The sequence below is a fragment of the Argopecten irradians genome, chromosome 12, assembly GCF_041381155.1.
Source record: "Argopecten irradians isolate NY chromosome 12, Ai_NY, whole genome shotgun sequence".
In the NCBI taxonomy this organism is placed as follows: Eukaryota; Metazoa; Mollusca; class Bivalvia; order Pectinida; family Pectinidae; genus Argopecten; species Argopecten irradians.
The window spans coordinates 1,234,232-1,522,589 of NC_091145.1; the positions used below are offsets into that span (position 1 = coordinate 1,234,232).

The 288,358-nt window shown below is 36.8% G+C and overlaps 7 protein-coding genes across 13 annotated transcripts; 3 read left to right on the top strand and 4 right to left on the bottom strand.

Moving 5' to 3' along the window:
• Window positions 1–74,011: 74,011 nt before the first annotated feature.
• LOC138304679 (ubiquitin carboxyl-terminal hydrolase 48-like) lies at window positions 74,012–86,582 on the bottom strand. Its single transcript, XM_069244883.1, has 3 exons — window positions 86,424–86,582; window positions 84,101–84,176; window positions 74,012–77,897 (listed from the first exon to the last, which is right to left on the bottom strand). The coding sequence occupies exons 2-3, from the start codon at window positions 84,173–84,175 to the stop codon at window positions 74,715–74,717; spliced, it is 3,258 nt and encodes a 1,085-aa protein (XP_069100984.1). The 5' UTR covers window position 84,176; window positions 86,424–86,582; the 3' UTR covers window positions 74,012–74,714.
• Window positions 86,583–86,682: 100 nt separating this feature from the next.
• Window positions 86,683–121,160, top strand: LOC138304680 (DALR anticodon-binding domain-containing protein 3-like). Its single transcript, XM_069244884.1, has 13 exons — window positions 86,683–86,889; window positions 92,853–93,151; window positions 94,485–94,819; window positions 96,314–96,384; window positions 96,705–96,824; window positions 106,317–106,393; window positions 106,645–106,703; window positions 108,616–108,698; window positions 109,228–109,348; window positions 113,978–114,036; window positions 114,337–114,453; window positions 120,440–120,508; window positions 120,842–121,160. Exons 1-13 carry the CDS (start codon window positions 86,698–86,700, stop codon window positions 120,959–120,961), a joined length of 1,722 nt encoding a protein of 573 aa, XP_069100985.1. The 5' UTR covers window positions 86,683–86,697; the 3' UTR covers window positions 120,962–121,160.
• LOC138336528 (uncharacterized) lies at window positions 121,100–170,424 on the bottom strand. The gene is made up of 12 exons (XM_069286041.1): window positions 170,206–170,424; window positions 162,490–162,666; window positions 161,094–161,243; window positions 158,633–158,815; window positions 156,205–156,604; window positions 141,720–142,260; window positions 140,574–140,583; window positions 126,733–126,760; window positions 123,062–123,311; window positions 122,555–122,745; window positions 121,956–122,179; window positions 121,100–121,481 (listed from the first exon to the last, which is right to left on the bottom strand). The coding sequence occupies exons 1-12, from the start codon at window positions 170,296–170,298 to the stop codon at window positions 121,164–121,166; spliced, it is 2,565 nt and encodes an 854-aa protein (XP_069142142.1). The 5' UTR covers window positions 170,299–170,424; the 3' UTR covers window positions 121,100–121,163.
• Window positions 170,425–172,523: 2,099 nt separating this feature from the next.
• LOC138336236 (cyclin-dependent kinase 20-like) lies at window positions 172,524–203,582 on the top strand. The gene is given in 9 exon segments (XM_069285635.1): window positions 172,524–172,659; window positions 176,208–176,391; window positions 194,262–194,301; window positions 195,061–195,249; window positions 195,604–195,725; window positions 201,277–201,339; window positions 201,654–201,705; window positions 202,295–202,366; window positions 202,629–203,582. Coding segments are annotated over 8 exon segments (1,047 nt in total). The 5' UTR covers window positions 172,524–172,659; window positions 176,208–176,227; the 3' UTR covers window positions 202,974–203,582.
• A 4,378-nt stretch (window positions 203,583–207,960) lies between these two features.
• LOC138336977 (protein jagged-1a-like) lies at window positions 207,961–217,322 on the bottom strand. The gene is made up of 4 exons (XM_069286628.1): window positions 216,969–217,322; window positions 210,872–210,997; window positions 208,693–208,929; window positions 207,961–208,374 (listed from the first exon to the last, which is right to left on the bottom strand). The coding sequence occupies exons 1-4, from the start codon at window positions 217,216–217,218 to the stop codon at window positions 208,139–208,141; spliced, it is 849 nt and encodes a 282-aa protein (XP_069142729.1). The 5' UTR covers window positions 217,219–217,322; the 3' UTR covers window positions 207,961–208,138.
• Window positions 217,323–229,883: 12,561 nt separating this feature from the next.
• Window positions 229,884–233,457, bottom strand: LOC138336822 (uncharacterized). Its single transcript, XM_069286414.1, has 4 exons — window positions 233,081–233,457; window positions 231,557–231,691; window positions 230,914–231,150; window positions 229,884–230,562 (listed from the first exon to the last, which is right to left on the bottom strand). The coding sequence occupies exons 1-4, from the start codon at window positions 233,313–233,315 to the stop codon at window positions 230,303–230,305; spliced, it is 867 nt and encodes a 288-aa protein (XP_069142515.1). The 5' UTR covers window positions 233,316–233,457; the 3' UTR covers window positions 229,884–230,302.
• An 8,525-nt stretch (window positions 233,458–241,982) lies between these two features.
• LOC138304928 (interaptin-like) lies at window positions 241,983–271,154 on the top strand. 7 transcript variants are annotated; one of them, XM_069245331.1, is made up of 11 exons: window positions 241,996–242,120; window positions 244,876–244,917; window positions 256,733–256,888; window positions 259,208–259,284; window positions 259,512–259,744; window positions 260,533–260,771; window positions 261,531–261,644; window positions 261,849–261,917; window positions 262,471–262,569; window positions 264,275–264,299; window positions 267,704–271,154. In XM_069245331.1, exons 1-11 carry the CDS (start codon window positions 242,094–242,096, stop codon window positions 267,760–267,762), a joined length of 1,140 nt encoding a protein of 379 aa, XP_069101432.1. In that variant the 5' UTR covers window positions 241,996–242,093; the 3' UTR covers window positions 267,763–271,154. The 7 variants fall into 7 exon arrangements, with proteins under 7 accessions (XP_069101429.1, XP_069101432.1, XP_069101431.1 ...); XM_069245330.1 differs by lacking the exon at window positions 264,275–264,299 and adding an exon at window positions 263,553–263,672 and having other exon boundaries at window positions 267,704–267,842; XM_069245326.1 differs by lacking the exon at window positions 264,275–264,299 and adding an exon at window positions 265,198–265,466 and having other exon boundaries at window positions 267,704–267,831.
• The last annotated feature ends 17,204 nt before the right edge of the window (window positions 271,155–288,358 follow it).

Genomic DNA, 288,358 nt, shown 5'->3' on the forward strand with positions numbered 1-288,358 from the left:
GTATATAATTACATACGGTATGTCAGTCCACCATAGGTTTGTGATTGTTTATATATACTTAACATACGGTATGTCAGTCACCATAGGTTTTGTGTGGTATATAAATTAACATACGGATATGTCAGTCACCATAGGTTTGTGTGGTATATAATTAAAATTACGGTATAGTCAGTGACCCATAGTTTGTGTGGTATATAATTAACATACGGTATGTCAGTCAACAATAGGTTTGTGTGGTATAATTAACATAACGATATGTCAGTCACCATTAGGTTTGTGTGGTATATAATTAACATACGGTATGTCAGTCACCATACAAGTTTGTGTGGGTGTGGTATATAAGATATCAGTCACCATACGGTATGTCAGTCACCATAGGTTTGTGTGGTATATAATTAACATACGGTATGTCAGTCACCACATAGGTTTGTGTGGTATATAATTAACATACGGTATGTCAGTCACCACAGGTTTGTGTTGGTATATAATTAACATACGGTATGTCAGTCACCACAGGTTGTGTGTCTACATTTCACATCGGAATGGTATATAATTAACATACGGTATGTCAGTCACCATAGGTTTGTGTGGTAATTATAATTAACATACGGTATGTCAGTCACCACAGGTTTGTGTGGTAATATAATTAACATACAGTATGTCAGTCACCATAGGTTTGTGTGGTATATAATTAACATTACGGTATGTCAGTCACCATAGGTTGTGTGGTATATAATTAACATACGGTATGTCAGTCACCATAGGTTTGTGTATGGTATATAATTTAACATACGGTATGTCAGTCACCACAGGTTTGTGTGGTATATAATTAACATACGGTATGTGTCACCTACGTTGTGAGTCTATAATTAAACATACGGTATGTCAGACACCACAGTTTGTGTGGTATATAATTAACTTACGGTATGTCAGTCACCATAGGTTTGTGTGGTATATAATTAACATACGGTATGTCAGTCACCATAGGTTTGTGTGGTATATAATTAACATACGGTATGTCAGTCAACCATAGGTTTTGTGTGGTATATAATTAACATACGGTCTCTTATGTCAGTCACCCATAGGTTTGTGTGGTATATAATTAACATACGGTATGTCAGTCACCACAGGTTTGTTTGTGTGGTATATAATTAACATACGGTATGTCAGTCACCACAGGTTTGTGTGGATATATATAATTAACATACACGTATGTCAGTCACCATAGGTTTGTGTGGTATATATAATTTAACCATACGGTATGTCAGTCACCATAGGTTTGTTGGTATATAATTAACATACGGTATGTCTGTCCACCAGTAGGTTTGTGTGGTATATAATTAACATACGGTATGTCAGTCACCATAGGTTTGTGTGGTATATTAATTAACATACGGTATGTCAGTCACCAAAGGTTGTGTGGTATTATAATTAACATACGGTATGTCAGTCACCACAGGTTTGTGTGGTACATTTAATATAATTAACATATGGTATGTCATCACCACATATGTGTTTGCGTATATAATTTAACATACGGTATGTCCAGTCACCATAGGTTTGTATGGTATTAATTAACATACGGTATGTCACAGTCACCATAGGTTTGTGTGGTATATAATTAACATACGGTATGTCAGTCACCATAAGGTTTGTGTGGTATATAATTAACATACGGTATGTCAGTCACCACAGGTTTGTGTGGTATTAATTAACATACGGTATGTCAGTGCACTATAGGTTTGTGTGGTATATAATTAACATACGGTTATGTCAGTCACCATAGGTTTGTGTGGTATATAATTAACATACGGTATGTCAGTCACTACAGGTTTTGTGTGGTTATATAATTAACATACGGTATGTCAGTCACCACAGGTTTGTGTGGTATATAATTAACAAACGGTATGTCAGTCACCACAAAGGTTTGTGTGGTATATAATTAACATACGGTACTGTCAGTCACACAAGGTTTGTGTAGTTTATACATTAACATACGGTATGTCAGTCACCATATGTTTGTGGTGTATATAATTAGCATACGGTATGTCAGTCACCACAGGTTTGTATGGTATATAATTAACATACGGTATGTCAGTCACCACAGGTTTGTGGTGGTATATAATATTAAGCATACGGTTTTTATGTCAGTCACCACAGGTTTGTGTGGTATATAATTAACATACAGTATGCCAGTCACCATAGGTTTGTTGTGGTATATAATTAACATACGGTATGTCAGTCACCCACAGGTTTGTGTGGTATCATATAAATTAACATACGGTATGTCAGTCACCATAGGTTTGTGTGGTATATAATTAACATACGGTATGTCAGTCACCATAGGTTTGTGTGGTATATAATTAACATACGGTATGTCAGTCACCATAGGTTTGTGTGGTATATAATTAACATACGGTATGTCAGTCACCATAGGTTTGTGTGGGTATATAATTAACATACGGTATGTCAGTGACCATAAGGTTTGTGTGGTATATAATTAACATACGGTATGTCAGTCACCACAGGTTTGTGTGGTATATAATTAACATACCGTTATGTCCAGTCACCATAGGGTTTGTGTGGTATATAATTAACATACGGTATGGCAGTCACCATAGGTTTGTGTAGGTATATAATTACCATACGGTATGTCAGTCACCACAGGTTTGTGTGTGGTATATATTTAACATACGGTATGCCAGTACACCATAGGTTTTTGTGGTATATAAATAATTAACATACGGTATGTCAGTCACCACAGGTTTGGTGTGGTATATAATTAACAAACGGTATGGTCAGTCACCATAGGTTTGTGTGGTATATAATTAACATACGGTATGTCAGTCCCCACCATAGGTTTTTGTGTGGTATATAAATAACATACGGTATGTCAGTCACCATAGGTTTGTATGGTATATAATTAACATACGGTATGTCAGTCACATACACAGTTTGTGTGGTATATAATTAACATACAGTATGTCAGTCACCATAGGTTGTGTGTGGTATATAATTAACATACGGGTATGTCAGTCACCATAGGTTTGTGTGGTATATAATTAACATACGGTATGTCAGTCACCATAGGGTTTGTGTGGTATATAATTAACATACGGTATGTCAGTCACACAGGTTTGTGTGGTATATAATTAACATATACGGTATGTCAGTCCATAGGTTTGTGTGGTATATAATTAACATACGGTATGTCAGTCTCGCTCAGGTTTGTGTGTCGGTATATAATTAACATACGGTATGTCAGTCACCACCAGGTTTGTGTGGTATATAATTAACATACGTATGTCAGTACCATAGGTTTGTGTGGTATATAATAAACATACGGTATGTCAGTCACGTGGATAGGTTTGTGTGGTATATAATTTAGTATTCGGTATGTCAGTCACCATAGGTTTTGTGTGGTATATAATTAACATACCGGTATGTCAGTACCATAGGTTTGTGTGGTATATAATTAACATACGGGTATGTCATGTCACCATAGGTTTGGTATGGTATATAAATTAACATTACAGTATGTCAGATGACACATAGGTTTGTGTGGGTATATAATTAACATACGGTATGTCAGTCACCATAGGTTTGTAGTGGTATATAATTAACTACGGTATTTATGTCAGTCACCACCAGGTTTGTGTGGTATATAATTAGCATACGGTATTCAGTACATTAGTTTGTATGGTTATATAATTTAGAACATACGGTATGTCTGTTACCACTAGGTTTGTGTGGTAATATAATTAACATACGTATGGTATGTCTCGTCACCACTGGTTTGTGTGGATGGTATATAATAATACATTACGGTATGTCAGTCACCACAGGTCTTTGTGTGGTATATAATTCGCATTCGGTATGTCTTAACCATAGGTTTCTGTGGTATATAATTAACTTACGGTATGTCAGTCACTATAGGTTTGTGTGGTATATATAATTAAACATTACGGTTATGTCAGTCACCCTAGGTTTGTGTGGAATATAAAGAGCTAACATACGATATGTCAGTCACCATCAGGTTTGTGTGGTATTATAATTAACATACGGTATGTCGCAGTGACCACATTAGGTTTGATGTGGGTTTATAATTAACATTACGGTTATGTCAGTCACCACAGGTTTTGTTGTGGTATATAATTAACATTACGATATGTTCAGTTCACCATAGGTTTGTGTGGTATATAATTAGCATCTACGGGTATGTCAGTCACACACAGAGGCTTTGTGTGGTGGTATATAATTAGCATACGGTATGTCAGTCAGTCACCACAGGTTTTGTGTGGTATTAGCATTAAACATACGGTATGTCAGTCACCACAGGTTTGTGTAGTATATAATTAGCATACGGTATGTCAAGTCACCATAGGTTTGTGTGGTTTGTATAATTAGCATACGGTATGTCACGTCACCATAGGTTTGTGTGTGGGTATATCCAAATTAGGTCATACTCGTTTATGGTATATAATTCACCATAGGTTTGTATGGTTTATAATATTAACCTTACATACGGTATGTCAGTCACCACAGGTTTGTGTGGTATATAATTAACATACGGTATGTCAGTCAACACATAGGTTTGTGTGGTATATAATTAACATACGGTATGTCAGTCACCATAGGTTTGTGTGGTTTATATAAATTTAACAATACGGTATGTCAGTCACCATAGGTTTGTGTGGTATATAATTACATACGGTATGTCCGTCACCATAGGTTTGTGTCGGTATATAATTTAGCATACGGTATGTCAGTCACCATAGGTTTGTGTGGTTATATAATTAACACATACGGTATGTCAGTCACCATTAGGTTTGTGTGGTATTTATAATTAACATACGGTTATGTCAGTCACCATAGGTTTGTGTGGGTATATAATTAACATACGGTATGTCAGTCTAACCATAGGTTTGTATGGTATATTAATTAACATACGGTATGTCAGTCACCATAGGTTTGTGTGGTATATAATTAACATACAGCTATGTCAGTCATCCATAGGTTTGTGTGGTATATAATTAACATACGGGTAATGTCGGTCGTAGTCACTATGGTAGTAGGTTTGTATACGGTATATAATTTTGTACGTATATTAATAACAAACGATAGTCAGTCAACCATAGGTTTGTGTGGTATATAATTACACATACGGTATGTCGAGTACCATAGGTTCCAGTGGACCATAGGTTTGTAACATACGGTATATAATTAACCATACGGTTATGTCATGTATATAAATAGGTTTGTGTGGTATAGTATATAATTTAACATACGGTATGTCCAGTCACCATAGGTTTGTGTGGTATATAATTAACATACGGTATGTCAGTCACCATAGGTTTGTTGTGGTATCATAATTAAGCATACGGTTATGTCAGTCACCATAGGTTTGTGTGGTATATAATTAAACATACGCGTATGTCAGTCACCATAGGTTTGTGTGGTATATATTTTAACATACGGTATGTCAGTCAGTCATAGGTTGGGTTGTGTGGTATATAAATTAACATACGGTACGGCTATTCAGTCACCATAGGTTTGTGTGTAGGTATTTATTAATATTATACGGTATGTCAGTCACCATAGGTTTGTGTGGTATATAATTAACATTACGGTATGTCAGTGACCATAGGTTGTGTGTGGCTATATAATTAACATACGATATTGTCAGTCACATAGGTTTGTGTGGTATATAATTAACATACCGTATGTCAGTCCACCATAGGATTGTGTGGGTATTAATTACATACGGTATGTCAGTCACCACAGCGTTTGTGTGGGTATATAATATACATACGGTATTGTCAGTCACCACAGCGTTTGTGTGGTATTTAATTAACATACGATTTGTCAGTCACCATTAGGTTTGTGTGGTATATAATTACATACGGTATGGTCATCGTACACCATTAGGTTTGTATGGCTATATAATTAACATTTCCGGTATGTCAGTCTTTGTGTGGTATATAATTAGCATACGGTATGTCAGTCACCACAGGTTTGTGTGGTATATAATTAACATACGGTATGTCAGTCACCATAAGGTTTGTGTGGTATATATTCTTAACCATACGGTATGTCAGTCACGATTTGTTGTGTGGTATACTAATTAACATTACGGTATGTCAGTCACCACAGGTTTGTATGGTATATTAATTACATAACGGGTATGTCAGTCACCATATGGTTTGTGTGGTATATGTGGTTTAACATACGGTTTGTCAGTCACCACATGTTTAGTGTGGTATATAATGAGCATACGGTATGTCCAGTCAACCATATGTTTGTGTGGTATCATATTTAACATACGGTATGTCAGTCACCACAGGTTTTGTGTGGTATATAATTAACATACCGGTATGTCAGTCATACCATCAGGTTTGTGTATGGTTATATATTTAGCATACGGTCCTTGTCAGTCACTTCTAGGTTTGTGTTGGTATATAATTAACATACGGTATGTCAGTCCACCATAGGTTTGTGTGAGTAATATAATTCATACATATAGTACAACACAGGTTTGTGTGGTATATATTTAACATTACGGTATTGTCAGTCACCATAGGTTTGTGTGGTATATTTAATTATAACATACGGTATGTCAGTCACCACAGGTTTGTGTGGTATATAATTAGCATACGGTATGTCAGTCACCACAGGTTTGTGTGGTATATAATTAGCATACGGTATGTCAGTCACCATAGGTTTGTGTGGTATATAATTAGCATACGGTATGTCAGTCACCATAGGTTTGTGTGGTATATAATTAACATACGGTATGTCAGTCACCATAGGTTTGTGTGGTATATAATTAACATACGGTATGTCAGTCACCATAGGTTTGTGTGGTATATAATTTAACATACGTTTTATGTCAGTCACCACCAGGTTTGTGTGTGGTATATAATTAACATACCGGTTTGTCAGTCACCACAGGTTTGTGTGGTATATAATTAACATACGGTTTGTCAGTCACCATAGGTTTGTGTGGTATATTATTAACCATACGGTATGTATCAGTCACCATAGGTTTGTGTGGGTATATAATTAACATACGGTATGTCAGTCACACCCACAGGTTTGTGTGGTATATAATTAACACATACGGTATGTCAGTCACCATAGGTTTGTGTGGTATATAATTAACATACGGTATGTCAGTCACCATAGGTTTGTGTCGGTATATAATTAACATACGGTTATGTCAGTCACCATAGGTTTGTTGTGTGGTATATTATTTTACAGTTTCGGTATATTAACATCAGTCACCGTGGTTTGTGTGGTATATAATTTATACATACGCGGTATGTCAGTCACCATAGGTTTGTGTGTGTTATATTATTTAACATACGGTATGGTCAGTCACCAACAGGTTTGTTGTGGTATATAATTAACATACGGTTATTGTCAGTCAACATAGGTTTGTGTGGTATATAACCATTAACATACGGTCATGTCAGTTTCCACAGGTTTGTGCGGTATATAATTAATTAACATACGGTATGTCAGTCACCATAGGTTTGTGTGGTATATAATTAACAATACGGTATGTCAGTCACCATAGGTTTGTGTGTGGTATATAATTAGCCATACGGTATGTCAGTCACCATCAGGTTTGTTGTGGTATATAATTAACTTACTGGTTATGTCAGTCACCACAGGTTTGTGTGGTTATATAATTAACATACGGGTATGTCAGAGCGTCACATTAGGTTTGTGTGGTTATATAATTAACATACGGTATGTCAGTCACCACAGGTTTGTGTGGTTTATAATTAACATACGGTATGTCTAGTCACCAACAGGTTTGTGTGGTATATATAATTATGTCATACGTTTATATGTCACAGTCACCACCATGCTTTGTGTGGTATATAATAATTAACATACGGTATGTCTAGTCACATAAGTGTTTGTGTGGTATATAATTAACATACGGTATGTCAGTCACCACAGGTTTGTGTGGTATATAATTTAACATACGGTATGTCAGTCACCACAGGTTTGTGTAGTGGTATATATATTAACATTACGGTATGTCAGTCACCATAGGTTTGTGTGGTATACATAATTAACAGTTTACGGTATTGTCAGTTTCAGTCCATAGGTTTGTGTGGTATATAATTAACATACGGTATGTCCAGTCAAATAGGTTTGTGTGGTATATAATTATTCATATACGGTATGTCAGTCACCATAGGTTTGTGTGGTTTATAATTTAAACATACGGTATGTCAGTCACTATAGGTTTGTGTGGTTTATAAAATTAACATTACGGTATTGTCAGCGTCACCATACAGGTTTGTGTGGTATATATTTATCACATACGGTAATGTCAGTCACCATAGGTTTGTGTGGGGTATTTAATTAACATACGGTATGTCAGTCTCACACAGGTTTGTGGGTAATATAATTAACATACGAGTATGCCAGTTCACCATAGGTTTGTGTGGTATATTAATTAAACATACGGTATGTCAGTCACCATAGGTTTGTGGTGGCTATATAATTAGCATACGGTATGTCAGTCACCATAGGTTTGTGTGGTATATAATTTAACATACGGTATTGTCAGTCACACCATAGTGTGTTTTGTGTGGTATATAAAATTAACATACAGATCACAAAAAGGTCAGTCAACATAGGTTTGTGTGGTATATAATTAACATACGGTATGTCAGGTCACCACAGGTTTGTGTGGTATATAATTAATCATACGCGTATGTCAGTCACCATAGGTTTGTGTGGTATATAATTAACTTACGGTATGTCAGTCCACCATAGGTTTGTTGTGGTATTATAATTAACTATTACGGTATGTCAGTCATTCACCACAGATTTTTTGTGTGGTATATAATTAAACATACAGGTTTGTCAGTCACCATAGGGTTTGTGTGGTTATATAATTATACATACCGGTATGTCAGTCACCATAGGTTTGTATGGTATATAAATTATACATACGGTATGTCAGTTCATGCTCACAGGTTTGTGTGGTATATAATTAATACAGCCCTACGGTATGTCAGTCACCATAGGTTTGTGTATGTATATAATTACCATACGGTATGTCAGTCTCACATAGGTTTGTGTGTGTAGGGTATATTTAACATATCAACGGGTATATGTCAGTCACCTTAGGTTTGGTGTGGTATAATTTAACATACAGTATGTCAGAGGCACCATTATTCTTGGTTTGTGTGGTATTTAATTAACATAACCGGTATGTCAGTCACCATCCAGGTTTGTGTGGTATACTAATTAACATACGGTATGTCAGTCAACTCATTAGGTTTGTTGTGGTATATAATTATGCATACGGTATGTCATGTCTCCATAGGTTTGTGTGGTATATTATATAATTAAACATACGGTTATGTCAGTCACCATCAGGTTTGTGTGGTATATAATTATACATACAGTATGTCAGTCACCATAGGTTTGTGTCGGTATATATTTTAACAAACGGTATGTCAGTCACTTCATTGGTGTTTATAATTAACTATATAATCAGTCACATACGGTTTGTATGTATATACATTTAAGTAACGTATGTCAGTCACTCTTTATGTCTTGTGTATATATATAATTTGCCATACGGTTATGTCAGTCACACATAGGTTTGTGTGTTGTCTATTATTAGCATACGGTATGTTCAGTCCACCTTAGGTGTGGTTTTGTGTGGTATATATATTAACATAACGTATGTCAGTCACCACATAGGTTTGTGTGGTAGTATAATTAAACATACGGTATGTCAGTCACCATAGGTTTGTGTGGTATATATTTAACATACGGTATGTCAGTCACCATAGGTTTGTGTGGTATATAATTAACATACGGACCTCTGTCAGTCACCATAGGTTTGTGTGGTATATAATTAACATTCTAGTATGTCCATGTCAGTCCATACGTTTGTGTGGTATATTATAATTAACATACGGTATGTCAGTCACCAATATGTTTGTGTGGTTTATAATTAACATACGGTATGTCAGTCACCATAGGTCTTGTGTGGTATATAATTAACATACGGTATGTCCATACGGTCACTTTCAGTTTGTGTGGTTTATATATATTAACATACGGTATGTCAGTCACCATAGGTTTTGTGTGTATATAATTAACATACGGTATGTCAGTCACCAACAGGTTTGTGTGGTATTAATATTATACATACGGTATGTCAAGTCCACCTCTAGGTTTGTGTGGTAGGTATTAATTAACCATACGGTATGTCAGTCTCAGTTTCAACATAAGGTTTGTGTGGTATATAATTAACATTACGGTATGTCAGTCACCATAGGTTTGATGTGGTATATAATTAACATACGGTATGTCAGTCACATAGGTTTGTGTGGTATATTAATTAACATACGGCTGTATGTCAGTCACCACAGGTTTGTGTGGTATATAATTAACATACGGTATGTCAGTCACCATAGGTTTGTGTGGTATATAATTAAGGCTATGTCATACACAGGTTTGTTGTATGTATGTCAGTCACCACAGGTTTGTGTGGTATATAATTAACATACGGTATGTCCAGTCACCATAGGTTTGTGTGGTATATAATTAAAATTTTACGGTATGTCAGTCACCATAGGTTTGTGTGGTATATAATTAACATACGGTATGTCAGTCACCATAGGTTTGTGTGTGGTATATTAAAAAACATACAGTATGTTCAGTCACCATAGGTTTGTGTGGTATATAATTAAACATACGGTATTGCAGTCACCATATGTTTGTGTGGTATATAATTAAACATACGGTATGTCAGTCACCATAGGTTTGTGTGGTATAGTAATTAACATACGGTAAATGTCAGTCACCATAGGTTTGTGTGGTATATAATTAACATACGATATGTCAGTCACCATAGGTTTGTGTGGTATATAATTAACATACGGTGGTATATAAATAACATACGATATGTCAGGCCATCTTGGTTGTAGGTATATATTAACATACGGTATGTCAATCACCGCACATTTGTGTGGTATATAATTAACATACAGTATGGTCAGTCACCATAGGTTTGTGATTGGTATATAATTAACATACGGTATGTCAGTCACCATAGGTTTGTGTGGTATATAAATAAACATACGGTATGTCAGTCACCATAGGTTTGTGTGGTATATAATTAACATACAGTATGTCAGTCACCATAGGTTTGTGTGGTATATAATTAACATACGGTATCTCAGTCACAATAGGTTAGTGTGGTATATAATTAACATACGGTATGTCAGTCACCATAGGTTTTGTGTATATAATTAACATACGGTATGTCAGTCACCACAGGTTTGTGTGTGGTATATAATTAAAACATACGGTATGTCAGTCACCATAGGTTTGTGTGGTATATAATTAACATAACGGTATGTCAGTCACCATAGGTTTGTGTGGTATATAATTAACATACGGTATGTCAGTCACCATAGGTTTTGTGTGTGTATATAATTAACATACGGTATGTCAGTCACCATAGGTTTGTGTGTGGTATATAATTAACATACGGTATGTCAGTCACCATACAGGTTTGTGTATGGTATATAATTAACATACAGATATGTCAGTCACCATAGGTTTGTGTGGTATATAATTAACCATACGGATATGTCTAGTCACCATAGGTTTTTGTTGGTATATCATTACCATACGGTATGTTAGTCACCATAGGTTTGTGTGGTATATCATTAACATACGGTATGTCAGTCACCATAAGGTTTGTGTGGTATATAATTAACATACGGTTATGTCAGTCACCACAGGTTGTGTGGTTATATAATTAAACATACGGTATGTCAGTCACACATAGGTTTGTGTGGTATATATAATTAACATACGGTATGTAGTCACCATAGGGTTTGTGTAGTATATCATTAACATACGAAGTATTGTCAGTCACCACAGGTTTGTGTGGTATATAATTAACATAACGATATGTCAGTTCACCACAGGTTTGTGTGGTATATAATTAACATACGTATGTCAGTCACCATAGGTTTGTGTGCGGTATATAATTAACATACGGTATGTCAGTCACCACAGGTTTGTGTGGTATATAATTAACATACGGTATGTCAGTCACCACAGGTTTGTGTGGTATATAACCTATTAACATACGGTATGTCAGTCAACATAGGTTTGTGTGGTATATAATTTAACATACAGTATGTCAGTCACCATAGGTTTGTGTGGTATATAATTAACATACGCGGTATGTCAGTCACCATAGGTTGTGTGGTATATAATTAACATACGGTTATGTCAGTCACCATCCATAGGTTTGTGTGGTATATAATTAACATACGGTATGTCAGTCACCACAAGGTTTGTGTGGTATATAATTAACATACGGTATGTCAGTCACCATAGGTTTGTGTGGTATATTAATTAACATACGGTATGTCAGTCACCGACAGGTTTGTGTGGTATATAAATAACATTACGGATATGTCAGTCACCATAGGTTTGTGTGGTATATAATTAAACATACGGTATGTCAGTGACCATAGGTTTGTGTGGTAAATAATTAACATACGATTATGTCAGTCACCATAGGTTTGTCGTGGTATATATAATTAACATACGGTAGGTGTCAGTCACCATAGGTTTGTTTGGTATATAATTAACATACAGTATGTCAGTCACCATAGGTTTGGTGTGGTGTATAATTTAACCTACGGTATGTCATGGTCAGTCACCATAGGTTTGTGTGGTATATAATTTAACATACGGTATGTCAGTCACCATTAGGTTTGTGTGGTATATAATTAACATACGATTATGTCAGTCACCATAGGTTTGTGTGGTATATAATTAACATTACGGTATGTCAGTCACCATAGGTTTGTGTGGTATATTATAATTAACATCTTACGGATATGTCAGTCACCATAGGTTTGTGTGGTATAATAATTAACATACGGTATGTCAGTCACTCACAGGTTTGTTGTGTGGTATATAATAAACATACAAAGTATGTCAGTCACCACAGGTTTGTGTGGGTATATAATTAACATACAGGGTATGTCAGTCACCATAGGTTTGTGTGGTATATAAGTAACATACGGTATGTCAGTCACCATAGGTTTGTGTGGTATACAATTAACATACGGTATGTCAGTCACCATAGGTTTGTGTGGTATATAAATAACATACGATATGTCAGTCACCACAGTTTTGTGTGGTATATAATTAACATACAGTATGCCAGTCACCATAGGTTTGTGTGGTATATAAATAACATACGATATGTCAGTCACCACAGTTTTGTGTGGTATATAATTAACATACGGTATGTCAGTCACCACAGGTTTGTGTGGTATATAATTAACATACAGTATGCCAGTCACCATAGGTTTGTGTGGTATATAATTGACATACGGTATGTCAGTGACAATAGGTTTGTGTGGTATATAATTAACATACGGTATGTCAGTCACCATAGGTTTGTGTGGTATATAATTAACATACGATATGTCAGTCACCATAGGTTTGTATGGTATATAATTAACATACAGTATGTCAGTCACCACAGGTTTGTGTGGTATATAATTAACACACGGTATGTCAGTCACCATAGGTTTGTGTGGTATATAATTAGCATACGGTATGTCAGTCACCACCGGTTTGTTTGGTATATAATTAACATACGGTATGTCAGTCACCATAGGTTTGTGTGGTATATAATTAACATACGATATGTCAGTCACCATAGGTTTGTATGGTATATAATTAACATACAGTATGTCAGTCACCATAGGTTTGTGTGGTATATAATTAACATACGGTATGTCAGTCACCATAGGTTTGTGTGGTATATAATTAACATACGGTATGTCTTTGACTATAGGTTTGTGTGGTATATAATTAACATACGGTATGTCAGTCACCATAGGTTTGTGTGGTATATAATTAACATACGGTATGTCAGTCACCATAGGTTTGTGTGGTATATAATTAGCATACGGTATGTCAGTCACCATAGGTTTCTGTGGTATATAATTAACATACGGTATGTCAGTCACTTATAGGTTTGTGTGTGGTATATAATTAACATACGGTATGTCAGGTCTACCATAGGTTTGTGTGGTATTGAACATACGGTATGTCAGTCACACATAGGTTCAGTGGGTATAATAATTAAGCATACACCGAGCCATTACTATAGTTTTGTCAGTATATAAATTAACACGGTATGTCAGTCACCATCAGGGTTTGTGTGGTATATAATTAACATACGGTATGTCAGTCACCACGTTTTGTTAGAATATAAATTTACTAGTTGATTCACCACAGGATTGTGTGGTATATAATTAACATACGGTATGTCATAGTCACCATAGTTTTTTGTTCTTTCATTTTTTTTTTTTTTTTTTTTTTTTTTTGGGGGGGGGGGGGTATTCATTATTTATTTCACGAGGATTACAAACAGCCCGAAGGCTACTAGATGTTCTCCGCAACATATATCAAACAAACAATATGTACAATTACACAAAAGACATACAAATGTGACATACTTTAGGGAGAGAGAGAGGGGTGGGGGTTGGGGGGAGAGACTGAGACAGAGAGAGAGAGTGGAAGGGGGGATGGGTCAGAATCTGTTTGAATTTACTATATATTCAAATACACGGTCAAATAATGCTTTGTTCTCAATTTCGTTTAGAGTTTCTAAGCCACATAAAATTATTTTGTCAAGGCTTCTGTGGTGTATTATCGACTGTAATTCTCCAGGACGTAAAGTGACGTTAATAGAATCAGATCTTTATCAGCTCAAGATAATTACTTTTTTGTGAATCAAATACAACCTTATGCCACAAATAGTTATCAGATTATAAACTTATAAACAGGAAAATGAATTGCTTCACTGCTGTCAATACTTTACAGACGGAACTGCATTTAGGTTCATCAAGCACATAGTAAAATACCTCTACATAGTAAAATAACATTACATATTTAAAAACCACTACACAGTAAAATACCACTACACAGTAAAATACCACTACACAGTAAAATACCACTACACAGTAAAATACCACTACACAGTAAAATACCACTACTTATTAAAATACCACTACATATCAAAATACCACTACATAGTAAAATACCACTACATAGTAAAATACCACTACACAGTAAAATACCACTACATAGTAAAATACCACTACATATTAAAATACCACTACACAGCAAAATACCACTACACCGTAAAATACCACTACTTATTAAAATACCACTATATAGTAAAATACCACTCCATAGTAAAATACCACTACACAGCAAAATACCACTACACAGTAAAATACCACTACTTATTAAAATACCACTATATATTAAAAAACCACTACATATTAAAATACCACTACACAGTAAAATACCACTACAGAATAAAATATCACTACATAGTAAAATACCACTATATATTAAAAAACCACTACATATTAAAATACCACTACACAGTAAAATACCACTACTTATTAAAATACCACTATATATTTAAAAACAACTACACAGTAAAATACCACTTCACCGTAAAATACCACTACACAGTAAAATACCACTACACCGTAAAATACCACTACACAGTAAAATACCACTACAGAATAAAATACCACTACACCGTAAAATACCACTACATATTAAAATACCAATACCGTAAAATACCACTACACAGTAAAATACCACTACATACTAAAATACCACTACACAGTAAAATACCACTACATAGTAAAATACTACTTCATACTAAAATATCACTACATATTAAAATACCACTACATATTAAAATACCACTACACCGTAAAATACCACTACATAGTAAAATACCACTACATAGTAAAATACCACTACATATTAAAATACCACTACACCGTAAAATACCACTACATAGTAAAATACCACTTCATACTAAAATACCACTACACAGTAAAATACCACTTCATTACTAAAATACCACTACACAGTAAAAATACCACTACATACTAAAATACCACTACACAGTAAAATACCACTACATAGTAAAAAAAACCCCTACATATTAAAATACCACTACATACTAAAAAATACCACTACACAGTAAAATACCACTTCATACTAAAATACCACTACATATTAAAATACCACTACACCGTAAAATACCACTACATAGTAAAATACCACTTCATACTAAAATACCACTACACAGTAAAATACCACTTCATACTAAAATACCACTACACAGTAAAATACCACTTCATACTAAAATACCACTACATATTAAAATACCACTACACCGTAAAATACCACTACATAGTAAAATACCACTTCATACTAAAATACCACTACACAGTAAAATACCACTTCATACTAAAATACCACTACACTGTAAAATACCACTACATACTAAAATACCACTACACAGTAAAATACCACTACACAGTAAAATACCACTTCATACTAAAATACCACTACACTGTAAAATACCACTTCATACTAAAATACCACTACACAGTAAAATACCACTTCATACTAAAATACCACTACATATATTAAAATACCACTTCATACTAAAATACCACTACATATTAAAATACCACTACATATTAAAATACCACTACATACTAAAATACCACTACATACTAAAATACCACTACACTGTAAAATACTACACTTCATACTAAAATACCACTACACAGTAAAATACCACTACATAGTAAAAAAAAACCACTACATATTAAAATACCACTATATAGTAAAATACCACTATACAGTAAAATACCACTACACAGTAAAATACCACTTTAGGGTCAAAAACTACTACACAGTAAAATACCACTTCACCGTAAAATACCACTACACAGTAAAATACCACTACATACATAAAATACCACTACACAGTAAAAATACCACTTCACCGTAAAATACCACTATATAGTAAAATACCACTATACAGGTAAAATACCACTACACAGTAAAATACCACTTTAGGGTCAAAAACTACTACACAGTAAAATACCACTTCACCGTAAAATACCACTACACAGTAAAATACCACTACACAGTAAAATACCACTACACAGTAAAATACCACTACACCGTAAAATACCACTACATACGTAAAATACCACTACACAGTAAAATACCACTACACAGTAAAATACCACTACATACTAAAATACCACTACATACTAAAATACCACTACACCGTAAAATACCACTACACAGTAAAATACCACTACACAGTAAAATACCACTACACAGTAAAATACCACTACACAGTAAAATACCACTACATACTAAAATACCACTACACAGTAAAATACCACTACACAGTAAAATACCACTACACAGTAATATACCACTACACAGTAAAATACCACTACATACTAAAATACCACTACACAGTAAAATACCACTTTAGGGTCACCACATGCTCTTCTTGCTCCTTTTTACGGTAATTTAAGCTGTGGTGTTAATAGTTTACGACTACGGCAAAGCTGTAATTTACGACCAAGGCAATGTTTACGGCAAAGCTGTAATTTACGACTAAGGCAACATTTAAGGCAATATGCTGTAGTTTACGACTGAGGCAATGTGTACGACAAAGCTGTAGTTTACGACTGAGGCAAAGTTTACGGCAATGCTGTAGTTAATGACTAAAGCAATGTGTACGACAATGCTGTAGTTAACGACTAAAGCAATGTTTACGGCAAAGCTGTAGTTAACGACTAAGGCAATGTTTACGGCAAAGCTGTAGTTTACGACTAAAGCAATTTGTACGACAATGCTGTAGTTAACGACTAAGGCAATGTTTACGGCAAAGCTGTAGTTTACGACTAAAGCAATTTGTACGACAAAGCTGTAGTTTACGACTGAGGCAATGTTTACGGCAATGCTGTAGTTAACGACTAAAGCAATGTGTACGACAATGCTGTAGTTTACGACTGAGGCAATGTTTACGGCAATGCTGTAGTTAACGACTAAAGCAATGTGTACGACAATGCTGTAGTTAACGACTAAAGCAATGTGTACGGCAATGCTGTAGTTTACGACTAATATATTTTTACGGCAATGCTGTAGTTTATGACTAAGGCAATGTTTACGGCAAAGCTGTAGATTATGACTAAGGCAATGTTTACGGCAATGCTGTAGTTTATGACTAAGGCAATGTGTACGGCAATGCTGTTGTTTACGACTAATATATTTTTACGGCAATGCTGTAGTTCATGACTAAGGCAATGTTTACGGCAAAGCTGTAGATTATGACTAAGGCAATGTTTACGGCAATGCTGTAGTTTATGACTAAGGCAATGTGTGCGACAATGCTGAAGTTTATGACTAAGGCAATGTTTACGGTAAAGCTGTAGTTTATGACTATGGCAATGTGTACGACAAAGCTGTAGTTTATGACTAAGGCAAAGTTTACGGCAAAGCTGTAGTTTGTGACTGGGTTGACTTTACAGCAATGACTGTTAGTTTAAGACTGGGTCGAATTTGCGGCAACACTGTAGCTTTCGACTGGGTCGACTTTACGACAATACTTTAGTTTACGACTGGGGAGATTTTACGACAATGCTTTAGTTTACGACTGGGTCGATTTTGGCAATGCTGTAGTGTATACGACTGGATCGATATACAGTGCATCATATCTAAGTGTCAAAAATACAAAGAAAGCGTTAAGCTTTGATGTAACTCTTTTTAACTTCATCGGGGTAAGAAAGAAATTTTGTTTGCAAACTGTGTGAATCCGTTTAGCGAATTCTCACAAAAGTTTGCAAACAAAATTTATTTCATAACCCGATGAAGTTAAAAAATAGTTACATCAATGCTTATAATTAATTTTTCAGACTACTTGATAACACAAAATACATTTAAACGTACGATTCCATTGATTTTGCAAAGGATTATTTTTTTTCTTATCAATACGAAATGTCGAGGTCTCTATTTTGACGTCATGATAACGTCGGGTTTTCGCGCCATTCTCGGTTTTTTTCTTCATAGTATATAAAGGAAAAGAATCTGCCAATCAGAAAATCGGATTTAGTATGAAAAAAAATATCATGTAATAATGACGACGAAAAGTCGGTATGAATGAAAGAATACGCAGAGGCGACTTTAAGCATCAAAAAACAGCAAAACACAGACGGCAATGAATACCGGTAGAAGCAGATCTAGAGATCAATCTGTGATCCGAGTACTTCCGTAGCATACAAGTTAGAAATTCACCTAAGTTGTGATTCGCCATCTGATAACACTAAGTAATTGTTATTATGCAATCTCCATATTTAGTTTACATAGTTATTTAAATTCTATCGTGTCATAAATCGCGGCAGAGAGTCGTTATCTGACATATAGCGGTTAGCCCGGGTCATGTGGTCCGAGTACAGATATCCCGGGTGTTACTTTGCCCTTTCACCGTTGTCTCATTAATGATAATAAGCCGCATACCATCCAAGATACTAAATCTTTGATATATAAATAACCGAGGTATACACGATTACCGTCAACACTCTACCCTTATTTGTCTCTCGGTATTATTCCATAACGTAATGTTGGTTGCACATGATTGATTTTTTCAGTGCTTTCCTAAATAACTCAAAATTTACATGTATAAATATGAAGACCCGATAATATCTCTTAATGAACATAGACCGAAGTCATAGATTGATTGTCTGCACAAAAGAAGGAAAACGTATATATACGTATCCTAAAGGGTATATACTTTTGTATATATAGATCAAAGTACAAGACTTTATATAACTACACGTACGTACAGTATACACCAGCTTCCCGTGACAAAAATATCAAAGTTTTTTTTGTACCAACCCCATGTGTTTTAGGCTAAAACTTTAATATCAGTGACATCAGATACACAACTGATACATGTACTATATAGTATGGTATAGCGTGCGCATACGGCTATATTGCTACTTACATTTGTATATGAGATATTGGAAGTTTATCTTTAAACATCACCTAGTTAACCTATGATGAATGATTGTGTTGTCCTATAAACAACTGCTTGATGTAGGACAATTCTGACACACTTTAACACAGTACGTTATAAAAATGCTATTAGAACACTATAACTATGGTATTCCCCATTCCAGTATTTTATATATACCAATTGGAATTAACATTATTATTTCTGAAGTATACCGATAGAGAAAAACCCTCCGATTTTTCGCAGAACAACACTAACACTGTTATATTAGGTAATTAGCAGATGATATCCAAACAGTTATTTTACAGTTGGGAGATTTTACTGCGCACAAGCCTGCAGATTACAATGACACAGACTGGAGTTAGTACACAGATTAGCATACCATGTCAGCGATAGTCTTTGCTGAACTAAGCAAAGATAAAGTTTAATATATTGACAGAGAGAATCAAGGCGAATATCGCCTTATCACAAAATATTATCAGCGCGCGCCAGTCCTATATGCAAACTTTGATCTATCAATAGATTATAAATACATTTGGTTGCAAAATATAAACATACTTCAAATTTTTTTTAATTAAATATGTATTTGGTGGCTGTTTAATAAACACCAATAAACAACACATCCCACCATATTATACTGACACCAATAAACAACACATCCAACCATATTATACTGACACGGAACAACACATCCCACCATATTATACTGACACCAAACAACACATCCCACCATATTATACTGACACCAATAAACAACACATCCAACCATATTATACTGACACGGAACAACATATCCCACCATATTATACTGACACCAAACAACACATCCCACCATATTATACTGACACCAAACAACACATCCCACCATATCAGAAACATATATACATAGAGATTGGAAACTCCTTCTTTGTCTATGTTGACAGGCAGAGGGACCTCCAGTTTATAGGCATTTTCCCTTGGCTAACTACTTTTAAGTGTATTCTTTTAAACATGATATTTTTGCATCAACACAAAGTTTAAACATTATATCATGGTTTGATGTGATCAGTTTTCCCAATTGATGTTATTTAATATGATTTTTGAGAGTATGAAAATGAGCTATTTTACCTGGTTTTTTGAAAATCAGGCATTCAAAACCGGAAGTGCATTTTGCTTTATTAATATATAAGTTAAAATATCATTTTTTCTTTCCAAAATCGTACTCAAACCATCTGAAAATTACTTAACTTTTATAACATATCAAAGTTATTATGCTGTATTAAACTATTTAAGAGTTTATCTAAAAGCCCCAAGGGACATACAGAGGTACATCTGCCTATCGTAAAAATGGCGAAGTTGCCAATCTCTATGTATATATGTTTCTGACCTTATTATACTGACAACTGACACCAATAAACAACATATTCCACCATATTATACTGACACCAAACAACACATCCAACCATATTATACTGACATCAAACAACACATCCAACCATATTATACTGACATCAAACAACACATCCCACCATATTATACTGACAATGAACAACACATCCCACCATATCAAACTGACACGGAACAACATACATTGTATCCCACCATATTATACTGACAATGAACAACAAATCCATCCATATTATACTGACACCAAACGACACATCCCACCATATTATACTGACTGACACCAAACAACACATCCAACCATATTATACTGACACCAATAAACAACACATCCCACCATATTATACTGACACCAAACAACACATCCCACCATATTATACTGACATCAAACAACACATCACACCATATTATACTGACACCAATAAACAACATATCCCACCATATTATACTGACATCAAACAACACATCCCACCATATTATACTGACAATGAACAACACATCCCACCATATTATACTGACACGGAACAACATATCCCACCATATTATACTGACAATAAACAACACATCCAACCATATTATACTGACACCAAACAACACATCCAACCATATTATACTGACATCAAACAACATATCCCACCATTATATACTGACAATGAACAACACATCCAACCAGATTATACTGACACCAAACAACACATCCCACCATATTTACTGACTGACACCAAACAACACATCCCACCATATTATACTGACACCAAACAACATATCCCACCATATTATACTGACACCAAACAACACATCCCACCATATTATACTGACAATGAACAACACATCCAACCATATTATACTGACACCAAACAACACATCCCACCACAATATACTGACATCAATAAACAACACATCCCAACATATTATACTGACACCAATAAACAACACATCCCACCATATTATACTGAAACCAATAAACAACACATCCCATCATATTACACTGACACGGAACAACACATCCCACCATATTATACTGACACCAATAAACAACACATCCCACCATATTATACTGACACCAATAAACAACACATCCCACCATATAATACTGACACCAATAAACAACATATCCCACCATATTATACTGACACGGAACAACACATCCCACCATATTATACTGACACCAATAAACAACACATCCCAACATATTATACTGACACCAATAAACAACACATCCCAACATATTATACTGACACAATAAACAACATATCCCACCATTATACTGACACCAAACAACACATCCCACCATATTATAATGACACTGAACAACACATCCCACCATATTATACTGACACGGAACAACACATCCCACCATATTACACTGACATAGAACACATCCCACCATATTATACTGATACGGAACAACACATCCCACCATATTATACTGACATCGGAACAACACATCCCACCATATTATACTGACACGGAACAACACATCCCACCATATTATACTGACACGGAACAACACATCTCACCATATTATAGTGATACTAAACACCATATCCCACCATAATTTACTAACAAGGAACAAAACATCCCACAATATTATACTGACACCAATGAACAACATATCCCACCATATTATACTGACACCAATAAACAACATATCCCACCATTATTGCACTGACACTAATGAACAACACATCCAACCATATTATACTGACATCAATAAACAACATATCCCACCATATTATACTGACAATGAACAACACATCCAACCATATTATACTGACACCAAACAACACATCCCACCATATTATACTGACATCAATGAACAACACATCCCACCATATTATACTGACACGGAACAACACATCCAACCATATTATACTGACACCAAACAACATATCCCACAATATTATACTGCCACCAATAAACAACACATCCAACCATATTATATTGACACCAATGAACAACACATCCAACCATATTATACTGACACAAATAAACAACACATCCCACCATATTATACTGACACCAAACAACATATCCCACCATATTATACTGACACCAATAAACAACACATCCCACCATATTATACTGACATCAATAAACAACACATCCAACCATATCAAACTGACACGGAACAACATATCCCACCATATTTTACTGACATCAAACAACAAATCCCAACATATTATACTGACACCAATAAACAACATATCCCACCATATTATACTGACACCACACAACACATCCCACCATATTATACTGACACGGAACAACACATCCCACCATATTATACTGACACCAAACAACATATCCCACCATATTATACTGCCACCAATAAACAACACATCCCACCATATTATACTGATACCAATAAACAACACATCCCACCATATTATACTGACACCAAACAACACATCCAACCATATTATTGTGACACCAAACAACACATCCCACCATATTATACTGATACCAATAAACAACACATCCCACCATATTATACTGATACCATTAAACAACACATCCCACCATATTATACTGACACCAAACAACACATCCCACAATATTATATTGACACCAATAAACAACACATCCCACCATATTATACTGACACCAATAAACAACATATCCCACAATATTATACTGACACCAATGAACAGCACATCCCACAATATTATACTGCCACCAATAAACAACACATCCCACCATATTAAAGTGACACCAAACAACATATCCCACCATATTATACTGACACCAAACAACACATCCCACATTATTATACTGACACCAATAAACAACATATCCCACAATATTATACTGACACCAATGAACAACACATCCCAAAATATTATATTACCACCAATAAACAACACATCCCACAATATTATACTGACACCACACAACACATCCCACAACACATCCCACCATATTATACTGACACCAAACAATACATCCCACCATATTATACTGACACCAATAAACAACACATCCCACCATATTATATTAAACAACCAAACATATTATACTGACACAATAAACAACACATCCCACATATTATACTGACACCAATAAACAACACATCCCACCATATTAAACTGACACCATAAAACAACACATATCCCACCATATTATACTGACACCAATAAACAACACATCCCACCATATTATACTGACACCAATAAACAACACATCCCATATATTATACTGACACCAAACAACACATCCCACCATATTATACATGACACCAATAAACAACACATCCCACCATATTATACTGACACACCAAACATATTAACCACATCCCACCATATTATACTGACACCAATAAACAACACATCCCACCATATTATACTGACACCAAACAACACATCCCACCATATTATACTGACACGGAATAAACAACATATCCCACCATATTTATACTGACACAATAAACAACACATCCCACCATATTATACTGACACGGAACAACACATCCCACCATATTATACCTGACATACCAATGAACAACACATCCCACCATATTATACTGACATCGGAACAACACATCCCACCATATTATACTGAACCAATAAACAACACATCCCACCATATTATACTGACACCAACAACACATCCACCATTATTATACTGACACACATACACAAATACAACACATCCCACCATATTATACTGACACCAAAAACAACACATCCCACCATATTATACTGACACCAAACAACACATCCCACCATATTATACTGATACCAATAAACACACATCCCACCATATTTACTGACTACACCATCCCACTGAACCAAACAACACATCCACCATATTATACTGACACGGAACAACCACACATATTATACTGACACCAATAAACACACATCCCACCATATTATACTGACACCAATAAACAACATATCCCACATATTATGGCACTGACACTAAAACAACACATCCAACCATATTATACTGACATCAATAAAACAACATATCCCACCATATTATACTGACAACCAATGAAACAACACATCCCACCAAATTATACTGACAACCATAAAACAACACACATCCCACCATATTATACTGACACCAAAACAACACATCCCACCATATTATACTGACACCAATGAACAACACATCCCACCATATTATACTGACACCAAACAAACATATCCCACCATATTATACTGCCACCCAATAAACAACACATCCAACCATATTATATTGACACCAATGAACAACACATCCCACCATATTATACTGACACCAAATAAACAACACATCCCACCATATTATACTGATAACACCAAACAACACATCCCACCATATTATACTGACACCAATAAACAACACATCCCACATATTATACTGACACCAATAAACAACACATCCAACCATATTATACTGACACGGAACAACATATCCCACATATTTTACTGACATCAAACAACAAATCCCACAATATTATACTGACACCAATGAAAAACAACATATATCCCACCATATTATTATACTGACACCAAACAACACATCCCAACCATATTATATGTGACACGGAACAACATATCTGACCACCACCCATTTATACTGACAACCAATACAACATATCCAACGATTATTATACTGCCACCAATAAACAAACATATCCGACAATATATATCCTGATATACCACTAAACAAAAACAAATCCACCATATTTATATTACACAATATAACAAATCATCACACCTTATCATATTGTGACACTCAAATCAAACACCATCCCTCCATATCTATACTGTTACCAATAACAAACACCAATCCACCACTTATTATACGGACACCATTAATACGAACATCCCACCATTATTATACTAAACACTCAAAACGACACATGACTACACTATTTTTATTCTGACACAATAAAAAACACATCCTCACCATATTATAATGACATCCAATAAAACAAAACATATCCCACAATATCTTACTGACACGCCAATGAACAGCACATCCCACTTTATTATTACTGCCACCATAAACACACAACACATACCACCATATTTAAACTGACACCAAATCAATCATATCCCCATCCCACATATTATACTGACACCAAACAACACATATCCCACATTATTATACTGACACCAATATAAAACATATCCCACAATATTATACTGACACCAATGAACAACCAACACATCCCAAAAAATTATATTACCACCAATAAACAACACATCCCACAATATTATACTGACACCAAACAACACATCCCACCATAGTTTACTGACACAAAACAATACATCCCACCATATTATACTGCCAACCAAAAAACAACACATCCCCACCAACTGAAACATAATACAAACACATCCCATTCATATTATATGTACACCAAACAAACACATCCCACCACATATATACTGACATCAATAAACAACACATCCCAACCATATTATACTGACACCAATAAACAACAACATCCATCCATATTATACTGACACCAAACAACACATCCCACCATATCTGATACTGGATCCCACCAATGACACATAAAAACAAACATACCACGATATTATACTGACCCGCATTTATACAACACATCTCGATCATATTATACTGACCCCAAACACAATCCCACCATATTATACTGCCCACCAAAAACCACACATCCCACAGTACTTATACTGATACCAACAAACAACACATCCGACCATATTATACAGACACCATCATATCCCAACATAATATATTGACTCCAACACTATACCACCATATCATATGACACCTATATCCAACACATACAAACACACATAACATATTGATATACAGACACCAAACAACACTATCCCCACCATATTATACTAAACCGAACATTATACTGTTCCCACCCATATTATACTGACACCAACATCAATCCCCACCTGATACCGACTAGCTAATATACTATGGATGTTGTATGAAACAATCCCACATACACCTGATACCCACCAATGTTACTATGACACAAACCCCACCTGATACCGACTGCTATACTTATGGATGTATACCTGACACACAATATGTTACGTATGACAACAATCAAACCAATATGTTATATGACCAATAAACACATACCCACCATGATACAGACTATACTGGATAATATGAAAACAATCCCCACTGACCGACTAGACCATGTTGTATGACAACACCCACCTGTAATATATGTTATGGATGTTATATGAACTAAAAACACATCACCACCACTTGATACACTATAATCCCGACTAGCTAATATACTGACCCAATGAAACAACACACACCGACAACTAATTTATGGATGTTGAACAATGACACAATACCGACTATGTTACATGATAACAATCATGGATGTTGTATGAAACAATGATCCACATCCATATATATGTTGTACTGACAATGACCTACAACACATATACCAATGTTATGTTATGGATGAACCAATAAACCCACCCCGACTGATATGATACTGTACCACTATCTAACACTATGTTATGTATACTGTATGAAACAATCCCCACCAATACCGACTATAATGTTATGGATGTTGTATGAAACAATCCCCATAGCTAATGTTATGGACTGACAACCATATATGATACCACTATATAAATGAAACAATAAATCCCCACCATGATTTACTGACTACAATGACAACACATCCCAACCTAATACTGACACATGAAACAATCACATCCCACCAACTGATGTTGTATGAAACACCAATACACATCTACCACCATATATACTGACATAACAATCCCCCACCTAATGTTATAAACAACTTACCATATTACCTGAACCGACTACACATCCCCAATGTTATGACTATGTGTATGTGAACACAATGTATGACACAATCCCACCATACCGACTAGCTATTATACTGTTGTACAACAAACAATCCATCCTAACATACCACTATATTATACTGACACCAAACACACTATCCTACAATGTTATGGGATGTTGTATGAAACCAATCCCACAACCTGATACCGACTAGCTAATGTTATGGGTGTTGTATGATACAAGCCCCACCTAATAACGACTAGCTTATGGTAATGGATGTTGTATGAAACAATCCCCACCTGGACACCGACTAGCTAATGTTATGGATGATTGTATGAAACAATCCCCGGACCTCGACACAGACTAGCTAATGTTAATGGATGTTGTATGAAAACAAGCCCCGGACCTGATACCGACTAGCTAATAATATGGATGTTGTATGATACAAGACCCACCTTGAACAGCCTTGCTAAAGTTATGCCCGGGATGATTTATGAAACATTGCCCCGGACCAAAAACCGACTAGCTAATGTTATGGATGTTGTATGAAACAATCCCCGGACTATACCGAATAGGTTATGTTATGGATGTTTTAGGAAATATCAATCCCACCTGAGACGACTAGCAAGGTAATGGATGGTTGTATGAAAACAATGCCGGTCCTGATACCGACTAGCAGCTAATGTTATGGGTTGGTTGTATTTGAAAAATCAATCCCACTGATACCGACTGGCTAATGTTATGGATGATGTATGAAACAATCCGGACCTGATACCGATCTAGACATAATGTTATGGTGTTAATATGAAACACTTCCACGGACCTGTACACCGAATAGCTAGATGTTATGGATGTTGTTTGAAATCAATCCCGGACACTGATTTACCGACTAAGCTAATGCTATGGTTGATGTATTGGAAACAAATGCCGGACCGTTGATACCCGACTAGCTAATTTTATGGATGTTTGTATGAAACAATGCCCGGAACGTGATACTGACTAGCTAATGACTAGGGATGTTGGATGAAACAATGCCCACTTGACAACCGACTGGCTCTCTATCTCTATGGATGTTGTTTGAAACAAGTCCCCGGACTTGATACCGACCTGGCTTAATGGTATGGATTGTGTGTATGAAACAATCCCCAACTGCTACCGACTAGCTAATGTTATGGATGTTGTTATGAAAAACAATGACACCGGCCTAATGTTAATGATACCTGATACCGACACCGGACTAGCTAATGTTATGGATGTTGTATGAAACAATCTCCACCTGATACCGACTAGCTTTGTTATGGATGTTGTATGAATACCAATCCCTACTTGTTACCCGACTAGCTAATGTTATGGATGTTGTATGAAACAATCCCACCTGATAACCGACTAGCTTAATGTTATGGAGTGGTTGTATGAAACAATCCCCACCTGATACCGACTAGCTAATGTTATGGATGTTGTATGAAAACAATCCCCACACTGGATAACCGACTTGCTAATGTTTTATGGATGTTGTATGAAAACAATCCCCACCTTGACCTACACCCGACTAGCTTTAATGTTATGGATGTTGTATGAAACAATCCCCACCTGACACCGACTAGCTTAATGTTATATGGGATGTTGTATGAACGCCCAATCCCCACCTTGATACCGACTAGCTAATGTATATGGATGTTGTGTATGAAACAATCCCCAACCTGATACCTGGACTAGCTGATGTTATCGATGTTGTATATGGAAACAATGCCCTGACCCTGATACCGACTAGCTAATGTTCATGGATTGTTGTATGAAACAATGCCCCCACCTGAGATACGGACTAGCTAAATGTTATGGATGTTGTATGAAACAATCACCCTGACCTGATACCCGACTAGCTAATGTATATGGATGTTGTATGAAACAATCGCCCCACCTGACACCGTGACTAGCTAATGTTATGGATGTTGTATGAAACAAATCCCACCTTGATACCGTAGACCTAGCTAATGTTATGGTATGTTGTAAGAAACAAGTCCCACCTGACACCGACTAGCTAATGTTATGGGATGTTGTATGAAACAATCCCCACCTAATACCGACTAGCTAATGTTATGGATGTATTAGTATATGAAACAAACCCCACCTGATCCCCACCGACCGATAGCTAAATGTTATGGAAGTTGTATGAAACAATCCCCGGACCCTGATACCGACTAGCTAATGTTATGGATGTTGTATTGAAACAATCCCCGACCTGATACCGACTAGCTAATGTTTATGGATGATGTATGAAACAATCCCCGGACTGAGCTACCGGACTAGCTAAATGTTATGGATGTTGTATGAAACCAACTAACTCAATCCCCGGACCTGATACCTGGATACGACTCGCTAATGTTATGGATTGTTGTATGAAAACAATCCCCGGACCTGATACCGACTAGCTAAATGTTATGGATGTTGTATGAAACAATTCCCACGGACTAGCTATTGTTATGGATGTTGTATGAAACAACCGACACAGACTGCTAATGTTTATGGATGTTGTATGAAACAATACCCACCTGATAACGACTAGCTAATGTAATGGATGTGTGTATGAAACAAGCCCAAACTTTGATAACCGACTAGGCTAATGTTATGGATTGTTGTATGAATCAATCCCACATGACAACCGACTATCTAATGTTATTGATGATGTATGATCCAATCCCCGGACGACACGACTAGCTAATGTTATGGATGTTGTATGAAAACAATCCCCACCTGATACCGAGCTAAGCTAATGTTATGAAACAAGCCCGGACCTGTTGTATGCTAAAACAATGTCCCCACCGATTGATAATGTTATGGATGTTGTATGACCGACTACTAATGAGTAGCTAATGTGATGTTTGTATGAAACAATTGCCGGGCCTGATACCAGACTAGCTAATGTTATGGATGTATTGTATGAAACAATCCCCCACCTGATACCGACTAGCTAATGTTATGGATGTTTGTATGAAAACAATCCCTGATACCTTGACCTGACCGACCTAGCTAATGTTCATGGATGTTGTATGAAACAATGCCCTCGGGCCTGTTACCGAACTAGCTAATGTTATGGTTGTTGTATGAAACAATCCCCCGGACATGATCCGACTAGCTAATGTTACCGACTATGCTAATGATTATGGATAGCTAATGTATGAAACAATCCCCTGACCTGATACCGACTAGCTAATGTTAAGGAAGTTGTATGTAACAACAATCCCCGGGACCTATGATACCGACTAGCTAATGTTATGGATGTTGTATAATAAACAATCCCGCGGATCCAGATACCGACTAGCTAATGTTATGGTATGTTGTAATGAAACAATCCCTGTGACCTCATACGACTAGCTAATGTTCTGGATGTTGTATGAAACAATCCCCGGAACTGATACCGACTAGCTAATGTTATGGATGTTTTGTATGAAAACAATCCGCGGACCTGATACCGACTAGCTAATGCTTATGGATGTTGTATGAAACAATCCACGGACCTGATTACCGACTAGCTAATGTTATGGATGTTGTTATGCAACAACAATCCCCACCTGATACCGAATAGCTAATGTTATGGAAGTCATGTATGATAACAATCCCCTGACCTGATACTGACTAGCTAATGTTATGGATGTTGTATGACACACAATCCACTACATGTAACCGACTAGCTTTTGTATTATGGTTATTGTATGAGAACGCATGCCCGGACATGATACCCGACTAGCTAAATGTTATGGATGTAGGTGTATTTGACAATTACCACAATCCCCCGGGTTGAAATGATACCGACTAGCTAATGTTATGGATGTTTGTCCCTGAAGGGCACATACCCAGGCGGACCTGATACCGATACTAGCTATGTTATGGATCAGTTGTAATGAAACAATCCCCGGACACCTGATACCGACTAGAACTAATGTTATGGATGTTGTATGAAACAATGACGCGCCGGACCTGATACCGACTAGCTAATGTTTATGGATGTTGTATGAAACAATGCCCCGGACCTGATACCGACTAGCTAATGTTATGGATGTTGTATGAAACAATCCCCACCTGATACCGACTAGCTAATGTTATTTGGATGTTGTATAAAAACAATTCCCCGGACCTGATACCGACTAGCTAATGTTATTATGGATGTTATATGAAACAATCCCACCCGGACCTGATACCAGATAGCTAAATGTTATGGATGTTGTATGAAAAACAATCCCCACCCTGATACCGACTAGCTAATGTTATGGATGTTGTATGAAACAACCAGACTACCGACTAGCTAATGTTATGGATGTTGTATGAAAACAATGCCCGGGGACCTGATACCGACTAGCTAATGTTATGGATGTTGTATGAAACAATCCCCACTTGATACCGAGACTACAGCTAATGTTATGGATGTTGTATGAACAAGCCCCATCCACCCTGATACCGACTAGCTAATGTTATGGATGTTGTATGAAAACAATCCTACCACCTGATACCGACTAGCTAATGTTATGGATGTTGTATGAAACAATGCCCGGACCTGATACCGACTAGCTAATGTTATGGATGTTGTATGAAAACAATCACCACTTGATAACCGACTAGACTAATGTTATGGATGATGTATGAAACAATCCCCGGACTGATACCGACTAGCTAATGTTATGGATGTAATGTATGGAAAACAATCCCCACCTGATACCGACTAGCTAATGTTATGGATGTTGTATGAAACAATCCCCGGACCTGATAACCGACTAGCTAATGTTATGGATGTTGTATGAAAACAATCCCCACCTGATACCGACCTGATAGACTAAATGTTATGGATGTTGTATGAAACAATCCCCACCCTGATACCGACTTAGGCTAATGTTATGGATTTTGTTGAAATGAATGCACCGGACCTGTAATACCGACTTGCTTATTGTATGGGGATGTTGTATGAATACAATCCCCACCTGATACCGATGGCTAATGTTATGGAATGTTGTATGAAACAAGCCCCGGACCTGATACCGACTAGCTAATGCTTATGGATGTTGTATGAAACAATCCCCACCTGATACCGACTAGCTAATGTTATGGATGTTGTATGAAACAATCCCGGACCTGATACCGACTAGCATAATGTTATGGATGTTGTAATGAAACAATCCCCACCTGATACCGACTAGCTAATTGTTATGGATGTTGTATGAAACAATCCCCGGACCTGATACCGACTAGCTATGTTATGGATGTTTGTATGAAACAATCCCCCTGATACCGCTAGCTAATGTATGGATGTTGATGAAACAATCCCCCCCCTCACCGACTGGCTATGTTATGGATGTTGTATGAAACAATCCCTTAAACTGTCCACCGGCTAGCTAATGTTATGGATATTGTTATGAAACAATCCCGGACCTGATACCGACTAGCTAATGTTATGGATGTTGTATGAAACAATCCCACCTGATACCGAGACTAGCTAATGTTATGGATTGTTGTATGAAACAATCCCCACTGATACCGACTAGCTAATGTTATGGATGTTGTATGAAACAATCCACGACCTTGATCCGACTAGCTAATGTTATGATGTTGTATGAAACAATCCCCACCTGATACCGACTAGCTAATGTTATGGATGTTGTATGAAACAATATCCCCACCTGACACCGACTAGCTAATGTTATGGATTGTTGTATGAAACAATCCCCGGGCCTGAGATACCGACTAGCTAAATGTTATGGATGTTGTATGAAACATCCCCACCTAATACCGACTAGCTAATGTTATGGATGTTGTATGAAACAATCCCCGGACCTGATACCGACTAGCTAAGTTATGGATGTTGTATGAAACATCAAACATACCTGATACAGACTAGCTAATGTTGTGTTGGATGTTGTATGAAACAATGCCCTGACCTGATTACACCGACTAGGCTAATGTTATGGATGTTGTATGAAACAATGTTGTATCCCCAACTTACACCGACTAGCTAATGTTATGGATGATTTATGAAACAATCCCCGACCTGACACCGACTAGCTAATGTTATGGATGTTGTATGAAACAATCCCGGACCTAATACCGAATAGCTAATGTTATGGATGTTGTAGAAAAACAATCCCCACCTGATACCGACTAGCTAATGTTATGGATGTTTTGTATGAAACAATGCCCGGACCTGATACCGACTAGCTAATGTTATGGATGTTGTATGAAACAATCCCCGGACCTGATATACCGACTAGCTAATGTTATGGATGTTATAGAAACAATCCCCACCTGATACCGACTAGCTAATGTTATGGATGTTGTATGAAAACAATCCCCACCTGATACCGACTAGCTAATGTTATGGATGTTGTATGAAACAATCCCCGGACCTGATACCGACTAGCTAATGTTATGGATGTTGTATGAAACAATGCCCGGACCTGATACTGACTAGCACTAATGTTATGGATGTTGTATGAAACAATCCCCACTTGATATACGACTAGCTAATGTTATGGATGTTGTATGAAACAATCCCCACTTGATATACCGACTAAGCTAATGTTATGGATGTTGTATGAAACAATCCCCGGACCGGATACCGACTAGCTAATGTTATGGATGTTGTATGAAAAACAATCCCCGGACCTGATACCGACTAGCTAATGTTATGGATGTTGTATGAAACAATTCCCGGGCCTGATACCGACTAGCTAATGTTATGGATGTTGTATGAAACAATCCCCACACCTAATACCGACTAGCTAATGTTATGGATGTTGTATGAAACAATCCCCGGACCTGATACCGACTAGCTAATGTTATGGATGTTGTATGAAACAATGCCCACCTGATACCGACTAAGCTAATGTTATGGATGTTTGTATGAAACAATGCCCGACCTGATACCGACTAGCTTAATGTTATGGATGTTGTATGAAACAACTTGATACCGACTAGCTAATGTTATGGTTGTTGTATGAAACAATCCCCACCTGATACCGACTAGCTAATGTTATGGATGTTGTATGAAACAATCCCCTGACCTGATACACCGAACTAGCTAATGTTATGGATGTTGTATGAAACAATCCCCTGACCTGATACCGACTAGCTAATGTTATGGATGTTGTATGAAACAATCCCCGGACCTGATACCGACTAGCTAATGTTATGGATGTTGTATGAAACAATCCCCACCTGATACCGACTAGCTAATGTTATGGATGTTGTATGAAACAATCCCGGACCTGATACCGACTAGCTAATGTTATGGATGTTGTATGAAACAATGCCCCGACCTGATACCGACTAAGCTAATGTTATGGATGTTGTATGAAACAATCCCCACCTGATACCGACTAGCTAATGTTATGGATGATTGTATGAAACAATCCCCGGACTTGTAGGAGTTGTATGATACCGACTAGCTAATGTTATGGATGTTGTATGAAACAACAATCCCCGGACCTGATACCGACTAGCTAATGTTATGGATGTTGTATGAAACAATCCCCACCTGATACCGACTAGCTAATGTTATGGATGTTGTATGAAACAAATGCCCTAATGTTATGGATGTTGTATGGACCTGATACCGACTAGCTAATGTTATGGATGTTGTTATGAAACAATGCCCCGGACCTGATACCGACTAGCTAATGTTATGGAAGTTGTATGAAACAATCCCCACCTGATACCGACTATGCTAATGTTATGGATGTTGTATGAAACAATCCCCACTTGATACCGACTAGCTAATGTTATGGATGTTGTATGAAACAATCCCCGGACCTGATACCGACTAGCTAATGTTATGGATGTTGTATGAAACAATCCCCCTGACCTGATACCGACTAGCTAATGTTATGGATGTTGTATGAAAAAACAATCCCCACTCCCCGGACCTGATACCGACTAGCTAATGTTATGGATGTTGTATGAAACAATCCCCACTTGATACCGACTAGCTAATGTTATGGATGTTGTATGAAACAATCCCCCACCTGATACCGACTAGCTAATGTTATGGATGTTGTATGAAACAATCCCCACCTGACACCGACTAGCTAATGTTATGGATGTTGTATGAAAACAATCCCCACTTGATACCGACTAGCTAATGTTATGGATGTTGTATGAAACAATCCCCACCTGATACCGACTAGCTAATGTTATGGATGTTGTATGAAACAATCCCCACCTGATACCGACTAGCTAATGTTATGGATGTTGTATGAAACAATCCCCACCTGATACCGACTAGCTAATGTTATGGATGTTGTATGAAACAATGCCCTCACCTGATACCGACTAGCTAATGTTATGGATGTTGTATGAAACAATCCCCACCTGATACCGACTAGCTAATGTTATGGATGTTGTATGAAACAATCCCCACCTGATACCGACTAGCTAATGTTATGGATGTTGTATGAAACAATCCCCTTGACCTGATACCGACTAGCTAATGTTATGGATGTTGTATGAAACAATCCCCACCTGACACCGACTAGCTAATGTTATGGATGTTGTATGAAACAATCCCCCACCTGATACCGACTAGCTAATGTTATGGATGTTGTATGAAACAATCCCCACCTGATACCGACTAGCTAATGTTTATGGATGTTGTATGAAACAATCCCCACCTGATACCGACTAGCTAATGTTATGGATGTTGTATGAAACAATCCCCACCTGACACCGACTAGCTAATGTTATGGATGTTGTGTATGAAACAATCCCGGACCTGATACCGACTAGCTAATGTTATGGATGTTGTATGAAACAATCCCGACCCTGATACCGACTAGCTAATGTTATGGATGTTGTATGAAACAATCCCCACCTGATACCGACTAGCTAATGTTATGGATGTTGTATGAAACAATCCCCACCTGATACCGACTAGCTAATGTTATGGATGTTGTATGAAACAATCCCCACCTGATACCGACTAGCTAATGTTATGGATGTTTGTATGAAACAATCCCCACCTGATACCGACTAGCTAATGTTATGGATGTTTGTATGAAACAATCCCCCACTTGATACCGACTAGCTAATGTTATGGATGTTGTATGAAACAATCCCCACCTGACACCGACTAGCTAATGTTATGGATGTTGTATGAAACAATCCCCACCTGATACCGACTAGCTAATGTTATGGATGTTGTATGAAACAATCCCCACCTGATACCGACTACCTAATGTTATATGGATGTTGTATGAAACAATCCCCACCTGATACCGACTAGCTAATGTTATGGATGTTGTATGAAACAATCCCCCACTTGATACCGACTAGCTAATGTTATGGATGCTGTATGAAACAATCCCCACCTGACACCGACTAGCTAATGTTATGGATGTTGTATGAAACAATCCCCGGACCTGATACCGACTAGCTAATATGGATTGTATGAAACAATGGATGTAATGTTATGATGTTGTATGAAACAATCCCACGGACCTGATACCGACTAGCTAATGTTATGGATGTTGTATGAAACAATCCCCCCACCTGATACCGACTAGCTAATGTTATGGATGTTGTATGAAACAATCCAGACCTGATACCGACTAGCTAATGTTATGGATGTTGTATGAAACAATCCCCGGACCTGATACCGACTAGCTAATGTTATGGATGTTGTATGAAACAATCCCCACCTGATACCGACTAGCTAATGTTATGGATGTTGTATGAAACAATACCCCGGACCTGATACACCGACTAGCTAATGTTATGGATGTTGTATGAAACAATCCCCGGACCTGATACCGACTAGCTAATGTTATGGATGTTGTATGAAACAATCCACGGACCTGATACCGACTAGCTAATGTTATGGATGTTGTATGAAACAATCCCCACCTGATACCGACTAGCTAATGTTATGGATGTTGTATGAAACAATGCCCTGACCTGATACCGACTAGCTAATGTTATGGATGTTGTATGAAACAATCCCCACTTGATACCGACTAGCTAATGTTATGGATGTTGTATGAAACAATCCCCACTTGATACCGACTAGCTAATGTTATGGATAATTTATGAAACAATCCCCACCTTTATGGGGCGCGGTGGCCGAGTGGTATGAAAGATTTCCGACATATTACCCACAAGCTCCACATCTGGGATGCGGGTTCGAATCCCATGTGGGGCAGTTGCCTGATACTGACCGCTACAGGTGGTTATGGTACTGTTCCTATGAAACTGGCACGTCTTACATGACCTGGCTGTTATCCCACGTGAATAACAACCCTTGATACCGACCTAGCTAATGTTATGGATGTTGTATGAAACAAATCCCCACCTGATACCGACTAGCTAATGTTATGGATGTTGTATGAAACAATCCCCGGACCTGACACCGACTGGCTAATGTTATGGATGTTGTATGAAACAATCCCCGGACCTGACACCGACTAGCTAATGTTATGGATGTTGTATGAAACAATCCCCGGACCTGACACCGACTAGCTAATGTTATGGATGTTGTATGAAACAATCCCCACCTGACACCGACTAGCTAATGTTATGGATGTTGTATGAAACAATCCCCACTTGATACCGACTAGCTAATGTTATGGATGTTGTATGAAACAAGCCCCGGACCTGATACCGACTAGCTAATGTTATGGATGTTGTATGAAACAATCCCCACCTGATACCGACTAGCTAATGTTATGGATGTTGTATGAAACAATCTGCGGACCTGATACCGACTAGCTAATGTTATGGATGTTGTATGAAACAATCCCCACCTGATACCGACTAGCTAATGTTATGGATGTTGTATGAAACAATCCCCACCTGATACCGACTAGCTAATGTTATGGATGTTGTATGAAACAATCCCCGGACCTGATACCGACTAGCTAATGTTATGGATGTTGTATGAAACAATCCCCACCTGATACCGACTAGCTAATGTTATGGATGTTGTATGAAACAATCCCCGGACCTGATACCGACTAGCTAATGTTATGGATGTTGTATGAAACAATCCCCACTTGATACCGACTAGCTAATGTTAATGTTATGGATGTTGTATGAAACAATCCCCACCTGATACCGACTAGCTAATGTTATGGATGTTGTATGAAACAATCCCCACCTGACACCGACTAGCTAATGTTATGGATGTTGTTTGAAACAATCCCCGGACCTGATACCGACTGGCTAATGTTATGGATGTTGTATGAAACAATCCCCACCTCACACCGACTGGCTAATGTTATGGATGTTGTATGAAACAATCCCCACCTGACACCGACTAGCTAATGTTATGGATATTGTATGAAACAATCCCCGGACCTGACACCGACTAGCTAATGTTATGGATGTTGTATGAAACAATCTCCGGACCTGATACCGACTAGCTAATATTATGGATGTTGTATGAAACAATCCCCACCTGATACCGACTAGCTAATGTTATGGATGTTGTATGAAACAATCCCCGGACCTGACATCGACTGGCTAATGTTATGGATGTTGTATGAAACAATCCCCACCTGATACCGACTGGCTAATGTTATGGATGTTGTATGAAACAATCCCCACCTGATACCGACTGGCTAATGTTATGGATGTTGTATGAAACAATCCCCACCTGACACCGACTAGCTAATGTTATGGATGTTGTATGAAACAATCCCCACTTGATTCCGACTGGCTAATGTTATGGATGTTGTATGAAACAAGCCCCACCTAATACCGACTAGCTCATGTTATGGATGTTGTATGAAACAATCCCCGGACCTGACACCGACTAGCTAATGTTATGGATGTTGTATGAAACAATCCCCGGGCCTGATACCGACTAGCTAATGTTATGGATGTTGTATGAAACAATCCCCACCTAATACTGACTAGCTAATGTTATGGATGTTGTATGAAACAATCCCCGGACCTGATACCGACTAGCTAATAATATGGATGTTGTATGAAACAATCCCCACCTGATACCGACTAGCTAATGTTATGGATGTTGTATGAAACAATCCACGGACCTGATACCGACTAGCTAATGTTATGGATGTTGTATGAAACAATCCCCACCTGACACCGACTAGCTAATGTTATGGATGATGTATGAAACAATCCCCGGACCTGATACCGACTAGCTAATGTTATGGATGTTGTATGAAACAATCCCCGGACCTGATACCGAAACAATCCCCACCTGATACCGACTAGCTAATGTTATGGATGTTGTATGAAACAATCCTCACCTGATACCGACTAGCTAATGTTATGGATGTTGTATGAAACAATCCCCAGTTGATACCGACTGGCTAATGTTATGGATGATGTATGAAACAATCCCCGGACCTGATACCGACTAGCTAATGTTATGGATGTTGTATGAAAGAATCCCCGGACCTGATACCGACTAGCTAATGTTATGGATGTTGTATGAAACAATCCCCGACCTGATACCGACTAGCTAAAGTTATGGATGTTGTATGAAACAATGCCCGGACCTAATACCGACTAGCTAATGTTATGGATGTTGTATGAAACAATGCCCGGACCTGATACCGACTAGCTAATGTTATGGATGTTGTATGAAACAATCCCCACTTGATACCGACTGGCTAATGTTATGGATGTTGTATGAAAACAATCCCCACTTGATACCGACTAGCTAATGTTATGGATGTTGTATGAAACAATCCCCACCTGATACCGACTAGCTAATGTTATGGATGTTGTATGAAACAATGCCCTGACCTGGTACTGACTAGCTAATGTTATGGATGTTGTATGAAACAATCCCCACTTGATATCGACTAGCTAATGTTATGGATGTTGTATGAAACAATCCCCACCTATACCGACTAGCTAATGTATGGATGATGTATGAAACAATCCCCGGACCTGATACCGAATAGCTAATGTTATGGATGTTGTATGAAACAATCCCCATCTGACACCGACTAGCTAATGTTATGGATGATGTATGAAACAATCCCCTGACCTGATACCGACTAGCTAATGTTATGGATGTTGTATGAAACAATCCCCGGACCTGATACCGACTAGCTAATGTTATGGATGTTGTATGAAACAATCCACGGACCTGATACCGACTAGCTAATGTTATGGATGTTGTATGAAACAATCCCCGGACCTGATACCGACTAGCTAATGTTATGGATGTTGTATGAAACAATCCCCGGACCTGATACCGACTAGCTAATGTTATGGATGTTGTATGAAACAATCCACGGACCTGATACCGACTAGCTAATGTTATGGATGTTGTATGAAACAATCCCCGGACCTGATACCGACTAGCTAATGTTATGGATGTTGTATGAAACAATCCCCGGACCTGATACCGACTAGCTAATGTTATGGATGTTGTATGAAACAATGCCCTGACCTGATACTGACTAGCTAATGTTATGGATGTTGTATGAAACAATCCCCACTTGATACCGACTAGCTAATGTTATGGATGTTGTATGAAACAATCCCCACTTGATACCGACTAGCTAATGCTATGTATAATGCATGAAACAATCCCCACTTTATGGGGCCGCGGTGGCCGAGTGGTTAAGATTTCCCGACATATTACCACAAGCCCTCCACATCTGGGATGCGGGTTCGAATCCCATGTGGGGCAGTTGCCTGGTACTGACCGCTGACAGGTGGTTTTTCTCCGGTTACTCCGTCTTTCCTCCACCAACAAACCTGGCACGTCCTTACATGACCCTGGCTGTTAATAGGACGTATAACTAAACAAACCCACTTGATACCGACTAGCTAATGTTATGGATGTTGTATGAAACAATGCCCACCTGACACCGACTAGCTAATGTTATGGATGTTGTATGAAACAATCCCCACCTGACACCGACTAGCTAATGTTATGGATGTTGTATGAAACAATCCCCGGACCTGACACCGACTAGCTAATGTTATGGATGTTGTATGAAACAATCCCCACCTGACACCGACTAGCTAATGTTATGGATGTTGTATGAAACAATTCCCACTTGATACCGACTAGCTAATGTTATGGGTGTTGTATGAAACAATCCCCACCTAATACCGACTAGCTAATGTTATGGATGTTGTATGAAACAATCCCCACTTGATACCGACTAGCTAATGTTATGGATGTTGTATGAAACAATCCCCACCTGATACCGACTAGCTAATGTTATGGATGTTGTATGAAACAATCCCCGGACCTGATACCGACTAGCTAATGCTATGGATGTTGTATGAAACAATCCCCACCTGATACCGACTAGCTAATGTTATGGATGTTGTATGAAACAATCCCCGGACCTGATACCGACTAGCTAATGTTATGGATGTTGTATGAAACAATCCCCACCTGATACCGACTAGCTAATGTTATGGATGTTGTTTGAAACAATCCCCGGACCTGATACCGACTAGCTAATGTTATGGATGTTGTATGAAACAATCCCTTCCTGATACCGACTAGCTAATGTTATGGATGTTGTATGAAACAATCCCCACCTGACACCGGCTAGCTAATGTTATGGATATTGTATGAAACAATCCCCGGACCTGATACCGACTAGCTAATGTTATGGATGTTGTATGAAACAATCCCCGGACCTGATACCGACTAGCTAATATTATGGATGTTGTATGAAACAATCTCCACCTGATACCGACTAGCTAATGTTATGGATGTTGTATGAAACAATCCCCGGCTTGGATTGTATGACTATACCGACTAGCTAATGTTATGGATGTTGTATGAAACAATCCCCACCTGATACCGACTAGCTAATGTTATGGATGTTGTATGAAACAATCCCCACCTGATACCGACTAGCTAATGTTATGGATGTTGTATGAAACAATCCCCACCTGACACCGACTAGCTAATGTTATGGATGTTGTATGAAACAATCCCCACTTGATACCGACTGGCTAATGTTATGGATGTTGTATGAAACAAGCCCACAGCTGATACCGACTAGCTAATGTTATGGATGTTGTATGAAACAATCCCCGGACCTGACACCGACTAGCTAATGTTATGGATGTTGTATGAAACAATTTCCGGGCCTGATACCGACTAGCTAATGTTATGGATGTTGTATGAAACAATCCCCACCTAATACCGACTAGCTAATGTTATGGATGTTGTATGAAACAATCCCCGGACCTGATACCGACTAGCTAATGTTATGGATGTTGTATGAAACAATCCCCACCTGATACCGACTAGCTAATGTTATGGATGTTGTATGAAACAATGCCCTGACCTGATACCGACTAGCTAATGTTATGGATGTTGTATGAAACAATGCCCACCTGACACCGACTAGCTAATGTTATGGATGTTGTATGAAACAATCCCCACCTGACACCGACTAGCTAATGTTATGGATGTTGTATGAAACAATCCCCGGACCTGACACCGACTAGCTAATGTTATGGATGTTGTATGAAACAATCCCCGGACCTGACACCGACTAGCTAATGTTATGGATGTTGTATGAAACAATCCCCACCTGATACCGACTAGCTAATGTTATGGATGTTGTATGAAACAATCCCCGGACCTGATACCGACTAGCTAATGTTATGGATGTTGTATGAAACAATCCCCACCTGACACCGACTAGCTAATGTTATGGATGTTGTATGAAACAATCCCCGGACCTGATACCGACTAGCTAATGTTATGGATGTTGTATGAAAAACAATCCCCACCTGATACCGACTAGCTAATGTTATGGATGTTGTATGAAACAATCCCCGGACCTGATACCGACTAGCTAATGTTATGGATGTTGTATGAAACAATCCCCACCTCACACCGACTGGCTAATGTTATGGATGTTGTATGAAACAATCCCCACCTGACACCGGCTAGCTAATGTTATGGATATTGTATGAAACAATCCCCGGACCTGACACCGACTAGCTAATGTTATGGATGTTGTATGAAACAATCCCCGGACCTGATACCGACTAGCTAATGTTATGGATGTTGTATGAAACAATCCCCACCTGATACCGACTAGCTAATGTTATGGATGTTGTATGAAACAATCCCCGGACCTGACATCGACTAGCTAATGTTATGGATGTTGTATGAAACAATCCCCACCTGATACCGACTGGCTAATGTTATGGATGTTGTATGAAACAATCCCCACCTGATACCGACTAGCTAATGTTATGGATGTTGTATGAAACAATCCCCACCTGACACCGACTAGCTAATGTTATGGATGTTGTATGAAACAATCCCCACCTGATACCGACTAGCTAATGTTATGGATGTTGTATGAAACAAGCCCCACCTAATACCGACTAGCTAATGTTATGGATGTTGTATGAAACAATCCCCGGACCTGACACCGACTAGCTAATGTTATGGATGTTGTATGAAACAATCCCCGGACCTGATACCGACTAGCTAATGTTATGGATGTTGTATGAAACAATCCCCACCTAATACCGACTAGCTAATGTTATGGATGTTGTATGAAACAATCCCCGGACCTGATACCGACTAGCTAATGTTATGGATGTTGTATGAAACAATCCCCACCTGATACCGACTAGCTAATGTTATGGATGTTGTATGAAACAATGCCCTGACCTGATACCGACTAGCTAATGTTATGGATGTTGTATGAAACAATCCCCACCTGACACCGACTAGCTAATGTTATGGATGTTGTATGAAACAATCCCCGGACCTGATACCGACTAGCTAATGTTATGGATGTTGTATGAAACAATCCCCGGACCTGATACCGAATAGCTAATGTTATGGATGTTGTATGAAACAATCCCCACCTGATACCGACTAGCTAATGTTATGGATGTTGTATGAAACAATGCCCGGACCTGATACCGACTAGCTAATGTTATGGATGTTGTATGAAACAATCCCCACCTGATACCGACTAGCTAATGTTATGGATGTTGTATGAAACAATCCCCACTTGATACCGACTAGCTAATGTTATGGATGTTGTATGAAACAATCCCCGGACCTGATACCGACTAGCTAATGTTATGGATGTTGTATGAAACAATCCCCGGACCTGATACCGACTAGCTAATGTTATGGATGTTGTATGAAACAATCCCCGGACCTGATACCGACTAGCTAATGTTATGGATGTTGTATGAAACAATCCCCGGACCTGATACCGACTAGCTAATGTTATGGATGTTGTATGAAACAATGCCCGGACCTGATACCGACTAGCTAATGTTATGGATGTTGTATGAAACAATCCCCACTTGATACCGACTAGCTAATGTTATGGATGTTGTATGAAACAATCCCCACTTGATACCGACTAGCTAATGTTATGGATGTTGTATGAAACAATCCCCACCTGATACCGACTAGCTAATGTTATGGATGTTGTATGAAACAATGCCCTGACCTGATACCGACTAGCTAATGTTATGGATGTTGTATGAAACAATCCCCACTTGATACCGACTAGCTAATGTTATGGATGTTGTATGAAACAATCCCCACTGATACCGACTAGCTAATGTTATGGATGTTGTATGAAACAATCCCCGGACCTGATACCGACTAGCTAATGTTATGGATGTTGTATGAAACAATCCCCGGACCTGATACCGACTAGCTAATGTTATGGATGTTGTATGAAACAATCCCCGGACCTGATACCGACTAGCTAATGTTATGGATGTTGTATGAAACAATCCCCACTTGATACCGACTAGCTAATGTTATGGATGTTGTATGAAACAATCCCCACCTGATACCGACTAGCTAATGTTATGGATGTTGTATGAAACAATCCCCACTTGATACCGACTAGCTAATATTATGGATGTTGTATGAAACAATCCCCACTTGATACCGACTAGCTAATGTTATGGATGTTGTATGAAACAATCCCCACCTGATACCGACTAGCTAATGTTATGGATGTTGTATGAAACAATGCCCTGACCTGATACCGACTAGCTAATGTTATGGATGTTGTATGAAACAATCCCCACTTGATACCGACTAGCTAATGTTATGGATGTTGTATGAAACAATCCCCACTTGATACCGACTAGCTAATGTTATGGATGTTGTATGAAACAATCCCCACTTGATACCGACTAGCTAATGTTATGGATGTTGTATGAAACAATCCCCACCTGATACCGACTAGCTAATGTTATGGATGTTGTATGAAACAATCCCCACCTGATACCGACTAGCTAATGTTATGGATGTTGTATGAAACAATCCCCACCTGATACCGACTAGCTAATGTTATGGATGTTGTATGAAACAATCCCCACCTGATACCGACTAGCTAATGTTATGGATGTTGTATGAAACAATGCCCTGACCTGATACCGACTAGCTAATGTTATGGATGTTGTATGAAACAATCTCCGGACCTGATACCGACTAGCTAATGTTATGGATGTTGTATGAAACAATCCCCACCTGATACCGACTAGCTAATGTTATGGATGTTGTATGAAACAATCCCCACCTGATACCGACTAGCTAATGTTATGGATGTTGTATGAAACAATCCCCGGACCTGATACCGACTAGCTAATGTTATGGATGTTGTATGAAACAATCCCCACCTGATACCGACTAGCTAATGTTATGGATGTTGTATGAAACAATCCCCACCTGATACCGACTAGCTAATGTTATGGATGTTGTATGAAACAATCCACGGACCTGATACCGACTAGCTAATGTTATGGATGTTGTATGAAACAATCCCCGGACCTGATACCGACTAGCTAATGTTATGGATGTTGTATGAAACAATCCCCGGACCTGATACCGACTAGCTAATGTTATGGATGTTGTATGAAACAATCCCCGGACCTGATACCGACTAGCTAATGTTATGGATGTTGTATGAAACAATCCCCGGACCTGATACCGACTAGCTATGGATGTTGTATGTTATGGATGTTGTATGAAACAATCCCGACCTGACACCGACTAGCTAATGTTATGGATGTTGTATGAAACAATCCCCGGACCTGATACCGAATAGCTAATGTTATGGATGTTGTATGAAACAATCCCCACCTGACACCGGCTAGCTAATGTTATGGATGTTGTATGAAACAATCCCCACCTGATACCGACTAACTAATGTTATGGATGTTGTATGAAACAATTCCCACCTGATACCGACTAGCTAATGTCATGGATGTTGTATGAAACAATCCCCGGAACTGATACCGACTAGCTAATGCTATGGATGTTGTATGAAACAATCCCCACCTGACACCGGCTAGCTAATGTTATGGATGTTGTATGAAACAATGCCCGGACCTGATCCCGACTAGCTAATGTTATCGGTAATGACTTACTGACCTTGCATATATATATAGGTATACTTATTGTCGGCCCGACACAGGACGAGACACGAATACACAGGTCACATGGTTCAGGTGCGGCTACCCGTACACAATGATTATCATGGAAGGCCCACGATTGGTCGAGTTATTGGACGGCTATCAAACAACTTAGTCAATCTCTTCTCTTAACTTTTGATTTTAAATTACTTTACATGTAGAAGCCAAGATTGATAATTTTTATTCGAATTTTCTCTATATCGGAAACTTGACGCGTTTTATAATTAAATATTAAAACTGTTAACATCGTTAAACGCAACCAAGAGTAAGATAACTCCCCAAACATGCTGTAGGTTGTAAAAAGTTATTCTACATGTAATATGGCCTCTGTTACGGATCTGAGAATTGATTACAGTAAATTGATTATTTATTTAGACCCACAAGAGTGTCCATGACTTCCATTTTCAGACGTTTTAGAGTATAAATCAACGAGAACTCTAAGCCAATGGCTGACTTATACCTCCGCTTCCACTTATCAGAGCTAAATGTCCGACTTGTAATTTATAATATCATATATAATGTATAACGCATCATTATTATTTTATTATAATCACCTGGTTACCATGGCAACCAAAATTTTGACAGAAAACTTGCATACACGTCTAAACATGACTGTCAAGTTTCATTGACATTGATCCAGTAGTTTTGGAGGTGTTATGTTTGTTTGACCCCAAATGCCATATGCAAAGCCCCCCAGAAGCTGACGGGACATTGTTACAATGTAGTAACCATTTTACTCCAATGGTTAAATGGAGGTCACGAGATCTAGTTGATAACCATGCAGAACTATATACAAAATTAGAACAGTGGTGATTTTTTATATACATATAATCGTACTATACTAGACTCCCCTGACAAGTGCTCGAACAAAAAACACGGGTTTTTGCCTGTAAAAATCAAAATAGTAAGCAATGGGAGAATTTTGTGTTATTTCAACTGATGAAAAACTTATGGCAAATATTTTAAACAAAATTGAAATTAAGTTTACGTGTTGGTTTGTTTATGACAGCCAGGCAAAGACCACTGTCAAAATGGCGTAAATTGCGTAAGAAGGGACCAGTCCACGATCACCTCAATAAAAAAATTAAACATAGTATTTATAACCTATTTTTCTACCTATCCTGTTCTAATTCTAACAATTACAACAAAAAATATTTTCTAAATCAACAATCTGTTCATATTCGACAAATATAAAAGTCAACTATTTCGTGAGTAGACACTGAAAATCATGGATTAACATGCGTTTAAACGGGGCGGGAAGTGAACCAAAACTGAAAAATTCACTTTGGCCAAGAACATGTTGCAATTGCTATTTTAGTTGATTTGATATCATTTTAATATAGTTATATACTTTTAGAATATTTCCAACTTTTCATGCGATGTTGTTTATTTTGGTATTCGTAAGTGTTTCCCGATTCAAAAGTCACATTTGCTTGAGTATGGTGGCTGATTACGGCCATCTCGTGTTGTTGTGTTGTCGCCTTGTCGTGTTGTCGCCTTGTCGAGTTGTCGCGGTCTCAAACTGCGACAACCCGAGATTTAACAGATAAAATGTCGACTTGTCGCGTTTTCGAACCGCGACAAGTCGACAACACGACAAGACGACAAGTCGACAACACGACAAGTCGACATTTCAAACACGCTAATTAGCGCGTACAGAATCTCGTGTTGTCGCGGTAAAATGTCGACTTGTCGTGTTGTCGAGTTGTCGCCTTGTCGTGTTGTCGACTTGTCGTGTTGTCGAGTTGTCGACTTGTCGCCTTCCTGTTACACATGCGCAAATCGTATGAAACAGCCACTATCTTTGAATATAGAAAACTGAAGTCAGTGCTTGTGAATATTTGGTGTGTTTGTAAGATATTCGATGTACAATTATTTTTTTAAAAATTATATTTTTCCCCATTGTTAACTCTTTTGAAATGTATTATACTTAACGGAAAATATAGTATTAATTAAATATTAACAAAACAAAGGATGTTGTCAGAACACATAATAAAAATGTTTCTACAATGAACAGTAACAGATCTAGAGAGGACAAATGTACATGTATATCAACTTAATATTGTAACATCTCCTTTACAAAATATCGTGTTTATTACTCGGTTAAAACTTATTATTCAATTTGAAGAATTGAAGAGAACACGGATGATAAGACGAAATATTATCTATTATTACTAATTACCGTAATAGGTTATGTGTGTAGTACATCAAACAATACCCTTAATTTAAGATCTAATAAAGAATTTGATGTAAAACGATTAGAAACAATCATTAAAACTTTCATTTAATCCAAAGCAGTGGCGTAGGAAGATGAAACGTCATGGGGGGGGGGGGGGGGGGCAAAGGTCTTCAATATTTTGTAAACCCCCCCCCCCCCCGCCACACCTACAGGAGGAGATTAATTCAACTCCCAACCATATAATGTATACATGCTTAATGTACATTTTTCATATATCACTAAATTTAATCCTTGTACACATTTATAGACAGTGGGTCGGTAAAAGGAAATTAACGAATACGCAAATTGGCCAAATTAGCGTGTGAGCGTCGAAGGCGCGAGATTTGGGTGTTTTATAAGGTGTCTGAGGGTGACCCCCGGGATGAGTTTTATGTATTTTGATGATTTTGCAATCGCCCGAAAGCGCGAGATTTTGGTGTTTGGGGGGTCCGGGGGTCTCCCCTGGGAAAAAATTACGATTTAGAATGGCTTAGATGAGTTTTACGATGCATATGATAAATTTGCGAGCGCCCAAAGGCGCGAGAATTTGGTGTTAGGGGGTCTCGCTAAGACATAAACAAATTGATGTTTTAAGAGACATTTTTTTTAATAGTACAAAGAATCCCTTGATGGACATTTTTAGTCTAGTTTGTGTGTATTGAATTGACATTATGTGCTTGAACGTTTTAGGAAATGCGCCGCGCAGCGGAAAATTTTCTAGAATGAAGTACGAAAAATGTGCAGGAGGACCCTTTTTTCTTTCAAATAAGCATTTTTAGAAAATTTCAGTCGGCGAAAATTGGGGGGGGGGGCAAAAAGACATGTTTGCCCCCCCGTCCTGGGGAACGGGGGGGGGGGGGGGGCCCAGTTGCCCCCCGGCCCCCCCCCCCCCCCCCGCTTCCTACGCCCCTTCAAAGCGTAATAGAACAGATAAGGTGTAACTGCTGTGCCCCATCTTTCTGTATTTTGATCATCAGCATGCATCGCAACGTACATAATGTCAATATTATTTCTTTTTAATTTGTTTATTGAAATACAGTACAGTAAGATTTAACCCTGGAAAGTTTGATTGTGTAACTTGACTACAGTAATTCATACAATAGTTTACAAATGGTGGAGCATAGATCATACTTCCAGGGGACATTTTTAAAATATAATGGAACTCTTGCAAAAGAAAAGTACACAATTAGTATTTCTGGGTCTAGAAATTAGTAATACACAAAACATGTGTTCATTTAACGAAATGAATAACATAATTATATAATAATAATCTTTCTCAAAGCGATCAATTTGTGGTTAGGAGAGGCTTGGCTAATTATGATACATTCAAGTGTAATTGACCTGTACATGTGTTGATATGGTCAGAGTGCAAAGTCAAACTCAAGTTACATTACGCAAACATGGAGTTCTTCAGGGTGGTGCCATATGGTCAATGTTTTTTTCGTGTAAGTAACATTCACACTAGAGAATGGTTTGATACTTGCCAAAGAAAACAATATCTAGTATAAAAAATAAGAACCTCAGTTTCGGTTCATATGGTGTTATACCGCCCTGGTATAATTTAAAATAATGACCTCGGGCAGGCCTGGGTTATTATTTATTCTACCAGGGCGGGATAACAACATATATACATCCTTCTAAGTGTATATCTGCAGTGCTTTTATCTTTATATTCGGTAATTCCTGTGTTATATTCGATACATTTGCCATTATGCTCCGTCGTTATATCGAGATATTCGATGCCTTTTCCTTTATATTATGTAGCTAAAATCAAACTTTATATTCGGTACAAATTTCTTTAAATTCTGTACACACTTCTTTATATGATGTGCACCTTCTTTTTATAATGTGTAAATATTTATATGATGAAGATCAAAGCCGGCTTATAATATATGCATAATTTTTTGGCTGCTTTCGTCTTAGTGACAGCACTTTGTATAGTTGTGTAAGATTTTGAAAAGAAAATTATTGCTCTTACCAACAGTAGTGACCGTTTTTGTGAAGACTTACTAGAAATATGACTTTAACTGCTAAAACTACATGTAGGTGGACTAATTTTGTTTGTCTCGGGATCTATCCATCCTCCTCAATATATGTATCACCATGTAGATTACGATTTTACCGATTTTTGTATTTAAACTCATAAAACGTCTAAAATGGTATATGCATGACACTCTAGTGGGTCCAAATTATTGGATCGCCATCTACATGTAGACAATTAATCCTGTCTACATTGGATCACCAATATAAGAAAAAAATTGGATTTTGTTTTAATTTTAGATTTGCTACTATTTTGTCAATTCATATTATGAAAATGAAAACAATTAAGAAGCAAACGTTAATCGAATTCTTCGTTTCGGAAAGATAGTTGGTCTTTAAAGCTTTATATGTATGCCGTATAATTTTAATACTCACGAATCAAGAGCTTTTGGATATTTTAATCACCATCAACCTTTTTAAAATTACGTTTACAAGTATGAATAAGAACTGAAAATGACTTTGACATATGCGTTCAGGCTATGAAGCCAAGATGTGGTCTGCAATTTCATTTAACATTTTTATAAAATAATAAGAAATTATAAAGTGATTACTGCAGGTATGCATTTATCTTAACATACATAAGGCATGAATTCTGACTTGTAAATAATGTTTACAAGGCATCGTACATGGTTTTCTGACCATTTGAATGATTATCACACCTTAAAACAACCTGATGGTTTTCAATAGTTTCTTGAAGAAAAATTGCATGCCCAGTTACGGCACATATCACTTAACCAATTAATACATAAATTCCCAGCCGCCATACATCATCTATGATATAGGTTCATGTATATATTATCCGAATAGCGTATATTGAACTTTGATTCCTAGGCGTGGCAACATTATAAGATTTTTCAAATATCTACATAGATATGTAAATCAACCCTGCTGAGATCAGCCGCTTGATTTTTACACTTTACCTTATCCTAAACATGTTCCCTAACAGGTTTAGTTGAATTCGGACCAGTTGAGAAGATGATGGAATTGTTATGTTTAGTGGTGATAGACAACAAATAAAAGTGATGTCGATAGGTCACCTGCCTGGATGACCATCTTTAGCTTGTCCTTAAGGCTTAATAGTCCGAAGGCCCGTTAATCTGAACGTCCGTTAGTCCGAACGACCGTTAGTCCTAAGGCCCATTAGTCCGAAAGTCTGATAGTCCGATACCCGATATAAATGTAGAGACTTTAATTACAAGACTCAGTAGTAAACTTGCTAAGATATGTGTAACTCTAGACTGACACCATCTTCAGTGACCCACGGATGATTGCACTACACTACGCTACATTTGTCACTAATGTAGCGCAGGGTCACCGACAAAAAGCGGAATGTGGCTTATTTTAAAAATTGTGAAAAAAACATAATCTTGCAATACATGTACATAAACGTATCCGAAAAGAAAGAGAGAGTGTATATGTACACTGCAATCCTGGTTATTAGTTTCCCAGATATTACCATTATGCGAACCATTTTCATCATTGCAAAAAGTGGAGAATAAACAAGTAAAAGGAAGAAGACGGAAACACAAAAATAAGTCGTGAAATACATATTTCATATATGTATGCAGGTTAGAATTAGTAATATATATATCATCCATTCAAGCAGCCATGTTATCCCTAATGCAATCAATTTACAGGGGACAAAAGCTTTACATTAGGCATATGTTTGTAAGATAATTCATAAAATGTATATTTATGTGACATCTTATAAAATGTAAGATATTTTCTTTCTTTTTATGATTTTTTTATTTATAATTTTGTTGTATTTTTAATAATGCAATGCTCATTGAAGAAATCACAACTTGCCGTCCATAAAAGTTTGCAGTTAAATTACTTTAAAGAATTGCCGAAAAATGTATTTATCACAATTTATTGAAAACATGTAAAACTATCAATTTACATGAAGATAATTTTTCGGATTAACGGGCCTTCAAACTATTAGGCCTTAGCGGTTGAAGTGACCTTAAAATTACCAGATGACGATTACTGCGTACTAATCAGACGGCACGACCAGAATATTATTACACGATTATCATATAATAAACAAATTATTGAAATTCATAGTTCAAAGAAAAATACTTTGACAACTCTCGATGAAGAAATTGCTATCAAATATCTTCATCTAGCTACAAATACGTGCACATAATTATTTTCAATAGCAATCCAATATGGCGAGTGTTATCCATTGTTTGCGCATGTGTAACAGGAAGGCGACAAGTCGACAACTCGACAACACGACAAGTCGACAACACGACAAGGCGACAACACGACAAGTCGACAACTCGACAACACGACAAGTCGACATTTTACCGCGACAACACGAGATTCTGTACGCGCTAATTAGCGTGTTTGAAATGTCGACTTGTCGTGTTGTCGACTTGTCGTCTTGTCGTGTTGTCGACTTGTCGCGGTTCGAAAACGCGACAAGTCGACAATTTAACTGTTAAATCTCGGGTTGTCGCAGTTTGAGACCGCGACAACTCGACAAGGCGACAACACGACAAGGCGACAACACAACAACACGAGATGGCCGTAATCAGCCACCATAGCTTGAGGGATTTTTGTAAAGAAGTCTAATGTTGTCTTCGACAAGATTCAAACAATCAAATTTAACAACTAAATGCACGTGGTAACCGGAAATATATAGACTGTTATAATAAATTTCCAGAATGGCCAATCTTGAATATCTTTTTTCTAATGTGCACAAAGTTATGTTAGGCATACAGTTGGACATATCATATGTATTTATACGTAATTTATATTCTGCAGCGTTACGTGTATTCAAATGTTGTGTTTTTTCTGACTGTATAAAAATGTAAGTAAGAATATTTTTTGCATGCTTGAGCATGCAAGCATGCACGGGCGCTACGCCACTGTCTGAGAAATAGGTAACAAACTTCAACTATGAAATTCCAAGATGGCGACTTGTCAGCCATTTTGTAGACCGATAGGGCTCAAAATGCAATATCCACAATTGGTACATATGTTTGAGAAAAGACAAAAGACGATTTGAATAGCTTATGATGGTGAGCTAAACATTTCGAAACAAAATGTTCTCTGAAAACAACTGGGATTTAAAGTTTCTACCTGGTATATCAAACCTCAAGCTTCAAAGCTATAATTCATAACCAGGACTATGGGACCCGTCAGAGCGGCAATTCGCCTGGTGAGCGGTTCCAAAAGTGTGGAAGGGGAGGTAATTCCGATTAAATGCAAAACATTGACAGAAATAAACTTTATTTTATTTCTGTTTCTATACAATAAAGTACAAAGGCAGCGTCAATAATAATCAAGAAAGAAATCGGATTTGGAAACAAGTTTAAAATTTATAGTAATCCATATCCAAAGCAGAAGATGCATATTTGAAAAAAGAGAAATTAAACGTGAGATTATTTTATACGAAAAACAGTGGGATGGGGTTGGAGTGGAAGGGATCGGGGGGGGGGGTAAGTCTGTTGTGATTAAAGAACATCATTAAAATCTTCTACAATTTAAAATAAAATCTTACACAAGAGAAAAAAATCGATGTATTTTCATCATTTCTTTTGATAAATTATGATAGAAAAAAGTAGCAAATCACATCACATAAAATTGGAAAGTGTAGAGCAGCAAATTAAAAAGCTTAATACAAACTACAAGGAGGGGGGGGGGCTATAATGTAATAGACACATGTAGTAGTTGTCTGTCTCTTCACTGTCAACGCATGTACAAAGTGGATTATTGATGGGGTCGTGGTGGTTAAGATGTCCTGAAATAATACCACAGGCCCGCCATCTCTGGTATGCGAGTTTGAATCCAATGTGGGAAACCAATGTATATCTTAAAGTCAGTTATACACACGTATAATCTTGGGATATCGGGATTTCAGGGGGCACTGAAGTCGTGACCAAGATCCAGTGGGTCTTAACTGTCACCTGAGTTCTGATACAGAATTCAAGAGAGAGATATAAAATCTATATGGCTCTTGAAGTTAGTCTGTCATTTTTATCAATATGACCCCTTAATCTATGTAAAGTATTGAAAGTGAACAGTCGGGAGTTAAAGTATGGAAATTCTAAAACGTCCTCCCGGCTCACTATATGTCCGTGGTTACATTTCCACGCAGCCTCGCTTTCAATGCTTTCAACTTTTCTTTACTTTAATGGTCAGAACTGGGAAACTAAGCAGAACTTGACCGTCGTATTAATAAGTGAGAACTTTTGAAAGGCCAATGAACGCATTTAGACTGGTTTTCTTTGCCCGACTATTCACTTTAATTCCATCACATCTGTGATTTTGGAAGTCTTTTTTTTTTTTTTTTGAAATAATTCGAATAGATGTTAGCTATACTATACATTTAGATTTATGAATACAGATCGTACACGTAGTACTGTAAATGCCGACAAGGACACATTGCGCATGACTTCGAAAATCCTAAAATACTCAAAGTTTTGTGTAAAATAATATAAAAAATATCTATAAACTGACTCATTTGTCTGTCATAAACTAACTTCCAAAATTTCTGACAAAAAAGTTATCCCGAATACGTAATTTTGTGACTCTAAAAAAGGACGAAAATCGAGATCTCGGCAATGGTTGCTGTGCACTTGGCGTACTCTACGAAAGCAAACTTTGGTCATAATCACACATCGTAAGGTGTTTTACCAAGTAAAAATATGAAATTTCAGTACGATATTTTGGGGAACTTGGAACTTAATTTGTAATTTCAAGAGCTGGTATTTGCAATATTCTGTCATTGTTTATACATAATCTGATAATTTCTCGTGACAGTCGAAAATGGAGAAAATATACATACATGTAGTAAATTATATGAATCCAAATATATATATGTTTATATTTATCTATTATTGTTACATATTTTTATTTATACCTTTTGAAATTAAGATAAAGCAATTATTCTCGGATTACCGCACTATTTATTACAATAAAATGTAAACAAACATCGCAAGCGGCTGTGTTCCCACAATATTAATGTGTACAGATATTTCGGAGTTGAACCTTTGAGCGCCCGGATGTACCTCTGTATGACGTCATCACCATCTTTTCTGAAATCTTCTGTATGAGAACCCCGAGCCTTTCCGTTCCTGAAAAGAAGTTGTTTAAAGATTTTTGCCTATTTGACCCATGTGACCTTGAAAGAAGGTCAAGGTCATTTATTTGAATAAAATTGGTAGCCCTTTATCAAAGCATGTTGCAGGCCCAATATGAGTATCCTAAACCTTTCAGTTATTAAGAAGCAGTTGTTTAAAGATTTTTCCCTATTTGGCCCCTGTGACCTTGAATGACAATCAAGATCATTTATTGGACAAACTTTGTAGCCCTTCCTCCCAGCATGCTGCAGGCTCAATGTGAGCATCCTAGGCATTTTGGTTCTTAAGCAGAAGTCATTTAAAGATTTCAGCTTTTTTGACCCCTGTGACCTTGAATGAAGATCACGGTCATTCATTTGAACAAACTTGGAAGCCCTTCATCCAAGCATTTCAGGGGCCCAATATCAGGTCTCTAAGGCTCTTAGTTTTTCACAAGAAGTTGTTTAAAGGATTTTAGCCTATTTGACCCCTATGACCTTAAATGTAGGTCAAGGTCATTCATTTGAACAAACTTGGAAGCCCTTCATCCCAGCATGCTACAGGCCAAATATCAGTACCCTGGGCCTTTCTGTTATTGTGAAGAAGTCGTTTGAATGAAAAGTTTATGCACGGCATACAACGACGGACGGTGCATGATGACGATAGGTCATCCTGACCCTTTTGGTCAGATGACCTAAACAAGAGGCCCAGAGGGCCTGTATCGCTCACCTGGTTTTTTGTTAGTAATTATCACAAGACTCCGACAATTAGAAAAATAAGCAAAATTGACTCCCAAAGTTTAATTTTGAATCACAACCATACAATGATGCTATTGATACCATACAAATATGCTATCCAATACATAGGTTCAGAGACAAAGTAATTTATATGAAAGTAGTAGTCTAATTGACCTTTTTGACCTCGCATCTATTGCTGTCTATGGCCCCGGGGGTCAGCCCTACAATTTCAAATCCCAATCGTATAAGGAGGCTACCATTGCATTATAAGTGCTCTTCCATTCTTAGTTGCAGAGAAGAAGTCGTTTATATGGAAATAGCTAAATTAACCCCTTTTGACCCCACCCTTCAGGCCCCCGGGGGGTCAGACCCATCATTTGCAAAATTTTGAATCCAAACCCTATAAGGATGTAACCATTACATTATGAGCGTAATCCCATGTTAAGTTGCAGAGAAAAAGTCATTTATATGGAAATTGACCACTTTTGACCCCGCCCCTCAGGCCCCCGGGGGGTCAGCCCTATCATTTGCACAATTTGGAATCCCCACCCTATAAGGATGCTACCATTGCATTATGGGTGCTATACCATGCTTAGTTGCAGAGAAGTCATTTATATGGAAATAGCCAAATTGACCCCTTTTGACCCCGCCCCTCAGGCCCCCGGGGGGTCAGCCCTATCATTTGCACAATTTTGAATCCCCACCCTATAAGGAGGCTACCATTGCATTATGGGTGCTATACCATGCTTAGTTTCAGAGAAGAAGTCGTTTATATGAAAATAGCCAAATTGGCCCCTTTTGACCCCGCCCCTCAGGCTCCCGGGGGGTCAGCCCCATCATTTGCACAATTTGGAATCCCCACCCTATAAGGATGCTACCATTGCATTATGGGTGCTATACCACGCTTAGTTGCAGAGAAGAAGTTATTTATATGGAAAAAGCCAAATTGACCCCTTTTGACCCCGCCCCTCAAGCCCCCGGGGGGGTCAGCCCTATCATTTGCACAATTTTGAATCCCCACCCTATAAGGATGCTACCATTGCATTATGGGTGCTATACCATGCTTAGTTTCAGAGAAGAAGTCGTTTATATGGAAATAGCCAAATTGGCCCCTTTTGACCCCGCCCCTCAGGCCCCCGGGAGGTCAGCCCCATCATTTGTACAATTTTGAATCCCCACTCTATAAGGATGCTACCATTGCATTATGGGTGCTATCCCATGCTTGGTTTCAGAGAAGAAGTCGTTTATTTGGAAATAGCCAAATTGACCCCTTTTGACCCTGCCCCTCAGCCCCATCATTTGTACAATTTTGAATCCCCACCCTATAACGATACTACCATAGCATTATGAGTGCTATACCATGCTTAGTTTCAGAGAAGAAGTCGTTTAAATGAAAATAGCCAAATTGGCCCCTTTTGACCCCGCCCCTCAGGCCCCTGGGAGGTCAGCCCTATCATTTGTACAAATATGAATCCCCACTCTATAAGGATGCTACCATTGCATTATGGGTGCTATACCATGCTTAGTTTCAGAGAAGAAGTCGTTTATATGGAAATAGCCAAATTGGCCCCTTTTGACCCCGCCCCTCAGGCTCCCGGGGGGTCAGACCCATCATTTGTACAATTTTGAATCCCCACTCTATAAGGATGCTACCATTGCATTATGGGTGCTATCCCATGCTTGGTTTCAGAGAAGAAGTTATTTATATGGAAATAGCCAAATTGACCCCGCCCCTCAGGCCCCCGGGGGGTCAGCCCCATCATTTGTACAATTTTGAATCCCCACCCTATAAGGATGCTACCATTGCATTATGGGTGCTATCCTATGCTTGGTTTCAGAGAAGTCGTTTATATGGAAATAGCCAAATTGACCCCTTTTGGCCCCGCCCCTTAGGCCCCCGGTGGATCAGCCCCATCATTTGTACAATTTTCAGTTAGTAGCCCATAAGGATGCTACCAGTCAAATTTTGTTGAAATCCGACCAGCGGTTATGGAGAAGAAGTCGATTGTTGACGGACGCCGGACGCTGCGGTATCCCATAAGCTCACCTCGGTCCTTCGGACCAGGTGAGCTAAAAAAGCAGATGTGAATTACACTCAAGAGTTAAAACTGTTATCTAAAATCTTTCTGTTACCTGACTCTGTATATAAATGTAAATAAAGTAATTTTGATTGTTTTCACATGAAATTGCTTGAAAATGGTTACAAATATATCCTCAGAAACTACTGAGCAGTCAATAGTTTGACTGTTGACCGGTGAGGAACGTTTGCATGAGGTTAAATTTTTGACGACATAATTATACTTGGTGATGTCATAACCCTGGCGCGCTGGACCCAAATAGTCTTCTCACCAGAAGCTGTGACAAGTTTAAGATTGCGATTCAGCTAACAAAACGGTTGTTTCATACCTTATCAGTCAACAGTCAAAACCCATTCCCCTCAGTATTGGAACCAACATTAACTCTAGATCTATAAACTGTTACCCTCTGCCTCGGAAAACAGTTCATCAAGCTGGTCCCAACACCTGGGAAAAAGAGTTTTGACTGTTGATTGATAAGGCATGAAACAACTGTAAACTGTTGTTCTAAGGAAAATAACCGATGTGAATTACACTCAAGAGTTTAATTAAGACTGTTATCTATTTTTTTTCTGTTGTTCTGCTTTCAAATAGTTTTTTAAACCCGCAAAAATAACACCAGTCAATTCATATATACACACTACATGAATATGTAAATTGGTTTTAATTGCACAGAATAACAATACAAATGATGTCAACATTAAATCCTTTTAATATTTCAATAATTAAAATTAATTCAAATTCTTTAGGACTAAAACATTTGAATATGCATATCTTCCTAAAATTCTCGATAGAATCTCAACATTTAATTCATATCAGTTGAATTTAGAATCTCATTGTCTATCATGGTAAAAAAGCACAAAATGTATCTAAATTACCTATACATATGTATATGCTAGATGCGCTACTAGAGACGATACTAAATTAGTGCGGTTTTAAAGATTATTTCTTAGGATTATCATTCAGTTTTTATCTATATCCTGTTGAAACATACATATATTCTTGACATTTATATCTATAATTCAATAATCAATAATCGGACTATTGGCAAAATACAACACATCAAACAATATAGTAGTGGTAAACAATTATTAGAATTTCAGGTTCTGATATATTTGATGAATTAGACCATGACTGAAGATCCCTTGATCCCCACCATGCTACAAATCCAATATCCAGTCTCTAGGCCTCTTAAGTTATTTACAAGAAGTCGTTTAAAGATTTTAGCCTATTTGACTCCTGTGACCTGGAATGAAGGTTAAGGTCATCTATTTGAACAAACTTGGTAGCCCTTCATCCCAGCATGCTACAGGCCGAATATCAGTACCCTGGGCCTTTCGGTTATTGAGAAGAAGTTTAAAGATTTTAGCCTTTTTGACCCCTATGACTTTGAATGAAGGTCAAGGTCATTCATTTGAACAAACTTGGTAGCCCTTCATCCCAGCATGTTACAGGCCAAATATCAGTACCCTGGGCCTTTCGGTTATTGAGAAGAAGTTGTTTGAATGAAAAGTTTACACACGGCACACAACAACGGACAATGCATATGACCTCAAAATTAAATTCTAAGTTGACTGCATTTAAGGATTTTCGAACTTGCTCATATCCATGTTGTCAGAGTGAAATGACCTCAAAATGAAATTCTAAGTTGACTACCTTTAAGAATTTTCTAACTTGCACATAACCATGTTGTCAGAATGAAATTAGATATCTGTAAAATCGCTGTCAGATGCAGCTAATAAAATGTATAGTAAAAAAAGTAGTAAACAAGAGGCCCAGAGGGCCTGTATCGCTCACCTGGTTTGTAATGCCAAGTAATGTTCTGAATACAGGTTCTTTGTTTCTTTTCTGAAGGAATTTAATATTAACCTCTAAATCCCCTATTGGGCTCCACCCCTCCCGCCCCCAGGGGGTCAGAGCCAAAATTTATACAAGTTCTGTTCCCCTTCTTCCAAGGATGTCTATGGCCAAATTTGGTCACAATCCAAACAAAACTCTAGGACAAGAAGTGATTTATAGGATTTACCTCTATTTCCCCTATTGGGCCCCACCCGTCCTGCCCCCGGGGGGACAGAGCCAAAATTTATACAAGTTCTGTTTCCCCTCCCCCAAGGATGTTTGTGGCCAAATTTGGTTACAATCCATGCAGAAGTCTATGACTAGTAGCGATTTAAAGGAAATGTTGACGGACGGACGGACGACGGACGCCATGCCATGACATAAGCTCACCGGCCCTTCGGGCCAGGTGAGCTAAAAACATAATATATATATGTATGAAGCTATAATTCGTAATTTCAACTGTTAGTCACTTCATACATACACAATTATAGTTTAGTACATAGTTTTACTATTTTGAGTTTGCTGTACTGTACATGTTGCCTCTAACAGTTTTACTATTTTGGTTTGCTATTTTGTGTTTGCTATACTGTACATGTTGCCTCTAACAGTTTTACTATTTTGTGTTTGCTATACTGTACATGTTGCCTCTAACAGTTTTACTATTTTGTGTTTGCTATACTGTACATGTTGCCTCTGACAGTTTTACTATTTTGTGTTTGCTATACTGTACATGTTGCCTCTAACAGTTTTACTATTTTGTGTTTGCTATACTGTACATGTTGCCTCTAACAGTTTTACTATTTTGTGTTTGTTGCCTCTAACAGTTTTACTATTTTGTGTTTGCTATACTGTACATGTTGCCTCTAACAGTTTTACTATTTTGTGTTTGCTATACTGTACATGTTGCCTCTGACAGTTTTACTATTTTGTGTTTGCTATACTGTAGTTGTTTGCTATACTGTACATGTGTTTGCTATACTGTACATGTTGCCTCTGACAGTTTTACTATTTTGTGTTTGCTATACTGTACATGTTGCCTCTGACAGCATTACTATTTTGTGTTTGCTATACTGTACATGTTGCCTCTAACAGTTTTACTATTTTGTGTTTTGCTATACTGTACTAATGTTTTGCCTCTAACAGTTTTACTATTTTGTGTTTGCTATACTGTACATGTTGCCTCTAACAGTTTTACTATTTTGTGTTTGCTATACTGTACATGTTGCCTCTGACAGTTTTACTATTTTGTGTTTGCTATACTGTACATGTTGCCTCTAGCAGCTTTACTATTTTGTGTTTGCTATACTGTACATGTTGCCTCTGACAGTTTTACTATTTTGTGTTTGCTATACTGTACATGTTGCCTCTGACAGTTTTACTATTTTGTGTTTGCTATACTGTACATGTTGCCTCTGACAGTTTTACTATTTTGTGTTTGCTATACTGTACATGTTGTTTGCTATACTGTACATGTTGCCTCTGACAGTTTTACTATTTTGTGTTTGCTATACTGTACATGTTGCCTCTGACAGTTTTACTATTTTGTGTTTGCTATACTGTACATGTTGCCTCTGACAGTTTTTACTATTTTGTGTTTGCTATACTGTACATGTTGCCTCTGACAGTTTTACTATTTTGTGTTTTCTATACTGTACATGTTGTTTGCTATTCTGTACATGTTGCCTCTAACAGTTTTACTATTTTGTGTTTGCTATACTGTACATGTTGCCTCTAACAGTTTTACTATTTTGTGTTTGCTATACTGTACATGTTGCCTCTGACAGTTTTACTATTTTGTGTTTGCTATACTGTACATGTTGCCTCTGACAGTTTTACTATTTTGTGTTTGCTATACTGTACATGTTGCCTCTGACAGTTTTACTATTTTGTGTTTGCTATACTGTACATGTTGCCTCTGACAGTTTTACTATTTTGTGTTTGCTATACTGTACATGTTGCCTCTGACAGTTTTACTATTTTGTGTTTGCTATACTGTACATGTTGTTTGCTATACTGTACATGTTGCCTCTAACAGTTTTACTATTTTGTGTTTGCTATACTGTACATGTTGCCTCTGACAGTTTTACTATTTTGTGTTTGCTATACTGTACATGTTGCCTCTGACAGTTTTACTATTTTGTGTTTGCTATACTGTACATGTTGTTTGCTATACTGTACATGTTGTTTGCTATACTGTACATGTTGCCTCTGACAGTTTTACTATTTTGTGTTTGCTATACTGTACATGTTGCCTCTGACAGTTTTACTATTTTGTGTTTGCTATACTGTACATGTTGCCTCTGACAGTTTTACTATTTTGTGTTTGCTATACTGTACATGTTGCCTCTGACAGTTTTACTATTTTGTGTTTGCTATACTGTACATGTTGCCTCTGACAGTTTTACTATTTTGTGTTTGCTATACTGTACTGTACAATGTTGCCTCTGACAGTTTTACTATTTTGTGTTTGCTATACTGTACATGTTGCCTCTGACAGTTTTACTATTTTTGTGTTTGCTATACTGTACATGTTGCCTCTGACAGTTTTACTATTTTGTGTTTGCTATACTGTACATGTTGCCTCTGACAGTTTTACTATTTTGTGTTTGCTATACTGTACATGTTGCCTCTGACAGTTTTACTATTTTGTGTTTGCTATACTGTACATGTTGCCTCTAACAGTTTTACTATTTTGTGTTTGCTATACTGTACATGTTGCCTCTGACAGTTTTACTATTTTGTGTTTGCTATACTGTACATGTTGCCTCTGACAGTTTTACTATTTTGTGTTTGCTATACTGTACATGTTGCCTCTACAGTTTTACTATTTTGTGTTTGCTATACTGTACATGTTGCCTCTGACAGTTTTACTATTTTGTGTTTGCTATACTGTACATGTTGCCTCTGACAGTTTTACTATTTTGTGTTTGCTATACTGTACATGTTGCCTCTGACAGTTTTACTATTTTGTGTTTGCTATACTGTACATGTTGCCTCTGACAGTTTTACTATTTTGTGTTTGCTATACTGTACATGTTGCCTCTGACAGTTTTACTATTTTGTGTTTGCTATACTGTACATGTTGCCTCTGACAGTTTTACTATTTTGTGTTTGCTATACTGTACATGTTGCCTCTGACAGTTTTACTATTTTGTGTTTGCTATACTGTACATGTTGCCTCTGACAGTTTTACTATTTTGTGTTTGCTATACTGTACATGTTGCCTACTGAATGTGTTTTACTATTTTGTGTTTGCTATACTGTACATGTTGCCTCTGACAGTTTTACTATTTTGTGTTTGCTATACTGTACATGTTGCCTCTGACAGTTTTACTATTTTGTGTTTGCTATACTGTACATGTTGCCTCTGACAGTTTTACTATTTTGTGTTTGCTATACTGTACATGTTGCCTCTGACAGTTTTACTATTTTGTGTTTGCTATACTGTACATGTTGCCTCTGACAGTTTTACTATTTTGTGTTTGCTATACTGTACATGTTGCCTCTGACAGTTTTACTATTTTGTGTTTGCTATACTGTACATGTTGCCTCTGACAGTTTTTACTATTTTGTGTTTGCTATACTGTACATGTTGCCTCTGACAGTTTTACTATTTTTGTGTTTGCTTTGCTATACTGTACATGTTGCCTCTGACAGTTTTACTATTTTGTGTTTGCTATACTGTACATGTTGCCTCTGCACATGTTGCCTCTAACAGTTTTACTATTTTGTGTTTGCTATACTGTACATGTTGCCTCTGACAGTTTTACTATTTTGTGTTTGCTATACTGTACATGTTGCCTCTGACAGTTTTACTATTTTGTGTTTGCTATACTGTACATGTTGCCTCTGACAGTTTTACTATTTTGTGTTTACTATTTTGTGTTTGCTATACTGTACATGTTGCCTCTGACAGTTTTACTATTTTGTGTTTGCTATACTGTACATGTTGCCTCTGACAGTTTTACTATTTTGTGTTTGCTATACTGTACATGTTGCCTCTGACAGTTTTACTATTTTGTGTTTGCTATACTGTACATGTTGCCTCTGACAGTTTTACTATTTTGTGTTTGCTATACTGTACATGTTGCCTCTGACAGTTTTACTATTTTGTGTTTGCTATACTGTACATGTTGTTTGCTATACTGTACATGTTGCCTCTAACAGTTTTACTATTTTGTGTTTGCTATACTGTACATGTTGCCTCTGACAGTTTTACTATTTTGTGTTTGCTATACTGTACATGTTGCCTCTGACAGTTTTACTATTTTGTGTTTGCTATACTGTACATGTTGCCTCTGACAGTTTTACTATTTTGTGTTTGCTATACTGTACATGTTGCCTCTGACAGTTTTACTATTTTGTGTTTGCTATACTGTACATGTTGCCTCTGACAGTTTTACTATTTTGTGTTTGCTATACTGTACATGTTGCCTCTGACAGTTTTACTATTTTGTGTTTGCTATACTGTACATGTTGCCTCTGACAGTTTTACTATTTTGTGTTTGCTATACTGTACATGTTGTTTGCTATACTGTACATGTTGTTTGCTATACTGTACATGTTGCCTCTGACAGTTTTACTATTTTGTGTTTGCTATACTGTACATGTTGCCTCTGACAGTTTTACTATTTTGTGTTTGCTATACTGTACATGTTGCCTCTGACAGTTTTACTATTTTGTGTTTGCTATACTGTACATGTTGCCTCTGACAGTTTTACTATTTTGTGTTTGCTATACTGTACATGTTGCCTCTGACAGTTTTACTATTTTGTGTTTGCTATACTGTACATGTTGCCTCTGACAGTTTTACTATTTTGTGTTTGCTATACTGTACATGTTGTTTCTTATGACAGTTTTTTACTATTTTGTGTTTGCTATACTGTACATGTTGCCTCTGACAGTTTTACTATTTTGTGTTTGCTATACTGTACATGTTGCCTCTGACAGTTTTACTATTTTGTGTTTGCTATACTGTACATGTTGCCTCTGACAGTTTTACTATTTTGTGTTTGCTATACTGTACATGTTGCCTCTGACAGTTTTACTATTTTGTGTTTGCTATACTGTACATGTTGCCTCTGACAGTTTTACTATTTTGTGTTTGCTATACTGTACATGTTGCCTCTGACAGTTTTACTATTTTGTGTTTGCTATACTGTACATGTTGCCTCTGACAGTTTTACTATTTTGTGTTTGCTATACTGTACATGTTGCCTCTGACAGTTTTACTATTTTGTGTTTTCTATACTGTACATGTTGTGTGCTATTCTGTACATGTTGCCTCTAACAGTTTTACTATTTTGTGTTTGCTATACTGTACATGTTGCCTCTAGCAGCTTTACTATTTTGTGTTTGCTATACTGTACATGTTGCCTCTGACAGTTTTACTATTTTGTGTTTGCTATACTGTACATGTTGCCTCTGACAGTTTTACTATTTTGTGTTTGCTATACTGTACATGTTTGCCTGTACATGTTGACAGTTTTACTATTTTGTGTTTGCTATACTGTACATGTTGCCTCTGACAGTTTTACTATTTTGTGTTTGCTATACTGTACATGTTGCCTCTGACAGTTTTACTATTTTGTGTTTGCTATACTGTACATGTTGCCTCTGACAGTTTTACTATTTTGTGTTTGCTATACTGTACATGTTGTTTGCTATTCTGTACATGTTGCTATTTTGTGTTTGCTATACTGTACATGTTGTTTGCTATACTGTACATGTTGTTTGCTATACTGTACATGTTGCCTCTGACAGTTTTACTATTTTGTGTTTGCTATACTGTACATGTTGCCTCTGACAGTTTTACTATTTTGTGTTTGCTATACTGTACAAGTTGCCTCTGACAGTTTTTACTATTTTGTGTTTGCTATACTGTACATGTTGCCTCTGACAGTTTTACTATTTTGTGTTTGCTATACTGTACATGTTGCCTCTGACAGTTTTACTATTTTGTGTTTGCTATACTGTACATGTTGCCTCTGACAGTTTTACTATTTTGTGTTTGCTATACTGTACATGTTGCCTCTGACAGTTTTACTATTTTGTGTTTGCTATACTGTACATGTTGCCTCTGACAGTTTTACGTTTTACTATTTTGTGTTTGCTATACTGTACATGTTGCCTCTGACAGTTTTACTATTTTGTGTTTGCTATACTGTACTGTACATGTTGCCTCTGACAGTTTTACTATTTTGTGTTTGCTATACTGTACATGTTGCCTCTGACAGTTTTACTATTTTTTGTTTGCTATACTGTACATGTTGCCTCTGACAGTTTTACTATTTTGTGTTTGCTATACTGTACATGTTGCCTCTGACAGTTTTACTATTTTGTGTTTGCTATACTGTACATGTTGCCTCTACAGTTTTACTATTTTGTGTTTGCTATACTGTACATGTTGCCTCTGACAGTTTTACTATTTTTGTGTTTGCTATACTGTACATGTTGCCTCTGACAGTTTTACTATTTTGTGTTTGCTATACTGTACATGTTGCCTCTGACAGTTTTACTATTTTGTGTTTGCTATACTGTACATGTTGCCTCTAACAGTTTTACTATTTTGTGTTTGCTATACTGTACATGTTGCCTCTAACAGTTTTACTATTTTGTGTTTGCTATACTGTACATGTTGCCTCTGACAGTTTTACTATTTTGTGTTTGCTATACTGTACATGTTGCCTCTGACAGTTTTACTATTTTGTGTTTGCTATACTGTACATGTTGCCTCTAACAGTTTTACTATTTTGTGTTTGCTATACTGTACATGTTGCCTCTAACAGTTTTACTATTTTGTGTTTGCTATACTGTACATGTTGCCTCTGACAGTTTTACTATTTTGTGTTTGCTATACTGTACATGTTGCCTCTGACAGTTTTACTATTTTGTGTTTGCTATACTGTACATGTTGCCTCTGACAGTTTTACTATTTTGTGTTTGCTATACTGTACATGTTGCCTCTGACAGTTTTACTATTTTGTGTTTGCTATACTGTACATGTTGCCTCTGACAGTTTTACTATTTTGTGTTTGCTATACTGTACATGTTGCCTCTGACAGTTACTTTTGGTTGCTATACTGTACAGTTGCCTCTGACAGTTTACTATTTTGTGTTTGCTATACTGTACATGTTGCCTCTGACAGTTTTACTATTTTGTGTTTGCTATACTGTACATGTTGCCTCTGACAGCATTACTATTTTGTGTTTGCTATACTGTACATGTTGTTTGCTATACTCTGACAGCATTACTATTTTGTGTTTGCTATACTGTACAAGTTGTTTGCTATACTGTACATGTTGTTTGCTATACTGTACATGTTGCCTCTAGCAGCTTTACTATTTTGTGTTTGCTATACTGTACATGTTGCCTCTGACAGTTTTACTATTTTGTGTTTGCTATACTGTACAAGTTGCCTCTGACAGTTTTACTATTTTGTGTTTGCTATACTGTACATGTTGCCTCTGACAGTTTTACTATTTTGTGTTTGCTATACTGTACATGTTGCCTCTGACAGTTTTACTATTTTGTGTTTGCTATACTGTACATGTTGCCTCTGACAGTTTTACTATTTTGTGTTTGCTATACTGTACATGTTGCCTCTGACAGCATTACTATTTTGTGTTTGCTATACTGTACATGTTGTTTGCTATACTGTACATGTTGCCATTAACAGTTTTACATGTTGTTTGCTATACTGTACATGTTGCCTCTGACAGTTTTACTATTTTGTGTTTGCTATACTGTACATGTTGCCTCTGACAGTTTTACTATTTTGTGTTTGCTATACTGTACATGTTGCCTCTGACAGTTTTACTATTTTTGTGTTTGCTATACTGTACATGTTGCCTCTACACAGTTTTACTATTTTGTGTTTGCTATACTGTACATGTTGCCTCTGACAGTTTTACTATTTTGTGTTTTCTATACTGTACATGTTGTTTGCTATTCTGTACATGTTGCCTCTGACAGTTTTACTATTTTGTGTTTGCTATACTGTACATGTTGCCTCTGACAGTTTTACTATTTTGTGTTTGCTATACTGTACATGTTGCCTCTGACAGTTTTACTATTTTGTGTTTGCTATACTGTACATGTTGCCTCTGACAGTTTTACTATTTTGTGTTTGCTATACTGTACATGTTGCCTCTAACAGTTTTACTATTTTGTGTTTGCTATACTGTACATGTTGCCTCTACAGTTTACTATTTTGTGTTTGCTATACTGTACATGTTGCCTCTAACAGTTTTACTATTTTGTGTTTGCTATACTGTACATGTTGCCTCTAACAGTTTTACTATTTTTTGTTTGCTATACTGTACATGTTGCCTCTGACAGCATTACTATTTTGTGTTTGCTATACTGTACATGTTGCCTCTGACAGTTTTACTATTTTGTGTTTGCTATACTGTACATGTTGCCTCTGACAGTTTTACTATTTTGTGTTTGCTATACTGTACATGTTGCCTCTGACAGTTTTACTATTTTGTGTTTGCTATACTGTACATGTTGCCTCTGACAGTTTTACTATTTTGTGTTTGCTATACTGTACATGTTGCCTCTGACAGTTTTACTATTTTGTGTTTGCTATACTGTACATGTTGCCTCTAACAGTTTTACTATTTTGTGTTTGCTATACTGTACATGTTGCCTCTAACAGTTTTACTATTTTGTGTTTGCTATACTGTACATGTTGCCTCTGACAGTTTTACTATTTTGTGTTTGCTATACTGTACATGTTGCCTCTGACAGTTTTACTATTTTGTGTTTGCTATACTGTACATGTTGCCTCTAACAGTTTTACTATTTTGTGTTTGCTATACTGTACATGTTGCCTCTGACAGTTTTACTATTTTGTGTTTGCTATACTGTACATGTTGCCTCTGACAGTTTTACTATTTTGTGTTTGCTATACTGTACATGTTGCCTCTAACAGTTTTACTATTTTGTGTTTGCTATACTGTACATGTTGCCTCTAACAGTTTTACTATTTTGTGTTTGCTATACTGTACATGTTGCCTCTAACAGTTTTACTATTTTGTGTTTGCTATACTGTACATGTTGCCTCTAACAGTTTTACTATTTTGTGTTTGCTATACTGTACATGTTTGCTATACTGTACATGTTGCCTCTAACAGTTTTACTATTTTGTGTTTGCTATACTGTACATGTTGCCTCTGACAGTTTTACTATTTTGTGTTTGCTATACTGTACATGTTGCCTCTGACAGTTTTACTACTATTTTGTGTTTGCTATACTGTACATGTTGCCTCTGACAGTTTTACTATTTTGTGTTTGCTATACTGTACATGTTGCCTCTAACAGTTTTACTATTTTGTGTTTGCTATACTGTACATGTTGCCTCTAACAATTTTACTATTTTGTGTTTGCTATACTGTACATGTTTGCTATACTGTACATGTTGCCTCTAACAGTTTTACTATTTTGTGTTTGCTATACTGTACATGTTTGCTATACTGCACATGTTGCCTCTAACAGTTTTACTATTTTGTGTTTGCTATACTGTACATGTTGCCTCTGACAGTTTTACTATTTTGTGTTTGTCTATACTGTACTATTTTGTGTTTGCTATACTGTACATGTTGCCTCTGACAGTTTTACTATTTTGTGTTTGCTATACTGTTACATGTTGCCTCTGACAGTTTTACTATTTTGTGTTTGCTATACTGTACATGTTGCCTCTGACAGTTTTACTATTTTGTGTTTGCTATACTGTACATGTTGCCTCTGACAGTTTTACTATTTTGTGTTTGCTATACTGTACATGTTGCCTCTGACAGTTTTACTATTTTGTGTTTGCTATACTGTACATGTTGCCTCTGACAGTTTTACTATTTTGTGTTTGCTATACTGTACATGTTGCCTCTAACAGTTTTACTATTTTGTGTTTGCTATACTGTACATGTTGCCTCTAACAGTTTTACTATTTTGTGTTTGCTATACTGTACATGTTGCCTCTGACAGCATTACTATTTTGTGTTTGCTATACTGTACAAGTTGTTTGCTATACTGTACATGTTGTTTGCTATACTGTACATGTATTTTGTGTTTGTTTTACTATTTTGTGTTTGCTATACTGTACATGTTGCCTCTAACAGTTTTACTATTTTGTGTTTGCTATACTGTACATGTTGCCTCTAACAGTTTTACTATTTTGTGTTTGCTATACTGTACATGTTGCCTCTAACAGTTTTACTATACTTGATAGCCCTTCATCCAAGCATGCTACATGCACATAATCAGTACCCTGGGCCCTTCTGGTTCTTAAGAAGAAGTCATTTAAAGATTTTAGCCTATTTTGACCCTGTGACCTTGAATGAAGATCAAGGTCATTCATTTGAAACAATAAACTTGGTAGCCCTTTATCCCAGCATGCCACATGCCCAATATCAGTACCCTGGGCCTTCTGTTCTTAAGAAGAAGTCATTTAAAGATTTTAGCCTATTTGACCCCTGTGACCTTGAATGAAGATCAAGTCATTCATTTGAACAAACTTGGTAGTTTCCAGCATGCCACAGGCTAATATCAGGTCTCTAGGCCTCTTCGTTATTCACAAGAATTTGTTTAAATGATTTTACCCCCTGTGACCTTGAATGAAGGTCAAGGTCATTTATTTGAACAAACTTGGTAGCCCTTCATCCCAGCATCCTACAGGCCAAATATCAGTACCCTGGGCCTTCTGGTTCTTGAGAAGAAGTCATTTAAATATTTTAGCCTTTTTGACCCCCGTGACCTTGAATGAAGGTTAAGGTCATTCATTTGAACAAACTTGGTAGCCCTTCATCCAAGCATGTCACAGGCCCAATATCAGTACCCTGGGCCTTCTGGTTCTTGAGAAGAAGTCGTTTAAAGATTTTAGCCTATTTGACCCTTGTGACCTTGAATGAAGATCAAGGTAATTTATTTGAACAAACTTGGTAGCCCTTCATCCCAGCATGCCACAGGCCTAATATCAGGTCTCTAGGCCTCTTAGTTATTCACAAGAAGTTGTTTAAAGGATTTTAGCCTATTTGACCCCTGTGACCTTGAATGATGGTCAAGGTCATTTATTTGAACAAACTTGGTAGCCCTTCATCCCAGCATCATACAGGGCAAATATCAGTACCCTGGGCCTTCTGGTTCTTGAGAAGAAGTTGTTTAAAAGATTTTAGCCTTTTTGACCCCTGTGACCTTGAATGAAGGTCAAGGTCCATTCATTTGAACAAACTTGGTAGCCCTCCATCCCAGCAACCTACAGGCCAAATATGAGTACCCTGGGCCTTCCGGTTATTGAGAAGAAGTCGTTTGAATAAAAAGTTTACGCACAGCGCACGGCGGACGGCGCACGGCGCACGACGACGGACGGTGCATGATGACAATAGGTCATCCTGACCCTTCGGGTCAGATGACCTAATAAACATGCTCACCAATGATTTATACACAAATTTTGTTACTACAGTATTTTGGGTATTTTAACGTCTTATTTTGTAACCATGGAAACCAAATGATAAGGGATGTCTTGAAAACTATGATAAGCATTGTTTAGCATCCTATAAAACCCTATAAAAATATAGCCATTTTCAGCTTAATCAAAATCAGGCAATATCTATTTTCAACCAATCAGAAGCCTATTATGTTTCCATGGTAATAGTTATTAAACCATATGATATGTGTGAAATAATATTTCTCCATATGTTACATAACTTAAAATTGACTCAAAAGCCTAATGAGTTAGTGGTGATTTTACAAAACCTGTGTATAGTAACCCATCCTTGATACTCCAGGGGTTCCAATCACTTACGATCTCTACACTCCTTGACTATCTCATAGTAAAACTGGAGGCAACAGAAAAAAACAGGTAATTTAGTCCTTTGATGTACATCAAAAGAGCTGTATAACGGTACACTGTGGTTAACTGTGTGGTTTGAAGTTGGGCGTCGCTCTCTCTATACTCTCCAAAGAAAATATTTGCAGGACTGTGATTGGTTCAGATTAGTTCCCCTTAGTTGCCTTCAGTTTTACTATGAGATAGTCCAGGGGTGTAAACAAATTGTAAGTGATCAGAATTCCTGGAGTATCGAAGATGATAGTAACCTGGCCCTGATTTCAAAAAAACAAACTTAAGTCAAAAAATCACTTACCAAAGTCATAAATTTTCATATTAGTTATATAAAATATGTAGAAAAACTTCAGAAACAGTAGAAATCTTACAAGACTTTTTTAGGAATACTATAGCATAAAGATATAATCATTCATGTGTACAGTTTAATGGGAATTTGTGATAAAAAAAAAGTCAATATCTATTTATAGTAGCAGTGACCTTGTTTTTAGTAATTGTCCCTCTAGAATATTAATGGTCTAATTGTATATTGTATCATGTACATGTACATACCAGTTTGTCCGAGACAGAAAAACACAATCTACAGCATGATTTTCCTCTCAATGAATTGAATTTGAACTTTTCAATCTACCCCTGAAATGTTTTCAACAAAATAAAATTGTACAAATTTTGAGAAGATCTTTAATATATTGACTACCTGGTTTAAAAAGTGCAACTGTGAAATACATAAGGCCAAAAAAAAAATAAAAATGTCTATTTAGGGTTACATTGGCAAAAAAATAGGGTCGGCAGGTCGACATTTTTTTTTTTTTTTTTTTTTTTTTAGTGTCTTTCACTCTAAATTAATGGCCAGAACCGGAGTCTGAGATCGAAATCCCAATTTTTTTTCTCTTAGAAGAGTAGAAAAAAAAATTAGGGTCGGGGGTAAAAAAGAAGGGTCGGTTGGATGACTCTAAAGAGACATATTTTTTTTGGCCTAAGAAAAAGCTTGTAAATATACAGCACTCATTTGGTAAAAGGATTTCACATAGAATACAATACGTATACACTCCATGAGGAAACTGTCATGTAGAATTACAAGCACTATGATGAACATATTTACATATAACAAATGACCAACACAATACATCATGAATACAATGAAACATGACGTTAACAGGCAGAATGACCAAACTTTCTATAAACCTACCTAAACATGAACACTGTCTGTAAACATGTCAACAACATGCTATATACTTTACTTTCAAGATCAAATCTATTGTTTGATTTGGTTTAAAAAGTAAACAAATTACCATACTAAATAAATACTACGGTAATCCAACATAAAAAGATGTGTGTCTATCTAAAGGGAGATAACTTGATCTATATCAATGGCCCAGAAGACCAGTGCCTTTGAAGCCTGCCTCGGGGCCGGAGGACACCTGTATTAAGTCCTGTAGGACCATAGGGTCCTCAACAGGTTCATCAGCCTGCAGCATTATCACAGAACCTGGAGATAGCATCAGACTCCCTAATGTAGCAGCATCATCATTCAAACTCACGCCCGACACAGTCAAGTTCTGGTCGAAGGGAGGCACAGAAAACAGCTTCATAATCTGTAGCTTAAGTTCTTTTAAAGTGTCTGTGGAAGACACTTTCAATTCCTTTTCACCTCTTGATTTCCTGTGACGTTGACTTTTGCGTCGAGTGCCGTCTGCTAGTTTCACCATTTTTTCTGGAGGTTCTTCAATACTTGTTCTGAATTTGTTGCCATTTTGTTGCACAAAATCTGGATCCTCTTCTTTCTCCATGTCGGTTGTATTGACAAGCTTTTGATCTTTCGGGACTTTCCTTATGTAGACAATAGCATTGGTGAACTCATATCTTGCCTGTTCCTCTTTAACAATTCTGTCGTCCACACATTCCTGACAAACTTCGGGCAGGGTAAACACCAATACTCTGCCATCTTCATCTGCTGTTTTCACAACACTAATTTCGTAATCTACAGCAAAGCTATGTGAAATCACTTCCCATTCTCGTGGCCACAAGTAGACAATTTTCCCGCCGTGATCACTAAGATCAGGCGGGATGTTTGCTGGGGGATATAAGTATTTTAAATGTCTACACAAAAGAGTTGAGTTGAGAATCTCCGTTACTGGTTCTCTTTTGAGAGGCTCACGAACAAAATTTCTCCATTCTGTCACGAAGGTGGCACTAACTACATTCACTTCCTGTGGCGTTTGCAAGGCTAATGGACGTTTCTTGTCAGCAAAGAGATCACTCAGGGCAGACTTCTGTTGTGTGGCAAGAAGCTTGTTCATCTCCTTGCTTTCCTGCTCCTCTCTATTCATTATATTGCATAGGTCGCACGATGGAGTGTCTTGTGAAAATTCTGGACAGTCAGGAAAGTACTGCCTTAATCTGTCCCACACGTGATCTGGTACCAGCTTTCTACAGGAAATGTCTGGGTCAAGCTTGTCATGATCACACAAAACATCAAAGTTAAACTTCAAATCTTCTTCTTCGTCGCCCTCTACTTTCACTGGTCCATTTTGATTGCTTGATGAATCAACTTCTCCTGTAGAGCTTTTCAAGTTGTCCTGAGTTTCATCATTTCCGAGATTTTTGTTTTCCATATTATGCTTTGGTGATTCATCACTCAGTTCCTCAATAGCTTCTTCCTCCTGACTTGTGTTCCCTTTACTGTTGTTCTCGTTTCGGGTTCCATCTAGCCTCTCCATTGCCAGCCTTTTCCAGCTCCGCAGTGATGCCTTACCTACCCAGTAAGAACAAACATTTTTCTGAATATTGTTAACTTTCATTGAGGCACTGATATATTTCTCATCATCAACCATTTTGATTTTTAGTCTCATCATGTTACAGTGCTGTTTGACACAGGTATGACAAAGAGAGTCTGCCACTCTGAGACGAGGACCTCCTCCATACTCATTATACAACATATCAGCTCCACTAGTACTCACACACTTTAGCTTCCCTGCACAATGTGGGTCCAGCTTACCGTGGGGACACATAAAACCCTTATTGTCTATAGCTTTTGCCTTAGACGGGTCCTCTAGCCAACTATTCAGCCACTTTATGCCTAACCATTCCCTCTGATCCTGAGGAATCTCAGCTATAAGCTTGAGATAGATTTCCTTGGTCAATTCCTGTTGTTCTTTGCCAGTCTCAATGTTACGATCTCTCATCAGCATCTTCTCAGCGACCCACATTTCAAACTTTTCGTTGTCGTAGGTCACATAATCCTTTACATGTTTGGGGATGAGAGTCTTGGAAACAATGCTGTCCTCTTTGCTATAAGAGTTGTTTTCGACCTCCTTTTGACGTGTGTAAACCAACATATAGGCATTTTTCGACCCATGACTGCCTTTAGGGATCCGTCCTTTCTGCTTACCTTGACCTTCTTGTGGATCATCTTCAGTACCAAGGTGGAGGTTTGAACCTTTCATTTTCTCAATTTCCTCGTCGTTGTATTTGTACCAGGTGCGCGAGTCCATATCCTTGATATGAGCAATGTAGTGGCCACTGTAGGCTGTAGGTCCCCGGTGGATCAGCACAGCTGTCAAACTGTACATCGCATTAGCATCCATTTCCTCATCCTCTGGGTCGATGTCTATAACTTCCATTTCATTCTCTCTCACTATTCTAGGTTTTTTGACAATGAACTTTGACATGTCAAGGACCTCAGGAAACTGAATGAAACTGTTCAACTTTTTTTTGTGTCCTGTTTTCTTGTCAAATACAAATCGAAGGAGTTGTAGGTTAAGCACTGGGGGAAGGTTCTGAAGCTGTATAGAACGAATGGCATTTTGCTTTTTCGAACACAATGAACACATATATTGGTTGTCTCCTTCAAGTTTTTCCTCCTTAAGGAAATCTCTAAGAGAATCTTCTAAAGTCTTGTGTCCTCTAATGCTTAGGTCAAGCTCATAAAATTTGGATGGGCACTGTGAGGAATTGCCACACTGACTACAAGTTGTCACATAGGCATACTCTCCACAGAACTGGTTCTGTATGACAAACCGGACACTCGGGTCAAGTTGCTGAGATAAAGATTCCTCTAGCAGGTTCAGAAAAAGTTTGGAGAACTCTTGTGCATCCTGCTGTAGACCTGCATCTAAACCCAAATGTTCAATGAACTCCTTCGGATCCAGGAACTGACGCTCTGAATGTTCTAGTAAGGCGAATAACAGTTGAAGGTGACCAGCGATACTATTTGGTGTCCATGTCTCTTGCTTTATATTCACAACATCTAGTCCTATTTCTCTGTATCGATACAAAGCCTGACGGACAGTCTTGTTATGGAACCACAACTGTAGGAAAGTGTTAACATAACAAGTAGCTCCCAAGTTTTTTAATCCCACAAACATACCATCTTCCCGTCTTTCCGCATTCGGATCCTCTATATCATGCCAGCTGTTTTCATCAATTTCCCCAAACCATACCCTCTCTCCAATACAGTTTAAGCAGTATGGATTGCCTTTGCAGTTCCTCTTGCAGGCCTGTGCCTTACACTTTGTAAGGTTCAGTCTGTACGCAGTCTCTATATGGCCCTGTAAAGCATAAAAGGTTTCAGTTAGGAATTCATCAACATTATTACACACCTATATGCTACCAAGAATGAATTATGAAAAAGCGCAGCATCTTACAGTGCTCACCCAGATAATTTTGGAGGGGTGGGTAATTGTACTCACACTATTGAAAAGGGAGAGGTAATTCTGTGGGATCCCAAAACTAAACCGAGATATGTGGGAAAAGATGTGGTTATTATGAAAAGAAATTAATCGGTGACAAGCTAGCACTTGTGCAAATATTTATCTGAAATAAGAATACAGTTGATGCTGACTTAAAGCATGACTGGATAGTTTTTTCTGAATTACTGAATTTTATTTCTGGATGTAAGCGCTCATAATAATTGCATTGCGTGTAATACAAACATTGGTAGGGATAATCAGTATCCATCCATACCTTTTTTAGGCGTAAAACTTGGAATGTACTTGTCCGACGGACAAGTGCTTATCTAAAATTTACTCGTCAGAATGGCATTTTCACTTGCCCTCAATATTTTCCAGATAATTAAGTAGACTGTATATATTAAGTGTTGTTATAGCTGTATTCATTCAGTTGATTAACACCTATATATTGACTGATAAACGAGACGTACATTGTAGAATATAATTTAAGGTCCAGGCCCCAGGATCATCGAAACAGTCTTAGACTTAAAGCTGCTCCACCACTGACAAATGGTATTTTTTCTCTATCAACACCAGGAGCAGACAAATTCGGTTTTTTTGTTCAGTTACAAAAGTTACTTACTTTACACCATTACCACTATTGAAAAATTTGAGCTTCTAATTTTACGTCAAGATAAACATTTTTTTTTTTTGTAATTGTTTTATTGTTTCCTACAGCAGTATTATATACAGACAAAAACAGTTAAAATTAATTATTTTTAAATTATATAGCTTATCATATTCCTTCTAATCATGCACATTATTTCTTATCATCATTATCATTCTCACCAGATTTTCATTCACATTTAAAAGTTCATCCTCATCAGTCATAATTGATCCTCATCAACAAACTCAAAATTATCATTCTCATCAGTCATAGCCATTCATCATCACTTTCACCAATCAAATCCTTTCATCATTTACATTTACTCATAATTTTTACAGTAATTCATCATTTTCATCACTCATCCTCATCATCATGGCCACCCATTATCAATGCTGTAATCGTTCATCATCATCCTCATCATCTTTATTATCATCTCATCATCATTTTCATTCATCATCATCATCGTTATTCACCATCATCATATATAACTCATCCTCATTTTCATAATCACTCATCATTATCATAGGTCCTTTCAAATCTTCCTTAGTAATATTAATGATCATAATTAATTAACTAAACATGCATTCATACCACTTACACCACATACACACACCTACTCGCACATACATGTATATATTCTATTTTTCTCACAAACAAGAATAGTCAGAAGTCCTCACTTACATGTATACTCATCTTTACACACATACATACACATTAGAAGAAACAAGAAAAGGAAAAGAGAAATAAAGTAGTAAACAATAGATTGAGAAAGAAAGGAAGATAACAGAGATAAAAGAGAAAGAGACTGGGCTAGAGACAAAAAAAAAAAAAAAAAAAAAAAAACCTTTGGTATTTTTCCATTAATGTGGCATTTATGCTCGGTGAACATGAGTTTTACTTGGAATTGATAAGATGTATGTGTTATAATTTTAAGAATACTTAGATAAAATAAAATAAAAAGATCAATAATAATCAAGCTTATGAATATGCCTGCCCTTATATATTACAATTATGCAATAATATATGTACCAGTATAAGTATATATTCATACAAAAAGATATACAGGAAATTAATGTGCTTATAATTTCATGAGTTTTTCCCATTTCCTCCATTCATTTTTACATTTCTGATGTGCAGTTTTACAATTGCTGCAAGCAATATTTATTTGAGAAGTATAATGCTCATGGATTAAATTAATAAGTGCATGTGGATTTAAAGCTTTATGTAGACATCTTGTTTTATATATGTAAAATTTTATTATGATTAAAATTTCATTGTCTAGTCTATTTGTTGGAGAAGGTCTATCATTCAGACACATATATACCAAAAAGAAAACTTGGATTATTATATTGAAATGGGATATACAAAGCATCTAAAAGTGTCTCTATAGTTTGTAAAAATCACTGAGTCTCCCTTCATTCCCATAAAATATTAACAATATTCTCACTTTCAAGATTACAGAGATTACATATTGGATTATTAACTAATCCTATTTTATATAAAAATGAATTTGTTGTTAAAATATTTTGAACTACACTGTACTGGAACCATTGTAGCTTTGTGTTGTTAGTAACCTTGAAAGGATTGTTATATCTTTAGTCCCAATTTAATTCAATTTCATCAAATAGATACTCCCATTTTCTTCTATCAGGTGAAATAAAATCACCATTCATAGCCATAATCTTATAGACATATTTTGTCCCTTACACAGTAAATTATTAGGTATAATTGGATAAAATACTACATGATTTTCAAAATTTAGCCTCCTTAAAAATGTTTTAATTGATAAAATATGACCTTGAAATTGAAGAAAATTTGTATTGATTTTAAATCTTTCTGTAAATTCTTGAAAAGTATAGAAGGAGCATGTTACATGTTTTATAACGTCATCTGTGATTGTCAAATCTTAAGACTGTTTTATAACTTCATCTGTGATTGACTATGTCAAATCTTAAGACTGTTTAAGACTTAAGACTGTTTCATGATCCTGGGGCCTGGTCATAATCGACGTCAAATTTTTTCCATTCATCCAACGGACAAGTGTGCTGTCAACGTTTACTTGTCCAATCATCATCCATTCACCTGGGGAAGTGAACGAGTACATTTACCCAGCCCTGAATTGACAGATATTAATGGGAATTTTAACTGCGTATGTATCTGAACTGGAGCACTTATCTTACTTTAAAGGGGGGGTCCCCTAAGAATTTTCTTACATGCAAGATGCTCTGACTGAGATGGGAGTAGACATTCGGCTCTTGTCATGACATAAACTTTAGCAGATTCTATTTTTGTTATGACACTTCTTTTCTTCTCTAGAACGTTGAACACCTATTAAACCCCTTTTTGTATGTGTTTCCACAGTTTGAACACTTTCATTTGCATTATCAGCCATTGCAACCTTGTGGTAAAAACAATGTGATCACCTAGACACTGATATTCCATTATAGACCATTCAATACGAGTACTTCAAAGACCCTGCTCCAGTCATGTTGACTACAGTAAAATCTAAGTCGGAAGGGGTTGAAAATCTGGAAATATTAATTTTTCTTAAAACACACAAACATCTTTCTCAAAACAATCACAAAATTATCCTAAATATTCATCAATGATGGAAGACAAGAGTACTGCAATAACCAGTAACACCAACCTACATTTGGATCTTGTGTGCTTTTTTCATTTTTATCAAAATGCATGTTATTCAAAGTTGCTTTTTTTAATTATCATATTCTACACAAAGAATGCAGATCTATGATTCAATTCCAAGACACCATTTTATCTCAGATTCCATATACAAATACCTTAAAGGGACATGAACCTTAAATAATTTGTTCTGTATGCTTAGATATGGTTTTCAGATGTTTATTGAATATTTTATTACAATGATTGGTTATCTAAAACGACAGGAAAACGTGGGGAATACCTACCTCAAAAATGATACTCAAAGTACTGCAAATACAACGCAGCAGAAACAGAAAAATTGAATGAAATCAAATGAATTTCCAAAATCAAAATATATAAACCATATTAGGAAGACTTTGATATCAACTATTTTAAGAACATTCATCACAGAAAATACATACGTTTTGTATGACATTTTTTTAATTAAAGTTCCTACATGAAATAAAAGATTTTAAAATTACAAAAGAAAACAAAAGTCTTCATTAAAAATGAGTTTTTATCCTATACTCTTGTTTCTTATGTTGGACATACACTTATTTTGGCAACACCATGCACACATGAGAGCAGCCTTATAAGTTATCTTGCCTTTACCTAAGATCTGTTTTTAACAATCATTTAAAAACATTATTTTAAGGTACACAGAAAGAACATCTGATTAGTTTACTTTATAACTCTCAGGTCTATAAGCCTGGATAGTAATAAGTCTGATTTGAATAATCATTGTCAGAGATTATGTAAGTTGGACAGAGGAGTCACCAGCAGGCACAACAGTCAGGGAGTTGACCTTAAGATAGGGCTGTGTATTACACAACACTCTGTGTATTCTATACACACTCTGTGTATTCTACCAATCAGAAGGCAGTCTTCCCATGACTACTGATTGGTCAAAAGGATTATTATTCAATGAATAGGGAATTTATGAATGGGAGTTTATGAATGAAATGGTTCAAGAGGTCACCACTAGATGTCATTGTAGGGCAAGTCCTACAAATCAACAGTAAACCGGATAGCAATAATACAAACGCTACACGCGTTGTATTAAAAATAGACCATCATATTCTATTTTTGGAACACAAAACGAAAGCTGACCGAAAGCGAGTTTATAATGAACAACAAACTTGCTGACATGACAAGGAATATAAGTTTTCCACATTTTAAGATTATTTTCTAATTTATGATGGTTGACAAATGAAGTTTAAGCCATATTTGTTATGAAACAATTTGTATTTAGCGTAAGAATGATAAGTCAAAAGTCAAACAAGACTTTTCATACAACAGGACACCGCGAAGGGAGGTTCCTGACTTATTGCACATATGTACATCACGCAAGTATAAAGTGGGGAGTTGCTCCCGTCTCAAGCTTCACTCACGTTTTTGACCCACCATTTGGTTTAAATATGCAGTGCATTGTGGGAGGTCATTAAAGTTTAACATTACTATACTATCGTTATAAAATTCGACTGGGCTGGTTCAAAATACAGAAAGATGGAATTTCCATTATAATTATTTTATTTGACACATTTGCGCAATAATTGATATATGTTACTAGTAAGGTATCTGACACGTCTTAAATATGTATTTTACTCAAATTTACATAGTTTATTTAGGTTCATGTCCCTTTAAGAATGAAACAAAGATCCTAGATACGTAGACTATAATAGTATATCATCAATAATAACTTATGCACTGTACATAATTCAGGGTTCCCACTATTTTTTGGGACCAGAATTCAAGACTTTTTCAAGGTTTTTTCAAGGACAATAAGTGAAATTCAAGTCATGTTTGGACACTTTCATATACCTTTCACAAGTTGTTATTTTTTAAACACTTTCATATACCTTTCACAAGTTGTTATTTTTTAAAGAGTAATGCAACTTGAATGATGCTGACTGTATGATCTCTATCCATTCCAAGATAAAACTACATTCATTGTGAAAGAAATAAATAAACTATATATTAACATTCGTTTGCTTGTGTAGCTCCCTATAGCTACATGCCTCTCATGTTAAAGAGTCTATAAACAAACAAGTTACTGATTGAACACAGCTTAATAAATAAACAAGAGCTGTTGGAGAACAGCAAAGCTCGCCTATTCAGAAGAAGTTGATGTTCAAGTATTTACTATTTAAACATGGAAATATGACAAATTAACAGACTCAAAAACCCCCTAAAGGGCCCCAAATTGGTTGTATTATCAAGTTCAGCATCCATACACATTAGGAAAATAAAATAAATCATAAACATTTATGATGACTTAAGCTTAAACAATTGACAAAATAGAAACTTGCTCAAAAACTTTAACATGGAAATATGACAAATTAACAGACTCAAAAAACCCCTAAAGGGCCCTAAATTGGTAATCTCATCACGTTCAGCACCCATACACATTAGGAAAATAAAATCATAAACATTTATGATGACTTAAGCTTAAACAATTGACGAAACAGAAACTTGCTCAAAAACTTTAACGTGAAATGGGACGCCAACGCTGACGCCGACGCCGGGGTGACAACATTAGCTCCCCCTATTCTTCGAATAGGCAAGCTAAAAATAAAACAAGTAATAAAATTCAAGGCTTTATCAAATTATTTCAACAAATTTTCCTTGTTTCTCAAGGTTTTCCCTATCCTGATTTTCTATTGCAATTTTCCCCACTTTTTCCAGTTTTCAAGGTTGCGTGGGACACTGGTGCATTGTATTTAGCTGCAAGTGTACAATATGTAGATCTAGAAGTTACCTGATTAACGTGCTCTGGATTGACTGTCTCTGCCCACTGCCATGCAGCTTTGTCCAGCTGTAGTTTAGGTGGCATCCTAAAACAGATAATTAGAAGAAATGTGACACTCCACATCATCAATATATAGGGTACATCATCAAATTATCAATAACATAACTGACTGACAGACACTCACAGCATATGGTCTCATATATGTATGCCAATATAAAAACACAAGATCTTGTTCCTTATGTGCAGACATTGTTTGTTTGATTATATTAGTTTAACGTCCTATTAACAGCCAGGGTCATTTAAGGACGTGTCAGGTTTGTTGGTGGAGGAAAGCCGGAGTACCCAGAGAAAAACCACCGACCAGCAGTCAGCACCTGGCAACTGCCCCACATGGGATTCAAACTTGTGACCCAGAGGTGGAGGGCATGTGGTAATATGTCGGTACATCTTAACCACTTGGCCACCGCGGCCCCTATGTGCAGAAATAGTACACTGGATATAAATAATACTTAGTCACTGGATATGGGTAATACTGAATCTGAATTAGGCCATACGAAAAAAAAAAATTGTTTTTTTTTGGTAACCCAATAACCCTATAAAATCAGTGCCTACTCAAAAACTTTTTTATCAGTTTTGTCCTCAAGCAAACAAATATCAACCAAAATTTTGTTTATAGTTTTTCACAAAATCCGGAATTTTGGTACAAATTCTGTAAATCTAAGACACTAATAAACTCCTGTAGGAAAGTCTACTTCAGTTTTTCACTGCAAGAAACTGGGATGAAGAGAAAAAAAATATTAAGAAAAAAAATCCCTACCTTCCGACCCTTTATTTTTAAAGTGACATGTTACCGGAAACAAGAATATTTTTTTATTTGGCCTTACAGTAACACATATCCAATGTCTGTAAATATTATATATAAGAAATCAAACCTGTAACAAGTTCTCCCTTGAAATGGCATAATATTGTTTTATTGATATCAGATTATTACGCAATCAAAAGATTAGCCAAACGTCCATGAGAAGCTTACATAAAAGTTTTTGGCTTTTTTTATGCTTTGAAATGGTATCTTTATTTTCACAATTGATTCAATTTTCATGACAGTACTACATGTGGTTGTGGTCTTTTAGCATTAAATAGTCTAGCCCATATAATATTGCTACTGATGCAACATAAAAATAAGATAACTCTCCAATCATGAAAATTCTACATTTTACGTAGGTGTGCCAAACATATATATTTGTCTGTAACTGCATGGCCAGCTTGTTGTTAACTTGTTATCGTTAAAGGAATTGTAAATTTAAGAGATGCTATTTTTTAACAAGACAGTACTGTATGCCTTAACAGTAAACACCAATGTTTACATGATGGAGGTCAAGGAAGAGTTGTGTCCCTTATACACATGTACAACTTTGTTACACGTATAGACATATGTGGACATTACATATGCATGTAGGGGCCGCGGTGGCCGAGTGGTTAAGATGCACCGACATATTACCACATGCCCTCCACCTCTGGGTCGCGAGTTCGAATCCCATGTGGGGCAGTTGCCAGGTACTGACCTCTGGTCGGTGGTTTTTCTCCGGATTCTCCGGCTTTCCTCCACCAACAAACCTGGCACATCCTTAAATGACCCTGGCTGTTAATAGGACGTTAAACTAATCAAACCAAAACATATGCATGTACATGATGATGTTATGATGTACCTGGATAAAGTTATCTGTAACTGCATGGCCAGCTTGTTGTTAACTTGTTATCGTTAAAGGAATTGTAAAGTTAAGAGATGCTATTTTTTAACAAGACAGTACTGTATGCCTTAACAGTAAACACCAATGTTTACATGATGGAGGTCAAGGAAGAGTTGTGTCCCTTATACACATGTACAACTTTGTTACACGTATAGGCATATGTGCACATTACATATGCATGTACATGATGATGATATGATGTACCTGGATAAAGTTATGAGTATGTCTATTTTTATATTTTCAGTACAGGTGAACTCAATATAAAATTCCATTATTTACAGGTTACAACATCAGATTCCAAACAAGCTCTCCTAAATTTTATTTGCCACTTTATATATACAGTAAGCTACATTGCATGTGCCAGAAAAAAAAACCAGATTGAATTTATTTAACTCTGAAAAGGAACTTACAGTAAATATGTGTTTCGAAATATTTATGATATCAAAAGAGAGAATTAAACATTTTATCTCATTTTATCAGCTTTCAGTTATATCGGTCAACACATTTGCTGCACCCAATTAACAAAAACCTGGGAATTAAATACTCAGGTACGTTGATAAGACGATTCTGTTTTGAATTCATACTTCGGTGTAACGTCCTGCGAACAAACGAATGGATATGCATCTATCAATGATCTGTTTGAAGCCAATGTAGCCGCTTCCCGCCTCTGTCGTTCATATTTTTCTACCTTGAACCGAGTCGACTGCGTTATAAAGTTGTCATTATCTTTGAGATACTTTGTGGTAGGGCGCTGGTCGCAAACGCACACAAGACCAATATTTCCATCTTTGTCACGAACATGCTTGCTTTTCATCGAGAAAAAAGCGTTTGAGTGACCACGTGTAGTTGTAAACAACAATGGAGAAAAACGAAAGTAGACACATGTTCATTGCTTCAGATTTCAGGACACGATTACTTGGCGATGTCCAGGAACGCTTGAAGTCTCGAGACATTTCTTACGTCAAAATATGTGTAGTCAGGCGAGTGAGAGATTTACAAGACGGAGATTACTGTGTTCCTAAAGGTTGTATACCTAAAATCACCAACAAGGTATTTATGACATATCACTGATACTGTACAGTAGTTCCCTGAACTACATGTACACACATATCAAATTACATGTAAACTTGCAAGACACTTGGGTTTCGAAGATATTGATTTAAGAAAATAATTAGAATAAAATGAAAAATATAAATTACAAAACGAATGTTAGTCTAGATGTATATAAAATATTGTAAAAGAAGCATACACAGTGTTTTAAAAATACGTATACACGGTCACTCAACTGTCGGAGCGGGTCAATGTGATTTATACATAGTGTTAAATACACGGTCACTCAACTGTCAGAGCGGGTCAGTGTGATTTGTACATAGTGTTAAATACACGGTCACTCAACTGTCAGAGCGGGTCAGTGTGATTTGTACATAGTGTTAAATACACGGTCACTTAACTGATGGAGCGGGTCAATGTGATTTGTACATAGTGTTAAATACACGGTCACTTAACTGATGGAGCGGGTCATTGTGATTTTTACATAGTGTTAAATACACGGTCACTCAACTGTCAGAGCGGGTCAGTGTGATTTGTACATAGTGTGTTAAATACACGGTCACTCAACTGTCAGAGCGGGTCAGTGTTGATTTGTACATAATGTTAAATACACGGTCACTCAACTGATGGAGCGGGTCAATGTGATTTGTACATAGTGTTAAATACACGGTCACTCAACTGTCAGAGCGGGTCAGTGTGATTTGTACATAATGTTAAATACACGGTCACTCAACTGTCAGAGCGGGTCAATGTGATTTGTACATAATGTTAAATACACGGTCACTCAACTGATGGAGCGGGTCAATGTGATTTGTACATAATGTTAAATACACGGTCACTCAACTGACGGAGCGGGTCAATGTGATTTGTACATAATGTTAAATACACGGTCACTTAACTGATGGAGCGGGTCAATGTGATTTGTACATAGTGTTAAATACACGGTCACTTAACTGACGGAGCGGGTCAATGTGATTTTTACAAAGTGTTAAATACACGGTCACTTAACTGTCAGAGCGGGTCAGTGTGATTTGTACATAGTGTTAAATACACGGTCACTCAACTGTCGGAGCGGGTCAATGTGATTTGTACATAATGTTAAATACACGGTCACTTAACTGATGGAGCGGGTCAATGTGATTTGTACATAGTGTTAAATACACGGTCACTTAACTGATGGAGCGGGTCATTGTGATTTGTACATAGTGTTAAATACACGGTCACTCAACTGTCAGAGCGGGTCATTGTGATTTGTACATAATGTTAAATACACGGTCACTTAACTGATGGAGCGGGTCAATGTGATTTGTACATAGTGTTTAAATACACGGTCATACTGAGGACGGGTCAATGTGATTTGTACATAGTGTTAAATACACGGGTCAACTGGGAGCGGGTCAATGTGATTTGTACATAATGTTAAATACACGGTCACTTAACTGATGGAGCGGGTCATTGTGATTTGTACATAGTGTTAAATACACAGTCACTTAACTGATGGAGCGGGTCATTGTGATTTGTACATAGTGTTAAATACACGGTCACTCAACTGTCAGAGCGGGTCATTGTGATTTGTACATAGTGTTAAATACACAGTCACTTAACTGATGGAGCGGGTCATTGTGATTTGTACATAGTGTTAAATACACGGTCACTTAACTGATGGAGCGGGTCATTGTGATTTGTACATAGTGTTAAATACACGGTCACTCAACTGTCAGAGCGGGTCAGTGTGATTTGTACATAGTGTTAAATACACGGTCACTTAACTGATGGAGCGGGTCAATGTGATTTGTACATAGTGTTAAATACACGGTCACTTAACTGATGGAGCGGGTCATTGTGATTTGTACATAGTGTTAAATACACGGTCACTTAACTGATGGAGCGGGTCATTGTGATTTGTACATAGTGTTAAATACACGGTCACTTAACTGATGGAGCGGGTCATTGTGATTTGTACATAGTGTTAAATACACGGTCACTTAACTGTCAGAGCGGGTCAGTGTGATTTGTACATAGTGTTAAATACACGGTCACTCAACTGTCAGAGCGGGTCATGTGATTTGTACATATGTTAAATACACGGTCACTTAACTGTCAAACGGTCAATGTGATTTGTACATAGTGTTAAATACACGGTCACTTAACTGTGATGAGCGGGTCAATGTGATTTGTACATAGTGTTAAATACACGGTCACTAACTCAGAGCGGGTCAATGTGATTTGTACATAATGTTAAATACACGGTCACTTAACTGTCAGAGCGGGTCAATGTGATTTGTACATAGTGTTAAATACACGGTCACTTAACTGTCAGAGCGGGTCAATGTGATTTGTACATAGTGTTAAATACACGGTCACTCAACTGATGAGAGGGTCAATGTGATTTGTACATAAGTGTTAAATCACGTCACGTCATCAACTGATGGAGCGGGTCAATGTGATTTGTACATAGTGTTAAATACACGGTCACTCAACTGATGGAGCGGGTCAATGTGATTTGTACATAATGTTAAATACACGGTCACTCAACTGATGGAGCGGGTCAATGTGATTTGTACATAGTGTTAAATACACGGTCACTCAACTGATGGAGCGGGTCAATGTGATTTGTACATAGTGTTAAATACACGGTCACTTAACTGATGGAGCGGGTCATTGTGATTTGTACATAGTGTTAAATACACGGTCACTCAACTGATGGAGCGGGTCAATGTGATTTGTACATAAGTGTTAAATACACGGTCACTCAACTGATGGAGCGGGTCAATGTGATTTGTACATAGTGTTAAATACACGGTCACTCAACTGATGGAGCGGGTCAATGTGATTTGTACATAGTGTTAAATACACGGTCACTCAACTGATGGAGCGGGTCAATGTGATTTGTACATAGTGTTAAATACACGGTCACTTAACTGACGGAGCGGGTCAATGTGATTTGTACATAGTGTTAAATACACGGTCACTTAACTGATGGAGCGGGTCATTGTGATTTGTACATAGTGTTAAATACACGGTCACTTAACTGTCAGAGCGGGTCAGTGTGATTTTTGTACATATGTTAAATACACGGTCACTTAACTGATGGAGCGGGTCAATGTGATTTGTACATAGTGTTAAATACACGGTCACTTAACTGATGGAGCGGGTCATTGTGATTTGTACATAGTGTTAAATACACGGTCACTTAACTGATGGAGCAGGTCATTGTGATTTGTACATAGTGTTAAATACACGGTCACTTAACTGATGGAGCGGGTCAATGTGATTTGTACATAGTGTTAAATACACGGTCACTTAACTGATGGAGCGGGTCATTGTGATTTGTACATAGTGTTAAATACACGGTCACTTAACTGATGGAGCAGGTCATTGTGATTTGTACATAGTGTTAAATACACGGTCACTTAACTGATGGAGCGGGTCATTGTGATTTGTACATAGTGTTAAATACACGGTCACTTAACTGATGGAGCGGGTCAATGTGATTTGTACATAGTGTTAAATACACGGTCACTTAACTGATGGAGCGGGTCATTGTGATTTGTACATAGTGTTAAATACACAGTCACTTAACTGTCAGAACGGGTCAGTGTGATTTGTACATAGTGTTAAATACACAGTCACTTAACTGTCAGAACGGGTCAGTGTGATTTGTACATAATGTTAAATACACGGTCACTTAACTGATGGAGCAGGTCATTGTGATTTGTACATAGTGTTAAATACACGGTCACTCAAATGATGGAGCAGGTCATTGTGATTTGTACATAGTGTTAAATACACAGTCACTTAACTGACGGAGCGGGTCAATGTGATTTGTACATAGTGTTAAATACACGGTCACTTAACTGATGGAGCGGGTCATTGTGATTTGTACATAATGTTAAATACACGGTCACTTAACTGATGGAGCAAGCTACTTTGGCTTAGTTGAGTTGGTACAGCTGTAGTTTTCTTATCAAATGGAGACCGGTGCTACGATCCCTGGTCAAGGCACTTGACAGGAATCGTCTGTATTTTATTAATTTGACTACAATACTATCAGATTAAATGAAAACTAAACTTTCTTTCAAGATCATTATCAGTTGTTTCTAAGATGAGATAATTGAATTTTGTAGAGCACATCTACAAACGATTTCAAATTTAGATTTTTACCTTTGAACTGTAGATAAAATTAAGGTACATATATACATGTACAATACAAATTCGTACATATGTACAAATTGATATGTTATTTGTGGTTAGTTAGATATTCATGGTTGACTTATTTAGGCAGAACAAAAAAGTTAAGATCTACAGACAACCATGTGAACAATAACAATATATTGTATAAAAATGTTTCATTTTCTTCATGAACTTTATGCTTATGGCCAAAAAAATGTCTGTTTAGGGTTACATTGGCAATAAAATAGGGTCAGTAGGTCGGGAGGATTTTTTTTTAGTGTTGTTCACACTAAAATAATGGCGGGAACCGGAGTCTGAGATCGAAATCCTGACTTCTAATTTTTTTATAGAAAAGTGGGGGGGGGGGGGGGGGGTTTCGTAGAAAAACAGGGAAAAAAATTAGGGTTGGGGTTAAAAAATAGGGTCGGTCGGGTAACCCTAAACAGACATATTTTTTTGGCCTAAGTTTAAATAAGCTTTAAGGCAACGAGTTGTGTAAAAAGAATAGAAATACTCAAGCATGATTTGTTTTTGCAATAAAGGAGATTTATAACGTTAAAGTCACTTTGACACAGAAAGTAAAGCAATATCATGAACATTCCTTAATTTTAAGGAATTCCTTAACTTACATTTTCCCATAGGAAAGTACTACAGAAGTTAAGGAAAATCTTAAGTTAAGGAGCCTTCCTTAAAATCTGTAATGATTTCCTGTGGAGAATTTTAAGTTAAGGGCACAGGAGTGACTAATATGAACATTGGTTGAACAGAACTATTGCTATAATAATAGAAATGTTAAAGAATTGATGCTAAAGTTTAAATATGCTTTTAAGACAATTTGCGATGTAATAAGAATGGAACTCCTCATAATATTACTGGTAGTAGTATTATACATTTTGATTTTAAAAGAAGAAAATTATCTTGTAACAGTAGTAGCTTTGTAAATTGATGCCTATTCTAGGAATAAATTCGGCTAAGGCAATACAAAAAATATTTGTGTTTCCGGTAACCGGACTGTCCCTGTAAAATCAGTGCCTACTCAAAAACTTTTATCAGTTTTGTTTTCAAGCAAACAAATAACAACCTAAATTTTGTTTGGTTTTGCATAAAATCAGGAATTTTGGTACATTTAAATTCTGTAAATTTAAGACACCAATAATCCCCTGGGAATCAAATCCATGGTTTATATAAGGTTGAATATAGTCTATTTCAGTTTTTCGCTGCAAGAAACTGGAACGAAGAGAAAAAATATTAAAAAAAAACAAAACCCTACCTACTGACCCTTCATTTTTAAAGGAAAGAGGACTATTTTTTATTTGGCCTAAGTATAACATGTGTTTACAAAAATTCATTACCGTATTCGACCCAATAAGCGCCCAGGATGCTTAAAAAATTGATAAAAATGAAAATGTGTTAATAAGTCAAAATTATTGCAAATTTATACCGTTTTATGTAGTTTTGGTCCTTATTTATGCCTAGGCAATTGAAATTGAGGCCTCAAAAAGGGGGAGGGGCGCTTATAGGGACATGGGCACTTATTGGGTCTAATACAGTAATAAGAAAGATGGTAACATAAGCTGCAAACTGTTTCCTCATCATACACTTTGTAGCCGGATATTTGGAAATAGAGACTTTTTTTACAGTGTATATGCACTTATTGTATATTAAAATGTATGTTCCCTTTTGAACAGTTTTGGCAAGTTGTAAGTTTTTTTATGATGATCAGGAAGTACAAAGTATTTAAAGTTTCAACGTCAAAAATTGGATAAAAATGATATCTTTTGTTTAATTAGGTTTTGGATGAAATTTGTGCAGAGTTGAAGGAATCAAATAGAAACAGTTATCTAAAGATAAGCAGAGCAACAACTTCCCAACACTTTGGAATAACCTTCTACCTTGAAAGACCACTGACGTTGAAATCTACACTAGTTCCATATTGGCAGAGGAGCATCTTGCAGACATCATTTGGTGATGTTGGTAAGGGTACACATGTGCTGGTGACAGAGAGACACTCTAAGAAAGATGGAGCTTTGGAGAATTTACGGTCGTCTGTTATACTGGAACATATTACATGTCTCTTAAAAGAAGCAGGGTGAGTCAGTCCAATGATGAAGACATATGATGATTTAAAAAAATTAAAAAATGTAACAGCTCGAGAAGACACACTGATCAGAAAAAAAACCAAACACAAGAAAATACTACAGTGTACATTTATATGCATTACTATAAATGATCAGTGCTAGCTATAATGAGTTACTTTTTATAATCAATATCTAATGTTTGTGTGTGTTTTTTTAGCCCACCATCATCAAAACGCCTTTCCTCTGGTCCATCATCCATCCGCCCTTCCGTCCGTTCTTCCGTCCATTAACATTTCTTCTTACCGCTATATCTCAGAAAGTACTGTAGGGATCTGTCTCAAATTTCACACCCAGGTTCCCTTAGGTCCCTAGTTGTGCATAATGCATTTTTGGACCGATCGGTGAATAAGATGGCCAACAGGCCACCATCTTGAATTTTGATACATTGTAGTTGAAGTTTGTTACCTCTATTTCTCCGAAAGTACTGAAGGGATCGTTCTAAAATTTCATATATATTTTTCCCTAGGGACCTACATGTAGTTGTGCATAATGCATTATATTGGACTGATCGGTGAACAAGAATGGCTGACAGGACGCCATCTTAGATTATTATAAATGAAGTTTATTTCCGCTATTTCTCAGAAAGTACTGATTCAGTGATCTGTCTCAAATTTTATATGTAGGATGTAGTCAAAGTTTCAAAAGGATAGAAAAGATCCCTCTTTCTATTGTCAGACATAGATCATTCTTTGGTGGGCGCCAAGATCTCTCAGGTTTTATTTATATTACCGACTTTCAAATAAACCCATGTGTAGAATTATAAGTTGTTATAGCCCAATGATAACAATAATATACAAATTACATGTATATTTGATTACATTTTATTTATTGTTTCATACACATAAGGCCAAAAAAAATGTCTGTTAAGGGTTACATTGGCTAAAAAATAGGGTCGGTAGGTCAGGATTTTTTTTTTTTAAGTGTCTTTCACTCTAAAGTAATGGCTGGAACTGGAGTCTGAGATTGAAATCCCCATTTTTTGTTTGTAGAAAAGTGGGAAAAAAATTAGGGTTGGGGGTAGAACATTAGGGTCGGTTGGGTAACCATAAACAGATGATTGTTTTTTTGCCTAACAACTAGAGATTTTTTAAAGTAACAAATATTATATGTAATTACATGTCAATTAATATTTTCAAGCAGACTGGCCTATAGTTACATTGGGAAGCTACGTTGTAGTTTCTGTTTTTATTTGGAATTTGAACAAGACTAACTTACTCCTCCTAACATTCTTTTTAAACATTTTGATTTCTAATCATCAAATCTGACTGATTTGTTTTGTTGTAGGTATGATGTTGAGACTGTGAGATGTTTTCAACCTTCGTCAGATTTACTCGACATATCTGTTCCAAGTATAGAATGGACGGATCAGATGTGTGTAGACTGTAAAAAACTAGTTATAGACCAGGTGACCAGTAACAAGTACTGTACACAGATGCACCATGTTCCCTGTAAACAGGCAAAGCTGGACAGCTGTAGTACAAGTGTGGAATCAAGTGAAATGGACAGGAAAACAGGACAACATCAAACAAAGGTGGTACTCAGTCTGCAGCAGTTTGTACAGGACAAAGGTCTACCTGTTGGTAAAGATGGCTTTGATAAAAACCTAAAATTTTCAGAATGTAAGTATCATATTCACAAACATTTCTATAATATAGTTGACCCTATTTGACCCCAATATTTAGAATAATATTTTACAAAATTACTGCATTTTGTGAATTTGTGAAAGAATTGTAAAAAAAACAACTTTTTGTTTTCATTTTTTTAGTTTGCATTTGATTAATTTGTCCAGACAATTGGACAGGGGCTCATAGAAATAACCACAGCAGTTTTTTTTTATAAATAAATCTTGTTAAGGTGTAGGTCCTAGCATGAGAAATACAATTGTAGCTGATCGGAAATCATCTGAAAACTACATTTATTTTTACAAAATTTCTTGTGGTGCTCAACCTGTGACAATATTGGAACATAATACTCCTAAGATGTTTAAAGAATGTTTTGGTCACACATTTGAGACTAAAACTGTATATTAAATGTTAATGTTATTACATGTAAGCACTGTGTTTTTAACAGAAGCATTTCTTTAGATTTTAAAACTTAGTAAACATAAGCATTTAAAGGTGCTCCACCGCTGACAAATGGTATTTTTTCACTATCAAAGGAGCAGACGATTTAGTATTTTTCTTCTGTTACAAAAGTTACTTACTTTACACCATTACCACCATTGAAAAGTTTGAGTTTCTAATTTTACTTCAAGTTAAAAGTATGCAAAATAATTAATTACATCCCGAAAAAAATCCGTGGCACTATATCTTATATTGAATGAAGTACTGATTGCGCATGCACCAAAGGCAAAATAAATAATTTCATATTATTTTTTGTGTTAATTAGACATATATATATACATGATTAAACGCTAATTATTGTTCAAATGATGAATATCATTTATGCTCTGTCAACGGTGGAGCATCTTTAAAGAACGTAAACAGTAATCATCATTTACACAATATAACTGGTGTTAAATCATGCATTTATATGTCTGATTAAAACAAAAAATACTATAAAATGATTTATTTTGCTGTTAGTGCATGCGCAATCAGTACTTTGAAGTGCCATGGATTTTTTTACAGACGCGATTAATTATTTTTAATATTTTCATCTTGAAATAAAATTACAAGTTCAAACTTTACAATGGCGGTAAAGGTGTAAAGTAAGTAGCTTTTGTTACCAAAGAACAATACTGATTCATCTGCTCCTATTTTTGATAGAGAAAAAATATTGTTTGTCAGCAGTGTAGAATCTTTAAAAACTTCAGTATTTAATGGCTTGGAGTTGAAAGGAATTGTCTCCCATACCTGACAGGGTTATCCCATGGTTACTAGGCAAAAGACATCTCTGTCTTTTACCGAGTAGAGAAAAGACAGCTCACACGCTCGATACATGCAGAGATTATCGTCGAGGCCGCCATTAATTGTCAACACTATGAAAATAATTCCTCGGGTTGACCAACCAAAATCTTTCACTCAGGTTAAGATATCCCTGTCCACTTGACAGACCCATGTAAGATTATATTAGTCTCCATTTTCCTTTTATAAATAGACATGTTTTATCTTCAGTAAGTTATGGGGAGGTAATATCTGACACCATGAAGGAAGCTTACCTCCTACATACAGCTGTGGCCAACAAGGTAACCTGCTTCTCTGTCAGTGCCTCCACATCATGTTCTGGAAATACTAGATTGATCTCAAGTGGTTACATTGTAACTAGAACATCTGAGCATAGTTTTATTAACGTACACTACATTTCAGTATATAAAGGAATTTTTTTATAAAAGTTAGAAATAACAGTCTTTTATATTAACTGATACATACAGTAAAGTTTAGGATGAGTTGTGTTGTTAATATTTGAAGAACAGGACACTTAGGTTTGAAAAATATTTCGTTTGGATTATGAGACATTTGAAGCATACAGTTGAAATTTAAAAAAACACCACCCATTTGATTTCAGCTACAGAAGGACAGGACTGGTGTAGTAGTACATGTAACACCAGATACTGAGTACTTCTCACAGCAAAGGGTGACTCTCACTACCAGGGTTATCTGGCCTGGGGATCCATTCCACAGACAGGTGAGTCATCACAATGACAACTCTCGCAGACAGGTGAGTCATCACCAGGACAACTCTCACATACAGGTGAGTCATCACAATGGCAACTCTCACATACAGGTGAGTCATCACAAGGACAACTCTCACATACAGGTGAGTCATCACCAGGACAACTCTCACATACAGGTGAGTCATCACCAGGACAACTCTCACATACAGGTGAGTCATCACAAGGACAACTCTCACATACAGGTGAGTCATCACAAGGACAACTCTCACACACAGGTGAGTCATCACAAGGACAACTCTCACACACAGGTGAGTCATCACCAGGACAACTAACACATACAGGTGAGTCATCACCAGGACAACTAACACATACAGGTGAGTCATCACCAGGACAACTCTCACATACAGGTGAGTCATCACCAGGACAACTAACACATACAGGTGAGTCATCACCAGGACAACTAACACATACAGGTGAGTCATCACCAGGACAACTCACACATACAGGTGAGTCATCACCAGGACAACTCTCACATACAGGTGAGTCATCACCAGGACAACTCTCACATACAGGTGAGTCATCACAAGGACAACTCTCACATACAGGTGAGTCATCACAAGGACAACTCTCACATACAGGTGAGTCATCACCAGGACAACTCTCACATACAGGTGAGTCATCACCAGGACAACTCTCACATACAGGTGAGTCATCACAAGGACAACTCTCACATACAGGTGAGTCATCACCAGGACAACTCTCACACACAGGTGAGTCATCACCAGGACAACTCTCACATACAGGTGAGTCATCACCAGGACAACTCTCACACACAGGTGAGTCATCACCAGGACAACTCTCACACACAAGGTGAGTCATCACAAGGACAACTCTCACATACAGGTGAGTCATCACCAGGACAACTCTCACATACAGGTGAGTCATCACCAGGACAACTCTCACATACAGGTGAGTCATCACCAGGACAACTCTCACATACAGGTGAGTCATCACCAGGACAACTCTCACATATACAGGTGAGTCATCACCAGGACAACTACTCACATACAGGTGAGTCATCACCAGGACAACTCACATACAGGTGAGTCATCACCAGGACAACTAACACATACAGGTGAGTCATCACCAGGACAACTATCACATACAGGGTGAGTAATCACAAGGACAACTCTCACATACAGGTGAGTCATCACCAGGACAACTATCACATACAGGTGAGTCATCACCAGGACAACTAACACATACAGGTGAGTCATCACCAGGACAACTATCACATACAGGTGAGTCATCACCAGGACAACTATCACATACAGGTGAGTCATCACCAGGACAACTAACAACATACAGGTGAGTCATCACCAGGACAACTATCACATACATCATCACCACAGGTGAGTCATCACCAGGACAACTCTCACATACAGGTGAGTCATCACCAGGACAACTATCACATACAGGTGAGTCAGTCATCAACAGGACAACTACTCACAAACAGGTGAGTCATCACAAGGACAACTCTCACATACAGGTGAGTCATCACCAGGACAACTCTCTCACATACAGGTGAGTCATCACACCAGGACAACTCTCACATACAGGTGAGTCATCACCAGGACAACTCTCACATACAGGTGAGTCATCACAAGGACAACTCTCACATACAGGTGAGTCATCACACCAGGACAACTCACATACAGGTGAGTCATCACAAGGACAACTAACACATACAGGTGAGTCATCACCAGGACAACTCTCACATACAGGTGAGTCATCACCAGGACAACTCTCACATACAGGTGAGTCATCACCAGGACAACTCTCACATACAGGTGAGTCATCACAAGGACAACTCTCACATACAGGTGAGTCATCACAAGGACAATCAAACAGGACAGGACAACTCTCACACATACAGGTGAGTCATCACCAGGACAACTATCACATACAGGTGAGTCATCACCAGGACAACTAACACATACAGGTGAGTCATCACAGGACAACTCTCACATACAGGTGAGTCATCACAAGGACAACTAGTCACACATACAGGTGAGTCATCACCAGGACAACTCTCACATACAGGTGAGTCATCACCAGGACAACTATCACATACAGGTGAGTCATCACCAGGACAACTCTCACATACAGGTGAGTCATCACAAGGACAACTCTCACATACAGGTGAGTCATCACCAGGACAACTAACACATACAGGTGAGTCATCACCAGGACAACTATCACATACAGGTGAGTCATCACCAGGACAACTCTCACATACAGGTGAGTCATCACAAGGACAACTAACACATACAGGTGAGTCATCACCAGGACAACTCTCACATACAGGTGAGTCATCACCAGGACAACTCTCACATACAGGTGAGTCATCACCAGGACAACTCTCACATACAGGTGAGTCATCACCAGGACAACTCTCACATACAGGTGAGTCATCACCAGGACAACTCTCACATACAGGTGAGTCATCACCAGGACAACTCTCACATACAGGTGAGTCATCACCAGGACAACTATCACATACAGGTGAGTCATCACCAGGACAACTATCACATACAGGTGAGTCATCACCAGGACAACTAACACATACAGGTGAGTCATCACCAGGACAACTCTCACATACAGGTGAGTCATCACCAGGACAACTAACACATACAGGTGAGTCATCACCAGGACAACTCTCACATACAGGTGAGTCATCACCAGGACAACTATCACATACAGGTGAGTCATCACCAGGACAACTATCACATACAGGTGAGTCATCACCAGGACAACTATCACATACAGGTGAGTCATCACCAGGACAACTAACACATACAGGTGAGTCATCACCAGGACAACTCTCACATACAGGTGAGTCATCATCAGGGCCCCTCTCACATACAGGTGAGTCATCACCAGGACAACTCTCACACACAGGTGAGTCATCACACCAGGACAACTCTCACATACAGGTGAGTCATCACAGGACAACTATCACATACAGGTGAGTCATCACCAGGACAACTCTCACATACAGGTGAGTCATCACCAGGACAACTCTCACATACAGGTGAGTCATCACCAGGACAACTCTCACATACAGGTGAGTCATCACAAGGACAACTCTCACATACAGGTGAGTCATCACCAGGACAACTCTCACATACAGGTGAGTCATCACCAGGACAACTCTCACATACAGGTGAGTCATCACAAGGACAACTCTCACACACAGGTGAGTCATCACCAGGACAACTCTCACATACAGGTGAGTCATCACCAGGACAACTATCACATACAGGTGAGTCATCACCAGGACAACTCTCACATACAGGTGAGTCATCACAAGGACAACTCATCACATACAGGTGTGTCATCAACAGGGACAACTGAGTCATACAGGTGAGATCACAATGACTACTCTCACATACAGGTGAGTCATCACAATGACAACTCTCACATACAGGTGAGTCATCACCAGGACAACTCTCACATACAGGTGAGTCATCACAAGGACAACTCTCACATACAAGTGAGTCATCACCAGGACAACTCTCACATACAGGTGAGTCATCACAGGACAACTCTCACATACAGGTGAGTCATCACAAGGACAACTCTCACATACAGGTGAGTCATCACACCAGGACAACTAACACATACAGGTGAGTCATCACCAGGACAACTATCACATACAGGTGAGTCATCATCAGGGCACCTTCACATACAGGTGTGTCATCACCAGGACACCTCTCACAGACAGGGTGAGTCATCACAGGACAACTCTCACAGTACAGTTTGTGTCATCACCAGGACAACTTCTCACACACAGGCGAGTCATCACAAGGACAACTCTCACACACACAGGTGTGTCATCACCAGGACAACTATCACATACAGGTGAGTCATCACCAGGACAACTATCACATACAGGTGAGTCATCACCAGGACAACTAACACATACAGGTGAGTCATCACCAGGACAACTATCACATACAGGTGAGTCATCACCAGGGACAAACTAACACATACAGGTGAGTCTCATCACCAGGACAACTATCACATACAGGTGAGTCATCACCAGGACAACTCTCACATACAGGTGAGTCATCACCAGGACAACTATCACATCACAGGTGAGTCATCACCAGGACAACTCTAACACATACAGGGGAGTCATCACCAGGACAACTATCACATACAGGTGAGTCATCACCAGGACAACTATCACATACAGGTGAGTCATCACCAGGGACAACTATCACATACAGGTGAGTCATCACCAGGACAAACTCTCACATACAGGTGAGTCATCACCAGGACAACTAACACATACAGGTGAGTCATCACCAGGGACAACTCTCACATACAGGTGAGTCATCACCAGGACAACTCTCACATACAGGTGAGTCATCACAAGGACAACTCTCACATACAGGTGAGTCATCACAAGGACAACTCTCACATACAGGTGAGTCATCACCAGGACAACTAACACATACAGGTGAGTCATCACAAGGACAACTCTCACATACAGGTGAGTCATCACCAGGACAACTAAAACACATACAGGTGAGTCATCCACTACAGGGCCCCTCTCACATACAGGTGAGTCATCACCAGGACAACTCTCACATACAGGTGAGTCATCACCATGGGTACCTCTCACATACAGGTGAGTCATCGCAAGGACAACTCTCACATTACAGGTGAGTCATCACAGGGACAACTAAACACAGACAGGTGAGTCATCACCAGGGCACCTCTCACATACAGGTGAGTCATCACCAGGACAAACTTCACATACAAGTGTGAGTCATCACCAGGGCCCCTCTCACATACAGGTGAGTCATCACAGGTTGACAACCTCTCAGATACAGGTGAGTCATCGCAAGGACAACTCTCACAAACAGGTGGAGTAATCACAAGGGTACCTCTCAAACAGACAGGTGAGTTCATCACCAGAGGGCACCTCTCATCACATACAGGTGAGTCATCACCAGGGGACAACTAACACATACAGATGAGTCATCACCAGGGCCCCTCTCACATACAGGTGAGTCATCACAAGGGACAACTCTCACATACAGGTGAGTCATCGCGAAGGACAACTCTCACAAACAGGTGAGTAATCTCACAAGGGTAACCTCTCACAGGACAGGTGAGTCATCACCAGGACAAAACTAACACATACAGGTGAGTCATCACCAGGGCACCTCTCACAGACAGGTGAGTCATCACCAGGGCACCTCTCACATACAGGTGAGTCATCACCAGGACAACTCTCACATACAGGTGAGTCATCACAAGGACAACTCTCACATACAGGTGAGTCATCACAAGGACAACTCTCACATACAGGTGAGTCATCACCAGGACAACTCTCACATACAGGTGAGTCATCACCAGGACAACTCTCACATACAGGTGAGTCATCACAAGGACAACTCTCACACACAGGTGAGTCATCACAAGGACAACTCTCACACACAGGTGAGTCATCACAAGGACACCTCTCACATACAGGTGAGTCATCGCAAGGACAACTCTCACAAACAGGTGAGTAATCACAAGGGTACCTCTCACAGACAGGTGAGTCATCACCAGGGCACCTCTCACAGACTTTGATTTGTATCTGTGTAGGTTTACCCTTTGACAGTTTACAACCTGAGTCCTTGTATCGATGACAGTTTACCTCTGCCCTTGTATCTGTGTAGTTTTACCTTTGATAGTCGAGTTTACCCAGTCCTTGTATCTGTGTAGGTTTTACCTTTGATTGTTACGATGACAGTTTACCTCAGTCCTTGTATCTGTGTAGTTTTACCTTTGATAGTACGATGACAGTTTACCCCTGTCCTTGTATCTGTGTAGGTTTACCTTTGATAGTACGATGACAGTTTACCTCAGTCCTTGTATCTGTGTAGTTTTACCTTTGATAGTACGATGACAGTTTACCTCAGCCCTTGTATCTGTGTAGTTTTACCTTTAATTGTACGATGACAGTTTACCTCAGTCCCTTGTATCTGTGTAGGTTTTACCTTTAATTGTACGATGACAGTTTACCTCAGCCCTTGTATCTGTGTAGTTTTACCTTTGATTGTACGATGACAGTTTACCTAGCCCTTGTATCTGTGTAGGTTTACCTTTGATAGTACGATGACAGTTTACCCTCAGTCCTTGTATCTGTGTAGGTTTACCTTTGATAGTACGATGACAGTTTACCTCAGTCCTTGTATCTGTGTAGTTTTACCTTTGATAGTACGATGACAGTTTACCTCAGTCCTTGTATCTGAGTAGGTTTACCTTTGATAGTACGATGACAGTTTACCTCAGTCCTTGTATCTGTGTAGTTTTACCTTTGATAGTACGATGACAGTTTACCTCAGCCCTTGTATCTGTGTAGTTTTACCTTTAATAGTACGATGACAGTTTACCTCAGACCTTGTATCTGTGTAGTTTTACCTTTAATAGTACGATGACAGTTTACCTCAGCCCTTGTATCTGTGTAGTTTTACCTTTAATTGTACGATGACAGTTTACCTCAGCCCTTGTATCTGTGTAGTTTTACCTTTGATAGTACGATGACAGTTTACCTCAGTCCTTGTATCTGTGTAGTTTTACCTTTGATAGTACGATGACAGTTTACCTCAGTCCTTGTATCTGTGTAGTTTTACCTTTGATAGTACGATGACAGTTTACCTCAGTCCTTGTATCTGTGTAGTTTTACCTTTAATATAGTACGATGACAGTTTACCTCAGCCCTTGTATCTGTGTAGTTTTACCTTTGATAGTACGATGACAGTTTACCTCAGCCCTTGTATCTGTGTAGTTTTACCTTTAATAGTACGATGACAGTTTACCTCAGCCCTTGTATATGTGTAGTTTTACCTTTAATTAGTACGATGACAGTTTACCTCAGCCCTTGTATCTGTGTAGTTTTACCTTTAATAGTACGATGACAGTTTACCTCAGCCCTTGTATCTGTGTAGGTTTACCTTTGATAGTACGATGACAGTTTACCTCAGCCCTTGTATCTGTGTAGTTTTACCTTTAATAGTACGATGACAGTTTACCTCAGCCCTTGTATCTGTGTAGTTTTACCTTTAATAGTACGATGACAGTTTACCTCAGCCCTTGTATCTGTGTAGTTTTACCTTTAATAGTACGATGACAGTTTACCTCAGCCCTTGTATCTGTGTAGGTTTACCTTTGATAGTACGATGACAGTTTACCTCAGCCCTTGTATCTGTGTAGTTTTACCTTTGATAGTACGATGACAGTTTACCTCAGTCCTTGTATCTGTGTAGTTTTACCTTTGATTGTACGATGACAGTTTACCTCAGCCCTTGTATCTGTGTGTAGTTTTACCTTTGATAGTACGATGACAGTTTACCTCAGCCCTTGTATCTGTGTAGGTTTACCTTTGATAGTACGATGACAGTTTACCTCAGCCCTTGTATCTGTGTAGGTTTACCTTTGATAGTACGATGACAGTTTACCTCAGCCCTTGTATCTGTGTAGGTTTACCTTTGATAGTACGATGACAGAGCCTTGTATCTGTGTAGTTTTACCTTTGATAGTACGATGACAGTTTACCTCAGCCCTTGTATCTGTGTAGGTTTACCTTTAATAGTACGATGACAGTTTACCTCAGTCCTTGTATCTGTGTAGTTTTACCTTTAATTGTACGATGACAGTTTACCTCAGCCCTTGTATCTGTGTAGTTTTACCTTTGATGACAGTTTACCATGACAGTTTACCTTCCGCCCTTGTATCTGTGTAGGTTTTACCTTTAATTGTACGATGACAGTTTACCTCATGTCCTTGTATCTGTGTAGTTTTACCTTTGATAGTACGATGACAGTTTACCTCAGCCCTTGTATCTGTGTAGTTTTACCTTTGATAGTACGATGACAGTTTACCTCAGCCCTTGTATCTGTGTAGTTTTACCTTTGATAGTACGATGACAGTTTACCTCAGCCCTTGTATCTGTGTAGTTTTACCTTTGATAGTACGATGACAGTTTACCTCAGCCCTTGTATCTGTGTAGTTTTACCTTTGATAGTACGATGACAGTTTACCTCAGCCCTTGTATCTGTGTGTAGTTTTACCTTTGATAGTACGATGACAGTTTACCTCAGCCCTTGTATCTGTGTAGTTTTACCTTTGATAGTACGATGACAGTTTACCTCAGTCCTTGTATCTGTGTAGGTTTACCTTTAATAGTACGATGACAGTTTACCTCAGCCCTTGTATCTGTGTAGTTTTACCTTTGATAGTACGATGACAGTTTACCTCAGCCCTTGTATATGTGTAGTTTTACCTTTAATAGTACGATGACAGTTTACCTCAGCCCTTGTATCTGTGTAGTTTTACCTTTGATTGTACGATGACAGTTTACCTCAGCCCTTGTATCTGTGTAGTTTTACCTTTGATATTGTACGATGACAGTTTACCTCAGCCCTTGTATCTGTGTAGTTTTACCTTTAATTGTACGATGACAGTTTACCTCAGCCCTTGTATATGTGTGTAGTTTTACCTTTAATAGTACGATGACAGTTTACCTCAGCCCTTGTATCTGTGTAGTTTTACCTTTAATTGTACGATGACAGTTTACCTCAGCCCTTGTATCTGTGTAGTTTTACCTTTGATAGTACGATGACAGTTTACCTCAGCCCTTGTATCTGTGTAGTTTTACCTTTGATAGTACGATGACAGTTTACCTCAGCCCTTGTATCTGTGTAGTTTTACCTTTGATAGTACGATGACAGTTTACCTCAGCCCTTGTATCTGTGTAGTTTTACCTTTGATAGTACGATGACAGTTTACCTCAGCCCTTGTATCTGTGTAGTTTTACCTTTGATAGTACGATGACAGTTTACCTCAGCCCTTGTATCTGTGTAGTTTTACCTTTAATAGTACGATGACAGTTTACCTCAGCCCTTGTATATGTGTAGTTTTACCTTTGATAGTACGATGACAGTTTACCTCAGCCCTTGTATCTGTGTAGTTTTACCTTTAATTGTACGATGACAATTTACCCGAGCCCTTGTATATGTGTAGTTTTACCTTTAATAGTACGATGACAGTTTACCTCAGCCCTTGTATCTGTGTAGTTTTACCTTTGATAGTACGATGACAGTTTACCTCAGCCCTTGTATCTGTGTAGTTTTACCTTTGATAGTACGATGACAGTTTACCTCAGCCCTTGTATCTGTGTAGTTTTACCTTTAATTGTACGATGACAGTTTACCTCAGCCCTTGTATCTGTGTAGTTTTACCTTTAATTGTACGATGACAGTTTACCTCAGCCCTTGTATCTGTGTAGTTTTACCTTTAATTGTACGATGTACATGACGGTTTACCTCAGCCCTTGTATCTTGTGTAGTTTTACCCTAACCCGTTTAAGCCCTTGTTGCTAGTATAGGTTCACCTTTGATAGTACAATGACAGTTACCCATACTCTTGTATCTGTGTAGGTTTACCTTGTCCATGGTTCGGTCAAATCGAGGAGACAGACCAAATCTCAAGTTCAATCTGCTGCTGACTTTGTACAGTACGTATTACTGGCTAATCCTTTTTACTGAGTGTTTGATTAGATATAGTATTTTAATGTTGTTATTTCTTTGTATTTTTATGTTACTCTTGCTAGGTTAGCTAGATTATAATAATGAGAAGACTTATTGCATAGAGAATAAAACGCACCGAGTGATGATATTTATATTAATCGTGATCTTAGCATTATCAGTTAATATTTTGAGTGATTTTTTGAAAAAGGAACGCTGATGTGTGTTTGAACATTTTCAGATTGAGGTTTTCTCAGATGAAGTCTGCTGCATTGATGAAATATGGAGAGGAAGTCAATGGTAACTATTTACTTTACATTGGAAAGTTTTAAGTTTAATTGATTACTTTACATTGGAAAGTTTTAAGTTTTGACATAACGTGTAATTGTTTACTTTACATTGGAAAGTTTTAAGTTTTGACATAACGTGTAATTGTTTACTTTACATTGGAAAGTTTTAAGTTTAATTGTTTACTTTACATTGGAAAGTTTTAAGTTTAATTGTTTACTTTACATTGGGAAGTTTTAAGTTTTGACATAACGTGTAATTGTTTACTTTACATTGGAAAGTTTTAAGTTTAATTGTTTACTTTACATTGGAAAGTTTTAAGTTTAATTGTTTACTTTACATTGGAAAGTTTTAAGTTTAAATGTTTACTTTACATTGGAAAGTTTTAAGTTACATTAATTGTTTACTTTACATTGGAAAGTTTTAAGTTTAATTGTTTACTTTACATTGGAAAGTTTTAAGTTTAATTGTTTACTTTACATTGGAAAGTTTTAAGTTTAATTGTTTACTTTACATTGGAAAGTTTTAAGTTTTGACATAACGTGTAATTGTTTACTTTACATTGGAAAGTTTTAAGTTTAATTGTTTACTTTACATTGGAAAGTTTTAAGTTTAATTGTTTACTTTACATTGGAAAGTTTTAAGTTTTGACATAACGTGTAATTGTTTACTTTACATTGGAAAGTTTTAAGTTTAATTGTTTACTTTACATTGGAAAGTTTTAAGTTTAATTGTTTACTTTACATTGGAAAGTTTTAAGTTTAATTGTTTACTTTACATTGGAAAGTTTTAAGTTTTGACATAACGTGTAATTGTTTACTTTACATTGGAAAGTTTTAAGTTTTGACATAACGTGTAATTGTTTACATTGGAAAGTTTTAAGTTTAATTGTTTACTTTACATTGGAAAGTTTTAAGTTTAATTGTTTACTTTACATTGGAAAGTTTTAAGTTTTGACATAACGTGTAATTGTTTACTTTACATTGGAAAGTTTTAAGTTTAATTGTTTACTTTACATTGGAAAGTTTTAAGTTTAATTGTTTACTTTACATTGGAAAGTTTTAAGTTTAATTGTTTACATAACGTGTAATTGTTTACTTTACGTTGGAAAGTTTTAAGTTTAATTGTTTACTTTACATTGGAAAGTTTTAAGTTTAATTGTTTACTTTACATTGGAAAGTTTTAAGTTTAATTGTTTACTTTACATTGGAAAGTTTTAAGTTTAATTGTTTACTTTACATTGGAAAGTTTTAAGTTTTGACATAACGTGTAATTGTTTACTTTACATTGGAAAGTTTTAAGTTTAATTGTTTACTTTACATTGGAAAGTTTTAAGTTTAATTGTTTACTTTACATTGGAAAGTTTTAAGTTTAATTGTTTACATTGGAAAGTTTTTTAAGTTTTGACATAACGTGTAATTGTTTACTTTACATTGGAAAGTTTTAAGTTTAATTGTTTACTTTACATTGGAAAGTTTTAAGTTTAATTGTTTATTTTACATTGGAAAGTTTTAAGTTTAATTGTTTATTTTACATTGGAAAGTTTTAAGTTTAATTGTTTACTTTACATTGGAAAGTTTTAAGTTATATTAATTGTAACTAGTAATTAATCTCTTTACATTGGAAAGTTAAGTTTTGTCATAATGTGTTGTTATTTTTAAATGTGCCTCGCTCACAAAATCAATTACCATAAATAAGTGTATATAACTTCATAGATTATTTCTCAGAGGCTTTTTTGCATCATTATTGACCTAGTATGATGTTTTTTGTTGTTGTTTTTTTTTTGTAATTTTATTTTTTCGAGGCAAACAAGATATCCCATATTTTAGATATGTTAAGTTGAATAAAAAACAAACTGATAAAAGATAAGTTGTCTTACTGCTTCACATATTGTGTAGATAATCCGTACTACTACCGCCCATAGGTCCCGGATGGCAGGCCACTATTACTGCTCTCACGTCAGCTGGGATCAAGTTTGAAATGCTCTCCACTGTCAGTCGAAGTGCAGTGAGTATGTCCTGATGGCTGTAATGATTTGTCAAACTTAAGATTCACTGTTTTGACAATCTGATTGTATAATCTATACCAATCCCTGTAAACTGCATTGGAAGCATTGCTGGTCACAATATGTCACGTAATAACGGGCATCACTGTTTTATTTCCGTAAACCATTTGGCATAACTATATAACTGTATATATATAATGCTATACAATATACATGTATATGTACATGTATGTTCTTTCTGCCATTATCTTGCTCCAAATGTTATCATAAGCCATATTGACAATGAAACTAATTACAATGTACACTGTAACTATATTTTTCTTTATCTATAAACCACTTAAATATGTACTGAATATAATTTGTCAACAAAGAATGCAGTTTTAGTTTTTGGTGTCACGTCTTTGGTGCTATGCTTATAAAATATGGTGGCAGTGTTAATTTGTTGGTTATATTGTTGATGTATCATTAGATCACCTGTAAGTGTAATGTTTCCCAGTAAAGCCCAATGTGTTGTTAACATTGACCTGCTAGGTGAAGTTAGATCTGTCGGAGGGAGACGATGGTAACGACAACAGGACAGGCTCCTTTGTCATGTACAACTGTGCCAGACTTACCACACTCTTCAAACACTTTGAAGAAGCTGTAAGTCAAGGTGAGCGATATTTTATGGTTATCAGAATTTTTATTTTGGATGCTGTACATGTTCGATATAGCAAAGAACTATTCATATTACCATGTACATGTAATTATAGTTAGAGATATTTACATAATGAGTGAAGTTACGATTCAAACTAAATTCAATAAAACAAGTGCTGCTCAAACTTATCTAAGATTTGTAAGGAGACTCTTGTTTTATTAGAAACAGGTGCTTGGAAGTATTTAATCGCATGACCTTCAAATGTAGGTCTGGCAAATCAAACACTCTTATTTTTAAATAAAAATCGTAATCTCGAAAGGATAATGAGATATGAAAATATCTATTATATAATAAAGACTTTTGACATGATGCATTTGGATAACTTTGATCTGTTCAACAATGATTACAATTAATTAAATATAGCGACTAATGACTTTGTGGACTGTTGTTACGTCGTTTTCGTTTTCTCAAAAAAAAAAAAAAAACAACAACAAATATGATGTTACACTCATAAAATATGATGTACCAATGAATATTATCTAAGGAATATGTTTTGATTTTGTTGAGGTTATGAGGGAATAAGGAAAATGGAGCACGTGTAAATTACGTAACCCCGGGCGAAGCTGGAAAATTTACACGGTCTCTATTATCATTATACACTCATAACCGCTACAAAATCAAAATGTTTTCCTTATATTTATCGTTTTTCACGCAAATGAATATATTTTTTCTCGTCGCGACAGTCGCATATTTTTTATTAGCTCACCTGGCCCGAAGGGCCGGTGAGCTTATGTCATGGCGCGGCGTCCGTCGTCCTTCCGTCCATCCATCTGTCCTTCAACATTTCCTTTAAATCGCTACTAGTAATAGAGTTCTGCATGGATTGTAACCAAATTTGGCCACAAACATCCTTGGGGGAAGGGGAACAGAACTTGTATAAATTTTGACTCTGATCCCCCAGGGGCAGGAGGGGCGGGGCCCAATAGGGGAAATAGAGGTAAATCCTTTAAATCGCTACTAGTCATAGAGTTCAACATGGATTGTAACCAAATTTGGCCACAAACATCCTTGGGGGAAGGGGAACAGAACTTGTATAAATTTTGGCTCTGGCCCCCCGGGGGCAGGAGGGGTGGGGCCCAATAGGAGAAATAGAGGTAAATCCTTTAAATCACTACTAGTCATAGAGTTCTGAATGGAATGTAACCAAATTTGGCCACAAACATCCTTGGGGGAAGGGGAACAGAACTTGTATAAATTTTGGCTCTGGCCCCCCCGGGGGAAGGAGGGGTGGGGCCCAATAGGGGAAATAGAGGTAAATCCTTTAAATCGCTACTAGTCATAGAGTTCTACATGGATTGTAACCAAATTTGGCCACAAACATCCTAGGGGGAAGGGGAACAGAACTTTTATAAATTTTGACTCTGATCCCCCAGGGACAGGAGGGGTGGGGCCCAATAGGGAATAGAGGTTAATCCTTTAAATCGCTACTAGTCATAGAGTTCTGAATGGAATGTAACCAAATTTGGCCACAAACATCCTTGGGGGAAGGAGAACAGAACTTGTATAAATTTTGGCTCTGGCCCCCCCCGGGGGCAGGAGGGGTGGGGCCCAATAGGGGAAATAGAGGTAAATCCTTTAAATCGCTACTAGTCATAGAGTTCTGAATGGAATGTAACCAAATTTGGCCACAAACATCCTTGGGGGAAGGGGAACAGAACTTGTATAAATTTTGGCTCTGACCCCCCGCCTGGGGCAGGAGGGGCGGGGCCCAATAAGGGAAATAGAAGTAAATCCTATAAATCGCTACTTGTCCTAGAGTTCTGCATGGATTGTAACCAAATTTGGCCACAAATATCCTTAGGGGAGGGGGAACAGAACTTGTATAAATTTTGGCTCTGACCCCCCGGGGGCAGGAGGGGCGGGGCCCAATAGGGGAAATAGAGGTAAATCCTTTAAATCGCTACTTGTCCTAGAGTTCCGCATGGGTTGTAACCAAATTTGGCCACAAACATCCTTGGGGGAAGGGGAACAGAACTTGTATAAATTTTGGCTCTGGCCCCCCCGGGGGAAGGAGGGTGGGGCCCAATAGGGGAAATAGAGGTAAATCCTTTAAATCGCTACTAGTCATAGAGTTCTACATGGATTGTAACCAAATTTGGCCACAAACATCCTAGGGGGAAGGGGAACAGAACTTTTATAAATTTTGACTCTGATCCCCCAGGGACAGGAGGGGTGGGGCCCAATAGGGAATAGAGGTTAATCCTTTAAATCGCTACTAGTCATAGAGTTCTGAATGGAATGTAACCAAATTTGGCCACAAACATCCTTGGGGGAAGGAGAACAGAACTTGTATAAATTTTGGCTCTGGCCCCCGGGGGCAGGAGGGGTGGGGCCCAATAGGGGAAATAGAGGTAAATCCTTTAAATCGCTACTAGTCATAGAGTTCAACATGGATAGTAACCAAATTTGGCCACAAACATCCTTGGGGGAAGGGGAACAGAACTTGTGTAAATTTTGGCTCTGACCCTCCGGGGGCAGGAGGGGGGGAAGCCCAATAGGGGAAATAGAGGTAAATTCTTTAAATCGCTTCTTGTCTTAGAGTTCTGCATGGATTGTAACCAAATTTAGCCACAAATATCCTTGGGGGAGGGGGAACAGAACTTGTATAAATTTTGGCTCTGACCCCCCGGGGGCAGGAGGGGCGGGGCCCAATAGGGGAAATAGAGGTAAATCCTTTAAATCGCTACTAGTCATAGAGTTCTACATGGATTGTAACCAAATTTGGCCACAAACATCCTTGGAGGGAAGGGGAACAGAACTTGTATAAATTTTGGCTCTGGCCCCCCCCGGGGGCAGGAGGGGCGGGGCCCAATAGGGGAAATAGAGGTAAATCCTTTAAATCGCTACTAGTCATAGAGTTCTACATGGATTGTAACCAAATTTGGCCACAAACATCCTAGGGGGAAGGGGAACAGAACTTTTATAAATTTTGACTCTGATCCCCCAGGGACAGGAGGGGTGGGGCCCAATAGGGAATAGAGGTTAATCCTTTAAATCGCTACTAGTCATAGAGTTCTGAATGGAATGTAACCAAATTTGGCCACAAACATCCTTGGGGGAAGGAGAACAGAACTTGTATAAATTTTGGCTCTGGCCCCCCCCCCCCCCGGGGGCAGGAGGGGTGGGGCCCAATAGGGGAAATAGAGGTAAATCCTTTAAATCGCTACTAGTCATAGAGTTCTGAATGGAATGTAACCAAATTTGGCCACAAACATCCTTGGGGGAAGGAGAACAGAACTTGTATAAATTTTGGCTCTGGCCCCCCGCCGGGGGCTGGAGGGGTGTGGCCCAAGTTCTGCATGGATTGTAACCAAATTTGGCCATAAACATCCTTGGGGGTAGGAGAACAGAACTTGTATAAATTTTGGCTCTGACCCCCCGCCTGGGGCAGGAGGGGCGGGGCCCAATAAGGGAAATAGAAGTAAATCCTATAAATCGCTACTTGTCCTGGAGTTTTGCTTGGATTGTGACCAAATTTGGCCATAAACATCCTTGGGGGAAAGAGAACAGAACTTTGGCTCTGACTCCCTGGGGGCAGGAGGGGTGGGGCCCAATAGGGGACTTAGAGGTTAATATTAAAATTCCTTCAGAAAAGAAACAATGAACCTGTATTCAGAACATTACTTGGCATTACAAACCAGGTGAGCGATACAGGCCCTCTGGGCCTCTTGTTGTCTCTCCTGTCATCGTCGACTAATTCGATTGAACAGCTGATCAGAATAGAGTCATCCTTATGTCCCCACCAAAAGTGGGGTCACGACCCCACGTTGCTACGCCAGCGACTATTCCCGTAACAATAGAATCGCCGCACGTGTTGCACTATCATTGTACACTGATAATGATAATACTAGAAAGCCTGGTTATTGAGTCCATGTTAGTGCAAACTGTAAATATTATATAATACCTTATTCTAACAATTCACTGAATCTACGAATTTGATTGGTTCATCAAATCACGTGATTGATGTGAAGAAAACGTCATATATCACCTCTTTGGAAACATCACACACACGTTTTGCATATGGGTTATGTTCAGTGATGGTCAAAATGGCGGACCACATTGCCACCGATGGCGAAATACGTTGAAGAAGATTCCAATGGGGCTAACAACCAATGAGGCTAAAAACTACAAGGCTAGCTGTAAAATGACTTTCTATATAAAATTAATGTTATTTCCAGTCTATATCAATCACATTTTAAACTGGACTGAAAGATTTGTTACGCCGGTAAGAGAAAGTAGAAGATACTTAATATATTTTAATGTTTGTGTTTATATTCTGTATAATATGCCTGGTACAATTTATTGCATTTTAGTGAGTGGTATATGAGGAATTGCTAAAATGCAATAAATGTATATTTATTTTTAAGGGCAGATAACTCTGTAATATGCAAATACACAATGGGACTTTTACTAAAGGTTCATTGGCCTCTAGCATGGTAGACACAACGCGTGAATCATGTAAAATACCAAATATAAAAAGATAAATTAACTGGATGATGTCAAAATGCATCGAGAATTTGTTTTATTATAACTGGATTTTGAATACGTTTGTAAACATAACAGATAGATTTGTCGGTATTGTAGGGCAGTACCCTCCGCTTCCAAATATTGAAGACGTGGACTTCAGTCTTCTCAGAGAAGAGGTAAGTACAAGGCCTGACAGGGAGGAAGTATTATGATAAATCGAAAACAATATAATTCATATTTGATAACACTAAACTAAGAAATCTTAATTCAATTTATTGTTGCTGCCGAAGTTTCTGCATTAATTTTCTATCAACAAGAAACATTCAATTGGAAGTCGATCATCAAGTGAAAATGATGAATATAAGTTATTGAAACAAAAAAAAAAACCACTGCGTTTTAATCGTCTATAATAGTTGTTGATAATTGTAACTTTAAATGGTCTAGGTTTACTTAGTTAACTATAAATGTATTATCAGGATGAGTGGACTTTGTTCTTCCTCTATGTATTCCCCTATCCGGACCTGATTAGAGAAACTGTTGAAGAGTTAGTGCCAAAGTCTGCTTCCATATCAACCAAGATTCATACTCATAAGGTAAGTGTGTTTTGTTGTAATTAGCTAGCTGGGTAACATAGTCTCCTTGTTATCCCCCGCCCAACGAAGTTGGCGGGGGATATACAAATGGGTTCCGTCCATCCGTCCGCCCGTCTGTCCGTCCGTCCGTACGAATGGTTTCCGGAGCATAACTCTAAAACCAGTAGAGATATTTCCACGAAACTTCATACACACATTGGTCTTATGGTCTAGTAGTGCCTTTTGCTATTTTTAGGTTTTCATTTTTTGCATTTTTAGCTCACCTGGCCCGAAGGGCTGGTGAGCTTATGTCATGGCGCGTCATCCGTCGTCCGTCGTCCGTCGTCCGTCGTCTGTCCGTCCATCCGTCCGTCCGTCCGTCAACATTTCCTTTAAATCGCTACTAGTTATAGAGTTCTGGATGGATTGTAACCAAATTTGGCCAGAAACATCCTTGGGTGAAGGGGAACAGAACTTGTATAAATTTTGGCTCGGACACTCCGGGGGCAGGAGGGGCGGGGCCCAATAGGGGAAATAGAGGTAAATCCTATAAATCGCTACTTGTCCTAGAGTTCTGCATGGATTGTAACCAAATTTGGCCAGAAACATCCTTGGGGGAAGGGGAACAGAACTTGTATAAATTTTGGCTCTGACCCCCCGGTGGCAGGAGGGGCGGGGCCCAATAGGGGAAATAGAGGTAAATCCTATAAATCGCTACTTGTCCTAGAGTTCTGCATGGATTGTAACCAAATTTGGCCAGAAACATCCTTGGGGGAAGGGGAACAGAACTTGTATAAATTTTGGCTCTGACCCCCCGGGGGCAGGAGGGGCGGGGCCCAATAGGGGAAATAGAGGTAAATCCTATAAATCGCTACTTGTCCTAGAGTTCTGCATGGATTGTAACTAAATTTGGCCAGAAACATCCTTAGGGGAAGGGGAACAGAACTTGTATAAATTTTGGCTCTGACCCCCCGGGGGCAGGAGGGGCGGGGCTCAATAGGGAAAATAGAGGTAAATCCTATAAATCACTACCTGTCTTAGAGTTCTGCATTGATTGTCACCAAATTTGGCCAGAAACATCCTTGGGGAAGGGGAACAGAACTTGTATAAATTTTGGCTCTGACCCCTCGGGGGCAGGAGGGGCGGGGCCCAATAGGGAAAATAGAAGTAAATCCTATAAATCGCTGCTTGTCCTAGAGTTCTGCATAGATTGTAACCAAATTTGGCCAGAAACATCCTTGGGGGAAGGGGAACAGAACTTTATAAATTTTGGCTCTGACCCCACAGTTACTTATCCTAGAGTTCTGCATGGATTGTACTGCCCAAATTTGGCCAGAAACATCCTTGGGGTTAACAGAATTTGTATAAATTTTGGCTTTGACCCCCTGGAGCAGAAAAAGTGGAGCCCAATAGGGGAATTAGAGGTCAATATTCAAATTCCTTCAGAAAAGAAACAATGAACTTATATTCAGAACATTACTTGGCATTACAAACCAGGTGAGCGATACAGGCCCTCTGGGCCTCTTGTTTTCGTAACCATGGAAACATTGCTGAAAATATCATATTTTTGTACCAGGTTTGTTCCGGAGCATAACTCTAAAACCAGAAGAGATATTTCCACGAAACTTCATAGAAACATTGGTCTTATGGTCTAGTAGTGCCTTTTGCTATTTTAAGGTTTTCACTTTTTAGCTCACCTGGCCCAAAAGGGCCGGAAAGCTAATGTCATGGCGCAGCGTCCGTTGTCCGTCCGTCCGTCGTCCGTCCGTCAACATTTCCTTTAAATCGCTACTAGTCATAGAGTTCTACATGGATTGTAACCAAATATGGCCAGAAACATCCTTGGGGGAAGAGGAACAGAACTTGTATAAATTTTGACTCTGACCCTCGGGGGCAGGAGGGGCGGGACCAAATAGGGGTAATAGAGATAAATCCTATAAATTGCTACTTGTCCTAGAGTTCTGCATGGATTGAAACCAAATTTGGCCAGAAACATAATTGGGGAAAGGGGAACAGAACTTGTATAACTTTTGGCTCTGACCCCCTGGGGGCAGGAGGGGGAGGGGCCCAATAGGGGTAATAGAGGTAAATCCTATAAATCGCTACTTTTCCTAGAGTTCTGTATGGATTGTAACCAAATTTGGCCAGAAACATCCTTATGGGAAGGGGAACAGAACTTGTGTAAATTTTGGCTCTGACCTCTTGGGGGCAGGAGGGGCGGGGCCCAATAGGGGTAATAGAGATAAATCCTATAAATTGCTACTTGTCCTAGAGTTCTGCATGGATTGAAACCAAATTTGGCCAGAAACATAATTGGGGAAAGGGGAACAGAACTTGTATAAATTTTGGCTCTGACCCCCCGGGGGCAGGAGGGGCGGGGCCCAATAGGGGTAATAGAGGTAAATCCTATAAATCGCTAGAGTCCTAGTCCTAGAGTTCTGCATGGATTGTAACCAAATTTAGCCACAAATATCCTTGGGGGAGGGGGAACAGAACTTGTATTATTATTTGGGTCTGACCCCCTGGGAGCAGGAGGGGTGGGGCCCAAGACATGAAATAGAGATAAATATTCAAATTCCTTCAGAAAAGAAGCAATGAACCTGTATTTAGAACATTACTTGGCATTACAAACCAGGTGAGCGATACAGGTCCTCTGGGCCTCTTGTTGTACTTTTTTCTGTAACCATGGAAACATTGCTGAAAATAGCAGATTTTTGTGTAAGAATCATTTCCGGAGCACAACTCTAAATCCAGGAGATATTTCCATGAAACTTCATGGACACTTTGTTCTTATGGTCTAGTAGAGCCTTTTGCTATTTTTAGGTTTTCATTTTTTGCACTTTTTCCGTAACCATGGAAACATTGCTGAAAATATCATATTTTTGTACCAGGTTCGTTTCCGCTGCATAACTGAAAAACCGGTTGAGATATATGCACGGAACTCCATAGGCACACTAGTCTTATGGTCTAGTGGCCTTTTGCTATTTTAAGGTTTTCACTTTTTGTACTTTTTTCTGTAACCATGGAAACATTGCTGAAAATGGCAGATTTTTGTGTAAGAATCGTTTCCGGAGCACAACTCTAAAACCAGCAGAGATATTTCCATGAAACTTCATAGACACATTTTATGTAGGACTCCTAATTTTGTATTATGCTTTACTTTTTATTTAATATGCATGCAGTAAAACTCAGATATATCAAACTCAATTACTATGAACATTAATCACTTAATTCCTATGTAACTCGTCGCTGTTTAAAACAAGTCAAAAATCGCACTGTTAGCTGCTGAACTTTGTTAAAGCTAAGATCAATTCTGGTATTTTTCAAAGAAGCAAATGTTTTCAAAGTTGGTTTCACTTTGTTAAAAAAAACATAAATATGTTTTGTATATATTCTTCAATTGCAGTTGGGTTTTAAAATACTTTCCCTATACTCTAACTAGCATATAAAATTAATGCATTAATTGATTTAGCTCTCCATTGGCGGGGGATCTGAATGACTATGTCCTTGTTTTTTTTTGTAATTAGCTAGCTGGGTAACATAGTCTCCATGTACTGTCTCTTTGTGTTGTCCATGTTAGTAAGTATGTCAGTTTTCTAGCTCGCCTGATTCGAAGGATCAGGGAAAGCTTATGTCATACCGTTGCATCTGTCCGGCAGTCATCAATCAACTTTTACCAAATATGGCTGATACAATGTAGCACCCTTATGGGAACTCATATGACCAAACTGACCTCCAGGGGCCTGAAGGACCATTTGCCTCCTATTTTTTTAAAAATTACTTCTCTGAAACTAAGCATTGACTATCACTGGCATCGCATTCGTAGTATGCTTAAGGTACCCAATAGGGATGCTACCTATGCACTGTGAGTACTAGTAAAGCCTTACTTTTAAAGAAGACATTTTATGGATAAATCCAAGTAGACCCATTATTGTCCCACCTTTTAGGACCCCGGGGTGTCAGCCCAAACGTTAGTACTTTTGTTTTGAGTCCCCGCCCAATAGGGATGCTACTATTGCAGCAATAAGACTGGTACCTAATGCTTGGGTTTCTTCTTGACTCCCATATATGATTGATTCAAAAATCGTCATAGAAGGAAGAGTCCTATATCCTTTACAAAAAATGTAATTTCCCTTGGGTGGGGGTCAATTTGACAAAATACCTTTAGTTTTAACAGGGACTAATACCTTAAATGATGTCATTTTGTGATATCAAAGATGTTAAGAATTAGTTCTGACTTAATTAAGTGAATATATTCTTAATGAAGCAATGAGTGCACGGACATTTGCTTGGAATCAAACTTATTGTTAAAAACATTTCAGTTTGCCTTCCCAACTTGTTAGCCTTCATCATTGTACTCGTACTGTACTGAATGACAACGTTGTATAACTGTCATAGTCTGCTTTACCCTAATAGACATGGGTTACTGAAGTGAGACCTTTGGTCCAAGATTACTGTCTATCAACATTTCGCTTTGGCTAATAGATATGGGTTACTGAGGTGAGACCTTTGGTCCAAGATTACTGTCTATCAACATTTCGCTTTGGCTAATAGACATGGGTTACTTAGGTGAGACCTTTGGTCCAAGATTATCAACATTTCGCTTTGGCTAATAGACATGGGTTACTGAGACTTTGGTCCAAGATTACTGACCTTTGGCTAATAGATATGGGTTACTGAGGTGAGACCTTTGGTCCAAATTACTGTCTATCAACATTTCGCTTTGGCTAATAGATATGGGTTACTGAGGTGAGACCTTTGGTCCAAGATTACTGTCTATCAACATTTCGCTTTGGCTAATAGACATGGGTTACTTAGGTGAGACCTTTGGTCCAAGATTACTGTCTATCAACATTTCGCTTTGGCTAATAGATATGGGTTACTGAGGTGAGACCTTTGGTCCAAGATTACTGTCTATCAACATTTCGCTTTGGCTAATAGACATGGGTTACTGAGGTGAGACCTTTGGTCCAAGATTACTGTCTATCAACATTTCGCTTTGGCTAATAGATATGGGTTACTGAGGTGAGACCTTTGGTCCAAGATTACTGTCTATCAACATTTCGCTTTGGCTAATAGACATGGGTTACTTAGGTGAGACCTTTGGTCCAAGATTACTGTCTATCAACATTTCGCTTTGGCTAATAGACATGGGTTACTGAGGTGAGACCTTTGGTCCAAGATTACTGTCTATCAACATTTCGCTTTGGCTAATAGACATGGGTTACTGAGGTGAGACCTTTGGTCCAAGATTACTGTCTATCAACATTTCGCTTTGGCTAATAGACATGGGTTACTTAGGTGAGACCTTTGGTCCAAGATTACTGTCTATCAACATTTCGCTTTGGCTAATAGATATGGGTTACTGAGGTGAGACCTTTGGTCCAAGATTACTGTCTATCAACATTTCGCTTTGGCTAATAGACATGGGTTACTGAGGTGAGACCTTTGGTCCAAGATTACTGTCTATCAACATTTCGCTTTGGCTAATAGATATGGGTTACTGAGGTGAGACCTTTGGTCCAAGATTACTGTCTATCAACATTTCGCTTTGGCTAATAGATATGGGTTACTGAGGTGAGACCTTTGGTCCAAGATTACTGTCTATCAACATTTCGCTTTGGCTAATAGATATGGGTTACTTAGGTGAGACCTTTGGTCCAAGATTACTGTCTATCAACATTTCGCTTTGGCTAATAGACATGGGTTACTGAGGTGAGACCTTTGGTCCAAGATTACTGTCTATCAACATTTCGCTTTGGCTAATAGACATGGGTTACTGAGGTGAGACCTTTGGTCCAAGATTACTGTCTATCAACATTTCGCTTTGGCTAATAGATATGGGTTACTTAGGTGAGACCTTTGGTCCAAGATTACTGTCTATCAACATTTCGTTTTGGCTAATAGATATGGGTTACTTAGGTGAGACCTTTAGTCCAAGATTACTGTCTATCAACATTTTGCTTTGGCTGTCATACTCTATCATTGACGTTTTTGTGCACTACAGGTCTGCAACCTGCTTATCAACTTTAGTCATAGCCTGAGTTCATACTACAGTAGGACACACATTTTAGGGGTAAGCTTCGTTTGTATCGAATCATTAAAGAAATAAATGTGTTAAGTTATCATTTCAGAAGTCGCCCAATTCCACATACATTTTAAAAGTTAATCGTTAGCTGATTAATTGAATTTTAAACAAATTTGTATTGAAGACTACATACATGTAGATAAATATAAAGCAATTATATGTACTGAACATAGCTTTATGTCAAGCATTTGTTTTTTACAAAATCATACTTTCTGGTTCGTATGTTTTACAATAGATAATAATATTATGTTGTTATTAAAAGTCCCCCGTGCTACTTCTGGCTGTCTCTGCTGATTTGTGTTTTACCCTGTGTTATTCCAGGAGAATCGACCCCATCTGCTGCCCTTGATGTATGCCCGACTGTACTTTCTGAAGATTGTGCTGAAAGTTCTGAGCCATGCCCTCAGTCTCCTCGGCATTGAACCGATGTCACAATTGTAATCAGCGGAATTATTATAAAATATATAGCCTGTTATCCTCGTTGTCTTTTCAATGTACAATACTATATTTGCCAGTTGCAATCTGTTTATACCCAAATCCAAATAGTTTCAATTATTAATAAAACAACAGACTCAAATCACCATTCACGTTATCTTTATGTAACAGCTAGCTATTTCGAAACAATAAAAGTTTTAACGAGTATTCAATGCTGTTTTAATTTGCGCGACACCGGCCAAGCCATAGACACTCGATTTTCTATATCCTTGTTGTATTTCCTGTATATCTCCGGAAGTTCGAATAAAGAGTAGGAAAACGATGGGGTAAATGATAGTGACGAAACATTTCTGACCCTATTACTGTCACGATTCTTCATTTTGAGTTCTATTTCTCTGAAGAAAGCCTTGTTCATCATATCCAGTAATGGCTTCTTAGGAATAGTGCACTTCCTCTTAGATGATCGTTTCTGATCTTTCTTGGTTGTTTCCGTCGTTCCATTGATTTGCTGCTTTTTCTGTAGGCCCTGAAGAAGTAAAACTCGGTATGTTAAAATGTTTAAGCAAAGAAAGCCGAACCCAGTTATTTTGAAATCCTCAGGTGGTAGAAAAAACCGGGTTTCAATATTACCGGAATTCAGCATTCAGCCGGCATAGAAATATATATACATTCCTATGAACTTCAAAAATGATGAAAACAATAGCACAGTATATTCTTTACTCAGTAAATGTATTCCTGTACTACACTTTTAGGGTCATACATAAGTATTTCCTATATTCTATCTTAATGGTGATCCTCTGCATATAAAGAAGATTTCGTTGTGGGCCTTCATCATCCCATCATACATCAGTTTCGACCTCTCTTAACAAATAAAAAGGGCAGCAGTTTCACGACTTCTGCAAAATCTGTATACATTTGTAAAGAACTTTGAACTCCAGTATCTAAATAAAAGTTGAAACTTGATTGGTTTGAAAATAAAATAAGTCTTCAGAATACATACCACTACTTCAGGCGCGAGAACACTTGGTTCCTTATTTTGAGTGTCTTGTTTCTTTGGTGTGTTATTGCCTTCCACCAGTTTGTTCTTACTAGTGCTGTGGTTAGGTATGGTCTGGAGAAGGTGGTTTAGGGACAGATGTGAGATCGTACTGCTGGCTGGTGTGGTGGCGGAAGGTAATTTCACCTCCGATACCGGCCGCTTCCGTGGCAGTAGGTTTTCAGGTACTGTAAGTACAATTTGTGATGATTTTATCATCTTTGGTAAATGCCATACATGTTACGTTTAAAGAATTTAATTCATATGAACAACAAATACTGATACATAAATTTGTTAAGGTATTTACAGATTTGCATTGTTCACCCGAATGTTATAATTAAAATGTAAATTACAGAATGTTATGGTTGGCTAACATAGAGGGAGAGGAAAATGTTTCTTTTTATTTTTATTTATCGATAGTGAGATTGTGTTCCTTGCTTAATTCAGTCAATTTCACCATGCATTCGGGTACAACAAAGTTTGGCGAACATTTTTTTTTTGGATTTAACGATGCTTGCCGATTCCTTCAAGTCCATGAAAGAAATTGGTATATTGGTACTAACCAACTTTATGTCTTGCCATTCTAGACAAGAGTAATCTTTCCTTGGATGCCTTGTCCATTCTGATTCTGACTAAGCCGGAAGTTGATTGACCAGTCGAGTCGCCCGAAGGATTCGAATTACTTAATTTGACTACAGCGCCAGTATCACTAGCCGCATGGAAAACAAGACTTTTGTCTATTGGTTTAAAACATCTGCGTAAATAAAAAAAAACATGAACTAGTATTTCTTCAATAAATACATTCATTTTTGAATAAACGCATATCTGCTTGACTATGTACATCATATGCCTTTGTTAAGAGCTTTAAAAGACTTAAACGAGAAAAATGAATAAACTAGCACGACGAGCCTTATTTATGACGTAGGATGAAGGTGACAGCATTACCGACTGTTGGACAATGGGATATTCTACTGCGTATGGTTCAAAGTAAGATGTAGAAATCGGTCGAGTTTATGCTATGATATTGTTAATAACAGATAAAAGATAAATAACAGATTAATTGAATGTACCTGTTTTGGTCTTCTTGAAATGGCAAAGCCTTTCTTGCGTAGGAAGGTTTCTTTGCTTTGAAGCTGGGGAGCTTTGGTGTGGTTTTGGTGATGGTTTCTTCGTTGTTTGCTGTAGCGCACTGGGGTATGTTTGGTTTCCGTGATATGATGACTTGTGTGGCCTGTAGCAGAGCATTGCACAGATCTGCGTTCTGCTCATCCTTCCGGCTGGTATAAGAGCCACCATGGAATACTTCTTGTTGTAAAGTGTCTGGAAAAGTAATCATACCAGAGGATTTTTGTATAACGTGTTATATGTAAGGTAGTGAAAATAATCCTATTTACGCATTAAACTGTTACCAAAAAATAATCTAGCCACCCGCAGGCACCATTATTTTTCCTGTCACCCAAATTTCATTCATATTGCCTATATACATGTACTATCATTTGATTTATCGCTTACATTTCTCATACACATTCTCACATACACGTTTCGCAAAAGGTACAATTAGAATATTTAAAATCGGCGCTGTCGGCAAATGATGGAACAGCCGGCAAAAGATACTCCTGTCATCAGAATTAAGGAGGACATAGCATGTCCAAGTATTGGTTAAACGTTTCCTTTATTAAAAAGTATTTGGAAATGTTGAATTATCATTTTCTTAATATACATTTCGGACAGGCGATGACAAAATTTGGGATTAAAACAAAATTTTGACAGATTCGTTCAATAAGGTGTATTAACGCCGGATGTAAAACAAATCGATTACTGATGCTAATTTTATCGTAATAAATCTATATCGTTGTCGATTGAAAAAGAAATGCTAATCATGGCAGTCTGTCAATCATTTATTATTATATTCATTTGTTTTAATATGGAGCGCTTAAATGTTATACCAAAATCGTTAATTCAGCTAGACTGATAGTTATCATTATCTATGCTAATCACTTGTTATGCTACTATTAGATCTCTGTTTCCGTATTCATAATTCATTTCATAACTTAAAGAGCGAAAAGCGCCAAAATAACTTACTATGGCAGTCCTTACCCTTAGTCCTTTGTTCTATGGCAGTCCTTACCCTTAGTCCTTTGTTCTATGGCAGTCCTTACCCTTAGCCCTTTGTTCTATGGCAGTCCTTACCCTTAGCCCTTTGTTCTATGGCAGTCCTTACCCTTAGCCCTTTGTTCTATGGCAGTCCTTACCCTTAGCCCTTTGTTCTATGGCAGTCCTTACCCTTAGTCCTTTGTTCTATGGCAGTCCTTACCCTTAGCCCTTTGTTCTATGGCAGTCCTTACCCTTAGCCCTTTGTTCTATGGCAGTCCTTACCCTTGCCCTTTGTTCTATGGCAGTCCTTACCCTTAGCCCTTTGTTCTATGGCAGTCCTTACCCTTAGCCCTTTGTTCTATGGCAGTCCTTACCCTTAGCCCTTTGTTCTATGGCAGTCCTTACCCTTAGCCCTTTGTTCTATGGCAGTCCTTACCCTTAGCCCTTTGTTCTATGGCAGTCCTTACCCTTAGTCCTTTGTTCTATGGCAGTCCTTACCCTTAGTCCTTTGTTCTATGGCAGTCCTTACCCTTAGCCCTTTGTTCTATGGCAGTCCTTACCCTTAGTCCTTTGTTCTATGGCAGTCCTTACCCTTAGCCCTTTGTTCTATGGCAGTCCTTACCCTTAGTCCTTTGTTCTATGGCAGTCCTTACCCTTAGCCCTTTGTTCTATGGCAGTCCTTACCCTTAGCCCTTTGTTCTATGGCAGTCCTTACCCTTAGTCCTTTGTTCTATGGCAGTCCTTACCCTTAGTCCTTTGTTCTATGGCAGTCCTTACCCTTAGTCCTTTGTTCTATGGCAGTCCTTACCCTTAGTCCTTTGTTCTATGGCAGTCCTTACCCTTAGTCCTTTGTTCTATGGCAGTCCTTACCCTTACCCTTTGTTCTATGGCAGTCCTTACCCTTAGTCCTTTGTTCTATGGCAGTCCTTACCCTTGCCTTTGTTCTATGGCCCTTTGTTCTATGGCAGTCCTTACCCTTACCCTTTGTTCTATGGCAGTCCTTACCCTTAGCCCTTTGTTCTATGGCAGTCCTTACCCTTAGCCCTTTGTTCTATGGCAGTCCTTACCCTTAGTCCTTTGTTCTATGGCAGTCCTTACCCTTAGCCCTTTGTTCTATGGCAGTCCTTACCCTTAGTCCTTTGTTCTATGGCAGTCCTTACCCTTAGCCCTTTGTTCTATGGCAGTCCTTACCCTTAGCCCTTTGTTCTATGGCAGTCCTTACCCTTCCCTTTGTTCTATGGCAGTCCCTACCCTTAGCCTTTGTTCTATGGCAGTCCTTACCCTTAGTCCTTTGTTCTATGGCAGTCCTTACCCTTAGCCCTTTGTTCTATGGCAGTCAGTCCTTTGTTCTATGCACCTTACCCTAGCCCTTTGTTCTATGGCAGTCCTTACCCTTAGCCCTTTGTTCTATGGCAGTCCTTACCCTTAGCCCTTTGTTCTATGGCAGTCCTTACCCTTAGTCCTTTGTTCTATGGCAGTCCTTACCCTTAGTCTTTGTTCTATGGCAGTCCTTACCCTTAGCCCTTTGTTCTATGGCAGTCCTTACCCTTAGTCCTTTGTTCTATGGCAGTCCTTACCCTTAGCCCTTTGTTCCTTAGCTTTGTTCTATGGCAGTCCTTACCCTTAGCCCTTTGTTCTATGGCAGTCCTTACCCTTAGTCCTTTGTTCTATGGCAGTCCTTTGTTTATGGCAGTCCTTACCTTAGCCTTTGTTCTATGGCAGTCCTTACCCTTAGCCTTTGTTCTATGGCAGTCCTTACCCTTAGTCCTTTGTTCTATGGCAGTCCTTACCCTTAGTCCTTTGTTCTATGGCAGTCCTTACCCTTAGCCTTTGTTCTATGGCAGTCCTTACCCTTAGCCTTTGTTCTATGGCAGTCCTTACCCTTAGTCCTTTGTTCTATGGCAGTCCTTACCCTTAGTCCTTTGTTCTATGGCAGTCCTTACCCTTAGCCTTTGTTCTATGGCAGTCCTTACCCTTAGCCCTTTGTTCTATGGCAGTCCTTACCCTTAGCCCTTTGTTCTATGGCAGTCCTTACCCTTAGTCCTTTGTTCTATGGCAGTCCTTACCCTTAGTCCTTTGTTCTATGGCAGTCCTTACCCTTAGCCCTTTGTTCTATGGCAGTCCTTACCCTTAGTCCTTTGTTCTATGGCAGTCCTTACCCTTAGTCCTTTGTTCTATGGCAGTCCTTACCCTTAGCCCTTTGTTCTATGGCAGTCCTTACCTTGCCTTTGTTCTATGGCAGTCCCCTTAGTCCTTTGTTCTATGGCAGTCCTTACCCTTAGCCTTTGTTCTATGGCAGTCCTTACCCTTAGCCCTTTGTTCTATGGCAGTCCTTACCCTTAGTCCTTTGTTCTATGGCAGTCCTTACCCTTAGCCCTTTGTTCTATGGCAGTCCTTACCCTTAGCCCTTTGTTCTATGGCAGTCCTTACCCTTAGCCCTTTGTTCTATGGCAGTCCTTACCCTTAGCCCTTTGTTCTATGGCAGTCCTTACCCTTAGCCCTTTGTTCTATGGCAGTCCTTACCCTTAGTCCTTTGTTCTATGGCAGTCCTTACCCTTAGCCCTTTGTTCTATGGCAGTCCTTACCCTTAGTCCTTTGTTCTATGGCAGTCCTTACCCTTAGTCCTTTGTTCTATGGCAGTCCTTACCCTTCGCCCTTTGTTCTATGGCAGTCCTTACCCTTAGTCCTTTGTTCTATGGCAGTCCTTACCCTTAGCCCTTTGTTCTATGGCAGTCCTTACCCTTAGCCCTTTGTTCTATGGCAGTCCTTACCCTTAGCCCTTTGTTCTATGGCAGTCCTTACCCTTAGCCCTTTGTTCTATGGCAGTCCTTACCCTTCGCCCTTTGTTCTATGGCAGTCCTTACCCTTCGCCCTTTGTTCTATGGCAGTCCTTACCCTTAGCCCTTTGTTCTATGGCAGTCCTTACCCTTAGCCCTTTGTTCTATGGCAGTCCTTACCCTTAGTCCTTTGTTCTATGGCAGTCCTTACCCTTAGCCTTTGTTCTATGCAGTCTTACCCTTGCCCTTTGTTCTATGGCAGTCCTTACCCTTAGCCCTTTGTTCTATGGCAGTCCTTACCCTTAGCCCTTTGTTCTATGGCAGTCCTTACCCTTCGCCCTTTGTTCTATGGCAGTCCTTACCCTTAGCCCTTTGTTCTATGGCAGTCCTTACCCTTAGTCCTTTGTTCTATGGCAGTCCTTACCCTTAGCCTTTGTTCTATGGCAGTCCTTACCCTTAGTCCTTTGTTCTATGGCAGTCCTTACCCTTAGTCCTTTGTTCTATGGCAGTCCTTACCCTTAGTCCTTTGTTCTATGGCAGTCCTTACCCTTAGTCCTTTGTTCTATGGCAGTCCTTACCTTGCCTTTGTTCTATGGCAGTCCTTACCCTTAGCCTTTGTTCTATGGCAGTCCTTACCCTTAGCCCTTTGTTCTATGGCAGTCCTTACCCTTAGCCCTTTGTTCTATGGCAGTCCTTACCCTTAGTCCTTTGTTCTATGGCAGTCCTTACCCTTAGCCCTTTGTTCTATGGCAGTCCTTACCCTTAGCCCTTTGTTCTATGGCAGTCCTTACCCTTAGCCCTTTGTTCTATGGCAGTCCTTACCCTTAGTCCTTTGTTCTATGGCAGTCCTTACCCTTAGTCCTTTGTTCTATGGCAGTCCTTACCCTTAGTCCTTTGTTCTATGGCAGTCCTTACCCTTAGTCCTTTGTTCTATGGCAGTCCTTACCCTTAGTCCTTTGTTCTATGGCAGTCCTTACCCTTAGCCCTTTGTTCTATGGCAGTCCTTACCCTTAGTCCTTTGTTCTATGGCAGTCCTTACCCTTAGCCCTTTGTTCTATGGCAGTCCTTACCCTTAGCCCTTTGTTCTATGGCAGTCCTTACCCTTAGTCCTTTGTTCTATGGCAGTCCTTACCCTTAGCCTTTGTTCTATGGCAGTCCTTACCCTTAGTCCTTTGTTCTATGGCAGTCCTTACCCTTAGCCTTTGTTCTATGGCAGTCCCTTATCTACCCTTAGTCCTTTGTTCTATGGCAGTCCTTACCCTTAGCCCTTTGTTCTATGGCAGTCCTTACCCTTAGTCCTTTGTTCTATTCTTACCCTTAGCCTTTGTTCTATGGCAGTCCTTACCCTTAGTCCTTTGTTCTATGGCAGTCCTTACCCTTAGCCCTTTGTTCTATGGCAGTCCTTACCCTTAGCCTTTGTTCTATGGCAGTCCTTACCCTTAGTCCTTTGTTCTATGGCAGTCCTTACCCTTAGCCCTTTGTTCTATATGGCAGTCCTTACCCTTAGTCCTTTGTTCTATGGCAGTCCTTACCCTTAGCCCTTTGTTCTATGGCAGTCCTTACCCTTAGCCCTTTGTTCTATGGCAGTCCTTACCCTTAGCCCTTTGTTCTATGGCAGTCCTTACCCTTAGCCCTTTGTTCTATGGCAGTCCTTACCCTTGCCTTTGTTCTATGGCAGTCCTTACCCTTAGCCCTTTGTTCTATGGCAGTCCTTACCCTTAGCCCTTTGTTCTATGGCAGTCCTTACCCTACCTTGTTCTATGGCAGTCCTTACCCTTAGCCCTTTGTTCTATGGCAGTCCTTACCCTTAGCCCTTTGTTCTATGGCAGTCCTTACCCTTAGCCCTTTGTTCTATGGCAGTCCTTACCCTTAGCCTTTTTCTAGCTCTTACCCTTAGCCCTTTGTTCTATGGCAGTCCTTACCCTTAGTCCTTTGTTCTATGGCAGTCCTTACCCTTAGCCTTTGTTCTATGGCAGTCCTTACCCTTAGTCCTTTGTTCTATGGCAGTCCTTACCCTTAGTCCTTTGTTCTATGGCAGTCCTTACCCTTAGCCCTTTGTTCTATGGCAGTCCTTACCCTTAGTCCTTTGTTCTATGGCAGTCCTTACCCTTAGCCCTTTGTTCTATGGCAGTCCTTACCCTTAGTCCTTTGTTCTATGGCAGTCCTTACCCTTAGCCCTTTGTTCTATGGCAGTCCTTACCCTTAGCCCTTTGTTCTATGGCAGTCCTTACCCTTAGCCCTTTGTTCTATGGCAGTCCTTACCCTTAGCCCTTTGTTCTATGGCAGTCCTTACCCTTAGTCCTTTGTTCTATGGCAGTCCTTACCCTTAGCCCTTTGTTCTATGGCAGTCCTTACCCTTAGCCCTTTGTTCTATGGCAGTCCTTACCCTTAGTCCTTTGTTCTATGGCAGTCCTTACCCTTAGTCCTTTGTTCTATGGCAGTCCTTACCCTTAGCCCTTTGTTCTATGGCAGTCCTTACCCTTAGTCCTTTGTTCTATGGCAGTCCTTACCCTTAGCCCTTTGTTCTATGGCAGTCCTTACCCTTAGCCCTTTGTTCTATGGCAGTCCTTACCCTTAGCCCTTTGTTCTATGGCAGTCCTTACCCTTAGCCCTTTGTTCTATGGCAGTCCTTACCCTTAGTCCTTTGTTCTATGGCAGTCCTTACCCTTAGTCCTTTGTTCTATGGCAGTCCTTACCCTTAGTCCTTTGTTCTATGGCAGTCCTTACCCTTAGTCCTTTGTTCTATGGCAGTCCTTACCCTTAGCCCTTTGTTCTATGGCAGTCCTTACCCTTAGCCCTTTGTTCTATGGCAGTCCTTACCCTTAGTCCTTTGTTCTATGGCAGTCCTTACCCTTAGCCCTTTGTTCTATGGCAGTCCTTACCCTTAGCCCTTTGTTCTATGGCAGTCCTTACCCTTAGTCCTTTGTTCTATGGCAGTCCTTACCCTTAGCCCTTTGTTCTATGGCAGTCCTTACCCTTAGTCCTTTGTTCTATGGCAGTCCTTACCCTTAGTCCTTTGTTCTATGGCAGTCCTTACCCTTAGTCCTTTGTTCTATGGCAGTCCTTACCCTTAGCCCTTTGTTCTATGGCAGTCCTTACCCTTAGCCCTTTGTTCTATGGCAGTCCTTACCCTTAGTCCTTTGTTCTATGGCAGTCCTTACCCTTAGTCCTTTGTTCTATGGCAGTCCTTACCCTTAGTCCTTTGTTCTATGGCAGTCCTTACCCTTAGCCCTTTGTTCTATGGCAGTCCTTACCCTTAGTCCTTTGTTCTATGGCAGTCCTTACCCTTAGCCCTTTGTTCTATGGCAGTCCTTACCCTTAGCCCTTTGTTCTATGGCAGTCCTTACCCTTAGCCCTTTGTTCTATGGCAGTCCTTACCCTTAGCCCTTTGTTCTATGGCAGTCCTTACCCTTAGTCCTTTGTTCTATGGCAGTCCTTACCCTTAGTCCTTTGTTCTATGGCAGTCCTTACCCTTAGCCCTTTGTTCTATGGCAGTCCTTACCCTTAGCCCTTTGTTCTATGGCAGTCCTTACCCTTAGCCCTTTGTTCTATGGCAGTCCTTACCCTTAGCCCTTTGTTCTATGGCATTCCTTACCCTTAGCCCTTTGTTCTATGGCATTCCTTACCCTTAGCCCTTTGTTCTATGGCATTCCTTACCCTTAGTCCTTTGTTCTATGGCAGTCCTTACCCTTAGTCCTTTGTTCTATGGCAGTCCTTACCCTTAGCCCTTTGTTCTATGGCAGTCCTTACCCTTAGCCCTTTGTTCTATGGCAGTCCTTACCCTTAGCCCTTTGTTCTATGGCAGTCCTTACCCTTAGCCCTTTGTTCTATGGCAGTCCTTACCCTTAGTCCTTTGTTCTATGGCAGTCCTTACCCTTAGTCCTTTGTTCTATGGCAGTCCTTACCCTTAGTCCTTTGTTCTATGGCAGTCCTTACCCTTAGCCCTTTGTTCTATGGCAGTCCTTACCCTTAGTCCTTTGTTCTATGGCAGTCCTTACCCTTAGTCCTTTGTTCTATGGCAGTCCTTACCCTTAGTCCTTTGTTCTATGGCAGTCCTTACCCTTAGCCCTTTGTTCTATGGCAGTCCTTACCCTTAGCCCTTTGTTCTATGGCAGTCCTTACCCTTAGTCCTTTGTTCTATGGCAGTCCTTACCCTTAGTCCTTTGTTCTATGGCAGTCCTTACCCTTAGTCCTTTGTTCTATGGCAGTCCTTACCCTTAGCCCTTTGTTCTATGGCAGTCCTTACCCTTAGCCTTTGTTCTATGGCAGTCCTTACCCTTAGCCTTTGTTCTATGCAGTCCTTACCCTTAGCCTTTGTTCTATGGCAGTCCTTACCCTTAGTCCTTTGTTCTATGGCAGTCCTTACCCTTAGTCCTTTGTTCTATGGCAGTCCTTACCCTTCCTTTGTTCTATGGCAGTCCTTACCCTTAGCCTTTGTTCTATGGCAGTCCTTCCTTAGCCTTTGTTCTATGGCAGTCCTTACCCTTAGCCCTTTGTTCTATGGCAGTCCTTACCCTTAGCCCTTTGTTCTATGGCAGTCCTTACCCTTAGCCCTTTGTTCTATGGCAGTCCTTACCCTTAGTCCTTTGTTCTATGGCAGTCCTTACCCTTAGTCCTTTGTTCTATGGCAGTCCTTACCCTTAGCCCTTTGTTCTATGGCAGTCCTTACCCTTAGCCCTTTGTTCTATGGCAGTCCTTACCCTTAGTCCTTTGTTCTATGGCAGTCCTTACCCTTAGTCCTTTGTTCTATGGCAGTCCTTACCCTTAGCCCTTTGTTCTATGGCAGTCCTTACCCTTAGTCCTTTGTTCTATGGCAGTCCTTACCCTTAGCCCTTTGTTCTATGGCAGTCCTTACCCTTAGTCCTTTGTTCTATGGCAGTCCTTACCCTTAGTCCTTTGTTCTATGGCAGTCCTTACCCTTAGCCCTTTGTTCTATGGCAGTCCTTCTATGGCAGTCCTTACCCTTCGACCTTTGTTCTATGGCAGTCCTTACCCTTAGCCCTTTGTTCTATGGCAGTCCTTACCCTTAGTCCTTTGTTCTATGGCAGTCCTTACCCTTAGTCCTTTGTTCTATGGCAGTCCTTACCCTTAGCCCTTTGTTCTATGGCAGTCCTTACCCTTAGTCCTTTGTTCTATGGCAGTCCTTACCCTTAGTCCTTTGTTCTATGGCAGTCCTTACCCTTAGTCCTTTGTTCTATGGCAGTCCTTACCCTTAGCCCTTTGTTCTATGGCAGTCCTTACCCTTAGTCCTTTGTTCTATGGCAGTCCTTACCCTTAGCCCTTTGTTCTATGGCAGTCCTTACCCTTAGCCTTTGTTCTATGGCAGTCCTTACCCTTAGCCTCTTTGTTCTATGGCAGTCCTTACCCTTAGCCCTTTGTTCTATGGCAGTCCTTACCCTTAGCCCTTTGTTCTATGGCAGTCCTTACCCTTACCCTTTGTTCTATGGCAGTCCTTACCCTTGCCCTTTGTTCTATGGCAGTCCTTACCCTTAGCCCTTTGTTCTATGGCAGTCCTTACCCTTAGCCCTTTGTTCTATGGCAGTCCTTACCCTTAGCCCTTTGTTCTATGGCAGTCCTTATTTCCCTTAGCCCTTTGTTCTATGGCAGTCCTTACCCTTAGCCCTTTGTTCTATGGCAGTCCTTACCCTTAGCCCTTTGTTCTATGGCAGTCCTTACCCTTAGTCCTTTGTTCTATGGCAGTCCTTACCCTTAGTCCTTTGTTCTATGGCAGTCCTTACCCTTAGTCCTTTGTTCTATGGCAGTCCTTACCCTTAGCCCTTTGTTCTATGGCAGTCCTTACCCTTAGCCCTTTGTTCTATGGCAGTCCTTACCCTTAGTCCTTTGTTCTATGGCAGTCCTTACCCTTAGCCCTTTGTTCTATGGCAGTCCTTACCCTTAGCCCTTTGTTCTATGGCAGTCCTTACCCTTAGCCCTTTGTTCTATGGCAGTCCTTACCCTTAGTCCTTTGTTCTATGGCAGTCCTTACCCTTAGTCCTTTGTTCTATGGCAGTCCTTACCCTTAGTCCTTTGTTCTATGGCAGTCCTTACCCTTAGTCCTTTGTTCTATGGCAGTCCTTACCCTTAGTCCTTTGTTCTATGGCAGTCCTTACCCTTAGCCCTTTGTTCTATGGCAGTCCTTACCCTTAGCCCTTTGTTCTATGGCAGTCCTTACCCTTAGCCCTTTGTTCTATGGCAGTCCTTACCCTTAGTCCTTTGTTCTATGGCAGTCCTTACCCTTAGTCCTTTGTTCTATGGCAGTCCTTACCCTTAGCCCTTTGTTCTATGGCAGTCCTTACCCTTAGTCCTTTGTTCTATGGCAGTCCTTACCCTTAGCCCTTTGTTCTATGGCAGTCCTTACCCTTAGCCCTTTGTTCTATGGCAGTCCTTACCCTTAGCCCTTTGTTCTATGGCAGTCCTTACCCTTAGCCCTTTGTTCTATGGCAGTCCTTACCCTTAGTCCTTTGTTCTATGGCAGTCCTTACCCTTAGTCCTTTGTTCTATGGCAGTCCTTACCCTTAGCCCTTTGTTCTATGGCAGTCCTTACCCTTAGCCCTTTGTTCTATGGCAGTCCTTACCCTTAGCCCTTTGTTCTATGGCAGTCCTTACCCTTAGCCCTTTGTTCTATGGCAGTCCTTACCCTTAGCCCTTTGTTCTATGGCAGTCCTTACCCTTAGTCCTTTGTTCTATGGCAGTCCTTACCCTTAGTCCTTTGTTCTATGGCAGTCCTTACCCTTAGCCCTTTGTTCTATGGCAGTCCTTACCCTTTGCCCTTTGTTCTATGGCAGTCCTTACCCTTAGCCCTTTGTTCTATGGCAGTCCTTACCCTTAGTCCTTTGTTCTATGGCATTCCTTACCCTTAGCCCTTTGTTCTATGGCAGTCCTTACCCTTAGCCCTTTGTTCTATGGCAGTCCTTACCCTTAGCCCTTTGTTCTATGGCAGTCCTTACCCTTAGCCCTTTGTTCTATGGCAGTCCTTCTTACCCTTAGCCCTTTGTTCTATGGCAGTCTTACCTTAGTCCTTTGTTCTATGGCAGTCCTTACCCTTAGTCCTTTGTTCTATGGGATTCCTTACCCTTAGTCCTTTGTTCTATGGCATTCCTTACCCTTAGTCCTTTGTTCTATGGCATTCCTTACCCTTAGTCCTTTGTTCTATGGCAGTCCTTACCCTTAGTCCTTTGTTCTATGGCAGTCCTTACCCTTAGCCCTTTGTTCTATGGCAGTCCTTACCCTTAGTCCTTTGTTCTATGGCAGTCCTTACCCTTAGTCCTTTGTTCTATGGCAGTCCTTACCCTTAGCCCTTTGTTCTATGGCAGTCCTTACCCTTAGCCCTTTGTTCTATGGCAGTCCTTACCCTTAGTCCTTTGTTCTATGGCAGTCCTTACCCTTGCCCTTTGTTCTATGGCAGTCCTTACCCTTAGTCCTTTGTTCTATGGCAGTCCTTACCCTTAGTCCTTTGTTCTATGGCAGTCCTTACCCTTAGCCCTTTGTTCTATGGCAGTCCTTACCCTTAGCCCTTTGTTCTATGGCAGTCCTTACCCTTAGTCCTTTGTTCTATGGCAGTCCTTACCCTTAGCCCTTTGTTCTATGGCAGTCCTTACCCTTAGCCCTTTGTTCTATGGCAGTCCTTACCCTTAGCCCTTTGTTCTATGGCAGTCCTTACCCTTAGTCCTTTGTTCTATGGCAGTCCTTACCCTTAGCCCTTTGTTCTATGGCAGTCCTTACCCTTAGCCCTTTGTTCTATGGCAGTCCTTACCCTTAGTCCTTTGTTCTATGGCAGTCCTTACCCTTAGTCCTTTGTTCTATGGCAGTCCTTACCCTTAGCCCTTTGTTCTATGGCAGTCCTTACCCTTAGCCCTTTGTTCTATGGCAGTCCTTACCCTTAGCCCTTTGTTCTATGGCAGTCCTTACCCTTAGCCCTTTGTTCTATGGCAGTCCTTACCCTTAGTCCTTTGTTCTATGGCAGTCCTTACCCTTAGTCCTTTGTTCTATGGCAGTCCTTACCCTTAGTCCTTTGTTCTATGGCAGTCCTTATCCTCCCTTTGTTCTATGGCAGTCCTTACCCTTAGCCCTTTGTTCTATGGCAGTCCTTACCCTTAGCCCTTTGTTCTATGGCAGTCCTTACCCTTAGCCCTTTGTTCTATGGCAGTCCTTACCCTTAGTCCTTTGTTCTATGGCAGTCCTTACCCTTAGCCCTTTGTTCTATGGCAGTCCTTACCCTTAGCCCTTTGTTCTATGGCAGTCCTTACCCTTAGCCCTTTGTTCTATGGCAGTCCTTACCCTTAGTCCTTTGTTCTATGGCAGTCCTTACCCTTAGCCCTTTGTTCTATGGCAGTCCTTACCCTTAGTCCTTTGTTCTATGGCAGTCCTTACCCTTAGTCCTTTGTTCTATGGCAGTCCTTACCCTTAGTCCTTTGTTCTATGGCAGTCCTTACCCTTCGCCCTTTGTTCTATGGCAGTCCTTACCCTTAGTCCTTTGTTCTATGGCAGTCCTTACCCTTAGTCCTTTGTTCTATGGCAGTCCTTACCCTTCGCCCTTTGTTCTATGGCAGTCCTTACCCTTAGTCCTTTGTTCTATGGCAGTCCTTACCCTTAGTCCTTTGTTCTATGGCAGTCCTTACCCTTGCCTTTGTTCTATGGCAGTCCTTACCCTTAGCCCTTTGTTCTATGGCAGTCCTTACCCTTAGTCCTTTGTTCTATGGCAGTCCTTACCCTTAGCCCTTTGTTCTATGGCAGTCCTTACCCTTAGTCCTTTGTTCTATGGCAGTCCTTACCCTTAGCCCTTTGTTCTATGGCAGTCCTTACCCTTAGCCCTTTGTTCTATGGCAGTCCTTACCCTTAGTCCTTTGTTCTATGGCAGTCCTTACCCTTAGCCCTTTGTTCTATGGCAGTCCTTACCCTTAGCCCTTTGTTCTATGGCAGTCCTTACCCTTAGCCCTTTGTTCTATGGCAGTCCTTACCCTTAGCCCTTTGTTCTATGGCAGTCCTTACCCTTCGCCCTTTGTTCTATGGCAGTCCTTACCCTTAGTCCTTTGTTCTATGGCAGTCCTTACCCTTAGTCCTTTGTTCTATGGCAGTCCTTACCCTTAGCCCTTTGTTCTATGGCAGTCCTTACCCTTAGCCCTTTGTTCTATGGCAGTCCTTACCCTTAGTCCTTTGTTCTATGGCAGTCCTTACCCTTAGTCCTTTGTTCTATGGCAGTCCTTACCCTTAGTCCTTTGTTCTATGGCAGTCCTTACCCTTAGCCCTTTGTTCTATGGCAGTCCTTACCCTTAGCCCTTTGTTCTATGGCAGTCCTTACCCTTAGCCCTTTGTTCTATGGCAGTCCTTACCCTTAGTCCTTTGTTCTATGGCAGTCTTTACCCTTAGCCCTTTGTTCTATGGCAGTCCTTACCCTTAGTCCTTTGTTCTATGGCAGTCCTTACCCTTAGCCCTTTGTTCTATGGCAGTCCTTACCCTTAGCCCTTTGTTCTATGGCAGTCCTTACCCTTAGCCCTTTGTTCTATGGCAGTCCTTACCCTTAGCCCTTTGTTCTATGGCAGTCCTTACCCTTAGCCCTTTGTTCTATGGCAGTCCTTACCCTTAGTCCTTTGTTCTATGGCAGTCCTTACCCTTCGCCCTTTGTTCTATGGCAGTCCTTACCCTTAGCCCTTTGTTCTATGGCAGTCCTTACCCTTAGCCCTTTGTTCTATGGCAGTCCTTACCCTTAGTCCTTTGTTTCTATGGCAGTCCTTACCCTTAGTCCTTTGTTCTATGGCAGTCCTTACCCTTAGCCCTTTGTTCTATGGCAGTCCTTACCCTTAGTCCTTTGTTCTATGGCAGTCCTTACCCTTAGTCCTTTGTTCTATGGCAGTCCTTACCCTTAGCCCTTTGTTCTATGGCAGTCCTTACCCTTAGTCCTTTGTTCTATGGCAGTCCTTACCCTTAGTCCTTTGTTCTATGGCAGTCCTTACCCTTAGTCCTTTGTTCTATGGCAGTCCTTACCCTTAGTCCTTTGTTCTATGGCAGTCCTTACCCTTAGCCCTTTGTTCTATGGCAGTCCTTACCCTTCGCCCTTTGTTCTATGGCAGTCCTTACCCTTAGCCCTTTGTTCTATGGCAGTCCTTACCCTTAGTCCTTTGTTCTATGGCAGTCCTTACCCTTAGTCCTTTGTTCTATGGCAGTCCTTACCCTTAGTCTTTGTTCTATGGCAGTCCTTACCCTTAGCCTTTGTTCTATGGCAGTCCTTACCTTTGTTCTATGGCAGTCCTTACCCTTAGTCCTTTGTTCTATGGCAGTCCTTACCCTTAGTCCCTTTGTTCTATGGCAGTCCTTACCCTTAGTCCTTTGTTCTATGGCAGTCCTTACCCTTAGTCCTTTGTTCTATGGCAGTCCTTACCCTTAGCCCTTTGTTCTATGGCAGTCCTTACCCTTAGCCTTTGTTCTATGGCAGTCCTTACCCTTAGTCCTTTGTTCTATGGCAGTCCTTACCCTTAGCCTTTGTTCTATGGCAGTCCTTACCCTTGCCTTTGTTCTATGGCAGTCCTTACCCTTAGCCCTTTGTTCTATGGCAGTCCTTACCCCTTAGTCCCTTTGTTCTATGGCAGTCCTTACCCTTAGCCCTTTGTTCTATGGCAGTCCTTACCCTTAGCCCTTTGTTCTATGGCAGTCCTTACCCTTAGCCCTTTGTTCTATGGCAGTCCTTACCCTTAGTCCTTTGTTCTATGGCAGTCCTTACCCTTAGTCCTTTGTTCTATGGCAGTCCTTACCCTTAGCCCTTTGTTCTATGGCAGTCCTTACCCTTAGCCCTTTGTTCTATGGCAGTCCTTACCCTTAGCCCTTTGTTCTATGGCAGTCCTTACCCTTAGCCTTTGTTCTATGGCAGTCCTTACCCTTAGCCCTTTGTTCTATGGCAGTCCTTACCCTTAGCCCTTTGTTCTATGGCAGTCCTTACCCTTAGCCCTTTGTTCTATGGCAGTCCTTACCCTTAGTCCTTTGTTCTATGGCAGTCCTTACCCTTAGCCCTTTGTTCTATGGCAGTCCTTACCCTTAGCCCTTTGTTCTATGGCAGTCCTTACCCTTAGCCCTTTGTTCTATGGCAGTCCTTACCCCTTATGGCAGTCCTTACCCTTAGCCTTTGTTCTATGGCAGTCCTTACCCTTAGTCCTTTGTTCTATGGCAGTCCTTACCCTTAGCCCTTTGTTCTATGGCAGTCCTTACCCTTAGCCCTTTGTTCTATGGCAGTCCTTACCCTTAGCCCTTTGTTCTATGGCAGTCCTTACCCTTAGTCCTTTGTTCTATGGCAGTCCTTACCCTTAGCCCTTTGTTCTATGGCAGTCCTTACCCTTAGCCCTTTGTTCTATGGCAGTCCTTACCCTTAGCCCTTTGTTCTATGGCAGTCCTTACCCTTAGTCCTTTGTTCTATGGCAGTCCTTACCCTTAGCCCTTTGTTCTATGGCAGTCCTTACCCTTAGTCCTTTGTTCTATGGCAGTCCTTACCCTTAGTCCCTTTGTTCTATGGCAGTCCTTACCCTTAGCCCTTTGTTCTATGGCAGTCCTTACCCTTGTCCTTTGTTCTATGGCAGTCCTTACCCTTAGTCCTTTGTTCTATGGCAGTCCTTACCCTTAGTCCTTTGTTCTATGGCAGTCCTTACCCTTAGTCCTTTGTTCTATGGCAGTCCTTACCCTTAGTCCTTTGTTCTATGGCAGTCCTTACCCTTAGCCCTTTGTTCTATGGCAGTCCTTACCCTTACCCTTAGTCCTTTGTTCTATGGCAGTCCTTACCCTTAGTCCTTTGTTCTATGGCAGTCCTTACCCTTCGCCCTTTGTTCTATGGCAGTCCTTACCCTTAGCCCTTTGTTCTATGGCAGTCCTTACCCTTAGTCCTTTGTTCTATGGCAGTCCTTACCCTTAGTCCTTTGTTCTATGGCAGTCCTTACCCTTAGTCCTTTGTTCTATGGCAGTCCTTACCCTTAGCCCTTTGTTCTATGGCAGTCCTTACCCTTAGTCCTTTGTTCTATGGCAGTCCTTACCCTTAGCCCTTTGTTCTATGGCATGTCCTTACCCTTAGCCCTTTGTTCTATGGCAGTCCTTACCCTTAGTCCTTTGTTCTATGGCAGTCCTTACCCTTAGCCCTTTGTTCTATGGCAGTCCTTACCCTTACCCTATGGCAGTCCTTACCCCCTTTGTTCTATGGCAGTCCTTACCCTTAGCCCTTTGTTCTATGGCAGTCCTTACCCTTAGCCCTTTGTTCTATGGCAGTCCTTACCCTTAGTCCCTTTGTTCTATGGCAGTCCTTACCCTTAGTCCCTTTGTTCTATGGCAGTCCTTACCCTTCGCCCTTTGTTCTATGGCAGTCCTTACCCTTAGTCCTTTGTTCTATGGCAGTCCTTACCCTTAGTACCTTTGTTCTATGGCAGTCCTTACCCTTACCTTTGTTCTATGGCAGTCCTTTTGTTCTTTGTTCTAATGGCAGTCCTTACCCTTAGTCCTTTGTTCTTATGGCAGTCCCTTTGCCCTTTGTTCTATGGCAGTCCTTACCCTTAGCCCTTTGTTCTATGGCAGTCCTTACCCTTAGTCCTTTGTTCTATGGCAGTCCTTACCCTTAGTCCTTTGTTCTATGGCAGTCCTTACCCTTAGTCCTTTGTTCTATGGCATCTCCTTACCCTTAGTCCTTTGTTCTATGGCAGTCCTTACCCTTAGCCCTTTGTTCTATGGCAGTCCTTTACCCCTTCGGTCCTTTGTTCTATGGCAGTCCTTACCCTTAGTCCTTTGTTCTATGAGCAGTCCCTTACCCTTAGTTCCTTTGTTCTATGGCAGTCCCTTACCCTTAGTCCTTTGTTCTATGGCAGTCCTTACCCTTAGACCCTTTGTTCTAATGGCAGTCGCCTTAATACCCTTAGCCCTTTGTTCTATGGCAGACCTTACCCCTTAGTGCCCTTTGTTCTATGGACAGTCCTTACCCTTGATCCTTGTTTCTATGGCAGTCTTACCCTTAGCCCTTTGTTCTATGGCAGTCCCTTAACCCTTAGACCCTTTGTTCTATGGCAGTCCTTACCCTTAGTCCTTTGTTCTATGGCAGTCCTTACCCTTAGTCCTTTGTTCTATGGCAGTCCTTACCCTTAGTCCTTTGTTCTATGGCAGTCCTTAACCTTAGTCCTTTGTTCTATGGCAGTCCTTACCCTTAGTCCTTTGTTCTATGGCAGTTGTTACCCTTAGCTTTTGTTACTATGGCAGTCCTTTACCCTTAGCCCTTTGTTCTATGGCATGTCCTTACCCTTCGGCCCTTTGTTTCTATGGCAGTCCCTTACCCCTTTGTCCCTTTGTTCTATGGCAGTCCTTACCACTTTAGTCCCTTTGTTCTATGGCAGTCCTTACCCTTAGTCCTTTGTTCTATGGCAGTCCTTACCCTTTAGTCGTCCTTAGTTCTATGGCAGTCCTTAACCCTTAGTCCTTTTTGTTCTATGGCAGTCTTTAAACCCTTAGCCCTTTTGTTCTATGGAAGTCCTTACCCTTAGCCCTTTGTTCTATGGCAGTCCTTACCCTTCGCCCCTTGTGTTCTATGGGCAGTCCTTACCCTTAGCCCTTTGTTCTATGGCAGTCCTTACCCTTCGCCCTTTGTTTATGGCAGTTCCTTACCCTTAGCCCCTTTGTTCTATGGCAGTCCTTACCCTTTCGCCCTTTGTTCTATGGCAGGTCCTTCACCCATAGCCCTTTGTTCTATGGCAGTCCTTACCCTTAGCCCTCTGTTTAATGGCAGTCCTTACCCTTACGCCTATTGTTCTAATTGCAGTCCTTTACCCTTAGTCCTTTGTTCTATGGCAGCTCCTGTACCCTTAGCCCTTTGTTCTATGTGCAGTCCTTACCCTTAGTCTTGTTCTAGGGTAGTACCTTTTGTTTTATGGCAGTCCTTACCCCATAGCGTCCATTGTTCTGATGGCAGGTCCTTACCCTTAGTCCACTTTGTATCTAAATGGCAGTCCATAACCCATCGGCCCATGTGTTTTTCTATGCAAGTCCTTAACCCTTAGCCCTTTGGTTCTTTGGCAGTCCTTACCCTTAGTCCTTTGTTCTATGGCAGTCCTTACCCTAAGTCCTTTGTTCTATGGCAGTCCTCTACACCTTAGTCCTTTACTTCTATGTCAAGACCTTACCCTTATGCCTTTCATCTATTTCAGTATCTTTTGTTCTATGGTTACGGACATTCTTTATAGACGTTCGCGTCAATGAAGAATGTCCGTCCGTGTTTTATCTATGACTTCATAAACTCAAAAGATATTGAGAATAATGCTTTTGATTTAATTTGATTAACTCAATCAGATATTAATTAGACATTCATTTCTGCAATTTTACTTACTTTAATTTTAAGATAAAACAAATTAAGTTGTGGCGCATTGATATCTTATCCAATAGGATAATATCCCACGAAAACGTTCTGTATATAATTATACGTCATTATAGTTTTACATTTTATAGTCATTATATTTGAAGTACAATTCGTTCGGTCTATGGAAAAATAACCTCAAAGATCTAACTAATAGAAATTAGTGTAACATATGAAATCAAATTATATGGTAATATGCAAGAAATAACGACATGTAAGCCTGAATCCGGGGATAAGGAAAATAATATAGCACATGGGTATACCAGAATTTTATATATATTTTTTTCCATTATGCATGCACATTGTATGTCTCTAAAACTAATAATTTGCGAAATTTACCAAAGAGAAAATAACATTATTCATGCTAGTTCTGCATGTCTAATGCGACCGGCAGATTTCCTGGTGACATAAGTCCTAAAATTGATACAAAGATATTATACAAAATTTCCCGTAAGAATTGAAACCCAATTATGATAGAGGATGTCTGTGTTGACTCACCTGTCGAACACTGGTGGGCTATAACTGTTTTGTAATTTAGGGGTTGGGCCGTCACACGTATTAGAATTCCGGTCGATCTCTTTGAGTGGCAGTTTGGGATCCTCTCTGTCCGTTTCTGGAAATGTTCCACTTTTAGGTCTGGTTTTAACGCAGATCGAGGGTAAAGTGATCATATCTGGTTCCCGACCACTTTCTTTGTTATGCGATCTACTAGCACTCGGTGACGCCATCCCACCTTTGTCTTGAGGATGTTTGACTGGACTTTGAGGTCGCCAATCTGAAGACCAGAAGATTCTTGTCTTATCCGTTTCACCTTCCTCTTTCTCCGCCGATCTCACATTGCTACTATCAACTGTCTGCCGACTGGTATCTGGTGAATCTGTGCCTTCCTTCTCTACATGGTGTACATGTGTTTGATCGGGCGTTAGTTGTTGGCTAGTATGGTTGGTTTCCACATGACTCTCTATTAGGACTTCTTTATCGTTAAGGTCACTTAGGGTGACTTCTTGTTCTGTTCCATCATTCACCAAGCTTTCAGAATCTAAGAGAAAAAAAACCTCTAATATTAAAATACTAGATATCGGTAATTTAAAGCCTTGGAAATTACATTTTAAAATTCCAAACTCTTAATAAAATAGTTGAAGTTAATTAATACGTGAGTTTATCCTCTGGAGTTGGTATGAGGTACTATAGATCGTTAAACACTCCACAACCAGTTCATTACTCAGTATAACATTTTAATCCAAACTACACCCGATGGGATCTTAATAGCATTCGATATAAAGCCATGCAATTGAAAACGGGATTTTGATAATGTTATTTTAAACAAAGATATTGGCTATGTTAACCGAGGCGTGCATACACTTCAGTGTTGAAGAATTGACATTTACGTAAGTGATTTATGATCACCAGTCTCGAGAGAAAATCTTTACTCAACCTCTATAACAAATGTTTATTCGATAGATCTATAGTTCATATACACAATATATAGGTATCTGAGTAAAAGCAATCCTAAATAAATTTTTTAGAAAAAGTAATTTCAGTAAGCTCATTTTGTTATACACACATGTCTTTATAAACTACGCATTGGTTATATATTTCAAAGGTCAATCAGTTTTATAGGAAGAAATGACAGATGTAGAAATATTGCATCACTTCAAACATTAATCGTCGAGATAAAATCGCCAACTGTAACATTGATATATATGTTATGTTGAAACCATCATGCAGTTTAAAACTGGGCTAAAATCTGTGTTCTGACATTCTCCACAACCTAATGAAAGCAATCAGAAGAAAGCACTTACCTGCATGCCGTATAATCATGGACACTTACTAATGACTTGTGTGTAACGTGAAATACCGTGCACCTGGCCGTCATTAAATACATCTAGTTTAATGCCCGAACAGGACCATCTTACGCTCATTGTTGACGGATTACACTAATGAGATAATCCGCATTATTCAACATGTCGATTCCATTCAACTGTTGTCATTTAGTGCTAAAAGTGGGAGAACTAAGAGGCGATTACCTTTGGGATAGGACCATGCAATGCCTATATATAAAGCCTTGTTAGTTCAAACATTATTTACATGGAATTAATCCTATAAATCATTAAGATATGAAAATATCCCTGTCTTGTGGTTTTACAGATTTGTTTTAAATAGATAAATTCAATAGAAGTTTGTTGTTTGCGTTGAAAGATTTCTTAATCCACGGAAGGAAATGCTTTTCACTGAGATCGTCAAGCTTACCATACTATATCTATCATCAATCCCGACTTTATATATGTAAAGTCATTGAGTCAAGAACATACTAGGTAAGTACATACACACCAACGTCAACTTGAGGAGACATGATATATCATTACGGCGTAACCACATTGGTACAAACAGACCAAACAACACGACGTCAACGTACACGAAAGATACACCAACACATAGTGTCAACAGACCAAACAACACGACGTCAACGTACACGTAAGATACACCAACACATAGTGTCAACAGACCAAACAACACGACGTCAACGTACACGTAAAACACACCAAAACATAGTGTCAACAGACCAAACAACACGACGTCAACGTACACGTAAGACACACCAAAACATAGTGTCAACAGACCAAACAACACGACGTCAACGTACACGTAAGACACACCAAAACATAGTGTCAACAGACCAAACAACACGACGTCAACGTACACGTAAGACACACCAAAACATAGTATCAACAGACAACCAAACAACACGACGTCAACGTACACGCAAGACACACCAAAACATAGGGTCAACAGACTAAACAACACGACGTCAACATACATGTAACACACACCAAATCATAGTGTCAACAGACCAAACAACACGACGTCAACGTACACGTAAGACACACCAAATCATAGTGTCAACAGACCAAACAACACGACGTCAACGTACACGTAAGACACACCAAATCATAGTGTCAACAGACCAAACAACACGATGTCAACGTACACGTAAGACACACTTAAACATAGTGTCAACAGACCAAACAACACGACGTCAACGTACACGTAAGACACACCAAATCATAGTGTCAACAGACTAAATAACACGACGTCAACGTAACATGTAAGACACGCCAAATCAGTGTCAATAGACCAAACAACACGACGTCAACGTACATGTAAGACACACCAAAACATAGTGCCAACAGACCAAACAACACGACGTCAACGTACACGTAAGACACACCAAAACAAAGTGTCAACAGACCAAACAACACGACGTCAACGTACACGTAAGACACGCCAAATCATAGTGTCAACAGACCAAACAACACGAGGTCAACGTACATGTAAGGCACACCAAATCATAGTGTCAACAGACTAAATAACACGACGTCAACGTACACGTAAGACACGCCAAAATCATAGTGTCAACAGACCAAACAACACGACGTCAACGTACACGTAAGACACACCAAATCATAGTGTCAACAGACCAAACAACACGACGTCAACGTACACGTAAGACACACCAAATCATAGTATCAACAGACCAAACAACACGACGTCAACGTACACGTAAGACACACCAAATCATAGTATCAACAGACCAAACAACACGACGTCAACGTACACGTAAGGACACACCAAATCATAGTGTCAACAGACCAAACAACACGACGTCAACGTACACATAAGACACACTTAATCAAGTGTCAATAGACCAAACAACACGACGTCAACGTACATGTAAGGCACACCAAATCATAGTGTCAACAGATTAAATAACACGACGTCAACGTACACGTAAAACACGCCAAATCATAGTGTCAACAGACTAAACAACACGACGTCAACGTACATGTAAGACACACCAAATCATAGTGTCAACAGACCAAAAAAACACGACGTCAACGTACACGTAAGACACACCAAATCATAGTGTCAACAGACCAAACAACACGACGTCAACGTACACGTAAGACACACCAAATCATAGTGTCAACAGACTAAATAACACGACGTCAACGTACACGTAAGACACACCAAATCATAGTGTCAACAGTCTAAATAACACGACGTCAACGTACATGTAAGACACGCCAAATCATAGTGTCAACAGACCAAACAACACGACGTCAACGTACATGTAAGACACACCAAAACATAGTGTCAACAGACCAAACAACACGACGTCAACGTACACGTAAGACACACCAAAACAAAGTGTCAACAGACCAAACAAACACGACGTCAACGTACACGTAAGACACGCCAAATCATAGTGTCAACAGACCAAACAACACGACGTCAACGTACATGTAAGGCACACCAAATCATAGTGTCAACAGACTAAATAACACGACGTCAACGTACACGTAAGACACGTCAAATCATAGTGTCAACAGACCAAACAACACGAGGTCAACGTACATGTAAGGCACACCAAATCATAGTGTCAACAGACTAAATAACACGACGTCAACGTACACGTAAGACACGCCAAATCATAGTGTCAACAGACCAAACAACACGACGTCAACGTACACGTAAGGCACACCAAATCATAGTGTCAACAGACTAAATAACACGACGTCAACGTACACGTAAGACACGCCAAATCATAGTGTCAACAGACCAAACAACACGACGTCAACGTACATGTAAGACACACCAAAACATAGTGTCAACAGACCAAACAACACGACGTCAACGTACACGTAAGACACACCAAATCATAGTGTCAACAGACCAAACAACACGACGTCAACGTACACGTAAGACACGCCAAATCATAGTGTCAACAGACCAAACAACACGACGTCAACGTACACGTACACGTAAGACACACCAAATCATAGTGTCAACAGACCAAACAACACGACGTCAACGTACACGTAAGACACACCAAATCATAGTGTCAACAGACTAAATAACACGACGTCAACGTACACGTAAGACACGCCAAATCATAGTGTCAACAGACCAAACAACACGACGTCAACGTACACGTAAGACACACTTAAACATAGTGTCAACAGACCAAACAACACGACGTCAACGTACACGTAAGACACACCAAATCATAGTGTCAACAGACTAAATAACACGACGTCAACGTACACGTAAGACACGCCAAATCATAGTGTCAACAGACCAAACAACACGACGTCAACGTACACGTAAGGCACACCAAATCATAGTGTCAACAGACTAAATAACACGACGTCAACGTACACGTAAGACACGCCAAATCATAGTGTCAACAGACCAAACAACACGACGTCAACGTACATGTAAGACACACCAAATCATAGTGTCAACAGACCAAACAACACGACGTCAACGTACACGTAAGACACGCCAAATCATAGTGTCAACAGACCAAACAACACGACGTCAACGTACACGTAAGACACGCCAAATCATAGTGTCAACAGACCAAACAACACGACGTCAACGTACACGTAAGACACACCAAATCATAGTGTCAACAGACCAAAAACAACACGACGTCAACGTACACGTAAGACACACCAAATCATAGTGTCAACAGACTAAATAACACGACGTCAACGTACACGTAAGACACACCAAATCATAGTGTCAACAGACCAAACAACACGACGTCAACGTACACGTAAGACACACTTAAACATAGTGTCAACAGACCAAACAACACGACGTCAACGTACACGTAAGACACACCAAATCATAGTGTCAACAGTCTAAATAACACGACGTCAACGTACATGTAAGACACGCCAAATCATAGTGTAAACAGACCAAACAACACGACGTCAACGTACATGTAAGACACACCAAAACATAGTGTCAACAGACCAAACAACACGACGTCAACGTACACGTAAGACACACCAAAACAAAGTGTCAACAGACCAAACAACACGACGTCAACGTACACGTAAGACACACCAAATCATAGTGTCAACAGACCAAACAACACGACGTCAACGTACATGTAAGGCACACCAAATCATAGTGTCAACAGACTAAATAACACGACGTCAACGTACACGTAAGACACGCCAAATCATAGTGTCAACAGACCAAACAACACGACGTCAACGTACACGTAAGACACACCAAATCATAGTGTCAACAGACTAAATAACACGACGTCAACGTACACGTAAGACACGCCAAATCATAGTGTCAACAGACCAAACAACACGACGTCAACGTACATGTAAGACACACCAAAACATAGTGTCAACAGACCAAACAACACGACGTCAACGTACACGTAAGACACACCAAAACATAGTGTCAACAGACCAAACAACACGACGTCAACATACATGTAAGACACACCAAATCATAGTGTCAACAGACCAAACAACACGACGTCAACGTACACGTAAGACACACCAAATCATAGTGTCAACAGACCAAACAACACGACGTCAACGTACATGTAAGACACGCCAAATCATAGTGTCAACAGACCAAACAACACGACGTCAACGTACACGTAAGGCACACCAAATCATAGTGTCAACAGACTAAATAACACGACGTCAACGTACACGTAAGACACGCCAAATCATAGTGTCAACAGACCAAACAACACGACGTCAACGTACACGTAAGACACGCCAAATCATAGTGTCAACAGACCAAACAACACGACGTCAACGTACACGTAAGACACACCAAATCATAGTGTCAACAGACCAAACAACACGACGTCAACGTACACGTAAGACACACCAAATCATAGTGTCAACAGACCAAACAACACGACGTCAACGTACACGTAAGACACACCAAAACATAGTGTCAACAGACCAAACAACACGACGTCAACGTACACGTAAGACACACCAAAACATAGTGTCAACAGACCAAACAACACGACGTCAACGTACATGTAAGACACACCAAATCATAGTGTCAACAGACCAAACAACACGACGTCAACGTACACGTAAGACACACCAAATCATAGTGTCAACAGACCAAACAACACGACGTCAACGTACACGTAAAACACACCAAAACATAGTGTCAACAGACCAAACAACACGACGTCAACGTACACGTAAGACACACCAAATCATAGTGTCAACAGACCAAACAACACGACGTCAACGTACACGTAAGACACACCAAAACAAAGTGTCAACAGACCAAACAACACGACGTCAACGTACACGTAAGACACACCAAAACATAGTGTCAACAGACCAAACAACACGACGTCAACGTACACGTAAGACACACCCAAAACATAGGGTCAACAGACTAAACAACACGACGTCAACGTACACGTAAGACACACCAAATCATAGTGTCAACAGACCAAACAACACGACGTCAACGTACACGTAAGACACACCAAATCATAGTGTCAACAGACCAAACAACACGACGTCAACGTACACGTAAGACACACCAAATCATAGTGTCAACAGACCAAACAACACGACGTCAACGTACACGTAAGACACACCAAATCATAGTGTCAACAGACCAAACAACACGACGTCAACGTACACGTAAGACACACCAAATCATAGTGTCAACAGACCAAACAACACAACACGACGTCAACGTACACGTAAGGCACACCAAATCATAGTGTCAACAGATTAAATAACACGACGTCAACGTACACGTAAAACACGCCAAATCATAGTGTCAACAGACTAAACAACACGACGTCAACGTACATGTAAGACACACCAAATCATAGTGTCAACAGACCAAAAAACACGACGTCAACGTACACGTAAGACACACCAAATCATAGTGTCAACAGACCAAACAACACGACGTCAACGTACACGTAAGACACACCAAATCATAGTGTCAACAGACTAAATAACACGACGTCAACGTACATGTAAGACACGCCAAATCATAGTGTCAACAGACCAAACAACACGACGTCAACGTACACGTAAGACACACTTAAACATAGTGTCAACAGACCAAACAACACGACGTCAACGTACACGTAAGACACACCAAATCATAGTGTCAACAGTCTAAATAACACGACGTCAACGTACATGTAAGACACGCCAAATCATAGTGTAAACAGACCAAACAACACGACGTCAACGTACATGTAAGACACACCAAAACATAGTGTCAACAGACCAAACAACACGACGTCAACGTACACGTAAGACACACCAAAACAAAGTGTCAACAGACCAAACAACACGACGTCAACGTACACGTAAGACACGCCAAATCATAGTGTCAACAGACCAAACAACACGACGTCAACGTACATGTAAGGCACACCAAATCATAGTGTCAACAGACTAAATAACACGACGTCAACGTACACGTAAGACACGCCAAATCATAGTGTCAACAGACCAAACAACACGACGTCAACGTACACGTAAGGCACACCAAATCATAGTGTCAACAGACTAAATAACACGACGTCAACGTACACGTAAGACACGCCAAATCATAGTGTCAACAGACCAAACAACACGACGTCAACGTACACGTAAGACACACACCAAATCATAGTGTCAACAGACTAAATAACACGACGTCAACGTACACGTAAAACACGCCAAATCATAGTGTCAACAGACTAAACAACACGACGTCAACGTACATGTAAGACACACCAAATCATAGTGTCAACAGACCAAAAAACACGACGTCAACGTACACGTAAGCCACACCAAAACATAGTGTCAATAGACCAAACAACACGACGTCAACGTACACGTAAGACACGCCAAATCATAGTGTCAACAGACCAAACAACACGACGTCAACGTACACGTAAGACACACCAAATCATAGTGTCAACAGACCAAACAACACGACGTCAACGTACACGTAAGACACACCAAATCATAGTGTCAACAGACTAAATAACACGACGTCAACGTACATGTAAGACACGCCAAATCATAGTGTCAACAGTCCAAACAACACGACGTCAACGTACACGTAAGACACACTTAAACATAGTGTCAACAGACCAAACAACACGACGTCAACGTACACGTAAGACACACCAAATCATAGTGTCAACAGTCTAAATAACACGACGTCAACGTACATGTAAGACACGCTAAATCATAGTGTAAACAGACCAAACAACACGACGTCAACGTACATGTAAGACACACCAAAACATAGTGTCAACAGACCAAACAACACGACGTCAACGTACACGTAAGACACACACCAAAACAAAGTGTCAACAGACCAAACAACACGACGTCAACGTACACGTAAGACACACTTAAACATAGTGTCAACAGACCAAACAACACGACGCAACGTACATGTAAGGCACACCAAATCATAGTGTCAACAGACTAAATAACACGACGTCAACGTACACGTAAGACACGACAAATCATAGTGTCAACAGACCAAACAACACGACGTCAACGTACACGTAAGGCACACCAAATCATAGTGTCAACAGACTAAATAACACGACGTCAACGTACACGTAAGATACGCCAAATCATAGTGTCAACAGACCAAACAACACGACGTCAACGTACATGTAAGACACACCAAACCATAGTGTCAACAGACCAAACAACACGACGTCAACGTACACGTAAGACACACCAAAACATAGTGTCAACAGACCAAATAACACGACGTCAACGTACACGTAAGACACACCAAAACATAGTGTCAACAGACCAAACAACACGACGTCAACATACATGTAAGACACACCAAATGATAGTGTCAACAGACCAAACAACACGACGTCAACGTACACGTAAGACACACCAAATCATAGTGTCAACAGACCAAACAACACGACGTCAACGTACACGTAAGACACGCCAAATCATAGTGTCAACAGACCAAACAACACGACGTCAACGTACACGTAAGGCACACCAAATCATAGTGTCAACAGACTAAATAACACGACGTCAACGTACACGTAAGATACGCCAAATCATAGTGTCAACAGACCAAACAACACGACGTCAACGTACACGTAAGACACGCCAAATCATAGTGTCAACAGACCAAACAACACGACGTCAACGTACACGTAAGGCACACCAAATCATAGTGTCAACAGACTAAATAACACGACGTCAACGTACACGTAAGATACGCCAAATCATAGTGTCAACAGACCAAACAACACGACGTCAACGTACATGTAAGACACACCAAACCATAGTGTCAATAGACCAAACAACACGACGTCAACGTACACGTAAGACACACCAAAACATAGTGTCAACAGACCAAACAACACGACGTCAACGTACATGTAAGACACACCAAATCATAGTGTCAACAGACCAAACAACACGACGTCAACGTACACGTAAGACACACCAAATCATAGTGTCAACAGACCAAGCAACACGACGTCAACGTACACGTAAGACACGCCAAATCATAGTGTCAACAGACCAAACAACACGACGTCAACGTACACGTAAGACACACTTAAACATAGTGTCAACAGACCAAACAACACGACGTCAACGTACACGTTAGACACACCAAAACAAACTGTCAACATACCAAACAACACGACGACGTCAACGTACACGTAAGACACACCAAATCATAGTGTCAACAGACCAAACAACACGACGTCAACGTACACGTAAGACACACCAAATCATAGTGTCAACAGACCAAACAACACGATGTCAACGTACACGTAAGGCACACTTAAACATAGTGTCTACAGACCAAACAACACGACGTCAACGTACACGTAAGACACACTTAAACAGTGTCAACAGACCAAACAACACGACGTCAACGTATACGTAAGACACACCAAATCATAGTGTCAACAGACCAAACAACACGACGTCAACGTACACGTAAAACACACCAAATCATAGTGTCAACAGACCAAACAACACGACGTCAACGTACACGTAAGACACACCAAATCATAGTATCAACAGACCAAACAACACGACGTCAACGTACACGTAAGACACACTTAAACAGTGTCAACAGACCAAACAACACGACGTCAACGTACACGTAAGACACACCAAATCATAGTATCAACAGACCAAACAACACGACGTCAACGTACACGTAAGACACACCAAATCATAGTATCAACAGACCAAACAACACGACGTCAACGTACACGTAAGACACACCAAATCATAGTATCAACAGACCAAACAACACGACGTCAACGTACACGTAAGACACACCAAATCATAGTATCAACAGACCAAACAACACGACGTCAACGTACACGTAAGACACATCAAAACATAAAGTCAACAGACCAAACAACACGACGTCAACGTACACGTAAGACACACTTAAACATAATGCCAACAGACCAAACAACACGACGTCAACGTACACGTAAGACACACTTCCTTGACGTTGTGTTGTTTGGTCTGTTGACACTATACATTTATTGCCCTGGCGGTAGGGAGACATGACGCTTTGTTTACCCGAGGCATGTCATATTTCCCGAGGACGTAGCCCGAGGGAAATAGTATTTTGCCGCAGGTAAACTAAGCGTCATGTCTCCCTACACGCCAGGGCAATAAATTGTTTATTATACCGAAGAAATGAAGTTTTTCTCGCGCTAGAATACAAGTCTAACGTAGTTGTTTGCCCAAAACACTGTTGCCGTGTTGGGCTAACATTACAGTTATTGTTAAATCAGAAGTTAGACCTACCGTATCTTTCAGCCCAAATCAACCCCCCTCTAGCATGTTACATCACACAGCCTGAATATACCAATGGTAACATATTACATTATCATCTCCAAACAGCGAGAGTCCTCCTGCCGCATCTCTATTACACATGTGTTACATTACAAGACATCCCCAAAACAACTTACCAGACGAGTCCTCTCCTCGCCTCTCTATTACACATGTGTTACATAACAAGACATCCCCAAAACAACTTACCAGACGAGTCCTCTCCTCGCCTCTCTATTACACATGTGTTACATTACAAGACATCCCCAAAACAACTTACCAGACGAGTCCTCTCCTCGCCTCTCTATTACACATGTGTTACATTACAAGACATCCCCAAAACAACTTACCAGACGAGTCCTCTCCACGCCTCTCTATTACACATGTGTTACATAACAAGACATCCCCAAAACAACTTACCAGACGAGTCCTCTCCTCGCCTCTCTATGACACATGTGTTACATAACAAGACATCCCCAAAACAACTTACCAGACGAGTCCTCTCCTCGCCTCTCTATGACACATGTGTTACATTACAAGACATCCCAAAAACAACTTACCAGACGAGTCCTCTCCTCGCCTCTCTATTACACATGTGTTACATTACAAGACATCCCCAAAACAACTTACCAGACGTGTCCTCTCTCCACGCCTCTCTATGACACATGTGTTACATAACAAGACATCCCCAAAACAACTTACCAGACGAGTCCTCTCCACGCCTCTCTATTACACATGTGTTACATTACAAGACATCCCCAAAACAACTTACCAGACGAGTCCTCTCCACGCCTCTCTATTACACATGTGTTACATAACAAGACATCCCCAAAACAACTTACCAGACGAGTCCTCTCCACGCCTCTCTATTACACATGTGTTACATAACAAGACATCCCCAAAACAACTTACCAGACGAGTCCTCTCCTCGCCTCTCTATGACACATGTGTTACATAACAAGACATCCCCAAAACAACTTACCAGACGAGTCCTCTCCTCGCCTCTCTATTACACATGTGTTACATAACAAGACATCCCCAAAACAACTTACCAGACGAGTCCTCTCCTCGCCTCTCTATTACACATGTGTTACATTACAAGACATCCCCAAAACAACTTACCAGACGTGTCCTCTCCACGCCTCTCTATGACACATGTGTTACATAACAAGACATCCCCAAAACAACTTACCAGACGAGTCCTCTCCACGCCTCTCTATTACACATGTGTTACATTACAAGACATCCCCAAAACAACTTACCAGACGAGTCCTCTCCACGCCTCTCTATTACACATGTGTTACATAACAAGACATCCCCAAAACAACTTACCAGACGAGTCCTCTCCACGCCTCTCTATTACACATGTGTTACATAACAAGACATCCCCAAAACAACTTACCAGACGAGTCCTCTCCACGCCTCTCTATGACACATGTGTTACATTACAAGACATCCCCAAAACAACTTACCAGACGAGTCCTCTCCTCGCCTCTCTATTACACATGTGTTACATTACAAGACATCCCCAAAACAACTTACCAGACGAGTCCTCTCCTCGCCTCTCTATTACACATGTGTTACATAACAAGACATCCCCAAAACAACTTACCAGACGAGTCCTCTCAACGCCTCTCTATGACACATGTGTTACATTACAAGACATCCCCAAAACAACTTACCAGACGAGTCCTCTCCTCGCCTCTCTATGACACATGTGTTACATAACAAGACATCCCCAAAACAACTTACCAGACGAGTCCTCTCCTCGCCTCTCTATTACACATGTGTTACATTACAAGACATCCCCAAAACAACTTACCAGACGAGTCCTCTCCACGCCTCTCTATTACACATGTGTTACATAACAAGACACATCCCCAAAACAACTTACCAGACGAGTCCTCTCCACGCCTCTCTATGACACATGTGTTACATAACAAGACATCCCCAAAACAACTTACCAGACGAGTCCTCTCCTCGCCTCTCTATTACACATGTGTTACATTACAAGACATCCCCAAAACAACTTACCAGACGAGTCCTCTCCTCGCCTCTCTATGACACATGTGTTACATTACAAGACATCCCCAAAACAACTTACCAGACGAGTCCTCTCCACGCCTCTCTATGACACATGTGTTACATAACAAGACATCCCCAAAACAACTTACCAGACGAGTCCTCTCCACGCCTCTCTATGACACATGTGTTACATAACAAGACATCCCCAAAACAACTTACCAGACAGTCCTCTCCTCGCCTCTCTATTACACATGTGTTACATTACAAGACATCCCCAAAACAACTTACCAGACGAGTCCTCTCCTCGCCTCTCTATGACACATGTGTTACATAACAAGACATCCCCAAAACAACTTACCAGACGTGTCCTCTCCACGCCTCTCTATGACACATGTGTTACATAACAAGACATCCCCAAAACAACTTACCAGACGAGTCCTCTCCTCGCCTCTCTATGACACATGTGTTACATTACAAGACATCCCCAAAACAACTTACCAGACGAGTCCTCTCCTCGCCTCTCTATTACACATGTGTTACATTACAAGACATCCCCAAAACAACTTACCAAACAGCTTACCAGACGAGTCCTCTCCACGCCTCTCTATTACACATGTGTTACATAACAAGACATCCCCAAAACAACTTACCAGACGAGTCCTCTCAACGCCTCTCTATGACACATGTGTTACATTACAAGACATCCCCAAAACAACTTACCAGACGAGTCCTCTCCTCGCCTCTCTATTACACATGTGTTACATAACAAGACATCCCCAAAACAACTTACCAGACGAGTCCTCTCCTCGCCTCTCTATTACACATGTGTTACATTACAAGACATCCCCAAAACAACTTACCAGACGAGTCCTCTCAACGCCTCTCTATGACACATGTGTTACATTACAAGACATCCCCAAAACAACTTACCAGACGAGTCCTCTCCACGCCTCTCTATGACACATGTGTTACATTACAAGACATCCCCAAAACAACTTACCAGACGAGTCCTCTCCACGCCTCTCTATGACACATGTGTTACATTACAAGACATCCCCAAAACAACTTACCAGACGAGTCCTCTCCACGCCTCTCTATGACACATGTGTTACATTACAAGACATCCCCAAAACAACTTACCAGACGAGTCCTCTCCACGCCTCTCTATGACACATGTGTTACATTACAAGACATCCCCAAAACAACTTACCAGACGAGTCCTCTCCACGCCTCTCTATGACACATGTGTTACATTACAAGACATCCCCAAAACAACTTACCAGACGAGTCCTCTCCTCGCCTCTCTATGACACATGCTTTACATGAGGAGGAGAGGTCGCTGCATATGATCTCTGAATTTTCTTCTTTCGGTGAAGGCGCAGATGACTTGTGCAGATGATCTATGCGACTTTCATTTCCCCATAACCTAGAGAATTGGCGTTTCTGTTCGTTATCCAGAGAACAAGATAAAGATGATTCCAGAAATGTATGGATGTCGTCCGAGACAGGAGTGTAGTGTGAAGTACAACGCTCCACATCATCAGTTGAGGTGAACTTCTGGTAGTAGAATGGCGAGCGGGTGTCCAGTACAAGGGACTCATGGCACGTCATTCGTTCGGCGCATTTATCACAGCAATAGGTGGTTCGTTTGACGTACCCGGGGTTGAAATCTCTATTGCTCTGTAAAAGTAATATGGTATGGTTATGGTAGGGGATTTATTATTAATTTCGACTCAAGTGTTTAAGTAGTATTGGCCACAAATACTTGTGAATCCAATGCTTCAAAGTTTGTGTAAACAATACATGGCGTAGCTTTAGTGCACAGAGAACCAACGTACTACGACTGTTCATTAACAGGTTTTGATGGGAACATTGATTCCAGGGATAATCGGAAGACTTGATTAGGAGCAAAAAAAAAAAAAACTTAAAAATTGAAAAGAGTATTTTTAGCCGGGCGTTTGATATTAGAGTTTGGTTACATTGATTGATATCCAATACTTTGAGAGTATCACGTTTTATTTTCTCCTCACGTTTTGTTTGGGTGTGTGCTTATATTGGCACTGCAAGGGTTTGATGTTTGGGATGGAAGCTTCTAGTGTAAATGCAATGGGGTGAATTATATTCTTATTTTGATTCATGCTGATACTTTAAATACCTGTTATAATTATCTTTATAGATGCTATGTTGGAATTTATGAAAATTATCTATTTATCATATATCTCTCTATCCCAAATCAGATTATATATTAAGTTTTATGTTGCTTTTAGTTCCTAGTTGATCAACGCCCGAGGACTAAAATAACAGTGAGTTCTGCTCAGTGACCTTCCACACTAAGTCACATGTATTGATATTGGATATAATAAATTGGATTATTTTCCAATTATTTGTAGACAACCAGATAATTCTGATAACGATAATTAATTATTAATTACATGTACTCTATATGTATAGTAAGAGGTTTATAATATTTAGAGCTCATGCATGTGCACCAACTACTACTGCGAGGATAATCAACCTGGGAGGCTTCATAATAAGTAATATTTATTTACATAATTATCGCGCCTAAACAAACATATATATATATATATATATACAAGCACTCTTATACGGAAAGTAAAAGTTTTTAAATCCCTATCATATATCGTCTGTTATCAAAGTCGTTATATGAAGACGGTGTCAGATCTTCTGTAGAACCATACAGAATTGGCGTTAACTCCAAGGAACGTTAAGTAAAAGTAATAATAAAACGAAATCCTGCATAAATGACATGTGGTCAGTGACTTAAGAATTCACTAGAAGTAAAGGGCATGATTTTCGAGTAATAAGGGATTTATTACACACGAGAAAAGCAAGGTGTGAACAAGGATTTTTAAGTGAGATATACGTCCTTGGTGGTAATTAGTCCCGAGTGACGAGAAACCATGCAATACCTGACTTACTGCATGCTTCTTAACCTCTAAGAAAAAGAAGACAGGTTGATTGAAAAAATCCCGCCTTTCCATCCCTATACCGGTGACTTCCCCATTGTTCTCTGTTTGATTTACCTGTACCTGTTGTGCTTGTGAGTATTTTTGGTTTTAGGGGTTATTAAGGTTAATACATCTTTACTTATCGTAAGAGAATTACAGTCACACATAACACAGTAAAATTTAACATAGAGGACATATATAGGTAATGGTCTCATAATCCGAGAGTTAAAGTACACAAACAACAGTAGATGGCATCAAACGGTCATATATGGTAAAGACGTCTTAAAGAAAATGTAGGTGAAGGGACGGAGTCCAAACGTTGTCTTCTGCCGGTGTATGAGAGCATGTTAAGGTGAAGGGGTCGAGATAATTAAACATACAGGAACTCATGTCATCAAACATTTCAACTTTGTTTTGTATCAACGAAGGAAAGAATGATGAACAAGACGATTCCCTTGATAACAACATTGACTATTTTTTTCTTTTTTTTTCTTTCGGTTGAAAATGGTTTTATGATTTATGAATGATACAACATGTCAATTTCTCTGATAGATATTTGATTTCAACGTTTTAATGGAAATTTGGGTACAAGACATTTGTTTAGCGTTGTTTGTGTTTGTTATTTACTGTAAGTAAAATTCGTTTTACTAAAGGACTTCATGCTTCCTCGAGAAACCTCACGGTGATGCAGAAGGTGTGAATGGAGAGGTTTTTTTTCTTGTCCCAACAGCGCACTCACCTGAGTATGCCTCGTCTCGCACATCGATCCTATTCGCAGCCCATCTACCTTGAAGCTGCTGATGGAACACTCGGATGGGGTAGGAGGAGGACCGTTTGGTTCGCCCTCTCCACTGTCCTCATATGCCAATAAAACATCAGATATATCCTTAGATGGTTTATTGTAGAATGACGCGGTTGTCTCCTGGCCAATAAGAAATGCAAAACATTACAGATGGGTCCCTGCGTATTCGCGTTTGTGCAGGAACATCTCTTTTCAAGTAAAATTTAAGTAAATATTAGTTGAAACTTGAAGAAGAATATTGATTTTTATTAACCTAATGGAAAATACATCTGTACGATACTGCTAATAAAAAAGTATGACATTGACACTGCTTCAATATGGCACAAAGGAACGTTGTCTTCATTTGGATGAACGTTTTCAAATTACATACTGTATGTTTAGGAGGAACGTACGGAGGAACGTTAACTTACTGTACGACACGAAGCGTTAACTTACTGTACGACACAGAGGAACGTTAATTTACTGTACGACACGGAGGAACGTTAATTACTGTACGACACGGAGGAACGTTAACTTACTGTACGACACAGAACGTTAATTACTGTACGACACGGAGGAACGTTAACTTACTGTACGACAGGAACGTTAACTTACTGTACGACACGAAGCGTTAATTTACTGTACGACAGAGGAACGTTTACTGTAGACCGAACGTTAACTTACTGTACGACACGGAGGAACGTTAATTTACTGTACGACACGGAGGAACGTTAACTTACTGTACGACACGGAGGAACGTTAACTTACTGTACGACACGGAGGAACGTTAACTTACTGTACGACACGAGAACGTTAACTTACTGTACGACACGGAGGAACGTTAACTTACTGTACGACACGAACGTTAATTACTGTACGACACGTTACGTTAATACTGTACGACACGGAGGAACGTTAAACGTTACTGTACGACACGGAGGAACGTTAACTTACTGTACGACACGGAGGAACGTTAACTTACTGTACGACACGAACGTTAACTTACTGTACGACAGAGGAACGTTAACTACTGTACGACACGAGGTTAATTTACTGTACGACACGGAGGAACGTTAACTTACTGTACGACACGGAGGAACGTTAATTACTGTAACAGCGTCTACGTACGACAGAACGTTAACTTACTGTACGACTTTACGGACACGAGGAACGTTAACTTACTGTACGACACGGAGGAACGTTAACTTACTGTACGACACGAGGAACGTTAATTACTGTACGACACAGAGGACGTTAACTTACTGTACGACACACGTTAATTACTGTAGACAGGACGTTAATTTACTGTACGACACGGAGGAACGTTAACTTACTGTACGACACGGAGGAACGTTAACTTACTGTACGACACGAGGACGTTAACTTACTGTACGACACGGAGGAACGTTAACTTACTGTACGACACGGAGGAAACGTTAACTTTACTGTACGACACAGAGGATCGTTAACTTACTGTACGACACGGAGGACGTTAACTTACTGTACGACACGAAGCGTTAACTTAATGTACGACACAGAGGAACGTTAATTTACTGTACGACACGGAGGAACGTTAACTTACTGTACGACACAGAGGAACGTTAACTTACTGTACGACACGGAGGAACGTTAACTTACTGTACGACACGGAGGAACGTTAACTTACTGTACGACACGAAGCGTTAACTTACTGTACGACACAGAGGAACGTTAATTTACTGTACGACACGGAGGAACGTTAACTTACTGTACGACACGGAGGAACGTTAACTTACTGTACGACACGGAGGAACGTTAACTTACTGTACGACACAGAGGATCGTTAACTTACTGTACGACACGGAGGAACGTTAACTTACTGTACGACACGGAGGAACGTTAACTTACTGTACGACACGGAGGATCGTTAACTTACTGTACGACACAGAGGAACGTTAACTTACTGTAAGACACGGAGGAACGTTAACTTACTGTACGACACGGAGGAACGTTAACTTACTGTACGACACGGAGGAACGTTAACTTACTGTACGACACGGAGGAACGTTAACTTACTGTACGACACGGAGGAACGTTAACTTACTGTACGACACGGAGGAACGTTAACTTACTGTACGACACGGAGGAACGTTAACTTACTGTACGACACGGAGGAACGTTAACTTACTGTACGACACGGAGGAACGTTAACTTACTGTACGACACGGAGGAACGTTAACTTACTGTACGACACAGAGGAACGTTAATTTACTGTACGACACGGAGGAACGTTAACTTACTGTACGACACGGAGGAACGTTAACTTACTGTACGACACGGAGGAACGTTAACTTACTGTACGACACGGAGGAACGTTAACTTACTGTACGACACGGAGGAACGTTAACTTACTGTACGACACGGAGGAACGTTAACTTACTGTACGACTTGGAGGGACGTATGAAGACACCCTAGATATAGCACGTGATGTCGTTCCGGAGAGTGAGTTGAATCTCTCCCCTACAACACTGAGAGGTCGGTCATCTAGATCTCCTGAAGGAATATCTGGTGATTCGGGGGGCTCTAACACCTGGAGGAGGACAGAAAACTGTTCTAGGATTTATGGACAATCAGTACACAAAAGACCCGAAAATCATTTTTCAATTATGATTTTGTTTTGCGTAGAAAATTTTACATTAGGAAATATTTAGTTTGTCTTGACAAAAATGTACCTTTAAAAACTACTTAGAAATTAGAATCTTGTTGGGGTTCATATGGTGATATACTACCCTGGTAGAATAAATAATGACCTCGAGCTACGCCCTCAGTGGTCATTATTGTACATCCTTAAGGTACAAAGGTCCTTATTTTTTTTTTGCTCACCTGCCCGAAGGGCATGTGAGGTTCTTGCCACAGTGCGGCGTCTGTCGTCCGTCCGTCATCCGACCAAGTTTGTTCAAATGAATGACATTGGCCATCATAAAGGTCATCAGGGGTCAAATAGGCAATTTTTGAATCACTTCTTGTCAATAATCAAGAGGCCTAGATGCCTGATATTGGGCCTGTGACATGCTGAGATAAAGGGCTACCAAGTTTGTTCAAACGAATGACCTTGATCATCTTTTAATGTCATATGGGTCAAAAAGGCTAAAACCTTTTATACGACTTCTTTTTGCTAACGAAGATGCCTATAGAGACCCAATATTGGGCTTGTGACATACTGGGATGAAGGTATGCCAAGTTTGTTCTATTGAATGACCTTGAATGAAGTTCAAGGCCATAGGGGTGACATAGACTAAAAACTTTAAACGACTTCTTTTCATTAACAAAGAGGCCTAGTGACCTGATATTTCCTGTAAGTATGCACCTTTATTACCAGACAGCATGTGTAACATTTGGGCCATTGGGATTCTTTGACAAAAAAAAAAAAAAAAAAAAAAAAAAAAAAGATTCTCTGGTGTGCATGTTAATTATAAAACAGAACGATGTCATAGGACGCCAGCCCGAACAACTAACCGTTAAGGCAATGAGATGCACAAGCGTAATATCAACCTGATTGTGATGTCACAAATGGAATATTAAGGTGTTCCTAAAATTGGAAATATCGAATCGATATATCGAACTCATCATGGACATCAGCCAATGAGAATACCGGTACTGGAAAATCAGAGCATGTCTAATAGCATAATATAGTAAAGAGAACAGCGAGAGAAGTTATGTCAAACACAGTCTTGATTCACAATGTATCTACAGCGACACAGGAGTGCCACGAAAAACATTACTATTATGTAGGACGAAAAAATCATTTGTATGTAAGGCGTGTTAGAATACATGACCTTTTGTGGATTTCTAGGTGAAGTGGTGTTGGTCCTGGGCGAGTTCTGCGGTGCCTGATACTCCCTAGTGGGCTCCACACATAGCAGAGATGAGCCCCTAACTGAACAAACCTTGGGGTCGAAGGTGTAGCTGGAACTGTTGACCGACAGACGGGTCACTGACGATAGGTGGCAGCCCTGTATAAAATGGTTTAAACGTTAGCTAAGGTTATTTTCTCTTATTTTATTGATTCATTAAGACACATGAAAACCTAATGTTGTACAAAGAAATAGGCAAAATGGAAACACAAGGTATAAAACAACATAGAACGTTGTTATGTTCAATTTAAAGCAATTAATATCATCACCAATCTTAGAAAAATTGTTCTTAACTTGAATATTCAATAGACGTTCTGATTTTTTAAAAGTCACACATTAACTTCTAACTTCCAAACTTTACAATATTTGCTAAAATGATACAGAGTAGCATGCATACCTTCCACTGAGCTTACATATTCTGGTCTGGGTCTTATATATATATATATCCAAAGGTCCGTGTAATTATATAACTAATATCATATTCGCTTTTGATACACTCGACTGAATTTGTTTGTTGAAGTTCCAAATTTTTGTCAAAGATGACACCAGGTCCTGCTAAAGTCTACTCTGACTACTTATTCGTGTGCATTCATAATGTATTCTGCCGTCGAGTTTGTAGTTCTAATATGCGGCTATTTACATTTTACAAAGTATTTTTGAAGTTCAAGTATACCACATTCAATTGTTCTCTTTCGTCAACTAATTTAGTAATAATTTCCAAAAACGCCTAGAAGCTGAGCAGTGGTTGAACTCTCTTTTCTAAACCTATGTTTTAACAGCCGTTACCTCTAGGTGTTTCATTTTAACAGCCGTTACCTCTAGGTGTTTCATTTTAACAGCCGTTCCCTCTAGGTGTTTCATTTTAACAGCCGTTCCCTCTAGGTGTTTCATTTTACCTAATATGTCTTTCTCCATAAGTTCAATACTTAATTTTTAATATTTAAGTTAAACCGACCTGTAATGTTTAACTGATCTTTTTTTAATAGATCTGTGATATTAGGCTTCTTCCACTCAGTTGGTACTTTTCTATTTTCCAAGTACTTCTTGTGTTATTGATTCACGGGTGATTGATTATATTCTTCTTTAGTTACTTTATCATGTGCACATACATATTTTTGTATGTTGATAGTATAACTCTGCCACTCTGTCCTACACTAGAGTGACACGAGAGTGTACTTGCACACAGGCTATGTTAGAATAAAGAACATCCACAATTATAGTCTCTATTTGTCATGTTTTCACCCAAGTTCACATTTATTAATTTGTAACAACATTATATTAAGCAACAGACTTTGGCACTTAATATTTCTTTTCATTTGTGCGTATTTTGCAAAGTTATCGTGTTAACAAGATCCGTCAGAATTATCTTTTTTAAATTATCAGTCAGACCCCAAAAGACAAGACAGACGTTTTTCATTTTGTACTTTAGAAAAATGACAACTTTGAGGTGCAGTAAGTACACAGACGCCTAAATTTAGAGACGAAAAATGTTTGCTAACATACAAATTATCGTTTAAATCGGAATGACTACCAACACAGAGGGAGAAACGATCACAGAACGTAAATATATGTAATTCAGTGAAGTTTATGATAGTGAACAACTAATGAGCACGACAACGTGTATTTAAACAGTTTTCAACAAACCATCCATTTAGTTTGTCACGTTTATTATATTTTCCCTGGGAAGCCGTCTATTTTCAGTGGCATTCAGTGTTCATATTCAACTTTGAAACTGATCCCGGTACCAATTTTCGACAGAGATCTATTTTAAACATCAATTTGTAGAGCACCCGATTAGTGTTCTGAGGGTCCTAAGTTCGAACCCCGGTCTGCTCTCGCACACTTATTCCTTGTTCCTACATGTAAACGCACATGTACTGTACAATGAATACTTTACATTGTACGTATTACGTTACTCACTTCTATTTAACTACAATTTACGACTTACCTTAGCTATGTACGACTTACCTTAACTATGTACGACTTACCTTAGCTATGTACGACTTACCTTAGCTATGTACGACTTACCTTAGCTATGTACGACTTATCTTAGTTACGTACGACTTACCTTAGCTATATACGACTTACTTTAGCTATGTACGACTTACCTTAGCTATGTACGACTTACCTTAGCTATTTACGGCTCATCTTAGCTATGTACGACTTACCTTAGCTATGTACGACTTACTTTAGCTATGTACGACTTACCTTAGCTATATACGACTTACTTTAGCTATGTACTACTTACCTTAGCTATGTACGACTTACCTTAGCTATGTACGACTTACTTTAGCTATGTACGACTTACCTTAGCTATGTACGACTTACCTTAGCTATAATTTACTACTTACCTTAGCTATGTACTACTTACCTTAGCTATATACGACTTACCTTAGCTATGTACTACTTACCTTAGCTATGTACGACTTACCTTAGCTATGTACGACTTACTTTAGCTATGTACGACTTACCTTAGTTACGTACGACTTACCTTAGCTATGTACGACTTACCTTAGCTATGTACGACTTACCTTAGCTATATACGACTTATCTTTAGCTATGTACGACTAACCTTATCTATGTACGACTCACCTTACATTAGCTATATACGACTTACCTAAGCTATGTACTACTTACCTTAGCTATGTACGACTTACCTTAGCTATGTACGACTTACCTTAGCTATGTACGACTTACCTTAGCTATGTACTACTTACCTTAGCTATGTACGACTTACCTTAGCTATATACGACTTACTTTAGCTATGTACGACTTACCTTAGCTGTGTACGACTTACCTTAGCTATGTACGACTTACTTTAGCTATGTACTACTTACCTTAGCTATGTACGACTTACCTTAGCTATGTACGACTTACCTTAGCTTTGTACGACTTACCTTAGCTATGTACGACTTACTTTAGCTATGTACGACTTACCTTAGCTATGTACGACTTACCTTAGCTACGTACGTACGACTTACCTTAGCTATATACGACTTACCTTAGCTATGTACGACTTACCTTAGCTATGTACGACTTACCTTAGCTATGTATACGACTTACCTTAGCTATGTACGACTTACCTTAGCTATGTACGACTTACCTTAGCTATGTACGACTTACCTTAGCTATGTACGACTTACCTTAGCTATGTACGACTTACCTTAGCTATGTACGACTTACCTTAGCTATGTACGACTTACCTTAGCTATGTACGACTTACCTTAGCTATGTACGACTTACCTTAGCTATGTACGACTTACCTTAGCTATGTACGACTTACCTTAGCTATGTACGACTTACCTTAGCTATGTACGACTTACCTTAGCTATGTACGACTTACCTTAGCTATGTACGACTTACCTTAGCTATGTACGACTTACCTTAGCTATGTACTACTTACCTTAGCTATATACGACTTACCTTAGCTATGTACGACTAACCTTATCTATGTACGACTCACCTTACATTAGCTATATACGACTTACCTTAGCTATGTACGACTTACCTTAGCTATGTACGACTTACCTTAGCTATGTACGACTTACCTTAGCTATACGTACGACTTACCTTAGCTATGTTCGAACGACTTACCTTAGCTATGTACGACTTACCTTAGCTATGTACGACTTACTTACCTTAGCTATGTACGACTTACCTTAGCTATGTACGACTTACCTTAGCTATGTACGACTTACCTTAGCTATGTACTACTTACCTTAGCTATGTACGACTTATCTTAGCTATGTACGACTTACCTTAGCTATGTACGACTTACCTTAGCTATGTACTACTTACCTTAGCTATATACGACTTACCTTAGCTATGTACGACTTACCTTGGCTATGTACGGCTTACCTTAGCCATGTACGGCTTACCTTAGCTATGTACGACTTACCTTAGCTATATACGACTTACCTTAGCTATGTACGACTTACCTTAGCTATATGCGACTTACCTTAGCTATGTACGACTTACCTTAGCTATATACGACTTACCTTAGCTATATACGGCTTACCTTAACTATGTACTACTTACCTTAGCTATGTACGGCTTACCTTAGCTATGTACGACTTACCTTAGCTATGTACGACTTACCTTAGCTATATACGACTTACCTTAGCTATGTACGACTTACCTTAGCTATATACGACTTACCTTAGCTATGTACGACTTACCTTAGCTATGTACGACTTACCTTAGCTATATACGGCTTACCTTAACTATGTACTACTTACCTTAGCTATGTACGGCTTACCTTAGCTATGTACGACTTACCTTAGCTATGTACGACTTACCTTAGCTATGTACGACTTACCTTAGCTATATACGACTTACCTTAGCTATATACGGCTTACCTTAACTATGTACTACTTACCTTAGCTATGTACGGCTTACCTTAGCTATGTACTACTTACCTTAGCTATGTACGACTTACCTTAGCTATGTACGACTTACCTTAGCTATGTACGACTTACCTTAGCTATGTACGACTTACCTTAGCTATGTACGACTTACCTTAGCTATGTACGACTTACCTTAGCTATATACGACTTACCTTAGCTATGTACGACTTACCTTAGCTATGTACGACTTACCTTAGCTATGTACGACTTATTTAGCTATATACGACTTACCTTAGCTATATACGGCTTACCTTAACTATGTACGACTTACCTTAGCTATATACGACTTACCTTAGCTATGTACTACTTACCTTAGCTATGTACGACTTACCTTAGCTATGTACGACTTACCTTAGCTATGTACGACTTACCTTAGCTACGTACGACTTACCTTAGCTATGTACGACTTACCTTAGCTATGTACGACTTACCTTAGCTATATACGACTTATCCTTAGCCTACATTAGCTATATACGACTTACCTATGTACTACTTACCTTAGCTATGTACGACTTACCTTAGCTATGTACTACTTACCTTAGCTATGTACGACTTACCTTAGCTATGTACGACTTACCTTAGCTATGTACTACTTACCTTAGCTATATACGACTTACCTTAGCTATGTACGACTTACCTTGGCTATGTACGGCTTACCTTAGCCATGTACGGCTTACCTTAGCTATGTATGACTTACCTTAGCTATATACGACTTACCTTAGCTATGTACGACTTACCTTAGCTATATGCGACTTACCTTAGCTATGTACGACTTACCTTACTATACCTTAGCTATATACGGCTTACCTTAACTAGTACTACTTACCTTAGCTATGTACGGCTTACCTTAGCTATGTACGACTTACCTTAGCTATGTATCGACTTACTTAGCTATGTACGACTTACCATTAGCTATGTACGACTTACCTTAGCTATATACGACTTACCTTAGCTATATACGGCTTACCTTAACTATGTACTACTTACCTTAGCTATGTACGGCTTACCTTAGCCATGTACGGCTTACCTTAGCTATGTACGACTTACCTTAGCTATGTACGACTTACCTTAGCTATGTACGACTTACCTTAGCTATATGCGAATTACCTTAGCTATGTACGACTTACCTTAGCTATGTACGACTTACCTTAGCTATATACGGCTTACCTTAACTATGTACTACTTACCTTAGCTATGTACGGCTTACCTTAGCTATGTACGACTTACCTTAGCTATGTACGACTTACCTTAGCTATATACGACTTACCTTAGCTATATACGGCTTACCTTAACTATGTACTACTTACCTTAGCTATATACGACTTACCTTAGCTATGTACGACTTACCTTAGCTATGACGACTTACCTTAGCTATGTACGACTTATTTAGCTATATGTACGACTTACCTTAACTATATACGGCTTACCTTAACTATGTACGACTTACCTTAGCTATATACGACTTACCTTAGCTATATACGGCTTACCTTAACTATGTACTACTTACCTTAGCTATGTACGGCTTACCTTAGCTATGTACGACTTACCTTAGCTATATACGACTTACCTTAGCTATATACGGCTTACCTTAACTATGTACTACTTACCTTAGCTATGTACGGCTTACCTTAGCTATGTACGACTTACCTTAGCTATGTACGACTTACCTTAGCTATGTACGACTTACCTTAGCTATGTACGACTTACCTTAGCTATGTACGACTTACCTTAGCTATGTACGACTTACCTTAGCTATGTACTACTTACCTTAGCTATGTACGACTTACCTTAGCTATGTACGACTTACCTTAGCTATGTACGACTTACCTTAGCTATATACGACTTACCTTAGCTATGTACGACTTACCTTAGCTATGTACGACTTACCTTAGCTATATACGACTTACCTTAAACTATGTACTACTTACCTTAGCTATATACGGCTTACCTTAGCTATGTACGACTACTTACCTTAGCTATATACGACTTACCTTAGCTATGTACGACTTACCTTAGCTATGTACGACTTACCTTAGCTATATACGACTTACCTTAGCTATATACGGCTTACCTTAACTATGTACTACTTACCTTAGCTATGTACGGCTTACCTTAGCTATGTACGACTTACCTTAGCTATGTACGACTTACCTTAGCTATGTACGACTTACCTTAGCTATGTACGACTTACCTTAGCTATATACGACTTACCTTAGCTATGTACGACTTACCTTAGCTATGTACGACTTACCTTAGCTATATACGGCTTACCTTAACTATGTACTACTTACCTTAGCTATGTACGGCTTACCTTAGCTATGTACAACTTACCTTAGCTATGTACGACTTACCTTAGCTATATACGACTTACCTTAGCTATATACGGCTTACCTTAACTATGTACTACTTACCTTAGCTATGTACGACTTTACCTTAGCTATGTACGACTTACCTTAGCTATGACGACTTACCTTAGCTATGTACGACTTATTTAGCTATATACGACTTACCTTAGCTATATACGGCTTACCTTAACTATGTACGACTTACCTTAGCTATATACGACTTACCTTAGCTATATACGACTTACCTTAACTATGTACGACTTACCTTAGCTATGTACGACTTACCTTAGCTATGTACGACTTACCTTAGCTATATACGACTTACCTTAGCTATATACGGCTTACCTTAGCTATGTACTACTTACCTTAGCTATGTACGGCTTACCTTAGCTATGTACGACTTACCTTAGCTATGTACGACTTACCTTAGCTATGTACGACTTACCTTAGCTATGTACGACTTACCTTAGCTATATACGACTTACCTTAGCTATGTACGACTTACCTTAGCTATGTACGACTTACCTTAGCTATATACGACTTACCTTAGCTATGTACGACTTACCTTAGCTATGTACGACTTACCTTAGCTATGTACGACTTACCTTAGCTATGTACGACTTATTTACCTTAGCTATTACGACTTACCTTAGCTATGTACGACTTACCTTAGCTATGTACGACTTACCTTAGCTATTACGACTTACCTTAACTATATACGACTTACCTTAACTATGTACGACTTACCTTAGCTATGTACGACTTACCTTAGCTATGTACTACTTACCTTAGCTATATACGGCTTACCTTAACTATATACGACTTACCTTAGCTATATACGACTTACCTTAGCTATATACGACTTACCTTAACTATGTACGACTTACCTTAGCTATCCTGTTCTTGTTTCGAAGCTGAGGGTACGATCCTTCCCTCGGAGTCGCTATAGGTCCGCATTCTATCACTGACACGTTTGACATTACGTATTTACACTAATTCCCCTACCCCATGCCAGCTTCATGGCGAATCACATTTCTAACTATTCGCCAGAGCAACAGATGTGCGAACTGATGCTGTGTTGATATGCGATGCTAAGTTATTAATCTGATTGTGACGTCACGAATAGTATGATGCGCAAGTGATTATGACGTCATGTCAATTATCGCCGTGTACACAAATGAGACAGATTCTTTCCGGGAGGTATAAATTTTTAAGTTCTCCCAAAATGTTTAATACTTTACATATTATTTTACGTTTGGCACGGAGATACGTATTGATTACATCAAAATTGTACCGGAAGGCAGCCATACAAGCTACAAAATGTATAATTTTATTATCCCTGAAATATTTAAATTATCGAACCGCTGTTACATATACCTACCTTATATACCTTCAGAACTATAAGTGAATTGTTTACTGATTGCCCTATTACATATCTATACCTTTCTTACGCGGCCATGGAAAGTTGACGGTGATGCAACACAAGATCATGATCAAGACATTACATTTGATGAGATACAGATGTATTTTGCCTGTGCTTCTACAGAAGATGTACATGTATATGATGTAAGGTAATTCTAGACATACTTATTTTTACACCCTATATTCCATACCAATAAATTTTCTGTTATTTTTCCCAAACGATATGAAATAGTTTTATAAAAAATTAATTGCTTGTTATTAAAGTTTTTTTCTGTTGACAATGTTTAAAAAAAATTGTTCATGGCTTCGTTTACTAAGTACTATGCCTGTTCAGGCCACGGATCCAGAAGTGACGTACATGTACAAGGTATGAACAGATGATTAATAATTAATGGTACTGTAATTATAATGGGTGATCGGGTGGCTGTCCAGGCAAAATGATAGCTTATTTGTGTCATTTCTTAGCGTTGTAGAGAGTAAAATCGGTGGCATCGTGAACTAAAATCAAAGGCCCACTACCTTTCCGAAACGGCTTTTAAAATGGAAATGTAAAACGAGATTGATAATATAATACTTATAATTGTCTTATGAACAATTTAATTAAAATAGATAAATGTTAATTTTCATAACGCGGGTCGTCTTATGTTTTCCGCCGTCGTCAGGGAAATCAATATATATTTACGTCTATTAATGTTGTTGTTAGAAACTTAAAATTTAAGTTTCGGAAAGGTAGTGGGCCTTTAACAGTTATAACAACCATTACACTTTATAATGTTGAATATAAGATGTACTTTACACAAATATTACCGCGCGAATTTTAACTAATTCTGTGATTGTAAAACAGTCATTTTTAGGGGGTTGTGGTAAAGAAAAGCTCAAAATTCAAAAGCTCCGCGATCATTTTTTATATTCTTTCATGGTAACTCATACAACTGTCTAATTATGTGGACAAAATATCAAGAAAATTAAACGACAATTTTTCGGAAATTATGTATTTGCACGCATTGTATTTTTAAGAGTGAAAACGACATTGAGGTCATTGATAGCCATATTTATAAACTAAAGGCCCACTACCTTTCCGAAGCAAAATTTGAAGGTTTCTTGGAAACATAAATAACATAAGAAAACACTAATCGATGGCCTAAGATGACGTTACAACACCAAACAAATGCAAGTTTTCCTGCATAATATGTGATAATTGTCGAGATTCATTTCGCTGTTTTGTCGTCTGGCGCAGTAGCAGTCAACTAGCCTACTGCGCGGTATTTAGGACGACGGCGGGAAACATAAGACGACCCGCGATATGAAAATTGAAATTTTATTTATTTTATTTTTTTTTCGAAGATGATGATGAGTGTAGTATTAACGGTAAAATTATCGATTTCGTTTTACTTTCCCATTTTAGAAATTAAAAGGTATAGTGGCCATGCATATAAGAAAAAAAAATTGTTTGTAATATTTCAGTCAATAACCAAGCATTGAAAATGTGTATGTAAAATTGTATTTTAAGAAAAACAGACGTCTGTAAAGTTGGGTTATTGAGAGTACAATACTTCCAAAACCGCTCAATCAAATTTCAATTAAAATCCTTAATAAACAGTTTATCAACCAATCTTTCAGTGGGCAAATTTACAAAAAATAAACGAGGGGACATTTTTAGGTCTTACTGTATCGAACCACCTTAAGTTAGTTTAATGTTGAATTTAAGAAGCAGATATTTCATTACCGCTATGGAGAGCTATGCTTAGTACCGCATTACGCGAAAGAGACATTCGAGTTACCTCCCGTAACCCCGTTCTTCTATTTTTGCGGTAAGAAAAGATTACCGTTCATATCATGACGACATATCAACAAAGATCAACTGATGAAGATGTGCCACTGTACACATGTAGCCATGCGTAGCTTATAATCTTCAACAGGTATGTATCACCTTATACACTATAGAATGGCAATATAGGATAAGGAAAATGCTCGGAAGCTACAACTTAACGTTACACACAGTGTGTTACCACCATACACAAAACAAAATCATTTATGTACAGTACTGGGCCTACAATTCGTTTAAATATACTGTATATATATTAGAACGAATAATCATAATCTGCCTCCACTCCGGTTACGTCGTCAGAAATCTTCCGTCCGTCGTGCAGAGCTACAGTGCCGTGCCAAAAGTATTCGGTCACAATGGCGGCGTGTTTGCATGACGGTAAAAACGAAACGAATTCCAAATTAATTTTACTGATATACTAAACAGTCGATTGCAACGGTATTACACACCTACCTTCAGTATTTTGTAAGATGTCCTTTCAATCTAATTACGTTTAAAATTCGTTTAGGGATCGTGTCGTACAAGCTTTGAATGTAGCGAGGTGTGATCTCCGTCCAAATCCTGTGAATCTCGGAGAACAAGTCATTTGCCGATTTCACAGCAACTACTCGAGACTGAAGTTTTCTTTTTATTAATATCCAAAGATTTTCAATTATGTTTAAATCTGGTGATTGAGCGGGCCAACTCATTCCATTAATTCCGTTCTGGGCGATGTAGTCTTGGGTGGACCTTGCACGGTGAACTGGGGCATTGTCGTCTTGGAAAAAATAGCCACCAGTAGGAAAATGTCTGGCAAGAACTGGCTAAAGGTTTTCCTCCAAAACCTCCTGATATTTTGCAGCATTAATATTTCCTTCCACTCGAGCTAATGTCCCCACACCGTTCCAACAAATGCACCCCCAAATCATAACCTCGAGTTTGTTTTGGGTATTACGCGGCTGCACAAGATCCGGTCGCCATCCTTCACCTCGCTTTCTCCATATATAAACTCTGTGGTCCTGTCCAATAACTATTTTGCTTTCATCTGAGAAAATAACTCGCTTCCAATTATATATTGTCCATCTCCGCTTTTCTCTACACCAAGCAAGTCTCTTAGTTCGGTTACTCTGCTTCACGACAAGTTTCTTCCTAGAAACACACCTGGTATACCCATGTTGGCTTAGATGTCGCTGAAGTGTTCTTTTAGAAGTCGAAACATTCCTTTGCTCATTGTATTTAATGGTAACATCCTTAAGGGAATCCCTCATATTGTTTTTAACAATCCTCTCCAAAGAACGATAATCCCGCAAATTCACTAACTTTGGTCGTCCGCTTCTCGGCCTGTTTTCCACTGAACCACATGTACAAAATTTGTTTACAATGTCAATAACTGTAGACTTGGGTATTTTTAACATCACACATATCTTTCATTGTGAATAGCCACTCCTAAACATTCCTACGATCATATTTTTAACGCCCATTGACAGTTCTTTCCCTTTTCGGCCCATCTTGGCAATACACGTCCACGGGAAAAAACAGAAAGCAGAGGACAACAAAAAAATTGTGTGACGTAACATGACGTCATACGCAAACCTAAAAATAATGCACGTCATCATCAGTGACGTTTACAATGAATGCCAAGGCTATTTTCAGCGATGTTATTGACAAGACGTTAACACGCCGCCATTGTGACCGAATACTTTTGGCACGGCACTGTACGTCATCGCAGCTATACATATATGTGTGTACAGTACCGTACTATTAACGATTATTTAGAGTCGGGGTTACATAGCTTTGTCAATGTCTGGTATGACCATATCAGGTGCATAATAAGTCGGGCTATACCACATTCAAATAGCTAGTTGTATTTAACACATAAAAGTATATTTCATTCCAACAAATACATGTGTTCTAGTCTCAAAGGACGGGTCACACTTAATAAGAGCGCAGCTCTCTGCGCGGCCGAAGGCCACGTAGAGCGAAGCTCGACTAACCATAACACGTGTGTGAGCATATAGAATCCAATACATTCCAGTACCCCTTGGACTTTGAAATTGTGTCCCGCGGGAAAAGTCTTGCGCCTCCATGCAGGCAGCCATGTTTTAATTCTCGTTATCAGCACGACGAGATTTTATCTTTTTCTGTAGGCAAAAGGTATCACCAGGATACACTTTGAAATTACTTTAAGAAGTTTTAAATAACTACACAAGGATAAAAACGACACAATAAATGTACTGGTCAAAATAATATACCGTCTGTGTGTTGTCAAGCGCACGGCACTCAGCCGTGATGTCAGGAGGCTTGGTGCTAAAGATGACGCCACATATTCCCGCGCATTTTTGATACATGGCATGTTGCAAAGTTTTCCGCATTGGAGAGAAACAAGGTCGAAAAAAATTGAAATAATCTAGTTGAATATTTCTTTCTAACCTGTATATGATGACTGCTAGACACAAGTATGGAAGAATAGCATTTACTAAAAATCAATGATCGGACTACAAGTTTAAACAGTTTTAATCTCAATCTGAGGTTATAATCCTAACTATATTTACATTTTTTATATGTAGCTGCGCTCTTCTGAGGCTTTGCCTTAAATTCATATTAACTACAACAAACAACAACACACGTTAAATACACAGAAAAGTTTGTAACAACACAGGATATGTTGTTCAGTAGGCCTAGATCAAAATAAATATTTCTACCAATGTTTTATAAAGAGGGGGTCACAATGGCCAAACGGTATATGATGTCTCGGCATATTACCACAATCCCTTCACCTTTGGGTCACAAGTTTGAATCCCATGTGGGACAGTGAGTTACTCATGATCACTGTCCCACTCAGTTGCAAAGTACAGACCGCTGGTCTGTGGTTTTCTCCGGGCACTCTGGCTTTCCTCCACCAACAAACCTGGCACGTCCTTACATGACCTTGGCTGTAAAAAGGACGTTAAACTAATAAAACCCATTTTATAAAGATTTTGCAAAAAATAGAGTGATTGGAATATTCCGAGATTATCCGCTGGCCAACGATAGATCAGGTGTGCCGTGACGGTATACCGACAACACATAGTAGCAGAGAAAATATTTTAAAAGCCTAATGACCATAACAAAGTAGGTTATAAATGAATAAGCAGTATGTAGTAAAAATTCAATGGTTCCATGCGAAGGTAAAATGAAAGGCAAGGCAAGTGCGTAGATAAGAAGGATAAGTCACTCTTACTTTTGGAAGAATACATCATGAACGCTTTTGTGTTTCTGCACTGACCGTGATGTTGAGCAACGACAGATTTTCCTTTGATATATACGCTGGCGCAACCTTTGATGTAGCTTGCAGGTGCAAGGGTTACCGTCTTTTTTTAATGAAAATTTCAACATTTCTTTTAAATCTTTAATTCTGTCTTTAAAGTAAGAAGTAGGCACTGTGAAATTTATTAAGCTTTACATTGGTGTTTCATTTGACTCGATAAGACAAGTATCTGTTGAGAAAAATAGTTTTTATTCCCGGTTCATAGGCGTTTCACATGGCGCCTAGTAGTGTAAAGGGACAGTGACAAATCATTCTCACTTATAAATCCTTGCCGCAAGGCATTTCTGCAGTATGTATATTATATAAAGTTTGCCAGTTTGTAATTCTATATATTAATTTTATTTGAATTTCAGTTCCTACTATAGTGGTAAGCATGGAACAGTACACAATACTTGGAAGGATAGGAGAAGGAGCTCATGGTATCGTCTTAAAGGCAAAGCATGTAGAGGTAAGTCCTGTATCAGAAATCAAGTATGTGGAGGTAAGTCCTGTATCAGAAATCTAGTATGTAGAGGTAAGTCCTGTATCTGAAATCAAGTATGTGGAGGTAAGTCCTGTATCAGAAATCAAGTATGTGGAGGTAAGTCCTGTATCAGAAATCTAGTATGTGGAGGTAAGTCCTGTATCTGAAATCAAGTATGTGGAGGTAAGTCCTGTATCAGAAATCAAGTATGTGGAGGTAAGTCTTGTATCTGAAATCAAGTATGTGGAGGTAAGTCCTGTATCAGAAATCTAGTATGTAGAGGTAAATCCTGTATCTGAAATCAAGTATGTGGAGGTAAGTCCTGTATCAGAAATCAAGTATGTAGAGGTAAGTCCTGTATCTGAAATCAAGTATGTGGAGGTAAGTCCTGTATCAGAAATCAAGTATGTAGAGGTAAGTTTTGTATCAGAAATCAAGTATGTGGAGGTAAGTCCTGTATCAGAAATCAAGCATGTGGAGGTAAGTCCTGTATCAGAAATCAAGTATGTGGAGGTAAGTCCTGTATCAGAAATCAAGTATGTGGAGGTAAGTCCTGTATCAGAAATCTAGTATGTGGAGGTAAATCCTGTATCTGAAATCTAGTATGTGGAGGTAAGTCCTGTATCTGAAATCAAGTCTGTAGAGGTAAGTCCTGTATCTGAAATCTAGTATGTGGAGGTAAGTCCTGTATCTGAAATCTAGTATGTGGAGGTAAGTCCTGTATCTGAAATCAAGTATGTAGAGGTAAGTCCTGTATCTGAAATCAAGTATGTGGAGGTAAGTCCTGTATCAGTCCTTGTATCTGAAATCAAGTATGTGGAGGTAAGTCTTGTATCTGAAATCAAGTATGTGGAGGTAAGTCTTGTATCTGAAATCAAGTATGTGGAGGTAAGTCCTGTATCTGAAATCAAGTATGTGGAGGTAAGTCCTGTATCTGAAATCTAGTATGTGGAGGTAAGTCCTGTATCTTAAATCTAGTATGTGGAGGTAAGTCCTGTATCTGAAATCAAGTATGTGGAGGTAAGTCCTGTATCTGAAATCAAGTATGTGGAGGTAAGTCCTGTATCAGAAATCAAGTATGTGGAGGTAAGTCCTTTATCTGAAATCAAGCATGTAGAGGTAAGTCCTGTATCTGAAATCAAGCATTTAGAGGTAAGTCCTGTATCAGAAATCAAGTATGTGGAGGTAAGTCCTTGTATCAGAAATCAAGCATGTAGAGGTAAGTCCTGTATCAGAAATCAAGTATGAGGAGGTAAGTCCTGTATCTGAAATCAAGCATGTAGAGGTAAGTCTTGTATCTGAAATCAAGCATGTAGAGGTAAGTCCTGTATCAGAAATCAAGTATGTGGAGGTAAGTCTTGTATCAGAAATCAAGCATGTGGAGGTAAGTCCTGTATCAGAAATCAAGTATGAGGAGGTAAGTCCTGTATCAGAAATCAAGTATGTGGAGGTAAGTCCTGTATCTGAAATCAAGCATGTGGAGGTAAGTCTTGTATCAGAAATCAAGTATGTGGAGGTAAGTCTTATATCAGAAATCAAGTATGTGGAGGTAAGTCTTGTATCAGAAATCAAGTATGTGGAGGTAAGTCCTGTATCAGAAATCAAGCATGTGGAGGTAAGTCCTGTATCAGAAATCAAGCATGTGGAGGTAAGTCCTGTATCTGAAATCAAGTATGTGGAGGTAAGTCCTTGTATCAGAAATCAAGTATATGGAGGTAAGTCTTTTATCAGAAATCAAGTATGTGGAGTAGGTAAGTCTTTTATCAGAAATCAAGTATGTGGAGGTAAGTCCTGTATCAGAAATCAAGTATGTGGAGGTAAGTCCTGTATCAGAAATCAAGCATGTGGAGGTAAGTCCTGTATCAGAAATCAAGTATGTGGAGGTAAGTCCTGTATCAGAAATCAAGTATGTGGAGGTTAAGTCTTGTATCAGAAATCAAGTATGTAGGAGGTAAGTCCTGTATCAGAAATCAAGTATGTGGAGGTAAGTCCTGTATCAGAAATCAAGTATGTGGAGGTAAGTCCTGTATCAGAAATCTATCGAAATCAGTATGTGGAGGTAAGTCCTGTATCAGAAATCAAGTATGTGGAGGTAAGTCCTGTATCAGAAATCAAGTATGTGGAGGTAAGTCCTGTATCAGAAATCAAGTATGTGGAGGTAAGTCTTGTATCAGAAATCAAGTATGTGGAGGTAAGTCTTGTATCAGAAATCAAGTATGTGGAGGTAAGTCCTGTATCAGAAATCAAGTATGTGGAGGTAAGTCCTGTATCAGAAATCAAGTATGTGGAGGTAAGTCCTGTATCAGAAATCAAGTATGTGGAGGTAAGTCCTGTATCAGAAATCAAGTATGTGGAGGTAAGTCCTGTATCAGAAATCAAGTATGTGGAGGTAAGTCCTGTATCAGAAATCAAGTATGTGGAGGTAAGTCCTGTATCAGAAATCAAGTATGTGGAGGTAAGTCCTGTATCAGAAATCAAGTATGTGGAGGTAAGTCCTGTATCAGAAATCAAGTATGTAGAGGTAAGTCCTGTATCTGAAATCAAGTATGTAGAGGTAAGTCCTGTATCAGAAATCAAGTATGTGGAGGTAAGTCCTGTATCAGAAATCAAGTATGTGGAGGTAAGTCCTGTATCAGAAATCAAGTATGTGGAGGTAAGTCTTGTATCAGAAATCAAGTATGTGGAGGTAAGTCCTGTATCAGAAATCAAGTATGTGGAGGTAAGTCCTGTATCAGAAATCAAGTATGTGGAGGTAAGTCCTGTATCAGAAATCAAGTATGTGGAGGTAAGTCCTGTATCAGAAATCAAGTATGTGGAGGTAAGTCCTGTATCAGAAATCAAGTATGTGGAGGTAAGTCCTGTATCAGAAATCAAGTATGTGGAGGTAAGTCCTGTATCAGAAATCAAGTATGTGGAGGTAAGTCCTGTATCAGAAATCAAGTATGTGGAGGTAAGTCCTGTATCAGAAATCAAGTATGTGGAGGTAAGTCCTGTATCAGAAATCAAGTATGTGGAGGTAAGTCCTGTATCAGAAATCAAGTATGTGGAGGTAAGTCCTGTATCAGAAATCAAGTATGTGGAGGTAAGTCCTGTATCAGAAATCAAGTATGTGGAGGTAAGTCCTGTATCAGAAATCAAGTATGTGGAGGTAAGTCCTGTATCAGAAATCAAGTATGTGGAGGTAAGTCCTGTATCAGAAATCAAGTATGTGGAGGTAAGTCCTGTATCAGAAATCAAGTATGTGGAGGTAAGTCCTGTATCAGAAATCAAGTATGTGGAGGTAAGTCCTGTATCAGAAATCAAGTATGTGGAGGTAAGTCCTGTATCAGAAATCAAGTATGTGGAGGTAAGTCCTGTATCAGAAATCAAGTATGTGGAGGTAAGTCTGTATCAGAAATCAAGTATGTGGAGGTAAGTCTTGTATCAGAAATCAAGTATGTGGAGGTAAGTATATGTCCTGTATCAGAAATCAAGTATGTGGAGGTAAGTCCTGTATCAGAAATCAAGTATGTGGAGGTAAGTCCTGTATCAGAAATCAAGTATGTGGAGGTAAGTCCTGTATCAGAAATCAAGTATGTGGAGGTAAGTCCTGTATCAGAAATCAAGTATGTGGAGGTAAGTCCTGTATCAGAAATCAAGTATGTGGAGGTAAGTCCTGTATCAGAAATCAAGTATGTGGAGGTAAGTCCTGTATCAGAAATCAAGTATGTGGAGGTAAGTCCTGTATCAGAAATCAAGTATGTGGAGGTAAGTCCTGTATCAGAATCAAGTATGTGGAGGTAAGTCCTGTATCAGAAATCAAGTATGTGGAGGTAAGTCCTGTATCAGAAATCAAGTATGTGGAGGTAAGTCCTGTATCAGAAATCAAGTATGTGGAGGTAAGTCCTGTATCAGAAATCAAGTATGTGGAGGTAAGTCCTGTATCAGAAATCAAGTATGTGGAGGTAAGTCCTGTATCAGAAATCAAGTATGTGGAGGTAAGTCCTGTATCAGAAATCAAGTATGTGGAGGTAAGTCTTGTATCAGAAATCAAGTATGTGGAGGTAAGTCCTGTATCAGAAATCAAGTATGTGGAGGTAAGTCCTGTATCAGAAATCAAGTATATGTGGAGGTAAGTCCTGTATCTGAAATCAAGTATGTGGAGGTAAGTCCTTGTATCAGAAATCAAGTATGTGGAGGTAAGTCCTGTATCAGAAATCAAGTATGTGGAGGTAAGTCCTGTATCAGAAATCAAGTATGTGGAGGTAAGTCCTGTATCAGAAATCAAGTATGTGGAGGTAAGTCCTGTATCAGAAATCAAGTATGTGGAGGTAAGTCTGTATCAGAAATCAAGTATGTGGAGGTAAGTCCTGTATCAGAAATCAAGTATGTGGAGGTAAGTCCTGTATCAGAAATCAAGTATGTGGAGGTAAGTCCTGTATCAGAAATCAAGTATGTGGAGGAGTCCTGTAAGAAATCAGATTGGAGGTAAGCACCTGTTTCTGTATCAGAAATCAAGTATGTGGAGGTAAGTCCTGTATCAGAAATCAAGTATGTGGAGGTAAGTCTTGTATCAGAAATCAAAGTATGTGGAGGTAAGTCTGTATCAGAAATCCAGTATGTAGTCAGTCTTGAAATCAGAAGTAGTATGTGGAGGTAAGTCCTGTATCAGAAATCAAGTATGTGGAGGTAAGTCCTGTATCAGAAATCAAGTATGTGGAGGTAAGTCCTGTATCAGAAATCAAGTATGTGGAGGTAAGTCTTGTATCAGAAATCAAGTATGTGGAGGTAAGTCCTGTATCAGAAATCAAGTATGTGGAGGTAAGTCCTGTATCAGAAATCAAGTATGTGGAGGTAAGTCCTGTATCAGAAATCAAGTATGTGGAGGTAAGTCCTGTATCAGAAATCAAGTATGTGGAGGTAAGTCCTGTATCAGAAATCAAGTATGTGGAGGTAAGTCCTGTATCAGAAATCAAGTATGTGGAGGTAAGTCCTGTATCAGAAATCAAGTATGTGGAGGTAAGTCCTGTATCAGAAATCAAGTATGTGGAGGTAAGTCCTTGTATCTGAAATCAAGTATGTGGAGGTAAGTCCTGTATCAGAAATCAAGTATGTGGAGGTAAGTCCTGTATCAGAAATCAAGTATGTGGAGGTAAGTCCTGTATCAGAAATCAAGTATGTGGAGGTAAGTCCTGTATCAGAAATCAAGTATGTGGAGGTAAGTCTTGTATCAGAAATCAAGTATGTGGAGGTAAGTCCTGTATCAGAAATCAAGTATGTGGAGGTAAGTCCTGTATCAGAAATCAAGTATGTGGAGGTAAGTCCTGTATCAGAAATCAAGTATGTGGAGGTAAGTCCTGTATCAGAAATCAAGTATGTGGAGGTAAGTCTTGTATCAGAAATCAAGTATGTGGAGGTAAGTCCTGTATCAGAAATCAAGTATGTGGAGGTAAGTCCTGTATCAGAAATCAAGTATGTGGAGGTAAGTCCTGTATCAGAAATCAAGTATGTGGAGGTAAGTCCTGTATCAGAAATCAAGTATGTGGGAGGTAAGTCCTGTATCAGAAATCAAGTATGTGGAGGTAAGTCTTGTATCAGAAATCAAGTATGTGGAGGTAATCCTGTATCAGAAATCAAGTATGTGGAGGTAAGTCCTGTATCAGAAATCAAGTATGTGGAGGTAAGTCCTGTATCAGAAATCAAGTATGTGGAGGTAAGTCTTGTATCAGAAATCAAGTATGTGGAGGTAAGTCCTGTATCAGAAATCAAGTATGTGGAGGTAAGTCCTGTATCAGAAATCAAGTATGTGGAGGTAAGTCCTGTATCTGAAATCAAGTATGTAGAGGTAAGTCCTGTATCAGAAATCAAGTATGTGGAGGTAAGTCCTGTATCAGAAATCAAGTATGTGGAGGTAAGTCCTGTATCAGAAATCAAGTATGTGGAGGTAAGTCCTGTATCAGAAATCAAGTATGTGGAGGTAAGTCCTGTATCAGAAATCAAGTATGTGGAGGTAAGTCCTGTATCAGAAATCAAGTATGTGGGGAGGTAAGTCCTGTATCAGAAATCAAGTATGTGGAGGTAAGTCCTGTATCAGAAATCAAGTATGTGGAGGTAAGTCCTGTATCAGAAATCAAGTATGTGGAGGTAAGTCCTGTATCAGAAATCAAGTATGTGGAGGTAAGTCCTGTATCAGAAATCAAGTATGTGGAGGTAAGTCCTGTATCAGAAATCAAGTATGTGGAGGTAAGTCCTGTATCAGAAATCAAGTATGTGGAGGTAAGTCCTGTATCAGAAATCAAGTATGTGGAGGTAAGTCCTGTATCAGAAATCAAGTATGTGGAGGTAAGTCCTGTATCAGAAATCAAGTATGTGGAGGTAAGTCCTGTATCAGAAATCAAGTATGTGGAGGTAAGTCCTGTTATATCAGAAATCAAGTATGTGGAGGTAAGTCCTGTATCAGAAATCAAGTATGTGGAGGTAAGTCCTGTATCAGAAATCAAGTATGTGGAGGTAAGTCCTGTATCAGAAATCAAGTATGTGGAGGTAAGTCCTGTATCAGAAATCAAGTATGTGGAGGTAAGTCCTGTATCAGAAATCAAGTATGTGGAGGTAAGTCCTGTATCAGAAATCAAGTATGTGGAGGTAAGTCCTGTATCAGAAATCTAGTATGTGGAGGTAAGTCCTGTATCAGAAATCAAGTATGTAGAGGTAAGTCCTGTATCAGAAATCAAGTATGTGGAGGTAAGTCCTGTATCAGAAATCAAGTATGTGGAGGTAAGTCTTGTATCAGAAATCAAGTATGTGGAGGTAAGTCTTGTATCAGAAATCAAGTATGTGGAGGTAAGTCCTGTATCAGAAATCAAGTATGTGGAGGTAAGTCCTGTATCTGAAATCAAGTATGTGGAGGTAAGTCTTGTATCAGAAATCAAGTATGTGGAGGTAAGTCCTGTATCAGAAATCAAGTATGTGGAGGTAAGTCCTGTATCAGAAATCAAGTATGTGGAGGTAAGTCCTGTATCAGAAATCAAGTATGTGGAGGTAAGTCCTGTATCAGAAATCAAGTATGTGGAGGTAAGTCCTGTATCAGAAATCAAGTATGTGGAGGTAAGTCCTTGTATCAGTAATCAGAGTATGTGGAGGTAAGTCCTGTATCAGAAATCAAGTATGTGGAGGTAAGTCCTGTATCGAGGAAATCAAGTAAGTGGTAGGTAAGTCCTGTATCAGAAATCAAGCATGTGGAGGTAAGTCTCCTGTATCAGAAATCAAGTATTTGGAGGTAAGTCCTGTATCAGACATCAAGTATGTGGAGGTAAGTCTTGTATCAGAAATCTAGTATGTGGAGGTGAGTCCTGTATCAGAAATCAAGTATGTGGTCAGGTAAGTCTTGTATCAGAAATCAAGTATGTGGAGGTAAGTCTTGTATCAGAAATCAAGTATGTGGAGGTAAGTCCTGTATCAGAAATCTAGTATGTGGAGGTAAGTCCTGTATCAGAAATCAAGTATGTGGAGGTAAGTCCTGTATCAGACATCAAGTATGTGGAGGAGGTAAAGTCTTGTATCAGAAATCAAGTATGTGGGTAAGTCCTGTATCAGAAATCAAGTATGTGGAGGTAAGTCCTGTATCAGACATCAAGTATGTGGAGGTAAGTCTTGTATCAGAAATCAAGTATGTGGAGGTAAGTCCTGTATCAGAAATCAAGTATGTGGAGGTAAGTCTTGTATCAGAAATCTAGTATGTGGAGGTAAGTCCTGTATCAGAAATCAAGTATGTGGAGGTAAGTCTTGTATCAGAAATCAAGTATGTGGAGGTAAGTCCTGTATCTGAAATCAAGTATGTGGAGGTAAGTCCTGTATCAGAAATCAAGTATGTGGAGGTAAGTCCTGTATCAGAAATCAAGTATGTGGAGGTAAGTCTTGTATCAGAAATCAAGTATGTGGAGGTAAGTCCTGTATCAGAAATCAAGTATGTGGAGGTAAGTCCTGTATCAGAAATCAAGTATGTGGAGGTAAGTCCTGTATCAGAAATCAAGTATGTGGAGGTAAGTCCTGTATCAGAAATCAAGCATGTGGAGGTAAGTCCTGTATCAGAAATCAAGTATGTGGAGGTAAGTCCTGTATCAGAAATCAAGTATGTGGAGGTAAGTCCTGTATCAGAAATCAAGTATGTGGAGGTAAGTCCTGTATCAGAAATCAAGCATGTGGAGGTAAGTCCTGTATCAGAAATCAAGCATGTGGAGGTAAGTCTTGTATCTGAAATCAAGTATGTGGAGGTAAGTATCAGACATCAAGTATGTGGAATGTATCAGGTATGTGAGGTAAGTCCTGTATCAGAAATCAAGTATGTGGAGGTAAGTCCTGTATCAGAAATCTAGTATGTGGAGGTAAGTCCTGTATCAGAAATCAAGTATGTGGAGGTTAGTCTTGGATCGGAAATCAAGTATGTTGCGGTAAGTCCTGTATCAGAAATCATTAGTGTATTCAATAAATACCTTTAAAGGCCCATTACATTTCTGAAAACTAAATTTTAAGTTTCTAAAAACAACAATAACAGCCGGAAATATATATTGATGGCATAAGGTTACTACACTAACATAATGCAAGATTCCTTCCATAATCTATATTAATATTGAAGATTAATTTCGCTGTTTTGCCGTCTTGGGCAGTGAAAGTCATCTAACATGCGGTAATTAGGACGACGGCAGGAAACAAAGAAGACCCGTGTTATGAAAATTAACACGTTATATATTTTAATTAAATTGTTCATAAGACAATTATAAGTAATGTTTAAGAAATGAAACTACCACTTCTGTTAAACATGCCTGCAGACATGTACAGTAGATATGTCATTATACATACATGTACAGTAGATATGTCATTATACATACATGTACAGTAGATCTGTCATTATACATACATGTACAGTAGATCTGTCATTATACATACATGTACAGTAGATATGTCATTATACATACATGTACAGTAGATATGTCATTATACATACATGTACAGTAGATCTGTCATTATACATACATGTACAGTAGATATGTCATTATACATACATGTACAGTAGATATGTCATTATACATACATGTACAGTAGATCTGTCATTATACATACATGTACAGTAGATCTGTCATTATACATACATGTACAGTAGATATGTCATTATACATACATGTACAGTAGATATGTCATTATACATACATGTACAGTAGATCTGTCATTATACATACATGTACAGTAGATATGTCATTATACATACATGTACAGTAGATATGTCATTATACATACATGTACAGTAGATATGTCATTATACATACATGTACAGTAGATATGTCATTATACATACATGTACAGTAGATATGTCATTATACATACATGTACAGTAGATCTGTCATTATACATACATGTACAGTAGATATGTCATTATACATACATGTACAGTAGATATGTCATTATACATACATGTACAGTAGATATGTCATTATACATACATGTACAGTAGATATGTCATTATACATAGATCTGTCATTATACATACATGGTACAGTAGATCTGTCATTATACATACATGTACAGTAGATATGTCATTATACATACATTATACAGTAGATCTGTCATTATACATACATGTACAGTAGATCTGTCATTATACATACATGTACAGTAGATCTGTCATTATAACATACATGTACAGTAGATCTGTCATTATACATACATGTACAGTAGATCTGTCATTATAACGTACATGTACAGTAGATCTGTTATTATACATACATGTACAGTAGATATGTGTTATTATACATACATGTACAGTAGATCTGTCATTATACATACATAGATCAGTCATTATACATACATGTACAGTATCTGTCATTATACATACATGTACAGTAGATCTGTCATTATACATACATGTACAGTAGATCTGTCATTATACATACATGTACAGTAGATCTGTCATTATACATACATGTACAGTAGATATGTCATTATACATACCTATACAGTAGATCTGTCATTATCATACATGTACAGTAAATTTGTCATTATACATACATGTACATTAAATCTGTCGTTATACTACATGTACAGTAGATATGTCATTATACATACATGTACAGTAGATATGTCATTATACATACATGTACATTAGATATGTCATTATACATACAATGTACAGTAAATCTTGTCATTATACATACATGTACAGTAGATATGTCATTATACATACATGTACAGTAGATATGTCATTATACATACATGTACAGTAGATCTGTCATTATACATACATGTACAGTAGATATGTCATTATACATACATGTACAGTAGATCTGTCATTATACATACATGTACAGTAGATCTGTCATTATACATACATGTACAGTAGATATGTCATTATACATACATGTACAGTAGATATGTCATTATACATACATGTACAGTAGATCTGTCATTATACATACATGTACAGTAGATGTCATTATACATACATGTACAGTAGATCTGTCATTATACATACATGTACAGTAGATCTGTCATTATACATACATGTACAGTAGATATGTCATTATACATAACATGTACAGTAGATCTCATTATACATACATGTACAGTAGATCTGTCATTATACATACATGTACAGTAGATACATGTCAATTATACATACATGTACAGTAAATATTGTCATTATACATACATGTACAGTAAATATGTCATTATTAGTATACATACATGTACAGTAGATATGTCATTATACCTACATGTACAGTAGATATGTCCATTATACCTACATGTACAGAAGATTCTGTCATTATACCATACATGAACAGTAGATATGTCATTATACATACATGTACGTTACTGTAGATATGTTATTATACATACATGTACAGTAGATATGTCATTATACATACATGTAACAGTAGATATGTCATTATACATACATGTACAGTAGATATGTCATTATACATACATGTACAGTAGATCTGTCATTATACATACTGTCATGTAACAGTAGATCTGTCATTATACATACATGTACAGTAGATATGTCATTATACATACATGTACAGTAGAATCTGTCATTATACATACATACATGTACAGTATAAACTGTGAAATGTTATTATACATACATGTTACAGTAGACTGTCATTAACATACATTGTACATAAGATCTGTCATTATACATATCGGTCATTTAATACAGTATGTAACTGTAGATATGTCATTATACATACCATGTACAGTAGATCTGTCATTATACATACATGATACAGTATGACATCTAGTCTGAACATTATAGATCTGCTATTATACAAACATGTACAGTAGATATGTATTATACATACATGTACAGTAGAATCTGTCATTATACATACATGTACAGAAAGATCTATTCATTATACATACATGTACAGTAGATTTATGTCATTATACATACATGTACAGTAGATATGTTATTATACATACATGTACAGTAGATATGTCATTATACATACATGTACAGTAGATCTGTCATTATATACATACATGTACAGTAGATCTGTCATTATACATACATGTTACAGTAGATCTGTCATTATACATACATGTACAGTAGATCTGTCATTATACATACATGTACAGTAGATCTAAAAGTCATTATATACACATGTACAGTAAAGTACATGTAAGTATACATCTGTCATTATAAAGTTATGCCGTTATACTATAATACATGTACAGTTTCTTCTATACATTATATAAAACATAGTACCATGTTACAGTCCGGAATATAATAGTCATTATTATACAGTATAACATTCATTATATTATACACTGTTCTTACTATATACATGATACAGTTTCTTCTTTTGTTATAAAAGCTTATACCTATAATACAGATGTTTCTACATTAATATAAATCTCTTTATACCATACAGATAACAGTTCTTCTTGTCTTAATATGCTAGATATGTCATTATACCTACAGATACAGTTTACACTTCTATTGCTACCTATAAAAGATATAGCTTATACCTATACAGATACAGTTATATTGGTTCTACATAATTGTTATAAAAGCTTATACCTATAACACAGTACATACAGTTTCTTCTTTATGTTATAAAAGCTATATAACCTATAAATACAGATACAGTTTCTTCTGTTTGTTATAAAAGCTTATACCTATAATACAGATACACATGTTATCTTATATAAAAGCATATAACTATATAAGAACAGTTTCTTCTTTGTTATAAAAGCTTATACCTATAATACAGATACATTGTTTTTCTATCATACATGTGTTATATAAAGCTTTATACCTATAATACAGATACAGTTTCTTCTATTGTTATAAACAGCTTATACCTATAATACAGATACAGTTATAAAAGTCTTATACCTCTATTACAACACATATACAGTTTCTTCTATTGTTATAAAAAAGCTTATACCTATAATACAGATACAGTTTTTCTATTGTTATAAAAGCTGTATAATAAGCTTACCTATACAGATACAGTTTCTTCTATTGTTATAAAAGCTTATACCTATAACACAGATACAGTTTTCTTCTATTGTGTTATAAAAGCTAATACCTATAATACAGATACAGTTTTCTTTTCTTATAAAAGCTTATAAAAGATACAGTTTTATACCTATAAATACATATACAGTTTCTTCTATTGTTATAAAAGCTTTATACCTATAATACAGATACAGTTTCTTCTAATTTGTTATACCTATAACAGCTTATACCTATAACACTTAGACTATCAACAGTTTACAGTTTCTTCTATGTTTATAAAAGCTTATACCTATAATACAGATACAGTTTTTCTTTCTATTGTTATAAAAAGCTTATACCTATAATTCTTCTATTGTTATACAGCTTATTCTTCTACATTGTTATAAAAGCTTATACCTATAATACAGATACAGTTTTCTTCTATTGTTATAAAAGCTTATACCTATAACACAGATACAGTTTCCTTCTATTTTCTTCTATTGTTATTGTTATAAAAGCTTATACCTATAACACAGATACAGTTTCTTCTATTGTTATAAAAGCTTATACCTATAATACAGATACAGTTTCTTCTATTGTTATAAAAGCTTATACCTATAATACAGATACAGTTTCTTCTATTGTTATATAAAAGCTTATACCTATAATACAGATACAGTTTCTTCTATTGTTATAAAAGCTTATACCTATAATACAGATACAGTTTCTTCTTTTGTTATAAAAGCTTATACCTATAATACAGATACAGTTTCTTCTATTGTTATAAAAGCTTATACCTATACAGATACAGTTTCTTCTATTGTTTTATAAAAGCTTATACCTATAACACAGATACAGTTTCTTCTATTGTTATAAAAGCTTATACCTATACAGAATTTATACAGTCTTCTTCTATTGTTATAAAAGCTTATACCTAATACAGATACAGTTTCTTCTATTGTTATAAAAGCTTATACCTATAATACAGATACAGTTTCATTTCTATTGTTATAAAAGCTTATACCTATAATACAAGATACAGTTTCTTCTATTGTTATAAAAGCTTATACCTATAATACAGACACAGTTTCTTCTATTGTTATAAAAGCTTATACCTATAATACAGATACAGTTTCTTCTATGTTATTAAAGGTTTATACCTATAATAAAGATACAGTTTCTTCTATTGTTAATAAAAGCTTTATACCTAATAATACAGATACAGTTTCTTCTATTGTTATAAAAGCTTATACCTATAATACAGATACAGTTTCTTCTATTGTTATAAAAGCTATATACCTATAACACAGATACAGTTTCTTCTATTGTTATATAAAAGCTTATATTACAGATACAGTTTCTTCTATTTGTTATAAAAACTTTACCTATAATACAGATACAGTTTCTTCTATTGTTATAAAAGCTTATATATACAACAGATACAGTTTCTTCTATTGTTATAAAAGCTTATACCTATAATACAGATACAGTTTCTTCTATTGTTATAAAAGCTTATACCTAAAATACAGATACAGGGTTTCTTCTATTGTTATAAAAGCTTATACCTATTAAATACAGATACAGTTTCTTCTATTGTTATAAAAGCTTATACCTATATACAGATACAGTTTCTTCTATTGTTATAAAAGCTTATACCTATAACACAGATACAGTTTCTTCTATTGTTATAAAAGCTTATACCTATAATACAGATACAGTTTCTTCTATTGTTATAAAAGCTTATACCTATAATACTTATACCTATAATACAGATACAGTTTCTTCTATTGTTATAAAAGCTTATACCTATAATACAGATACAGTTTCTTCTATTGTTATAAAAGCTTATACCTATAATACAGATACAGTTTCTTCTATTGTTATAAAAGCTTATACCTATAACACAGATACAGTTTCTTCTATTGTTATAAAAGCTTATACCTATAACACAGATACAGTTTTTCTTCTATTGTTATAAAAGCTTATACCTATAATACAGATACAGTTTCTTCTTTTGTTATAAAAGCTTATACCTATTAATACAATACAGTTCTTCAGTTATACAGTTATACCTTACAGATATTGTTATAAAAGCTTATACCTATAATACAGATACAGTTTCTTCTATTGTTATAAAAGCTTATACCTATAATACAGATACAGTTTCTTCTATTGTTATAAAAGCTTATACCTATAATACAGATACAGTTTCTTCTATTGTTATAAAAGCTTATACCTATAATACAGATACAGTTTCTTCTATTGTTATAAAAGCTTATACCTATAATACAGATACAGTTTCTTCTATTGTTATAATAGCTTAAAAGTTATACACTATACAGATACAGTTTCTTCTATTGTTATAAAAGCTTATACCTATAATACAGATACAGTTTCTTCTATTGTTATAAAAGCTTATACCTATAATACAGATACAGTTTCTTCTATTGTTATAAAAGCTTATACCTATAATACAGATACAGTTTCTTCTATTGTTATAAAAGCTTATATACCTATAATACAGATACAGTTTCTTCTATTGTTATAAAAGCTTTTTTTATTTATACCTATACCTATAACACAGATACAGTTTCTTCTATTGTTATAAAAGCTTATACCTATAATACAGATACAGTTTCTTCTATTGTTATAAAAGCTTATACCTATAATACAGATACAGTTTCTTCTATTGTTATAAAAGCTTATACCTATAATACAGATACAGTTTCTTCTATTGTTATAAAAGCTTATACCTATAATACAGATACAGTTTCTTCTATTGTTATAAAAGCTTATACCTATAATACAGATACAGTTTCTTCTATTGTTATAAAAGCTTATACCTATAATACAGATACAGTTTCTTCTATTGTTATAAAAGCTTATACCTATAATACAGATACAGTTTCTTCTATTGTTATAAAAGCTTATACCTATAATACAGATACAGTTTCTTCTATTGTTATAAAAGCTTATACCTATAATACAGATACAGTTTCTTCTATTGTTATAAAAGCTTATACCTATAATACAGATACAGTTTCTTCTATTGTTATAAAAGCTTATACCTATAATACAGATACAGTTTCTTCTATTGTTATAAAAGCTTATACCTATAATACAGATACAGTTTCTTCTATTGTTATAAAAGCTTATACCTATAATACAGATACAGTTTCTTCTATTGTTATAAAAGCTTATACCTATAATACAGATACAGTTTCTTCTATTGTTATAAAAGCTTATACCTATAATACAGATACAGTTTCTTCTATTGTTATAAAAGCTTATACCTATAATACAGATACAGTTTCTTCTATTGTTATAAAAGCTTTATACCTATAATACAGATACAGTTTCTTCTATTGTTATAAAAGCTTATACCTATATACAGATACAGTTTCTTCTATTGTTATAAAAGCTTATACCTATAATACAGATACAGTTTCTTCTATTGTTATAAAAGCTTATACCTATAATACAGATACAGTTTCTTCTATTGTTATAAAAGCTTATACCTATATACAGATACAGTTTCTTCTATTGTTATAAAAGCTTATACCTATACAGATACAGTTTCTTCTTATTGTTATAAAAGCTTATACCTATAATACAGATACAGTTTCTTCTATTGTTATATAGCTTATACCTATAATACAGATACAGTTTCTTCTATTGTTATAAAAGCGTTATACCTATATACAGATACAGTTTCTTCTATTGTTATAAAAGCTTATACCTATAATATACAGATACAGTTTCTTCTATTGTTATAAAAGCTTATACCTATAATACAGATACAGTTTCTTCTTTTGTTATTAAAGCTTATACCTATATAGATACAGTTTTCTTCTTTGTTATAAAAGCTTATACTATAACACAGATACAGTTTCTTCTTTTGTTATAAAAGCTTATACCTAATACAGATACAGTTTCTTCTATTGTTATAAAAGCTTATACATATACAGATACAGTTTCTTCTTTTGTTATAAAAGCTTATACCTAATACAGATACAGTTTCTTCTTTTGTTATTATAAAGCTTATACCTATAATACAGATACAGTTTCTTCTATTGTTATAAAAGCTTATACCTATAATACAGATACAGTTTCTTCTATTGTTATAAAAGCTTATACCTATAATACAGATACAGTTTCTTCTATTGTTATAAAAGCTTATACCTATAATACAGATACAGTTTCTTCTATATTGTTATAAAAGCTTATACCTATAATACAGATACAGTTTCTTCTTTTGTTATAAAAGCTTATACCTATAATACAGATACAGTTTCTTCTTTGTTATAAAAGCTTATACCTATAATACAGATACAGTTTCTTCTTTGTTATAAAAGCTTTACTATATATTTTCTTGTTACTATACAGATACAGTTTCTTCTATTGTTATAAAAGCTTATACCTATAATACAGATACAGTTTCTTCTATTGTTATAAAAGCTTATACCTATAATACAGATACAGTTTCTTCTATTGTTATAAAAGCTTATACCTATAATACAGATACAGTTTCTTCTATTGTTATAAAAGCTTATACCTATACAGATACAGTTTCTTCTATTGTTTATAAAAGCTTATACCTATAATACAGATACAGTTTCTTCTATTGTTATAAAAGCTTATACCTATAATACAGATACAGTTTCTTCTATTGTTATAAAAGCTTATACCTATAATACAGATACAGTTTCTTCTATTGTTATAAAAGCTTATACCTATAATACAGATACAGTTTCTTCTATTGTTATAAAGCTTATACCTATATACAGATACAGTTTCTTCTATTGTTATAAAGCTTATACCTATACAGATACAGTTTCTTCTATTGTTATAAAAGCTTATACCTATAATACAGATACAGTTTCTTCTATTGTTATAAAAGCTTATACCTATAATACAGATACAGTTTCTTCTATTGTTATAAAAGCTTATACCTATAATACAGATACAGTTTCTTCTATTGTTATAAAAGCTTATACCTATAATACAGATACAGTTTCTTCTCTATTGTTATAAAAGCTTATACCTATAATACAGATACAGTTTCTTCTTTTGTTATAAAAGCTTATACCTATACAGATACAGTTTCTTCTATTGTTATAAAAGCTTATACCTATACAGATACAGTTTCTTCTATTGTTATAAAAGCTTATACCTATAATACAGATACAGTTTCTTCTTTTGTTATTAAAGGTTATACCTATACAGATACAGTTTCTTCTATTGTTATAAAAGCTTATACCTATAATACAGATACAGTTTCTTCTATTGTTATAAAAGGTTATACCTATAACACAGATACAGTTTCTTCTGTTGTTATAAAAGCTTATACCTATAATACAGACACAGTTTCTTCTTTAAAATCATTTTTTAATCAGAAATAACGCCAAAGGTACTGTACTCTGGGTAATACTGTATATGGTTGCTAACATTTTATTTGGTTTTCAGAGAAATAAAGGCCTTACAAGAAATAGAGGAGAACCCGTATGTAAGTATAATCAACTGAAGCTGGTGTTGGGGAGTTTCTCAAAGACATAGTATAAAGGGGATTTTCTCAAAGACAAACCATAGCTATGAATGCACATTTTGAAGAGTAACATTTCTATATAATTAAATTTTCTTTGTTTTCATACTAAATCTGACTTCCTCATTGGCTGATTCTTTATCTTCATACCTCTATGAAGAAAAAAATTAAGAATGCCACACAAATCCAACAATTTATCTTAATGTCACGAGACATCAACGTTGACAGTATTGATTTGTAAAATTTTTAAATAATCACTTTAAAATCTTTGGAATCGTACTTCTATGTTTAAACATATTTTACATTATCAAGTAGTTAGAAAAATATATATTGATATCACTATTTATTTTAATTTTATTGGATTATGAAATAAATTTAGTTTGCAAATTTTTTTGAGAATTTGCTATGCGGATTTACAAATTTTTTGTCACGTTGTTTACAAAATATCTTTCACACTTCAAAGAAATTAAAAGAAAGTGACATCAATGCTTAAAACATTAAGCTAGATGGTCAAAATAAAGCCTAATAGATCTAAAAGTGATCAGTGCTGTATAGGATATTGTATACACCACTAAAGATGCCAACTTCTTGGTAAAAAGTTAAGCCTGCTACTGACTGGAGCTTGGTGGCTTTTCTCTGGCTTTCCTTCACTTTGCAAAAACTTAACAAGTCCTTAAAAGAGTTCAGCTGTCCATAGGACCTAATAACTGAATGTTATGACAGGTTGTGAACCTTCGTGAAGTGTTCCCCCATGGCAGTAGTCTGGTACTGGTGTTTGAGTACATGTTGTCTGACCTCTCAGAGGTCATCAAGAACTCGGATCACCCTCTGTCCGAGGCCCAGGTCAAATCCTACATGCTGATGCTGTTAAAAGGTGTCGCCTTCTCACACGAAAATAATATTATGCATAGGGTAAGTTTATTATACATGTTTGTAATACAAAGTAAAATTCTACGGTTAATATTTGTTTTCATTTGCACTAATATATTAGAAATGCTTAATATGCACCAGTAAATCTTGATTGAATGAAAAATAGTTTTAAAATATTGAAATTGTTTTGTATCCAGACACATGTGGGAAATGGGGTATAAAAGATAATTTCCAAAATGTAATATATTCTTTTTTTTCATGCTAAATATAAGATTTCATTATTGAATGTTCCATGTTTTAGTCAGCATCACAATGTCAATAAATTTTTGCAATGTTGAATGAACTGACAAATATATACAATGATATATAATCTATATTTGTTTCTATTTTGAGTAGGATCTCAAGCCAGCTAATCTGTTGATAAGTTCCACTGGTCATCTAAAAATAGCCGATTTTGGACTGGCCAGAGTGTTCCAAAACAAGGGTGACCGGCAGTACAGTCATCAGGTAGCCACTAGGTAAGGGCAGTAAACGATAGGAAACATTTGAAGGTGTGACCTCACATAAGGCCATACCAAGCTGGGCTCACAACAGGCCATACAATGCTGACCTCACAACAGGCCATACCATGCTGGGCTCACAACAGGCCATACAATGCTGACCTCACAACAGGCCATACAATGCTGACCTCACAACAGGCCATACCATGCTGGGCTCACAACAGGCCATACAATGCTGACCTCACAACAGGCCATACAATGCTGACCTCACAACAGGCCATACAATGCTGACCTCACAACAGGCAATACCATGCTGGGCTCACAACATGCCATACAATGCTGACCTCACAACAGGCCATACCATGCTGGGCTCACAACAGGCCATACAATGCTGACCTCACAACAGGCCATACAATGCTGACCTCACAACAGGCCATACAATGCTGACCTCACAACAGGCCATACAATGCTGACCTCACATAAGGCAATACCATGCTGGGCTCACAACAGGCCATACCATGCTGGGCTCACAACAGGCCATACAATGCTGACCTCACAACAGGCCATACAATGCTGACCTCACAACAGGCCATACAATGCTGACCTCACAACAGGCAATACCATGCTGGGCTCACAACAGGCCATACAATGCTGACCTCACAAAAGGCCATACAATGCTGACCTCACAACAGGCCATGCAATGCTGGGCTCACCAAAGGCAATACCATGCTGGGCTCACAACAGGCCATACAATGCTGACCTCACAACAGGCCATACAATGCTGACCTCACAACAGGCCATACAATGCTGACCTCACAACAGGCCATACAATGCTGACCTCACAACAGGCCATATAATGCTGACCTCACAACAGGCCATACAATGCTGGCCTCACAAAAGGCCATACAATGCTGACCTCACAACAGGCCATACAATGCTGACCTCACAACAGGCCATATAATGCTGACCACACAACAGGCCATACAATGCTGACCTCACAACAGGCCATACAATGCTGGCCTCACAAAAGGCCATACAATGCTGACCTCACAACAGGCCATGCAATGCTGGGCTCACCAAAGGCCATACCATGCTGGGCTCACAACAGGTCACACAATGCTGGGCTCACAACAGACCATACCGTGCTGGGCTCACAACAGGCCATACAATGCTGGGCTCACAACAGGCCATACAATGCTGGGATCACAAAAAGTCCATACAATGCTGGGCTCACAAAAGGCCATACAATGCTGGGCTCACAACAGGCCATGCAATGCTTGGCTCACAAAAGGCCATACCTTGCTGGGCTCACAACAGGTCATACAATGCTGGGCTCACAACCGGCCATACCATGCAAGCTGGGCTCATAACAGGCCATACAATGCTGGGTTCACAACAGGCCATACAATGCTGGGCTCACAAAAGGCCATGCAATGCTGGGTTCACAAAAGGCTATACCTTGCTGGGCTCACAACAAGCCATACAATGCTGGGCTCACAACAAGCCATACAATGCTGGGCTCACAAAAGACCATACCATGCTGAGCTCACAAAAGGCCATACCATGCTGACCTCACAACAGGCCATACAATGCTGGGCTCACAACAGGCCATACCATGCTGGGCTCACAACAGGCCATACAATGCTGGGCTCACAACAGGCCATACAATGCTGGGCTCACAAAAGGCCATACAAAGCTAAACTCACAACAGGCCATGCAATGCTGAGCTCACAAAAGGCCATACAATGCTGGGCTCACAAAAGGCCATGCAATGCTGGGCTCACAACAGGCCATGCAACGCTGGCCTCACAACAGGCCATGCAATGCTGGCCTCACAAAAGGCCATGCAATGCTGGCCTCACAACAGGCCATGCAATGCTGAGCTCACAAAAGGCCATGCAATGCTGGGCTCACAACAGGCCATGCAATGCTGGGCTCACAACAGGCCATACAAAGCTAAACCCACAACAGGCCATGCAATGCTGGGCTCACAACAGGCCATGCAATGCTGAGCTCACAAAAGGCCATGTAATGCTGGGCTCACAACAGGCCATGCAATGCTGGGCTCACAACAGGTCATACAATGCTGGGTTCACAACAGGCCATGCAATGCTGGGTTCACAAAAGGACATACAAAGCTAAACTCACAACAGGCCATGCAATGCTGACCTCACAACAGGCCATATAATGCTGACCTCACAACAGGCCATACAATGCTGGCCTCACAAAAGGCCATACAATGCTGACCTCACAACAGGCCATACAATGCTGACCTCACAACAGGCCATATAATGCTGACCACACAACAGGCCATACAAAGCTAAACTCACAACAGGCCATGCAATGCTGAGCTCACAAAAGGCCATACAATGCTGGGCTCACAACAGGCCATGCAATGCTGGGCTCACAAAAGGCCATACAAAGCTAATCTCACAACAGGCCATGCAATGCTGAGCTCACAAAAGGCCATACAATGCTGGGCTCACAAAAGGCCATGCAATGCTGGGCTCACAACAGGCCATGCAATGCTGGCCTCACAAAAGGCCATACAATGCTGGGCTCACAAAAGGCCATGCAATGCTGGGCTCACAACAGGCCATGCAATGCTGGGCTCACAAAAGGCCATGCAATGCTGGGCTCACAACAGGCCATGCAATGCTGGGCTCACAACAGGCCATACAATGCTGGGCTCACAACAGGCCATACAATGCTGGGCTCACAACAGGCCATACAATGCTGGGCTCACAACAGGTCACACAATGCTGGGCTCACAACAGGCCATACAATGCTGGGCTCACAAAAGGCCATGCAATGCTGGGCTCACAAAAGGCCATAAATTCTTGACTTATTTTGTTACATAACATGATACTATCTTTATTTGTCTTATATTAATTACAAAAAGTTACTATATAACTTATGTAAATGAGCGTGTAGAAAACATACAATGCCTGCTGTTTATCCCTTTGACATTAATAAAACCCATATCATTGTATATATAGGTGGGTGACTAGCCTGACAGTTTCCTATCTGTGCTAGAGATTGAACCCTCCCTTACAGAAATATAAGGCCTCTGGTACATAGTTGCAGCAATACAATATAGCAGCAATATTGCCACAATACATACTTTTTGTATGTAAATGAGTTTGCAGCACACACTTGCCACACCATTGCCCCACACACTAAGCCGCACCAAAGCCACACATATAGTTGTGGCACCATAGCCATTAGCTGCATGGTTTATATTTAAACAAGTAAGGTATTAATATAAAAGTTTGAAAATCACAAGAGTCATTTTTAGCTCACCTGGCCCGAAGGGCCGGTGAGCTTATGTCATGGCACGGCGTCCGTCGTCCGTCCGTCCGTCCGTCCGTCGTCCGTCCGTCCGTCGTCCGTCCGTCAACATTTCCTTTAAATCGCTACTAGTCATAGAGTTCTGGATGGATTGTAACCAAATTTGGCCAGAAACATCCTTGGGGGAAGGGGAACAGAACTTGTATAAATTTTGGCTCTGACCCCCTGGGGGCAGGAGGGGCGGGGCCCAATAGGGGTAATAGAGGTAAATCCTATAAATCGCTACTTGTCCTAGAGTTCTGCATGGATTGTAACCAAATTTGGCCAGAAACATCCTTGGGGGAAGGGGAACAGAACTTGTATAAATTTTGGCTCTGACCCCCTGGGGGCAGGAGGGGCGGGGCCCAATAGGGGAAATAGAGGTAAATCCTATAAATCGCTACTTGTCCTAGAGTTCTGCATGGATTGTAACCAAATTTGGCCAGAAACATCCTTGGGGGAAGGGGAACAGAACTTGTATAAATTTTGGCTCTGACCCCCAGGGGGCAGGAGGGGCGGGGCCCAATAGGGGTAATAGAGGTAAATCCTATAAATCGCTACTTGTCCTAGAGTTCTGCATGGATTGTAACCAAATTTGGCCAGAAACATCCTTGGGGGAAGGGGAACAGAACTTGTATAAATTTTGGCTCTGACCCCCCGGGGGCAGGAGGGGCGGGGCCCAATAGGGGAAATAGAGGTAAATCCTTTAAATCGCTACTAGTCATAGAGTTCTACATGGATTGTAACTAAATTTTGCCACAAACATCCTTGGGGGAAGGGGAACAGAACTTGTATAAATTTTGGCTCTGACCCCCCGGGGGCTGGAGGGGTGGGGCCCAATAGGGGAAATAGAGGTAAATCCTTTAAATCGCTACTAGTCATAGAGTTCTACATGGATTGTAACCAAATTTGGCCAGAAATATCCTTGGGAGAATAAGAACTGAGTTTGTTATAAATTTTGGCTCTGGTCCCCGGGGCAGGAGGGGCGGGGCCCAATAGGGGAATTATAGGTAAATTCTTTAAATTGCTACTTAATTGTCCTAGAGTTTTGTATGGATTGTAACTAAATTTGGCCACAAACATCCTTGGGGGTAGGAGAACAGAACTTGTATAAATTTTGGCTCTGACCCTCAGGGGGCAGGAGGGGCGGGGCCCAATAGGGGAAATAGAGGTAAATTCTATCAATCGCTACTTGTCCTAGAGTTCTGCATGGATTGTAACCAAATTTGGCCAGAAACATCCTTGGGGGAAGAGGAACAGAAGTTGTATAAATTTTGGCTATGATCCCCTGGGGGTAGGAGAGGTGGGGCCCAATAGGGGAAAGGTAAATCCTTTAAATCGCTACTTCTCATAGAGTTCTGCATGGATTGTAACCAAATTTGGCCAGAAACATCCTTTGTGGAAGGGGAACAGAACTTGTATAAATTTTGGCTCTGACCCCCAGGGGGCAGGAGGGGTGGGGCCCAATAGGGGATTTAGAGGTTAATATTAAAATTCCTTCAGAAAAGAAACAATGAACCTGTATTCAGAAAATTATTTGGCATTACAAACCAGGTGAGCGATACAGGCCCTCTGGGCCTCTTGTTTTATTCTTGTTACGAGTATGGACTTACAATGCAATGATCTTTGGATTTATTTGGTCCGTTAAGGCCCATGGGCCTCTTGTTAATGATGAACTACCGTGTTAGCATGAAATGAAAAATAAGTGGGCCAGTATACATGATTTTAAGAAAGTTAAACATTTACAAATTTGTGACATAAAATGACCAATAAGATCACATTGCTTAAACTTCATCAACAAACGTGATCAAATTCAATGACGCATTATATTGCCACAATATTGCTGCAAGATACTTCAAGACTTTGGTGCAGGATATACCTCTGGTACAATTTTCGGCACTATTCCTGCACGAAGGTTTTGAAAAGCTGCAATGTTGCGGCAATATATCTGCAATAAAATGTTTGTGCGCCAATAGTGCCAGAATTGCTCAATTGCTGCAGTAACTTGCCACACACAGATCAGTGTGCTGCTATATATATAGGTGTTATATTGCAGCAATATTGCTGCACACTTAAGCTTTCTGTAGGGGCTGCCATGGCTGGCTGGCTGACTGAAGAGCTGGTGGCTTTACCACTATACCACGCGATCATTCCAATTCAGATGACTTTACAAAACGTTTTCTAAAAAAACGCACATATGGCATTTGAAAACAGTAGTAACCAACTTCTTTTGTCACAGATGGTATCGTGCCCCAGAACTATTGTATGGAGCCAGGAAATATGATGAGGGTGTTGATATTTGGTAAGTACAGATTTAGCCACAGTTAAATGCTTTGGTGATATTTGGTAACAAATTTAGTCACAGCATTTTTATGTTGATATTTAGTTGTACAAATTGAGTCACAGAAATTTAATGTTTGATATTTGGAAAAGTTGTAAAGTGTCGGTCACAGTAAATGTCAGATACACGTGTTGAAATATAATATATACAATTAAGTGTTCTGGTCCATTTAGCTAATTTCTATAATGTATCATGTGTATGAAATATATGTACATTGGTAACATTGTTGATATAACTGTTTATTTCGTGAATTTTTTCTTGAATGCATACTTCAGGGCTGTTGGATGCATATTTGGAGAATTACTGAACAACTCTCCACTATTCCCTGTAAGTAACATTATAGTAAAACATTTATTTCATTACCCTATAGATACTGTGTTATACTGTAAACACAGGTATTTTTGGGTGTGTTTAATTTCGTGATTAGGAAATGTAACTATTTTGTTATTATTTTCGTGATAAATATACCTGTTAATTTTTTGCCACATAGTTTCATATATAAACAAAATAGAATTAGGGAGGGAAATTTACGCGCTAAAACGTCCCATCCTTGGCATAATTTAGCGTAAATTTCCCCCTCACATAAATGTTCAAGTATACAGTATGAGCTGTTTCACATCAATAGTACATAATAATCATGTTCTTCAGTCATTTTCTATAACAGGCTTTGGATAGATAAAAAACAATTCATCAATCATGGTTGAATAATAGAAAAATACTTCATAGTTAGCGGTATAATCAACAGGAATGAATCTTTCATATGTATCTATAACTTTCATTTACTTGTATGTAATTATATCTGATTATGTTTTATGATTGTTAAATGTCATAACTTCTGTTATCCATTGCTGATATCGTTTGATAATATTTATTAATGTTAAAGTGTGTATAAGAGATATATTTGCATTATATTCAGGGAGAAAATGACATAGAACAGTTGTGCTGTGTGTTAAGGGTGCTGGGAACACCTAACGAGAGTATATGGCCAGTAAGTACCACGCTTCACCAGGATTCTTAAGATGGTACATCATCATGTATGATAAACATATGCAAAATTCAACTTGGAATGAAATCACTCATTTTGATGAAAAATGTGTGTATAATTTATGTTGAAATAACTTTTATTAATTTGTCATTTCTAGTGATGAACAGATAAGGCAGATTTAATTTATGAAAATGTAAATGAGCATCATAGATCCATGATGAAATATGATGTACATTGATATATACAATTCTGCAATTGTTTGAAGGGAATCTCCGAGTTACCAGACTACAACAAGATTACCTTCCCAGATAACCAGCCCATTCCCCTTGAAGAGATAGTACCAGATGCGACCCATGAAGCTCTAAGCTTACTCAAAAAACTTCTAGTTTACCCAACCAAGTCCAGAATTTCAGCCAAGGATGCCCTGCTACATCCGTACTTCTTCAGTGAGCCCCTCCCTGCACATCACTCAGAGCTACCAATTCCTCAGCGCAGTAAGAGAGGACTGCCTCGCCGACAACAAACACATGAATACAATATTGATCTGCCCCTGGAGAAAAGTTTAATTGATCCAGAACAATTGTCGTCGTATGTTGTGAAGTTAAAATAGGAAACCCTGAAAATTGTCTCATTTAATGTTGGTTAACAATTTGTTATTATATAATGACTACATACATGTACTAATGTTAATTTTAATGCCTTTCATTCTCACGTCACTGCACTAATTCAAACACAGCGATAAAATTTGTCTGAGATGTCATTCCGTATTTTGTACAAAGTGAGATTTAGTGGTTGTGTGAATTTAAGATTGCGCTTATAAGTCAATACCTCATCAGAACGCTAAAATTTGAGTTTGCTAATTTTAAAAGTACATGTATGTAAGGAGGATATTTGATGTATCTGATATTTAATTTAAACACAGTCTGGATTATCTCCCCTTTCCACATGTAAAACACAGTGGTAGTGGCTCTTCTATTTTACATATTAATGGTTTTGTATGAGCCTTGGTCAGTGTCCTCGGTCTTTAAGATGCAATATGGCATTTAGATTATAGTATTTAATATGGCTTATGTAAAAAAAAAATCCTTCAACGTAGATTTGTTATGGACCCTGAATGCCCTTCTTGATTGTATATACATGTACCATTCATAAGGTGCAATGCTCATTGTTTCATTGCAAAGTCCGTCCAATAAAAATCTAAATAAAATTATGTAATGAAGTTGGACTTTGTTTCATTCTTCCACCATCATCAATGACCTTTTCGTCCGTGGTCCGTCTGTCCTAATCCTACCGACCACTATTCCTCGGGAAGTTCTGAAGGGATCCAGATCTTCCTTAAATTTCGTATGTAGATTCCCCTATGGCCGTAGTTGTGCATATTGTATTTTGGGACCAATTGGTCAACAAGATAGCCTAAAGGCTGCCATCTTGGATTTTGATATTTGAAGTTTGTTACTGCTATTTCTCATAAAGTACTGAAAGGATCTGTCTCATATTTCATATGCTGGTTCCCCTAGGGCCATCGTTGTGCATATTGTATTTTGGGAGCAATCAGTCCTCAATAATGCCAAATGGCCGACTGGCCGCCATCTTGTATTTTGATTGTCAAAGTTTTAAAAGCAGAGAAAAGATCCCCCTTTCAATTGCCAGACGTAGATCATTCTTTGATGGGCATCAAGATCCCTCTGGGATCCTTTGTTTTCTTTTTGAAGGATTATTTGTAATTTGATATAAATAGAATAAGTACAGTTTAAATCTTACCGCTTGTAATATTAAAATTGAACTAGATTATAAAAGTATGATACTTCAGTTTATAATTAAAGGGGCATTATATGATATGTTAAGATATCAAGAAAGCGTAAGTTCTTAAAAGTGTAAGTTGGAAGTTTTTAAAAGTGAAAGTTCTTAAAAGTGAACGTTTATAATAATATGGACACTAAGGAATTGATTACATGCAATAATGCCTAGATTCTATCAGTAATATCTAGGGAATCATTACCGAATGCAGCTGGAATAACATGAACAAAATACTGTTGATTCTCCCTTCTAGTGATACTTGATGTCGATTTATAAATGTTGAGGATTTCATACTTAATAAACTCAGGGTTAATTGAGGTACAAAGTGTAAGTAGTTTTCAGTGTTTATGATAGGTACTTACCATTCAGTTGCTACACCTTTACACCTGTCTTGTGGGTCTTGTGATATGAGGTACAGTGTTAAGTCCATTCACTCTTCATGTTTGGAAAAAAGTCATACTAAAGGAAAATATTTTAGTGTGCATTGATGTATAAATCATATTGATCTTAGGTAAAGGCAAACATAACGTCATTGTACCCAAATTGATACTGTACCCAAATTGATACCCTAATTGAAAAAAATACCTAAAACATTTGTGTTGTTAAAGTTTACTCATTTCTCAGTGGTGATACCAAAGATGCATCATTTATTGATAATTATGCTTCGTTTTGTGTAACTATTTTTGTTATTTTCTCGGAAAGATAACTTTGAAATTGATAACTCTGACCTAATCATGTTAATCCCTAGAAATGTGGCCGTGCGACAATTACTATTTGTACTACGATAGTGTTTTTTTAAAACGTAAGGCCTCTTCAAAGAAAATTTTCTTAAATAATTAAATTTTAAGATATAAATACTTAACAGAAATAGATAAAATATAGTTGCCACACATGATTTTTTTATTTAGTCACGTGCAAATTGCTCATTTTATAGCGTTATTTCACCATCTTAATTTTTACTAAAACTGTTACTAGATTCAAGTGTTTTGTAACTTGATTGATTCATAAATATGTTTGTAGTCTTTTTACATTTAAAGTTTTTACAATCATTAAAAATAATTGATAGTGGTCTTTTAACATATACACCACATTGGAACTATATACGCTTAGGTGAATGCCACAGAAAACTGAATTTAAATCATTGAAATATCATACAAGTCATTACATGGTGTTACGGGGTACCAAATTAGCACAGGTACCGTTATGAAAACACTTGTACAATTTTTACAGTAAAATGTATAACTGTATTCAGTATAACTCGTTATAATAAAGGCAATTACGTCCCCTTTATAAAGTAAAATAACAAAAATCTATATAAATTGATTTTTTCTTAATTTTATACATTTTTTCTTGCTGGGTATCAATTTGGGTACACATCATGTGACAAAACTAGAAATTTCGACACATGCTATTAATCATTCTAACAATAAAAATAAGCACTGTAATAACAAAAACAAAGCATCAAAATAAAGTCTTTATGCTCTTTTTGAAAACAAAACAGAAAAAAGTTAAGCACACCAAGCAACAAATGTCATATAAGAGAAATATACGTGTATTGGTATCAATTTGGGTACAATGACATTACAGTGTACCCCTCATGCCATGGAATTTTTTTCGGGATGCAAATAATTATTTTTAATATGTTTACCTTTAAATTAGAATAAGAAGCTCAAACTTTTCAATGGTGGTTATGTTGTAAAGTAACTAACTTTTGTAACTGAAGAAAAATTCTTATTCGTCTGCTCCTGTTTTTTGATAGAGAAAAAATACCATTTGTCGGCGGTTGGGTATCTTTAATAGTTTTGGCATTAATTATATATATAACTTTTATATATTACATGTATGTAAGTAATGTTCACGAAGTTATTTTCATGGACATTAAAAGTGTTGGAATGTCGTGATACAAATTGACCTTATAAGGCGTGTCTGGTGTTTAGGTCTTATCGGTAGGTGATAGAACAGGAATGTGGTGCTGTGTTTGAACCTCAGATAAACAAATACGACTGAACGACACCTGTCTTCCTGCTAATGAGAGTTATCGGCTGGTAACACCGATTACATCGTATACTGGCCATGGTGCTGGCTCCTATATCCGGGTAATGCCCAGAGACAAACTAATGACATTTATTGTACAGGACACGCCAGTTATATAACTACATTTGTACATGTATCCTGGGCAATAACGCGTTGTTCAATTTGTCCGCAAAACTAGGAGAATTATATGATCATAAATCCCCTAAGAAGGCAATTTAATGCTTTTAAAAATAGATAATGCCATTTTGAATAAAATTAGATTGTCTTCGATGCTCATCGTAAAACATGATATAATCTTAATTAGTCCATCAAAGTCAAACCTAGCAAAAGAGTCACTCGAACCCGGCAGCTACAGTCCAAAGAGTCACTCGAACCCGGCAGCTACAGTCCATCTAATTAATAAGTCAAACCTAACAAAGAGTCACTCGAACCCGGCAGCTACAGTCCATCTAATTAATAAGTCAAACCTAACAAAGAGTCACTCGAACCCGGCAGCTACAGTCCATCTAATTAATAAGTCAAACCTAGCAAAGAGTCACTAGAACCACAGAGGGCCAACTCATTGAAAATGGATGTTGTCATAATTTTCTTTTGTGTTTGGTGGATGGACTGATGAGTATACTGTATATGACAGTCATATGATTTTTTTTCAAAAAATACGAGATTTGAAAAATTATAAAAAAAAATCTGGATATTTACTATCTCTGTTTTATAGTAAATATCCCGATTTTTAAATAATTTTTCAAATCTCGTATTTTTTGAAAATAAAAAATCATATGACTGTCATATATAACTCATTCGTCCATCCACCAAAAAAAAAAAAAATTATGACAACATCCATTTTCATTGAGTTGGCCCTCTGTGACTAGAACGCGGTAGCTACAGTCCAACTAATTAATAAGTCAAACCTTACAAAGAATCACTCGAAACTGGCAGCGACAATTTTTGTCATACATGAGATGCTTATTGTCACTTGGGGAATTCAAATTAATTTTAGATATCTAAAATTTTAAAGTTGCAGAAAAGTGAGAAAAAAGCTAGCCAGAAAGGTTATTGTCATATTGTGGGATTCTGGTTACGTCGTTACACGAAATACATCAGATTTACATGTACTTCACAAACTCGGCAGTACTAGAGCTTACGCTATCAACTTCGGCAACAAATCCTATTCGTGATATTATGACAGCTAAGGTTTTATTTAGCTTTGTGAATAAATGAAAAACACTTAGCGAAATATACTACAAAGTTATATAGTGTGTTTGATTTGGTGAGTCTATACTAGTTATATACGGACGAGATAGATGACGTCTGACCAGGTCTCGGTAATGATGGCAATAGTTTACCAATTCCAACCATTAGCACTCCGCCTGTGTTTACCGCCATTATATAGATAACCGGACGGGCATCCAACAAACTCCCAAACTTCAGGGATAACATGTGTGAAAAGACGCTTTTTAACCATCTGTTATTTCTTATGGTAGATTTCTGTGATACGGATCAAACTAGATTACGTACACAAATATTTGGTGTGTTTTATTTAAACTTTTATCAGAACCGGTTATGTCTGTGACACAATGATAAAGATCTTCTTTGATAAAGTGTGTCAGTTAACCTCATGTCTTGTATATCAAACAAGAGAGGAGGCTTTCCACGGGAGGTATCCGGTGTTTGCCTTCTATCTCCGGGTATTTGTAAACGATGGAACAGACAGACTTTGAAATGCTTAAAGAATAGGCCTACAAATTAACTACATTTGTACGATCAGACTGAGTAAGAAATTTCCCTTTATTTAAAAACATGTTATGTTATTATGAATTAATAAATAACAAATTGTGAAAACATACATTTGTGACAAAACATGAATTAGTCTGTTGTACAAGTCGTAATGAGTTCATACGAAAAGTTTATTTCCCTGTACAATAAACATCTTGTTACCTCCATCGTTTACAAGCTAAATGAGCTGCAACTTCCGTTTGTGACGTATAACTGCTTCCGGGTCGATTGATCTACAGGACACACTCCGGTACTGACTGTGCGTCCTTTCTTACAAACCATGTACCAAGGTGTGCCAACTCTAGTGGTATGTGGGTACATGCCGTCCTGTAGCGACTCACAACTCGGAAACCGGATGTCACATGGTACGCAGTGTGCTACAGGGCATTTGATGTGGCGGTAGTCACCTTAATCAACAGAAAATAAGCCATTCTATTAATTTGGTTCATTCAGTTTTGGTGATTTGGTGAAATCAACCTAAAGGAAGCAATAAATCTGTTTTTATTGCATTTTACCTGCAATAGCTTGATTTACTATACTTGGATTCCAGGAAGATAATTCATATACAAACACGGCACGATTGGTACATTTTAACTATAGAACCGGACTATTACTTATATCCGGATTTGTGTGATTGGTACATTTTAACTATAGAACCGGACTGTTACTTATATCCGGATCAGTGTGATTGGTACATTTTAATTATAGAACCGGCTGTTACTTACATCCGGATTTGTGTTCCTCTCTGTAAGTACACTGGACATCCTCGAATGCTTCGCATTTCTTGGTTTCAGTGGAGAAGAGTTGGGGATAGGGACACTCCTGCATGTTCTGTTCGAAGAAGCGAGGGATGGTTGGGTAGGTATGGCTACAGTTGTAGAAGAGTTGACATTCCTTGGGATGGGCAATGACAAGGTCAGGACTGTGGGCACAGATAGTGGCTATGTCGAGGTTAGTCACCACTGGAAAGAATTGCCATTGGGCAGATTTATGGAATCATATTTTTCGAACAGTATAGGAATATTGTGAAGACTCTTGAATAAAGTGTGGAAGGTTATAGTATTAAACATTTCACTTGGTTCTTCGTAGAAGGTTAAGTCAAAATGAGGCAATAAAGTGGTTTTTTTCTGCCTGTTAAAGCATATGATAAAGTTGTGTAAGAACTACATTATCATTCATGTTCTATTGGGTAGACCATGGATACCCAATAGAACACTGGAAAGTTTGTCATCGTCAAGGCAAGTCATGTGGCACCCTAACCAACAATACAAAGTCAAGGCAAGTCATGAGGCACCCTAAACAACAGTACAGAGTCAAGGCAAGTCATGAGGCACCCTAAACAACAGTACAGAGTCAAGGCAAGTCATGTGGCACCCTAAACAACAATACAAAGTCAAGGCAAGTCATGAGGCACCCTAAACAACAGTACAGAGTCAAGGCAAGTCATGAGGCACCCTAAACAACAGCACAGAGTCAAGGCAAGTCATGTGGCACCCTAAACAACAATACAGAGTCAAGGCAAGTCATGTGGCACCCTAACCAACAATACAAAGTCAAGGCAAGTCATGAGGCACCCTAAACAACAGTACAGAGTCAAGGCAAGTCATGAGGCACCCTAAACAACAGTACAGAGTCAAGGCAAGTCATGAGGCACCCTAAACAACAGTACAGAGTCAAGGCAAGTCATGAGGCACCCTAAACAACAGCACAGAGTCAAGGCAAGTCATGTGGCACCCTAACCAACAATACAAAGACAAGGCAAGTCATGAGGCACCCTAAACAACAGTACAGAGTCAAGGCAAGTCATGAGGCACCCTAAACAACAGCACAGAGTCAAGGCAAGTCATGTGGCACCCTAAACAACAGTACAGAGTCAAGGCAAGTCATGTGGCACCCTAAACAACAATACAGAGTCAAGGCAAGTCATGTGGCACCCTAAACAACAGTACAGAGTCAAGGCAAGTCATGAGGCACCCTAAACAACAGTACAGAGTCAAGGCAAGTCATGAGGCACCCTAAACAGCAGTACAGAGTCAAGGCAAGTCATGAGGCACCCTAAACAACAGTACAGAGTCAAGGCAAGTCATGAGGCACCCTAAACAACAGTACAGAGTCAAGGCAAGTCATGTGGCACCCTAAACAACAATACAGAGTCAAGGCAAGTCATGTGGCACCCTAAACAACAGCACAGAGTCAAGGCAAGTCATGTGGCACCCTAAACAACAGTACAGAGTCAAGGCAAGTCATGTGGCACCCCCTAAACAACAATACAGAGTCAAGGCAAGTCATGTGGCACCCTAAACAACAGTACAGAGTCAAGGCAAGTCATGTGGCACCCTAAACAACAATACAGAGTCAAGGCAAGTCATGTGGCACCCTAAACAACAATACAGAGTCAAGGCAAGTCATGTGGCACCCTAAACAACAATACAGAGTCAAGGCAAGTCATGTGGCAACCTAAACAACAGTACAGAGTCAAGGCAAGTCATGTGGCACCCTAAACAACAATACAGAGTCAAGGCAAGTCATGTGGCACCCTTAACAACAATACAGAGTCAAGGCAAGTCATGTGGCACCCTAAACAACAATACAGAGCCAAGGCAAGTCATGTGGCACCCTAAACAACAATACAGAGTCAAGGCAAGTCATGTGGCACCCTAAACAACAATACAGAGTCAAGGCAAGTCATGTGGCACCCTAATGCAGAGAAGGCTGCGCGTAGACCGACGTACATGTACATTGGTAGGGGCATGCGTTCTAAAGGTTTTTGAAATAAACATCTTGGAACTTTGTTCACGATACAATTGTATCTTGAAGAACAAGCATATTCAGCGGGAATAACGTTAAAGATTAAAGACGTGTTGATATCGTTGGAGGTAAGAGAGCCTGGGTTATATAACTTACCGGTCTCACATGTAGGTCCGGTGTGTGTTGGGGGACACGTACAGAAGAAACCCTTTCCGTCTCCAAGCCCCGTACAGGTAGCCCCATTCTTACATGGTTTGTCTGCACATGGCTTGTCCGGTTTAACTGAAGACATATAAGTTGGTAACTAGATGTAACTTGGTGTCTGTATGAATGATCAGGTCAAACAGAATCTACATCAAATAGACGAGTGGCTTAGACAGGAAATATAAATGTCGTCAAACAGCGTTTAGGACCACTTCAGAGTGGGATACAACAATCAAGGTTGATATATTTAGTGACATTGTAACACTAAAAGGGCATTATATCCCTTATAAATATGTCACCAACAAAAATCAACTTAAATATGTATGTGTCTTGCTAAATTACAGCTGATGTTTTAATACACTGACCATGCATTATCTAATTCTTCCATACCTACGGGTGTAATACTGCTTGGTCTCTGATATCTACGGATGTCGGGGGCGTATGAAGCACCCCCCCCCCCCCCCCGTTCCACAGGACGGGGGGGGGGGCAAACATGTCTTTTTGCTCCCCATTTTCGCCGAGTGAAATGTTCTAAAAATGCACATTTGAAAGAAAAAAGGGTCCTCATGCACATTTTTGTACTTAATCTTAGAAAATTTTCCGCTGCGTGGCGCAGTCTAGTTCGTGTGTATTGAATTTTCATTATCAAAGGTTTGAGATTACGTGCTTGAACGTTTTAGGAAACATGCTATCTGTCGACAGCATGTCAAATAGATAGGAAGGTTTTCCGTGACAATAGCTTGTCAAATAGATAGGAAAGTTTTCCGTGTCGATAGCATGTCAAATAGATAGGAAAGTTTTCCGTGTCAATAGCTTGTCAAATAGATAGGAAAGTTTTCCGTGTCAATAGCTTGACAAATAGATAGGAAAGTTTTCTGTGTCGACAGCATGTCAAATAGATAGGAAAGTTTTCCGTGTCAATAGCATGTCAAATAGATAGGAAAGTTTTCCGTGTCGTTAGCATGCCAAATAGATAGGAAAGTTTTTTTGAGTCGATAGCATGTCAAATAGACAGGAAAGTTTTCTGTGTCAATAGCATGTCAAATAGATAGGAAAGTTTTCCATGTCGATAGCATGTCAAATAGATAGGAAAGTTTTCCGTGTCAATAGCTTGTCAAATAGATAGGAAAGTTTTCCGTGTCGATAGCATGTCAAATAGACAGGAAAGTTTTCTGTGTCAATAGCTTGTCAAATAGATAGGAGAGTTTTCCATGTCGATAGCATGTCAAATAGATAGGAAAGTTTTCCGTGTCGATAGCTTGTCAAATAGATAGGAAAGTTTTCCGTGTCGATAGCATGTCAAATACATAGGAAAGTTTTTTTTGAGTCGATAGCATGTCAAATAGACAGGAAAGTTTTCTGTGTCAATAGCTTGTCAAATAGATAGGAGACTTTTCAATGTCGAAAGCATGTCAAATAGATAGGAAAGTTTTCCATGTCAATAGCATGACAAATAGATAGGAAATGTTTTCGTGTCGACAGCATGTCAAATAGATAGGAAAGTTTTCCGTGTCGACAGCATGTCAAATAGATAGGAAAGTTTTCCGTGTCGATAGCATGTCAAATAGATAGGAAGTTTTCCGTGTCGATAGCTTGTCAAACAGATAGGAAAATTTTCCGTGTCGATAGCTTGACAAATAGATAGGAAAGTTTTCCGTGACAATAGCTTGTCAAATAGATAGGAAAGTTTTCGTGTCGATAGCATGTCAAATACATAGGAAAGTTTTTTGTCGATAGCATGTCAAATAGACAGGAAAGTTTTTTTGTGTCAATAGCTTGTCAAATAGATAGGAGAGTTTTCAATGTCGAAAGCATGTCAAATAATAGAGATTTCATGTCGAAGGTCAAAAGTTTTCCATGTCAATAGCATGACAAATAGATAGGAAAGTTTTCCGTGTCGACAGCATGTCAAATAGATAGGAAAGTTTTCCGTGTCGACAGCATGTCAAATACATAGGAAAGTTTTCCGTGTCGACAGCATGTCAAATAGACAGGAAAGTTTTCTGTGTCAATAGCTTGTCAAATAGATAGGAGAGTTTTCCATGTCGATAGCATGTCAAATAGATAGGAAAGTTTTCCGTGTCGATAGCTTGACAAATAGATAGGAAAGTTTTCCATCTCGATAGCATGTCAAATAGATAGGAAAGTTTTCCATCTCGATAGCTTGACAAATAGATAGGAAAGTTTTTTGTGTCGATAGCATATCAAATAGATAGGAAAGTTTTCCATCTCGATAGCATGTCAAATAGATAGGAAAGTTTTTTGTGTCGATAGCATATCAAATAGATAGGAAAGTTTTTTGTGTCGATAGCATATCAAATAGATAGGGAAGTTTTCCATGTCGATAGCATGTCAAATAGATAGGAAAGTTTTCCATGTCGATAGCTTGTCAAATAGATAGGAAAGTTTTCCGTGTCGATAGCTTGACAAATAGATAGGAAAGTTTTCTGTGTCGATAGCATGTCAAATAGATAGGAATTTTTTTTGTGTCGATAGCATGTCAAATAGATAGGAAAGTTTTCCATCTCGATAGCATGTCAAATAGATAGGAAAGTTTTTTGTGTCGATAGCATATCAAATAGATAGGGAAGTTTTCCATCTCGATAGCATGTCAAATAGATAGGAAAGTTTTCCGTGTCGATAGCATGTCAAATAGATAGGAAAGTTTTCCGTGTCGATAGCATGTCAAATAGATAGGAAAGTTTTCCGTGTCGTTAGCATGTCAAATAGATAGGAAAGTTTTTTTGAGTCGATAGCATGTCAAATAGACAGGAAAGTTTTCTGTGTCAATAGCTTGTCAAATAGATAGGAAAGTTTTCCGTGTCGATAGCATGTCAAATAGATAGGAAAGTTTTCCGTGTCGATAGCATGTCAAATAGATAGGAAAGTTTTCCGTGTCGATAGCATGTCAAATAGATAGGAAAGTTTTCCGTGTCGATAGCATGTCAAATAGATAGGAAAGTTTTCCGTGTCAATAGCATGTCAAATAGATAGGAAAGTTTTCCGTGTCGATAGCATGTCAAATAGATAGGAAAGTTTTCCGTGTCGATAGCATGTCAAATAGATAGGAAAGTTTTCCATGTCGATAGCATGTCAAATAGATAGGAAAGTTTTCCGTGTCGATAGCTTGTCAAATAGATAGGAAAGTTTTCCGTGTCGATAGCTTGTCAAATAGATAGGAAAGTTTTTTCCATGTCGATAGCATGTCAAATAGATAGGAAAGTTTTCCGTGTCGTTAGCATGTCAAATAGATAGGAAAGTTTTCCGTGTCGTTAGCATGCCAAATAGATAGGAAAGTTTTTTTGAGTCGATAGCATGTCAAATAGACAGGAAAGTTTTCTGTGTCAATAGCATGTCAAATAGATAGGGAAGTTTTCCATCTCGATAGCATGTCAAATAGATAGGAAAGTTTTCCATGTCGATAGCATGTCAAATAGATAGAAGAGTTTTCCATGTCGATAGCATGTCAAATAGATAGGAAAGTTTTCGTGTCGATAGCATGTCAAATAGATAGGAGATAGTTTTCCGTGTCGATAGCATGTCAAATAGATAGGAAAGTTTTCCGTGTCGATAGCATGTCAAATAGATAGGAAAGTTTTCCGTGTCGTACGATAGCATGTCAAATAGATAGGAAAGTTTTCCGTGTCGATAGCTTGTCAAATAGATAGGAAAGTTTTCCGTGTCGCAATAGCATGTCAAATAGATAGGAAAGTTTTCCGTGTCAATAGCTTGTCAAATAGACAGGAAAGTTTTCTGTGTCAATAGCTTGTCAAATAGATAGGAAAGTTTTCCGTGTCGATAGCATGTCAAATACATAGGAAAGTTTTCCGTGTCGATAGCATGTCAAATAGATAGGAAAGTTTTCCGTGTCAATAGCTTGTCAAATAGATAGGAGAGTTTTCCGTGTCGATAGCATGTCAAATAGATAGGAAAGTTTTCCATGTCGATAGCATGTCAAATAGATAGGAAAGTTTTCCGTGTCGATAGCATGTCAAAAATAGAATCGGTCACCAAATAGATAGGAAAGTTTTCCATGTCGATAGCTTGACAAATAGATAGGAAAGTTTTTTTGTGTCGATAGCATACAAATAGATAGGAAAGTTTTCCATCTCGATAGCATGTCAAATAGATAGAAAAGTTTTTTTGTGTCGATAGCATATCAAATAGATAGGGAAGTTTTCCCTCTCGATAGCATGTCAAATAGATAGGAAAGTTTTCCATGTCGATAGCATGTCAAATAGATAGGAGAGTTTTCCATCTCGATAGCTTGACAAATAGATAGGAAAGTTTTCCGTGTCAATAGCTTGACAAATAGATAGGAAAGTTTTCTGTGTCGACAGCTTGTCAAATAGATAGGAAAGTTTTCCGTGTACAATAGCTTGTCAAATAGATAGGAATGTTTTCCGTGTCGATAGCATGTCAAATACATAGGAAAGTTTTTTTGAGTCGATAGCATGTCAAATAGACAGGAAAGTTTTCTGTGTCAATAGCTTGTCAAATAGATAGGAAAGTTTTCTGTGTCGATAGCATGTCAAATAGATAGGAAAGTTTTCCGTGTCAATAGCTTGTCAAATAGATAGGAAAGTTTTCCGTGTCGATAGCATGTCAAATAGATAGGAAAGTTTTCCGTGTCGATAGCATGTCAAATAGATAGGAAAGTTTTCCGTGTCGATAGCTTGACAAATAGATAGGAAAGTTTTCAATGTCGAAAGCATGTCAAATAGATAGGAAAGTTTTTTCATGTCATAGCATGACAAATAGATAGGAAAGTTTTCCGTGTCGATAGCATGTCAAATAGATAGGAAAGTTTTCCATCTCGATAGCTTGACAAATAGATAGGAAAGTTTTTTGTGTCGATAGCATATCAAATAGATAGGAAAGTTTTCGTGTCGATAGCTTGTCAAACAGATAGGAAAATTTTCCGTGTCGATAGCTTGACAAACAGATAGGAAAGTTTTCCGTGTCGATAGCTTGTCAAACAGATAGGAAAGTTTTCCGTGTCGATAGCTTGACAAATAGATAGGAAAGTTTTCCATCTCGATAGCTTGACAAATAGATAGGAAAGTTTTTTTGTGTCGATAGCATATCAAATAGATAGGAAAGTTTTCCATCTCGATAGCATGTCAAATAGATAGGAAAGTTTTCTGTGTCGATAGCATATAAAATAGATAGGGCAGTTTTCCCTCTCGATAGCATGTCAAATAGATAGGAAAGTTTTCCATGTCGATAGCATGTCAAATAGATAGGAGAGTTTTCCATCTCGATAGCTTGTCAAATAGACAGGAAAGTTTTCCGTGTCGATAGCTTGTCAAATAGACAGGAAAGTTTCCATGTCGATAGCATGTCAAACAGATAGGAAAGTTTTCCGGTGTCGATAGCATGTCAAATATATAAGAAAGTTTTCCGTGTCGATAGCATGTCAAATAGTGTATAGTTACAATTTTGGGTCAAGTGTTCACAAGTTAATGCATACACACGAATACAATGAAAAATTGAAGACAAGAAATATAGCCCGTGTTAGGAATTGACAATGCGCGGACATTCTATCTGCCAGTAAGTAAAAAGTGAAAATCGCCAAATTAAACATACTAACAATATTATTTAATTCTTTTGTTATAATAATTTAAAATGATTATATAGATTTAAGAAAATTACAATCAGAAGTGATTTTTTTGTCAAATAAAATGTTTCCATTCATATCAGCGTTGTTTTTATATTACTCAAATATAACTACACATGTATATTGTATGAAACAACGCTCAGTTTGCTTGGTCTTTTTAATCGTAAGATAGCAAAGTTATGTGGATAACTGATTCAATGTAAAACAAAACGTTTAATGCATATATTTTAGTAGTGTTCCTATTCTTTATTACACGGATCGAACTTAAGATTAGTATTTTGATGGCGTACATAAAAGGTCAACTTCTCGTCGTGCATACTACTTAAAATATATCTGAACCAGAATTGGAAAGAAACAGAAGAATTGTTACCAAGGAAGGTTATTTGCAGTTTTGAAATTCTTTGTTTTACGGATACTAATTTTACTTACATGTGTTGATATCAGTATCGCAGTCATCGAATTCGCTGCCTTTCCTTACGCACACCTTGTAACGTTTGCTGAATATGAGATCTTTAGCTGGACATCCGGGCATTTTTATTGCTTTACCCCAAACGCACTGCCACATAGTCTGACACTCTTTGTCCACAAAGGACTCAAAGTCACTCCGACAGACTGCCTTTTCTGCCCAAACATGGCTTCCAAGTGCCAGCACCAATCCACAAAGAACGTAAGTGTACATGGTATTAATATTTTCGACGGTGAAAGTGAAATTCTTTCTCGGGTACGAGTTGATGTCAATAGTAATGAGCGAACCAGCTCTTTCTCGGGCTTGATAAAATATGGACGATTTTTAGTTTCTTGTTAGATATACGCCCAAAGTTTTCATATTTCATTTGACGTCATCAGACATTACGATGTCACGTGATAGCAAAGAATCTCTGTTGTCACCAAAAGTTTCGGAAGGGGCGCGGACGGACGACAATCCTGATGGCTGTTATCGACTTGGTAGCGAGTGACGGTCCAGTGTTTGTCCACTGTTATCATTCGGCATGATAGAAAGTTCCGCAGACCTCGGCAGATAATGTCAACACCGGCGTGGGGAACAGAGGAAGCATAACTGTTCGGGATGTACAGATCTATCACGGCGACCAAAGATGTCTAACAGGCTGTCCTTACTGCCGAGTAATATTGACTGTTGCTGAGGAAGGAACTGTTATATCACGCTTAACGTGTTTGTAAACATACATTTGATTGATATAAAGCGATGTTTAAACTGAGGGCGGAATCAAACTTCGTGCATGTTGCCATGCATATAGGCGTACTGGAATGCTCGTAGAGGCTTGGCAAACTGATGAAGCCAAAGGTCCTATTTATCGACCATGGGTTGTACACCCCTTATAAAGCGTATACTTTGTCATGAACTTATCTTACCATCATGTCTATTTATAACATAGAAAGGTTATCGCAATACACACAAAAGAAATATTTATTTAAAGATGTTTTAGATGCAGTGATAAATCCGCCTGCTTGGCTAACACCAGTGATATCTATTTTCAAAGTTATGGAATGGGTTATATTCCACATAAATTGTAGCTGTAGACACGATATTTAGCTGTAGACACTATAGAACAAAGTACCATTTAGCTGTAGACACTATAGAACAAAGTACCATTTAGTTGTAGACACTATAGAACAAAGTACCATTTAGCTGTAGACACTATAGAACAAAGTACCATTTAGTTGTAGACACTATAGAACAAAGTACCATTTAGTTGTAGACACTATAGAACAAAGTACCATTTAGTTGTAGACACTATAGAACAAAGTACCATTTAGTTGTAGACACTATAGAACAAAGTATACCATTTAGTTGTAGACACTATAGAACAAAGTACCATTTAGTTGTAGACACTATAGAACAAAGTACCATTTAGTTGTAGACACTATAGAACAAAGTACCATTTAGTTGTAGACACTATAGAACAAAGTACCATTTAGTTGTAGACACTATAGAACAAAGTATCATTTAGTTGTAGACACTATAGAACAAAGTACCATTTAGTTGTAGACACTATAGAACAAAGTACCATTTACTGTAGACACTATAGAACAAAGTACATTTAGTTGTAGACACTATAGAACAAAGTACCATTTAGCTGTAGACACTATAGAACAAAGTACCATTTAGTTGTAGACACTATAGAACAAAGTACCATTTAGTTGTAGACACTATAGAACAAAGTACCATTTAGTTGTAGACACTATAGAACAAAGTACATTTAGTTGTAGACACTATAGAACAAAGTACCATTTAGCTGTAGACACTATAGAACAAAGTACCATTTAGTTGTAGACACTATAGAACAAAGTACCATTTAGCTGTAGACACTATAGAACAAAGTACATTTAGTGTAGACACTATAGAACAAAGTACCATTTAGTTGTAGACACTATAGAACAAAGTACCATTTAGTTGTAGACACTATAGAACAAAGTACCATTTAGTTGTAGACACTATAGAACAAAGTACCATTTAGCTGTAGACACTATAGAACAAAGTACCATTTAGTTGTAGACACTATAGAACAAAGTATCATTTAGCTGTAGACACTATAGAACAAAGTACCATTTAGTTGTAGACACTATAGAACAAAGTACCATTTAGTTGTAGACACTATAGAACAAAGTACCATTTAGTTGTAGACACTATAGAACAAAGTACCATTTAGTTGTAGACACTATAGAACAAAGTACCATTTAGTTGTAGACACTATGAGACTATAGAACAAAGTACCATTTAGTTGTAGACACTATAGAACAAAGTATCATTTAGTTGTAGACACTATAGAACAAAGTACCATTTAGTTGTAGACACTATAGAACAAAGTACCATTTAGTTGTAGACACTATAGAACAAAGTACCATTTAGTTGTAGACACTATAGAACAAAGTACCATTTAGCTGTAGACACTATAGAACAAAGTACCATTTAGTTGTAGACACTATAGAACAAAGTACCATTTAGTTGTAGACACTATAGAACAAAGTACATTAGTCATATGTAGACACTATAGAACAAAGTACCATTTAGCTGTAGACACTATAGAACAAAGTACCATTTAGTTGTAGACACTATAGAACAAAGTACCATTTAGTTGTAGACACTATAGAACAAAGTACCATTTAGCTGTAGACACTATAGAACAAAGTACCATTTAGTTGTAGACACTATAGAACAAAGTACCATTTAGCTGTAGACACTATAGAACAAAGTACCATGACACTTTACATTTATGTAGACACTATAGAACAAAGTACCATTTAGTTGTAGACAATAGAACAAAGTACCATTTAGTTGTAGACACTATAGAACAAAGTACCATTTAGTTGTAGACACTATAGAACAAAGTACCATTTAGCTGTAGACACTATAGAACAAAGTACCATTTAGTTGTAGACACTATAGAACAAAGTACCATTTAGCTGTAGACACTATAGAACAAAGTACCATTTAGTTGTAGACACTATAGAACAAAGTACCATTTAGTTGTAGACACTATAGAACAAAGTACCATTTAGTTAAACAAAGTACATTGTAGACACTATAGAACAAAGTACCATTTAGTTGTAGACACTATAGAACAAAGTACCATTTAGTTGTAGACACTATAGAACAAAGTACCATTTAGTTGTAGACACTATAGAACAAAGTACCATTTAGTTGTAGACACTATAGAACAAAGTCCATTTAGTTGTAGACACTATAGAACAAAGTACCATTTTAGGTTAGACACTATAGAACAAAGTATCATTTAGTTGTAGACACTATAGAACAAAGTACCATTTAGTTGTAGACACTATAGAACAAAGTACCATTTAGTTGTAGACACTATAGAACAAAGTACCATTTAGTTGTAGACACTATAGAACAAAGTACCATTTAGTTGTAGACACTATAGAACAAAGTACCATTTAGTTGTAGACACTATAGAACAAAGTACCATTTAGCTGTAGACACTATAGAACAAAGTACCATTTAGTTGTAGACACTATAGAACAAAGTTACCATTTAGCTGTAGACACTATAGAACAAAGTACCATTTAGTGAAATAGAAAAGTACATTATGTAGACACTATAGAACAAAGTACCATTTAGTTGTAGACACTATAGAACAAAGTACCATTTAGTTGTGACACTATAGAACAAAGTACATTTGTGTAGACACTATAGAACAAAGTACCATTTAGCTGTAGACACTATAGAACAAAGTACCATTTAGTTGTAGACACTATAGAACAAAGTACCATTTAGTGTAGACACTATAGAACAAAGTACCATTTAGTTGTAGACACTATAGAACAAAGTATCATTTAGCTGTAGACACTATAGAACAAAGTACCATTTAGCTGTAGACACTATAGAACAAAGTACCATTTAGCTGTAGACACTATAGAACAAAGTACCATTTAGCTGTAGACACTATAGAAAAAAAGTACCATTTAGTTGTAGACACTATAGAACAAAGTACCATTTAGTTGTAGACACTATAGAACAAAGTACCATTTAGTTGTAGACACTATAGAACAAAGTACCATTTAGTTGTAGACACTATAGAACAAAGTACCATTTAGTTGTAGACACTATAGAAAAAAAGTACCATTTAGTTGTAGACACTATAGAACAAAGTACCATTTAGTTGTAGACACTATAGAACAAAGTACCATTTAGTTGTAGACACTATAGAACAAAGTACCATTTAGCTGTAGACACTATAGAACAAAGTACCATTTAGTTGTAGACACTATAGAACAAAGTACCATTTAGCTGTAGACACTATAGAACAAAGTACCATTTAGTTGTAGACACTATAGAACAAAGTATCATTTAGCTGTAGACACTATAGAACAAAGTACCATTTAGTTGTAGACACTATAGAACAAAGTATCATTTAGTTGTAGACACTATAGAACAAAGTACCATTTAGTTGTAGACACTATAGAACAAAGTACCATTTAGTTGTAGACACTATAGAACAAAGTACCATTTAGTTGTAGACACTATAGAACAAAGTACCATTTAGCTGTAGACACTATAGAAAAAAAGTACCATTTAGTTGTAGACACTATAGAACAAAGTACCATTTAGCTCTAGTATAGACACTATAGAACAAAGTACCATTTAGTTGTAGACACTATAGAACAAAGTACATTTAGTGTAGACACTATAGAACACAAAGTACCATTTAGTTGTAGACACTATAGAACAAAGTACCATTTAGTTGTAGACACTATAGAACAAAGTACCATTTAGTTGTAGACACTATAGAACAAAGTATCATTTAGCTGTAGACACTATAGAACAAAGTACCATTTAGTTGTAGACACTATAGAACAAAGTACCATTTAGTTGTAGACACTATAGAACAAAGTACCATTTAGCTGTAGACACTATAGAACAAAGTATCATTTAGCTGTAGACACTATAGAACAAAGTATCATTTAGCTGTAGACACTATAGAACAAAGTATCATTTAGTTGTAGACACTATAGAACAAAGTACCATTTAGTTTGTAGACACTATAGAACAAAGTATCATTTAGTGTAGACACTATAGAACAAGTATCATTTAGTGTAACACTATAGAACAAAGTACCATTTAGTTGTAGACACTATAGAACAAAGAAATACAAGTACATTTAGCTGTAGACACTATAGAACAAAGTACCATTTAGTTGTAGACACTATAGAACAAAGTACCATTTAGTTGTAGACACTATAGAACAAAGTACCATTTAGTTGTAGACACTATAGAACAAAGTACATTTAGTTGTAGACACTATAGAACAAAGTACCATTTAGTTGTAGACACTATAGAACAAAGTACCATTTAGCTGTAGACACTATAGAACAAAGTACCATTTAGTGAGACACTATAGAACAAAGTACCATTTAGCTGTAGACACTATAGAACAAAGTACCATTTAGTTGTAGACACTATAGAACAAAGTACCATTTAGTTGTAGACACTATAGAACAAAGTACCATTTAGTTGTAGACACTATAGAACAAAGTACCATTTAGTTGTAGACACTATAGAACAAAGTATCATTTAGTTGTAGACACTATAGAACAAAGTACCATTTAGTTGTAGACACTATAGAACAAAGTACCATTTAGTTGTAGACACTATAGAACAAAGTACCATTTAGTTGTAGACACTATAGAACAAAGTATCATTTAGTTGTAGACACTATAGAACAAAGTACCATTTAACTGAAGACACTATAGAACAAAGTATCATTTAGTTGTAGACACTATAGAACAAAGTACCATTTAGTTGTAGACACTATAGAACAAAGTACCATTTAGTTGTAGACACTATAGAACAAAGTACCATTTAGTTGTAGACACTATAGAACAAAGTACCATTTAGCTGTAGACACTATAGAACAAAGTACCATTTAGCTGTAGACACTATAGAACAAAGTACCATTTAGTTGTAGACACTATAGAACAAAGTATCATTTAGCTGTAGACACTATAGAACAAAGTACCATTTAGTTGTAGACACTATAGAAAAAAAGTACCATTTAGTTGTAGACACTATAGAACAAAGTACCATTTAGCTGTAGACACTATAGAACAAAGTACCATTTAGTTGTAGACACTATAGAACAAAGTACCATTTAGCTGTAGACACTATAGAACAAAGTACCATTTAGCTGTAGACACTATAGAACAAAGTACCATTTAGCTGTAGACACTATAGAACAAAGTACCATTTAGCTGTAGACACTATAGAACAAAGTACCATTTAGTTGTAGACACACTATAGAACAAAGTACCATTTAGTTGTAGACACTATAGAACAAAGTACCATTTAGCTGTAGACACTACAGAACAAAGAACCATTTAGTTGTAGACACTATAGAACAAAGTATCATTTAGCTGTAGACACTATAGAACAAAGTACCATTTAGTTGTAGACACTATAGAACAAAGTACCATTTAGTTGTAGACACTATAGAACAAAGTACCATTTAGTTGTAGACACTATAGAACAAAGTACCATTTAGTTGTAGACACTATAGAACAAAGTACCATTTAGTTGTAGACACTATAGAACAAAGTACCATTTAGTTGTAGACACTATAGAACAAAGTACCATTTAGTTGTAGACACTATAGAACAAAGTACCATTTAGTTGTAGACACTATAGAACAAAGTACCATTTAGTTGTAGACACTATAGAACAAAGTATCATTTAGTTGTAGACAACTATAGAAAAAGTACCATTTAGTTGTAGACACTATAGAAAAAGTACCATTTAGTTGTAGACACTATAGAACAAAGTACCATTTAGTTGTAGACACTATAGAACAAAGTACCATTTAGTTGTAGACTTAGACACTATAGAACAAAGTACCATTTAGTTGTAGACACTATTATGAACAAAGTACATTTTGTAGACACTATAGAACAAAGTACATTTAGCTGTAGACACTATAGAACAAAGTACCATTTAGCTGTAGACACTATAGAACAAAGTACCATTTAGCTGTAGACACTATAGAACAAAGTACCATTTAGCTGTAGACACTATAGAACAAAGTACCATTTAGTTGTAGACACTATAGAACAAAGTACCATTTAGTGTAGACACTATAGAACAAAGTACCATTTAGTTGTAGACACTATAGAACAAAGTACCATTTAGTTGTAGACACTATAGAACAAAGTACATTTAGTTGTAGACACTATAGAACAAAGTATCATTTAGCTGTAGTCACTATAGAACAAAGTACCATTTAGTTGTAGACACTATAGAAAAAAGTACCATTTAGTTGTAGACACTATAGAACAAAGTACCATTTAGCTGTAGACACTATAGAACAAAGTACAATTTAGCTGTAGACCACTAAAGAAAAAAGTACCATTTAGCTGTAGACACTATAGAAAAAAAGTACCATTTAGTTGTAGACACTATAGAACAAAGTACCATTTAGTTGTAGACACTATAAAACAAGGTACCATTTTGATGTGTCGACAAATGAAAAACGTTTTACACTGATAAATTTGTATGGTCCAAATTCATATACCCCATCATTTTATAGTAAACTACTAGAGGTTGCACAGGATTTTGGAAATGATGCTTTTATAATTTGTGGAGATTTTAATGTAGTCTTAGACCCTAGTCTAGATTGTTCCAATTATATGCATGTAAATAATCCTAGGGCAAGAGAAAAGATTTTTGAAATAATAAATGAGCTTGGTTTGACTGACATTTATAGAAATAAGCATCCAGGTTGTAAAAGGTTTACTTGGAGAAGAACAAGGCCAGTAAAACAGGCTAGACTAGACTATTTTTTAATTTCAGAGAATCTTATTTCTAGTATAAGAAAAACAAATATTGATCCAGGATATCGATCTGGTCATTCTATGCCATACATAACTTTAAGTTTTAATTAATTTAGAAAAGGTAAAGGACTATGGAAGTTTAATAATTCCCTATTACATGATTTAGAATATCTTAATTTAATAAATAAACACATAATAGATATTAAAACTCAGTATGCTTTACCTATTGATAATCTGGCGAATTTAACTCAAATTTCAGATGATAATATTCAATTTTCAATAGATGATCAACTTTTTTTAGAAACACTTTTATTTGAGATCAGGGGGAAAACCATTTCATACTCCTCTTTTAAGAAAAAGCAAAGAACAAACCAGGAATTGTCATTAAGGAAACTCATTAAAGAATTGGAAGATCAGGAAAATGTTAATTTAGAAGAATTAGCAAAAGCACAGAAAGAACTAGAATCCCTCAGAAAACATAATCTTAAAGGAAGTATACTAAGGTCAAAAGTGAAATGGGTCGGAGAGGGGGAGAAACCATCTAAGTATTTTTTAAATTTGGAAAACAGGAACTTTGTCACTAAAATTATACCAGTAATTGAAAAAGATGATGGAGAGATTATAACAGATCAAGATGAAATTTTAACTGAAGTTAAACAGTTTTATGAAAATCTATATTCAGATGAATTAGAATTACATGATATTAACCTAAATGAATATCTTGATTATGATAGTATACCAAAACTGAACTTATCTGAATCCGACAGTTTAGAGGGCAATATAACTTATGAAGAGGCAGGTGTTACTTTAAAAAATATGAAAAATAATAAAAGTCCCGGTTCAGATGGCTTCACTGTAGAATTTTTAAAATGTTTTTGGAAACAGCTTGGTCATTTTGTAGTCAGGTCAATTCAACATGGGTTTAATACTAACAAACTTTCAGCAACACAAAGGCAGTGAATTATAACTTGTTTACCTAAGGGAGATAAGCCAAGACAGTATATTAAAAATTGGAGACCAATTTCACTCTTGAATACCATATATAAAATTGCATCAGGCACTATTGCTAATAGAATTAGAAAAGTTTTAGACACTATTATAAACTCAGATCAGTCTGGATTTATATCAGGAAGATATATTGGGGAGAACACAAGAATTATATATGATATTATGCATTATGCGGATGAAAATGATATTCCTGGTATGTTGTTAAATGTGGATTTTGAAAAAGCATTTGATTCGGTCAGTTGGAATTTTATTGATAGAGTACTTAACTTTTTTAACTTTGGAAATGACATACGAATATGGGTAAATGTTTTTCAAAATGGTTCTAATTCAACTGTTAAGCAGGGGGGGGAATTTGTCTCCATTTTTTCTTATCAATCGAGGATGTCGCCAAGGTGATCCTATCTCCCCATATTTGTTTATTCTCTGTGCTGAAGTTTTAGGAATTAGAATAAGAAATAATGTAAACATTAAGGGTATTAACATTGATGACACTCCTATATTATTATCCCAATATGCTGATGATACATCAGTTATATTAGATGGGTCAAGACAAGCAATAAGGGAAACATTGAAAGAATTGAAAAAATATGCAGAAATATCTGGCTTAAAAGTAAACAAGGGTAAGACTGAAGTAATTTGGATAGGGAATAAGAAATATAGTGATGAACAATTTTGTCCAGAATGGAACTTGCATTGGGGAAAAAGGAGTTTTACAGTTTTGGGTATTCATTTTAACGTAGAATTACATAGAATGGTAAAAATGAATTATGACAAGAAACTTGATAAACTAAAATCAATTCTGAATACTTGGAATAAAAGAATTCTTACACCTATCGGCAAAGTGCAAGTTATTAAATCGCTACTAATTTCACAGCTTAATCACCTGTTCATAGCACTGCCAAATCCTGATAAATATTTCATAAAAGCACTTAACTCAGAAATATATAAATTCCTTTGGAACAGTAAAGTAGATAAGGTTAAGAGAGATATTATTATAAAGGAATACAGTGAAGGCGGTCTTAGAATGATAGACATATACTCTTTTATCAGGGCTCTCAAGTTAACATGGATCAGAAGATTATACACAAAGTCAAGTAAATGGCAAGTGATTCTAGAAACCAATATTAACACAAACATTATGGCTAATTGTGGAGTAGGATATGTTGAAGAATGTGAATCTAAATGTAACAATCAATTTTGGAAAGATGTTTTTAATTCTTGGAATTGTTTTATTAAGAAACAAGCACAGTTAAATGGTCATGATATATCGGGCATTTTGAAAACACCCATTTGGTACAATAAGGATATAATAATAAATAGGAAAATGGTATTTTATAAAAACTGGTACAAGAACAATGTTATTTTTCTTAATGACCTTTTGAAATGTCCATACTCGTTAAGTTTTTACAATTTTCATGAATTTACAGAAAAATTTAATGTTAATACTAACTTTGTAACTTACCAGGGAATTATAAATTCGTGTAGAGAGTACTTATCTCACAAACAGTTTGATAATTTCAATCTGTCTTATCCATTTATACCAAATAATTTAGAAATTTTTATTAAACATAAAAAGGGATCAAAAGAATTCTACCACATACTTTGTCAAAATAACACAAGGTCTTCTGGTAAAGGAAAATGGAACAATTTATTTGAAATTAATGAGGAAACTTGGAAGCAAATATACTTAACCTCTTTCCGAGCTACTTCAAGCTCAAAACTTCAATGGCTACAATACAGAATAAATCAACATATCCTCACAACAAACTCATACGTATTTAAAATTGGCTTATCTGAAAATCCACATTGCTTTTTCTGTAAGACAGAAATAGAAACAATACACATATATTTTTTGAATGCAGAGAAGTGCAATTATTTTTTGAAAATTTTGAATTTTTGCTAGATTTATTATTTATTCCTTTTTCTTTCAATAAAAAGACTGTCATTTTTGGTATACCCAACAATAGAAACATATATTACAAAAATGATAACCTCATTTTACTCATTTTGAAACAATACATTTATAGATCTAGATGTCTACAACAAAACCTATCAATAACATCATTAAAATCTATTATAAAGGAAAACTATGATATTCAGAAATACATTAGTATTGGCAAAGGAAATAAATGTGAAGAAGAATTCAATCAAGATTGGAAAAAATGGATTAAGCTTAGAGAAATCACACCATATCTCTGACAGCACGACTTGAAATACAATGAAATAATACATCTGATAATTTTAAAATATTAACCAATAATTCTGCGGAACTGCATACCTCCAGCGAATATATCCCATACTACTCTCTCTCTCTCTCTCTCTCTCTCTCTCTCTCTCTCTCTCTCTCTCTCTCTCTCTCTCTCTCTCTCTTTCTTCCCCTATTGTACATGTATGTATATTTGTATAATTTGTAAGTGTGTGTGAATGTTTTGGCATGTGTGTATAGGATAAAAAAAGAATTGACCAAATTGAGTATGTATAAGTTTGTATATCCTGTAAGTGTGTGAGTGTGTGTGTAAGGGAAGGGGGTGATAGTGTGTGTGTTTGTGTGTGTAAGATAAAAAAAAAGAGAATAAGATTGAGTAGAATGCATGAAAAGGATGGTGTTGATAAGGAATAAGCTAAGAATAAGGATAACTGATAACTGTAATAATACAATAATAATTTACTGATATGATAATTCATATTGAAATGTGTTTGTTTACTAAGTAAGGATGAGGAAATGTATTACTGTTGTGTGAGAATATGTTTGGAAAAAATAAAAAAGTTACAAAAAAAAAATTGTTTCATACGTGCATCTTTTTAATTATATGGATGTATTCGTGACTGGCCCTCTGTGTAAATGAAAAAAAAGCACAAACGATAAGTGAATACTTTATATAATATAAAGCAGTAGCTTTGGTATGGTAAATATATTATTTTAAAAAGCTTTTAACAGATCAGATTTCAAATTAACAGAGCGGTAACCGGCAAGGTGTGGAGCTTATACCATACCGTCTGCGCCTGTTAACAATTCACATAATCGCATTATTCTTAAAAATTGATAGTCGGATTTCGACCACATTGGGCTGGTAGCATCTTAATTCGGTTGGGAACTCAACATTGTTCAAATGTGTACAAATATTTGGGTTGACCTCCGAGGAACAGGGTCAAATATGTTCAATTTACTAAACACTACTTCTCAGGGAAATTGTGAATGGATATCACTCATATTTTTTGTATGTAGAATCCTTATGGTTTATGATTCAAAATTGTACAAATGTTTGGGCTGATCCTCCTGGGGCCTGAGGGGCGGGGTCACTTTGGTCACACTTCTTCTCTGAACGATATGAATGTATATCATATGTGTAACGATTTGATTTGCTTTAAACTTTTTAACCAGACAGTTTCATCCGTAACTACAATACAAGGCACTGGTATGTCAGGCTCTACACGTCAGATAAGTATTTGGTAGTTTAAACCAGGTGATAAGACCCTCTAGGCCTTTTGTCTCCTTTTTTATCCGGTTATAATACAAAGTTGTCCGGATCGATTACGTGATATTAATGTATTTTGGATGATGCAGTGGAGTCGGTTAACGAGTGCAACAGACAGCCGAATGGAGAACATATCTTCGTATTTCTGAAATGTTTTTAATGAACCAGGGTCTGGAAGTCATGGCAATGATATTACGACACTGCTCATATGTCTATAATAAAATTAACAAATGGATGGTTCGTCCTTTTTGATAATGAGATTGATAGCATCACCATTAAAATCCACTTTTGTTGTAATCAGTGTCATGTGTCATACACAGTCATTCAATCACAGTACATTATCTTGTAATCATTCTCGGTCCCAAACCTTCTTCTGCTCAAGTGTTGTTTATCGTTAATCATGACGTTGTAAACTAATTTTGTCATTGTTCTGGAATAGAAGACGCTCTAGTAATGCCCAACTTTACCTCTTCATTTATGTTGTTGATTACTTTTGACATTGCAAATCAGGCAAGACTTTTAAATATTTAAATATTTTCATTGAAAAAACCAACACAGTGACTATAAATTATGTTTTATTAATACACAAAACAAGTTAAAGCACAGTGCATATTTATATGCTATATTTGTGTTCTGATATACCTTACTGGTGTGGAAGTATAAAACACGGAGTGAGGTTTCTTTGTATTAAAACATGAAACACTAAAGAATCTGCATTAAAAAACATAACAGGTTTCAATTTCAACAAATTTTATTTCATGAAAAAAAAAAGAAAAAATATAACAGGTTTCTATGCAACTAGTTCTCTATGGATTTCTGGAGTCATAGAATTCAGACTGAATTCCGTATAGGCACAGTTCTCAATCTGACCAGACGGTAATCATCGATCAAATTGAAGCATAGAATGAATATTTGAGATCATTAGTTTCTTACATCACATTTACATGTATGTTGTCTTTAGTTGTCGTGGATGTTTTTACCTCATGGAAAGTCAAACGGTTTAGTGTAGCGCTGGGGGAGACTGCATTGCCCGTCCTTGACGAAGGTTTGTTGAAGTGTATCCTTGTCGACTGGACAGGTGCCAGTCTGGACAATACGTTCTGACAAACAGATCATGAATTCAGGAGATCCAACTTTTGTAGCATGGGCATGCATTCCATCGGAGAAACCTTCGCAACTAGGAAGGGTCAAGTCGCATGGATAGCAATGTGCCACAGGACATTTATAGGAACGGTAATCACCTGCAGAAAACAAAATGGTGTGTGTTAGGTAATTCATTTTTTTAAACGATTTAGGGAGATGCGTTAATCCGAACCTAATAATATGATAAGATTACAATATAGCAGAGCAATATAGCACATCGTGTTATAATGATATTTTACTTGAACGTATTTTTATTTCGATATCGGCAAAATGCTAATTGTATTGAAAGCGATATATTTTAACGCTTCCTTCTATCATTAAATCGGTATGTGTTTTACCAATATATTTCTTAGTCAGCTAGTACCGGAATTACGCCAATTTGTTCGTCTTTTTTAATTGAAATATGTGTCCGTGTTTTGTTTATATGAATTTAAAAAATTGACACATACATGCAGATTTGTAATCGGTGCGAGTTCCACATGTTACGTCCTCAAATGACTCGCACGTAAGGGTGATGTCAGAGAACTGTTGAGGATACGGGCACTCTTTCATGTGCTGCTCGAAGAATCGCGGGACTGTATCGTAAGTGTGGCTACAGTCGTAGTACAGTTGGCATTCCGTAGGGTGTGGCATCTTTATATTAGGGTTGACAGCGCACAGCTGGGGCATGGTAAAACTCTGAACAACTGTATAAACAATAAACGTATATCTTTATACATGCAATGTATTTTGTTGTGTATAGGCTAAGCCTGTTGTTCAATCCTATTGACAATACAACACCAATATGTCAATAAAATTTGATGAAATGTATTTTGTTTAATAATTAGTTGACGTATGTTCGATGAGAAAATATAACACGGAGACCTAAAAGTAGAAATGTTAAGTTAAATGTTAACCTAAGCATTATTCCCCAGTTTATGAAAACCTTTTCATAGATAGCTTATGATGTTAAGCGATAATGATTTTCATATTTCTGTGTGTCGTGTGGGTTTTCAGGAATCTTACAAATATATTTGAAAACGAAAGCTTTGTTATGCATTATTATAAATATTTTATATATCACAACATTGTGTAAGGTACAGTAACACCTACCCGTCTCACAATATTTCCCGGTGTAGTTCGGTGGACAGGAACAGACAGCTATCTTGTCCCCGACATCCGTACAGCTGCCTCCGTTTTGACACAGGTTTTCTTCACAAACGTCATCTACGTCTACGTCCGCTTGAACTAAATTGAGAAAGATGACAGACGCACATTTATAATGCCAAACAAAATGAACACTAGCTAAGTGGGTTTTTTTCCGTTTAGTCGAAGTTGACATGATATATCTTTATATTTACTCCAATTACGCATATAGTGTGGATAATCGACACAGAGGTGAATGACTTTGAATAAAACAATAAATAGTATATCACTGACCAAAGTCTCATATCGTTTCATTTTCTGTGGTTTCTGAACAAATGTTAACTCTCTCAGTACGAAACCCGCATAATACGAAAGGATTTCAAGGGTCTCCGGGTCGGACTTTATATCTTTTTTTAATCTTAAAAAACGTGTCGTATCTTATGATATACAATATACTGTAGTCGTTATCCTATTTAAGATATCAATGTGATCACGATAATTAAGATAGTTCTAATTATAATCGTGCTAACTGATAGTACTTATTATAATCGTGGTAACTGAAAGTGCTTATTATAATCGTGCTAACTGAAAGTACTTATTATAATCGTGGTAACTGAAAGTACTTATTATAATCGTGCTAACTGAAAGTGCTTATTATAATCGTGCTGACTGAAAGTACTTATTATAATCGTGCTGACTGAAAGTACTTATTATAATCGTGCTGACTGAAAGTACTTATTATAATCGTGCTGACTGAAAGTACTTATTATAATCGTGCTGACTGAAAATGCTTATTATAATCGTGCTAACTGAAAGTACTTATTATAATAGTGCTAACTGAAAGTACTTATTATAATAGTGCTAACTGAAAGTACTTATTATAATCGTGCTAACTGAAAGTACTTATTATAATCGTATTAACTGAAAGTGCTTATTATAATCGTGCTAACTGAAAGTACTTATTATAATAGTGCTAACTGAAAGTACTTATTATAATCGTGCTAACTGAAAGTACTTATTATAATCGTATTAACTGAAAGTGCTTATTATAATCGTGGTAACTGAAAGTGTTTATTATAACCGTGCTGACTGAAAGTGCTTATTATAATCGTGCTAACTGAAAGTACTTATAATCGTGCTGACTGAAAGTGTTTATCATAATCGTATTAACTGAAAGTACTTATTATAATCGTGCTAACTGAAAGTGCTTATTATAATCGTATTAACTGAAAGTACTTATTATAACCGTGCTAACTGAAAGTACTTATTATAACCGTGCTAACTGAAAGTACTTATTATAATCGTGCTAACTGAAAGTGTTTATCATAATCGTGCTAACTGAAAGTGCTTATTGCAGTCTCCGTAAACTGTTTGTATACCCGAATGATAATCTTATCTGGAGGATTTTCAATTAAAATTTTGAATCAGCCCAACTTACTTCAGTAGTTTCTATGTATGAAGATATTGGGCATATCGCGTAGACTGTCTTACCTGTAAAGGTTCCCGTACAATCGTCATGTTGGCTGTTTTTTCGGACACACACTTTCCTTGTACGGCTAAAAAGCTGACCAGATGGACAAGATGGTGTAGACACAGGCTTTCCCCACACACATTGATATAATGATCCGCAATCTGGAGACAACATGGTTTCAAACGAACTGCGGCATTTGGGTTTGAATCCCTGCACGGCTGAAAAAGCTACTAGTACAATAACGACTATTTTCATGGTTATTTTTCTGCCAAGGCAATGTAAGCGCGAACCTCTTATAGATGCGTGTTCCTCCAAACTTTGATACAATAATTAGTTTGATCAACTTATGATTTTCTATTTTCAACATTGCTTATATATGGTGCAGTTTGTACCTGATGTGACGTCACACACCGGATATGTACACCACGTGACCATCCCACGGATTCCCACCAACAAATTGACACTTGTATTACTGATCACCGCAGTATTTATAGAGAGTCATAAATTAAGATTAATTCAATATAGACACAATAACACATGACGTCATCGCTCGTCGAGACGTATAACTAAAGAAAATAAAAACAGTTTTTATAAATCTGAAGAAAACAAATTATAGATATGAAGAAAACATAAATAATGTTTACTTTTGTGTATTACCTTATGATTTCACCTGCACTTGTATCATATTTAGACTCGGAGATAAAATACTTCTGATCTATTTTAATTTGATTGATGTTATATTAATATTTATTTGTTGGATGAAAAAGGACATTTCCGAAAACAATTAATGTCTCTATACCGTTACATGCATATTTAGATAAACTTGACTCATAGATTATTTAACACAGTAAACATGATGAACAGGTGTGAGATTGGATTAGGTATAGACGTGTGGTTTAGTGTAGGAAGCTGGTACACCACACACAGGGCTACGTTATTGTAGATGTACACCCCCACCAGTATCTACTCCCTAGTGGGGCGAACCATGTTGTTACTCAATCAAGGGCGTATTTTAAAAAATCTAACACACATGTATATATTCATTCTTTCATTATCAGATATACATATTTACGTACGTTATGTAGTAAACCTGTTTTAATGCAAATGAGACCAGCCGTCTCTCAAACAATAACCTTTAATGTACAGATCCGTTTTCTTCCGCAGAATAATGTAAATGCACACATTACTGCGTTAATTTTATTTTAGTAATTTTTATTTCAGAAATCTGCTCTAAGATATGTCTGCGCCAAAATATCATACATGATAATTATCCCTTTGAAAAATTCATCAGGATGTATAGAAAAGTATTCAAATATTTATCCTTTTATGGCAGGCTGTCAAATACAAATATGCGCGATTTGGGCTTAACCGAAGTTTCTAATAAAAATCTTCAAGGAAATATGTTTTTTTTTTTTTAAATATTTAGTCTTCAAAATTAATCACTTTCCTATCTATATATAGATTCAAAATGACCTGTCGGAATCAGGAAATATTCAGTGATTAAGTATGAGGCATTTCACACTTAAATCATTAGGATAATGTTAATGAATTTGTTTAGTCATGGGGAAACATGTAAGGACTAACCACATGTGGTTAAACCTGATATGACAAGGTCAAACTGTCACATACGTGTGAAACTAACACGTAACTAAATGTCCAATACATATACAGTCCAGGAAAAAGAAACGATCGAGTTGATAACTATGATAAAATAATACTAAACGAGGTATCCTCGTGGGGCTCTCAGGGTTTAAAACAAAACAAATAAATCATTCGTTTGGCATTTATCCCCATTCGGATTATCATACATATCAAACTTACAATCAAATCATTTTTATTTCTAGACTCTGGGACCGACCTCCGGTCCCCACATAGGCTCTGAAACCTTCGGTCCCCACTTTAGCTAGGGAACCTCCGGTTTCTATCTTGAGGTTGATTCCACTAAATCAACAGCACTGATCATTATGTCCTCAAACTCAAAAATGTATAAAAGTCATGGTGAAAAATGATAAAGTTTGGGTAAACTACGAACGGCGGGTAACGTTTTACTTAGAAGTGATCTGCTAAAATAGTCAGTTAAAAGTTAAAATATTGATGATATGATGTGAACGATGAATGTTTTTAGTGACAGAGATATGTTTCTGCTGGACTTTCTTTACTTTTTTTGCATTTTATTTTTATTTACAAACTACACGACATGAGCCAACATCAAAATCTAAGGTCAGACATGATGAACACACTTTTCATCAGCCTATAGTTACGTTTAAGTGCTCCTAAGGTGTGATATATAGCGATACAAAATATCGTTAGATTTAATGGGGGGATAATATATGTACTATAGCACGTAGTAACGTAATTTACAGGCAATGTATCTGTAATATAACATGAAATACACCAAGGAAATTGTAAAAAAAAAAAAAAAAAAAACCAACAGAGTCAACAACGCTTTTACAAATATGACAAACAGGTCCAAACACTTTAAAAAAGGATTGTTTTGAATTCATATACATCAGTAATTCTTCTTGACTTATAAATGAGCCCTTATGAATTAACTGAGTACTTTGTCCTGTTATGACCCCGTAGTACCGAAGGACTGCGATATATCGGGTACTGAAGGTAATGTTTACAGAGCAATTACCTTGACCTCTCCTACGTCATATGTTATTTAATTATGCCAATAAATTTAATTTCCAGAATTACGACTCCTTGAATACTGACAAAGGTGTGTTTATACGAGGTCACTGTGCATAAATCAGCATTCACATCAGCATTCATTCACAGTGTACAGGAACCGAGAAGTACATGGAAGAAAGAAATATATAAATACTTTTTGTAACTTTAAAACAGAACTCACTGACTGAAATAAATTCCATATAACAAGCACTCGTTATATGTAATATCTCTGTATTCATGATCACTACAGTGAGACAACATATCCCTAGTGATATAAATATTGTTGTCCCAGATGACATTGACATCGCTGGTATAAAACAATAATCATCATCTATGGTTAGATATCTCTATCTAGCCAACGTATATAAAAAAAATTCCAGTATCTTCTGAAGTATTTAGAAAAATCCCAAAACAATTTTTTTTAAATTTTTATAGCTTTTAAGTAATAAGATCGGATTCATAGTTAAATAGGAATTACTCCAAACATTTTTTTAACTCATTTAGAACAACAAGCAAAAATTTGACACAAATCAGGAATCCATCAATTTTTACAATCCTTAGTCACGCATGACAAAACGTTACAAAATACAAAGAAAGATAGCTCTTCTTTTTCAATAAAATTTCCAATGGAAATTATACACATCACTCCATTTGTACTGTACAAAGTTGGAACTTGCTGTAGTGTCCATAATAAACCAATACAAATAAAAAAAACATAAATATGTACGTGTATCTGGGGATTTTGTTTTGCTCGATTAGCACATGAACATTACAATACAATACGACATTATTTTATTTAAGTGTCACACATCTAAAAATCACAGTACAATAAAAATCATCACATACAACTTTTAAAAGATTTATGATGTCCAGCCGTATTTGGCTTATGAGACACTAAAATTAGGAGTAACATTATATGCGATACTTTACATATTATCACAATATACTGGCCCTGTTGTTATCATAATTTGTATACAGCTAGCTATATTGACCCCCTATGATTGACTACATACATTACTGCACATAGAGATTTCTAACATATACTATGATACGCCTGCATGTACTGTAGAACAATACTAGCGATACTAACCAGCCTGAGTAATAAAATTGAACAGATATCAATATTATATAATAACCCTAAGGAGATCCCAGTATAAAACATCCATTACATACAACTTTAAAAGATTTATGATAACTAGCCGTACTCGGCTTATTTCTTAGGAATAAAAATGTATATGCAATATTTTACATATTATCACAATATCTTAATCATAATTTTCACAAGGATATTAATAGTGACCGCCTCGAGCTCACTTATATTACTGAAACGTAAAATTTAAATCAAATACTATGGTTCACCTGTATGTACTATAAAATACTATGATGAGCCATACTTTAACCAACTTGTGTAATAAGTCTGAAGAGATAACATGTTTATATAATAACCACAAGGAAATGAATAGCCCTATCTATAGATAACCTGTTATAAACGTGAACTAACAGTATTTGTATCTAGCACTAAGAGAATAGAACTCCGACGATATTGAACACGCATGTGTAAGTAAATTTGAACGAATGTCACTATAAGTAGCACATTCACAAAGAAATTTCTTTTCTACAGCATCTCAGAGTCTCTGTTCCCGTGGTAGGTTAGCGTAACGACCAGTCTCTATATCATGATAGGTAGACACCCTAGTCTCAACTTAGACAGCTGGCTACAATAATGACGTGGAATATGAGATGTGACATAATATTCAGGCTGGCATCCCCTCTTGATATCACAGTAGATTCTAAGTATATTCCTCTGGTTAAGTTTGTCCTTCCAAAGATTACACAATATATATTGTTGTCGGTTGTAACAAGAATAGTGCTTATTCTTCTCATTTTACTTTAACTGTATTAGCACTAGTTGATATATTGGACACATTTAACTTGGATGCGATTTTGCAAACACGTGCTTCTCACGACTTTTCTCTTCTTGACGACCATGAGTATACTTTATACAGGATCCTATTAGACTAAGTACTTATTGTTTGCAGACGTGAGTATAAAAGATTCCTGTCGTTGTTTTGATACACAAGATAGTTATCCTTTATCACATTTGACTCCGATATTTGAGGCATGTTTCCTTAGCCAATTGTGATAATTGTCCTTGGAAAGGACCCAGACTTTATAGAGACATGGTGTTAACAAGACATCTTCTAGTCTAGCAATCACATATAAGTTGGGAATATACCCTATACCTTTGAAAATATACGACCGTGTGTTTTATTATTTCTCACGACTTAACGTAACAAATGCAAAACAAATATATAATCACTTGCTATTTCAAACAGAAGTTTTCAATTAAACTGAAATCCTATGTGAAGGAAGCGATGAAAAAGAATTATCTACGGTAAATTCGTATTTCATGGTAAAATAATTGATACATTTGAGTTACACAATGACTTTACTTTTCCTATTAAGGAGAAATGATAGCTGTTTAACCCACCTAAAACAAGCTAGAAGCTGAGGTCGCTACAAAAGACCACCTACATGTATATCCAGAGACTTTGTCCAAGCTGTTTGCATAACAGTAGCAGAAACGGGAAACATTTTATTTTTGATTGTCCATGATATGAAGAAATACGTTTAGTATGATATTTTATTTGCAATGATAATCAATTACTAAATCTCTGATATCAATCGTCGTAAACATTTTATCAATCCAGCTACTTTTCGAGAGACTATATACATACATGTAAGTTTTTAGATAATTACTTAAATAAAAAGTAATGTTACCTATATACTGTATGTTACAATGGGGCAGTTTCCAGGTACTGACCGCTGGTTGGTGGTTTTTCTCCGGGCACTCCGGCTTTCCTCTACCAACAAACCTGGCACGTCCTTACATGACCCTAGCTGTTAATACATGTAGGACGTTAAACTAATAAAAACCCTAAAACACAAACAATGGAGAGTGTATGCATGCCGATAACTGTATATTGATATGTGCCGTGTTATGCAATGGTACATATCAGTAAAGTTTGAATTTGAAATCTCAATAAGGAATTAACATATTTCTAGCCCGAGATACCCTGGCCCCGACACCAGACTTAGACATTATGACAGATATATGTCTGGTTACCAGACATCTATCTGTCATAATGCCTAAGTCTGGTGTCCGGGCCAGAGTATCTCGGGCTAGTATATTTCTAGAACGAATATATGTACACGGCCTACTATTGACATACCTTTCGGCCGGTTACGAATTGGTCCCTATGTGTCGTAGTGGAGCACTGCCTCCGAAAATCACTTGGGCACAGTTTTCTATACTTTTTTGTAGGTTTCCAATTATTTAATGCGTATAAATGCATTTACATAATATTTTTTGTCAAAAACAAAACATAACTACCATTCTTATATCTACCGTTCCGCTCACAGAATGTCAAATTCACAATTTGTGGACTTGCCGTATAAATTCTCATCAGAAAGATATGTAATATGTAAAAAAAAAAATGCCTCGATGAGAATTTGATATTGTATGTGGTTCAGTTTACTTTTATTGACTAGTAGGTAAGCGATATAACAAGTACGATAAAATGTAAAAAAAAAAACAAAAAAAAAAACCAACGTTTTATAATAGTTTATATAATCATTACTCCATTAGCAGTAATAGGCACCAGTTATAGCTCTAAAGACGACATCATTTTCTGTCTAAAAGTCTCTTAAGCTACAATATTGCAGCTAATATATTTCATGTTCCATAAAATATTTATATCTGCATGTTTAAATATTCTTTTATAATTTTTACTTTTTAAACGTGTCTTTATCTTCCATACCTTGCCTCTGAAAGGCTAAAAATGTCCATTATTCTGAACAACAAATTTCTTTAAATCTAAGACAAGTGTGAAAAGATTTCTATAAGACTTTTGATTCTTATTGATTATTACTTGAAGTAGATAATTTTGAAAAGTTAATCATTCATGAAATTGAATATTTAAAATGAAAATTTATATATATAAAAAAAATACTACTGACATATTGAAAAAGTTAAAAGGGATTTAATAAAATAAATAATTTTGTAAAATTGAATCCCGTCAAACCAGCGCTCCTACTACATGCTATAAACACTAGTAACATATAATGGTACTGAACCCTGTGGACTTTCCCCATATTTTTCCAAAATACAAACAACACAACAATCTACGAATCAACAGTAATATACAAGGTTAGGACATGGGCATAGACACTTTATATCAACTAAGTTAAAGTGTACACGGAATGGTTTGGTATATAAGGCTTGATAAATGCGTCATTGGATAAAATTTAGAATGGCGAAAGAACGAGTTTCATAGCGATTACGGTATTAGAGATAATGCGCCGTTTCTCTAGAACACACCTGAAGCCCCAAAAAAATCACTAGTTTAAACAGGATCTTAAATCTTAAGTCGTGCAAAATTACATAACTATCTGACACAACGAAAAATTATGCTCTTGACATTTTTTTTTTATTTTTCAAACAGTTTAAATGACTCAGATTTACATTATAATAAACAAATCAACAAAATAATATACTAATTAAATGGAAAAGAAAACGGAAACTAATATCCGGAAAATTACATATGGGGCATAACTCTTACGACCTTTTAGAAATAATGTCTACACATTCAGCAAATTATCCGTCTCATCCAAACACAACAATATAGTATATATATTGTAATGATAGTTTTCTGATTTTGCAGCTTCAGTTGCCATGGTAACCATTCGAAATATGCATGAAATTTTGACAATTTTGGCCTTTTTTGCTTAGTTTTTGTCTAAGGAACCATAGACCGCATCCTTGAACAAACTTAATTAATCTTCTAAAGATGTATTGGAAGTGCATATATTCTCAGTAAATATGTTTGTTCAAGGATGCGCTCTATAGTTGCATAGACGAAAAACTAGCAAAAAAGGCCAAGATTTCCACATTTTATAATTAAAACACATTTTGGATAGTTATAATGGCAACTACAGCCATAGAATTAGAAAACAGACAATGTTGTTGAATCAAGGATGTACTAAATATTAAAAATACATGTACAACAATTGATTCATTAAATAGTTTTGGAAATTTGCTGGATTTGGGGCAATTATGGCCCAAAACCATATATATAGTCCTTTAACAGAAGAATACACTGATCATTAAACATTCAATAAACATTGTTATAACATAAATGAATCTACATGTATATTATAAACCATTTTGGTCATTTTGTCCTTTATGATTTTAAGATTCGAATACATCAATTTAGAAGTCGTTATAAATATTGACGATAAAAACCAAGATATAGGCCCGACAATAGCCAATCTTCTAGTAATTTCCATTGTATGAAAAGTAAAATCTGTCATATAAAAAATTTATGAAGATTTGAAATATTCAAAAAATGTACATGTATAACTCTTTAGCCCTTACATTGTTGACATTTCTGTTAACGTTAGATGTCCGAAAAAATGTTATAAGACCTAATTTAATTTACTGATTTTTGATTATTTGAATATTGTGCTTTTTTATTTTATGGTTGATGTGTCTTAGATAACATGTTTTTATTATTAACAAACAGACTGTTAAAGGTAGCATTTCCTTTAAAATATTTTACTATAAGTTTATACAGTACTTACCTCAAAGTTGAACCATTTGGTCTACCCAAATAAAGAGCGAAAAATCGATTTTGATAGACTTTTTCCTGTTAAAGCACACATTGTGTTTGTATCAAACTATAATATACAACTGAAATCTTCTTCTTTTTGTCTTAAAAAATCAATCGATATCAATGATTATTTTGTGGTGGATTGGCAGGGGCGTGCATAGATTGTGCAAAAAAAGTTTTTTTTTAGTTTGTAGTTATAATATAAAATATGGTATAGAGTTTAGGGAGTGGGGTTTAGGTCTTCTAGTCTTACTAAATGGATATGTGACTTGATCGAAGACCTCTAATTTTAAAAGTACTTTGTACTATAGCCAACGGGAGGATGCTCCATTGTTTAAATATTGTGTGTTGAGGAAATGAATGTTTGAATATGTCCTTGGTGGCAGTTTTGTATCTTTAAGTGAATGGGTGTGATTGTCTGGCCCTGTAGTCATTTACCTAATATAGATATATTCTGTTGCACTAAAAGTTTAATAACCGTCTACTCTGTGACTAAAAGTTTAATAACCGTCTACTCTGTGATACGTTGAATTGATATGAGCTCGAGGTTACGTCCCTTTTCGGAAGTGTCTATCTGCCTAACTGTTGCCCTTCCCGACAGTGTCAACAAAGTGCAGGTGCGCTGATGCATAGTATTTAGTATTCTATCAATTATTTATGTCGGCGTGAGAGGACGTTGAGCACCAACATGTCGACGTCCAAGGAAAACATGCAGGTGAGTGAGATAGTGAAGGAATGCTTGGTAATATCAAACTGAACGACTCATGTTATGTTGGTAATATATGCGGTAGGCTGTGTACACGTACATTTACAGGGTACCTGTGCTAGCCACGATATAGCTGTGGGATTTAAACCCCAATGTACACAGACAGACATATTGACACGTATGTGATACATTGTTGACTATTATAATGTTCAGCGACCATTGGGGTCTAATACTGATTAAGGGGAAACTCTAGGTAGTATATTATTGTAGTCTTAACTTTTGTTTATAATGACAGACATACGGTGTATAGTTTCTACATTATGTTTACTAGATGTAAAAAGAGAAAGCACACATATACAATATATATCCATGTTACATGAATGTATACTAGTTTTTTTATGTATCAAACGGGGTAATAACATATGTATCCTACATTTCTGACCAACACTGATGACGAATCCGTCCCGGTAAGACTGTGATTATCTGTGATCCATAAATGACACAGTTGGAGGAGAACTCTTGAATACATTGTCTATTTACTGTTAAAACGTATCTGAGTGTATATAATAGGAATTGATTTACTATTTACGGCTTTGTTCCGACTTTGGTGGGACACCATATAACTGATTGTTATATTCATTTTGTGGATATCTGGTGGAGGCACTTGCTGCTGATCAATCAGATCGTTACTGTTAGGTATACACGATTGTTAATTGGTTAATTATCATCATATTCTGTGAAAAATACACCTCCCAATTAAAATCAACCAAAAGACTGCTAATTAGATTTCTCAAAATAAAAACGTTGTCTGCATCCCCCTCCCCAAAAGTTAAATCAGTGATAGATTGTCACTCCTTCTATATCCTTTATCTCATTAAAATATCCCTTTCCTTATTCACTTGGTTTTATCAGTTTAAACTCTCCAAAATTCTGGAACCACGTAAGACACAAAGGAGTTCAATAGTGATTTGTTATTTTGGACATTACAACAGAGTATACTCTTAGACAGTGTCCCAGTGTTTATTGAACAAAATGGGTTTGTTGTAGAGGTCATTAATGGCACTAATGCACGATTATCAAAGTTATTGCTTATTTAAAAGTAACCACAATATCGCTTTACTTTTTTACCTTTGACTGGAACTATATATATTGTGAACTTTGCATGCTAGAAATATCTTGCATGCTAGAAATATCTGCCTGATATTAAACCCTTACCCGTCTAAAGGACCTTGTGTTTTACAAACATTTTACTTTTCAGGTTGATTCTTCAGTCTATGTAGTAACATTACTGCCGTTCTATTATAAGATTTAACTTGTGTATGGACTCACTGTAGTAGATTACATGGCTAAATGTTACAGGTGAAGTGTCTATGTAACACGCATTGACTGTTCAATCATACTATAAAGACAGAACATATTAAACAAAACAAATGCGGAATGGAATTAATTTAACTAATAACTTTCCACGTTTGTTACCATTTAAAAAATTGTGGTTTGGACGGGGGTATAGTAAGAAAAGCTGCTACACCCTTTAGCAAACAATAGACTCATTGTCTTTTCTTCTGCTAACAAACGGTGCCTGTTTACTCGAATGGTTAAACTCGGCCATGGTGGCTTTGTGTATTGGCCATACGGGACTATATATTGATCGGTATTGTCGATAAAGGTTATGGAAGTACTTATGTGATTTTAAAACTCAAAACAATGGAGTTTAACACTGATATTTAAATCTTCTTTGTAGTTGTCAAAATAAATTGAAAACCTTACGAGTAAGTTCAAACATAGCTGTAAACGTATTGATTTTTATTTAACAATATAAAATCTGTACGGATTACAATACAGGCAATTAAACGAGACTTTGCCAGGGAGAGGGGTGGTTAGATTGGTTGTGTGTACTCTAACCTAGACTGTGCTCAATACTGACCACTTAAAATTCACAATAGCTTAATAACAACAAATAGAAAACACACATTTGTTGACTCTAGATAAGTTAAACGCAGGAATTTATCTGTCTTATTTCTTACTTTTTGGAAACAAGAAAACAAAATTAAAAAAGCAATGTAAACACAGCACAAGCTCCTCATTAAACTGATGAATCTAGCGTTGTTTGATACACTCCCTAATATTTCTTATCAGAATGTATACATGTATAACATTAGAAATGACTATCTCTTCTTATCAGGTAATTTAATATATATATCATTAATAGGTAAAGAAAACATATTTACTCAAATGTACAAAATGACAAAAAACTACTTCAGACAACTAGTATTGTACTAATTAAAATCATTTAAAATCAATATTGATATCGGTATAACACGAATTTCCATGGTAACCATTTTTGTTCAAGCTATACATGGTATGGTATATTGAATGCGGGTTTCATAGTATTGTTTGAATATCACTCTAGAAAGTTCTGAATTCACTTTTATATTTAAATTGTCGAGATATTCGCTAGTCGTATCAGCCTGTATAATTTACTGAAACAATACAAATGTACCCGTACTGTTTTTTTTACATTTGTAAACCTATATTACGATTGTGTTACTGCTTTGTCTCCTTCATGGTCGGAGACCCACGGCTGATCGCACTACACTAGCTATAGTACGCTACACTTATAATTATGTGATAAGTGTAGCGTAGTGTAGTGGGATCACCCGTGGGTCTCCGACGATGTGTCTCTTTCGACTAGACAGACTGGAGTCGTCTTTACTCTTCCCATGTATCTTTCTATCTGACATATTCTTGTTTTACTAACATGCAGTCGGACATGGAGGGCCAGGATCTCAGTGGAGATATACTATCGGTATAACTGCCTGGACATTAGTGTATTATTTGTGAATGCTGTAGCTGATCGTTGTAGTATTTGTGAATGCTGTAGCTGATCGTTGTAGTATTTGTGAATGCTGTAATTGATCGTTGTAGTATTTGTGAATGCTGTAGCTGATCGTTGTAGTATTTGTGAATGCTGTAGCTGATCGTTGTAGTATTTGTGAATGCTGTAGCTGATCGTTGTAGTATTTGTGAATGCTGTATCTGATCGTTGTAGTATTTGTGAATGCTGTAGCTGATCGTTGTAGTATTCGTGAATGCTGTAGCTGATCGTTGTAGTATTTGTGAATGCTGTAGCTGATCGTTGTAGTATTCGTGAATGCTGTAGCTGATCGTTGTAGTATTCGTGAATGCTGTAGCTGATCGTTGTAGTATTTGTGAATGCTGTAGCTGATCGTTGTAGTATTCGTGAATGCTGTAGCTGATCGTTGTAGTATTTGTGAATGCTGTAATTGATCGTTGTAGTATTTGTGAATGCTGTAGCTGATCGTTGTAGTATTTGTGAATGCTGTAGCTGATCGTTGTAGTATTTGTGAATGCTGTAGCTGATCGTTGTAGTATTTGTGAATGCTGTATCTGATCGTTGTAGTATTTGTGAATGCTGTAATTGATCGTTGTAGTATTTGTGAATGCTGTAGCTGATCGTTGTAGTATTTGTGAATGCTGTAGCTGATCGTTGTAGTATTTGTGAATGCTGTAGCTGATCGTTGTAGTATTTGTGAATGCTGTATCTGATCGTTGTAGTATTTGTGAATGCTGTAGCTGATCGTTGTAGTATTCGTGAATGCTGTAGCTGATCGTTGTAGTATTTGTGAATGCTGTAGCTGATCGTTGTAGTATTTGTGAATGCTGTAGCTGATCGTTGTAGTATTTGTGAATGCTGTAGCTGATCGTTGTAGTATTTGTGAATGCTGTAGCTGATCGTTGTAGTATTTGTGAATGCTGTAATTGATCGTTGTAGTATTTGTGAATGCTGTAGCTGATCGTTGTAGTATTTGTGAATGCTGTAGCTGATCGTTGTAGTATTTGTGAATGCTGTAGCTGATCGTTGTAGTATTTGTGAATGCTGTATCTGATCGTTGTAGTATTTGTGAATGCTGTATCTGATCGTTGTAGTATTTGTGAATGCTGTAATTGATCGTTGTAGTATTTGTGAATGCTGTAGCTGATCGTTGTAGTATTTGTGAATGCTGTAGCTGATCGTTGTAAGCAGTACTATATGAATGCGTAGCGTATAGTATTTAGACATCTCTGTATAAAGTATTTCATAATAGATAGTAGCAAGTCAGTAAAACAACACAAATGTTTAGACACGTGTTATACAGACTGTCTCGGAAACACATCTCATCTAAAACGTAAGTTATGGTAATATCTTTCTTTAATTGAAGACAATAAACTTTAATGTGTGTGTCAGAAGTATTACGTACTTCTGAAAATGATGCAAAAACACTAACGACGTCGTAATTGTATGGAAATGGATTCAGGATTCAAGGAATTGTATTTAACGTCGCATATTCGATATATATAAAGCACAACATTAGCACTGTATATGGATGTATTAATGGAGTTTAGTATAATATGAGTATATAATTAACTGAATGGCAATGCTGTGCTCACATCTATATATGTAGTCACTTTAGGTCACTGGCATTTATATGCAAATTATTTTATATAAATCACTTTGAAATAAAACGCGTGTGTTGTTAGCTGGTTTGGCTAGTCATATATGATTTAAAACTATATTCATAACGGTAAAAATGCATGTTACAATCTACTGAATCTTGTTCTGTTCATTAGTTTTACTGGCACCACATGTATATGTTATGGATTTATTGGTCATAAAACTTTTCAAATAACAAATATGGATTTTATTTTAATCTCTTTTTAATCTTTTCATTTCAATGACTTAACGCAATATTCTGTCTATGTAAATTATACGATACGTTGAGCTTAATCTCCTTCTTTTCCGTGGATCTATTGATGATAAATCTACATTTTCTCTACACACAATTAAGAAAGATGAACTCATCTTTGTCAAATATTTTCTATAAAATATCCCAACAAAAATGAAATGCGACTGTATGATATTTTTTCTGGAACTATATGAAACAACAACATGAAAGTTTGCACTCGAATATTTTCTTGGCTAAAGCTCGTTGATAGTTTTTAAATGGAATTATCTGTTCCAAGACGTTACCTTATTGAGAAAAACAACTGTTATCCATTTGAAATCTAACTCGTGGAATTTTATTTTGTCATGTGGAAAGGATATTAAGATGAAAGATATGACTAAACTGGAGCCCGATGGGTCAAAGGACAGAGGTGACTTTTGCTGACGGTTCCTTGTCACTTATGAACATTTTGTACCTGCTCATCTTAACGTCTGTAGAATAGCAGTATGAGTTTTATGTTGCCATCAAATCTGTATTAATTGTTTTGTAGGTTGATTATATTAAAGTGAATAGTCGGGCAAAGAAAACCAGTCTAAATACCTTCCAAAAGTTCTCACATATTAATACGACGGTCAAGGTCTGCTTACCTTTCCCAGTTCTGGCCATTGAAATAAAGAAAAGTTGAAAGCACTGAAAGCGAGGCTGCGTGGAAATGTAACCACGGACATAGTCAGCCGGGAGGACGTTTTAGGATTCCTATACTTAAATTAATTTCTACGTACGCAGACAGATTTTGACGAGAAAGTTTATTTTTCTATTCCATAAGAAATTATACTGGATACATTCACACCATTTTTAACGAATTTAGCCATCCTTGCCCGACTGTTCACTTTAAAAAGATGGAAACAGTTTTTCACAATTTGATGTAACTATGATGAACTTTGCCCAACCTATTTTCACTGCAATGGAAGAATTTCGCGTTTCCATAATCAAAGTCTTGCTCTGTGTTTAATTTCCGTGTTTACAGTGAAAACATTCTTTTGTATTTGTAATAGTTTTCTGTGATATTTTATCAAACTGATAATGGTTTGCAGTATCTTGCCCGTTTTCAACATCTTGAACGTTTTTGTTACTTCCGGAGATACAATGTAGATAAATTGATTATTGAAAATACTGCATCACACATTTTATAGAAATAGCCGTGTTAGGGAGACGATACTAATTTCTACTGATTATTGATCTACACGATAGTATACCTTGCTTTATATCAGGACCTTATGTACCCAATGGTACTCAGCGTCATCACTAATGGGATTAATCCAATGTATTATCGGCACAATTCTGTAATTAGAATTCAATCTAAGGGGTGTTTAGATTAATGTATATTGATCATATTGTGTATTTGTATATAACGCTGTGAAGGCAGTAAATAAACGAGGCAGCGCATTCATTGTGATTTAATAAGTTTATGTAGAATGAATGTGTGTACGGAATATCGTTCAGGTCAGTCCAAACTAAGATATAAGGGCTAATATATAAATCACCCAAGGTTTCTTTCCCACGTTATCAAAACAGGACCTTAGCAATGCATTACATATTGTACCACTTCCCTGGAGAACTCGTTTTACATAGAGAATACGTGGTCAGTACTGCTCGTTAATGAGGATTTTAGAAAGTCAGCAGTGGGTAGCCATTTTGTCTTTCTGTCCCGAGACAAAAGTACGTTAACTAACACCAGGACTATGTATTTTACTTTATGTTACAATATCCTAAACCAAAGTAAACTATTCCAAAATTGGACACCATGATACACGTGTAGAGCTGATGAAACAACCAGCTAACTAGAACAATACGAAACCAATTAATTTATTTTCAACAATTTGTTTTTGCTTAATTCCTGGTTTGTCTTTATGATGTGGCCGTGCTCTGTGTTCATTCTATAGTATCGTTCTGTCTATGAAAACTTAGTGGTATTATTACTATTATTCTAATGAGTTACTGAATTACCCCAGAGTCCAAAGCCTCGTTTTAATAGGTACTGAGTTATATTTATATACGTAACGTATTCTGGATTGGTCACATTAAAATGACAAGGTAACATAGATGAAGCTAACAGTATGAATGTTAAGTCAAAAGTATAAATGTTAAGTCAAAAGTATAAATGTTTAGTCAAAAGTATAAATGTTTAGTCAAAAGTTAAAAATATTAAGTCAAAAATATTAAGTCAAAAGTATAAATGTTTAGTCAAAAGCATAAATGTTTAGTCAAAAGCATAAATGTTTAGTCAAAAGTATAAATGTTTAGTCAAAAGCATAAATGTTTAGTCAAAAGTATAAATGTTTAGTCAAAAGTATAAAGAGTATAAATATTAAGTCAAAAGTATAAATGTTTAGTCAAAAGTATAAATGTTTAGTCAAAAGTATAAATGTTTAGTCAAAAGTATAAATATTAAGTCAAAAGTATAAGTCAAAAGTATAAATGTTTAGTCAAAAGTATAAATATTAAGTCAAAAGTATAAATATTTAGTCAAAAGTATAAATATTAAGTCAAAAGTATAAATATTAAGTCAAAAGTATAAATATTAAGTCAAAAGTATAAATATTTAGTCAAAAGTATAAATATTAAGTCAAAAGTATAAATGTTTAGTCAAAAGTATAAATATTAAGTCAAAAGTATAAGTATAAATATTAGTCAAAAGTATAAATATTAGTCAAAAGTATAAATATTTAAGTCAAAAGTATAAATGTTTAGTCAAAAGTATAAATATTAAGTCAAAAGTATAAATGTTTAGTCAAAAAGTCAAAAAGTATAAATGTTTTAGTCAAAGTATAAATATTAAGTCAAAAGTATAAATGTTTAGTCAAAAGTATAAATATTTAGTCAAAAGTATAAATGTTTAAGTCAAAAGTATAAATATTAAGTCAAAAGTATAAATGTTTAGTCAAAAGTATAAATATTTAGTCAAAAGTATAAATATTAAGTCAAAAGTATAAATATTTAGTCAAAAGTATAAATAATTTAGTCAAAAGTATAAATATTAAGTCAAAAGTATAAATATTAAGTCAAAAGTATAAATGTTTAGTCAAAAGTATAAATATTAAGTCAAAAGTATAAAATGTTTAGTCAAAAGTATAAAATATTAAGTCAAAAGTATAAATGTTTAGTCAAAAGTATAAATATTAAGTCAAAAGTATAAATGTTTAGTCAAAAGTATAAATATTAAGTCAAAAGTATAAATGTTTAGTCAAAAGTATAAAATATTAAGTCAAAAAGTATAAATGTTTAGTCAAAAGTATAAATGTTTTTAGTCAAAAGTATAAATATTAAGTCAAAAGTATAAATGTTTAGTCAAAAGTATAAATATTAAGTCAAAGTACAAGTATAAATTTTTAGTATAAATGTTTAGTCAAAAGTATAAATATTAAGTCAAAAGTATAAATGTTAGTCAAAAGTATAAATGTTTAGTCAAAAGTATAAATATTAAGTAAGTCAAAAGTATAATAAATGTTTAGTCAAAAGTATAAATATTAAGTCAAAAGTATAAATGTTTAGTCAAAAAGTATAAATATTAAGTCAAAAAGTATAAATGTTTAGTCAAAAGTATAAATATTTAGTCAAAAGTATAAATATTAAGTCAAAAGTATAAAAGTTTAGTCAAAAGTATAAATATTAAGTCAAAAGTATAAATGTTTAGTCAAAAGTATAAATATTAAGTCAAAAGTATAAATGTTTAGTCAAAAGTATAAATATTAAGTCAAAAGTATAAATATTAAGTCAAAAGTATAAATATTAAGTCAAAAGTATAAATGTTTAGTCAAAAGTTATAAATATTAAGTCAAAAGTATAAATATTTAGTCAAAAGTATAAATATTAAGTCAAAAGTATAAAGTAATTAGTCAAAAGTATAAATGTTTAGTCAAAAGTATAAATATTAAGTCAAAAGTATAAATGTTTTATTAGTCAAAAGTATAAATATTAAGTCAAAAGTATAAATATTAAGTCAAAAGTATAAATATTAAGTCAAAAGTATAAATGTTTAGTCAAAAGTATAAATATTAAGTCAAAAGTATAAATATTAAGTCAAAAGTATAAATGTTTAGTCAAAAGTATAAATATTTAGTCAAAAGTATAAATGTTTAGTCAAAAGTATAAATATTAAGTCAAAAGTATAAATGTTAAGTCAAAAGTATAAATGTTAAGTCAAAAGTATAAATGTTTAGTCAAAAGTATAAATTTTAGTCAAAAGTATATAAATATTAAGTCAAAAGTATAAATATTTAAGTCAAAAGTATAAATTGTTTAGTCAAAAGTATATAATATTAAGTCAAAAGTATAAATGTTTAGTCAAAAAGTATAAATGTTTAGTCAAAAGTATAAATATTAAGTCAAAAGTATAAATGTTAAGTCAAAAGTATAAATAGTTTTAGTCAAAAGTATTAATAAAAGTATTAGTCAAAAGTATAAATATTAAGTCAAAAGTATAAATGTTTAGTCAAAAGTATAATATAAGTCAAAAGTATAAATGTTTAGTCAAAAGTATAAATATTTAGTCAAAAGTATAAATTTTTAGTCAAAAGTATAAAAGTCAAAAGTATAAATATTAAGTCAAAAGTATAAATGTTTAGTCAAAAGTAAATATTAAGTCAAAAGTATAAATGTTTAGTCAAAAGTATAAAATTTAAGTCAAAAGTATAAATAAGTCAAAAGTATAAATGTTAGTCAAAAGTATAAATAAGTCAAAAGTATAAATGTTTAGTCAAAAGTATAAATATTAAGTCAAAAATAATTTAAGTCAAAAGTATAAATATTAAGTCAAAAGTATAAATGTTTAGTCAAAAGTATAATTAATCAAAAGTATAAATGTTTAGTCAAAAGTATCAAAAGTATAAATGTTTAGTCAAAAGTATAAATATTAAGTCAAAGTATAAAATTTAAGTCAAAAGTATAAATATTAAGTCAAAAGTCAAAAGTCAAAAGTATAAATGTTTAGTCAAAAGTATAAATATTAAGTCAAAAGTATAAATGTTAGTCAAAAGTATAAATTTTAAGTCAAAAGTATAAATTGTTTAGTAAAGTCAAAAGTATAAATATTAAGTCAAAAGTATAAATATTTAGTCAAAGTATAAATATTAAGTCAAAAGTATAAATATTAAGTCAAAAGTATAAATGTTTAGTCAAAAGTATAAATATTAATCAAAAGTATAAATGTTTAGTCAAAAGTATAAATATTAGTCAAAAGTATATTAAAAGTATAAATGTATTAAGTCAAAAGTATAAATATTAAGTCAAAAGTATAAATGTTTAGTCAAAAGTATAATATTTAGTCAAAAGTATAATGTTAAGTCAAAAGTATAAATTAGTTAAAGTTAAGTCAAAAGTATAAAAATAAATGTTTATAGTCAAAAGTATAAATATTAAGTCAAAAGTATAAATATTAAGTCAAAAATATATAAATGTTTAGTCAAAAGTATAAATTATTAAGTCAAAAGAATAAATGTTTAGTCAAAAGTATAAATAAGTCAAAAGAATAAATGTTTAAGTGTCAAAAGTATAAATATTAAGTCAAAAGTAAAATATTAAGTCAAAAGTAATAAAATATTAAGTCAAAAGTATAAATGTTTAGTCAAAAGTATAAATATTAAAGTCAAAAGTATAAATGTTTAAGTCAAAAGTATAAATTTAAGTCAAAAGTATAAATATTAAGTCAAAAAGTATAAATGTTTAGTCAAAAGTATAAATATTAAGTCAAAAGTATAAATATTAGTCAAAAGTATAAATATTAAGTCAAAAAAAGTATCAAAAGTATAAATATTAAGTCAAAAGTATAAATGTTTAGTCAAAAGTATAAATATTAAGTCAAAAGTATAAATGTTTAGTCAAAAGTATAAATATTTAAGTCAAAAGTATATTAAATGTTTAGTCAAAAGTATAAATATTAAGTCAAAAGTATAAATATTTAGTCAAAAGTAATAAATATTAAGTCAAAAGTATAAAATGTTTAGTCAAAAGTATAAATATTAAGTCAAAAGTATAAATGTATTAGTCAAAAGTATAAAATATTAAGTCAAAAGTAAATATTAAGTCAAAAGTATAAATATTAAGTCAAAAGTATAAATAATAAGTCAAAAGTATAAAATTATTAAGTCAAAAGTATAAATGTTTAGTCAAAAGTATAAATATTAAGTCAAAAGTATATAAATGTTTAGTCAAAAGTATAAATGTTAAGTCAAAAGATTTTAGTAGTTAAGTCAAAAGTATAAATGTTTAAGTCAAAAGTATAAATATTTAAGTCAAAAGTATAAATATTTAGTCAAAAGTAATATAAATGTTTAGTCAAAAGTATAAATATTTATGTCAAAAGTATAAATATTTAGTCAAAAGTATAAAATGTTTAGTCAATTAAGTCAAAATATAAATATTAAGTCAAAAGTATAAATGATTAGTCAAAAGTAAAATATTAAGTCAAAAGTATATAAATATTAAGTCAAAAGTATAAATATTAAGTCAAAAGTATAAATTTGAGAGTCAAAAGTATAAATGTTTAGTCAAAAGTATAAATATGTGTTAGTCAAAAGTTCTAAATATTTAGTCAAAAGTATAAAGTTTAAGGTAGTATAAATATTAAGTTCAAAAGTATAAATGTTTAGTCAAAAGTATAAATATTTAGTCAAAAGTATAAATATTTAGTCAAAAGTATAAATGTTTAGTCAAAAGTATAAATATTAAGTCAAAAGTATAAATGTTTTAGTCAAAAGTATAAATATTAAGTCAAAAGTATAAATAGTTTAAATGTTTAAGTCAAAAGTATAAATATTAAGTCAAAAGTATAAATGTTTAGTCAAAAGTATAAATATTAAGTCAAAAGTATAAATATTTAGTCAAAAGTATAAAAAAAGTCAAAAGTATAAATGTTTAGTCAAAAGTATAAATATTAAGTCAAAAGTATAAAATGTTTAGTCAAAAGTATAAATATTTAAGTCAAAAGTATAAATGTTTAGTCAAAAGTATAAAATGTTTAAGTCAAAAGTATAAATGTTTAGTCAAAAGTAACAAAAGTAAATATAAGTCAAAAGTATAAATTTTATCAAAAGATATAAATATTAAGTCAAAAGTATAAATGTTTAGTCAAAATAAATATTAAGTCAAAAGTATAAATGTTTAGTCAAAAGTATAAATGTTTAAGTCAAAAGTATAAATGTTTAGTCAAAAGTATAAATGTTTAGTCAAAAGTATAAATATTTAGTCAAAAGTATCAAAATAAATGTTTAAGTCAAAAGTATAAATATTAAGTCAAAAGTATAAATGTTTAGTCAAAAAGTATAAATGTTTAGTCAAAAGTATAAATATTTAGTCAAAAGTATAAATATTAAGTCAAAAGTATAAATGTTTAGTCAAAAGTATAAATATTAAGTCAAAAGTATAAATGTTTAGTCAAAAGTATAAATATTAAGTCAAAAGTATAAATGTTTAGTCAAAAGTATAAATGTTTAGTCAAAAGTATAAATGTTTAGTCAAAAGTATAAATATTAAGTCAAAAGTCAAATATAAATGATAAATTTAGTCAAAAGTATAAATATTAAGTCAAAAGTATAAATGTTTAGTCAAAAGTATCAAAAGATAAAATGTAAATAAGTCAAAAGTATAAATATTTAGTCAAAAGTATAAATGTTTAGTCAAAAGTATAAAATTAAGTCAATATAAATGTTTAGTCAAAAGTATAAATGTTAAGTCAAAAGTATATAAGTCAAAGTTTAGTCAAAAGTATAAATATTAAGTCAAAAGTATAAATGTTAAGTCAAAAGTATAAATATTTAGTCAAAAGTATAAATGTTTAGTCAAAAGTATAAATTTAAGTCAAAAGTATAAATATTAAGTCAAAAGTATAAATATTTAGTCAAAAGTATAAATGTTTAGTCAAAAGTATAAATGTTTAGTCAAAAGTATAAATATTAAGTCAAAAGTATAAATATTAAGTCAAAAGTATAAATATTAAGTCAAAAGTATAAATTTAGTCAAAAAAGTATATAATATTAAGTCAAAAGTATAAATATTAAGTCAAAAGTAAGTCAAAAGTATAAATATTAAGTCAAAAGTATAAATTTTAAGTCAAAAGTATAAATAAGTCAAAAGTATAAATATTAAGTCAAAAGTATAATAAATTGAAAAGTATAAATGTTTAGTTAAAGTATAAATATTAAGTCAAAAGCATAAATGTTTAGTCAAAAGTATAAATATTAAGTCAAAAGTATAAATGTTTAGTCAAAAATATAAATGTTTAGTCAAAAGTATAAAGATTAAGTCAAAAGCATAAATGTTTAGTCAAAAGTATAAATGTTTAGTCAAAAGTATAAATGTTTAGTCAAAAGTATAAATATTAAGTCAAAAGTATAAATATTAAGTCAAAAGTATAAATATTAAGTCAAAAGTATAAATGTTTAGTCAAAAGTATAAATGTTTAGTCAAAAGTATAAATATTAAGTCAAAAGTATAAATATTAAGTCAAAAGTATAAATATTAAGTCAAAAGTATAAATGTTTAGTCAAAAGTATAAATATTAAGTCAAAAGCATAAATGTTTAGTCAAAAGTATAAATATTTAGTCAAAAGTATAAATATTAAGTCAAAAGTATAAATGTTTAGTCAAAAGTATAAATATTAAGTCAAAAGTATAAATGTTAAGTCAAAAGTATAAATGTTTAGTCAAAAGTATAAATGTTTAGTCAAAAGTATAAATGTTTAGTCAAAAGTATAAATGTTTAGTCAAAAATATAAATGTTTAGTCAAAAGTATAAATATTAAGTCAAAAGTATAAATGTTTAGTCAAAAGTATAAATGTTTAGTCAAAAGTATAAATATTAAGTCAAAAGTATAAATATTAAGTCAAAAGTATAAATATTAAGTCAAAAGTATAAATGTTTAGTCAAAAGTATAAATATTAAGTCAAAAGTATAAATGTTTAGTCAAAAGTATAAATATTAAGTCAAAAGTATAAATGTTTAGTCAAAAGTATAAATATTTAGTCAAAAGTATAAATATTAAGTCAAAAGTATAAATGTTTAGTCAAAAGTATAAATATTAAGTTCAAAAGTATAAATATTAAGTCAAAAGTATAAATATAAGTAAGTCAAAAGTATAAATATTAAGTCAAAAGTATAAATGTTTAGTCAAAAGTATAAATATTAAGTCAAAAGTATAAATATTAAGTCAAAAGTATAAATATTAAGTCAAAAGTATAAATGTTTAGTCAAAAGTATAAATATTAAGTCAAAAGTATAAATATTTAGTCAAAAGTATAAATATTAAGTCAAAAGTATAAATATTTAGTCAAAAGTATAAATGTTTAGTCAAAAGTATAAATATTAAGTCAAAAGTATAAATATTTAGTCAAAAGTATAAATGTTTAGTCAAAAGTATAAATATTAAGTCAAAAGTATAAATGTTTAGTCAAAAGCATTTATAAATGTTAAGTAAAATTTGTATTAATATATAATTTACTTAGTATGTTGGTGAATTCACAATCCATCTACTGTCCGGTAAGTCGTAGTATCCGTTCTTTACGTCACGTGTGTAATAGCTGGTCAAGGTCGTTATGACGTCATGATGGAGTAATAGCATGGCACCAGGAGGAAACAAATGACGATTGCTGACGGATGCCTTCAAAACAATTGATATTAACTCCGCAACGATGTATTTTGTGCCAAAACGTAATTTGAAAATGACATTCATTTCCATGAAATACAATAGAGTTCTTTAAAAATAGTTGTTTTTTTCTTTTCTATTAGCCATCATTTAGAGATATTTTTTTTTTATTTTATATCGTTTAAAAAGCCTAGAAGTGATATCCGTTACAATACGTATGAAATATGTTGTAATGTCATGACCAACTCTTTATGAACAGAAACTCCAGGAGGAATTCGACCTTCTGGAGGCGAAGCAACAGGATGTTAGGGGGAACTTCAAACGGCTTGAAGCCGCAAAGAAGGAGAAAGATGCGAAGGTTGTCATGGAAAGTCTCTTTGATCAGCTTAAAGAGGCCATCGGCTTGTACGATGATGTGAGTATAAAGAAGTCATCGGCTTGTACGATGATGTGAGTATAAAGAGGCCATCGGCATGTACGATGATGTGAATATAAAGAGGTCATCGGCTTGTACGATGATGTGAGTATAAAGAGGTCATCGGCATGTACGATGATGTGAGTATAAAGAGGTCATCGGCATGTACGATGATGTGAGTATAAAGAGGTCATCGGCATGTACGATGATGTGAGTATAAAGAGGTCATCGGCATGTACGATGATGTGAGTATAAAGAGGCCATCGGCATGTACGATGATGTGAGTATAAAGAGGCCATCGGCATGTACGATGATGTGAGTATAAAGAGGTCATCGGCTTGTACGATGATGTAAATATATAAAGAGGTCATCGGCATGTACGATGATGTGAATATAAAGAAGTCATCGGCATGTACGATGATGTGAATATAAAGAGTCATCGGCATGTACGATGATGTGAGTATAAACAAGTCATCGGCATGTACGATGATGTGAGTATAAACAAGTCATCGGCATGTACGATGATGTGAGTATAAAGAGGTCATCGGCATGTACGATGATGTGAGTATAAAGAGGTCATCGGCATGTACGATGATGTGAATATAAAGAGGTCATCGGCATGTACGATGATGTGAGTATAAACAAGTCATCGGCATGTACGATGATGTGAATATAAAGAGGTCATCGGCTTGTACGATGATGTGAGTATAAAGAGGTCATCGGCATGTACGATGATGTGATTATAAAGAGGTCATCGGCTTGTACGATGATGTGAGTATAAAGAGGTCATCGGCATGTACGATGATGTGAATATAAAGAGGTCATCGTCATGTACGATGATGTGAGTATAAAGAGGCCATCGGCATGTACGATGATGTGAATATAAAGAGGTCATCGTCATGTACGATGATGTGAATATAAAGAGGTCATCGGCATGTACGATGATGTGAATATAAAGAGGTCATCGGCATGTACGATGATGTGAGTATAAAGAAGTCATCGGCATGTACGATGATGTGAGTATAAAGAAGTCATCGGCATGTACGGTGATGTGAATATAAAGAGGTCATCGGCTTGTACGATGATGTGAGTATTAAGAGGTCATCGGCATGTACGATGATGTGATTATAAAGAGGTTATCGGCTTGTACGATGATGTGAGTATAAAGAGGCCATCGGCATGTACGATGATGTGAGTATAAACAAGTCATCGGCATGTACGATGATGTGAGTATAAAGAGGCCATCGGCATGTACGATGATGTGAGTATAAACAAGTAATCGGCATGTACGATGATGTGAGTATAAATAAGTCATCGGCATGTACGATGATGTGAGTATAAAGAGGTCATCGGTATGTACGATGATGTGAGTATAAAGAAGTCATCGGCATGTACGATGATGTGAATATAAAGAGGTCATCGGCATGTACGATGATGTGAGTATAAAGAAGTCATCGGCATGTACGATGATGTGAGTATAAAGAGGCCATCGGCATGTACGATGATGTGAGTATAAACAAGTCATCGGCATGTACGATGATGTGAGTATAAAGAGGCCATCGGCATGTACGATGATGTGAGTATAAACAAGTCATCGGCATGTACGATGATGTGAGTATAAATAAGTCATCGGCATGTACGATGATGTGAGTATAAAGAGGTCATCGGCATGTACGATGATGTGAGTATAAAGAAGTCATCGGCATGTACGATGATGTGAGTATAAAGAGGTCATCGGCATGTACGATGATGTGAGTATAAAGAGGTCATCGGCATGTACGATGATGTGAGTATAAACAAGTCATCGGCATGTACGATGATGTGAGTATAAATAAGTCATCGGCATGTACGATGATGTGAGTATAAAGAGGTCATCGGTATGTACGATGATGTGAGTATAAAGAGGTCATCGGTATGTACGATGATGTGAGTATAAAGAAGTCATCGGCATGTACGATGATGTGTTGATCTGTATATATATATCCTCGTTAATGGTTGATGTAAATATATCCGCGTTAATGGTTGATATATATATATATATATATATATATATCAGCGTTAATGGTCGATGTATGTATATCTGAGTTAATGGTTGATATATATATATATCAGTGTTAAGGGTTGTTGTATATATATCTGCGTTAATGGTTGATCTATATATTTATCAGTGTTAATGGTTGTTGTATATATATCTGCGTTAATGGTTGATCTATATATATGCGCGTTAATGGTTGATCTATTTATATCCGCGTTAATGGTTGATCTATATATACCCGCGTTTATGGTTGATCTATATATATATTTGCATTTGATTTGTAGCTGGCTAAGGACATGGAGGAAATGTTCCACGACGTTCGCAAAAACCTCGGTCGGCGGGAGGATGGGAGTGTTCGGAAGTAAGTATAGATTATTTCTATTGACACCTAGTGTCATGTCAGGACAAATGAAATATATATTGAAACATCAAATTGCTAAAGCTTCTATGTTTCACTTATCGCCAATAAACAAATATTGACACATAAGTTCGATCTGAATACTATACATGTAGATATCACTGTACATACGATATTGGTCACCCTACCCTGGTTATAGAATACTTTTGATACACTTGTTTGATTTTCAGACGACCGCCGCTGTCACCAGAGGAGCAGGAATTGACATATGAACTAAAAGCACAGTTGATGAGAAACGTTGAGACGCAAAATCAGAGGTTAAAATCAGAAATATCTTTACACGAAAAGATGTCAGAGGCCAAAAGTCAGAACCATCAAAACAAAAAGATGTCAGAGGACGCCTCGCTTTCGAAAACGAATTCACTCAGACTGATGAAGATGTTTGAGAAGAAGGCAAAAGATTGTAAGTACAATTGTATTTGTTGTTATTGGGTCAGTGACGGTAACAGTTGTGTTATTGGGTCAGTGACGGTAACAGTTGTGTTATTGGGTCAGTGACGGTAACAGTTGTGTTATTGAGTCAGTGACGGTAACAGTTGTGTTATTGGGTCAGTGACGGTAACAGTTGTGTTATTGGGTCAGTGACGGTAACAGTTGTGTTATTGGGTCAGTGACGGTAACAGTTGTGTTATTGGGTCAGTGACGGTAACAGTTGTGTTATTGGGTCAGTGACGGTAACAGTTGTGTTATTGGGTCAGTGACGGTAACAGTTGTGTTATTGGGTCAGTGACGGTAACAGTTGTGTTATTGGGTCAGTGACGGTAACAGTTGTGTTATTGGGTCAGTGACGGTAACAGTTGTGTTATTGGGTCAGTGACGGTAACAGTAGTGTTATTGGGTCAGTGACGGTAACAGTTGTGTTATTGGGTCAGTGACGGTAACAGTAGTGTTATTGGGTCAGTGACGGTAACAGTTGTGTTATTGGGTCAGTGACGGTAACAGTTGTGTTATTGGGTCAGTGACGGTAACAGTTGTGTTATTGGTCAGCGTTTTATAACAGCTCATCTACAGTAGTTGTTCAGATTGTTTTAGTATATACCGTTAACATTTTTAAGGTGTACCTGTTATGTCGGTGGTTGTGTACACTATATTTTTTCGAAAACACTATGAACAGTAAGCATATGTGGAATGTGATAAATAACGTACCAGACCGAAGCTTATATTGATTCTGATAAAATCGATATATTACAGCCGAAACAAAGTTAAAAGATATGCAATCCGAGCTATCCAAGTCCCAACAGATAGCCAAGAAGTACCAACAGTTATACGAGATGGAGAAGAGAAAAGGTGGTGGGCCAGAAGGCCCAAGTGTCACCCCCATTTCTATGGAGTCGGATGGAGGTAGAATGACGCCGAAAATACCAAACCAATCCTCCCATTCATTCATGGGCACAAGTCAACGGATTAACGATATTATCCGTAAAAACGAGGTAATGAAAGCATTGTCGATAAACTTGATACATTTTCTCATTTAAAGCAAATTTGGTAACAATTTAATTATATCTCAAGTTTTACATTCCATATACCAGATTCCTATATAAAATATATTATGATTACGTAAGTTACGTTGAGTATGCGGGCTACATGTATTTTGCTTCTGAAATATAGATTGTATTACGTTGTATATTCAGACATTTAACATGCTTGTCCTTGTTATAGAGTGCAACAAACTAAATAATTTTACATAGACCACAGTGTTAAAGTTTGTTAAAGTTTTGGGATGATGATTAAAACTGCTGAATATTAGTTAGCAAAAGCTATTGTGTTCCATAATCAAAGTCTAGGTTCTCTTATAACACTAGATAGAGAAAAAATTGGGTCCTTTTGCTCAAACTCCAGACAGGGTAGCCATTGTGGATTCAAGTGCATTCTGCACTAACAAATCTTGAAATTCTATTTTTTACCAATTCATTATCAAAATTTGATATTTTGAACCTAATTTCGATCTGAATTTCCAAATTCATATCATGGTTAATAATTATCTGTCAGAAAACATTTTTACTTTTGAAATTCATAATTAGCCAGCCAATCAGTGGCCGGATCGAAATTATGTCCTGCTCAATCTTGTATACACAAGGGCCATTTCGAAGGTCTTTTTTTATTTAGTTGGTTGTTCCCTTATACGGCTAAAAGTGTTACCTGTATGTGGTAAAGTAGCTACAGTAAACTGTTAATGTTGTTGTTTAAAGGTTTTATTAGAGGAAAATGACGTATTAAAACGTGAGATCCATCGTCTGAAACAAGACAACATGACACTGATAAAGAAAGCTAAGCATGCTATGTCTGACAAGGACGGACTGCTGGTAAGTACTCCGTCACCGAGCTAATCTTTGTGTGAGTTGTGTCAATGAGAAGTACACATTAAAATGTTTACTTGTTCAAGGGCTTATATTTCATCAACATTCATTATGTTTTACGATCGTACAGTTTAGTTCTATTTGAAATTGGTACTACCATGCTATATGAATATGATAGTCACTAAATGGTATGCATTTATACTTTTCCAGACACGACTAGAGACCAGTGAAGCAAACAGAAAGCAGCTACATAAACGGTTAGATAGAGAAAAAACACAGGTGAGATAGAGAAAAAACACAGGTGAGATAGAGAAAAAACACAGGTTAGATAGAGAAAAAACACACAGGTGAGATAGAGAAAAAACACAGGTGAGATAGAGAAAAAACACAGGTTAGATAGAGAAAAAACACAGGTGAGATAGAGAAAAAACACAGGTGAGATAGAGAAAAAACACAGGTGAGATAGAGAAAAAACACAGGTGAGATAGAGAAAAAACACAGGTGAGATTGAATGCATACAAACAGACTCTATCATCAATAAGACTTTCCATTCATTACCCTTGTGCAAATTGTACAAAATGTAAGGATTTATATCTATTAATGATATACTAGTAGTTTAAGCACATTATTCCATTTCAATGAAGAACAATATTTTCATTAACTACGCCATCTTTTTTATTCTGTTGCAAAATTTTCGTAACGAATGTAAGGTGATAGTTTTATTTTGCTCCCGACATTATTGAAGCTATCTTTTGCAAACAAAATTGACCATCATCTGATCTTGTTACCCAGAGTATGTATATACCTTAGATTGGTGTCCTCCTCATTTCAGCATACAATGCTGTCTCGAAGTTTGACGCGACAGGCATCAGACTGGATAGTTTTGAAAAAGCAACTTGCTCAATTTGATGAGGAGTATCGGTGGAGTCAGGTAGGTGTCTCATACGTTAATCGTAAAAATAGTATCGTAATTGAGTCACGTGATACTGTCACTGTTTCTTTACACATTTGGATGACCTGTGGTCAGTGAGGTTAATGTGAAATGCAATTAAATCAAAACGACAATGTATTTTTTTTTCAAAATGATAAAATTGATTAAAACAATTTGAATAATGATTGATATACCAGCATGTCGTCAGAGCAGTGCTTCTATTTATAACTATATTATATACATGCACATCAATATATATAGTAAACAATGACAACAAATCCAAAATCTAACAGAGAGCTGACTATCTACGTGAAAACGCAACAAAGAGTTCAGCCCTCTGTAATAGGTAAAAATGGCCATAGGCTGGTGAAATTTACACTTATTGGTCTAAACGGTTATAAATGATATATCATACAAACAAAAATGTATCTGACCACGTGACATCTCCATCAGTCTGATTGTGTGATGGCTAATACTGTAATAGAACCTTCTTGTATCTAACAATGTGAGATCATGTTCGTGTCGCTGATGTCTTGTTAACATTTAACCGTTATGCTTTATTGCAGAGAATTCTCGGTAAATCAGGCACTAATGTATTGTATTCTTATTTGCATGATTAAGGCCAGACCATTGTCCCTCTATGCATTAGATATCTGGCTCCGTACATATGACTATTGTCTTGTACGATATACGGTGACGTTGTATCTGGGAACTGTGAATAATTTGGTAATGCGATTAAACTGGATGTTTATCTTTCGTTCGTCACTATACGATTGTATACATATCTAATTTCATTTTCTTTTTATATCATTCAACATAATTGTTGAACCTTTGTCTTGTCTTATTATGCACATCGTTCGTAGTGTTTAGTTCTAAATCATGTCTGGTCTTTTATTAGAAAGCACACATTATCAATTTTTTCTGCAATCAAGTTTTAATTTTTTATCCATGATCCCTCTCATCTTCTCACTCCAAATACACAGATTGAACGTCAAAAGGAGTACGCCCTGCAGCGGTTTGGGGCGTTACCGCCCATCCACGTTATGACGCCGATCACTGAGGTCTCCTCAGTTAGTGACTTTGATTACGAACACTAAATGACGGTATATACATGTACCCCTCTCTCACCAACGTTTTAGATAGGCAGTTGGTACACAATGGGAGTTTTACGCAAATAACAAACCAAGCTTTGCATGATATCGCAAGGGAAATATGAAATTTAAAATGAAAAAAATATACTCGTTTTCTAATTGGTATAGATTGGTATTAAGGCACGTCTTAAACTTTGGATATATATATCTACATACACTCTTTAATATACATTTTGCTATGAAACAAAAGTGCACTGCATGTTTTCATTATAATTTAAACTTACCTGCATGTCGTATACACCAGAGCATGTCATTGTATCGGTACATCTGTGATCGAATGCACGAATATAGGGTTTAGATGGATTTTTGTGGGTTTTTTTACGTGTAATAGTAATGCTCCTTGGTTTTTTTCCAGGTAAGATATTGAGCGAAACCTGCGTTTGTCGTTATGTACTCATGTCGTCATTAGTAATTAGATGTGTTTTATTAGTATCCTTAATGTCGTCATTCATCTATTCATGTTACAAAATATAGGAGTTATTTTTAGTTGACATTTAGCAACGAATACTGGTACTACATGAAACCTATTGATTTGATTGTATCCATGTTACCAGTTACAGAAAAGCAAGCTATCAAGCGGTAGAGTATACAAACCCATGTAGATATCTAGTTGACTAGGACTTGTGGTGTTTTGATCCCCATAAACAGAATCCTATCTATTACACACGTATCGCTTCTGCAAGACTTATCTATGCCATCGTGTGGCTCCTATGCCATTACTTTTGATGTAGCTTCATTTATTTAACAGGAACACTAGACGTATGTACGCCATATTTATGTTGTCCATTCTAACCGGATAACCTTTTTGGTCGAGGCTAACTTTTTTTGGAGGAGCAGTGCTTACCATTATATATGACAGACCAATATTTATGCCATAGTTTTATCTGTTCTATTTAACCGTAAATCCATTTTGATCAAGGCTAACTCTTTTGACAGGACAATCCCTAGAATCATATATGGCACGTACAGGTTTTGGTTATAACCAATGTAATCCCAGTAGATGTATGTATATATATATATATGTTTTATCAGGGTGAAATGATCTCTTTTATTTATGAATTAAACTTTGTAGTCATTGTCAGTGAGACACGACACTAAAACACTTCTAATCATTCCAGTTTACCCGTCACAATCCATTCACTGTCACTTCGTGGTGAAGCACTTCTACCGGGTAGCTATTGACTCACATATAGCTATTTGTTAGGAGAGTAAACATCCAGCTGTAACATAAACTTATCTGTGTAACGATATTGTAAAATATTCCAATAACTTGTTTATATGAATATTTATTTGATCCAATCCAACCTTGAATGAAACATTATAATTTATCTAAAAGTCTTCATGGCTTTTCTAATCCTTTCACTTATATTAAATGCAAAATTATGACAGCAAATAGCATAGAATCTATTAAAATCTTACTCCTTTGATGAAGTCAATGATAATAACCTACTGTCGCATGGCTGATTTTCGTTACAAGGCTGGCAATACCAAGATAAAGAGTAGCTATGTTGATCTGAGAAAGACTTACCAAACCTACCACCAGGCCCAGCGGGAACATTCAATAGTTCCTAGTAGAAGCGGCAGGTCACAAAAAGGCTACTTCCCGCCAGTTAGTAGGTTGTCTTCCAGTGTCTCTACACTGCATAGGGAAAAATCCTCGGCCGCTGATTGGGTTCGGATACCGGAAAGACCAAAGAGGGAAAAGTCGACTCTTAATATTGTCTTACCCAAAGTGAAGGTTTCCAGGTGAAGAATTGTCGTAACGTACACGAGTTACGAGCACGTGAAGTAACAAGAGAGTAACCATAGTAACACCACTTTCGTGCCACGTTCTCACCAACTTAATTGACTTTCATGCAGATGCTGAGCTAACCTTATACACGAAACTCTCATTTACCGTTATGGCCATTATGTAGAGAAATAATATACTAAATTTGTAATTTTCTGTAATTCTGTTTAGAACTAGCATAATGTTGAGGAATCTAAAATGAAATAAGATCCTACAATCGGTGTGTGAAGCTGTCTCCTATGTTATCAGCTCGTGATTCTTGTGAATGTGTCTCTTTGTCTAACGTCTCCCAGGTCAACCTGTTGTTATTTCCATATACTTGTATATTCTTTCATAGTGATCTCAGTGTTCCAGAACCTTTATTACCAATGATCCCGTATTGTGTTAGTAGAGACTTTTCGAGTGATCCCGAGACCTATTCCTAGTGCTCCCGAGTGATCCCGAGACATATTCCTTGTCCTCCCGAGTGATCCCGAAATCTGTGTGCTGACTTCTGCCATGTTAACCCCGAGACCTGTGTGCTGACTTCTGTTGATCCCTAAAACGATGTCACAATCACTTCCATCACACACTTTCGCCTTCTTTCCTAACAGATTTATTTGGAAAATATTCAAAATAATCACTTTAAAGGAACCTACAAATGTTTGGTGGTACACGTACCTATCTTGGCGATACTTCCGTCTACAAATATCACTGATATGAGACACATACAATACGCAATTACACGTATCAAGTGTATGATATTTTGCATTAAAACTTTCAATATAGAACTCTGATGCGTTAATCGCATGTTAAGATTTCTTTGAATGCACACTATGATTTATAGACGAATACGCAATTACACGTATCAATAATGTGTTGGAATCAAAGTACGGTATGAAAATCTCACAATTGAAATCAAATTCGTATTGCTCTCTCAGGTACAAGTTCTTTAAACACTGGCTTAGATAATTCTTATATAAATCTCCTCGTCATTGATACGTCCTTTTTGCGGACGTGAATGTGGCGCAGTGAATGAAGCAGAAGGTATGTTTAGTTAGACGATTAGGTACCATAGAGTTCGTGGCCCGGGTAGGGCACGAATCATAGAAATGTCATCCTTTGTCACAGATACTATCTAATGCATAAAACACAACGTATCATATACACTATGTTGTTGATCTGACGGTTTGTATTTGAACTTCCTGTCAAAATTGTGCTCCGTTGATAATATATAGACCGCTAATATGGTAAGGTACATACCAGGTAGAGCTGCTAATTTATTATTTACACACGATTTACATGCAATTATATATAGGATTCAAACCATTAGGTAGTTTTTCGAGCTAGTCGGAAATAAAACCATGTATACTGGTGTATGTATTACTGGTGTATGTAATTGGGACAGGTCGACGTAATATTACAATATACGTTGAAGATGGATTTTCAAAGCTATCAATATTGGTTGATTTTACACCAGAAAAATACAAATGTAATATGACTTAAATGGGTGTATTTAAGTTACATAAATTTATAATGTATTATACAATAACCTGTGTTAAAGTTTCAGCTTATTTTCCGTAGTAATATGCATGTTTCTGGGTAACATATATGGTATCAATAGAGTACAACTGTTGATATGATACTAAGGAAACAAAAATTTCTATTGCATGCTCTATTTGCACGTCTTGCATGTTTTCGTTGCACGATACATCTCTATACTGATTTACACCATATCTGTGTGTGCAATTTATCGAGTAATATTAGCCATGCATGAGAAGTTATCGAAACGTAACTACACATTGTAAGAATAATTTATTTCGATGTAAGATACTTTCCATTCTATCTCTTCCTTTATTTAATGTTCATTTGTTTATAATTATGACAGTTTTTTTTTATTCCTAACAAGTTTGTGTTTATATAGCTCTCTGTGTGACAATAGTTTCCAGTTTTTGTAAATATCCTTTCATGTTTGAGTGTATTCTCTATTTGATATGATTTTAGTTACTTTGGGCATGTTTTCAAAGTTAATAGGTCATGTTTATATATTATCACATACGAAGAAGTATTAGATTTCACCATTAAATGATGCAATTCATCACACATGTAGAATAGGTTACAATGATTACAATGTTGTCGGCCGTTGAAGAAACATGAATGTGTGTCTATTGTCGAAACAAACATCTTATGTCATTGTTTTACATGTGTTTTACAGGTAGGCCCTGTAAATCCGCACGGAGCAGAGCAACGCATGCACATGCACCAAGCGACTAAAAATGTATATTTACCTAAGAAGATGCTACCAGTGGAGTCATGGGGACAAGCTAACACAACTGTTGCTACACCTTCTCGTTAACTCACGTGCGCACGTGAAGAACAAATGTGATTTTTATAAGAGAAGTATGGAAGGATTTAATTGGATATCATTATTCCTGGTTTGTGTTTTCCTATACACTGAGCTCAAATATATGCTGAAGCGGGCTCACCAAACCTACAGACACTGAAATACAAATGATATATGAAATGATTTTTTATGTGCCAGAGGTATACGCATCGTTCGTGATACCCCTCTCTTAATCTAATGTAATAATTTCTTATTGATATTTTGTTTCGCTGATAGTTAGAACCTATTCGCGGTACTATTGATAAAGCGGTGATTTTTACATTGGTTTGTGCTGTTAAACATGTGTTTATTATGTATAAGCATTTTAATTACATCCGGGTATGCATTTATTATATCGGTATACATGTCTACTAAGACGGGACAGGAAATAGCTTTCAAACAATCTATCTTGTCTATCATGGAGAGAGTTGTGTTAATATTGTTGATTCCCACAATGTTGTCTTGTTGAAAGCCTACACAAATGGCGTCAGTGGATATACATTATATTATGTTGTTTTCGGAGTACATTACTCTTCATCACTATAGCATTTCCGTTTCTAGATACATATATTCATGCATATGCTCGCCATTTGATTTTGTACCACATGAGTAAGATATTGGGTTAACCCTAAAGTATGCTATGTCGAAGTATTGGTGTACTTTGGTTATATATTTGTAATAACGGACGCTACTGACGTATGTTCGTATAATCACTGCTAACACCTGCTTTATGTTAAGTAATTACGATAATCCACTGGGAAGGATTTCTATAATACGTCTACTGAAGTGGGTACTATTGTAGTTACATCCCAGTGAATACAATATGTATGTGTACATTATATAAAATCTCTTTCCTAAGATCGAATATTATATCTGACCTCGTGGGAATAATACAACAAATGTAACATAGAACTGCAAGTAATTTGCCTCTTAGTATCATATTTAAGTCTTGTTAAAGATCTTCAGCTGTTTGTGTTTACAAAGGAACTACATATACACACTAATTACTCTGGCCTTGTGACCCCGAGAGCCTTACGTCAGTTATAGCCTCTTTAAGTAGGCATGGGGCATTGTAAATGCTAGTATTATGTATTACCCCTAAATAACACAGCTCTGTATTCCTGCTTAACACATATTATCTGAATATAAAGATTATGTTTCTGTAAAATAACTACATGTATGACAAATATATATAGTTTATAGATACATTCGTAGTTCTTAACACACGGTAATACCTGTGTATATCAAAATTTAGTTTTAAGGGATCAGATCGTGTCACAAATTGGACGATATTATATATTTTTGTAGACACTGTTGGAATTACTTCTGTCCCCAAGAACAAACACACAACTTGATGACTCGACTTCCTCTTCCTTTCTCTTGTTACCAGACATTTGTTTTATATATCTATATCTTATATCTATTTAACTTAATGCTGCACACAAGTAGCTAGCATAATATAATATTGTAGTACTAGTACATGGTATTACACAATATAATATTGTAGTACTAGCACATGGTATTACACAATATAATATTGTAGTACTAGTACATGGTATTACACAATATAATATTGTAGTACTAGTACATGGTATTACACAATATAATATTGTAGTACTAGTACATGGTATTACACAATATAATATTGTAGTACTAGTACATGGTATTACACAATATAATATTGTAGTACTTGTACATGGTATTACACAATATAATATTGTAGTACTAGTACATGGTATTACACAATATAATATTGTAGTACTAGTACATGGTATTACACAATATAATATTGTAGTACTAGTACATGGTATTACACAATATAATATTGTAGTACTAGTACATGGTATTACACAATATAATATTGTAGTACTTGTACATGGTATTACACAATATAATATTGTAGCACTAGTACATGGTATTACACAATATAATATTGTAGTACTTGTACATGGTATTACACAATATAATATTGTAGTACTTGTACATGGTATTACACAATATAATGTTGTAGTAATAGTACATGGTATTACACAATATAATATTGTAGTACTAGTACATGGTATTACACAATATCATATTGTAGTACTTGTACATGGTATTACACAATATAATATATTGTAGTACTAGTACATGGTATTACACAATATAATATTGTAGTACTAGTACATGGTATTACACAATATAATATTGTAGTACTAGTACATGGTATTACACAATATAATATTGTAGTACTAGTACATGGTATTACACAATATAATATTGTTGCACTAGTACATGGTATTACACAATATAATATTGAAGCACTAGTACATGGTATTACACAATATAATATTGAAGACTTAATAAAAAACAATCCCTCAAGACATCTGGAATCTCACTCATTAAATTCTATAAGAATTAACTAGAGTATATTTTTCTCATTTTATGGAGATATAACACAAAAAACAAAGTAAAGTCTTGCTGTTAGATTGGCATATCAACACGTGTCGGTGTTATTTCTGTCGTACTTGAGAAGGTTACCCCGCGGTGGCTAGGGAAAAGATAACTCTGTCTTTTACCGAGGTAGGGAAAAGACAGAGTTACACGCGCTGGACTGTGACGTCATCAATACATACGGCGACCATTTTTACTCACAGTGACGTTCGTGTCGACAGACTTTCCGCCGTTTCTCGTTAAAGTATGGGAGAAAAAGAATCTTACATGGGCCAGTCAGTTCATAAGCCAAAATAGTTCACTTGGGTTGAGATATCCCTGTCCAATTGGCAGACCGATGTAAGATTTTATTATTATTAAACCCTCTCACACAGTACTGAGATAATAAGTTGTTGGTGACCCCATTGTTTAGATACCTACCTCTCTGTATTGCTGGTGTATGATCCCCTTGTACTGTACGATAATCTGACACTGACATATTAGTGGTACACCTTTCCGATGGCCGGAGGTTACTAAAGTTTTATAATAAACTATTGTTTAAACTTGATAGTGCTTTGTGAGCTTCCCAATGAACAGTGCTAGTTCTAGGATTAATTGTTCGATACATAGAATCGTAATTAGGGAAAACGCATTAATTTAGTTCGAATACATCTTTCACACACACACACACACACAAACCCAAACCCTCACACACACACACACAATAATAGTTTATACTGTCTATAACTTTATAGTATGCGGGACAAAATACGTATGATATCGCGCGCTAAACCTATGTACATATTCACTATTTTTTATTGTTACATATACTTATGTCATGTTTTCGAATAAAAAACATGTTCACCTTGAATTGCGTTATCTATTTCTTTTGTCCACATCATGTAAAAGAAATGAGGCTTCTAACGGCACTATTTACCTGGACAAAAAAACTTTGAGACAATGGAATGGATAAAGGATAATTATCATAATTGAATTTATGTTTAATAAATAAATGATTAATCAAATAATCAAATAAATATAGTATTTTGAAGAAAAACACGACAATCAATAATAGATTGGTGTACTTCCTAGAAAGCACATAACATTTTTTCACTCTGTACTACGCCACGTCATTGCATTAAAATTTATACATAATCGCTTTGAAGCAACCGCTACTGTAGCTGGAAGGGTCGTTAGCGTCACCATTCCACTGACTCGATAAACACCCATTGGTAATCTTATTAGCCTACATAAATAATGAAGTTTATGTAAGCATTGATGTCACTATTTTTTTAACTTCATCGGGGTATGAAAGAAATTTTGTTTGCAAAGTGGATTCTCACAAACGTTTGCAAACAAAACTTATTTTATAACCCGATGAAGTTAAGAAAATAGTGACATCAATGCATATAATCATTTTTTTTTCTCAGATTACTTGATAAAGTAAAATACGTTAAAACGTACGATTACATTGATTTTCAAATGAATTTTTTTTTCCAAATCAATAGGCAACGTCGACGTCTCTATTGTAACGTCATGATAACGTCGGGTTTTCGCGCCATTCCGGATATTTTGTCATAGTAGCTTGAAAAAAAGAATCTGCCAATCAGAACGCCGGATTTAGTATGAAAGCAAATAAAAATTATAACATTTATCTGGGTGAAATATAAGGTTTATGGTGAAAATATTGACTAATCAGAACACAGCATTTAGAGTGACTCGAGAATATCGTTTTAGCAGGAATACCTTGTTTTGATATCTCAATCGACGTAAGAGACGTAAACAAAAAACAGATGGAATATTCTTTGTTTCTTGATGAATAACAGTTAAATTTCATTTCGTTAGTTGGGAACTATATGATGTTTTTCACGAGTGCGAAGAAAATATCTAAATTTCCACCCTACTCGATGAAAGGAGGGGTATCACTTTGGGCCGTTTTACGGGCATTCAGTGATAGGCAAACTATTTGGCATGAAGATACATTAGGGTAAGCTGCATATTGTATGCTATTCAGAATATCCGATTTTTTCTGCGCTCATGGTAATTTCAGAGGTCAAAGGTCAAAAGGGTGAGAATTCACATTTTCATTGTTTAATTCCTAATTGATTAAATATTAGAATAGAGATAACATTTTTTGCAGGTTTTGCCTGTAAATATTGGGTTTGTGAAGTTCAGTTCAGAAAACTGATGAAAAGTTCACAAAGTAGGTCACAGTGACCTAGTTAAGCATTTATTCTATTTTAGCTTTAAAAACTTTAATATTTTTGCTGAAATCTTAAGATTTTTCACCAATTTAGTAGCTTGAAATTAATGTTTAGTACTACATAAGGATCTTGACATGACCTGCTTAAGATGATTACATCATAGGGATACATTGGCTAGCTATAGGTCACGTGCATAATAGATTAGATCATATTCAAAGAATGGTATCATCTGTTAGTGTGCATATAAGACAGGAAGAGGATGGCGTATTTAGGTGTGGCAGACTACCGAGCGCTAGCCCTCGATAGAGGCTATCTATCTCGCAGTGGCGATCGGGTGTAAATTCCTGTATGCACCATTAAAAGGCAAGAGCGCAAGACTCTCAAGAACAGCATATATAAAGGTGTTGGCTGTGGTAGACCCGAAAAGGCAAATAAGTTCGACGCTATATATATATACATTGCATATGTCTTCAAACTTGAGGTAATGAATCGCCATCGTTGTTTTGTTGTTGCTGCTGCTGTTACTGTAGGTATACATTCCGACGTTACTGTATATTTCAGGGCATCCCAATTTAATAAGTAAAATTTTGTTTTCGACTGAATTTTCAAAGCATAGAAAAAGCTAAAATATTGTGAGTAGCACTTTGTACATCGTCGATACTACAGGAGTTACTATCACTGTGGTTTTATCCACACTTTGACCATCCTCGATACTACAGGGGTTACTATCACTGTCGTTATATCCACCCCTAGACCATCCTCGATACTACAGGGGTTAATATCCATGTCGTTATATCCACCCCTGGACCATCCTCGATACTGCAGCGGTTACTATCACTGTCGTTATATCCACCCCTGGACCATCCTCGATACTACAGGGGTTAATATCACTGTCGTTATATCCACCCCTGGACCATCCTCGATACTGCAGCGGTTACTATCACTGTCGTTATATCCACACTTTGATCATCCTCTATACTACAGGGATATTAACCCCTGTAGTATCGAGATCCACTTCTGAACTATTACAATCACTGTCGTTATATCCACCCCTGTAAAACTGAAGACAGTCCAGGAGAAGAAAATGACCGATCACAAGCCTACAGTGTTTGGGTTTTTTTTTAATTCCAGAGACACCCAACTTCAAAACCATACCGTTATTCAAAACTTACACCAAAAGACCGATCTATCCATTTCATATGTTGTCGTAAACAGAACTAGACCCTTCAGGTTTTTTTCTATGGTATAGTTCAGAGGTGGATATAACGACAGAGCTGCATGGAATAGTAAGAACTCAGTACTGTATACGTGTATACATATCATTTATATAAAGCAATCTAAGAAAGCAGAAATCACAACATATTGAAAACGTCACGTTGTAAATATGTCCGAGTAGAAACGCCCGTTATTAAAGGACCTGGCCGAAGATTGTATGGGTCATTCTGCCAATAGATGCAGTAAGTTCGCCTCAGAAATAATTAGACGTTTCCTAGCTCAAAATGACCTAATTACATTGATGTATGGTTCAGCCATATAATGAAATGTCTGTGCAATATTCTTTCGAGCTTACCACACTGTAAAGGCTTGATTTCAAGGTCAAAACCGAGCCCATATATAGTTGGTAGTAGACTAAAGGTTGCACATTGTGTACACAGTATGAACTACGATTGGACACAGAGTGCACCAAATATATTTCTGGTGACATCTCCCCTACCATCCACCCTTGCGTATTTTAGCTCTAAAGCACTTCTGAAAACCAAATACACTAGAGGTAAAATGTCACATGACGTATTTTGAATCTCCTATATTCAAAATAGATTGCTACGACTTATTGCATTGTTCGCATAATAAACGGCAAACTCAGCAGTAATCAGCATTAATTAGATACTGTATCTATTTCGGTGTAGAATTAAAGTACATTTATATGAATCACTATCTTTATTGCAATTATGTTTATATTTATTGTATTACCAATAAAATATTTTTAAATTAAAAAATGAATCACTAATCCATACTGATTATTTCCCTACAGAGGTTAACGTAACACATTGTCTACAATTTACATTTTATCGTTTATTATAAGTAGATTTTTTTATCTTATACTTGCCTTTGGTTATATATATTTGATGTGGCATATGATTTAAAAAAAATCTATTTGACATGACAAAACAAGGGATTGCTATTGCTTGTTTAAATGAAATTAAAAAGAAGAGCTAGTGAGGATTCGAACTCTGAACCGTTAGCACATGTTGGCAACGCCCCAACTATTTGAGCTACACAGAGACACTACTACTTCTTGTTCTGACAATGACTGATAGTCTTTTTAGCGGACATTGAATTAAAATTATATATCAAACACGTGTTTTGTTTCCATTTTTCGGTACGAAAGCTTGAGAGGACCGCTTTTTGAGAACAGGATTTTGTTCTATTTCGTTACACTGGATAAAATGAGCCATGCTATAAGATGATCCTCCAATGTGCTACATGAAAACACATTTCAGTTTTTTTGTTTAAGTTTAAAACAACTCAAGAGTGCCGTTAAATCTGACACTAAAGCAAGATAAGTAATTAGCGTACTCTTTTATTCGGGAGACTTAGAATGATAGCCGCGTTTGAACCTGCTGCATTTATCAATAAAATACTATTCATATCTTTTTACTTAATGTGCTCATCAAACATTGCCCATCAACAGCATGTCTAATCCAGACTTTTGACATTAATTCTTCAGTTAGTATCCATATGAATTTCTTCATTTTTATGTCTATCTCAAGGTTATATACATGTATACAAGGACAGTATGGAGCGTTTTTCAACGGCATACATGTATATACTGGATATGGGTGCTATTTAATATCATTGTGACCGATTAGTGAAAATGAAGGTCACTATTCATTTACATATGTAAATTGCTCATTTAAATGTGACATACAATTTGGCCATAATAACAACTAATTTTATTTCTGGTGACATCTCCCCCACCATCCAAACATGGGTATTTTAGCTATAAAGCACTTCTGAATACCAAGAATTTCATTTCAAAATATTTTATTAAACAATACAAGTTATACAGGAATTACAGAGAAAGATATTATATTATTGTATTGCTAAATGGATTGGACAACAGGCAAAGCCTATATAGGTCCTCTCCAGAAATCCGGTTTTACTTAACTAATTAATTATTAATAAATAAATATAGATAGTGTTGTCTCAGTATATAAATATAATAGAAATGAAAAGAAAAGAGTATAATATTAGGAGCATACCCAAGCGGGCCATAGAAAAGAAAATAACTATTTACAACAGATAGACAAATAAGTAAATATATTTTTAAATGAATAGGTAATAAATAGGCAATCTCTTTTATAGAAAATTAATTAATTAAGTTATACATATCACATCCACACACACATACACACCCTCTCATACTGGCCTTAAATATATCAATAACGCATATATTTTAATATCATCATAAAACTATTTGTACAATTGAAATCTCTTGATTTTTTTAATATAATTACTTGTATGAAGTAATATCATTTCATTAGTATCATTAGAAAAATCAATAGACCCAGACAACAGAATTTCAATATTAACAAAACCCAAAAGATTAGAAATAGAGATTATGTGATGTCTAAAATCAGAAAAATGAGTACAATCAAAAAAATAATGTTCGGAATTTTCAGTTGGAGCACCACATAAGCATGAACCATCATCAGTCAAATGATCAGAGAATTTGTCATAATTTAAGTCACTGGCATTATTGCGCAATTGGCATAAAAGGATATTTAAATTTCTTGGTTTACAATTCATAAATATGTTGGAGATTATAGATGGAAAAGTTGTTTTTAATTTTAATTTAAAGGAAGAAATAGAAGAAGATTCTCTGATAGAGTGATCTAGTGAGTTCCAAAGTTTCATAGATGCTGGGAAAAAAGCTATTATTATAGTTGTTAGTCCTTGATTGTGGTAAATTAAAGAACCTTTCATTTCTAAATGCATAATTATTATTAGTATTTATGTAGGGATGTATATTGTCATATAGATAAGTAGGAGTAAGGTTGTTTAGGATTTTATATAGTAATGTTAGTTTGTGTTGATGTCGTCTATTCTGCAATGTTTCAAGTTGTGTTTCAGAGTAAAGAACATGATGAGAAGTGCATCTTCTTAAACCAGTAATAATTTTCATAGCTTCTATTTTTTGTACAGTTATCCCAAACAATATCGGCATAATCTAAAATTGGCCTAATATAAGATATATATAGTGTTTTTAAAGAGTTTCTATCAAGTTTATGTTTAAGAATTCTTAATATATTGAGTCTGGATGATGCTTTTTCATAGATATTTGATATGTGTTCTGACCATGTTCCTTTTCTATTAAATGTTAGTCCTAAGTGTTTGTGAAAGTCATGCTGAGATACAGGTTGGTTATTAAAAATAAGAGTGGGATGTAGGTCTGCTTGTTTCCGTGAGAAGGTAATACTGACAGTTTTATTGGGATTAAAAAGAATTTGCCATTGATCAGCGCAATAGGAAAAAGAAGTGAGATCATCATTAAGAGTGTCTGCCGGCGTTTCAAGATCATCATCATCATCAACAATTACATAAAAAGAAGTATCATCTGCAAATAATTTTATATTGGATGTAATATTATCTGTGATGTCATTTATGAATAATAAAAAAGAAAAGGACCAAGAACAGACCCTTGAGGTACTCCTGCATTTACTGATTTCAAGTTTGATTTATAGTCATCAATGATTACTCTTTGTTTTCTGTCAGATAAGTAAGCTTTGAACCAGTCAAGTAATTTACCTGCTATGCCATATTTTTGTAATTTATACAAAAGACCTGAATGCCAAACTCTGTCAAATGCCTTACTTATATCACAGAAAACAAAGCGCACATCATTTCCCTTATATAAATTAGAACTAATAATATTAAAAATATCAACAAGTTGATTAGAAGTAGAATCTTTGGGTTGAAATCCAGATTGATTTTTACTCAACATTTTATATCTAGTGATATGATTAAAAGTATATTTAAAATATATTTTTTCTAACATTTTAATAAATATAGAAGTAATTGCAATTGGTCTGTAATTATTTAGGTCATTTATGTCACCTTTACCTTTATATAGGGCATTAACATTAGCTGTCTTAAGGATGTCTGGAATTTCACCCAATGATAAAGTCTTATTAAGGATTTGTGCAGCCATTTTTTTTTTTTTTTTTTTTTTTTTATAATACGTCAGGATATGACTTTGGATGAATGAAGAATTAAGTCCCACCCAACGAATCGCCTAGCTTTTAGCGCTATCGGTTGGTTTTGGCCGTGATTGGACTACGGTTCAGAGATAATGAGCTAGGCGGTCACGTGGTCTTGTGATGTCACAGTAGTCCGCGGCTACACAAGGTAAGCCAAGTACTATACATATATACAGCACATATACGTATACGTTAGATCTACAATTTGAGTTTTTCGAGTAAATGGTTATTCTAGTTTTATTGATGTAGATATTTTCAGCTTCAAAACATTTCATTTACACCATTTCAAACATTCAAACAAGCATATATCTAACTTTAGATTAGATAGACAGTCCAATTTGATAGCGATATCAAAATGATGCTCGGATCAGTCTGGGATTTAGATAGCATATCATGTAAATTTCTGTGTAATAAAAAGCAGTATATTGTAACACTATCTTTTTACGAGTAAAATCACTAAAATAAGCATGAATATATCTAGAATGTCTGTTTTTATTTCAAACTTCTAACCACAGGGACCTGGCACGAAAATTTTTAACCAATAGTATATATATATATATATTATAGTATCAAGGGTATGAACTCGGCGGTCGAGAAAAACGGACCTATTTTTTTAAAACCGTGATTATTTTAATAAATGGGTTCTATACAACATTGACGGATATCTTACCTTAAAGAGAAATAATTTATCTTTCCATTGAGTGCTTGATGAACAAAATTGGCCAAGTATTGACGAAGTTATGGCTTGATGAATCGGGAAATTTACGAAAAATATGCTAGGTAGACATTTCCCTGTCCGGTCGAAATGTCGTCTCGGCTCTAATGGGTACCTCAAAAACCAAGCCAAAATCACAAAATCTACGCTTGTGGTGGTAAACAGTACCCATAACTGTGTTCATCCACAATCTCCTTTGGAGGTGTCATGACCCGTACTTTGTAGAAACTCCATTTAAACATCGTGTAGCTCACTTACTTTAACCGTCACCGCCATGTTCATTTGTTCTTCGGAACGCTTCTCGAGTTTATACAAAAGCACAACATTACATAATTTGCATAATGTAGTCACGATATGTAAAGTCGAGAAGCGTTCCGAGAGAAAAATGAACATGGCGGTGACGGTTAAAGTAAGTGAGTTACACGATGTTTTAATGTAGTTTCTACAAAGTACGGGTCATAACACCTCCAAAGGAGATTGTGGATGAACACAGTTATGGGTACTGTTTACCACCACAAGCGTAGATTTTGTGATTTTGGCTTGGTTTTTGAGGTCCCTGTGCTTCTGCCATAACGATGCAAACACGCCACAGTTTTTCAGTAAAAATAAAATTGTCAGTTATGTGATATTGGAATAACAGTACGGAACTTACACCGAAAATGATATGTATATATATATTGTTGCCTTGAAAACTTTATCCATAACGTTTATTTTAAAAGCAGAAATACATCAATGATATTTCTGATGTATGTTTTTAAATTATAGTATAAGTGTGGATTTAAAAAAAAAATCATTATTTTAAAATTATACTAAATCCTTAAAATAGCCAAGGATTTATAAGTAGGATACGTCCTTGAAATAGCATATTCATTGTCGATCCTTTTGTATATCATACCGAGATTTAAATAGTGTTGATATATGAACATACTTAATATTATTTAAATAAGTAGATTTAGTGTGGTAATGCTGTAACCCTTCTAATACATGCTTATTAGAATTCTTACTTATACCTTAGAAATTACGGATGATTGCTGTATATGCCACGATTCCGTTTTTACAGTACTTGACTGGAATAATTTTTAAGGTTAAACTAGAACTATTTTTGTTTCTGAATAAGTCAACTTCCATTATTGTTTTACCTCTGTACGACATATATATATATAAATATATGTAATATATATTCCTAGGTATGATCTGGGATATTTCATTTCCATTTGCTTATACATCTTCATTTTAAAAATGGGGGTGACAATAAAAAAAACTAGAGTATAGATGTACGGGGTTTCATAATTCAAATCACAATCCAATTAACGGATGTCCTAGCCTGATTGACAGTAAGACAATACCAAATACCCGATATAGTCCACCGAATAGCAAATTGCCCGCGGCCAGGTAATTACAGGTGAGTTCGATGCATGGCGTTGTGTACGGGTAAATCACATCCTGGTCCAGGTATTACATAACAATCAAACCAAAGGCATGGCTAATTATATACACTGTATCTATATCGGTGTATCTATTTATATATCAATTAAAAAATTGAAAGCGACCGCACTGTGTAAAAATAGTTTGTTTTGCATAATATTTCAATACTTTGATCTTTTATAATATCAAAAATAAATTCTTTCTACCACATGTTGAAACTATTACGGTATTGTAATAAATGTATCTCAATTTATTCGGTTAGCAACACACAACGCAATGTTTGTAATGATCAATCATCGGTGTGTACGTACAATGTATGTCAGACATCATATCATCGATGCTTTAATGAATGTTTCTTTACTTGTTACGTAAAATTTCATTTTACTGTCACAAACTTTGTAATTCACAATGCATCAAAGATACAGACTACAGGAAAATATTATCTAATTAAAGCTTATTCGTTGCTGAACTCCTCGACAAAAAATCCGAAACTTTTATTTCTGCGGATTTTCTTTCATAATTACACGAAGATATATTTGAAACATCGAATTTCACTCTTTTAGTTATTTACATTCGAGCCTAAGTTATTGTACGATTAACTTCACTTAAAAGTAATCATAAAAAATCGTTGGTAGGCTTTTCCTGTGACCGTCGATATAAGTGATAGCACATCAGTTATAGCACAGCTATAAGCCACGGACTATTGTGACGTCACACGGTTTAGAGCTAGAAAATATGCATAATCGGGTGGTCAGAAAATTTGACGGCTTACAGGTTATTCCGGTCGCGCGCGACACGGAGAGGTCTCTACACGTGCTAATAAAGCCATTTCCAGCAAAAACTGAAATGATCATTTTTGACTGCAAAATCCTTTAAATAGTAATTTTAAAGGATAGATTAGTGATGGCGACAAGTTTTTATCTACTCTTGGCAATATGCCGTCTGGACCAGCAGGTTTATTAATTCTTAAAATGTTAAATTGGCCTCTGATATCTTGTTCAGTAATAGATATTTCAGAAAGTTCATAAGGGCATAAGGGAGGTAATTCTGGAAGATTAGTGTCAGTGATATCTGTAGAGATGTTAGTAAAGAAATTGTTCAGTGCTTTGGAACAGCTTTATCAAGAGGATGTGTTAGTATTTTACCATTCAGTTTTAGAGGATTAGAGGTTGTGTTAGATTTATTCATTTTAATTATTGACTTAGCAATATTCCACCATTTATTTGAGGAGGTTGACATATCACACAGTTCATTTTGTATTTTTTTTGGATATAGTTTTCTTTAGCTTCCCTAATAAGACTAACAGTTTCATCACGGATTAATCGAAAATTTGACCAGTCTTGTTCCCTATTGAGGGTTTTAGCTCTTTTATGTATTCTATTTTTTTTTTAACTTGAGTTTTATATCTGAGGTGATCCAGGGTTTATCATTTGGACGAATTGTAACAGATTGATGAGGAATGTGCCTGTTTGTTTTTTTCATTAATTGTGTTAATAAGATGAGAGTAAGAGTCATTTATATTGGTGCAGTTTATGAATAAGGTGTCCCAATCTATTTGTAGTAGTTCATTGTTAATGGTATCCCATTCTGCTTTACTAAAATCATATATAACTCCTTTATAGGATCTTTGTTTGAATGTTTTGAAAGAAACATGTATTATAACTGGACAATGATCACTACATAAGAGAGATAATACTTGACTATAGGTAATAAGATCAGAATTATTTGTAAGAAATATATCAATTTCAGTTGCAGAGGTATTAGTAATGCGAGATGGTGCTTGAATTGTATCATGTAGTTGATATATTGTTAGCAATCTTGATAAATGATAGGTTTTAGTAAGTGTCAACAGATCAGAATTAATATCTCCAGTTATTATTACATTTAAGTTGGTATTAGATAAGTTGTCAAATATATTATCTAGTTTATTTTAGTAGTCAACAAGAGAGATAGGAGGCCTATAAAGACAGCATAAAAGATTTTTGTTTGTTTGTAGTATTTAGTTCATGTATACATATTGTAACGAATGTTCATTTGAGATCAGCTGACTGACGATCAGCTGTTGTGTGTTTATGTTACTGAACTGTACCCCTGGTGTGTTTACATGGAATAAACGTGTAATAACGGTTGAATTGTATATCATTAGCAGTACATGGCAAATGGCAATGTTTTTATCTAACTGACCATGCTATCAGATGGTAAATGTATGTGATAATAGATTGTATGTGAAATAGTTTGTTGGCAAGTAGTGTGTCATTGGCAACGATAGCCGCCATATTGGATCGTGACTAAGCAGGCGGTCAGAATTTGAATTAGGTATTTTGTCTATGTAAGCTCCATGATCAATCTTATGATTTAATTCAGTGATCGTTAAGACAATAACAATACTATTCATCAAAATTTATGTGTTTAATACGTACTTGTGGCGTACAACGGTCGATTTCAAGACAAATTCGGTCCAAGCAGTTGTACTGCTTTCACGGTGAAACTGTTGACGCTGACGTTCCGGCTGGTTTTTGTGTACATTTTTAAATACGGCTCGGAAACGGAATCAGATACTTGTAACTATATTTTGTGTATTTACAGAACATTTTTCAGTCGATAAACAGTTGGTTTACGCTATGTATAACATTTTCTTTGTGCTTTCATTTTTGGCACTATATTGTGACGTCGGCAATGTACGACTGTTATTGTCGTAAACAGTCTGGAGGGCCTCCACTTTGCCTCCACATTGCCTCCACTTTTTCCATATAAGGAAATGTGGACGCCCGAGGGGTATATAAGGCGGAGCGATTACTGTGATTTTTAACGTCTCCTACCGGCATCGGATACGTATTCTTTGCGCCATTTTGTTTCATTAGTAGCTAGGCCTACAGGAGTTATCTCCCTTATATCGATTATAGGAAAGTTGGCATAACTTATAATAGAAATCGTCTATTGTTCAATAGGGAATTATTACAAGATATTTAGAGCCTAATCTTGTAATAGAGGAATTGATGACTTGATCAATTCCCATAAATAGTTTGTACTAGGATAATACAAGAGTCTAGTGTACTCTTGTATTTCTATTGCAAGATATAGTTAATCTTGTAATAGTGAAATTGATTATTACTTGATCAATTTCTATAAACTATTCTTAAATTCTATAATATTTGTATAGGATAATACAAGAGTCTAGTGTACTCTTGTATTTCTATTACAAGATATAGTTAATCTTGTAATAGGGAAATTGATTGTTACTTGATCAATTTCTATAAATAGTTGTATTTATTACAAACACAGTGGTTTAAAAGCCTTGAGTATTCCTATTGCAATATGTTTGGAATTGTGAATCTTGTAATAGGGAAATTGATGCATTGCTCAATTTCCATAAATATTTGTAGATAATTACATGTGTTAATACAAGAGACTAGAGTTCTCTTGTATACTATCTATTACTAGATATTTGGGTTGAAATCTTGTAATAGTGAAATTGATGCATATTGATCAATTTCTATAAACTACTAACTAAATATACAGAGTTACTATTATCTTTATTCTGTTGTCGCGATTGTTGCTATTGCATCTTAGTTATCACTTTGTTGTTTCTTTATAAAAAGACAAGTCATATATTATAACAGGGAGTTTAACTATCAACTTAGATAATTGTACATTTGTACTCGCTACCATTTATAACTTCTATATTCTGGCATAATCTCTAATTGTACAGTAATTAGAGTGATAGAGAGTGTGATTACACATTGTGACTCTGTATCTGCAGAACCAGAATTATATGTATGAACTTGTATTGAGGCGTTGAGTTATTCTTTCCAATAATTGGCTAATCAGATGATCTGTGATCACAACCCAGTATTTTAGACTTGAGTGAGAAACCCTCAAGTAGAGACGAGGAAGCAGTTCGTTTCATTGGTGGCAGCGGTGGGATACCAAATATTAGCCAGTTAAAGAAGTTTACTTGACCAATCACAATGGCCAGTATTGACATTCATTCGAACGAAGATGAGCTCAGGGGACAAGACCTTGAGGGAGATGAACCAATGGCCACATCCGATGCCGGGAAGACACAGTTCCCACGGACGCAATACAGATGCAGTTCACCTACTGCTGGTGACGTACAATTGAGGTTACCTTCTGTGGATTCTATGTTGGACAACATGCAGAGATCAACAGGATCACACATGCAGGAAAATGCATTGGCGAGGGAAATTGGAAATCTTCGTGGACGCATACATGCATTAGAAGAAATGCTAGATGCTACGACAGCTTCTGTGAGGGTTCGGTCATCAAGCACCGGTGAAGGTGAAGAATCTGGTGATCGACGCTCTGAAATCCGTGAGGGAATGCAGAGGGCTAATCGACTTTCTTCATATCGAGAAGCCGATCCATCTGTCCGGTTATTCACCTCGGATCAAGATAAAGGACTAATTCCTAGTGAGATCCATTGTGTTGGCAGGTGTCCACACGGGCGGATTGCTGATGGTTGCGGGGCTGGGTGTCGCGTGCATGACAGTACTGTTATTCGGGATTCACCGGTTGATCCGGATCCCATTTTGCCCAGCAGAAATGTTGTACGTAACCAATCTCACAGTGAGCTTGACGTAATGACCAGTAAGAAGTATAGGAAACCGGCCTCTTATGATGGTAAAGACAATTGGGAAGACTATTTGGTTCAATTTGAACTTCTCTCTGAAATTAATAGTTGGGACGACAAAAGCAAAGCCTTGGAATTGGCAATTGCTTTAAGAGGTGCTGCTCAAGGTGTCTTAAGTGACTTGGAAGTTACAAAACGCAAGGATTACAGCAGTTTAGTCGCAGCCTTGACAGCAAGATTTTAGCCTGTAAATATGTCAGCCATGTACAAGACACAATTAAAAGGAAAATTAAGGAAGAAAGATCAACCGCTTCCTGAGCTGGCACATGAGATTAGAAGACTAGTCAGACTAGGATACCCATCTGCTAACCAAGAGACTAGACAACAGATAAGCATTGACTGCTTTATAGATGCCCTGAATGACACCGAGATGGAATGGTCTGTACATTCAAGCAATGTGCAGACCATCGAAGATGTTGTGCGGATTGCACTATCCCTTGAAACATTCAGGGTTGGGAGACGAAAACGAGCAACATGCAGCATCCGTCACATTCAGGAAGAAGACGAATATTCCATCGATAGAATCGTAGAGAAAATAGCAGAGAGAATAGATGAATTGCAGATCCATGGGACCCCAGCTACTCTAAGGTCACTTCAGGAAGGAACGAAGTCGACAGGATTATGTTTCTTTTGTGGCATACCAGGACACAAGAGGAACAAATGCCGGAAACGTCTGCAACATAAAAGTAATGTTGGTAAAGCAGATGAGTGAATTAAAGAGTGTCATAAAGAGCTTGAGAAGAATAACGCGAACAACATGAATCCAGTCATATTGAGTTTAATACAGCTCGGAATTGATATTTTAGTAAACAAACATAATATCTCAGGACATAAGATGATTCTTGTCTTACGACAGACAAATGAGAAGGATTCTGGGAAGTTTTGTTATATGTCCTGAGTATATGGTTGATAGAAATTCATAGTGTAGCCCAGTTAAAAAGATCAAACGACTATTGCTGTCTGAGAGAGAGAAAAATAGTGTATGTCTATTAGTGAGTCCGTGTCCGACCGGGACACGTTAGAGGAACCGATGTTAACCCAGATGGGTGGGTGTCTTTCTTATTTGGTCATGTGACGACGAAGATAATTTTTGAAACTCTTGGCTACACATATCCTTAGTTTTACATATCCTGGATCCTTGTTCTGGCGAAGCTATCCCGGCCAGATAGATGAACCGTGACTATCAGCCCGAGTCCATGGCGAGCCACCTTGGATGGATCGGAAGAGGATCTCGACAACCATGCGTAGGATGTGGACGAACTCGAGGAGCTTGAAGAAAGAAGACATTTTTAGTTAAAATCTTACAGTTTGGATAGGGATAACGTTCTATATAATGTAAAGTTTAATGGAAAAGTAGAGTAATATAATGCAACTGTTAAGATTAAATTCATTGGAGGTATTGGTAAGTTCAAACCGTGGTAAAATAAGGATTGTTTGACAATGCTTGTACTATGTTTATGATATTGTGGTTTTAAAAGTCGGCAAGAACTGGACATGTGACAACTTACCTTTATTGTTGGGGTGAAGTTGAAGTTCTTTGTCTTATTAAGTAGGAGGATGGTATTAATCCTCGGATAGAGCTATACGAGTTCACGTTAGCTGTATGTGTATGTTTGGGTCAGAAATGACAGTAGGAAACATTGTTGTAATCTACGTTTATGTATAAGATTAATTATTGAGTCCTGAAGGTTTAATGGTTGCTCAGTATCAGGAAGTGTTTTTGAATTTGATAAATTCACATTATTTATAGCGTTAATACTTAGTTGACGAGGACGTCAACGTTTTGAAAGTTGGGGGTAATGTAACGAATGTTCATTTGAGATCAGCTGACTGACGATCAGCTGTTGTGTGTTTATGTTCCTGAACTGTACCCCTGGTGTGTTTACATGGAATAAACGTGTAATAACGGTTGAATTGTATATCATTAGCAGTACATGGCAAATGGCAAAGTTTTTTATCTAACTGACCATGCTATCAGATGGTAAATGTATGTGATAATAGATTGTATGTGAAATAGTTTGTTGGCAAGTAGTGTGTCATTGGCAACGATAGCCGCCATATTGGATCGTGACTAAGCAGGCGGTCAGAATTTGAATTAGGCATTTTGTCTATGTAAGCTCCATGATCAATCTTATGATTTAATTCAGTGATCGTTAAGACAATAACAATACTATTCATCAAAATTTATGTGTTTAATACGTACTTGTGGCGTACAACGGTCGATTTCAAGACATATTCGGTCCAAGCAGTTGTACTGCTTTCACGGTGAAACTGTTGACGCTGACGTTCCGGCTGGTTTTTGTGTACATTTTTAAATACGGCTCGGAAACGGAATCAGATACTTGTAACTATATTTTGTGCATTTACAGAACATTTTTCAGTCGATAAACAGTTGGTTTACGCTATGTATAACATTTTCTTTGTGCTTTCATTTTTGGACTATATTGTGACGTCGGCAATGTACAACTGCTATTGTTGTAAACAGTCTGGAGGGCCTCCACTTTGCCTCCACATTGCCTCCACTTTTTCCATATAAGGAAATGTGGACGCCCGAGGGGTATATAAGGCGGAGCGATTACTGTGATTTTTAACGTCTCCTCCCGGCATCGGATACGTATTCTTGCGCCATTTTGTTTCATTAGTAGCTAGGCCTACAGGAGTTATCTCCCTTATATCGATTATAGGAAAGTTGGCATAACTTATAATAGAAATCGTCTATTGTTCAATAGGGAATTATTACAAGATATTTAGAGCCTAATCTTGTAATAGAGGAATTGATGACTTGATCAATTCCCATAAATAGTTTGTACTAGGATAATACAAGAGTCTAGTGTACTCTTGTATTTCTATTGCAAGATATAGTTAATCTTGTAATAGTGAAATTGATTATTACTTGATCAATTTCTATAAACTATTCTTAAATTCTATAATATTTGTATAGGATAATACAAGAGTCTAGTGTACTCTTGTATTTCTATTACAAGATATAGTTAATCTTGTAATAGGGAAATTGATTGTTACTTGATCAATTTCTATAAATAGTTGTATTTATTACAAACACAGTGGTTTAAAAGCCTTGAGTATTTCTATTGCAATATGTTTGGAATTGTGAATCTTGTAATAGGGAAATTGATGCATTGCTCAATTTCCATAAATATTTGTAGATAATTACATGTGTTAATACAAGAGACTAGAGTTCTCTTGTATACTATCTATTACAAGATATTTGGGTTGAAATCTTGTAATAGTGAAATTGATGCATATTGATCAATGTCTATAAACTACTAACTAAATCTACTGAGTAACTATTATCTTTATTCTGTTGTCGCGATTGTTGCTATTGCATCTTAGTTATCGCTTTGTTGTTTCTTTATAAAAAGACAAGTCATATATTATAACAGGGAGTTTAACTATCAACTTAGATTATTGTACATTTGTACTCGCTACCATTTATAACTTCTATATTCTGGCATAATCTCTAATTGTACAGTTATTAGAGTGATAGAGAGTGTGATTACACATTGTGACTCTGTATCTGCAGAACCAGAATTATATGTATGAACTTGTATTGAGGCGTTGAGTTATTCTTTCCAATAATTGGCTAATCAGATGATCTGTGATCACAACCCAGTATTTTAGACTTGAGTGAGAAACCCTCAAGTAGAGACGAGGAAGCAGTTCGTGTCAATAACTTCAATATTTTCAGTTTCCAACTCATTTCTACGAGTAACTATTATGTTATTTTTTTTATATATGCAGATACCACCACCATAGTGTGTCTGTCTGTCTTGTCTATATATATTTGGATGTGTACTGATT

What these genes read in the sequence shown, in the direction of transcription:
- LOC138336822 (XM_069286414.1), bottom strand. Translation starts at nt 233,315, where the DNA reads ATGAAAATAGTCGTTATTGTACTAGTAGCTTTTTCAGCCGTGCAGGGA. An exon ending in TTGTACGGGAACCTTTACAG is followed by an intron (nt 231,692 to 233,080) that starts GTAAGACAGTCT and finishes TTCTCAATTTAG; the next exon opens with TTCAAGCGGACGTAGACGTA. An exon ending in CACCGATTACAAATCTGCAT is followed by an intron (nt 230,563 to 230,913) that starts GTATGTGTCAAT and finishes TGTTTTCTGCAG; the next exon opens with GTGATTACCGTTCCTATAAA.
- LOC138336977 (XM_069286628.1), bottom strand. Translation starts at nt 217,218, where the DNA reads ATGTACACTTACGTTCTTTGTGGATTGGTGCTGGCACTTGGAAGCCAT. An exon ending in CGATACTGATATCAACACAT is followed by an intron (nt 210,998 to 216,968) that starts GTAAGTAAAATT and finishes ATATGTCTTCAG; the next exon opens with TTAAACCGGACAAGCCATGT. An exon ending in AGAGGAACACAAATCCGGAT is followed by an intron (nt 208,375 to 208,692) that starts GTAAGTAACAGC and finishes CTGTTGATTAAG; the next exon opens with GTGACTACCGCCACATCAAA.
- LOC138336528 (XM_069286041.1), bottom strand. Translation starts at nt 170,298, where the DNA reads ATGTCAAACGTGTCAGTGATAGAATGCGGACCTATAGCGACTCCGAGG. An exon ending in ACGTCCCTCCAAGTCGTACA is followed by an intron (nt 158,816 to 161,093) that starts GTAAGTTAACGT and finishes CTTATTGGCCAG; the next exon opens with GAGACAACCGCGTCATTCTA. An exon ending in AATGGCAAGACATAAAGTTG is followed by an intron (nt 122,180 to 122,554) that starts GTTAGTACCAAT and finishes TTGTACTTACAG; the next exon opens with TACCTGAAAACCTACTGCCA.
- LOC138304680 (XM_069244884.1), top strand. Translation starts at nt 86,698, where the DNA reads ATGGAGAAAAACGAAAGTAGACACATGTTCATTGCTTCAGATTTCAGG. An exon ending in TACCTAAAATCACCAACAAG is followed by an intron (nt 86,890 to 92,852) that starts GTATTTATGACA and finishes TTGTTTAATTAG; the next exon opens with GTTTTGGATGAAATTTGTGC. An exon ending in TGTCTCTTAAAAGAAGCAGG is followed by an intron (nt 93,152 to 94,484) that starts GTGAGTCAGTCC and finishes GTTTTGTTGTAG; the next exon opens with GTATGATGTTGAGACTGTGA.
- LOC138304679 (XM_069244883.1), bottom strand. Translation starts at nt 84,175, where the DNA reads ATGCCACCTAAACTACAGCTGGACAAAGCTGCATGGCAGTGGGCAGAG. An exon ending in ATCCAGAGCACGTTAATCAG is followed by an intron (nt 77,898 to 84,100) that starts GTAACTTCTAGA and finishes TATGCTTTACAG; the next exon opens with GGCCATATAGAGACTGCGTA.
- LOC138304928 (XM_069245326.1), top strand. Translation starts at nt 242,094, where the DNA reads ATGTCGACGTCCAAGGAAAACATGCAG. An exon ending in TAGATAGAGAAAAAACACAG is followed by an intron (nt 261,918 to 262,470) that starts GTGAGATAGAGA and finishes TCCTCATTTCAG; the next exon opens with CATACAATGCTGTCTCGAAG. An exon ending in AGGAGTATCGGTGGAGTCAG is followed by an intron (nt 262,570 to 265,197) that starts GTAGGTGTCTCA and finishes TTTCGTTACAAG; the next exon opens with GCTGGCAATACCAAGATAAA.